The 287639-nt window shown below is 41.1% G+C and overlaps 13 protein-coding genes across 19 annotated transcripts in view; 7 read left to right on the forward strand and 6 right to left on the reverse strand.

The window, feature by feature from the left end:
• Nucleotides 1-1539: 1539 nt before the first annotated feature.
• Nucleotides 1540-15770, forward strand: esyt1a (extended synaptotagmin-like protein 1a). Its single transcript, XM_029506550.1, has 31 exons — nucleotides 1540-1866; nucleotides 2789-2830; nucleotides 3854-3988; nucleotides 4260-4333; nucleotides 4539-4611; nucleotides 4704-4793; nucleotides 4890-4945; nucleotides 6131-6251; nucleotides 6471-6647; nucleotides 7153-7235; nucleotides 7405-7453; nucleotides 7744-7833; nucleotides 8453-8548; nucleotides 8643-8714; nucleotides 8789-8875; nucleotides 9174-9323; nucleotides 9850-10032; nucleotides 10134-10310; nucleotides 10401-10483; nucleotides 10571-10619; nucleotides 10707-10796; nucleotides 11991-12086; nucleotides 12310-12381; nucleotides 12474-12560; nucleotides 12726-12872; nucleotides 13754-13875; nucleotides 14001-14093; nucleotides 14211-14342; nucleotides 14423-14528; nucleotides 14666-14715; nucleotides 14824-15770. The coding sequence occupies exons 1-31, from the start codon at nucleotides 1540-1542 to the stop codon at nucleotides 14849-14851; spliced, it is 3237 nt and encodes a 1078-aa protein (XP_029362410.1). The 3' UTR covers nucleotides 14852-15770.
• A 401-nt stretch (nucleotides 15771-16171) lies between these two features.
• fmnl3 (formin-like 3) lies at nucleotides 16172-46974 on the forward strand. Of its 3 annotated transcripts, XM_029505927.1 has the most exons (26): nucleotides 16172-16710; nucleotides 29933-30016; nucleotides 30134-30214; nucleotides 30386-30462; nucleotides 32265-32348; nucleotides 32790-32936; nucleotides 33844-33952; nucleotides 34108-34184; nucleotides 34649-34742; nucleotides 35480-35554; nucleotides 35670-35780; nucleotides 35896-36045; nucleotides 36662-36763; nucleotides 36986-37346; nucleotides 37830-37922; nucleotides 38043-38167; nucleotides 38453-38655; nucleotides 38747-39050; nucleotides 39135-39215; nucleotides 39333-39462; nucleotides 39540-39700; nucleotides 39894-39995; nucleotides 41151-41243; nucleotides 41357-41480; nucleotides 42268-42379; nucleotides 44282-46974. In XM_029505927.1, the coding sequence occupies exons 1-25, from the start codon at nucleotides 16597-16599 to the stop codon at nucleotides 42357-42359; spliced, it is 3174 nt and encodes a 1057-aa protein (XP_029361787.1). In that variant the 5' UTR covers nucleotides 16172-16596; the 3' UTR covers nucleotides 42360-42379; nucleotides 44282-46974. The 3 variants fall into 3 exon arrangements, with proteins under 3 accessions (XP_029361787.1, XP_029361789.1, XP_029361788.1); XM_029505929.1 differs by lacking the exon at nucleotides 32790-32936; XM_029505928.1 differs by lacking the exon at nucleotides 42268-42379 and having other exon boundaries at nucleotides 16597-16710.
• A 646-nt stretch (nucleotides 46975-47620) lies between these two features.
• On the reverse strand, nucleotides 47621-124862 carry LOC115045934 (low-density lipoprotein receptor-related protein 1-like). Of its 3 annotated transcripts, none has more exons than XM_029505925.1 (89): nucleotides 124425-124862; nucleotides 113770-113910; nucleotides 101344-101481; nucleotides 94970-95089; nucleotides 94554-94682; nucleotides 94038-94298; nucleotides 87672-87834; nucleotides 86995-87217; nucleotides 85908-86097; nucleotides 85645-85788; nucleotides 85269-85505; nucleotides 84888-85068; nucleotides 84318-84540; nucleotides 83981-84170; nucleotides 83731-83853; nucleotides 83271-83411; nucleotides 82754-82879; nucleotides 81758-81874; nucleotides 81588-81668; nucleotides 81328-81495; nucleotides 80061-80243; nucleotides 79363-79560; nucleotides 78966-79211; nucleotides 78449-78646; nucleotides 77124-77328; nucleotides 76783-76947; nucleotides 76295-76539; nucleotides 75278-75409; nucleotides 73940-74167; nucleotides 73581-73755; nucleotides 73273-73367; nucleotides 72975-73124; nucleotides 72695-72835; nucleotides 72463-72588; nucleotides 72241-72372; nucleotides 71986-72120; nucleotides 71736-71865; nucleotides 71507-71633; nucleotides 71132-71283; nucleotides 70879-71003; nucleotides 70255-70629; nucleotides 65891-66080; nucleotides 65574-65778; nucleotides 65297-65489; nucleotides 64791-64916; nucleotides 64571-64699; nucleotides 64115-64234; nucleotides 63804-63917; nucleotides 63465-63614; nucleotides 63247-63369; nucleotides 62966-63082; nucleotides 62730-62858; nucleotides 62471-62599; nucleotides 62172-62312; nucleotides 61826-62013; nucleotides 60803-60986; nucleotides 60623-60708; nucleotides 60416-60535; nucleotides 60096-60283; nucleotides 59736-59941; nucleotides 57879-58067; nucleotides 57270-57418; nucleotides 56970-57063; nucleotides 56744-56860; nucleotides 56481-56600; nucleotides 56241-56363; nucleotides 56026-56151; nucleotides 55806-55922; nucleotides 55055-55161; nucleotides 54797-54929; nucleotides 54423-54545; nucleotides 54177-54299; nucleotides 53946-54083; nucleotides 53716-53853; nucleotides 53496-53615; nucleotides 53126-53409; nucleotides 52849-53027; nucleotides 52632-52738; nucleotides 52321-52440; nucleotides 52015-52191; nucleotides 51742-51882; nucleotides 51468-51641; nucleotides 50747-50908; nucleotides 50466-50637; nucleotides 49886-49987; nucleotides 49711-49784; nucleotides 49531-49624; nucleotides 48520-48664; nucleotides 47621-47895 (listed from the first exon to the last, which is right to left on the reverse strand). In XM_029505925.1, exons 1-89 carry the CDS (start codon nucleotides 124495-124497, stop codon nucleotides 47758-47760), a joined length of 13656 nt encoding a protein of 4551 aa, XP_029361785.1. In that variant the 5' UTR covers nucleotides 124498-124862; the 3' UTR covers nucleotides 47621-47757. The 3 variants fall into 3 exon arrangements, with proteins under 3 accessions (XP_029361785.1, XP_029361786.1, XP_029361784.1); XM_029505926.1 differs by having other exon boundaries at nucleotides 53946-54080; nucleotides 72463-72591; XM_029505924.1 differs by having other exon boundaries at nucleotides 72463-72591.
• On the forward strand, nucleotides 68290-69376 carry LOC115045936 (delta-type opioid receptor). The gene has a single exon (XM_029505931.1). It carries the CDS (start codon nucleotides 68290-68292, stop codon nucleotides 69325-69327), a length of 1038 nt encoding a protein of 345 aa, XP_029361791.1. The 3' UTR covers nucleotides 69328-69376.
• A 5654-nt stretch (nucleotides 124863-130516) lies between the features above and the next one.
• On the forward strand, nucleotides 130517-149620 carry LOC115046539 (RNA-binding motif, single-stranded-interacting protein 2-like). Its single transcript, XM_029506980.1, has 14 exons — nucleotides 130517-130861; nucleotides 137806-138014; nucleotides 141057-141115; nucleotides 141986-142077; nucleotides 144075-144232; nucleotides 144453-144532; nucleotides 144982-145091; nucleotides 145213-145259; nucleotides 145350-145443; nucleotides 145595-145645; nucleotides 145882-145992; nucleotides 146429-146509; nucleotides 146585-146675; nucleotides 146811-149620. Exons 1-13 carry the CDS (start codon nucleotides 130790-130792, stop codon nucleotides 146660-146662), a joined length of 1242 nt encoding a protein of 413 aa, XP_029362840.1. The 5' UTR covers nucleotides 130517-130789; the 3' UTR covers nucleotides 146663-146675; nucleotides 146811-149620.
• Nucleotides 149621-149772: 152 nt separating this feature from the next.
• senp1 (SUMO specific peptidase 1) lies at nucleotides 149773-156422 on the reverse strand. Its single transcript, XM_029506551.1, has 18 exons — nucleotides 155803-156422; nucleotides 155505-155563; nucleotides 155232-155413; nucleotides 155067-155142; nucleotides 154773-154965; nucleotides 154483-154627; nucleotides 154277-154395; nucleotides 153660-153943; nucleotides 153472-153535; nucleotides 153239-153277; nucleotides 153050-153134; nucleotides 152799-152939; nucleotides 152141-152272; nucleotides 151832-152035; nucleotides 151671-151750; nucleotides 151491-151575; nucleotides 150972-151067; nucleotides 149773-150878 (listed from the first exon to the last, which is right to left on the reverse strand). Exons 1-18 carry the CDS (start codon nucleotides 155940-155942, stop codon nucleotides 150816-150818), a joined length of 2187 nt encoding a protein of 728 aa, XP_029362411.1. The 5' UTR covers nucleotides 155943-156422; the 3' UTR covers nucleotides 149773-150815.
• Nucleotides 156423-157647: 1225 nt separating this feature from the next.
• LOC115046344 (protein lifeguard 2) lies at nucleotides 157648-162539 on the reverse strand. Its single transcript, XM_029506657.1, has 12 exons — nucleotides 162117-162539; nucleotides 161027-161117; nucleotides 160809-160897; nucleotides 160573-160637; nucleotides 160411-160464; nucleotides 160277-160327; nucleotides 160137-160176; nucleotides 159778-159815; nucleotides 159537-159624; nucleotides 159344-159439; nucleotides 159111-159164; nucleotides 157648-159010 (listed from the first exon to the last, which is right to left on the reverse strand). Exons 1-12 carry the CDS (start codon nucleotides 162129-162131, stop codon nucleotides 158861-158863), a joined length of 831 nt encoding a protein of 276 aa, XP_029362517.1. The 5' UTR covers nucleotides 162132-162539; the 3' UTR covers nucleotides 157648-158860.
• Nucleotides 162540-162971: 432 nt separating this feature from the next.
• On the reverse strand, nucleotides 162972-166365 carry mfsd5 (major facilitator superfamily domain containing 5). Its single transcript, XM_029506779.1, has 2 exons — nucleotides 166233-166365; nucleotides 162972-165001 (listed from the first exon to the last, which is right to left on the reverse strand). The coding sequence occupies exon 2, from the start codon at nucleotides 164918-164920 to the stop codon at nucleotides 163475-163477; it is 1446 nt and encodes a 481-aa protein (XP_029362639.1). The 5' UTR covers nucleotides 164921-165001; nucleotides 166233-166365; the 3' UTR covers nucleotides 162972-163474.
• Nucleotides 166366-166794: 429 nt separating this feature from the next.
• On the reverse strand, nucleotides 166795-178903 carry nr1d4a (nuclear receptor subfamily 1, group D, member 4a). The gene is made up of 8 exons (XM_029506265.1): nucleotides 178242-178903; nucleotides 172125-172433; nucleotides 171950-172038; nucleotides 171710-171854; nucleotides 168989-169566; nucleotides 168710-168895; nucleotides 168372-168582; nucleotides 166795-168262 (listed from the first exon to the last, which is right to left on the reverse strand). The coding sequence occupies exons 1-8, from the start codon at nucleotides 178261-178263 to the stop codon at nucleotides 168066-168068; spliced, it is 1737 nt and encodes a 578-aa protein (XP_029362125.1). The 5' UTR covers nucleotides 178264-178903; the 3' UTR covers nucleotides 166795-168065.
• Nucleotides 178904-185550: 6647 nt separating this feature from the next.
• On the forward strand, nucleotides 185551-221481 carry rarga (retinoic acid receptor gamma a). 3 transcript variants are annotated; one of them, XM_029505436.1, is made up of 10 exons: nucleotides 185551-185685; nucleotides 192744-193106; nucleotides 193695-193814; nucleotides 215260-215408; nucleotides 215793-215934; nucleotides 216928-217091; nucleotides 217440-217616; nucleotides 218130-218334; nucleotides 218492-218650; nucleotides 218771-221481. In XM_029505436.1, the coding sequence occupies exons 2-10, from the start codon at nucleotides 192938-192940 to the stop codon at nucleotides 219124-219126; spliced, it is 1641 nt and encodes a 546-aa protein (XP_029361296.1). In that variant the 5' UTR covers nucleotides 185551-185685; nucleotides 192744-192937; the 3' UTR covers nucleotides 219127-221481. The 3 variants fall into 3 exon arrangements, with proteins under 3 accessions (XP_029361296.1, XP_029361297.1, XP_029361298.1); XM_029505437.1 differs by lacking the exon at nucleotides 193695-193814; XM_029505438.1 differs by lacking the exons at nucleotides 185551-185685; nucleotides 192744-193106; nucleotides 193695-193814 and adding an exon at nucleotides 202174-202695.
• A 2777-nt stretch (nucleotides 221482-224258) lies between these two features.
• On the reverse strand, nucleotides 224259-236209 carry calcoco1a (calcium binding and coiled-coil domain 1a). Its single transcript, XM_029507109.1, has 15 exons — nucleotides 236039-236209; nucleotides 234800-234963; nucleotides 234591-234693; nucleotides 231945-232147; nucleotides 231563-231775; nucleotides 231166-231314; nucleotides 230984-231053; nucleotides 230737-230892; nucleotides 230161-230415; nucleotides 229798-229923; nucleotides 229540-229635; nucleotides 228580-228667; nucleotides 228160-228401; nucleotides 227729-227820; nucleotides 224259-226380 (listed from the first exon to the last, which is right to left on the reverse strand). The coding sequence occupies exons 2-15, from the start codon at nucleotides 234929-234931 to the stop codon at nucleotides 226353-226355; spliced, it is 1953 nt and encodes a 650-aa protein (XP_029362969.1). The 5' UTR covers nucleotides 234932-234963; nucleotides 236039-236209; the 3' UTR covers nucleotides 224259-226352.
• A 40217-nt stretch (nucleotides 236210-276426) lies between these two features.
• On the forward strand, nucleotides 276427-279600 carry hoxc13a (homeobox C13a). The gene is made up of 2 exons (XM_029506736.1): nucleotides 276427-277090; nucleotides 279344-279600. Exons 1-2 carry the CDS (start codon nucleotides 276427-276429, stop codon nucleotides 279598-279600), a joined length of 921 nt encoding a protein of 306 aa, XP_029362596.1.
• A 7650-nt stretch (nucleotides 279601-287250) lies between these two features.
• Nucleotides 287251-287639, forward strand: part of hoxc12a (homeobox C12a) — a 2001-nt gene continuing 1612 nt past the window's right edge. The window contains exon 1 of the mRNA XM_029507034.1: nucleotides 287251-287639. This exon is cut by the window's right edge and continues 200 nt beyond it. Within this exon, the coding sequence (XP_029362894.1) occupies nucleotides 287251-287639 (389 nt within the window).

The following is a 287639-nucleotide window of genomic DNA, read 5'->3' on the forward strand; positions in this document are numbered from 1 at the left end:
ACTGATTTCCAATCCACAGACCACTTCAATGACTGAAATGTAGACAATGGAAGATAGCGTGTAAAACATTAGCACATACCTCAAACAAAATAATGACTTGTCAGTTTGACATATTTTTGCGAGAGCCAGACTAGGGATGCTTTTCATAGTCACACTATTAAAGAGAAACAACAATGTAAGATGACTTTTTGCTATATGACAGTATAACCATAGTGAAGTTACCGTGGTTACACTTCACACAACTAACCCAAATTCAAAAATGTTGCATATAACACATGTTAAAGCTGTAATACTGCTAAATTTCAAAACAACAGAATACTGAAACTAAAGTTAACACAGGAGACACTGGAATGGGAGAATGATTAAATCAGGATAGTGTTAATATTTCTCATCACTACGTTTGGTGTTTGAGACTTTATTTTCTAAACTAAATAAAGTACAAAATGGCCCCTGTAGCTTCCCCCCCCCCCCCCCAATGAAGAGGGACAATCGGCCATATAATCTACCAAAATATAAACTGTCAAAATGTGATAGATTGTAAAGCGAGTTGTAGAAACGTGGAGCAGTGGGAATGTAGGCCTTCTGTATATTATATTTGCATTTTGTAAAATGTGCATGATCTTCGTGTAGCTATCTGTTTGCACAGTTTCACTAAGCTTGTAACCCTCTGAGCAAACACAGCTGATTGGCTGTTGCTTGGAAACCCGGGAGTCATTTAAACCTGCTGTCTGGGTTGCCGAGCATAAATCAAACTATTAATGAGAAAACCCAGGAGACAAAAACACGCCCCAGGGTCTATTTCTCTCATTTGGCTGAGCAGAAATGTTGACAATAATTTCCACGGAGGCGCAACCGCTGCGTTTGGTGGAACTGGCAGCTCTGTCACGAATCAGTTGCACTAAAGTAGTCTTCTCTTAAAAACAAGAACCACCAAGCTGAGGTCTCGGTGGCTGATCAGTTGACGGCCAGTCATGCTCAGCTGACGGGACTGCTGCAGTGGAGATGAGCGCGTGCGCATGCAGGAAGATTTATTCTGGTTATGTAAACGTGTTCAGCAGACTGAACTGTGCTTTACCGCATTCATTTGGCTGTCATGGCTCCTGTAGTTTATATGGCCATCATGATGCGACTCTCACAAAACCTGTAATGTACATTAGTCCGCTGTGACGCGCGCCGCCCGCGGATGTGCGTGACGCTTTGGCATTCTAGGCTTTGGGTTTCTACTGGACCTGACGCGAAGGAGGGTTTCCAGCTGATCCCGCCCTCACTTGGTCCCTGGCTATGTGCGCACCGATCGGTGAGAGGATCTGCACACCGAAATGAAATACTGAGCAGCCCGTTTTAGTGCCCTGCGGAACTAAGAGAGAGGCAGAGAGGGCTGCGAAGTCGAGATGCGATCATGATTTAAACAGCAGCCATCTCGAAGCTTTCAGTCATAAACCGACCGTGAGTCTTTGGGTCTTTCTGCCCGTCACGGGATCAGGGTATCAGGGGAGGGGGAAGCCAGCTCGATCCACTGAAGTCAAACGGAAAACTGCGATGCCCACCGCGGATGCGCCGCCGGGCATAAGCATAGGCACGGCGTCAGCAGCCCCGGCCTTACCCAGCCAGCCCCCCGGGGAACGTGCAGTCAGCGTGCTGTGGTCCTTTGGGAAATGTCTGGGCGCCCTGCTGCCCGTCTACCTGGCCGGATACTACGGCTTCAGCATCAGCGTTGTCCTGTTCGGTCTGATGATCTACATGGGATGGAAACACAGTCGACTGGAGAAAGTGATGAGGCTCAAGTCTGCCATGTACCTTCTGGAGAACGAGAGGGAATTCACCACTGAAAAGGTTTTCAGGACCAAAATGGATTTGCCCCCCTGGGTAAGGACCTGTATTCACACTGAGGCTGAGGCTTACCGGCTCCGGTCGTATTCAGTCTCTGCAGTTTTATATCATTTACCACAGCTGTCAGGCTGAACTCGAGGTGGAGCTCACAGTTACTCTGCATCAGAGTGATATGCTTTCACACGCATATCCTCTTACCCAGGAGTAGACACTTATCAGTTTAAAGCCTCTAAAGTAAACGCATACATCTAAAAAGGTAGTATTTTGTCTTTGCAACCCTAACATTGATTTGTGCATGAACCTCCCCTTTGTTCACTGTGTTTTCCCCTGTGACAGACCAGACCCATATTTAGACATATTTAGTCCTAATGTTCAGTGCCTGGGGAGTTCATCTGAACTGCTGCCACACAGAGGAATGTGAAATGAACATGTCAGATGAAATCTTCGTATTGGGGCAGCCTGGGGCCAATGACACAGACCTTGAAGAGACGGAAAGCTCTCATCTCTACTTTTATCAGATGCATTGCTTCATCAGTGAGAGAGTCTCTCCTGTTTATTTCCTCTTCCTGCTTCAATTCACGGCATGTTTTCAAAACCTGATGACTCAAACATCTCTCAGAGCAGAGGCAGTGACCACGACCACCATATCTGGATAGAGAAAGAGAGAGAGAGAGGAAGAGGATAAACTGTGTGTTTGTATACGTAAAGCAGTTTGGCCTAATCGGTCATCTCAAGTCTCTGGTGTCAAGGGGTTAGGGTTAGGAGTCTTATTTGCAGTATGGTATCAATATGTAAACAGAGTAGAACTTCTATTGAATTTTACTGAAATATTTAAAACGACAATCCAATCATCAAAAAAAAAAAAACAAAAAACACCACTGGCCTTCTCATAGTTTGACACAACAACCTGTAATAACGCTATTTGTGTTCATGCTTGAGCCATATTGCTTGTCCACAGGTAAACTTCCCAGATGTAGAAAAAGTGGAGTGGCTGAACAAGGTATGTGTTTTCATATCAGTCATTTGTGCAGCTGTATGTTTTCTATTTATGATGAATTTTTAAAATCGATTTCAGATTATATGAGAAATTACTGTTTAATTCATCTGAACTCTTAGCAGAGCAAAGGGTATAGCAAATAATTTATGCATGAGGTGTCCATGATTTACTTCACTCCAACACTTACATCTCATATTTATTATGAAGATCACTAGTCTACTACTCTAAATGACCTGGCTGCAGCCTCTCCATCACATTAGATAATCTAATGGTGTAATTAAGAGGCAGGAAGAGCAGCTCAGATCATATTGCGGCCTTCTTGACTCACTTAGAACAGTAATCTCACATCAGAACAGGCTAAGTGTGGATGTCAATACTAATAGTACAAAGCGCCTCTCTGGAGGGTAAAATGCTATTTATTCAGTGACAAGACCAGATTGTAGGATGGAATTTTGCTGGGCTCATCATGCATGAGCCCACGTTGCTCCTTTGGCTTTCCTGGCATGCGATCCAGCTGCTAATGCCTACCCCTCTCTATCAGCTTTAGGCAGACACACAGTCTGTGTCAGTTACCCATCTGTACCTGTAGTTTGTTTGTTAGCACCAGCATCATCTTGATTATTATGGAGCTGAGTATTAGCGCTGATAATTGGAGAACACTTGATTAGCTTCATCGCTACCCATGTCAAATAATTGAAGATAAAGCAATTTCAATATTAATATCCATCCTGTGAGTTGTATTGTAAAACCTTCGATATAAAAGGTTTCAACCACAAGGCAAACAGTCTGTGGTGACGAAACAGTCTTCGTGTGTTATTGCTTCTTTATTTCCTGTTCTTTTCTGGTAATGTTTTATTCAGTGAAGCCCTTAGCTGTGACTAAGTTTTTTTCACAATTATAATTCATTCCTACTTGGAGGATTACATTATTTCTATAAGTGTGAACATTACATGACTGTAATGACTGACAGCTTCGCTGTTTCTAAAGTCATAAGGTTAATGAATGACCATTTGCTCTGTTATGTAGATCCTGCAGCAGGCATGGCCGTTTGTAGGCCAGTATCTGGAGAAGTTGCTGGTAGAAACCATTGCTCCCGCCATCCGTGCCTCTAGTATTCATCTGCAGACTCTCAGCTTCACCAAGGTCAACATAGGAGATAAGGTATTGGTCCATCATAAAAGCAGCCGTTAATGCTTTAATAAGTGTGGCATCGATGAGAGAATGCAGTGAAGCGGGTGGTACTGATGGGGGTAATATGTATGCAATTCTAGTAATGCTTGACTAATCTCACTATTCTCTTTGTTACAAGCATAAAAATGATTATTGAATTCATTACAGGGACCGATGGGCATCATGTGATTCTTTTCTAATATGAAGTGAAGCTGGCACCAGCCTTGTTTATTTGTTTGACAGCAGCTGCTTTTGTTCACAGGCTGCAAAGGTTGTTGGTGTAAAGGCTCACACAGAACTTGATAAGAGACAAGTAATGTTGGATTTGTACATCAGGTAATGCACTGTCTTCCACTGCCCTATTTTATACTACTGCTTGTGTATCGTAAGGCCCTTTAAAAAAAAAAAAAGCTTGTCGTTATCTGTCACAGGCGAGAACAGAACCTAGCAGAGGAAGAAAGGCAGCTTTAGCATAAATCATATACACTCCTGTGTTGGTTACACAAGTGTCTGTAGACTTGTACTTGCCCTTCTTTTGCAGCTACGCTGGTGATGTCGAAGTCAATGTTGAAATCAAAAAATACTTCTGCAAAGCCGGAGTCAAAGGAATCCAGGTAGGAGAATGTATATGCACCTATTCTTACATTGTTGTTGGTAGTTAAGTGTCCTGAGAACACATTTTCTACATAAAATTGTCTATTTACAGCTCCATGGAAAGCTGCGTGTGATCCTTGAGCCTTTGATCGGAGATGTGCCACTGGTTGGAGCCATCACATTGTTCTTCATCCGTAGGCCTGTGAGTTTTTTGTGTTTCTCACTGCATTATGATATATATGCCTGCACTAATTCATGTGCCTTCACTTGCAACTGTAACAATGTTTCTTGCATGTAGAAACTGGACATCAACTGGACCGGACTTACCAACCTGCTGGATATCCCCGGGCTGAAGTGAGTGGATTTGATGGAGCTCTGGACTCTTTGTAACCAATATAACAGACAATGTATTATTTATTTAGCATCCAAGATCACAGAGGCTATTTCTGGAATTAAAATTAGTTTCAAGACAAACGTAGACAGACAACAGTGCTTAACGGTTTGGTGATGGATCTGTGTGGTCACAGTCTTGGAAGAGAAGGATGGCAATATGCTTCGTTTTTGTTCATGTCAATAACTCTGAGAAGCCAAAAACCATCAATAATTTAATCCTATTAATAAGTACTGCCTGTGAAGCCCATGCCTGATATATTTAATTCCACAGTGCATAGTTTTTTAGAGGCAATTAAAAACACAAGAGCAGTAAGCTTCACTATTGTAATACCATATACCTTCATTACAGATAACATGGGAACTACTGTAAATTTTAAATGAAAGGGATCATTTGAATTATTTGACAAGGGATTGTGTAATGCACTGATGCGTAGTCGGTATATTACCTGCAGTACCCTTGGATGTGTGCCCTCTGTCTGTATTGCTATACAAAAGAACATCCATTGTGCACATGAAGAGCTGATGTGGATATTGGTGCAGGAAATAGGGATAAACTATGTATAACTAAATGCCTCACAAAACCCCATGTCAAATAACCCAAACTGTCACATTAATTCCCATTAAATTCACTATATCTTTTCATTATAGAAACATTTAATAAGCACAAAATTATTGTGTAACTTCTGAATATGACCAATGTAGAATCAACTATAGTACATTTAAATACAATATAAAGATAAACTAATGTTCTGACAAAACGGACCAAAACAATTCTAATAGGCATTGATATCCATTTGATATAGATTTTTGTGTGGTTGCTGATCCTACACAGTCCCACAGAACATAACACAGTTATGAAAGCATTGTCAGAGGTATTATTGTTGCTGACCATTCAGTCACTTCTGGCAATACTTTGTGATAATTGTCATTCTTTTTAGATATACACCTTTAAATGATACTCCCCAACTCTCCTGTTGAGCCAGTTTGTGTTTCCTGCTGGTCCTGTTAGTGTGACATTGAATATCATGTTATTTATGCATGTTCACATTGTCAGTGGCAGTCTATAGTTTGTTTGTTTGTTTGTTTTGTTTGTGTGCGTGTGACTCCCTTGTGTGTCCAAAACATCGTCCTTGCATTCATTTACAGTGCCATGTCGGACACTATGATAATGGATGCAATTGCCTCCTTCCTGGTGCTCCCCAATCGTCTCACTGTTCCCCTGGTGGCCGACCTGCACGTTGCGCAGCTCCGCTCCCCTCTCCCAAGGGTAACTGTCTCAGTGAAAAATGGCCTGGAGAAACATGGGGCCCGTAGACTAAAGCAGTCTGAGAATATTACCTGCATCCAAACACATAGCCAGGAAGACTTATAGCAAATTCGCATTGTGAATGATAAATCATATTTTGTGAAGATAAGTTGGCTAACATTTTGATATTCTCAATGGTGTCTTGTGTTTTCCTGCATGTGAACCCCTTACACATGCCAGGGAGTCGTGCGTATTCATCTGCTGGAGGCTGAGGATCTGACTGCTAAGGATACAGTCATCAAAGGATTGATTGATGGGAAATCGGACCCATATGCTGTCCTGCGAGTAGGAACCCAGATCTTCACCTCCCATCACGTAGACAGCAACCTGAACCCACAGTGGAGGGAGATGTATGAGGTGAGAGGGGCTGGGAGGGAGGAAAATGGAGCCAAAATGGAGCTGAAAGCCAAAGAAGAACTATATTGCTTTGCCTGGATATGCAAGTGCCACCCCAACAATCTGTGTGTTAAAAGATGTAGCTTGTTGTTGGTATGCTTCTTCATTAGGATTTCACTAAGCCTATGGTAGTAAATACTCCACCGGCACTTCAGACATAGACACAGTTTTGTGGTGGTTTTATCTGTTTCCCTGGAAACAGGAAGCTGCTGTTTCTTAGATAAGCAGTTCTTGCAAAACTTGCTTTCTCAGGGTGACTTCTTTTTTTTTCCCTTGCTTTGCGCAATTTGAGCAAAGGATGAGATTTTTAGTTTTGAGATCTGCAGAGCATAAAAGTAAAAGGTTCTTGCCATTGTGATTCTGTTTGCATGTCCTTGTGTTATTGTGTTGTGCGTGGCTGTATCTATATTTGTATTTGTTGTGTGTATTTGTGTCCCTGTCCTTCATGTGTGTGTATGTGTGTCAGGTGATAGTCCATGAAGTACCTGGTCAGGAGTTGGAAGTGGAAGTATTTGACAAAGACCCAGACCAGGATGACTTCCTGGGGAGGTAGCTTATTCATTTTCACTCATTGACTTTGTCTCTATGTGCTTTTCATGTCATATCCATCTCTGCTCTTTACATTTTGGACCATAATTCTGTTGAAATGAATGAAATTAATCTTTCTGATTTGTGCCCTAACCGATAACCCCTCTAGTTTATTCACTTTTTCTTTCAGGACCAAGGTGGATCTTGATATTGTTAAGAAGGCCAGAGTTGTGGATGATGTAAGTAGTAATGCTGAAGTTTAACAAAATCCAGTATTTTGCCATTATATTTAGAGGAAGGAAAGCTATCAGTTAAAATAAAAAATAAAAAAATTACAAGCAAATATTTATTATATTATGTTGCCCAGGAAAATACTGCAGTAATTCTGTTAGCATGTGACACTACAGACCCCATGAGGCTCCTCGTGATGTTTCTGTGATCATCCAATCTAGGTTCAAGGAACCCAGCCAGATCAAAAAAACAAAGTGTGTTTTATTCGTTTCATGTGCCCTCTGTTTTGTGTAAACAGTGGTTCAATCTGAGGGACGTCCCATCTGGCAGTGTTCACCTGCGGCTGGAGTGGCTCTCTCTGCTCTCCTCTGCTGACAGGCTGAGTGAGGTGAGGCTGCAGCTGTACTGGCATGCACTGGCTCAGAAATTCACGCTCAGATGATTATCAGAACATTGTATTTATTGTGCCATTTACTCATATGGTATTTTTGCTTTTATTTAATACAGTATAGACAGGCAGAAAACACAGGAAAAGCAACAAAGGTTAAAGGCTTGAAACAAATCAGGACCATTGTCATGGCGGGATTCATGCCTTAAACAACTTATTTACTGGTACTCTTATATATAAATGTGGCTAATATAATTCAACTTGTTTAGTTTAAATTTGTTAAATCAAAAATTGTAATCCACATTTAATATATATATATATATATATATATATATATATATATATATATATATATATATATATATAATTTTTTTTTTTTTTTTTTTTTTTTTTTTTTTTATCAAAATATTGACAAAAACAAGAAATTGGTCACAAAATAAATTATTAAATAGTTTATGAAAACATTTGCGACTAAGAAAAATGTCAAAAATTACATTGAAAAAAATTCTAAAGTGGCCTACTTGGGTTTTGTGGGACATTTTAACAATAATTTCCAAAATATTTTAGGTTTAGGTTGCTTTTTCATCAACTTGATATCAAGCTGTTGTTCTTCTACCAGGTGATTCAGAAGAACCAGAACTTGACCAGTAAGACAGCCGATCCCCCATCTGCTGCCATCTTAGTCGTCTATCTTGACCAAGCTTTTGAATTGCCTGTAAGCATATATCTATTGAAGATGCTGCCATGTGGTGTACTTTTGTTTTTGTTTTTTTTCTTTTACACCCATATTGATTTATTTACTGTTATAGATGAGAAAAGGCAATAAGGACCCAAGCCCAATGGTTCAGATTTCAATTCAGGATACAACTAGAGAGAGCAAGGTAAGGATTAAAATGATTTATTAATACATTAAACTAATTGGAAAGTAATTAATGTTTTCCATTTTATTCTTCAGACTTGTTACGGGACCAACAACCCTGTGTGGGAGGACGCTTTTACCTTCTTTATCCAAGATCCTCGCAAACAAGACATTGACATTCAAGTAAGTAATGAGTTTAGTAAGGATTAAATGACCCAGTTAAGCTTTGTGCAAGTATTTTACATACTTTTCCCCCCAAATTGTTAGGTGGATTAGTACAGTAACTACCCTATTGATTTACTATAAGGTGGAATTCAATTTTTCCTCTTATTCTTTCTGGTCACTGGTTAAATTACACACTCCTTTTAACCTCTTTTTCCCTTTTCCCTTTGTGTGATGTTTGCTCTTCCAGCTGGCTTTCAATCTCACTCCATGCTTACTGTTTCTGTTGTTTACTTTTTTTTTTTTTTTTTTAAACTAGGTCAAGGATGATGACCGTGCTCTGTCTCTAGGCAGTCTCACCATCCCTCTGCCCCGTGTTCTGGCGACCCCTGAACTCACCATGGATCAGTGGTTCCAGCTGGAGGATTCTGGTTCAGCCAGCCGTATCTATGTGAAAATTGTGCTAAGGGTTGGTATTGCACGTAAGACGTAGTGATATATTTGGCTGTAAAGTAAATATAGATAAGATGTGGAAATATGTATAAGAAATATAAGATGTGGGTTCAAACCCCAAATGGCAGCAGTGGCCTGAGTAAGTCAATGTTTTTGTAGGAGTCACACTCAACAACCCCATCAAAGGATCAATGTCAAACTTACACTCACTATCCACTGACATCAAATCCTGCAAGTTTTGCATATATATATGAAAATATGCCTCACAAGTTAAAAAAGCTATGCTACATGCACATCTTATTGGCATTTACTCCCATTTGCTGACTTGATATTCAAAGTAACACACATTTTAAACTCTCTTTTCTTGTTAAAACGCATGGTAAGTTGTGAGTTCACATTGGAAGTTCAGAAAAATGCTCATATGTATATTTTCCGTTCGTTGTCAGGCCTGAAGTCAAGAAGCTCGATGGTAGTCCCAGAAATGACAGTATGATCATACAGTAATTTAATGCTCATATAACCTCTTATTCGTCTTTCTCTAGGTTTTGTGGCTAAGTGACGATGCCACTCCCACAACGCCATCCCCTCGCCCTTCATCCTCTGGATCTGGAGTGGGTCAGGGGGGAATCAAGTCAGAGGTGAACCCGATGGGGCCTGGTGGGTTAGGTAAACCTCAACCAGCACGACCTCAGCATACCACACCTGACCCAGAGTTTGCAACTGAGGTGAACTGAGGTTACTTAGAGTCAACCAGCAGCCGACATCACTCAGTCCTTCAAACATCTACCACTGTAACATTCCCTGTCTGTGTCATTCCCTGTCACAGGGAGTGCTGCGTATTCATCTGGTGGAGGCCCAAAACCTGATAGCCAAGGACAACTTCATGGGGGGCATGGTCAAAGGCAAAAGTGACCCCTATGTCAAGATCCGTGTGGCTGGTATCACCTTTCGCAGCCACACCATTAAAGAGAACCTCAATCCTATCTGGAATGAGCTCTATGAGGTGTTGTCTTTGTTTACTGCTCGAGTATTTTATTTTTCTACCAATCTGATGGAATGGTTAATAGATTTATATGTATTTTTAATCGTCTAGGTGATTTTGACCCAGCTTCCTGGTCAGGAGATCCAGTTTGAGTTGTTTGACAAGGACATTGATCAGGACGACTTCCTCGGAAGGTGCATTACAAATTCAACTTCTATAGGTGGAGACTACGCGGTTCTTTAAAGTAAAGGACAGAACATTGACAGAACTTGTCTTTACAGGTTCAAGCTTAGCCTACGAGATATCATCAGCGCACAATTCATTGATACGGTGTGTGATGTAGAGTTATAAAGATTTTGACACATAAATTAAGAAATAATATTGAAATTCAACATTTCTGTGGCACCCTTTTCACAGTGGTACACTTTGAATGATGTGAAGTCCGGCCGAGTTCACCTGGTGCTGGAGTGGCTGCCCAGAGTGTCTGACCTACTCAGACTGGAGCAGGTGAGATATTTAGTTTTGTGTTCTCTTTGTTTAGATATTTGAAAGCAATGAAAATGACTGACATTACAATTGGTTCATAATAAACTTTACAAACGCAAATGCATTCAAAGAACAAACAGGTATAACAGTTAATTTTACTAACTTGAACCTAATCATGGGCATGCTCTGATACTCACATTATGATTCACATTAGACAAATGATGCACATGTTTAATACACAAGGATAAACCTCTGCCCCCTTTTTTTTTTCTATACAAACATATCCAGCTGCAGTCTTAAAGAAAGAGTTGTTCATTATCTTATTATGTATATGTATATTATGTATATACATCTCCCAAAGGTAGGTCTATCTCAAATCATTTTCTCATGGAAACAAAATAAAAGTAGATCAATATTAATCTATTTGCCTCGAATATTAAGCTTGACCAGGATATTATTGCATTTACATGAAATATCCTTTAAATGCTATTAAGATGGCGTAATGAGTTTTTATAACAGGAGTAATGAAGACTCTTTAGATGTCACTTTCTTTAAAGGATGCACATACACACATTTTTCAAGTTAAGTCAATACAAGGCTGCCAATTTGTCTTTTTAGTCTGAATTTCCCACTTTGTTTCCACTGACTGTGGTTCTTTCTGCGCCACAGTGAAGGAAAACTTTCCTCTTAAAGTTTTTGTGTGTGTGTGTAGCTGGGATACAATAATGTTCAAATACCTACTGGATTTGTTTAACCTCATATAAACTTAAACTGAACTTATGAATGAAATTTTGTAGAGCAAATACTGCAGACTTTAGTCTCCATCTTTTTATGTGCTTTTAAGACCAGTCCAGGGTTAGTTGGGATAGGAGGAATGATAACTGCAAGCTTTAAAATATCACAACCCATCAGTTAAATCATGTTCCTCATACTGTGACAGACCATTATTCTTGTTTTCTTGTTTACTTGCAATGTTTCTCAGTTGCTACAGCAAATGCAGCAGTTTCTAATCAAAAGGAAAGAAAACCAGTTCTGTGGCAGGCGCTCTGAGAGAGAGCTTGAGAAAACTTACAGATGATTTGTGTTGATTAGTTTAGTTATCTCAATATCAAATAGCTACCATTTTACAAAGACCTTTCTAATTGTACAGCAAATCTTATTAAACCTCTCTCCCCCTCCTTTTTCCTGTGTGACATGATTTCCTGCTTTGTACAGATCATGCAGTACCAGTCCCAGCAATTGTATCAGAACAAGGTCTTGCCTTCAGCAGCTGTGCTGTTTGTGTATGTGGAACGTGCACATGGCCTGCCGGTGAGATCATACCTACCAGTCCTGGGGGATTTATGAGTTGTTTATAATTATCTATTTTTCTTCTCTGCAAAAAAGAAGTATAATGGCTTATTGCTACTGTATTACACAGAGCACTGCAGTGAGCCAGTACAGCTGCTGTCCATTTATGTTAAAACACTGTTAATTCACTTAGTCTTGGTAGATGCTGTCAATTGTAGGTTTTCTATTACTCTTTGCATATTAGTTGAAGAAGAGTGGAAAAGAGCCGAAAGCTGGAGCTGAAATTCTCCTCAAAGGTGTTTCACACAAAACCAAGGTAGGATCGCAACTTTCACACTGAGTTTATTGAGAAAAATAAATAATAAATAAATAAATAAATTGTTGAGCGATAAAACAAATTTTCCCAAGATTTGTGAGCGCTCCACATCTCCTCGATGGGACGAAGCCTTTCATTTTTTGGTCCGTGACCCCAGAGATGAAACACTCACAGTCAAGGTGAGACTCACCGGTGATAAGTATGTCTACTTTTTAATTTAACCTTGTAGCTCCAATTCAGATAAAACTGATTTAAGCAGTTCCGTGAAGTATTAGACATTTTCTCAAAATTTGGTTAAACTCTGCAGCATAATTGTGCATCTGTTTGCGTGTATGATTGTGTAGCTCTCGCACAGCTGGGGCCAGGCTCTCGGGTCCTTGACAGTCCCTCTCAGGGAGGTGCTTGCTGAGCCGGGCTTGGTGTTAGACCGCTGGCTTGGTCTAGAGGGAGCTCTGCCAGAGAGCCAGATCCTACTGAGAGCCACACTCAAGGTACCGACAATAGACTGCTTACTTTCTCTCTGGAGTCTGCAGGCATGTGAGCAATAGCTCAGTTTTGTTCTACACTTAATCAAATGTGTTTTTGCAGCTTAAAGGTATTTTTGTGTTTTTGAACAAATAATGCGATGCAATAAATACAGAATATAATCTATAATCTTTTGCTTCAATGATACATGTACAGTATTTCATACACATTGTTATGTAGCTCACTGATATCTAACAGATATCCTGCAAAATGCCAGAATTTTAAGCTGGAGCCAGAAGCCAGTTAGTTTAGCTTCACACAAACAGTGGAAATCAGAATAAATGGGTAGCCCAATGTTGTCCCAAAGAAAGAAAATCCATCTAACATCACCTTGGAAGCCCTTAAGTTTAAGATTCTGAGAACTTTGTGTGGCATCTTGCACAAGAATCAGTTTTGTGGTTTTTCTGCTCATTGCCTGGTAATCTCAACTTGAAAACCGCACATTTCTAACACTTTAGTTTTGGTACATATTAAACAAATAAAATATAATGTGCTCAGACAGAGTTGTATCAAACTCTGAGAAAGTAAATGTACATCCCAAAATGGCTTTTACAGCAAGACACAACCACTATAAATAACTATTATACACAGGTGCTGGCAAAGAGTACATTAACATGGCACCAGTCACTCTTTATTTGTCACTTTTCATACAATGCTTAATACTAAATAAATGATGAAGACTGGAAAGTAAAGATGCTTGTCATTCTGGGAAATGTAGGAAATCAAAGATCTACACCAACTTTGTATCCATATCTAACCATGGGTTTACATATTGTAATGTAGTAATGTATCTTGCAATGTTTCATAAGCAAATCAAAGTTTTACTAAAGATTTGCATATCTTATAGATCCTGGACACCCAGTTGGCAGTTTGCCGCAGGGATGCAGGTAACGATGGCAGTGATGTTGAAGTCATCCCCAGATGGGTCCCATCCCATCTAGACATCAGACACAGAAGTGGCTTCCCCATGTGAGTCGCACACTAGTATCCATGCACCGCTGTGTTCATTCTGTAAAGAGACCTTTTCTGGCTTACGTTGTCTGCTTTTTCTTGAGGCGTGTTTGTTTTTTGCATGTTCTCCACTGTGCCTTTAGAGTTGGTGATTCAAGCACAGGAGGCCAGGTGAAGCTGACCATTGCCTTCTCCACAGAGGAAAACCGGCTTTTCATCACTGTTCACTCCTGCAGGTCTGCATATGACAACCATTACTTCTCTTAATCATACCATTATTATTATTTTTATTTTTTTTTCCACCCAAAGCAACCAGCAGCATCATACTGTATGTTGTGAATGTGACTGCACAGAGCCCTGGCTGCCTGCTCCAAGGACGGTGCAGACCCCTATGTTACCTTCATCTTGCTGCCTGACAAAAAAGGTACAACCAAGAGGAGAACTGCCACCAAGAAAAGAGACCTCAACCCAGAATTCAATGAAAGGTAAGACAAATAAAGAAGCCATTTGTCATTTTGAAATGAAAAGGAGGTTTATTAATTTCCTTTTCTCTCACTTTCTATAGGTTTGACTTTGATTTCTCTCTTGAGGAGTCCACACAGAGAAAACTGGACCTCTCTGTGAAGAACAGCGTCTCCTTCATGAGCAGAGATAGAGAACTCATTGGAAAGGTATATATCATCTGTTACATCTAAAATTCTGTTAGTCATCACTCAAAATTACTTCAGTTCCTGTTATCAAAACATTGCTCAAGACCCGCTGAAAATGGGAGATAACTTTTTTAATATTATTTCTTTAATGCTCCCAGTTGCAGCTGGACCTGGACCAAATAGACCTTAAGACTGGTGTCACACAATGGTAATAATTCAAACAGCTACTGAATAAAATTGCGAAATAAAAGAATGTTCAAATATTATTTTTTTTAATATATTTAAACACCAAATTGTATCCTTTCTGTTTTTCCAGGTACGATTTGGTGGCAGAAACCAACTAGATGAATCTAAGCTTGATCTTCGGTACTATATAACCATAAGTGTTGCTTCTGTGATCCGTGATTTTGTGTGTTTCTATATTCAGCTTAAATGAAAATTTCCACCATCGCTGAAGAAAAAAATGACATACACGCTTCAAACACAGTCCACCAGTATTTATGACACTTAACATGTAGCTTATCATCCGTAAAGTGTTAGCTGTGCTGAACCCACTCTGTCTTTGACAGAATCTTCAGTAGAATATTTTGGCTGAATAGACATTTGATAAAAATGCAACTATGTTGCACAATCTAACAAGTTTATAAATGTTTGAAAACATGTAAAAGTCCTCTTTGAATTTTATTTACAAAAGGGCTTATGCTGTGGTTACTATCTTAAGGTATGACAATGTTTTATGGATTTATAGCATCCTACACAACTGAAAATTATTCTTTTAACTTTTATTTTTACAATCTTCAAACAATTCCCAAAATGATTTGTTTCTACACATTTATATCATTGCCTTAAGTATTACAAAACTGTGCACAGTTTGTCAGTGTTAATTATGTTCCAAATGAAGTTTTATATGTTTTAAACTGAGCTTTCTGAGAGTTACTTTTATAAATCCAAGTATTACAAACGTAGACCCTCATCTTGCCACTTACAACAGTGGTATAATACTGTAAGCAGAGTCTAAATCACTGTGCTTTTATGAAGAAAACATTTGTAGATTCTGAAAACACATGGCTTGTGTTCTTGCACCAAAATGCTTATTTGTGTTTGTGTGTATTTGTAGCACTAAACGCAACTGGCTGATGCTGTCAGCCAAGTTTTTGTTTTGCTTTTTGAGCTAAGCTAAGTAAATATTGTGCCAACTTCCATGTAGCATCACTGTGACCTCACCACAAAGGTCCTGATGTTGCTTTTTTTTTTTTTTTTTTTTTTTTTGGCAGGGGGGTTAATAAAATATAAGTGTCAGAAATAAAGAAAAAGAATCCTGCTGTACTCTGTCATAATTTGAACATATCATCATGCAGCTGCTGAAGTTCTTGATTGAAGTTTGTCCTTCAAATTATTAAATAGATAAATAAAATGAAATAAAACGGTTTCACCGCCAGGTCGCGATAAACTCCAGACAAACCCTCAGTTCTCCGTCCAGCTGTATCTGTGTTCACAGCCTCCAGATGTGAGGGGGCGGGGAATAGGAAGAGGGGGGGTGATTGACAGGTGGTGGGACTGACCCCCCCCAACCCCGGCTGTGGGGGCGTGGTCAGAGAGGAGAACCCGCCCTCTGAGAGGAGGCAGCAGAGAGCTTAATCAGGATCACACAACAATAATGAATGGAAACACGTCGGGGCCAAGAAAGTAGAGCAGCAGCTGAAAGTTACAGTTGATGGGCTTTTGAAAGTTGTCTCTTTGGTGGAAGTTATGGATTGGCCAGGAAAATTAGAAAGAGTTTTCTGGAAGACGAAGCAGCTGTACTTTTATCCCATTTGAAAATCAGTTTGAAGGGAAACTACAGTGGACCGCACTGTAAACCTAAACTCCTGAATACGCGTAAATGGCATTTTGGCACAGTAAGACGAGACAACCGCACTGTCAGCTTTTTATATCGTTGTGGGGAAGTGGATTACTTGGATACGTCCGTTTATGAATTTGTTGGAATACTTTTTTTCATCCCTAACTCGGATTATTATCATTGAGAGAAATTGGGGCTCGCAAGGTTTTTCAAGTGGAAAAGGGGATCCGAACCTGCTGCTGGGGGAAAATGGGTAACATAGAGAGTGTGGATGGCCAGTCGGAGATGAAGCATCACATCATGCCTCTGAAGGTGCCCATGCCCGACCCCACCGAGCTGGAGGAGAAATTCGCCATTGTTTTGGTAAGTCTTTATGTCACAAACTTTATTCCTTTATTATTTGACTCCATCTGTTAAACTGGCTTATAAATCCGATCCCCTCAAACTAAAAACGGTACTAACATTCACATTTCTCATAACGGTTTGATAGAGTAGGCCTGTATTTGTGTTGTTGCCTCCTCGGATGAAAGTCTGTGTGTTTACACTTCTTGTGCATTATGATCTGCTGATGTTTAAATGAACCGTGCTGTCCCGCCCCTCACTCTCTGCCTGCCTGCTGCCCCCCTCTCTGCATCTCCTGCGGTTCTTTTGTCTCCTCTAAAGTCAGACAGCTCAGCGCTTGGTGGCAAGCTGAGACCCAGCATGGCCGAGAGAGTGGTGGAGGAGGTGTGGGCTTCTCTCTCTCTCTCTCTCTCTCTCTCTCTCTCTCTCTCTCTCTCTCTCTCTCTCTCTCTCTCTCCTAGGAATAAAGGGCACTTCTCTGTAAACTGTACTTCCTTGAAACAGCAACATCACAGATTTCTCCGTTTGGTTTTTTGTGTTGTTTTTTTTTTTTTTTCTTTTTAAAAAAGTTCCCTCCGCAGCCAAACCATCTGAAAACAACATTTTCTGAATTCCCCCAAAACTCCCACACCCGAACAGTCCCCTCCCTCCCTCCCTCCACATCAGGCAGGAATTGAGCTGTCTGTGTAATAATGAACACAAATTCAACACCCACTCCTACTGTCCGTCACTCTCACACTGAATCCTCTGTCATCCTGCGTAAAGGCCACATTTCATCTTCTGGCACGAGAGAGGGTCTTTACACTTCATCGTCTCCTTTTCCAGGTTCAACCATGTGGACAACTCAGAATAACTTCTGTCAAACTGCTACTGTGTATGACTTTGTGTAGGCTATTGTGTAGAAATGACAAGTTCATGAGCTGATCAACTTGTCCCTAATTTGAATGGCGGCTGTTTGATAATTCATCACCTTTCTGGCTTGAATACATTTTTCATTGAGTAGCTTATTGTATTCAGCTGTTTCAGTAGTAGTAGTAGTGTGAGTTACACTGTCAATGTGGTGCACAGCCTGAAGGGCCAGGAGCCCCCTGAGGGGCCCTAAGGGTCCCTTTAGGGCCCTTAGGGCCCTTACCCCTGAGGAAAAGAGATCCTGGAGTGATGGAGAAATAAAAAATTTTCCTGTATTCTTCAAAATCTAAGTTTTACCATAGTAAGTCATAAATTGGGCAGGTCTGTGTGATTCAAATCTTACCCTTAGTACTCAAATAATCCTTCACAGTTTGTTGGTCCCCAGTTATTCATCTGATAAACTGTAAGAATTGCACTAGTTGAATGTCCAAGAAAAAAAAATATTCCCACACTAACGATCTACAAGTGTGCTTTTGTCTGCCCAAAAAATTCTGGACCAAAATAGAGCCTTTAAAATGTTGTGAGGGAATATTTTGAAGAAGCTATTATATTTTTACACTGCAAACAGACAGATATGAATGTGAAATTAACTTGGCAATAAGTCTAATGTATAACAGGTATATTTCTGGATCAACATGCCTTCAATCAATTCCTTCAAAGCAGAGAAATCTGAAAAACACTTTGTCCAGACCGAGACCATAACCTGAATCAGTAGATAGCTTCATTTCGTCATTGCCTGTCACAGGTCATAGGAATCCACTCGCCAACAGTCTAGCAATAATTTCAGGAGCATGTGTTTTTTACTGAAATAATAACATCATGACACCAAAGTGTCCCCTTCACTGTGTACATAAATGGGAGGATGTCAATAATTGGATCTTATTCACTAGACTATTGTCTGAGTCAGTATTTGACTAGTCTTTTCAGCCCCGCTCTGCTCCACACGCATTCAAACAGAAAAGAGAAAAGCTCAATAACATCCCTCCAATTCACGGCTCAGTCATATAAAGCACGTAAAGAAAAGCTTTTTTTTTTTCCCAAAGAGAAGATAATGACCTCTTTACTTTCTCTTTTGTCAACCAGTCGCATGAGGGTTTCCTACAGGTACTTATTTGCTGTTCCTCACTGCACATTTTAACATTACCACACCCGGCCTTGATTTTCAGCTGTTTAAGACCTTAATTACAGTAGAAAACAGTAAAGAGCTCAGCTCCTCACAGCAGTTCTCACATAGTATCAATCCTGAATACATTGTGAGCTCAAGGTGCTTCTGGAGTAGAGCCATTAGTTGCTTGCCAGAGGTATCGGCAGCTACAGAGAACAGTTCTTATATGAAAGGACTAATACAACTAGAAGGGATTCAAGGACTGCATGTTGGTGGCTGTGCTTCCTCTCAGCCATTATGGAAATTATACTCTGCACTACAGTGTACAATAAACGCTGTTTTGACACCTCAACCTTGCGTCTCTTTCCCTTCCTGCTTGAGTAAGTGGGTGATTACAAACAGAAAGTTCAGAGGAACTTGAAGTTTTTCTTTGTGACGGATGGCTTAACTGCCCTTGAAAGATTCATAGCTGTCACCTTTCCTTTAAAGAAAGGCTGGAAATCATTTCGTATCAACATTCGGCCTGCCTAGAGAGGCCAGAGCAGGCTGCAGTCATTTGTCCCTGTTATTATGTTCAGCCGCGCAGAGCAGATGATTTCTGAGCAAGAGGCACTAGACTCAACATTTCGGTTGTTTCTGAGTGGGAAAACATTTTCAAGCTCTCTAACCCCGCCCCAGCCTACCCCACAGAAGCTCCAGATTTCCTTTACTTTGTGTGAAAAGAACAACACGCTTGTATATTTTTGTCTTCTTATCAGACAATGGTCTTCTCCCTGCCCTGCTTGTCCCTAGTTGTGAGATAAAGCTACATCAAAAGCCTCAGTCTGCGTGGTTTAAGCTCTTCAGGAAAGAAAGGCCATGGCTTTGGCGTGTGGCAGTGGCTTCACTTTTTGGTGCTCCTTCCAATCTACCATATATACTTAAAATAGTGAAAGAGTTCGCATAACTTCTTTTTCTTGCTGAACTGAGCAATCTCCCCCCCCCCCTTTTTTTTTTCTTTTTCTTTTTGTAAAAGAGCCATAACATAGCTTCGTCGCAGCCTCAACAAATAAAGCGCTCTCCATAAATAGATATATTGAAATGGGTAATTTCCCCTTCTCTGGACCAATGTGTTTTCTGCTTCACAATGCCATGCTGGTGTATATGGATGTGGAGGAGCTGCTCTCTCTCTTTTTCTCAGACACAGCTCGCAGACATCCCCCTGGAATTGACAGCTGCCCATAATGATGTCATGGGTGCAGCAGCCATCGCCAGTGTAGTAATATCCCTGGGCTGATGAATTTAACAGGACCGCTCTACTGTAGACAGTTGAAGCCAGTGGAAGAGCAGTGAGACCCTTGGGGTAACTTGGACTGCTTCATGCGTTCCCTAATAAAATGTCAGGGTCCGACAGCATGTGCTAAAAGCATCATATCACTTCTTCTCCTTTTTATTTATTTATTTATTTATTTATTTTAGCTCAGCATTGTCTGTAAAATCCCCAGCTCTATCTTTTGTGGTTGGGAACAGATGCCCAGCATACTCCTTTCTTCCTTTCACAGAGGAAGTTGAATTGTAGCCAGTGGTCATTGTGGTTGATTTGCTTTACACTAAGAGCTGTGTTCATACACGCTGCTACTGGTGCGTATCGTACAATTAGTTATGCAGCAAGAGATATACGTCCACGTAAACCTCACAGGTAGATAAATCTTGATGCACAACATAGAGGACACATCTAGATAATGTGTCTTGGTCATCAGTTGCATTCTCCCGATATTACTGCCTCTTTGTCCTTGGTCGCTTTTACGGATCCTTGGTTCTTTGCATTCCCAAATGGAAGGGGAACTCTTCACCCAGTAACCCCTTCAGTCTTTCTCCTACCTTTCTGTTTCCTGAATTTTCCTCTCACTGTGGGTCTGGGCCATAAGATAACCCTCTCCATATGAGTCTGTCTGTATGAAAATGATGTGGAATGAATGAGTGGTACTTTCAAAGGTGTACGTCTGGCCTGGGATCCACTTTCAAAGTGCCCGTGCACCAATCCACTGCTGGATTCCTGTGGTCTAGTCTAGGCTGAGGCCACAGGAGAACTCGAGAGAGAAGGAAAAATCTCTTTCAACTGGCGGCCTGCCACTGTTCTCGGTTGTAATGACTTTACCAGCGTTTTTAAACAGCGCGCACATATTTAAGAGCTGTTACGGGAGCAGCATGGGATTATTTTCACCACTTGATTGCACTGGAAACCATCCTAACTGATTTGTCTGACTGCTCAACTCCCCACATCTTTTATACTCTGACATCAAGTTGCATCATGTGTATTTGTTCCATTGCAGCCTTTCCTTGAAGGTCTGATCTTTCAAGGGGAAAGTCTCGCCATTAAGTTGCGGCAAAATGTTGGGAAAATTACATGCGGCGGTTAACATTTAGTCAGTGTGAGTGAAATCAGACTTGTTGACTATGTGACTCTGCTGCCCTGTCTGACATCACTGTTTATTGATGGCTGAAGTCTAAAGAAAGCTGCCGTGTCTGATAGATGCCACTCTAGTGGAACTAATGGAGTCAAGCTGTGCAATGTGTTTATTGGACATAAATTATTTTCATGTTTAATGGTTGCAGTTTATTTATGTCTCTAATATGTCTACCACTCCCTTTCTCACACACATCATTCCCCGTTTCTAAAAAGAGAAAATGTGTTTGTCACGTCACTGGAGTTGGAGAAGTTGTGTACATCTGGATCAGCCACCCACCACCATGTCCCAGGAAAAGGAGGATTATGGGAGCCGAGTGTACGCAGCTAACTTGGTTTTAGACCAGCAGTGCAGGCGCAGGGTGGGCGGGGGGGTTCCAGCACAAGGCTGTCCACCTGGCTCTATCCACCCTCGGGCAACAATTCTCCAATCTGGACTGGGCTTTATGGCAACTGTTACTGCTTCTTCTCTCCTTGCAATTATTTTGAAAAGCAAAGGTCAAGTCAAAGACCATGACTGAGCAGATAAAACATGCTCTTATTCACCGTAGATTTTGTCTAAGATTTTGCAGCGAACGCTCCACCTTAGTGGTTGATTTCAGCATGCAACATCTTAGAAACCATTTAGTGCCGCTCTCATCAGTACAGCCAGCAGCAGATTAGCTAACAATCATCTCCGTCCCTTAAAACCGCAAATTCACGCTTTATTTTTTTAGCTGTTTAATTCATTCAAATGTCAAAATGTCAAAATGTCATTGATGTCATTGTAATTGATGGTTACTCGGGGCCAGGCTAACTCTTCTGTCCATCTGTTTCCAGTCACTGTGATAAGCTAGAGAGCGAAACCTTTCTCCTCATTTAACTTGACATTTAACTTGACAATTATTTCTTTTAACTAAACGGCTCTGTAAAGCTTAAGACTAAGTTCTCTCTGTTTTGCTTACTTGCCGAGGAATATTTTTGGGCATGTGGTATCTGAATTTACTCATCTTTGCGCAGAAACTGTGCACATGCAAGTGCTTTTTGGCGTGTGCATTCGCCGTTGTCAGTGGGGGTTTGCATGCTGCTCTAATGCAGCTGCACCAAGGCTGTAAGTTGGAGAAGTGGTTTCCTCCTCAGTACAATGGGGACTCTGTCAGTCAGTGTTGTTTTAGAAAGGGGGCCTCATCCCTCTGGTGCCTTTTGTGCCTCTACACTGTTTTTACGTGGACATTCAGAGGAACTGCTGTAAGCCCATTCTTAGTGTATTATAGTTTGATGCGACTTATACGCCACTGACGTAATTGTTTCCCGGACCTCCCTAAAATGACTAATGGTTTCTATATATTGTCACTTCTCATTTTTCACAGTGACACTTCAACTGATTGAGCTCATCGAGAAAAGGGGGAATTTCCGCGTAAGACACATGACTGTGAATGTTCCTGTGCATTTTGAAAGCATCTCTGGTTTTCTGTTTTAGTTTTGATTCATCTTTGTTTTACTATCGCCTTTTGTCCTTCTAACACTCATCTCATCCTAGGAGGTAAATCCTGGAAAAATTTATTTGATTCGCAACATTTATTTCTACAGAGCCAATGCTCAAGATTTGTTGCCCCCTTTTTTTGGCCAGTCTCCATCTTTCCAACTGGGCGGTGTATCAGAAGGCCTGGCCGGCATGAATTATTGAAGCATTCATGTACCTGCATTCCTGACATTCCCTCTGTATATCGTCTACTGGCTGGGGCTTCCCTGGCCCCTGCATGGGCGCACAGTGGAGAACAAACAGGATGCTCTCCTTGCAGGAATGAATGAATCCCTGCGATTGATGACCAATTGTTGTATTTATTTATAACACACTTTTAACCTCATGTATGTCTTCGTTTGTGTCCACGTTTCCTTGACACTGTATGTTTAAAAAAAAAAAAAAAAACACACAAAAAAAAGAACTGAATTTAACAATGGGGTTGTCACTCGGCATTTCTAGAATAGTTTTCCATCACATGTGTTAAAACTTCCCAGATAAGTTCATGCAAACAAGTTCAAGTCTGGTGACTTTTGAAACGCAAAGAGCATCAGGCTTCAGAAGGACCTTGAGCTCAAGATGTTTTCATCTTTATCTCAGGCTGTAGCTGTTCGGCTTCAAAGGCATCTGTGCAGTCACTGTTGTCAATCATTACTACGTCAAAGGGGAAATAAACATATTAGCCAATGGGAACCATGAGGTGGCTCTTGATTTTTCAACCAAAAATGGTATTTCACCAACTTCCTGTTGCTTTAACCGGTTGTGGAATGTCCACTTGGTTTTGCAAAGAAGGGACTTGAGGCAAAGTTTTATTCCTCAGAGGTCACAGGAGATCCAGAGAACGTTCAGGTTGTGTACTAGCATGAGGGCAGGGAGCTGAAAAGCTCACACCACAGCTGTAAACTGTGTTCCTTAACTCCTGATTTAACGGGGATTTAGCACCCCATGATTTGAGCTGCAACACCACAAGGAGGTTTCAGCCAATAGAACAGCTTTGAATTTTGCCTGCCCTTATCTATGGGTTAGGGTTATGTGTCATCTTAATTTACTGATATTTTCATACAACGTTTATTTGATTAGAATGACCCATTCATAACATTTATCAGTATGAAGCATTTTCTGATCGAAAGCTGCATCAGCTTGAATGAAATACATCGAAACTATTGCCTTTATTTTTTAATTTACACAATGATTTCTTGGTCACTTGACTGACTTGTTTTCATAGTCCACGTGCTTCAGGTTTGTCATTTGAATGTGGTTTTCCCACTGACACTCTGTTTGCAAGTAAATAAGGTGCATGTCTTTACCCGTTATGTTAATATCTCACTGAACAAGTTCTTATTAGAGGCTGTTTATACTTGTTTTGTAAACAACGACCAGCAACAGGAGTGGACATGGACGGGGTAGTGAAAGCTTTACTTTTTCACTGCTTCACTTTGAGAAAAACATCACCACTTTGTCTTTGGGAGGGCTGGGAACAACTAGCTCCTGGTCTACCAGCATCTTTGTGCAGGACTCATGCTTTGTTGTAACTGCCTGCTTCAGATTACCTCACAAAAGAGCGATAGGGTGATCAGATATCTGCTCAGAGAAAGGGGGGCAGTGTTTTCTCACACTTTGCTCTGTCACTTTGTTTACTTTTGAGCTGGAAAAACACATATTCATTCACACACACACACACACAAACACACACACACAGTAGGAGTGAATGTGCAAGCGTCCAGTCAGGCATGCAGTCTTATGTTACACAAAACAGCCATGGAACAAACAAAACATTACTCAGGGCAGTTTTTGATTTCCTGAAGAGTTAAGGAAGTCCCTGCAGCCCCATGACGACAACAGCTGAGTCTCCCATCCTGTCTCTCATTGTGTTTCAGTACCATGGAAAAAGGAGGAATACAAATGATGGCACTGACAGGCTCATTCATGAACTAAAGTCGAGTGATGTCTCATTCACACTTACGCTAACCACGAAAAATGCCATTTTATCAGGACATCAGGCTTGTTGAGCCCCACCTCATGTTCACAATCTTCTGTAATTGTTTGTGTCATGTGTAATACAGAAGACAGACGTCAGAAGTCAGATCTATATTTACCCTTCCTGTCCCTCTCAGTGTTTGGAAGGATGCAGCCAGTTTTTTTTGTTTGTTTGTTTTAATTTAAACAATATTCAGCCACTTTCCCCTCTTAAATATGTTGAGGTAACATGCTTACAGAAAACATTCATGTCAAGTCACACGCTCATAGTTTTTTTTTTTTTGCCTCCTGACAGGGAGCAGCGGTCTGGCTATTTCTTCCTTCTTCAGACGTTACGGCTCATTGAAGCGTTTCATGTCTGATCTTAGACTTTCAAATGTGATGCTTATTCATATACAGCTGAAACCAAATATGTTGTTTGCATAATTTAAAATAAAAAAAGAAGAGACAGAATTTTTAAAATAACATTCTGCTCACCAGTTTGCCAACTCCAATTTAATCTTAGATTTTGAGCCAAATTTTAGCAAACATATTAGTTAAGTAATGGCAACATCAGACTTGAGTCTCTGTGAAATGTCCAAGAGTCACAGGATTACTGTACAAACAGGATCTGATAAAGCTGATCCAAGCTTTTATTTCTAGTACATGGCTTTCTTTAAAGGCTTCACCCACAACTGGGTGTCATCAAAGTGTAAACAGAAACAGAACAGAAAGCAGAACTTCAATTTGGTAAAAAATGCGATTCAGTTTTATTTGTATAATGCCAAATCACAACACATATTAACAAGTCTGCTGATGATTTAGGAATTCTGTAATGAAAGCTTTCGTTCACATGAATTATTTATAGTTTCAAAGGAATGGCACATACAATAAATCAAAGCACAATAGCAAATAAAGTAGCTTGTTGGTTTCTGTTTACCTCCATCCTGTTCCTAGGTACCTGAAATCTTTATTTTAGAAAACTTCAAATGTTTTATTGTTGAACGAACAGGTAACTTTTGTGTTGTGCGACAAGTGATGTTGGTGGGACAACGTCCCTTAGAGGAGCTTTCCTCCTGATAGGCAGACTCTGAAACTTGAGGTTAAAGGGATCTATCTGTTTGGGACCTTTTCTGAACTGCCACAGGCTCTGTTCAGCCTGGTTAGCTCTTCATCCACCCACTCCTTCCCCTCTGAACTCATGACAGCCATGTCAAGTCTGTGTAAACCTTTCAAACTCAGACTCCAACCTACAGGTACGACAGAAGGAAGAGACACGCGCTCAATGCATTTGCTTAGTGCTCCCACTTTATGGTATATCGATCAAAAAAGTATTGAAATATTCAATTTCATTCCTCCACAAATGCTATGGAGGTGTTCATTCATCCATTTGTTTATCCCATCCATGAATAACCTCATACTCCTGTGAATGCAATTATTAAGCATGATGACATTCTAGTTAATATTAAATAATTTATCGTTTTCACACTTCAGTAAATTTCTTATCTCATTGATAAAGTATTAATGATATAATATGACAGTTCAATAGCCCATTTTGTTTTCTTTTGAAGGCTTCTCAGTGAAACATCTTTCCCAGTTTTTGATCATAGGTGCACGTTTCAGTGCCATTTCAGTAAAAACGTAAGCATCTCATTTGAGAACAACATGGTTAAATCTTTATATATCACATCAGAGATCTTGCAGAATAAAATTAGTAGCATGCCTTTTAACAATTTACTGAGTAAAAGTCGCCATGTGGTTTCTTCTACAAAAAGCAAATAGACTAATGGTCTTAGTTTATTTTGTAGTATAATGGACTTGTATCTCATCCTGACTGAAAGTGTGAGGCTGTGAGGAACAAAAAGGAAAACATCATGTCACTCTTTTCCATTTGTCTCGCTGGGAGCGCTCGGCTAAAGCTGCAGGTCATAAACTTAACTCAAGGCTAATTGTAAATCAGATCAGATTAGGAAGCTGTCCAGTGGAGGGCAGATGGAGTTGTCCTGTTGGTTCTAGTCTGAAGTGGCCATGGGCTCTCCAGCAGACCCCCCCCCCCCATGCATGAATTGAGTGCTTCGCTAATTCCCTGATGGCTCTTCTGGACTCGTCATGCCTCTTCGACCGGCAACCTGGCCCAGTCAACTACTTTAACTGTTGAGTTTTTTTTACATTTTTAAGTCTTCCTTTGTCAATGGCTCAAATATCGCTCTGTTTTACATTTCATACACCTCAGCTGGCCTCTGCTGCTTTGCATGATCCTTTCCCCTCTTAACACTTTAGTTTCCATACTTTGTATAAATTGGTTTTGTCCAAAAAAACAGACAGCTACAGTTAGGCACAGACAAATGCACCTAGGTTTTCATTCTGCCTCCTCAGTTGCTGTATTTGATAACTGTCTCCTGGATCCTCCTGTGTGTCCTGGATGACAACGAGGGCCTAATGATCAGAGAGATAGTGGGGATATTCGAACCAGTTCATCTGGTTGTGCAGCATCCTGGTGTTTTGTTTTACCAAGATTTTGCTCTATATAACAGCACCAGAGGGCATACATGGATCCTGCCCACCAGCCATTGTTAACAATTTTCTATGAGGAAGAAAAAAAGAAAATATACTCAAATGTCAAAGGATGGGAATGGCGCACCACCAAATCAAAACAAAGGTCCGCATTGAATCCTTTGTCAAACAAGTCTCAGGTCAAACAAGAAAGGCCTCGCAGGAGGACACAGAATGTTGGCAGCATGACAACATGCTCGGCAACAAACATGTTTGGCATATCTGTAATATATAATCGCAAAAGCAAATGCAAATCTACAGCTCAGTCGCCTCCATAAGACTACTTCTTTTAGCATCTTATAAACACAGGAAGTGAAAGATTGTATCACTGTGGGAGAAAGTGAAATGAAATTAGCTAAATTAGGTTACTTTGCTCAAATTACCCAAATCTAGTCAGAGAGGAAACATCCCTTCTGCTTTTTGCTTCATTGCAGGAGAAAGCTTTTTTCTATAAGCCTGTGTGCGTTTGAACTTTTATAGCTGTTGTTTAACAGTAGTAACCTCACACACGTCTGCACACTGTCCCACCCATATTTGTTTACAGTACCTGAGGCTGTACCTGAGAAAGAGGAGAGTATTATGAAACATCAAAGTCTTCAGTGTGTGTTCGTTTTTAGAATGAATGACTAACGTTGATATGCATTATATGAAGCAGGTTCCTTGTACAATTTGTGACTTGTTTTTCATTTTTGTCATGACAAAATGTATGGACATGTGCATGTACATTTTGTGTATTTTGTGTTCATTCGCAATGAAATGACTATTGAAGGATGCCTTAGTCTTTGTTCCACAGTTCTTGTTCGGTGTGCATGACTGCCGAGGAAAACAAAGGGGACTAAACTTCGAGCGTGGACGGATGCTGGACAATTTTCCTTTTGTCATTTGCTATTCTAGTCTTTTTGTTTTTGTTTCGTTTGTTTCTTTCAAAGCCAAGCCCATGGACCATAATCTGTGGTGTTTCTTTGGGTTTGGGTTTCTTTCAACTTGTGCTCCTGAAGTAATTCATTGCTTCATTATGAATATGACATTGATTCTTTTCATCACACATACAGTAAATTAGATTATTGTTATATTACTTATCTAGCAGTATTATTATTTAGTAATCAATTAGTTGTTTAATGCATAAAATGTCAAAAAGTAATCATAAAGTCTTCTCTGTCAGGTTCTCTTGGCATTCAAATGTCTTGTTTTCCTGAATAGCCTATTTGCAATAATGTCCAACAAAGGAAATCATCTACACATTTGAGATGCCAGAACCAGCAAAAGTTTTGCCATTTTAAACTGAAAAACTGTCACAATGAATGGATTATCAAAATAGTTGCTGTTTTAATTTTGAGTCGAATAATGAATGGTTTGTGCAATTATTTTCACCTCCCAATACTTATTATTCATAAAATTCACTAATTATTCTTACTCTTCACCTCCTAGTACTCCTAATACGTTCTAGGAATGGTTCTGAGTGACATCTCTCATGGGGAAAACAGAGGAGGAGAGAGCAAGTTGGGGGGTCAGACGGGAGAGAAAATTTATTACTATAAACAAGACACATTCCTTCGGTCATTCTGGACATCTGGTATGCATGGAGCGTCGCTCTCGGCCCCTGCATGGGAATTATAAAGCAGGTTAAATCAAGGGCCCCTTATGTATAGTTACATCCTGGCAGTGTTTTCTTCTTCAGTTATAGCCTGTTAAAGATCTATCAGGCATTTTACAGCGTACATTCTTTTGAGGACTTTTTATGTTTTCGGTTGCGTTTATTTGTTTTCTGTGCGTCTTGCTGTTTGTCATCATAAAAATATTCCACTTGATATGGACTTCTTCCGCTCTTATCACAGGAGGACTTATGATTGTGTTGGCAGAGTGAGCAATGCTGTCCCAATGTGGAAAACTAATTTTAAAATGCTTGCATGTGATATTCCAACAGGACCAGTAACTGGGTGGCTGTCATGGGAACATGTACGTTGATTTCCGTGTATCAAACACTCCACCTGTGGCAAAATACCGGTGTGAACATATCTGAGTTACCAGGGCAGGGTGCCGCGTTTTAAATGACAGGCAGAGTTATGGCAACAGGTTATAAGTCAAGCTGGGAGGTCATTTGTGGCCAGGCTTGTGGGGTACTGTTGGGCGTAAATGAGGGTTCCCACTGCAAACAATCCCTCATGTCTCTTCAAAGAGAAGTGCTGAGGGGATCGGTTTCAGGGGCTGGCGAGCTCCCTCATATTGTTGAGCTTCCTAATTTTTTAGCTTACCAAGTCAGCCCCTGTTTACAAGCTCTTGGCTTGGTCAAGGAAGTAATTACTCAAACGCTTGTGTCATTTGGTTTTTGCCATTTCTTTCTTTACAGTGGTCTCGAGGACATAAAATGCTTAAGTGGATTTGCTTACAAACGCAAATTAGAGCATGTAGTATTTAATTTGATCCACAGTAAACTGCCTGCCTCAGGATACCTCCTGTGGTGCTCAATTGTTTTTAGTTAGACTTGGTGTGGTTAAAAGCAAAGCAATGTCTGAAGGATACTCTTAATAGAGAGTGCAGAGGAGATGCACTCCTGCGTCATCCTGCAGGATGCTGAAAGTCAACACCGGAAGTGAGGTCATGGTGCAGGTCCCTAAAACTGCATCAGTTGCTTTGTGATTGGCGCCATAAGTCTGCAAAATCCCTGCGACACTACTGTAAATCAACAGTTTCTATAAATAATCAAATAAACAGGGGGAAAAAAAAGGAAAGAAGTGGGAAGACTGAAACTTATCTTAATGTTTTCTATCTACAGAATTCCATGAACCTGCCTCCAGACAAAGCCCGGCTCCTCAGACAGTATGACAATGAGAAGAAATGGGACCTGATCTGTGACCAGGTGCATTCATGAACTCCAATTAAAAACTGTCATATCTGCCCAGACGCTCTTATAACTTCTGCACAAGCACAAATGACTTTGCAAACATTTTAACTCCTACCCTGATTGTGTCCTCAGGAGAGGTTTCAGGTGAAGAATCCTCCTCACACCTACATCCAGAAGCTACGAGGATACTTAGACCCCGGAGTCACACGCAAGGTGGGACAGCTCCAATGACCTTTCAAAACATTAGGTCCTCTTAAAAAGGGAAATGTGCAAATCAAAGCACATTTATATGAACCTATTTATGAACCATTAAGAATAGCTTTTCAGTAACACTTGGACATCGATTCATCTGCAGTAAAACTCTGCTCTTTCTGTGACTTACAGAAGTTTCGCAGACGGGTCCAAGAATCTACAAAAGTACTGAGGGAGCTGGAGATCTCACTGAGGACAAACCACATTGGGTAATCAATGTGCATCAATCTGCAATTTTTCTTGCAAGCTTTACAGCTCTGTTTTTTGGTGCATGAAGCTGAGTGCAGTATATTTTTAAGTATATTTTTTTGAGGGTTGGGTTTGTTTGTGCCAATGCTGCTGTAGGGACTCAGAGATTCTCTGCGGTGCACTGATCTCCTCCATTGTTTTAACTTGCCAAGCTGTGCAGCTCCACTTCATAGAGCTGCTCCTCATAATGCCCAGATGGTTGCCATTGTGCTGCACCATCCACTCCCCCATAGTGTTGAGCAGGAAGCTTTGTTGTGTAGGCCAGAGGGACAGGAAGGCTGGCTGATCAATGATGAACCAGCTAAAAGCCCAAAACACACACAGGGATAACTTTGCAGCACTATGTGTCCTTATGCTTTATTGTGTTTTTCTTATCTCGTGCCCCATGATTCAATAATCTGATGTCACACAGACACTTTCACTTAAAAAAATGTGCTGCTGTGACTTCCCACTGAAAGGAGACTGTAAAAACGCTTCGGTTTTCCACCTCATCCACTGAGCTCCAAGAATAACTCATATTCTATTTGACTGCATCAAAAGGGTCCATTTCAATGCATTTCCCAGAAAGTCTCACAGGCGGAGAAAAAAAAGAGCTATTTTCAGAAGATTTTGTGCGTGGGATTAAGTGTAACAGATGCTGGTTTATTGTGTGTGTCGAAATCCTGGGCCAATTCTGATGTGTTTTTCCTGAGATTGCCAAGAAAATCTGAAATAGCAACTGGTTGGACAGAAGTAGAAGGAGACATAGAAATATAGGAAAGAGTGAGGGGTCAGAATCAAGGAGGGAGAAAGAGGAGAACTGGGGGGGGGGGGGGGGGGTGTTAGACAGGAAACTGATGATCAGGCCCGCCTTCTTGTCCACCCCCTCTTCTTCCCTCCTGCACCCAGACTTACTGCTTTGTTCCTATGTCCCTCTCCTCACCTCTTTTCCCTTTTCACCTCCTTCCTTCCCTCCGCTACTTTGAGACTCTTGATTGCTTTCCTGCCATTGGCCAGCGGTCTGTCATCATAACCAGCACTTTAAGACTATTTTAAGAACCTTTTACCCCTACCCCCCCCCCCCCCTCCCCTGGACGTCCATGAAGAAGCAGGGAGGAGGTGAAGGGGGTCTGTGGGGGAGGCAGACTAAATACTGTTGGCTGTCAAAGATCCGACCTGATCTCAGCTCCTCAAGCCTTATGCCCTCTACATTCTTTTCTCGTTGCAATGGGATTTCCTTTGTTTGGAGTTGTTTCTTTCTCTCCAGAAAACTGGAATTAAATGGGGAGGGGGGGGTCTGAAGCCCTTCTCCGGTTTTCTTTCCATTGCATTCTTGCCATTTTCTCTCAGTCTTGGGAGGGGAGACCCCCTTCAGACATGGTATATTAACATAGTATAATGAAGTAGCACTGCAACTAATAATTATTTTCACTTTCCATTAAGCTGCGTCTATATTTCTCAGTTATATTGATGCACACCTGTTAATATACACATGTGCTCATTATTTCCATCCATTGCCTTTATCATTGCCCTCTACATAGCACAGGGATTTCGATGACAATCAATATCCATATTTTCTTTAAAACCTTTTTTTAAGCCAGATTGATTCAAAAAGTCATAAAAATTGCTTCTGTTGATCTTAAGAGTCACACCATTTTCTTTCTTCTTTTCAATTTATCTGTCTCCTTTTCTCCATGAATGGGTTAAATCTGTGTTTAAAGGATAAGGGTGTGCTCTTGGTTTCAGCGCCCTGCTAACCTTTCTCTGTTGGCATGCGTCACAGGTGGGTCAGGGAGTTCCTCAATGATGAAAACAGAGGTCTCGATGTCCTGGTCGAGTACCTTTCCTTTGCTCAGTGTGCTGTCATGTGAGTACTTATGCACACATACATTTTCTACACACGCTTTCTGACCGTAGCCAACACCTTTCCTAAGGAACTGGGTTGGGTGGGGAATCCAGCTGCTGAGTTTTCTCTTGTGGAGCCCTTAATAAACTGCTTGTGCATCTAAAATGTGCTCTTGGCACATTGCATCCTTTGGATGTGTTTGTATGCCTTTTTGCATTATTGGCAAACTGAATGTGTTTCTTGGCAAATGCTTAGTGGTGTGGTCTTCAGCTATACCTTGCTTGAGTGGGTCAGAATTTCTGTGCTGAGCTTTATCGTGCAGCTTGATGAGAGTTCCTGTGATAACCCCTGACTCTCTACCAGACTGCCTTGCAAAACCTAACTTCCCCCATGCTTCTCATCTATACCCCTGTGCCTCTGTGTTGGCTTGTTTGTCTGTCTGTCTGTCTGTATGTGGCCCAGGTTGGATTTTGAGGGGCTGGAGAATGGGGAGGATGGTTTCTTGGACAAGGCTAAATCTTGGAGCAGGTCTATAGAGGATCTGCACCACGCCAGCACCCAACCCTTCTGCAACACACTGGTGCGCTCTGCCCGCCAGTCTGTCCTCCGGTATGTATTGCCAAGCTAGCTTCCCTGCGGTCCCTGTTATTGCCTTGCTCTGCTAACCCTGAATGCCATAAACATGTGTCAGCATGCAGACCTGTTGTTTTGGTGCTGTTTTGTTTCAGTAGGATGCCTGTATGGTTGACAAATGAATGATTTGCCGATCTCTTTCCTAAATTCAAGGCCCTGCACAATCTCTGTCAGATGATGAGCTGTATTAGAAATACAAGCTGGAAGTCTCTGACCTTTTGCACTGTGTCTCACTTTGTTCATCATCCTCCCTCGTGTGTCCAGATGTGTATTTGCACTGTCTTCAGATGAGAGCCAGCTGTGAGCAGCAACATATGTTGGACAGTTGTGATTGTTTTCTTCATCACTGAGCTGCACACAGAGAAACAAAGAGACAATACATTATGCATCACTTATACAACAAACTATGCATCACTAGGGAAGAAATCCCCCACAAGAAAATCTTTCAGACTTGATAACATTTAAAAATAGATTAACTAGTAGTCTTTTAGAAAATGCTAGATAGAGTTCCAAAATGCTGGAGCATGAGATGTAAGCCAAGCAAAAATAATATGGGCACGTAGTGACTTTGCAATACAGTTACATAACAGCACATTATAACAGCAACTCATTGTGTGCAAACAGCCTGTTGACAACAGCAAAGAAAACAGACTACCACAACGCAACTCTAACCTCAAAATTCATCTAAGGTTTTTCTGTCAGATCTCATCCTCTGTAATTTCCTCTCTTTTTCTCTCTATGCAACACACTTGAAACTAGAGTTATATGGATACCACATAAACCTAAGAAATAGATTTCAAAAGCTGCAATCAGTAATAAATTAAAAGTAAGGAACTGAGTTATTGCATCTCTACTAGATATAAATTTCTACAATCTGTTGCAGCTATGGCTCCGTCTCGAACAGCAAAACCATCAAAAACTCCCGCCTTGTGAGCCAAAAAGATGACGTGCATGTGTGCATCATGTGTTTGAGAGCAATCATGAACTACCAGGTAACAAACAGCAACTTCACTTGATGGGAGGAGTAAAACATAGAGACTCATAATCATATCACTTGGAGTTTTAGAATTGTGAGGATTAGTGTGTCTCCTGTGTTGTAGATACGTACCAAGTTTTACTCACCACATCCTGTTCTCTCTCTTCGCAGTATGGTTTCAATATGGTCATGTCTCATGCACATGCAGTCAATGAAATTGCTCTCAGCTTGAACAATAAGAACTCACGGTAAGAACTGAGGCCCCCATCTTCATAGGATGCGTCAAACAATAGGGGAAACCCTGCAGCCAGTTAATCTGATATGCACCCCATTCTCCATGGGGCCGGGCTTCTCTCTCAAGTTGGGGCTCAGAGGCATATGTACAGGCTGTTAAAAGAATGTTTATTAAAGGGAGATTAGTGGTAAACCGCTGAGGCTGATCACTTCATAATGAAGTCATTGATGGTAAACACTTCAAAAGCTATAAAGACCTGCTCTTGGTTCAGACTTGAACGTGGATTATTTCTTTCAGCCTCTGTATGTTTAAGTATTTGCACTAGTTTTGAGGATTGCGTGCACAGACATATATTGTGGTTGTGTAAATCCTACAAAAATGGTAATTTTCCCCTATTAATTCAATCATCCTTTCTTTTTGGAATTGATAATTCTTTTGTATGTATATTGTCTTAATGAATGTGTACTACACTTTCAGGACAAAAGCTTTAGTCCTCGAGCTGCTGGCTGCCGTCTGTCTAGTCCGAGGAGGGCATGAGATCATCCTTTCTGCTTTTGACAACTTCAAAGAGGTGCCCAATGACACTTTTAGATGAAATTTTAAATGAACCATGCTGATCTAAAGCTGTACTGTTCACAACTCAGCAGTTAGTGATTGCAAACCCTGTGAGGATTAAATATGCTAAAAATAAAAATAAAAAAATCCGATTTAAAAATCATTAAATTTCCACATTTTCCCTCATCATCAAAATGGATAAATGTGTAAAGAGGCAGTGAAAAGGGATGAAAGTGGCGATTTCATGTCTTCTAAGGGAGTAAGAAAAGAGCTACACTGAGCCTGTCTGAGCTTATTAGTCTCATTATGACACCAGATGTGCAACAACTTTGAACAAAGATAAGGATCAACTCCCTGTGGACCACAAAGGTTTGGTTAAACTCTCAGTTTCTGTCTGGAAAGTCATCTAAAGAACAGAACAGGACAATTATCTAATGCCCCATAGAGACACAAGAGCCAATAAAGTCCGTCATCAAAATAAAATGGTATTATGTGGGTTAGGATTGGCATTAAATTTCACAGCAATTCAAGGTCACAGATCCATCAAATTTCACAAGAAACCTATTTATGGCATTCAAATTCATTCAAGTGGTAATAATCAAAAAGCCGTCGTCCACATTACACCCAGTTTCTCTCCTTGGAGAGCATTTCCCTCTACTACTGTCACATCCAAATGAATTCTTTTTGTATTTGTAAATGATGATAAAGGAGTTATAGAACCCCCCCAATTTTGCTGTTTCTTTTGCATTCTAGGTTTGTAAGGAGAAGCATCGCTTTGAAAGACTGATGGATTACTTCCGCAGTGAGGAAGGAAACATCGATTTCATGGTAAGTTTAGTTTTGTGTTAGTTGTAAATGCATTTTCTTTGGTATGACTGTGAGTTCATCTATCCATCCCATTAAATACTGTACGTTTGGTTCTAAATCCGGCTGCCTGCTCCAGGTTGCATGTATGCAGTTCATAAACATTGTGGTTCACTCAGTTGAAGACATGAACTTCAGAGTCCATCTGCAGTATGAATTCACCAAGCTGGGACTGGATGATTACTTGGAGGTAACTGGACAATTACTTGATTCAAATGGGCATAATATCCTCACCGGGAGACGATGTGAGTACTTGCATGTGTGAACAACATCACTCTTTCTGATTATTTCTCTTCTCATTTCAGAAATGCAAACACACGGAGAGTGACAAGCTCTCGGTGCAGATCCAGGCCTACCTGGATAACGTGTTTGACGTGGGTGGTCTTCTGGAAGATGCGGAGACCAAGAATGCAGCTCTGGAGAAGGTGGAGGAGCTGGAGGAGCACCTGTCCCATGTAAGTGCACCGCCCAGTCTGGACCACCAACACTGCTCTCTGGGTGCATTTATGAGACTGTTGTGGTTCGCCAGCTATGTACTTAACTAGGCTGTTTCTATGTGGTAATTAGAAATCTACTCAGTGTTTGCATTTCACAAGTGGTTCGAGATAATGACAGGGTGGGGAACAATGGCAAATGCTGTGCACTAAACAATCTTAATACTGTTCTTGTGTTGGTTCATTCTTTCTGGGCAGTTGCCCATGTGTCCCACACTGCTGTGCAAAGACGTCCTTCACATGGAAAGGTCGTAGGCAGCCCTGACATCACTCGAGGAATTTCATAACAAACTCTGTTCTCAGCGGTCATGAATGATGGGGGAGGATGCATTGATGTGGGAGCACGATCACTTTAAAGTCCTGGGCATCATGCGGGATCTGGTCAAAATCAAAAATGAAAGCTATGCCATGCTCTTGCTGCATCATGCTGCTGAATATAGCTTTCTTATTGATGATGCACTTTGCGTATGGGAAGGAGGGAGGGAGGAAGTGGAACCGGGATAGATGCCTGGGCTCTGGATCAATCCTGCAGTTCACCTCGTCTCATCTCACGCTTGCTCTCTGTCTTTGATCACAGGTGACGGAGAAGCTGCTGGAGGTTGAGAATGAAACAATGATGAAAGTGGCTGACCTAGAGAAGCTGGTCCTTCAGAAAGATAAGGACCTGCAGGCAATACGGGTAAGCTGGCAGTCACAGTGATGTAATGATGTATATGGCGTGCAAGCATTATAAGAGAGAGGTTTCAGTTGCTCAGCTGCAGTCTGCTACAGCAAAGATCTGTTTCAGATGCTTGTGGCTAAATTGCTGTGAAAGCAAATTAGGTCAGCAGGAAACAGGATGTTTCTTTGGCTTGTAGAGTCATTGTGTTGTGCTCTTTATCCCCACCTGGTGACTGCACAGGAGACGTACGAGTCGACCAACACCCAGGTCAACACCCTGAGGAGGATGATAAAGGAGAAGGATGCCGCCTTCCAGAGGCACTTTAACATTGAGAGGCGGCTGCTGGAGCTTGAACAGCAGGGCACCATCCGCTTGCACAAGAAACCTGATGGGGACATTGCAATCGAAACGCTTGGTGTGGGAGGGGTAGGGAGTAGTGGCCTTGGGATTCCTCTGGGTGATATTGGGCAGCTGTCCCTGGGTTCAGTGGCAGGATTAACAGAGTCAGGAGGACCAGACACCAGTCTACCACCGGCCAGTGAAGCTCCTCCACCCCCTCCCCCACCACCACCACCTCCCCCTCCGCTGCCCTCTGCCTCAGGTGACGTAGCATGACTCAGAGTGATTATGTCTGACACATATAGGTGAAAGTTAGTTTGACTATAGGCTCTCAGTGGAAGGTCTATTTTCAGTTCCCCCTTTTTGCAAATTCGTGCCAAGCCAGGTGATGGGTCACAGCAGTGATCTCTTAACCCAGACAGGAAAGGGAAACAAAGCTTGCTTCCTCTGTTTGCATGCGTGCAGGCAGATTGTCTTTGTCGCTTACAAGAGTTTTCAGTGTTTTATAATAATTCACTTAACCAGGAACAGGCAAGATTGTAAACGTCTCTCACAGTGCTCCATGTTATCTTGATGGTTGAGCCATGATCGCACATAAAACACAGAGGTTACACAACATATATGACAGATGTGCAGTGAAAGTGATAAAAGATGAAAAGAAAAATAAAGGATGACAAAATAATATAAGCCTGAAAAAATGTCTTAGTGAGTAATGTTTTAATATGGTGTTTTACTTTAATTACAGGCCCAACTGCACCAGTTCCACCGCCGCCGCCTCCTCTGGCCCCCCCTCTGCCAGAAGCTTCTCCTTCAGTCATCCTGAGTGTGGGTCTGTCAGGTGAGGGCACAAAACACAAATTACATATTTAGTTGCAGTATTAGTATGCAGCTTGAGTGTATTTACTTTGTATTCTGCTACAGATAGCAGAGGAAAAGTTAACACATGCTAATTTTACAGCTATCAGAATCAAGAAACCCATCAAAACCAAGTTCCGCTTGCCAGTGTTTAACTGGACGGCCTTGAAGCCCAATCAGATCAACGGCACAGTCTTCAACGAGATTGATGATGAACGTGTACTAGAGGTAAATCAAACCAGATGAATCTCCCTTCATAGTTACATGTCAAAGCTTTGAAGTACATGAACTTGGTTTAAATTTTTTTCAACATCAACTGTAAGTGACTCGATGAGCAATAATTAAAGTTATGGTTTTATTTCCATCTACTGCCATCACAGTTTGGATTGGAAAAATATGTCAGTGTGTCCAAATGTCCAACTGAACCCACTTAAAATCAAAAAGAAGCACTAAGTAAGCACTGAATAAGAAGTTTAAGAATAAATCAATAAGCACACCATCACTTTTCTGCAGGAGCTTGACCTGGAGAGGTTTGAGGAGCTGTTTAAGACCAGAGCCCAGGGTCCAGTGGTGGATCTCTCCTGCGCAAAGAACAAAGTAGCCCAGAAGACTGTAAACAAAGTCACCCTTCTGGACGCCAATCGCTCCAAGAACTTAGCCATCACACTGCGAAAGGCTAACAAGACCACAGAGGAGATCTGCAAAGCAATAGAGAAGTATGCGCTTTCCCCAAAACGTAAAGTACCTTCATGACCTTAATTACAAACAAGATAGAACAAATTACTATTATGAGTCATGCTTGTTCAGGTTCGACCTCAAGGCCTTACCTGTCGACTTTGTGGAGTGCCTGATGCGTTTCCTGCCCACGGAGGCCGAGGTTAAGGTGCTGCGTCAGTACGAGCGTGAGCGGCGTCCACTGGACCAGCTGGCAGAAGAAGACCGTTTCATGTTAATATTCAGCAAGATTGAGAGACTCACACAGAGAATGAACATCATCACTTTTGTTGGCAACTTTGCCGACAATGTCAACATGCTCACACCACAGCTCAACGCAATCATTGCTGCTTCTGGCTCAGTCAAATCCTCACCAAAGCTGAAGAGGATGCTGGAGGTAGAACTGCTCAGTTTTGGATGGCTTTTTCATATTTGTGCCATTTGTGCTGCATATTCATCCCTTTTTCTGGTTTACTTGTAGATAATCTTAGCCTTGGGGAACTACATGAATAGCAGCAAGCGAGGCTGTGTTTATGGTTTCAAATTACAAAGTCTTGATCTGGTAGGTAGCAGAATTTGGTCATCTTGCACTCAGTTTGCTGATGCCAATCAACATTGTTGTTTACTGTTGCTACACTTTTTAACAGCGCAAATGCCATTCTAATATTTTATTACACAGCTTCTGGACACTAAATCCACAGACAGAAAAATGACGTTGCTCCACTACATAGCGCTCATTGTAAAAGAAAAATACCCAGAATTGGCCAACTTCTACAATGAACTGCACTTTGTGGATAAAGCCGCAGCAGGTGAGTTTACAGAAACTGTAAACATGCAACGATATGGCATGCAAAAGAGACTTAATATCTGTTGAATGTGTGTGAAGTATCTCTGGAAAATGTGCTGCTGGATGTCCGAGAACTCGGGAAGGGCATGGATCTAATCCGGAGAGAGTGCAGTCTGCATGACCATTCAGTCCTGAAAGGCTTCGTCCAGGCCAGCGACGCACAGCTGGACAAGCTGCAGAAGGACGCAAAGACAGCAGAGGTATCCAACACTGACGCACCTCCAAAACCTCAAAGTATCCCCTGGAAAAACTGAAAATAGATATGAGCCCAAACTTGTATCCCACATGCAGCTCACTCACCTTTCACACACACAAATAAAGCCATGGCTCCTAACTAAATAGTATTTACAAACATTGCTCCCACTGTGGCACTTTGCTCCTCTCCAATTCTAGGAAGCCTTCAACAATGTGGTGAACTACTTTGGAGAGAGTGCCAAGACGACTCCACCCTCAGTGTTCTTCCCCGTGTTTGTGCGCTTTATCAAGGCCTACAAGGTGAGGGCCCCAAGCTGCAGCGAGTATCTCCCCTCACTTCTGTACTGACAAGGTGCAGGTTTGTCTGTTGGACTTTTGGGAACTCTCTGGTTTTCGTCACTCGGAGCAGAGCAGGGCAGAGCTTTGGCTGCCTCTGTGGCACAGGACGTGGCGTATACTCTGGGGCCAAATAACAGGAAAGGCCAGCTGGGTCTGACTCTAGAGCCACAGCTGTGGTGTTTAGACTGGTTCTCCCCTCCCATTCTCCTTCCCTCCTCCCTTTTTACCCCTGGATAGCCTCGCCCTGCCCCACCACACAGCACATTTCCTGAGATTGTTCTCAGCCTGGATTTATGGGCTCTGCTCAAGGAAATGTGCAGCACAAAGATTTCTGAGTATTGGGTTGTCTGTCTCATTTTTAATATCTTCAATAAATAGTTTAATAGTTTGAGAAATACATAAATTAACTTTCTTGCTAAGACTTAAAGGAGAGGATCAAGGCTCATATGAGATGCTACAGCCAGCAGTTGATTAACTCTCAGTATATAGTTTGGAAAGGGGGAAACAAAAGGCCTAGCTCTATCCAGAGGTAACAAAAGGATGTTGCTCAAGTCTGGAACAGTCTTTCAGACTGAAGATGGGAGACAGGCCTCAACTCTGACAACATATAAATCCAGGCTGACAGTAGTTCTATTTAGGTGTGCATATGACAACTAAAAGTGTTTTATATGTGCTTTTTTTTTTCTTGGTTAAGCTTTTAATTCATTCAATGATTATTTTATGTTTTATGTAATGATTCTATCTGCCATGTTGTATTTTTTTCTGTATCTGTGAAGCAGTTTGAATTACCCTGGGTACACATTGTGCTCTATAAAAAAAAACTTGCCTTTGCTCTTGCCTCAAACTCTGGAATATCTATTCTTTATGCTAAGATAAGCTAATTGGCTGCTGGCAAAAGGCGAATAGGTCTTTCTCTCAGAATGTGTGTGTATACGAGTTTAAAGGGGAGAGGCAGACAGAAAAAGAATACATTTGTAATTAATGGCTGTTTATCAAACTGCCTTTTAATGTTTACCTTTTGACCTTTACATTTGTACTTAGAGGTGTGTTGTTTTGGCTTTGAGCTACAGTTTCTTTCTCCAGATTCGGACTGGTTATCTTTTTTCTTTTCAACAGGATGCAGTAGAGGAAAACGACCAAAGGAAGAAGCAGGAGGAAGCGATGAGAGAAAAGTTGTTGGCTCAGGAGGCTAAACAACACGATCCCAAGGTACAGTCCAAGGGCAAGTGACTAAACTGAATGAAAGCTATCAGATGTGTACTCAGTACTAAACAAAGCTAGAAGAACAGTTAACAGTACAAATATCCTTTGTGTTGGTTCAGGTCCAGGCCCAAAAGAAGAGGCAGCAGCAGCAGGAGCTGATTGCAGAGCTGCGCAGACGGCAGGCCAAGGACCATCGGCCCGTGTACGAGGGCAAGGACGGCACTATCGAGGACATCATCACAGGTGGGCCAGACAGCACCCTAAAAAGAGCCCATGTGGGCACCACAAGCCCTGCTTGTCCCAGGCCGAGGACAACTGTGGTCATTCACTGCTCAGCTCCTTTGAAGTGCACCTTGTGCTATGTGGTCCAGACAGAAGCACATCTGGAGCACAGCACATAGCAGCCCAGCAGACTCCACTTATTCCATGACGTGCTGTCTCGTTAGGTCTGAAATCAACAACACCAAAGCTGTTGTGCCTCATTAGGTCAGAGAGGCAGTTTGATCCCCAGTATACGTCAAGTTCAATATAGAGGATCTTAATCCCGGTATCACTCTTTTAAGCCACCGCGTGTAAAGTTTTTGGTGATTATAGTTTCTGAGTGTACCACCAAGAGTTGCCAAATTCCATGTCCATATCCAGGCTTTAACGGGAGAAAAAGCAGTATCTACAGCCTCACAAAACAATCAGTGAACAATTCTAAAAGTGTAAATAATATAAATGTTGCATTAATATAATGTTTTTTAATATTAATAATGCCACTACCATGAGAGCTATAACAGCCTATTATCCAGCCAGTGGATTCCCCAGACACACACTCATTCTGCTCTAATTCTATTAAAAACCTCTTGAGGGCTTTCAAGGGTTTGCTTCCACTTATGTGTGCTACAGACAGCAGAGCTCCTGTTTTCTCCGATTCATCATAACCCCCTGAATAAAATGTGAAGGTGATCCAGTGGCCCCCTCTCCCCCCCAGAAAGGCAGTGTCTCCGGTGTGACATGTTTTCTTTTCCTCCCCCTCCTCCCCCAGTACTGAAGAGTGTGCCCTTCACAGCCCGCACTGCTAAACGCGGCTCACGGTTCTTCTGTGAAGCCAACCTCTGTGACGACGCCAACTGCTAGCCCTCCCCCCTAATGCCAAGGTTGTCCAGGTGTCTCTTATACGCCTCCTGACCACTGTGCATGCAGCATGACCCTCCCTACCCAACTTCTACCACTCCAATTACTGTGAACTAATGTGGGCCATCACTGGTTGTTTGTGTACTACTAGAAAGACTCCTATCAGGTCTCTGATGATAGGAGTCGGCCAAACCTCTTTGCCTGGGATAGAGCTACATGGAAAAGTAACTAAAGATGTACCGATTTTCAGCATATTTTTTATAAAAATATGTTGATACACTCAGAGTACAATCCGACATGACTGTGATAAAAGTATAAATTATCAAGTCAGAGCATCATGCATGACACTTGTAAAAGGCTGTGCATTATTATGGCAGATTTCTTTCATGAAGCAGAACGCAGCAATAAAGAGGTTTGGCTAAGTTACTGGTTTTTATAATCGATGCCTTGTTCCATGAGACTAACTTGTTTGGTGTTGGTTTTCCGGCTAACATGTGACTCTTCTTTCCTCAACCATCACTGTTGATTCTACCCCCCTCCAGCTGCAAAGAAGATTAATGACAGTATTTCTCACTCCTAAGAGAGGGTAAGGAAGGTAGCCTGGCTGAAACCCGGCCCGCTTGGCCTTCAAGCTCCTGTGTGCTGCTACGGTGATGTCAGCTGCTTCAGCTAGTGCTTCAGATGCAAAAAAAAAAAAAAAAAAGAGGCTTTACAGCACTGAGATTTGATTTACAACACAATTGTCAGAAAAATAATATAATGAAGGTTGATCAAAAAGCAGGTTACGGTAGGTTTATGGTTTCAGAGAAAGTAAATATAACCCCTTCCATGGAAAACAGGACACTCAAACACTCAATGTCAATTATTTAAATCAGCAAAATTTTAAGAACATAGTTATTCAAGTTAAATGCACAAGTGCATAACCCTCCTAAATATTATCACCCCTATCCTCACCCCTCCCATTACATGTTGCATGTTGTCCAGTGTTCATTTATATCTTACCTGTCAACAACGTCCGCCATGTTTTGTCTTTGCTAACTGTCATCCGCATTGTGCTGAACAGCTATTTGGTCAACAGGCTCTAGGAAAAAAAAACAAAAAGAAAAAAACAGCTGCACGAATACAGTCTGTATCCAAAGCTGGGAAATAGTTAAATGTTTTCTTTCACTTTAGTGGAACAGGCACCTCAATTGTTGCACCACAGAAGACTGAAGAGCTTGTTGACCATTGTACTGTAATTGTTATAAACATTGCTATATTTGTATTTATTTATTTATTTTTTAATCACTGTATATTTAGTGTTTTGAAGTAAATAAATTCCCAAAGCCTTGAATTTTACTGCTGTATGTATCACTACAACCAGGCGAAGTTCAAAGTTATGGGAATTTGTGTCATAATCTGCATTGTTATGTTATACTCTTATTTCCTCATTTTTCTAAAGTACATTTAACACATTTAACTGCAAACATGATTACAATTTTTTTGATTAAAAGATACAAGAGCATACACTCAGTTACCAGTTTATTAGGAACACCTAGCTAAAACTAATGCAGCAGTCCTGTAATAAATCTTCAATCGACACAATACTCACTTTTGTGTCAAGTCAGGTATTGATTCAACAGTATAATTGTTTTGGAGGATGTAGTTTGTGAACTGTACTGTTCACAAACACAAAGTGTTTCTTTGTTTTTGGCTTAGCTTCAATGAAATACAGTGAAGGTGTGGACAACACAAATCGGAACATGCCAGTTTATTAGGTGTACCAAATGAACTTTCTGAGTGTATTTCTGCTACATTTATGGCTTAAAGTGCTCTCAAATACTACACAAGAATGAAAGCAGCTAATGTAAGTCAAAACAAATGTGGTCCTCTAACATGAGAGCCCCCCCCCCGTCTCTCACTCCTGTCTCCATGCCTACTCACAGATCTCCGAAACCAGCCTTTCCTGCGAGCTGATGCGTTGATCCGGAGCGGTTGGAAGAGACCCTAAACCACTTATTCATCCCTCATACCTCCCTCCCATTAAAACCTTCCTCTCTGTGTCCCGACGGTCCATCGCAACCCTGAGGCTGCAGATCACAAAGACTGAAATGGGGAGGACAGGACAGAGCCCTTGTCTTAGCCGGGTAATTTATTTATTTATGGAGGCCCTTAATAGCCACTTTAAGTGAGCAGGTATTGTTGGAGAAGCTCAGTGGGTCACTCCTCTCACTGAAAGCAGAAGATTTTACCTGCTCCATTGGCACTGAGAGCCAGACCAGTCGGAGAACGACTACATACATACAGGTGAGGTGAGATGAGGATTGGTTGACCACAGAAGAGGAGGAATGGTGCTTTCACTAAAACAAGCACCTGCCAAAATGTGGATCTCATTTCCAAAACCATAATTTTTTTCCCTGAATATGCAGTCGTAGCAGGACTTAGACTGGGAGGCAGCCAAGGGAAGATGACAATGCTGCTGCTGGGATGTTTGCTTTGAAGACACTCACAAAACCTTTGTCCAAATAAGAGAGAAGCTTTGATATTAGACTTTTGTTGACTATTCACTGATATTAAACCAAGTCAACACATTCAATCAAGACTGACAATGGTTTATCTAGATTTCAATCACATGTATCCTGGAGGAAGGACCATCTAACCTACAGTGGTGGTTCTTATCGACAGGCTAGCCAAACCAAACTTTCTTGAATGTTTCATGTTTTGCTTCAGAAGTGCCTTTTTTTTTTGTAAACAGTGTTATTTCTCACAGGTCAGCCATATTTACAGTTTATTTTACATCTTTCATTTGTTAAAAGATTGTATTTTTATTGCCTTGTACTTTTAACATTAGCCTTATAATACTGACAATATGCAAACATTGACATTTCCAGCTTTAATTGCCCACAATTACTAGGTCAGGGGAATGATAATTTTAAAATTACTCAATTATTTACCTCTCAGTGTCTTAAAGCTCACAACATTTGACATGACAAATGTCATTGTGTCTGTGCCTTGTCCAAGAAGTTGTTAAAAAGTGAATGTTTTAGGTCTTGACGACACTTTCTGTCACACTTCTAGTGACATATGGGAAGTGACAAATGTATGAAGATTTCATATGGACTACTGTTAAAGAGCTCAGCTGATGTGAACCTGCTATAAATCTGGTGATGGATGAAGGACATTCCAATGAGGTCTTATGTTTTAAGCTTTTTTTCCATCTCAAGAGAGATGATGAATTTCCTCCGAAGAGACATTGGCACAAAGGGGGTGGTTCTCTACACTACTTAATTTGGCTTATATTGTATGAAACACTATTCTTTGAGTGGACATTTTTATTAATGTACATTGAAATCAATTAACTTTTTAGAAGAGATGATCCACGATATTGTCTTTTGACTGCAATATGGCAATTCCTTTTTAATAAATAAGATGAATTATGTAACTGCAAGACCAAAGACTTTTATTACAATGCAGGCGTATGTAAGCAACGGTTTGTAGTCTGTTTGTTGACGTAACATGCAAACAAGGGCTTTCCACATGTTCATGTTTTATTCTTTTTTTTATTTTTTATTTTTTAGAGTATGTTAATTTCTGATGTACTCCAGCAAGAAATAACAAGCATTTGCTTTACTTCCATCTCTCTCTCTCTCTCTCAAATGACAGACAGAGCCACCATACATTTCTACTATAAAAATCCATTTAATTTCTTATATCAAAAAGAAATAAAATCATAAAACAATCAGAACCACAAGTATCCATGTGGGTTTTTGCCACCAAATTAATTTCTCCAACTGAAAAATTACTGTAATCTAACAGAACGGGATGTAAAAAAAACAAAAAAAAACAAAAAACAAACTTTTATGAATACTGTTAAAAGTGAGGGGCAAAGCATTTCCTCTAGGATGGGTGTGTGACAGTACTATGCAGAGTGATATCGAAGGTATGGCTGAGAAGAAGCTCAATTAAAAGAAGCATGGTGAGCAGTGAGACAGAAAGGAACTTTAAACACTAAAAATCAGGCTGACGGACAGATGGTTAGCGTTAGCAGCAAGGCAAAAGAATTAACAGAGGAATGCTTATCAGGAAGCTGATCGGTCGCCTTCCTGGGAATGCACTTAACAATGAACATTAACCTAAATTACATGTCCATGTAATTACAAAAAAACAAACAACAACAAAAAAAAAAAAAAAACCCTCAAAACAAATCAATCTCCCACAGAAGTACGTATCACCAAACCAAATCAACTGTCAAATCTCAAATTTACAATCAAAAGACAAAGAACGAAAGCTAAATGTCACCGTTATCAGTTAATTACTTGTCATAGATTGTTTCTAAGTGATGACTGGAAATTCACAGAAGCTTGCCGTCACTCCCGAAAAGAATCTTTTAGAGGAATTTCAGAGCAAAATCCAACTTCTGTCCAGAGTGTCCTACAGTAGACTAAACCAAGGCCACGCATATCCATCCCAGACTTTTTACCCTGGAATGTGGACTCTGTTACAATCATCATCCAGCACACTCACACACTGCCATTGATGCATTCATTTCTGACACAAAGTATGTCAATTATACAATGACCCCCCCCCCCCCAAAAAACAAAACAAAACAAAACAAAACAAAACAGCTATTTGTTACTGATGTTTGTATTCCTGGATATATTTTCAAGACACTTTGTTAATAGGTTTATATATATACATATATATATATATATATATAAAACCTTATAGACTTTAGTCTGTGCAAGGAGGTAAAAGACAATCACTTGAATGTAGCGCTTTGAGACAATAGAACAGACATGGTCTAAGTCCTTCATGTGTACATGTGCAGTTAAACAACTTCTCATTTCTTCCTTAAGACCTCCATCAGCAAACTTACATATACACATAACGTGAAAGACTGAGCCAAACTAGCCTCCAGGAAGCATTCATAGTGAGCACTGACACTTCACCTTTCTTTCATGAACATCGGAGACTTGGCATTTTTCTACGATGGAACAATATTTTCTTTTTCCCCTATACAATTCATACAAAAATAAAAAATTAAAATTGTTCCATGGCCATTTGTATCGCTCTATCTTTTACATTTGCACAGAGGTAGTGGCTATATGTGTGAGAAGGGAGGGAGACTTGTGAGGAGGAGGTGAGCAAAATTAAAAAGAAGAACTGAAGAAATGTCTATAAAATGGTTCCTTTTTCATCACCAGAGGATTTTTTTTTTGTCAAAGAACAAAATATAATACTGCAATCACTTAAAAAAGTAGTCCTTCATTTTATACATTTTATACAGTGTTCTTGCTTTTTTTTTTTTTTTTGTTGCTTTTCTTTTCAGTTGATAAAGGCATAAGATGAGAGAGATTTACTGGCTCAGCACTAGGTTGGGCAGGTCAGGGCAATGTTGGCAGAGTTCAGTCTAAGCCAAGCTCTATGCCAATGGGTCACTCATGTCCTCATCGCCCTGGGAGAGAAGCTCCTTCTTTTCATCTGTGCTGGCCAGAGAGTTGCGGCTGTTGTGGGCACCCATGTATAAGGTGGCATATACTGGGTTAGTGAAGTTGGTTGGCTGTGGAACGAAGAAAATTACAGGTTGAAAGGAACATTTACTGCTTTTTGTACTTTTAAAAAACGGTTACATCACTCAAATAACAAAAAGAAAAGTTTCACTTTCTGGCCCTTGAATCTGAGCTGGATCCTTGCTTTGGTTAAATCTTCTATGTTTGCTGCATTCTATTGTGTCTTCCTGCTTCCCTGCTAAGTTGCAATTTTAATCAGAACATAAAAACCAACTGTAAAAAACTGAAACCAGAGTGCTGATGTTTTTATTAACGCAAAAAAAACAGTTGCAGGCCAAAACCTCAGACTTGTGTTGACCGATGAGAAGAATCCTTAAATGAATAGTTTTCTAACTTTTTTCACTGTTTGCAGAAGAATAAAGTTGACATGAGGTGATTAACCTTGGGCTAAACTCAGAGGTTTAATGACACACACACACAAAAATACAACCTTACTAATATTGGTATAAAAAAAAAAATAAATCATTTATTTCCCTGGTGCTTTGCTTAAATTTTGGTTGGGACATATTTGAGCCTCATATTTCTGCTACCACCTGGGTATAAACTGCTGCCAGAGCATGGGTCAGAGGGGTTGAATGACTCTTTGAACAGGAGTGTTTTAGTAGCTGTGTTACCTTATCTGGGTCCAAAGCAAAGTCAGAATCCAGGAGCTCCCCAGCATCATCGTCAGGGTCTCCTTCGTAGATCTTATAGGCTGGGTTCCCAATCTCAACATTCATGGCTCCATTCGTCATTCGGTGGTGCTGGAAGCCCTTGGCACTGCAGACAAAGATAAACAAACTCAATGACCATCTGAGCAATAGATTTAGACCACCAAAAAAAATATAAAAATAAATAAATAAATAAATAAAATACTTTTGGGAGAAACAATTTGGAGTAGCTTCAAAAGTATCATAACTTGGCATAAGCCATGTATTAACTCAGCACTAGTTACACACAGTTCACACAACCAAGACAATGTATATTAAAGGTTATCAAATGAGCTTTTTTGGCAAGACCATTTGATCAAACCCAGAGAACATGCAGCAGCATGTCTGTTTTGAAGAATGCTGGACTTTCACATATTTGGCTGTTTGCAAGCATTTAAAATACTTCCATAGATGCACAATTGTATTTTTTGCTGTGTCAGAACATAGCATAAGCCTAACATTTAGACATGTAAACAAGGGAGGAGATGGAAATACAAGAAGGACGAAACTGTTTGATTGATTGTGCATCACCAGCAAAACTACTTTAGGTAAAGTCAATTGGTCCCTCTGTTGTGAGGCTGGAACCCCCACAGAGGAAAGTAGTAGATAGCAAGCAGGGACAGACAGACAGACAGACAGATTGACTAACAGAATGAAAAAATGAGCCAACAAATAGCATAGCCAGTCTGACTGGATATTAAGGAAGAAGGGAGACAGGATTTGTGGGTCAACAGGTTAATTATGTAACTCTATAAAGTTACCGCAAGCACTGAGAACGAGATTTCCCTGGCCATACAGACCTGGGAGACAGGAAATAGGTGGTTATCAAAAGGTAAGAGAGAAAGAGAGGCTAGATAGCATAGATGTGAGGAGGAGCAGATGAAAAATGGAGAGGAAAAAAAAAAAACAAAAACCAAGACTGAAACCAGGACCTACCCACGCATTCTCCGCTTGTACCACAAGGTGGCACCAACCCCCAACAGTGCCAGTAAGAGCAGAAGCAGCACAGGGATCACAACGGAGGCAGTACCTGAGAGCAAACAAACAGTTTAAACAAATGGGACCAAAGTGCATATTTTACCAAGCAAACTTTCTGTAACAAAGTGGATGATTTACTTCCACTGGAAGAAGAGGAATCTCTGGAAACAGTTGCAAGTTCACATCTGTATCCTCTCCATCCAGCCGGACACCTGGAAAAACCATGAGCCAGTTATGTGTATGTGTATCAGTTTCAAATAAAAACGAAGGACAGAGAAAGTACATAAAGATGCAGGTGACTGGTATATCTTACTTGCACTGAGGCAGCAGTGTCCGAGTGTCAACTGAACATTGTCCATTGGAGCAGTATTCCAAACAGGAATAGCAGCTAGGTTGAATTTGACCGTTGGGACAGCTACATGGACACGAAAACACACCCAGACAGATAAGAACATTTATTTTGCTCCGAATATAGCAGCCTTGATGCCTGTGGTTTTAAAATAATTGAAATACGTTTAGATATCAACCCTTTTTTACCTCCACCTAGGAGGTTATGTGTACGCTGTGTGTCTTTGTTTACTTGTTTGTCAGTAAGATTACATGAAGACTATAGGGCCTGTTTGTACCAAACCTGGTGTATGGATGGAGAAGATTGATTAGCGCTAAACAGACATGTAGGATTATTTGGCATTGGCAGCTCTAGGTGCAAAATGTGATTCTAATTGGCCCTGTGTTTCACTTTTCAACCAGTGTACCTAACAAGGGAATGTGTATCGATTGATGCCTGACTTTGCCCACTTTTTATTGAGGAGTCCAAAATAAATATTGACAAACATATAAAAATCCAAGCATTGCCTCTTTTTTGCAGAGACCACGTTCCACAGAGTACCCACCTGCAGGAGACCTCCCCTGAAGTCGATGTCAAACACTTGCCCGTTCCACAGAACTGACATTTGTCCAGCTCGCACTGGTGTCCAATGTACTGAGTGGGGCACAGACACAGTTTGGTGCCGTTGGAGGTCTCTAAGCAGGTTCCACCATTCTGACAGAACCCTTCACATTTACCTGAGGATAAAGAGAAGAGCAGTGAGAGCTGCAGGGCACTGCCAAAACATCATACATTCTTCCAAAGATTACATTAGTAGTAAAAAAAAAAACAAAACAAAAAACTTACTATACTGGCACTGGTCTCCCTGGTACTCGGGTGGGCAGCTACAGGTCGGCTGGTTGCCCATGTTGACCGAGCAGTTGCCTCCATTCAGGCAATAGTCCTGACAAGTGTAGCGGCTGCAGGTGTGACCTGTGAAGCCTTTAGGGCATTTACAAGTTGGTGCACCTACAAGGAAAAAAAAAATTATTTAAAATTAAAAGGAAAAAACTATGTTTGATTCCTGAAACAAATTCGCTAACTGCACTTAAAAAACTAGAACCAATATTTCCTTTACTTCAACTGAAACTTTCATCTTGTTTCACACGTACTACTTCCATCAGCAAGCTCCACAATTATCAGAGGCCAGTTCAGAGACTTGAGTTCATGTAAGAAACATGTAGTCAGTGTGTCAGTAGTGTAACACCATCAGGGCAGCACGGTTACACAACCACGACAAAAAACAAACTGCTACTCATATTGTTTTATTCCTCCTCTATCAGGCTGATAAATGCCATAGGTCAGGAGTATGTGGTCTATTCCTGTATTTGTCATGTGACCTCACATATATTTGCTGCTATTTGGTATTGTATCACACAAGTGTCGTTTTCTTTTTATCACTATTTATGTTGTCATTCACTAAACTGAACTAAATTGCCCGTTTTGGACGATTAAAGTTAGAAGATTCCAGTTCTGCATACATACTACAGATTTGAGGAAACGGAAATTGCCAGTATTGCTCTCTTACCTGTACGAGAGGCAGTGCAGGTGCCTCCATTCTTGCAGTGATCCCTGCACTGGTTGATCTCACATCTTTCTCCGGTGTAGCTGGGCTGGCAGTGACATTTGGCCACCTGGTGGGCGTTGAGGAAGCAGTTCCCTCCGTTCTGACACTGAATGTCACAGGGCCCCGAGGGGGGAGCTGCAGAAATGGATTTCCATTGTGAAGCAACATCTTGTAAGTAGCATTAAAATGTAGAACCAAGCACGTGTGAAAGCATGCTGTATGTGTGCAGACTCACTGAACGCTGACTGCGTGGGGCTTGGTCTCTCCACACACGTGCCGTTGTCAGCCATGTAGTTGTTAGGACAGGTACACACTGGTCCACTGGGACTGAGCAGACACAGCCACTCACACTTTTTCCTGTCACATGGGTTTGTCACTGACGCAGAGAGAAACAAGTCATGCAGTCAGAAAAAAGGTTCATGGTGTTTATAAAAATCAATATTTTGAAGCATATTACTTTTCTTCTGTAAATAATGTGTATTTACATCAAGACACATCAGACACTCACTCTCTGGCTGCTTGTAACGGTGGTAAAGGACAATGTCAGTAGCGTGATTGATGCCTGTGGTGAGATTCTCCATTGTCCCTTTGCCAAACTTATTGACCCGGAAGACAAAGTTATTGATATATGTGACCCCATATATGTAATCTTCAAAGATATCTATGCTGAATGGATGAAGGAGGTCTGGAAATGACAGATAATAGGAGATAAGAGAAAAAACAAAACACAGTTTCAAGCACATTGATGTCAGAATTCTGAATAGTCATCTTTTACTTTTTGATTTTTTTTTTTGATTATGCAAAGAAACTCAACTGTTCTTGATGCCGGAGACAGCAATGACTGGATCAGAACCATCCAAACGAACACTGCCAATAACTGAGAGTTTAGCATCTGCCCAATAAAGACGCTCGTTGAAGTAGTCCACAGCCAAACCTGCAGAGGCAAAATGGAATAGCCTTGTAGATTAAAAAAAAAAAAAGGGGGGGCACTGGATAAAAGACTGCGGTTGTGCTGAGCAGAGAGTAAAATATAGAAGCGAAACAGTGGGAAAGAATATATATGAGCAGACTTTCTGTGGGCAGGTCTTGTTTCAGATAAATCATTCTGTGGGCCACACTACTGACCTGTGGGCCACTGGATGTTCTCATGGACTAGAGTTTGTCTTAAAGTGCCGTCCATGGCAGCTGTCTCAATTTTAGGGTGGTTCCCCCAGTCAGCCCAGTACATGGTACTGCGGGAAGAGAGTTTGAGAACACATTATAAAACAAGTCCCAACAAAAAACGTGATTCCAATGATACATTTTACTGCATATAACTGTTTCACTGCGGCCCATCTCTTACCCTCTCTGTGGATCCACTACTATGGCATAGGGCTCATCAATCATGCCAGAGATGAGTGTCTTGCAGTGTTGGCCCGACATCTGAGCCACTTCAATCACATCGCGCCCAGAGTCAGTCCAGTACAGATTACCAGCCACCCAGTCCACTGCTATACCACGAGGCATCTTCAGCTCTTTGATCTGGACACAAGCAGAAAGGATGGTCAGGAATTTGTGATTGTGTGTGTAGCAGTGCAGCAGAGAGTTTGAGTCTCTGAGCATATTTGCCCAGCATTTACCTGCAGGTTGGTGATCCTGCCCTCGCTCTGCCGGCGATTACGGTGAGAATTGGAGGAAGAGGACGAAGTGGGTGGTCCTGGGAGTTCATAAGAGGAGATACGACCCGTGTGCCAGTTGGTCCAGAAGATGCGGTTGGTCTTCACGTGCAGGTCCATTGCGTCAATACGCACACTGGCATCACCTTGGAAGGTCTGCTCGTAGCGCCAGTTGGGCATGCCAGGGTCCAGGCTGCGGATTTCATTATCGTCAGCTATGTAGAGAATCTGTCGACTGCTGTTCATACCTGTGAGGAAAAGTGGAAAAAGTCATAAGGATTGCCTTAAAAACTATTTATCATGATGAAGACCTTGAATTGAAAAAATCACTTACTGTCGGCTTTGCATGTGTCATTGATCCTGGTAAAGTATTTGTGGCAGCTACATTTATAAGAGCCTTTGGTGTTGTTACACATGTGGGAACAGACTCCAAACTGCAGACACTCGTTCTTATCTGAAAGATGGAGAGGCACGGGATAGTCAAATTTCCCCAATAGTGTAACTGTTTGCTATATTTTAAATGAAGGGAGTTATTAGCATTTTTTCACGTGTACCTCCACAGGTGTGGTGTCCTGTCTTCTGGAAGCCAGGTTTACAGGAGCAGAAGGAGTCTGTGCCGTTGGTGACGCAATGGGCTTCATCTCCATCCCCACACTGAGTCCTGTTACTCCTACAGTCATTTAGCTTGGTGTCTGAAACCAAGTCAAAGATGAGTCATTTAGCATTAGAGACTGCAGATCTGTCCTCACGTTATGCTTCAGAAGGTGGCTTTGACACAAGGCACCTGTCTTGCAGTTGATTTCATCAGAGCCGTAATCTTCACAGTCGTTAAAGAAGTTACAGCGCAGAGTGGAGCTGATACATCTGTTGTTTGCACACAAGAACTCGTCCTTCTCACACGTAGGAATGGCCGGAGGGTCTGCTGTAAAAAACACCACACACATAGGTCAGCAAGCTCCTCAATTAAAGTTGAAGAATTGGGTGTTTTCGCAACAATTTGAACTTCACAACATACGGCAGTTGAGTTCATCCGAGTTGTCGCCGCAGTTATTGACACCGTCACATCTCCTTGAAACTTGCAGACATACTCGGTCGTTTCGGCAGCGGAAAGCTCTGGTAGGAGGACACTGGAACCTCCCTATGAGCCGAACAGACAAAGACAAAAGGGACAGAGAGGGAAGAAAGGGGGAAACACAGGTCAAGACAAATGACAAAGACTGGGAGCAATGCAAAGTGTTAGATTTAAAAAGGCTGCACTCACTGCACTCTTCAGGATTTTCATCAGAGTTGTCTCCACAGTCATCCTCACCGTCACACTTCCAGGCGAGCGGCTTACACAAAGTGTTGTTACATTGGAACTCATCCTGAGGGCAGTGACGTCCAGCTGAGAAAAAACAGGAGGGACATTTTTCACTCTATGTATGTGACTGCATAAAATTTGATATTCCTCGTTATCATCACATTTAAAATCTGGGTTTTTTTTTTTTTCCACAACACGCTAAATGTGTGGCAAACCATTCACCCATTTCTGTCACATTGCAATTGTATTTATTCCTTTTTCTTTTGAAATAGGCGTAGCTTTGCAACCATGTTAAACAAAAAATGTATTAACAACACATATAGACAAAAACTTACCAGCACTGCTGCAATTCTCCTCATCACTGCCATCCATGCAGTCAGGGTCAGCATCACATCGCCAGCGGATGGGGATACAGTGTCCGTTCTTACACTGGAACTGGTCGTTGTCACACTTCAGATCACAGCCATGCTGGAAAAACATCACAGTATGAAGGCAACAGATGACCAGCTTTTATACTCAGAAATACCAAACACCTAAAATTTAGCATCACTATTGCACAATAAGAATTATTTCAAGGTCACCTAAGCACCCACCTCATCAGATCCATCAGCACAGTCGTGGTCCCCATCACATTTCCACCTCCCGGCAATACAGCGACCATTAGTGCAGGCGAACTCACTTTCTGAACATTGTCGGGGCACTACAGAGGAAGAAATGAGGTTTAACATTGAGGACAACGTACGCAAACACACTGAACAGAACAAACACGGGTTGAAACAAGCACACGAAAAATTGTGAGAGAATGAAAGGAGCTTTATAGAATTTTAATAAAATGGATTACATTTGAATGTTATTTAAATGTGTCCCCATAGGTCTATATTAGCAGGACAAATAGTTTGATGCAGTGGCCTCTAGTGGAAAAGAAAAACAATACAATAATGTTAAAATATAAATGTATTCAGAGCTCAGCCTGCAGACTCTCACAGGTGGGTGGGGAACACGGTTGGACACAACCATGAAAATGAAGACAGTGTGGAGAAACGGAGTGCAGGGAGGTGACCCTAAATATGGGAGTTCAGATGAAGTTGGAGTAACTTACCTCTGGCTCATACCAACAGGACAGTATGAAATGAAACAAATATCAGATGAGGTAAAAGGCATCAGAAATGAGAGGGAATGGATGTTAGTACTGAACCAGTGACTTAATCTGCACGGTCAAAGATGAGTATGTTATCAGCGGACAAAACATGGGCATGGATATAAGTGACACTGGAGACGGTGAGATAAAAGATGCTGACTGTATGAAGGCGTTTCCCCCCCCCCCAATCGCAAAGTGACACCTACTGCACTTGTCTTCATCTGAGTTGTCCCCACAATCATTGTCATAGTCGCACTGCCAGCGACCCGGTACGCAGCGGTTGTTCTTACACCTGAACTGGTATGGCTCACATGTCCTTTCAGCTGTACAAAACCCAAAAAAGTCAATATAATAATAATAATAAAAAAGCAACAACAACAACAACAAACAAAATCATTTTGGAAACATCAGTGAGCAGACTCTGACCACACTCCTCTTTTGGTTCATCTGACGCATCGCCACAGTCATCTTCGCCATCACACTTCCAGCGAGCAGGGATGCAGCGGCCTGAGTCTTTACATCGGAACTCATCCACGCCACAAGTCATCTGGGCTGGAGGAGGAAGCATTTCCGAGTCGTTACATAAGCAGTTAGTCAGGGTGACTCACAATCAACTGAATGAGAGAGAAGCAGAGTCTTACTGCAGTTGGCAGGCTCATCAGATCCATCGACACAGTCATTGTCACGGTCACAGACCCATACACGAGGTATGCAGCGTTTGGTGATGGCACACTGGAACTGGGTGGGGGCACACGTGACCTCAGCTGTGTGAGGGAATAACAGATTTGTAGTTAAAGGGTGAAGTCTCACAATAAAGCGAACAGCATATCAGTGCTCACAAAAACTACAATTTTTTATTTTTTTTTAAAGCTTCTACTCACGACAGTCCTTCTCGTCCTCTCCTTCACCGCAGTTGTCCTGGCCGTTGCAACGGAAGATGCCTGGAATGCAGCGGCTCGGGTGGGAACATTTGAACTGGCTGGGCAGGCAAACATGGATATCTGTGGAGAAACAGGCAAGAAGTAGAAGTAATGCTAATCAGAAATAAGTAGTGCTGGTGGCATACAAGGAAGAAGGTTGATTGACACTATTAAAATAAAATATCATGGGTTGAATAATTAGATACAACGGGGAGACCACATACCACAGTTGGCCTCATCTGAGTTGTCCTGGCAGTCATTGTCTCCATCACAGATGTAGGCGGGGTTGGTACAGATGCCTGTGCTGCACTGGAACTGCCCCGGCCTGCATTTGAATTCAGCTGCCATAAAAGGGAGAAGCGCAGATTAATAAGATGACACTGAAGTTGCACCTGACCCCATGCATGTACCATGTTACAGGATTTCTTATCATGCTTTTCAAATACTCACGGCAGTCTGCTGGCTCGTCCGACCTGTCGCCGCAATCATCCTCTGTGTCGCATTTCCACCAGAAAGGAATGCACTTGTCATTCTTGCACACAAACTACAGCAGGGAGAGGAATATACATCACAGTGACGATTTGGCAAAACATCAGCGCTTCCCTGCCTCAATCTGGCTGAAGCTACACTACCACTTGGCTGTCAATAGTTAAGATGCAACTGGACATTGAAACAGGAATATCAATTTATCAGCTCTGCTCATGAATTAATATTCACACTGATAATGAGATGTTTACACTGTTTCCCTACCTGGCTGGCTGTGCAATTGGACATGCAAGTGCGCTGATCACTAGCCAAGTAAAAGTTGGTGGGACAAGCGCACTTGTATCCACCTCCAGGAGAGAGGAGACAGAGGTTACTGCAACCGCCATTGTTGATCTGGCACGGATGGTTGAGGACTGGAAAAGAGACAGAAAAATGGAAAGTATTTGAACATCAGATTGCACTGATATGATTTTCGCAACAAGGCTGTCATTTCATTATAACTAAATTAAACTAAGGAGACTTATAATCATGCATTAGAGAGGAGAAGAGAAGAGCCTCTTTAAAATTCTGCATACATGTAATGAATTCTCTGACAAAATGGACTTGGTAGGAGATTCGAGGAGATATTATTAGATATTATTACTACACTTTGATATCTTCTTTCATGATATTTAATTTGTATGCATAATCATGAAAAAGAGCCAGGTAAGATATTTTTGGAAATTGGAATGTTGTATTATATTTTACAAAAAAAAAAAAAAAAGTCTCTTTACATGAAAGGGCAACACTATGACCTTGTTGGTTAAATCTGATTTTTCCATCGTAAAATCCACACATCAGCTTCTCTGTGCTTCTCGTCAGTCTGCCTCCTACCTTCAGGCTGACGATAGGGATGGTAGATGTGGATGTCCATGGGTCGATGCAGGGTGCTGATCAATGTGGACTTGTTTGTGCCCAGAGTCTTGTGAGCTCTGTTAATTGACTTGGTCTCCCAATCCGTCCAGTAGATGTACTCCTCAAACAGAGTCATGGCAAAGATGTGGGGGATGTCGTGGCTGAGAACTGTGAAACCACAGACAAATCAATCGCTGCTTTTGTGAAAAAATAGCATTCATAATGAATTTTTCCCCAATATGGTCCAGGGTAAAATGTTTTGCCTTTCTATAACTAATACTTTTCTTAAATGATAACATTTGTTTTACCTTTTCGCTTTTTTGTTTTGCTCAACAATGCCCTTTGAAAGTAAACAGTCTGAATTTCCAACTTGAGGTGAAGTGTATGCACAACACAAGGCAACTAGTGTCTCAACTGATAAATACGGCAAACAGTTAAATATAATACATGCCTTAAATCTCCATGATACTCTAAAACGTCTTGACTGAATCCAATGATTTTAGCAGTCATTTTTTTCTCATGCTTGCCGTTGTGGTGTTGATGTATCCCAAAGAGAAATTGCTGCTACTGCTGTAAACTCTTGTACTTTTAATGTGAAACAGAAGCAGATGGGAAGCACAGCTACACACCCTCCACTATATCTGTGTGGAATGTAACGAGCGCTATGCTTCATTAGGCTTTACACTTGAATTGTGCTTTTTCTGTGCCCATATTATTTCACATGCTCTCAGCGTTTGAGGCTGGTGTGTTACGGAGCCACGCCATTATTTTCTGCTGCAGAAATAGCAAATCAAAGACATCACAAGTGCAGGAAGAAACAAATGTAGCATACTTGTGCACATCTGTGAGACCATGATTTCCACATTGATTTTAACAAATCAACAAAACTGTGCTTTGAAAGTGATTGAAATACTTTTATTAGCTGCGGGTTTACAACATCAGCTCAATATTAGTCAGATTAACATGGAGCACCCTTTGCTCAATCCTTATCTGAAGTCAAACAGGCCAAATCTTCTGCAAACACACACAAGGCCACACTGGGGATTGCGTAAGGAGTGGTGTACAACATACTAACGTTGGTCTAACACAACCAACCTATTAGAAGATTATGTGACCGTATCTGTACTGTTTTTCCATTATGATCTAATAATGTGTTTTTAATCAGACATACTCCCATCAGCACTGGTTTTCTTGCTGCATTGAAAATGAAAAATCCAAATCCGCAATCCTCCCATACCAGTAAATTCTGGCCCATAAACCCACAGGTTTACATAATCTGCATTATTCATTCAAGGAATGATGGATGCTAGAGCTGTTGTGTTGTGTGTTGAGCAGAGCGAATGGGAGAAATTTAAATGCAGGTGCCTGCTGAGCTCAAGAATTCCTCTGCACAACCAGCTGGCTGACAATATCAACTATTGTAACATGTGTCCTGAACAACTGAGTGCTATGCAGATGTCATACACTCTAGAGGCCTCACTCAACAGCACAATCAGCCTTATTCAGAGTTTTTGCCTGCTAGGCCTTTGCTGCAGGACCCGATCTGAGATGCCTGCTTGTGCTTCATTCCATGTATTTATCTGACAAGAGGAAACACATTCAGACATGTTTTTGCACTTCCTTGTTCCACTGTGTCTTGTACATATTTAGCTAAACAATATTTATATGTAGTAGCACTTTAAATGTTGTCCCAATCCATTGGCCAATACATGTATCTGATACTGATGCTGTCACCTATGTGTCAGAAAAGTGTAATCCATCAGTCATGTTGCTCTACTTGTGTAAAAGCAACATGAAAAGTGTATTTCTGGGTCTTGGCGTGTACTGGCACATTACCTGTGTGTCGACTGGTGCCATCGAGGCTTGCAAACTCAATGTAGTCCTCCCTGGCATCTGCCCAGTATATGCGGTCATTGATGAAGTCCAGGGTCAGTCCATTGGGCCAAGTGATCTTATCCTCTATGATCACCTTTCTGTTGGTGCCGTCCATCCCAATTCTCCCAATGTGAGGATTGTCCCCCCAGTCAGACCAGTACAAGTAGCTGAACAAAATGACACAAAGACAGTTATTCCACTAACTGATGCTCTTTTTAATCTTTAAATAATTTATTCTACATTCCAAACACATCTTGACTATCACCTGTTCAAATAGTATTCAGAATATTTGCTTAGTTTCAGGTGAACTATATATCTCACCCAAAGCGGACATCCACAGCCACAGCACGGGGTTCTCTTAGACCACTGTTGACCAGCACAGTCCTGTAGGCCCCGTTGAGTTTTGACACCTCGATGGTGTCCCGCCCTTTGTCACACCAGTACAAGTTTCCGCCCACCCAGTCCACTGCCAAACCGTCTGGGTTACTTAGGGAGGTCCGATGTAATACCTGCCAAGTTAAATGAGTACTACATTTCATACGTCATACTTTCACAACTTGAAAAGTGTATGTTTGCTGTACCAGTAGGCTTCTTCAGAATCAAGTTCGCTCAAATATCTCATTGGATCAAACTGAACTGACCTCCATGTTGCTTCCATTCATACGCATGCGTCGGATCATGCTGCCCTGAGTGGTCACATCTGTCCAGTAGATCATCTGCTCTGCATAGTGGAAGTCCAGCGCAACTGCATTATTCAGACCCTGAGACAAAAGTAGAAGAATTAGAGGGGGTACACACAAACTTCACCTTGTTTAGTTATAGTACGTTAAAACAAACCAATCGCTTACCTGCTTTATAAGAGTGTAGTTGGAGCCATCCAGGTTGAGTTTCCTCAGATAGTATCGGTTAGCGAAGATCAAATATGGCTCCTCTTCTGCACACAGATCCCAAATAGAAAACATATGCTTCAGGATTGATTTAGCTATGAGCAACAAGCGAAATGCAAAACATGCATGTGCACCCCTTACCCGATGTAGACTTGCAGATGGTGGGGTCATTGGGGCTGAGTTCAAAGCCATCCACACAGAGACAGTGGAAGCTGCCATGTGTGTTGATGCAGCGCTGAGAACAGGGGTAGGTGGTTGTACACTCATCTATATCCACACACGTTTTCCCATCTCGCTTCAGTTGGAAGCCAGGATGGCATCGGCACTGAAGAGGAAGGAGAGAATAGGCGTTATGTTAAAAATCACACAAGCATGGCTTCTAGTAATTTCTCACTTTTAATATTGAGCAATTACGTAAGCCTGATGCAGCCAATCACTTGTCAACCTTTTTTTGTTTTTCCTTTTAATCAAAAGGCCAGTTTTTCCAGAACTTGTTAGATGATGGGAGATGCATCAATTGTTCCAAATCTCTTTTTTTAAGTTGTCTTGTAATTCTGAGCATAGATAGACCATAAACTGATATCAAATGAGTGCAAAAAAGATAACTCTTCATAAGGAGATCTGTCCTGTCCATTCTCACACTTACCATTTCTACAAGCAGGGAACGTCACACAGAACAAATTTCTGATGGCGAAGTTATATACCACAATATTCACAAACTCAAATGCTTACTGAGTCTATCAAAACTTCAGAACACCATCTGCGTAAGCACATGTTTATGCTGTCCAAATTCTTCCCTTTCATTCTTTTTAAACGAAGCTCAGACCACAACCACAGGCATGAGAGTTCATACAGAGTTCAAGATGTTCGAAGACTGGTCTACTTTCAGAAGACAAAGCCAGAACATGTTTTCGTCTTATATAACTGCCCGCCGAAGGGACTTTTTTTTTTTTTTTTTTTTTACTCAAGGCTCTTAGCAAATCTTCCATTAAGATCATACACCCATTTGTCTGTGACATAATTGTGACTATTATATGAATATTGCCGAGGCAATTACAACCAGTAAATTAATTAAGTAATTTGATTTGCTTTAATTGCACTTTTAATTGAAAAGATTTGTCGAAAAAAAAAGAAAAAAAAGAAACAATCCATTAGGTGGCTTACCTTGAAACCAATCTTGAGGTCATCGCAGAGCTGCGAGCAGCCACTCAGCTTGCTGTTGAGGCACTCATTAATGAAGCAGTTGCGTTCATCTGAGCCATCACCACAGTCATCATTGTGGTTACACCGCAGAGTCTCACTCAAGCACGTCCCATTATGGCACATGAAAGCTGTTTCATTACATGTTCTCTCTGGAATCATAGACACACGGCTTGTTACATTAGTGTCCCTTTCAAAAAGGATACAGCTATATCCTAACAACATAATTTACTCAGATCAGACTAAAACCTCATCATTTTAATGGATAAATAAAATTCATAAAGAAAAGAACAAAGATGGAAACGCTTGCCCGAGTCAGTGCAGCGCGGGTTCTTTGGAGCTTCATCTGAACGATCTTGACAGTCAAACTCTCCGTCACACTCCCATTTCTTCTGGTTGAGGCATCGACCGTTGGCACAGCGGAACTCATCTGGACCACATGTTGGATATTCTACACCAGAACAAAAGTATTTTCAATATTAACTATGCAGTAATATACATACATAATAACATACTCTTACAACCTCTTCTGTCGTCTTTTTTTTTTCTTCTTCTTTTACCTTCCCCACTCTGTCATCCACAAAGGAGACAAAAATCAGAAACACTCACCACATTCTGGGGATTCATCTGAACCATCAGAGCAGTCAATGTCATGATCACACACAAAGTGTTTGGGGATGCACTGTCTGTTCTGGCACATGAACTCATTGTCTGCGTCGCAGGTGTTGTTGGTGTACACTGGAAACAGAGGGAAACACACTGTTAATGGACCGGGAACCTAGGAGGAGGATTTCTGTTTAGTGGTCTCCAATGACAACACACAGGACAATATTTTCCAGGTGGCCTTTATTTAAATTGCCCCACTCACTACAGCCAGCCTTGACACTCTCATCGGCTCCATCGGGACAGTCCTTGTCTCCATCACACTTCCAACGTTGAGGCACACACATGTGGGAGCCAGGACACTGGAAAGCCTCTGGACTGCATGTCTTGGACTCTGTGACAACATTAAGGGGAAATTGATTGATGGTATAAAACTGGGAAATCTTAAGTCTGATGTCCTAAGAAAAGTAATTTCATGGCTCAAAATAAATTGTCACTTACTGCATTTTTGGTCTTCATCAGAGCCATCACCACAGTCATCAGAGCCATCACAAACCCAGTGGCTGGAAATACAGCGATGGTTTCCACATTCAAATTGGGTGGATGTGCAAAATTTGTCTGCAGAGGAAAGTAGAGAGAGCATTTCAGAGATATCATACAAAACGCCCAAATCGTAAAACCGTACGCAACACAAGTCCAAAGCGAACAGCCTGTTTGTTTTGGCGTGCTTTGTGTTTTCAAAAACATCTGGGTATTACTGGACAACGGTGTGGAAGACTGACCACAGTGAGTCTCGTCAGCTCCGTTCTCACAGTCATTCTCCTTATCACAGGTCCAGCTCATAGGAATGCAGCGACCGCTGGGACAAGCAAAGAAGTTCACCGGACATTTAAGCTTCCTTTTATCTGCAAGATAACAGAGGAAAATTGTATTAGATCGTTAACAATTTCAGAAAAGTTGAAAGTATTCACGTGGGGGAAGGGGGGACCCAGATTCCAACCTGGGCAGTTTCTCTCATCGGAAAAGTCTCCACAGTCGTTGTTGCCATCACACACCCATGACGACAGATAGCACAGAGTGGTTTTCTCACAGCTCTGGAAGGACACTCCTTTCACTCCCAGACGGAAGAAGCGGGAGCAATCTGTGGGCTCTGAGAAACATGAACAGTGCCTTTAAAAACTTCCTTACCTAGTAAAAACCTTAGAAGAAATCAAACCAATTTTACCATGTAACCCTCATTCACTGAAGAACCAATTATGCCATTACATGTTTGTTTGTTTTTTTAACACCTGGTGAAAAATGAGGGACTGGAAATACTGTTGAAGATTTGATAGCTTACGGCAGTTCATCTCATCACTGGCATCTTCACAGTTGACCACCTGGTCACAGCGGCTGTAGTTGGAGATGCAGCTTCCATCTTTGCACTGGAACTCTCCCACTTTGCACAGAGTCACTGCAGGAAACAGAGTTTTAAAATTCCCACCAACAACAACAACAACAACAACAAATACATCCTAATTATATCAACTGCATAGCTATGTACTTATTAAAGAACATTTCTTTCAGCTAATTTAACCACTCTGTACCTCTTACTTAAATGTGAAAATCAAGCCGTTGAGCAGCAATCAGCAAAAAATGATTTTTACTTACTGTTGCATGGCAGTTCATCAGAATGATCACCGCAGTCGTCTGTGCCATCACACCAGAACTGGTGGCCAATACAGCGGCCATTTATGCAGCGTCTATAGCCTTTTTTACAAATTCGATTGGCTGTGGAAGAAGATCAGTTAATAAGTTAAGTGAACAGCAATTGTTTTTTTTTCTTCTGACTTTGAATTTGACCTCATTCACTATTTGGTAACAAACTGATTAGTTGTACTGTGTGTTTTGTTCAAAACTGATGACTATTTGTCTTTACCCCGCCCTATTAGCTCAACACATACAGTTCCTTTCCTGGTCACACATTAGCATATAAACATATTAACTAATAGCCGTCATTGTGTCATAATTTACTATACTTGTGCACTAATTCAACATTTTAACGATCAGCTCATTATTTTCATATCATACAATAGTGTGCTGATAATTATTTCCATAAGGGCTCACCACAATACGACTGTTTCTCATCAGACTTGTCCTTGCAGTGGGTCATGCCATCACACGTCAGACTGTAGTTGATACAGTCACCGTTTCCACACTCAAAGTCATCTACACTTCCACATGTTACGTTCAGTGCTGGTGAGGCAAAAATACGTCATTTAAGGGACGGTCAATCTTTTATTGAAGAGTGTTAGGAGAAGGCAAACATTCTCTTTTTCTGCCTTACGAGAGCAGGTGTTGTCTTTAAGGAGTTGCCTGTCTCCGCGGCAGCTGCAGTTGACCCTTCCATCAGACGTGGGGAGACACAAGTCTTGGCAACCTCCGTTATTTGATCGGCAAGGAGAAAACTCACCTGAGGAATGTATTACACAGAGCATCAAGTGACCCCTCTCTTTGTATGCCAGTAAATGACAAAATGTCCAGCACCATCTGTGTAGTATATCTCGTATCAAATCATGATGACTGATTTAAACTGAAATTTCAGCTTGCTTAGTTGCAAGTACACCATAACTACGTTCACTTAATTTATTTAGCAGGCCAACATTTCTAATTCTAGAAATTATAATTATATATGTCAGTGCAGAGCAACGAGGGAGACCAAGAGACTAACATTGATCATTCTTAAGATCAAAGAATCTTGTAAAAATGGTGAATCCAGCCTTCATAACGTCAGTTATATGTTATAAATGAGAGGACCAAAACCGTTCAAAGACTGCGGGGAGCGATACTCACAGCTGTTGGTATCATTAGCCACAGCAATGATTCCCATTGGCTGCTGAGGTATGTCTGCACGCAGCACTTTCATGTCGCCTCCTGTGTACTTGTCAGCTCTGAGGACTGCCCTCCTCACCCAGTCAGTCCAGAAGATATAGTCTCCATACACAGCCAGACCAAATGGATGGACAGGCTCATTCTTCAACAGGACCTGAAGAAGAAAATTGCCAGCATAAATTCATCGTACACTGAAATTTAATCCAATAGTTTGATGGGATTTTTCATTATGTCTTACATAACGGTTGCTTCCATCATATTCACAGCGTTCGATCTTGTCCAAGGTGGCGTCAGAAAAGTAGAGTTTCTCAGCACGGTGATCTATGGCTAGGCCATTGGGAGTTTTAATGTCACTGCCGATGATCACAAGCACATTGGCCCCGTTCAGAGAAGCTCTCATGATGCTGGGAGCTTGCTCGTTCCAGTTCGTCCAGAACATGAGACTATGGTGGGTACAAGCACATAACAAGCATTATGAAATGCACTGGGAGCACATAAAATGTCTTAGGATAACATTTTTGGCGAGCAAATTAAACCTCAATGTTAATGACTCACTCCTGACACTCATCCAGCACAAAGGCTCTGGGGTGGTCTTCTCCAGACATAGTGACCACAGTGTTGCGGTTGTAGGCCACAGAGCGGCTCTGGTCCACAGTGTGGCGAGTGATGGTGGACGTTGTGTAACTGGTCCAGTACAATGTATCCCAACTGCGGTGATATGCCAAGCCCTCCACTGACCCAACATCTGTGGAAAAGAGAAGAAAGAAGTTTGCCCTTTGCAAATATTTTGGACCCATAAAGATAGTTTTTGTTTTTTTTTTTTTGCCTGTGGTTCTTTAGTTGCTCTGCAGCCAATGCCTTAATAAGCATAAGGCTAGAAAAGAACAAATTCTTTATTTCACCATAAAAAAATATGATCTCTCAGGGGTGTGAGTAGGATTTTTATTGAGGGCCTTTGCTGAGAATTCAACAAATCATTAATCATTGTTAAGTTGCCTCCAAGGTTAACTAACTGCTAGGTTTTATTAAGGAGGCAACATTTAATGCTTTTTAAGTTTTTCTCCCTTCCCTCATCTGTTTATGAACGGAAAATCGCTGTGAGGAACATGGTCAAGGTTAAAAAGAAAAGTTAAAAAAGAGAAATGTGCAAAATGAGTAAAATGGAAGTGGTACCATACAGATCTGAACATATACCATGCCCGCTGTTCCTGGAGAGAGTTTAAAGACTCTCTATCATCCTGTCATTTCATGGCTGGCTGCCTGCACATACAAATACAGCTCCCTGTGGACACACTCATTCATGGTGACTCCTTGTTCTGGGAAGAAAATTTCAACTAGAACAGCTTGAGACACTTTAGGGATACAGGCCAGGGCAAAGAAGTCAGCCATGAATGGCAAAGATAAAGCAGCTGCGGCTCTCGATATCCCCCATCTTTTCATCCTGTGACACCAGTAATGGCACATATAGTTCGAGAGCTATTTTTATCTGAGTTTCCAACATGGCACATAACATCATGGAAAAGGGAAGTGCACTGCAGTCTGCTTCCATCTGCTTTCAGTCACACTAGCAACCACCTTTATGACTACTTTACACCCAACAATAAAACCTCAACACTCCACACAACTGTTTGCTCTTGGCTGAGAGTCAATACCTGCTCTTTGAGAAATGTATGAGATGAATGACAAAGTGCTATAATCAACATTAATGTGGGACAATTTTAAGGCTGAATATGATGGTTACAAAAGCTAAATGGGACTAAAAGACCAGTTTAGGAATCAGCACAGAGTGAACCCTTAAATAAAGTCATACTTGGGATTTTTTTCCATCTGACATCAGATTGAGATTGCATGAGCAGATAACTACAGGGACTAAAGCATGATCACACAACAATGGGAATGAATAGAATGTGTTCAAACTGTATTATGTAATGACAAACCATGCAGTCTCCCCTCCCCTTCCCCTCCATCAGTTCAGCCCCTGTTTACTGTGCAAACAATCTAGAGAATCTATTGGGAGGACAATTTCCACTCAGAAACAGAGCTTTTCTGACAATCACTGGAGTAGTGCTCTAATCCAAGTGACTAAACTTTTGTTACTCTACGTTTTCAGCTAAGCGTTTTCCAAACTGCTGCAGTAACTGCTTTGTTGATGGACTGTACAGATTGCACATCTATGAAGAGCTTCTAAATGGGCTGTACGCTTCCTGCTGCGGTGACCACTTAGCATCAAGTAGCATTGACTGTTTTTAAAGTGGATACTGGGAGGAATATGTCCACTGTTGCCTGCCTTCAAGAAATCAATACAGCCTTAAAGTATCTGCTGCACTGCCATTGCTCCGAATTTGCCCAAATGGCTCTGCCTTGGATTACACTGGAGATGCTGAGACATCCAAGGAAAAGCCAGCCTGCTCTTTAAGGTCAAATTTTTACTCTCTGAGTAAAACTAGAAAACAGCACTTTTGGAATTATTCAGAGAAAACTCCTGGGCTATTCTTTTTCTTCAAGCAGCTGATAAACAGTAAGAGACATTATTTTAAAAGGGTGAAGAATGCATGTGACTTAAGAGGCAGTGGACTTAACCATTCAACCATCTCTGGACACTTGAAAATGAATTTTGACTAACAATGGACCATATATTTTTTCACATTAACAGCTTCAAACACAACCCAAAAACAGGCAGCAAGATACTATAATATCTGTTTTGCTTTTCAGAGGGCGTATTGACCATCAGTGTCGATGAAGTGATCAATTTACAATTATGATATTAACTGCTTTACTAATTGCTATTGTTACAGGATAATTGGCTGTTTTAAATGGAGTGTTGTTAAGATAAACACAATTTAGGACATGAACAATGAATCAGCCAGACACTTGCTGCATGCTGCTCTGATGCACAACATTAAAAGGCAACAGGCCATTAGACTAATTACTCATTAGACTTTTATTGTGGATGCATGGAGACTTTGGGGAGGCAAGGAAACAGAAGCATCCTTAACAAAATGAACCACACAGATGAGACTTTGATCAAGGCACTGGTGCCCATTCTGGATGGGCTCATCCTGATAACTGGCCTTGTCGGTCAAAGCCTCGTCATCGCCATTATTACTGGCAGGAGGAGGAAAGAAAGTCAACCCCCACATGGCACAGACACCCTGCTGTTGGCTCTAAGTGCCGCTGACCTCCTGCTGCTGCTGTGCTTACCCTTCCACACCTCTGCAATCACCCTGGGCTTCTGGCCTTTCGGTGGCTTCCTGTGCAAAGCCATCAGCTTCCTGGGTGTGGCCTGTTCGGCTGCCTCAGTCTTCACTCTGTCAGCCTTGGCTGTGACCCGCTACCTCACAGTGGTTCACCCCACCTGGGTGTTCCGTTCAAGGATGCACAGACGAATAAAGTTAACAGTCGCTCTGCTCTGGGTCCCGGCCTCAGCCCTGGCAGCTCCGCAGTTTGCTTTCCGTACCGTTACCTTGTCAAGCTCTGTGTACTGCTTTGCCTTCCTTTCTGACTTCAGCCAGCTGGTCTACAGCATTGCTCTCTTCCTGTTCGGCTTCACGCTACCTCTGGGCATCATTGCTCTGATGTATGCCAAAATCTACTTTTTTCTTCGAAGTGCACGTCTCCTGGGAAACGCTCCCCAGCTGGAACGTTACCAGAGCCAGGTAACTCACACTTCAGCTCTCCTGGTCCTGGTCTTTACTGTCCTTTGGCTACCCTCCTATGCCCTCATGTTCTCCTTCATTGGAGGAACCATATCTGGGTCACCTGGCTATAACACTATTGCCATCCTGGCCAGATTGTTAGCATCTTCAGTTGCTGTGGTAAACCCTGTTCTATACTGTTTTATGTCTCAGAAATTTAGACGAGACTTGCTAGAGCTGGGGCGAGAGCGCTGGGCATGGTGCAGAAGCTGTCTGATGGGCTGTCCTAATTTCATGAGGAGAGACATGGTACAGCCATTTGAGCTGGACACAAGCTCATTGAGAGGCCAAAACTGAATCTTTGTCAAAAAGAAAATAGTGAAAAGTGCTACCTCGTTACTTAATCCTGGGATTAGACCTACTTCATATGGCCAAAGTAACATTTTAATATTCACAAGAATACTTTATTGTATCTATATACATTATATTTACTAAATGGAAATTGATGCAACACCATGTGATGTACTTGATAAAGCAAGTGCAATAAACTGCCTACAATTGTTATTTTTTATTAAATCAAGTTCATAGTTGTTTTTTTAGGCAAAAAAACTAATTCTAATGAAGGTTGACATAAGAACATCATGATTTATTGCTTATCTGGACAAGTGCACTCCCATAACTTCAGCTAGATTAATTCGTCTTGGTGGAATAAATTTTATAGTCCATGGATAAAAAATAAGTCTTGAAACCCTGATTTCAAGTTAACATCAATAAATACACTAACCTTATGCACATTTATTGTTTTCCTGTAGTTCCTTTCAAATAATTGATGTTTTGAATATTGCTCAGTGAGGACAGCCTTAGCCCATGGCTTTCAACAGCAATGTTTTTCTGGATGAAGTTCAAGATCCCACTTATGAATTATTTGAAAACTGCAATTTAAAAGACACTTCAGTGGTGAAACAAGAGTGTGTTTTTTCTTCAAGCAGCAGCCCTAAGTGATGTCAGTACCCTCTAGTTGAGAAGCTGCAGCTGTGTGTACATTACAGTGAGTCCTCCTGGGTGCTTGTGTTGTCAAAATGTGTGATGATGGCTGTTTAAAGTGCCAAGGGGATGAGGGACAACATTCAATTATAAATGGATAAAAGTGTACAAACCAGGCCATTAATAGAAATGTTCAGAGTGAGCAGAGGGAAAAGGTTGAGGAGTGGCAGCGAGTGATGCTTCTTGGAGCTTGTTGATATTTCAATGTATAATTGATGTGTGATGTGATGGACGACTTACTGTCTACCACAATCTTGCGGTCTGTGCCATCATCGTTGATTTGCTGGATGTTGCCAAAGTGGATGTCACTGAAGAATATGCGATTGGCTCCCTTCCCTCCACCACCATGGTAGTCAAAGCTGAGGGCGATGACGTTCTTCATGTGATCAGGGTCTTCAAATGGCTTTATCGGAGCGTTAAGGTTCGTCTCATCTGACAGGTGGATGCTTTTCAGAATCGTTCGCTCAGAGTACAACAGGTATCCGTCGTAGTCGCGGCAACTGCGGTTGTCCTCTGCTAGCATCCCATGGGCACAGGCGCAGGTGCGCTGTCCATTGCCACGGTAAAGACACAGCTGTTCACAGCCACCATTGTTGTTTTTGCAGACATTAGTTCCTGGGGAGAGCGTGACATGTTTTTGTGCATTGTTAAATGACAGAATCTTGTTACACACAGCATCAATTCCTGGGGGCTGTTTATTGACTTATTGAAGTTTTCATCATTGTACGTGTGAAACCTTGTATTTGTCCACATATAAGCAACATGCAGCAGCCCACTTGCTTTAAACATTAGTTTAAATATTAGTGAAAAAGCTTTTGAGGTTTCATGATCAGGATGGTTGGGATGATTTTTGTGATTTCCGACCTTGCTGTCTGGCCCTATTGAAAACCTTGATGTCTTTCAGCTGCACGCCGATGCCAGTCCTGAGCTGCACGGCATCTGTAGCATTGTCTTTGCTCCCTCTCTTAATGGAACCATTGGCATGAGTCCTAAACAAATGAAAACAAATCTGTGAGCCAATTAACACCGTTACAATATGAATTCTCTCATAGCTCTCATCCATTCAAAAATATGAATAGATTATAAAAATCAATCCTGATGTATCCACTGAACTGACCTATCACTCCAGTAAATGTATTCCTCAAAAACAGACACGGCAAACATGTCCATGTTGTTGTTGGCCAGCACCAGCTCCCTGTTCTCTCCTGTCTCCAGGTTGATGCGCTCAATTTTGTCTGTCCTGGCATCACACCAATACAGAAGACCTTCCTGCAGAGGAAGAACAGCAACGGCATAGTGTTGATTACTTAAGTCACAATTTCAGAATACAGATTATACATAAATGGTATTTAGCAAACTAGTATCATGGCAGCTCTAAAGCTAAATTATTACAACTTTTAAATAAGAGCGCCAAGACACTAGAATACAGTCAAGTCTGACAAATCATATCTCGTTTTTTTAAAGGAGACATCAGATTTGATTAATTCCACACCTCATAGTCGATGGAGATTCCATTCGGCCAACTGATGCTCACATTGACCATGACCAACCTCTGGGAGCCGTCCAACCGAGAGCGCTCGATACGAGGGTACTGACCCCACTCAGTCCAGAACAGATACCTGCACACAGATGGGATTCCAAAGTGTATGACAGTGGGGAAAAAAAAACAAAAAACAAACTGCTGTAGTAAGCAGAGCTGGTTCCTGGCTAAGAGGTCTTACCCTTTCACTGGGTGGACAGTGATTGCTCTGGGTTTGTCCAGGCCTTGAGAAATGACTACGTAGCGGAAAGAGCCATTCAGTCTGGCCACCTCAATCACATCAAATCCTTGGTCAGTCCAGTAGATATTTCCTATGAAAGCAGAGGGGCATAAATCAGCTACTTCATCCTTTAACTGCCCTTGATTAATTATTAAGTCTTCACAAACATTGCATGGGATGAAATAGGATTTTAAAATAGCTTTGTCTAGACCTGCTATCCAGTCAACAGTGATGCCCTCCACCCTGCCAATGCCATTGGTGACCACATCTTCTCTCCATGTCTGATCTCTCTTAGCCCTGCTGATGGTGCTCAGGCCCATATCCACCCAGTATATGGTGTCATTCTCTGAAAAAGAAAAGACCTTTGGCATCACTCTATAAATACTCACTTAACTGTGCTAAGGTCAACTTTTGGTGCCAGAGAAGCGGAGCCAACTAGTTCCTGATGTCCCTCAGCATCACTCACCTGCGTGGAAGTCGATGCCAACAGCCAGAGAGGTCCCAGACACTGGCACCAATGCGTCAGATTTGTCTGCTGGGTCGAGTGGAATTCCTCTGATTCCCTCATGAACAGAGTAAAGAAGGAAAGAGCCCATACCTGCACAGAGAGAGGACAATCTCCTATTGCTTTTACCACATGGTGCATTCCACCTGTTTGTGTGAATGGAGCACTGAAACAGCGTCTTACCTTCACAGGACTGTTGTCCTGTCTTGAGGCTGTAGCCCGCAGTGCACATGCAGGCCCTGGTTGTTGGTGAGGTGGGGAGACAGAGTTGGGAGCAGTCGCCATTGTTGTTACTGCACAAGTTGATACCTGCTACAAGAAAGGAAGAAGAAAGAAGAAGAAGGATAAAGAAAAACATTGAGCGTTGCATCCATTCAAATGTTTTCAAATAAAAAGTTAGAAGTACAATTCTTACCTTTCTGCACATCCTCATCATAGATCCTCATGTGCATCATAGGAGAGGTGTTGTTTCTCAAAACCTTCCAGTTGCCTCCGTCCTTCTTATCACATGTTCCTATCTGGTCAGTTCCTTGATCTGCCCACCACAGCTTGTCTCCTACAGCCATGGAAATGTAATCAGATCATGGTATGTTATCCCTTTAACATGGGACTCTCAGATACAGATCTGCCTTGAATACAAGCTTTTCATAAGATGCATCAAAAACTTACATCCTGTGTTATAATTTTTGCCTTACCCATGATAGCCAGTGCAGTAGCCTTAGTGAGTTTTCCTTTAGCACCTTCCAGGATCTCCAATTTAGATCCATCCATCTGACACCGGTTAATGGTGCTATTTCCTGAGCTGATCCAGTACAGCTGCTCTTTTTCATAGTCAATAGAGAGGCCTAAGTAGAAACAATGCAGATGACATTGTTGGTAAACATATCATCTGCTAATACGCTTTATCTGTGTTTTCACTCTGTGGAATGGGGTATGATTTCAGTATTACATTGTTGTCAAATATTCTTTGAAGAAGAGTTCACATTTGCTCACCTACTGGTCCTTTCTGATTGGTGAAGAGAGTGGTTAGGTTGCTCCCGTCCATGTTAGCCATGCTTATGTTGTCACCATCAGTCCAATAAAGCTTCCTAAGCAGGTGAGCAGGTATACGAGTAGTATTAGATTCAGAAAGGAGCTACAAACTAAAACTTTGCCAAAGACCCAATACAAAGCCAGAAACATCCACAGGATCAAATAAGGAAAGAAACAAGTAATTCAATGAAGAGGAAGCTTCAAGACATTGAATTCTTTGTCTCAAAGGCATATTCCCTTCACTCTAAATAATTAGAGATAACGCTCACCCCAGGAGAGGGTGCACAACCAGACAGTGGGGCTTGTCTAATCTCTGGATAACAGCATTCTTGAAAGATCCATCCAGTCTGGCCACATTGATTTGCTTTTTATTGGCATCATAGCTGGTCCAGAAGAGGTTTCTGGACACCCAGTCCACAGCCAACCCATGGGCATTAGGAAGGTCTAGGAAGTTTCAGAAAGGAACAAAGGAAAAACTTTGAGCTTCCCGAGCAGACTGTGTCCACAAACTCTCCATTTCTGGTGCTTGGGGCAGACAACTGAATTTATGAAAGTCTGAAATACAAAGAATACATTAAATCTGAAAAATGTAAACAGAAGTGACAGATGGTCCTGGAATTCTTCCTACCAGCAGATACTACAGTCTCCACCCCTGTGCCGTTGATGAAAGCTCTTTTGATGGTCTGTGTTCGAACATCTGACCAGTAGATGCGATGCTCTACAGCATCATAGTCTACCGCTGTCACATTGTCTATGTCCGGCACAGTGAAGGAGATGATGTAATTGTAGTAAGGGTTGTCGATGTCAACGCCGCGGATCTCAATCTGACGAGCATAAAGAAGGAACTTGCGGGACTCTAGAACAGAAAAACAAAACTGATAATAAGAAATAGTTGAAATGATTCCTTTGTTGTGCTTCAATGGATATATGACCAAAAAATTTAAAAATACAGATGTACACTAGGGATGTTCTGAACTAGAACAAGTATTCAAGATTACTGCGATAGGGTTAGGGTTAGATAAAAATAAAATAAATATAAAAAATAAAAATAAAATGTTGATGTTATGTTAATAATAGACCTGACAATGTTGCAGTGACAAGTGCTTTTGGTATCTTTTTGTTCATTAAGTGCAATTGTTCTTTTTGTGTAATAGTTACTGATTTTCTCTGAAACTTTACATTTATATTTGAGTCTGTACATTTATAATTATTTATTGTAGTGTTGCTAACCTGCTTTTGTTTGTATATTTTATCAACATCTGCAAGTCCAGTGTTGGCAACAAAGAGAATGATTTTTCCTTAAATTAATTTACTGTAATTATAGGTTTAGTTGAAGTTTATCCTCATTGTGCTGACAATTCAATAAGAGGGATCGTCAAACTGAACATTGAGTGAATATCGAGCTTGACAAACTCCTGGAAGATGACAGGTGGAGGTAACATAACTGTCTCTGAATCAAGTGTGAATACAAATGAAAATAAGCGCTGTGGTGAATGTGCTAGAGTTCAGAAAAGAAACCTGATTTGGCTGAGACTACTCAACTCCCTGAAATTTCATAAAATACATAAAAAGCCCCCTAATCCAATTATCTGTACATCTGTGCTGCTAGGAGGGGGATTATTCAGCAGAATGCTAAACATTTAGACTGGCTCTTGGAGTTTGCTGTGCTGACTTTCACATAAATTCTCACAGCACTCCTAAATTATCCTGAAATCACACAGCAATAAGCCTCTTTTAGCATTCTCCATTAACGTGAATAAAAACAGAACAGAAGAAACGCAATCATAAAGAGATGGCATCTAATGACATGCAGACCATCAGGAGAACACAGTCCTGAACATTGTGAGCCCTACAAACAGGCTGATATAGATTATACCTTTACACTATTGTGTGTATGTTCTCCATAACAAAGGTTCGTAATGAAAATTTTTTTTAAGTGTTTGTAAGCAGTAGTAACTCTCCTCACCTCTGCATGTGCGCTTATCAGGCTGCAGTTTCATGAGGTGAGGGCAGGCACAGGAGAACGTCTGGTTAAAGTTGATGAGACAGAGATGGGAACAAGGGCCTTTTCCATCACTGGTGGAACATGGGTTGGGTGCTGAAAGAGAGGGGAGAGGAAGACACGCAAAAGACAGAGGACGTGTGTTATACGAGCGACACAAAGAGTGGGGTGGCTTTTCCTTAGAGGCTGCAGTAAAAATATTTTCAAAAAAATCTAAAGCCATTTATATAACCATTACAATCTAGTCAAAGACTAAATCAGCGCTTTCATGTGAGATGCTCCTTCCATAGTGTCACAACCTGGGATAGTTTTCTCCTTTTCCTGAATGTCATAAACTGCTCCGTTAATTAACCCTCAAGGACAGAGTGGAAAAACAGACTTTGTCTACCAGACATGCCTACCCAGCTTGTCACTGTCATTGCCATTTGTTGCAGCTGTCAATCAACAATGCAGCAAGATCTCTCTTTTTCTGCTTCCAATTACAGGACCTGCTGCCTCTCTGCTGCCAACACACCTCCAGGATCTTATAGCCGTTGGCTACTAAACATCAAGGTGACAACTCAATGTGACAGAAGACTGCAAAAACAATTCTCACAATCCTCTTGCCATCTTGTAAATCATGTGTGTGTGTGAGATCAACACATGACATTTAAATCACAGGAAGAGGGTTTTATTTCCAACCCAGCCAGTGGGAAATGCCAAACAGAGGTGTCTTTTTGATCAACGAGGCAGCGGGAGGTGTCAATTGCTGCCAGTGTGAGGAGACAACATGGCTCACAGCTCTAAAGGTCAGCTGAATAGGAGCTGTGAATCAACACCATCACTAGTAAACTGCAGGCTTGTCACTGTTCTCCTGAGAGTTAAAGCCCAAATCAGCCAGCTGGGTGGCAGGAAAGGCTAAATCTGTTATATTGGCACTCTCTAGCTGTAAGTGTGTGATTCTCTGAGCATAAATGCATCTGTGTCTGGAGTTGAACCTACCCTGGGGTTGCCTGGAGGGGTGATAGACTTGCAAGTCAAAGGGTTGTGTATTGGTGCGCTGGACCACAGTGACATTGTGTCCCGTCCATTTGTTGGCTTTGGCAAGAGTGTTTGTCCTCCAGTCTGTCCAGTAGACCTCGCCTCCATACATGGTAACGGCAAAGGGGTGGGACAAATACTCATGACCCCGCAAGACTTCAATCAGCCCAGAACCGTCGTACATAGCAGAGTAAATAGCATCTGACCTGGAAGGGGATTAAAGGCACAGCTGTAACCTTTACATAACAGGCCTAACACGTGCATCAGCTTAATATATGCATATCAGTCGTTTTATTCGATGATGGTCTACTTTGATGAGTGTATGCAGTTTCACATAAGCAGAGCACCTCTAATAAAAATAAAAGAGATATTGCAGAATGCGTGATGCGTGGGCAGTGGCAGTGAAATAAGAGCAATCTGTATATCCTGAGACGAGCAGCAAACGCTACCTGGCATCAATCCAGACAATACGTCTTTCCATGTAGTCCACAGTGAGTCCGTTGGGCCAGCCACCACTTCCAGTTTCCCTATGGATGGTGCGTCTCCCTTCACCACTCATAGATGCTGCCTCAATCCTGGGCAGACTGGCATCCCAGTCGGTCCAAAATAGAATACTGCCAACAGAAAATAATCAGCGTGAGGGGGGATTATCACAGATTTCTTTATATCATATCTATTTCATTTTCACTGAGAATTATGATGTAGGAATGTAACCTATTCTGAGACATTGCCATTAGAAACGAAACTGAAATGCTTATGGCTTGAGAATGGCTTGTTTTAAATCCCTTACCCATCACGAGGGTCAAGGGCAATAGCCCGGGGATGCTCCACCTCCCCAGCCAGTAGGGTGGTTCTCATGGTCCCATCCAGTTTGGCCACCTCAATTTGATCTAGATTGCTTTCTACCCAATAGATGTTTCCAGCTATCCAGTCCACAGCCAGGCCTTCTGGAGTAGCCAGTCCGTACTGGATCACCACCTCAAAACTGGTCAAAGCTAAACAGGAACACACAGAGAAGACGGGACTGAAAACTGGAATTGATTTTATGATAAGTGGTCTTTAAAATAGAATAAAGACTCTTTGTAATCCAGATAATTAGCTAGGTTCATTTCTAATTCTCTGCGGTGAACAATTTTTTAAGCCAGCACATATGGTTCATTGTGAAAACCAATCCTTGACAAATCTTGAATTGTTTGGAATTCTTGACTCTTATTCGCAGTCGGCAGTGCCGCTGTGCCTTCTAGCAGCAGTATCTTCCCAAACACACTGCCTGTCTTCTAAGAAAAAAACTCTTTTCTTTTTTTTATTATTTCCCAGAATCCACTGGCTGTCGTGCAAACTAAGCGCAAAACTAAACTCTGTCATAATCTTTGGCAAAGGGCGATCAGACAAGTTCTTTACAAGTCGTTCCAGTAGTAACTCAGTGGAGTGGGGTAGGGGTAATGCCGAGATTTAGCTGCCTTTCCATGTGTACGTGTTAATATGGATTTCTTTATGAAGCAGCTGGCATTATCCAGTGTATGCCAACAGCTTTGGAGATGCTGAAATGGCTTCAGTAACAAGCAGAAGGAGCTGATGTACGAGTGTACAATGTCTCCTCTCAGAAACCCATTTTAATGGTCAAGTTGGAGGCTTGGGAACTGGAACTAGAGTGTGTTGTGCCTCCTACGCTACATCAGTGCTGTGGCTGCAGTCATGCACAGTGAGTACTGCGATAAATGGCAAGAGACAAAGCCTTCCGTGAGCCCCCTAAGTGCTGTGCTGGGAACACAACTTTGATTGGCAATGAGACCTGGGGTTTAGCCTGTGACCTATGAGAATTATTCAGGGTCACAGACCAACACTGCCAACCACAGACTCTTGGGGGGGGAAAAAAAAAAAAACAAACTTAGTTAATCGCTCTGCAGAAGTTCACTTCTGAAATGCACAGTAAAGCACAAATATGATATGTTATCTTATAAGGAACAATCCATTAACCATTTTTATTTTACTTAAAAGAGATGAAAAATGAACTCATTACAATGCAAATTACACAGTTCTGAATGGCCATTCATTACACCACCTCATCCATCTTTCAGCGTAACCTACAATTACGGAATACTCTAGCTTCCTCACCTCCATTTTCAGACAGTTTCCCACGATAGATTTTGTCCTCTACCACATCGGTCCAGTACAGTGTGCTCTGGTTGAGGTGAAAGTCCAAGGCAATGGTGTTCCTCAAGCCTGGCACCAGCACACTGAACTCTCCCTTGTGAAGCTCAATCCTTCTGATCTCATGGCGGTTGGAGAAGATGATGAAAGGCTTAAAAGGATCTGAATGCAAAGCAATAATATCCACAAAAGTCTTAACATCTCACCATAGTAAATGTCATCACAAAACTTTGTTGGTCTTGGATCATATTCTGCCACAACTGTCTCCACCCCAGCCTGAATTGACTGAAGGCATTTGCTGCCAACTTTGTGGAAAAAAAAAATACCTTGATTATGTGATTGTTTATTCTTTCGTACACTCAGCATTGCAGAGCTTTGTCGACAAAGTTAAAATATGTCGCTCTCAGTGTGGAGTGAAAAGAACCTTTTCAGTCTGTAGTAAGTAATCTCTTTATGCCAAGAAGTCCTCATCTTCTCTTACCGGTGCTCTTGCAGCTCTCCATGTCAGACTCTAACTCCCAGCCCTCGTAGCACGAACACTTGACGCTGGATTTCTCTTGCTCACACTTCTGGCTGCACTTGAGGTGTTTGGCACAGAAGCTCTGGATTTGGCATGTCTTGTTGTCAGCTCCCAACTCCATCCCCAGGGGACAAGAGCACATGAATCCCTCCCCAGGAATGATGCTGCAGTTGTGGCTACAACCACCATTGTCCAAGGAACACAGATCTGCATGTAAGATACAGAAATGATCTTACATACTTGTAGTATATCCAAGACAGGAGAGCATATGAATCAGTGTTTGTTTTGTCTTTAAAAGACAAAATCACAGAGTACTGAAAAACATTTTCGTGTTCTTTTATGCTGAGAAATGTTTTACCACAAAGTTTCTCATCAGAGCCATCCGGGCAATCGTCGGTGCCATCACACAGCTTCTCAGCAGGCAGACAGATGGAGTCATTGGTGGCACACGTGTGGTGAGACAACTTGCACACCAACGCCTCGCAGTTATCTTCATCTGAGTTGTCCTCACAGTCACTGTCACCATCACACACCCAGGCCTTGCTAATGCAGCGAGCTGTTACAACAACAAAATTTCAATTTTCATATTGTTTTAACACTATATCAAGTGTTGATCAACTTTAGTTCAAATAAGGTTTATTTGTTGGAAACACCAGCCCATAAAATAAAAATGGTGATCAAACCTTTTTTTAATGTGAATGAAATTTCCACAATCAGTGGATTTGCTTCAGATGGATTTGTGGATTAAGTCAAGTTGTTGACCGATCACAGATTACCTCAACAATGCTGATCGTTGAGGGAAAAAAAGTCCAAAATGATGGAAACTTCTACCATCCAATTTAATGGCGTCATCCAAGTGAGTAGTAATAAGTTTACTCTTTATATCCAGTTTAGCAGAAATTTAACTAGCCACAAAGAGAATCCACTCTCAAGTCCAAGTTTAAAAAAATTCTGTGACACCTTCTTCGGCAAACTGACCACCTCTTCTTCGTTATTCGATCAAACAGAATTCTATTTTAACTTCTGATATCTCTGGTAGCCAAAAATCATCCTTACTGGAGTCCTTGCAGCTGAACTTGACAGCAGGGTCGCACATGTGTGTGACACCTTCACAGTTGTTCTCGTCACTCAGGTCCATGCAGTCTGTGTCGCCATCACAGCGCCAGCGCATGGGAATGCACAGGCCGTCCATCCGACACTGGAACTCATCTACATGGCAGCCGCCTGGAGGCCGAGTGGCTGCACAGAAAACAGCAAGACGTGTGACAGTTAGTGAACAAAAAAGATGGAGTATGCAGTTACCCAATGTCACAGTAAAAGAATATCATTCTACAGTCAGCTTAAGAAATATAACCAGACTGGTCAACACACAAACAGCGCAGCCCTTTCTAGACATTAATTAATATGTAGGTATGCAAGGAAGCAGGGTGAACAACTTGACACTGGGCCAAATGAAACAATAATGACACACATAGCTCACTGACTTATGTCACTGGCAGATTAACACCCCTCAGGGGGAGGCACAATGACATCCCCTCATGGTAAAGGTCAGAGCTTGTCACGGCTAAAACAGGAAATGGGCCAGAGACCTTTTAACAAAAAATACAATGTATAGGAGTGGAAGGTGATGGTGTTGCTTTTTACTTCAGCTAATGACTTCCAAACAGCAGGCCAAGAGAACACACACACACACACACACACACACACACACACAAAGAGCACAGATTGCTCATTAGACCAACAGGTCACGCTGCGCCCCGTTTTTGCATGCTGGGACTTGACAGCAGTTGGCTGCATTTCTGCATGGATCAAACAGAAGATTCAACGCCAATACACAAACAGTGAACAGGAGCATATGCTTCAAGGCAGACCAACAGCTGAAGAAAGACTACAACACAGCACTACAACAATGTCACGGTCATCGTCACAAAAAAGTTTACTCAATGTTCCAGCAGCTCAACATGACCGCTATTTATTTTAATGTCTAAATATGCAAATAACACAAAACACAAGTCACTGGCAGTACAGTCACACATGTGTGCCACTTCCACAAGACCTTGAAAGAATTTAATTGTTATCTAACCAAAAGACATAATCACATCCTGGAAAGTACAGCGCTGTAAATGCTAAGTGGAAGCCAGGGGGCAGGCCAGGGCATGATTAGGGAAAGAAATCATTGCGATAACTTCTCCACAGCTGCAAACAGTAACATATAAACTCTGAAGTATAATACATGATGGGATGGGTTTGATTTGGAAAAAGCTCTTACAAAATGAGGGAAAGAATAACATTTCAGTTTGGGGTATACAGCATTTTTCCTTACCCTGGTTGGTACAGTTGGCATGAGTCTCGTCACTGTAATCTCCACAGTCATTGTCGCCGTCACAGGTCCAGTACTCTGGGATGCAGCGACCACTGTTACATTTGAACTGGACGCTGGAGCAAGAATGGCTGCAGCCTGCCTCGTCACTGTTATCCCCACAGTCATTGTCTTTACAAGAATACACACATAAGTACAAGATTTATTGGAACTGGGCTGCAGCTTTATTAATAGTGAAGGACATCTCAGTGGATGATGCTCACCGTTATCACAGCGCCAGTTGATGTTTATACAACGGCCATTGGCACAGGTGAACTGGGTCAGAGGGAAGCATGTTGGGTAGGCTGAGAACAGAGGAGAGCCATGAGCACATTTGTCACAATACCTCCTATTTGTGAAAAAGCAACGGCATGAAGGTGCAACAAAGACTCACCACAGGAGTCTGGTTCATCTGAGCGATCTCCACAGTCATCATCCAGGTCACATGTCCAGGAGATGGGGATGCAGCGACCGCTGGCACAGGGGTACTGGTTCGGTGGGCACGTACGAGCTAGCAGGGGAACCAAGTGTTAAAACATTTACGGGTTACAAAAAGTCCTCTGTCCTTTTACAATGTCCCTGTCAGCATTAAAAATTGCCATAAGCTATTGCCGTTAAAGACAACATGTTCAAAGACTTAACAAATAACTGCTTGATTCAATTTCCAATATTCTCCTGCTACAAATTATAATTAAAACAATTTGGATCCCAAACGCTGCTCATTCAATTTATCATAATTAAGTTAAAGGCAATTTGTAATCTCTTTCAATTTATTTGATACACTGAGTTATAGAAGCAACAAATGTTGTTGCCAAGGACCATTGTTGTGTTTCAGCCTAATATCATTGAAGTGGTAGATCAATACATTCTCCTGGACAGTTTGTGAAGTCACGCTGGCATTGACCGAACAGTCGGGTTCCAATATGTCTACTGCAGATGCAGTTTGTCTGATTGCCCACAGTTTCATTAGTCCAGTCTTTTTATTTGTCTCTTAATCTCATATGCTTCCGCTCACAATTCACACTAAATGCTTTTGTTTCACTTAAACAAACATGATTACACTAAATAGATGTATGTATTCAATTTATCTCGATTCCACTCACTGCCATAGTTACAGATTTCTGATATATGCAAATTCCCTTGCAACAGCGTATTCATTTCCATTTATTCATGTCATTTTTACAAATTATTATAATCCATCACAAGGTACAAAAACTGATGGATGAAAAACTGAAATCATCTCAAACTAAGGTTATCTATCTTGGTTTCAGGGAGACGCTGTATCAGACAGCACAGTAAAGGACAAAAGATAAAGAACAGGAGATGAAAAACAACAGAACAGAAAAAAATTCAACCACATAAATAAAATCTACAAAGAACTCCAATGTACCGGAGCAGGTGGTGTTAGATTCATCTTCATCATTGCCACAGTCATTGTCGCCATCGCACAGCCATCGCAGGGGGATACAGCGGTTGTTCTGACATTTGAATCGGTCAGAGGGACATGTGTGCTGGTCTGGAGCAAGAAAACGGAGATAATACAACATTTCTTTTTCAAAAACAGCTTGAATTTTAAATTTAAAAGCCATTGAGCTTACTGCTTTGCTAGATTGACCACCTCAAACACCTAAATAAATAACACCATGACGCTTTAAGTTCCTTTAAATGAGGTGTAAAAAAGAGAATAGGACATCCAAGACAAATGTAATGGTCTGGTTTTTCACTATCGCCTGATGGGGAGAAAGCTGGCCAGTCAAATTACAGCCACATTAAACTGCATCAAGAGAGACAATCTTGGAAAGTACAGTTTGCACTCCGTCAGCTCATATTAACAAGGACCCTTAAACATATAATTTTGTTTATCTTTGTGTTGCTGTGTAACCATGACAATGGCATGGCACACTTACGGCAGAGCTCAAGGGCCTCATCACTGTTGTCCAGACAATCGTTGTCCCCGTCACACTTCCACCGTTCTTGGATGCAGCGGTTGTTCTTGCAGGCAAACTCCCCGGGCTGGCACTGGGGCGGCGGCACGTAGGAGGGGTTGGCTGGAGATGACATCAGGAGTAGGAATAGAAACAGATGGGCCAAAGCAAAGTTCCAAAACACAACAACATCTTTTCATTGCCCAGGTCAGCTTTCGTCTCTCTTAAAACTATAAGACAATTGATGAAGATTCTTCAAAACGTCTCTCCAGATACGAAAAAAAAAGAGCATTAAGTGTATCTTACAAATGGAAAATACAGCCTAGAATTCTTTAACAGCTGGCAAGTCTAGCCTAATAATGAATTTTCCATGGCCGTCCACATTGAACTTTATTGAAATTTTAGTTCTGCTAAAGAAGCAAATGGTAACGTAGCAAAGTACCTTTGCAGGTCACATTGTCGACATCCAAGATTTGGTCATCAGCACAGGCACAGGACCTGTTGTTAGGGATGGCAAGACACAGGCTGCTACAGCCACCGTTGTTTACTCGACATGCATTGGAGCCTAAGCAAAAAGACAAACCAAAAGAACAAGACGGAATGCAGTAATCCCAGTACACTCATCAGTATTTTCAAATCGCTAAACTGTACATGTTATTAGGTCATTATAAGCCATATCCAGGGAGCTATACCTTGCTGCTGATGTGCATCATACACTCTGATTTCAAAGATGGGTGGCCTCTCATTGCGTAGCAGGGTGACCATCTTTGTGAGCTGGTCCAGTTTATAGATGCTACCACCACGATACTCATTCCAAAAGAGAAATTGTTTGTAATGACATAAGCCAAAGGCATGGTTGAGCTCCTGTCCTTCATAAACCACCTGTTTAAAATCAGGAATCAGAAGTGTTAGCTCATCAGTGTTCAAAGTGATTACCTATGAAGTTATGAAGTTATGACCACATTATTGGGACTGCATTTATTTATTAATAATGTCGAGTAGTGCATATATGCCCCACTTATGACCAACCTTTCGCTCAGTGCTATTGAGGTACACCAGCTCAATCCGGTCGTAGTAAGCATCCACCCAGTACAGAATGCCCTGGGGGATGTCCAGACTCAAACCATTAGGCCACAGCACTGTTTTGCTGGTCAAGAACACTTGATGGTGTGAACCGTCCATCCAGGCTTTCTTTATCTTCCCTCTGTTGCTCTCCGTGGGGTCCTCTTCCCAGTCAGTCCAGTACATCCATCTGGGAAACGGGAAGGCACGCACAATGAGACATGTCAAAATGAAGCTTCATGAGTTTTGATGTGCTTTGATAGAACATCCCACGACAAAAAGAAAACAAAAAAAAATAAAAAACAGAAGGACCATCAAAAAACCCTTTGAAAACTTGCCGGCTCCCACTCACCGGTGTAACCAATGAGTTAAAAAAAAATTCTACAGTACAGGCAGCCCACATAGAGGCAAGCAACAAAACTTAGATCATCATCTCCCACTACTGAATGTTCCTGCAGCCAAAACTTTTTACATAAGCTTTTATAAGAAAACACCCTTTAAAATAATACTGCAATATCCTTTCCACCAGGGTCTCACCCATGCTGAGGGTCCACCACAATGGCGCGAGGGTGACTCATCTTTCCCTCAATGAGAGTCTTGCGGGTCTGTGAAGCCTTCTCCAGTCTGGCAACACTGATAGTCTTCTTAGGTCCATCATCTGTCCAGTAGAGATTACCTCCCATCCAATCTACAGCTATCCCTTCTACTGTGTGGATACCTGAGATAAGCAAAAGAAGCCTGTGTTAAAAAAGGAACTATTAGCCGGCCAATTCAGGATGAATACGAAGAGAATCGAGTGAAAATGATCCCGAATAACATGATCAAACTACTTCCCCTCAATCCTTTGTTGCATCTTGAAATTTGGTTACATAGTCAAAAAAGATTACAGATTCGTGTGAGAATCATTTCCATCCTTACCTTCCTTTAGTATAGTGTCTCTCTCTGTGCCATCTATCTTCTGTCGACCAATTATGTAGCTGGTGGCATCAGCAAAGTAGATAAATTCGCTGTCGGCATGGAAATCCAGAGCTCGGGGGTTCATTAGGTTCTCAATGGGGATCATGTACTCATCAGGCACCTTAGCATTCATGTCCATGCCCCTGATGATCCCAGGACGACCCTTACCGTACACCAAGAACAACTCATGATCTGGTTCTGCAGAGAAAGAAGAAGCATTCTCAAATATCATTACTTGAGTTACTTTATTACATTCAGCAATCATGGTAGCTGAAGCCAATGAGAACAGCATCATATCTTTGTTTAATTCAAATAATCCCTCATTCTGGATACTCACTCTTGCACGATTTGCCATCACTGCCAAGGCTGAATCCAGAGCGACAGCGGCAGGTACGAGTCTTGTGGCTGTTGCTCAGCAAACAGATGTCAGAACAACCTCCCGCTTTCCCAAACTGATCCAGGGCACACGCATGGCTCCGCACTAAGCAATGAGAAGAGGCAAACGCAGAAGTCATGAAATATTAAATGTTACCCGTGGGCATAGATCAGGTGTGTTAGCAGGCGAGTTAAGACTAAGCTGCTCCTTCCTCGAATGTGCACCTTGGGGTTGGCGTCTCTGGTGGTACACATGCAGTGCAGCTCCTCGGTCCACACGGTTTACCACCTGGAACTCAGAGCTATTGAAGCGGTTCACTCGAATTACACTGGTCTTGGGGTTGAGGTTGCCTTCATCCGAGTTTGTAGCATACAGATAGTTTTCAAATACAGTCAGTCCATAGAGGTGCTCGATCTGAAATTAATGAGACAATGAAGCAGCAAAATGAAAATCTTATCTTGAATTTGTTGATAGAAATGCTGATTTTTTGCGTAAAACAGCTCATGGTGCATGACTAATGTGACTTGTGCGATACCATCTGTGTACACAATTTTATCCTAAAATGCTGCCTGGTCTGCAAACTTTCCTAACAAAGCATTTATCAGTACCAGACAGACAGACAAGTACATATGGAGACAGACACACGGATAAAATGAGAGTGTTTGTGTAAACTTATCACAAGGCAGCATAATGGCTCCACTTTCCATCTGCTGTTAACAGAGGTTATACTTTTTATAGAGGTCTGTTCTCTGCAGCTCTCCTCTGCTGTCAGAAAGATGTATGGGTTTGGATCATATTACCTCCTCAGACGCACACCACCGACACAGCCCTCCCCATCACAGTCCCAATTTCATTAAAATCATTACTCCAGTATAAGTTTGTAGCAAGCTTTACTCAAGACAGACTAATATGTTTAGAGAGGCACTAGCCAGGGGGGGGAAAAAAAAAAAAAAAAAAAAAAAAATCACACACTCCTTAAGTAATATCAATCAAGGCAATAAAAAGGACCCAGGAGAGGTAGACTGTCTTTGTCTGGATACACCGCAGACAACTAGAAATTAGTCCTTCCTCTAAAGGAAAAGATGAGATTAAATAAATGATGACACCTATTTGAGTAGATGTTTTATGTTCTCAAAGGGAGGATTAAAAAGTCAGCAGAGAGGCTGGGATATTACTGTTTGGTGAAATGTAACCATCTAAGTGAAGGCTGAACATCAGAAATCTATGCTGTCTGGTGCATCTGGAGTGTCTTTAGGGGAAGTTGCAATTCTTCTCACGGTGAGTTTTTCCCTACCACTTTTAAAACCTCACCAGAAGGCCCTGGATAATGGTGTGTCGGTTTTTGCCCTCATAGTCCACCACTTCAATGTAATCCAGGTAGGCGTCGGCCCAGTACACCAGCCGGTTGACCAGGTCCAGGGTGATGCCATGAGGAAAAACAATCTTACTGTCCACCAGCTTAGTGCGGTTCTGACCATCCATGTCACAGCGCTCCACCCTCGGTGTAGACCCATAGTCAGTGAAGAAAACTTTGCTGTGATAGAAGAGGAAAGAGAGCATTGGAAAGTTAAGGTCAAGGTGCATTGAAAGAACAGGAAATTACATTAACAAAGAGGAAATAATATGACTTATTACTGAATGACTGTCTCCTTGCAGCAACACACATTGCTCAAACTACGCACTATGCATTGCTGATTTTAATGATTCAACATGTTCCCCAGGACCATACAAAATGAAGAAGTGATACTTTGAAAAAAAGAAGTACATTAGATAACTAATTGTCAGTGTCAGGAACCTGAAACATGCCAGTGTTAATGTTGCAAACCAGTATTTGTCTAGGTCACCATCTGGAGGAAGTGCTTTAATTTTTGACTGTCTGCTTGCTCAGCGCATTGCCTGATCAGAAGACTGCATTTTCCTCTCAAGCATTGCTCAAACAATCTTGAGGGTAGCGTTAGGTCAAGAAGGCTGAAGAGAGAAGTACAGACCCCATGGCCGGGTCCAAGGCAATGCCCTTAGGGTTGTACAGCTCTTGGTCCAGCAGGGTCACACATGTCTGGCCGTTCTTGTTGCAGACAAACACCCGATCATCCACGTCATCCACGAAGTAGAAGTTTCCGGTCAGCCAGTCGATAGCCATCTGCTCAACATCTGAGAGATGCAGAGGGAAGAAGAGAACGGTTATAAAAAGAGAGCCTCAAGAGAGGGAAGTCATATAACTGTTGATCATACATCCATCCATCTTAATCAGCTCATCCAGGGTCGGGTCGTGGGTGTCATACAGCAGGATAAAATCACGGCGGTATTTTACTATGCAAAAACAAAAAAAAGTAATATTACATAATTAATGAGTTTCTGTCCAGCGCTTGAAATGAACACAAAAAGTGACTGACAGTGACAGGTCAAAGCTTGCACTTTTCAAACTCAAACACATTGCTTTTCCTCATCAAACTTGTAAGGGAGATCTTGTCTTTCGGATATATTTTGAGCATATAGAACATAATTGACCAATTGTTACTGCATAGGGCCCATATAACTGTACCAACACGAATCAGTTGGGAAAAGCAGACACAGTCGGAACTTTCCCATGAGCCAAAATAGCTTTCTAGAAGCCCATGGACCTTACCTCTGTTTTAAGTGGAGAAATTATTGACTAAAACATTGATAAATGGTCAGCATTTAAAACTTGAAAAAACTTGAAAAAAAAAAAAAAAAAAAAATATATATATATATATATATATTAAATTGATAAATAAAAGGAGCACTGGCTGCCACTAGTAAACATGTTATGGACAAGAAGGTGAAAATGTTGTGACATGTTTATAGCGCTCAAAACAAACTTACAGTGACTGTCTCCAAGAAAGAGTGCGGTAAATCGAAATTTTATCATTCAATTTGCAGGATAAAAGAACACCAAAGCTCACTTAGAAAAATACACGCAGGTGAAATGTTAAAAGGAAAAAAGGGCCGGGTCAACAGACATCACCACAACACTCTTAAAGCCTCCAATATATGTTCCAATGGGCTTAGCCCTGGCAACGGTGGTGGCCATGGTGTATGATAATCATCATTGTGGCACTGCAAATGCAGTGAGCAGGGACTCACTGAGCAGTAGGAACTATAAAAATAAGCTTAACGTCTTTGCTGTAAAAATACATATTCATGACAAATATATTTGAGGGTTCAACATTCACAGTACTCATGATATCACTCCTAAAGTGGCCCAGAATACTGTTGCAATGCATCTCAGAGAGGAACTTGAAACAATTTAACTTCCACTGTCTACCAAAATAACCTAGAAAGTAAGATAGTCAGATAGAGACATTTCTTTCTCATAATCCCCCTGCACTTAGGAGTGAAGTCCAAAGTTATCAGCAGAGACGTTTCCCACTCCCTGAAAAGCCTTTCCTGGATGAGAAGTCCTGGGTGCAGAAGTCCCACACCACAGGGAGACCCAGCTTTAAGGGGGGGCTTGAAGATACATACAGTCATGTGTTTTAACAGCTGCCACTATGCTTCCTTTCAAAGCAGAACTCAGTGTGATGTGCATGTGTGTATTCACGTGGACATCACAAAGGCTCAGTATTTACACATAGACACTATCAAAGTGACCACAGGTGTTTCTCCAGTTAGTCCAAGGAACAACTTTGATGTTAGGGTATACAAGTAGGCTTTAACACAATCAACCGTCAGCGCCTGGTCGAGCCATTTTAAGGCTTTCACTATTTTTAACAAAATTTTAAAATGAAGAAAAAAGTCTGGGCCAGAGGACGTAACAATGACGATCAGGCAGCTGAGACAGAGCCAAAGAAAGTTGCACAACAGAGTATGCACACATCTGGACTCAATGTAGAAACCCCACCTACCAAACGTACACAGGGCTTCAAAAGGCCTGCCCCACATGGGACTTACAGTATGTTTGGAGCGATGCAATAAGCAGAGATAAGGAGAAAAATTGCAACCCATGAAGAATTCTGGGATTATGGCAGCGGATGGGAGAGAGAAACAAATATTAACCTACTGATGAAATAAAATCATTAAACATTAAAAGCTCTGCAGAATCTCCAATGTGGAAAATAATTTATTATTTATTTATAGTCAACAAATGTGGTGGCCATCTCACGTCTAAAGGGGTGATTAATGTAAGTATAAGCTGATGAAAAAAGATAAGTCTAAAAAGCTGAGGGATAGAGGAGAAAGTGGTCCCAGTTGTCAGAAGGGGGGAGCTTGTCATGCAGCTAAGAAGAACAGTGATACTCCCTTTGGTATCAGCTCTTAACTTATACTCCCTGAAAGAAATCCAGCTGGAACCTCAGCTGCACAAGGCATTGATTAGACTCATATACAGCCACTTGTGCAACACAGTGACGAATGCGTTGTATAACATCCTGGAGCTAGTGAACCACCTCATCCAAAGAGCCAGCCAGCCAGCCAGCCTGTTGATGGTCTCAGTCATTCAACTTCTGGTAAGTGGAAAGTTTGCAGGGAAACTGAATGAACCCAGCCCTTTCTCTTCATCCAATGGCCCTGCCCTCACAACCCCTGTTCACTTCCTGCCCTTAACACCTACCAGCTCAAACTACACTGAGGAAACATTTTACAGACTGAGGGGGTCCTACTGGGGACAACAAACCACCTTAATAACACATATTTACAAGCAGGACCACAGCCTCAAAATCACACACACCTTGACTCTATTTGCATGCTTTTGCAGGTTTTTCTCTGTTTATATGTTAGTGCAAAACAGAAAAGAATCATCATGTGGCTTCAATAATCCTGCCTGGGCCATGAAGATCCTATTAATCCATGTAAAAACTTGGTTGACCTCTCTACAGCACAGTTAATGATTCTAATTTTCCATAAGGACCCAAAATATGACCTTTATTTAAGAGGCAATAATACTTAGATGTTATTCCAAAATCTCCCACTGCAAGCACTTTGACATGATCCCACCCATGACTAAATGAAAGAGGCAAAAGAAAACATGTTTTGTTTGGATGCAAGGACAATACAGTAGAAAGACATTGTTCCTGATTAAACTAAAGGCTTATAATTAAATCTTGATATATTTATAAAGACTTTCTGTGCACTCTTGCATTCTGAAAACAAACAAAAAAACAACAAAAAAAAAATTCAGAAGAAGAAGGGCTAGACAGACAGACAGACAGGGAGAATAACTGAAGGGTCTGAGAAGCATGGAGAGAAATGCTCAGAGGGCGGAGAGGCTTTTATCTTCGCAGTCACACATGCATCCAGTGCAGGCTGCATCTGCAACCCTCATTTACTTATTTGCTCGCGCCCAGAAGCTATAAATCACCGTCTTTGTGAGAACACCTCTGAACCCTTTTCCCCATACCCATTAAAGGCCAATTCCCAGGTGTGCCCATCGCACTTTTAGGAGTGCACCTGAGTCCAGCTTGCTATAAAACACAAAAGAAAACTGATAGAATCCATGTTGGTACCAATTATACAATCAGAGTTTGAGAGCAGGTTTCCCTTTAAGTAACGGAAAGGCAGAGGTAAATCAGGATAGACACAAAGTTTAATCAGACCAAGCTTACCTAATATTTGAAAGTAAGTGACCACAAGGGAAATCAAATAGCCTTGACTCCACCGATATCCTCTAAAATGAGGGAGGGCTTTCACTCTCTTATCGCAGCTGAAAACCTACACTGACGTCACATCAAAAAAATGTGGAATCATAGCCAAAGTGCAAAAAGAACCACTTGGCTGCTTGGGGGTTGTTTGCTCCCTAAAAGCTAAAATCCATGAAAAGGCATACCTGCAATCACAAAGTCAGAGTTCCTCACATTATTTTACAGTGGTGTAGTTACATTCGTTTTTTGTCGCTCAAAAAAAAAAATTATACATCCTTCACATACAGCCTTAAAAAAAAAAAAGTAAAACGGAAGCGCCAGCAGGATAGTTGGTAGAGCAGGTGCCCTGAAAACAGGCAGCACTGGTTCAGTTCCAGCCTGTGTCATCTGCCTCATGTCTTCCTCACTCTCTCTCCACCACTTCCTGTCACTCTGAGGGGTCCTTTCTAATAAAGCCAGAAAGGACAAAAAAATCTTAAGGTTTAAATATTAACACACTTTTTCATCCATCTATTATCTATATTGCTTATCCATCAGGGTCCTGGGGGGCTGGAACCAATCCCAGCTTCAGCTTGGACTATCACAGGACCAACATATAGAGACTATTTCAACCAACACACGCCCTTTATCTAATGGGGGTGGTCGTTTTCACAAGAAATTATACATCAAGCTGTAGGTGGCATACCATCACCTTTATTTCCTTTATTCCTTTATTTTCGAGGGGAAAACATCAAAATCCAGAACCAGACAGACAGATGGTGTTAGTTATACATTACCCTGCTCATTGCAAACACGGCAAAATCCACTACAAAGTTCAGCTCAAGGTCCTTCCTTGTTCCAAACTATTTCATAAAAATTAGATAATTGTAAAATGTATGTTTCAGTAAAATTGGGCTACTGCAATGTCAAAATAATTGACTATACAAAATCAGCATGGGACAGCTGAGAGTGATATAATCATTTCAAAATAATTTTATTTCAAATGATGAGCTATAACATGGCCATTTATTTTTCTACGGTGTTCATAAATGGGACAGTACTTGGACAGAAATGGTAAATGTCAATTCATGAAAGGTAAAACGTTCCTAAGTAATGGCTTGATGAGTGAAAAGTATTTGGGTCGCGCATGTGTTTGTCTGAGCCTCAGCTATGACTGTGTTCAAGTGACCTGACTGGACAGGTCCTGAGACGGCTAGAGGAATGTAAAGGCTCTTCAGGCTGACATAACCCAACAGAGGAATGTAAATACCATCTGCATGACCACTCTCTCACATACATGCACACACCTCCAAAGTACAGCAAATCACTACCTTCCTTCCGTTTCATTTTATCTGTAGCCTGTCTCCTTTACTTCAGTCTGTCTCTTCCACCTCTTGCCCAATTCACCAAGCCAACCACTGAACAGAGCGTTGAATCCAAAAGCCACAGAGGGTGAGCTGGGATATAGCCTACTCATGAGAGTGTGGGGAATCAACTGGGGTTCACGGAGCCTCCAAGCCCCCGCTGTACCTCGGCTGTGCCCCAGCTGTCAGCAGGGACAGCAGTTACCCAAGCTTCATTTTAATGGGATATGAGCCGAGGGACTTTTGATGACACCGTATGTTGTGGGAACCACTTTTCAGGTTCTACACACCCAGCTTCTTCTTGATTTATTCATGTCTGCTGTTCTACGCCTGGAGCTAATTCCCAAGGGAACATTTCCCACATGCACCTACAAATGAACGGACGCATAAGCCCACAGCCTGGCTTATATTTTGTCTAGATTTTTAGCCTCATTTTAAGGAGTAACAGCTCAGTCAGACAAGCAAATAAAAACAAACCTTGTCAGACTCGTAATCAGACACAAATCAGGTCAGCATTATGTGAGTCATTATCACAAAGCCTAGTGTTCAAACGCTGTGGATGTTAGTCTACTTGTGTGTGTGTGTGTGTCCTTGCGTCTGGGTTTTGCTCATGAAATGAGATTCTATAAGTTTAGACGATGCCTATGGCCATAAAGTCATCTGCATACCTGAGGCCAGACGTTTCTCTTGTCACTGTTTATCAGTTGTCATGCATACTCTGCCCAAATTCGCACAGACATGCACTACCTATCTGTAACACTCCACAGGACAAAATGTACAATACATATGACGGGAAGCCCAACTGCCTGATCATCAAAGCACAATTTAATGATGGGCGGAGGATATGTACAATTACATTAAAACAAAAAAGAGAAGTAAAAAATAAAGACACGCTTGTGAATAGTCAGCACATAAATCAAGCAACAGAGTGGGCGACTGTGGGCCTGTCAAGAAATGGGCAACCTTAAGGTATGTTGGAGGCTTTATGTGTATTGTATCACTGTAAGTCACCTGCACACATATTGCCTCGACAGGATGATTTAGTGGCAGTGTCAGGGTGCCCCTGTTCTTCAAAGGGAAACCTTTTGAAAAATATAGCTGGACTCAGCGTTTCAACTTGGCACTTTTATGCAGCCATGAGCAGCTTTCGGAGATCAGGCTGTATTGCTTCACATATTGCTTTTACATTTGTCTGAGCAAATGCAAAGCTAACCATTTGATTCCTGGGGCAAGGAGAGGAAATTTGCACTGGGGGAATTAAAAACTCAAACTCATGGCCTGACTGCTGCTTAACTCTCATGCTTTCAGAGTAGCTAACAACCTTTCTACATCAATACTGTGATTACAGAAAATACAAAATATATCTAGAAAGAAAAGCCTCTGAATATCTGTGACTGAGAATGAAATTACTCACGGTGTAGGCTGAGGGAGATGTTGATTGTGCGAATGTTTATGACAGTCTTGAGGTCAGGGATGCTGGCACACTTCAGCTGGGTCGCAGCAGGGGTGTCACCCACATCGATCCAGCACACCGTCTCCTCGGCATAGATGAAGTCCATGGCCATGGTCTGCTTGGTGGTGATGGACGGTAGGCGAGACAAGGATCCGCCCAGGGAGGTGCAGCGGATGTCATGGAGGTTAGCAATCAACAGCATAGGCAGACGATCCACCGGCTCTGAGGATGATATGAAGAGAAGGCAGGGAGATAAAGAGAAGTCAAGGGTCATTTATTCACTGTACACCTGCAAGATATCTCTCTTCAGTAAGCATTGCAAGATACAGGGGTGGCACATAATAAAAGATGTAATTATTTGATATATTACAGCAGGGGAGCCATTTCCAACAGAGAGACAAATCAAGTCTAATACATTGGTGCTTTAGTAGGACCTGCATTCTTGGTCTCTCTCCCTCTTTTCTGTTCTGTTCTCACCATTTTTGGCTTTGCAGGAGCGATTGTCTGGCTGCAGCAGGTAGCCCTCCACACAGCTGCAGATGTAGGAACCTTCAGTGTTCGTGCATGTCTGACTGCATGTTCCATACATGTTGCATTCATTGAAATCTACAAGAACAGCACAATGCATTAAAAGAAAGTCTGTGATCCTCATAAATACATAGAGATCGAACTGTACTTTTTTTGCAATTTTCTGCCTCGGAAAAAGCTATGGTTGTTACCAAATTCTGTAACATGTATTTATTTTCAAACTTGTTGGCTGATTTAAAAAATGTTTTAGTCTTCTCTGCATGCTGCCCCACACAAATTCCACAGACAGCAAGCAGAAAGCCAGAGTAATCAGATGATTACTTTCAGTGTAACTTTGGTCAAGCTAGAGTAAATCACCCACTCACCTTTACATGTCTTTCCATCTGCAGCAACCTCATAGCCATTTCTACAGTAGCACCGAGGACCATCATGAGTCACAGCACAGCCAAACTGGCATCCATGGAAGGCACAGTTTAGTATTCGCTCTGTACCAGGAAAAAAAAAAAACAGACAGAAAATGATACATACTGTGAAGACAAATAGTGACCGCAATGGGAGCCTTAGAAACTTTGATTTTGTTTTAGACAAACCTGAATTACAATGAATAAACGAATCTAAATAACTGTCTCCTTGGTTTGGTTTTGTAAACATAAGCTTTCAACCGTTCATGGCAATCCCACAGCAGTCTTCACAAAAACATACAGATAGTGTAGTTGTATTTGCATGTTATAGAGAGAGGGCAAACAGGGGTCATACACGTGTAGGCATGTGTGTCCATCTGTGCATGTGACAGATGGGGGTTGATTTGAATGTGCACGCGTTACAGGGCCTGTTCTTTCCCGCCCCCAAGGGAACTCAAGGACACATCCTTTTGGCAGGAAATGAAAGAGGGGCATCCACAGATCCCCTCATCTTGCTCTCTATAGTGTGTGTGTGTGTGTGTGTGTGTGTGTGTGTGTGTGTATGTGTGTGTGTTGCCTGGGAGATAACTGGGATAGAGACACATAGATGTGTCAGACATCTGACATTACAAAACAAATTTCTAGTAAGCTTCTATCAGCTTTTATTATGCAGAAAAAAGTATGATAAATTGGGGCTTCTGAAATATTTAGGTCATACGTGCATTTAGCAAAAACAGGACTGTGACTCTGGGTGAGTGATGTCCCAGAGTTCAAGAGATCCAAGACATAGATAAAGTTAAAGAGAGAACTACAGTATTTGACAACAGTGAGATAGATATTCATCAATAAATGAGCAACACTCATTTATCGACGAATATTCTCTTCATACAACTCAGTCACTCTCTCCATTTCTGTAAGTTTTGTCTTGCAATTAAGACACTAGCCTAAATATGACAAGCTTTTATTTTCATGCCACAGCCTGACAACAGAACAACCACCAGCTACCATTTGGAGCGCCTAGACAGCTGCTGCAGCAACACTGAGCAGCGAGTGAGGCTGAAGCCATCAACACCCATATTTCACACGCTGATCTGGGAAGCTAAACTGTATTTAAATATTCATTGAACTTGATCAGAGACATTATTATTATAATCATTTATGCATTTTCAAGTGTAAACAAATGGGAGGAGGAAAAAAAAGAAGCTTTAATAAAATCCGCCGTCCAACAAAAAAGGTGAATGAACATTGACATCCTATGTTTACAGTATTCAGTAACATTGTGGCTGTGAGAGTGTAGATTGGAGCGTTGAAGGCTTTATTATATAAAGCTTTTGGCACTCTGGGCCACAATGACCCTTTTGTTGTGGCCCCAGTGAAAAGAAGAGTCCCCCACCAAATACTGTGGCCCGTATCAAATCCATTCAATCCATTCACCAAGCCTGAAACTGTGAGAGGGGAGCTATGAAACACCCACAAAACACAGTTGTTTTTAAGTTGTTGTTTGGGGGGGGGGTTATGTTTGTTTGTTTGTTTTTTCCAAACACTTTGTATCTGAACAAGCCTGGGTCAGTAATCTGGGCTACCTGAACAACGGGTTAGCACTAAGGATAAAATGAATAACTCTATAATTATCAAAATAATATCCACCAATTCAAACTTACTTGTCCATCAATTTTTCTAAAGCAACTTCCTTCTGAAAAACATTTTAAAATGCACTTTGGTGGTTCATCTGGCAGAGCCACGAAGACTCTTCCCTAACCTCGACTCCTGAACTTGGCTTCAAGTCCGACCTGACAGTCTTTCCTGCACGTCATCCCCCGTCTCTGTCCCTGACCACCCTGTCCCTCTGAGTGAAAGTTTAACATGGGGTGTGTATCTGCAGAACCTTTGGTTTGTTCTGACCCAGGAGAGATTTTGGAAATGTGCCAAAACGCGAGGAGACATGACAGAAGCAGAGAGGTGGAAGAAGAGAACAATTGGAGAAGTAATGAGAGCACAGGAATATCAGAACAAGCAGCGGTAGAGAGAAGCCCATAAAGGGCTCACGAGTATGGAGCAATCAGAAAGTTCCACATCCAAGCAAATACGAAAGAGCAGTGTGTCGGATGTTTGAGCAGGGGTTAAAGAACAAAGCAAACAAATCACACAGTGACACACTTCAGGCCTTCAGCCATAAACAAGCAATTGATCCTGTAACTGCAAGTGTGCAAAGGAAGCAGGGAGTGAGACTATAAAGTTGTTTGTCATACAGAAGAGAATTTTACCAGAAGACATGACACATCTCGGAACCATAAATATCCTGATGTTGCAACCCATGCATGTTCAAAAAAGCAGACAATAATGACTCAGAGCAGCAAACTATGTATGCCCTGTGATGAATATATTAGGCGTCCATGCAAACTCAGGAACAGAAGAAAAACGCCCGCACCCTCGGCTGCAAAAGGACCCTGCCAACATGAGTATTCTGGAAACTAGGCTCTCAGCTTTAGAGACAACGTTGGCAGATGTACAACCAACACACACATGCACAAAAATGCACATATAAATAAAAAGGGAAGAGTGGTGAAGACCATATACAGGGACAAAATAAGAGACTCGATAAGAAACTGATCATGACAACTGGGACAGAATGAAGAAAGGTGGAAGAACTGCTCATGCACAAACAGTGCATGAGAAAATGGATGACAATCGCCTAAAAAAAAAAATAAAAAAAAACATTGGGCTGATGGGAAAGTGGAACCGTGTGGCACAGGCTGAATGGGACAGAGAGCAGGTGTAGCTGGGGGGGTTCATGGTTACAGTTATGGAACAAACCTGTCACGACTGAATAATTTGATAAAGCTCTCCTTCAGAAGATCAGCTCATCTATCCATCAGCTGGCTTAAAAACAAATCCCACTTCTTACAAAGAAAATATTGAAAGCAAAAATTGAACAAAACATTCACTGTATTAACTTCTCAAGCGTGTGACATTACACAAAGAGACAATTCCCAGGACATTCCGACTGTTGTGCTCCATCTGTCTGAAAGCAAGTCCACACATGCCCCTGTCCTCTACCTGTGGCTGATGGGAGCTTACTCTTTTCCTATATACATCTATCATGCTGGTTGATGGCTGCTTCTAAAACTTGATTGTTTGTTAATTCTCCATACCTCAAATGTTTATTCCTAACATATTAGCAATATAAGAATCTTGAATGCTTAAAAGAAGTTTTAAGCATTCCAAAGACAAAGTTTTTATCTCACATATCCTGTGGAAAAAAAGGTTTGAAATCTGGGTCTATTCTCCATATTCAGTTCTTTTCTATGGATGTGTATAAATTAAAAACAATCTTGGAGAATTCATCTTGTCTATTCTAAAGAAACATTTTGTAAAAAAAAACATTTCATTACACAGGCCTAAACAATAATAGTTGTTAGTGAATCAGAAATAAAAAGATATGACTGAATTTAAAGGTGTGCCTGTGACTGTAGGTAGGAGAGGAGCATGCAGGGAGGCTAACCATAAAAGTGAATTTAATGGCAGTTGTTTGCAGGCTGCATAGTCAAAGGGAGTGAAGTAACCATTTACAAACACAAGAAGGGCAGCAGCTTGAGTAATGAGCAAACAGTAGCTGAAACCGTACCTAACAGTGGCAGCATGCTGAAATCTAAATTTACAGAAATACAGACACAGAAAGTACCCACAGTGTGGCAACAACAACCACGTGCCTAGGAAAATCAATACTCAAATTTCCCAAGTGAAGAAATAAGTGATAATTTATTCTTCTATTTAAAACTTCATACAGTGATGGCTAAAGATGGACAATAAAACAGGTCCTACCATGCAAGAAACGCAGCAAAGAAACTCATTTAAGTGAAGGCCTACTCACGTACAAGGATGAAACTGTGATCTTTCTGCAGGCAGCTTCAGATTGACTGATTGTCATTCTGCTGTTAGTGGGACATGAAGTACAATAGCCCACTGCAGGCATGAACAATAGCGTCAGGTCATGACAATAATCAGGGTTCCCTTTGGGATGAAAAAAAAAGGGAAAGTGCTGCCATGACCCCATTTTCTTTTCCCTCCCAGTCAATTCGCTCCCCCCAACACACACACACACACACACACACACACACACACACACACAGACACAGACACAGACACAGACACAGACACAGACACAGACACACACACAGACACAGACACAGACACACACACACACACACACACACACAATTTAGTATCAAATATACATTTAGTTAAATAGGCCTCATTAAATAAAGATTTTTTTAACTATGTTTTGTGTTTTGACCAAAGGCAAAGATCTCCAGCAACATTAGGTCTCACACTTGGAACACATTTGCAGTATTTGTACTTTTGCTATTGAGTAAGGCACCAAGGCCCGATCCCGTGTTGTGCCAGTTTTTTTTTTTTTTTTTAATGCAGTATTACATTTCTGGCCATTTGAAGGGAGTTAGTTTCTGGGAGAAAATGGGATACGAACCTGAATAATAAAGTCGCTAATAGGTAGACTGTTCTCAATTAACTGTTTACTCTCATATTTATTTTTGATTTTGCAATCAGTCAAATAACAGAAAATAAACACTCAAGCTTGAAACCATACTGCCAATTGCAACCTCACCACCCATCATTGGACAACTTCCCCAACTGGTGACTCCCTGTTTTCACTCCCAATCATGCTAAATAATCTCAACTCTTGCCACACACTATGAAATTGCTGGGAAAATTTATTTAAGCCAGATAAAATTTTTGTCCAACTTGCCTTGCAACACTCCCTCTCCAACTTTCTAACCCCTCTTGTCAACAACTTTGGTGGACTAACTTGACACACTGAGTGACAAAGTGTGCTTTCAGGCATCAGCGCCCAGGTACACTTTCACAACCAGGCAGTTTGTACAAGAACACACTAGGAAGCTTGTGAAAGGCCAGCCCTTTCCCTGAAAAGAGGGGAATGCAATGCCAAAAGTTCTGGACACACTGCTGGTGTGTTTGTGTGAATTACTGGGTGTGTTTGGGTGTGCATTCACAAAAACGTGACTGTGTGTGTGTATATGTTTGTGTGTATGTGAACACATGCATGCATTACAGGGACATGAGCATGTATGTATGTGTTTAAGTTTAGGCGTGTCCTGACCACTGCTTACCGAGGACAGCTGGACTTGTGTCCTCTGGAACAGCCGGTACATGTTTGTGACTGGATGAAATCATTCCTGTATTGTGTAACGACTTGTCTAACAGTGATGACCAGCCAGTGTGTTGGATAATCACACTCTCACCCACTCTGTACAACTGTCCCCTTAATCTGGCCAACAGTATTCCTGCTTCTCTGGCCAAACCTTGTCACACTTAAATACTCTGACTAATTCAAACTCTCATCTAATAAATAAAAGGCTTTGAGATTTATTATATAAACACACCTTTAGAGTGAAAATAACAGAGCAACTGGTGTCAAAACACTCAGAGCTGTAAGTAATATGAATATTAAAATGGTACAAAACAGCATAAGTAACAGAAAAGATCCAAAATAACTCAGATTTAACAATGCAGATACCTGAAATAGTTAACTTTTGATAATACTTTGAAATTAGCAGAAAAGTTAAGGCAATCTTATCTGTTTTCAGAGATTGCAAACAGGACTATCGTCCACTCAGACTTCAGGACTGATCGTAAATATTTGATCTGGGGATTTCATATTCTCAGAAAGGGCTACCAGCAGTGGTCTGCTGCTAAAACAAGTGAACTGGAGAGGCCAACACAGAGATGAGCAGCACAAAAAATTAAACGTGCACATACATGGCAGCATGTGTTATTGCAGCTATGAAGAGGCAGAAGGATAGACTGCATTATCTAACACTGAACACTGAGGCAAACCTCTGAAGGCAGCCAGTGTTTGCTCCTTTGTCTGCACTAACAAAGAGCAACACTTTGGACTCAATATGTTCCATCTCGCATTCTTCTGTAGGCTCTAATTAATAGTGGAGGAGTTGATGGGATTCTCCTACATCTGCATCTAGGCTGAAAGCTCATCATTCCCGCAGGGATTTGGAGAAACATTGTCGTCGTCATAAAGCTGATTGATATATTAATGACTCTTTTTCCCCAAGAAAGTTGAATTCCATTGTAATTGCTCAGGCCAGAGCATGCCAGCTAATTAAAGGACCTAATAGCGGAGATTAGTGGGCAGATATTAAACATTTTCAACGATGAGGAAAGGAGATGTCAGTTTTCTGCTGGACAGAAACCGGTTGGCCAGTTTTGACCCACAATTAAGCCTCAACAGTCACAGGTGTTTGTGCGACTGAAGCAATCAAGAAAAAGAAGGTGCCGTGTGTTACCTCTGCAATGAGGACCTTCGTCCCAGCCGTCAGAGCAGTCGGGGACTCCATCGCAAAGTTTGCTCATATGGATACACACATCCAGTTCCAGACAACCATGATCATTGACAGGACACCGGTTCACTCTGTTGTGTGTACCTGAAACAAAAGCAAAACACATCTAAGGAAAGATAGAAACACAAAGCAACACATAAAGAGAAATTCCAGCAAATAAATAACTCATAACAACAACAGTAAAAGGAGCAGGCCAAAACTTCAAAATGTGCGTATTTGAGTTAAGTTATGGTTAATAAAACTGGGGATTTTACAGCTTAGACTGTGGCTATGAATGAAGCCCTTTAAAATTCAGATGCTGTCAAACCTGGACAGACTTCAGTCAAAATGAGAAAAAGGAAACACAGCATTTTAGCTGTTTTCATTCCAATCTTTCTAATGTAAGCAGGTTGTCTCTTGGAGATCAAGATCTCATTTGGTTCTCTGGTCTCACTTGAGACCAGAGACACATGCACAAAGACAGCAAAAGGCTCCCAGTAGCACACAACCACATATAAATAACATGAAAAGCAAACATCTTCTTAATTTATTTACCTCTGCTGACCATTCACTCTCACGCTGCTCCAAAAAGGTGCCATCATGGCAGCCTCCTGGTCAAATTTTTACAAACTCAAACGATCCTCAACTTTGGGGCAAGTATTGCTTACTTAAAATGGAAGAATAAGATATGGCTTTAACTGTTTGGCGCCCGTTTCTCTGTGCATGACTAGTCACATTACATGAACAACCCTCAGAATCATCCCAGGACTAGTTGCAGATATATCTGTCAGTTTTACTTGAAGCCGATAAGTAAAACTAGAGGATACCTGGTAACTGGTTATTTTTGAAACAATATCACTCAGTGACTGGCATTGCCAAGTTGATGTCCTGCCCAGAAATCCTTAGCAATGTTGTTTGTTTTTGCGGACTCTTATAACATTATAGGATATTTTAAACTCTACAGGCTTTAGGAGCACTTGGAGCCTCAGCTGAAATCTGATTAGAAGAAGTGAGAAAGCTGCTTCCCCTTTTTTTGGACATAAAGTGAGCATATGAGTGTTTCACTTTGAGTGCTATTACTAGGGAAAATAACACCAAAGTGGTTAGCTGTCACAAAGTCTGACTATCAAGGATCCAAGGTCAATTGACTGCCTGGCTTAATGACAGTCTGAAACTGTTTAACTTTGTTTTACTTTCATGCTGCAAGTTGTTCAATTTCAACTTCACTTCTTTTGTATCAATCATTGGAAAACTATATTCTCCAATATTCTTCTGGGAGGAAAAAAAAAAAAAAAGCAACCTTGAGTTTATGCACAAACTGAATGTGCCCCGCAATATCCTTTACCTGCAAACGTACAGTAAATGTATGTGCCATCTGTGTGTACAGACAACTTACACAGATCACACAAATACCCTATGAGAAAATAGATACGTGGAATGGCAAGGGTGTGGACAGCAAACAAATGTGATGACGAATGTGATCTATGATCCAGAAAAAAAAAAATTGTTGTTTTGTTTTTGTTTTTTTTTTAAACCAGCATTGGACCAGAACATACAGTAAATGCAGTCTCTTCCTCGCACTCTTTCCCACTCTTCTGTCTATCTCTCCTCTCTGCCCACACTACACAGCAAACAGTTTGCTTTGGCTGTTTTTCTTCTTCCTCCTCAGCTTCGCTCACCCTTTCTCTCTCTCTCTCTCTCTCTCTCTAACATCTGCTGACCCATTTTAGAAGACGAGAAGCAAAGAAAACAAAGTTCACGATCCGTAGAGTTTTGTGTGGCGCTGGAAGAGGCTTTGATAGCATGATATCTGCATATACACCGCCTCAGATTTAAACCTGTTTCAGATGCCTCTTTCAGATTCTTTCAGATTCTCACACACGCAAAGTCTCTGGTGTCTGAATATTAAGCAGCTATCGCAGCCAAAATACAGTTCCTTTGACCCTTATTTCTGCTTTCATCCATTTGGAACATCTACTTATCTGAGTTGAGAGTCTGAGGATTGTGTAGTGCTACATGTTGTACAGATTGCTAAGCCTGCTAAGAAAAACCTAAAAAAAAAAAAAAAAAAAAAAACAACAACAAAAAAAGCTGGTGAGCAGAAATTTGATTGGTTCGATTTGACGTGACATGAAGTATTTTACCTCTCCACTATGCAAGCCTACCTACCAAACATACACGTGATAATACGTGCCTCTGCACAGCTAAAACTTTAGATATAATCGCAAAACATGTCACGTCTTTATGAATCCAAGGCTGCATGTGTGTAAAGATTTATATGAGGGAGAACGTTCGCCTTAAAACTGCTCCTTATCCATCCCAGAGATTAACATCCACACAGATAACATAATATGCAACTCACTCAAAAAAGGTGCCCTAAAGTGACAAGAGTTCCTACAATGATCTCACCTCAGTAGCCTTTGCGCAACATTTGAACAGAGAATTAGCTTCTAATACATCTGACTCAGGGAGAAGGAGAGCAGCTCTCCCAGCCGGGGGACGTTAGCATATTAGCAGCCCTCCTACAGTCCCGGCCTGTAAGCCAGCCTGATTTACATTCAATAAACTGCCAACACGGGGATTTCAACATAAACTGCACTACCAGGAATAAACTGCCATGCCAAGGATTTAGCCTTTGTCAACTGTTTGCTTAGTATAAATGGCAAGTCATAGTGAATGTCATCTCAACAAAACCTTCGGCACACTCTGCAACTATGCATACATGCATAAGTATATTTGACCAAATGTGACATGCCAATGACAGCAGTCAGATTTGAGAAACTGTGGGTCTTGTTCCACAATCCAAAGAAGCTCTACTTTCCTTCACACACAAACAAACAAGTTTTTGAATACGCATTAACAAATGCCAGCAATCCACCAGAGCCAGAAAAAAATTGTTTGAGTTCCACAGCACAGTAATACCTTGGCAGTGACTGAATACAGACCAGCAGCAGACAACTATATAGAAAGGACAATGTGGAGGATTAAATAACTTTGCAGAAGGGACAACGGCGAGGAACTCTGTACTCCCTGCTCCAGTTTGGGAGGTTGCTGGCATCCCTCATACTGGCAGTAGTCATTTTCTGTGGCATCTGTCAGCGGAACGGAGAATTAGATGTAAAGCTGAGAGCAAAGAACACAGCAGAACTTCTACTGTCATTTTTCATGTGCACACACTATCCACACAACGTGCAGGTCTACAAAGTGGTGCTTCAGTATTTTTATTGAGTTTTGTGCTTGAACATAAGTGGGGTCCATCATTACATGAGGGTAACATTTGAAAATGTTAAGGTCCCTGGGGAATTGATAGAATGGAGTCCATGTGTAGCTCATATTTTAGGACAGAGCCAGACTGGGCGACTGTAGGTCATTTCCAAAGATTTTACAGTTAAGGCGTGAAGGAGAAAGCTGGAGTTTTATTTTAACCCCCAAACCCTGCAATCTCTGCATGAATTTAAACTGCAGCACAGTTACACACCAGTAACTTCTCTCTCCCATACCACATCCCAATCGTTGGCATGGGGATGTATTATTTACACCAAGTCCATTTGTCATGTCAGTGCAACATCCTGTGTAGTCTATATGGTATTTTAACTTCAGACCATACCAGGAATCATTTCACTGGGCGTTCCAGTAACATGGCTTTTGTTTTGTTTTACCATATTATGTGAATAACTCTGCTGTTCTTGGCATTTTTTGGGAAAAACAGTCTTGGACAAAATTTTCTGTGCGCCCCTTTTCACTCGCTCTTTTCCTTCCCTCTGCTCGCCAAATTTTGTTTTAAACTAAGGTTTCTGGGAAACAATGCCACAACATAAACTATTTATTTTGAGCCAAAGAAAGCGTTTGGGGGGATAGGCTTCTCTCCATCATGTGTGAAGCTCTCTGTAATATCAGTTTTTCATAAGGGCTATAAATGTTTTCATAACAAAAAACCTAAACAATATTTTTTTATTTACTAACTTTCTTAAGAATGACTTAGAGCCATCCTGCATACCAGCATCTACGTAAGCTCTTAATGACAAAATAAAAAAATAAATAAAATAGTAATTTTAACCAAGGATCCCAGAATTACCATTGTTCTTATTACTTTATTGATGTTTAGTGAGTATGTACTACACATTTACAACTTTTGAATGTCATTGCTTGAGAAGTTGTAAAGTCTTCTCCTCTCTCGTCTTTGTGTGTTCAGTGATGATGGTATTGAGTGTGCGTGGAGAATCATCTATAAAACAAACAGTCACTTTATGAATTGTTTTCAACAGCCGTCTTACAAAAAAGGATGTTCGATACATACTTTGCAATGCAAAAGTTAATGTTTTCAAAAATAAGTAGTTTATTTTAAGTAAATTCCATTCCAATGTCTTTATTTAGGAAGTAACTTGGTAACTCTAAATTTAAGATCATGTGCTTCCAGCACAAGTCTTTGCCTGGAAGATGGGACCTCAGTTTTTTGTTTTGTTTTGTTTTTTGCAAACACATGCAGAAAGTTTTGTCTTAACTTTCAATGTGCATTAGAGAACAACACCTTTTTGAATGCTTATATCACTTTTGTGTGTAATATAAAATAAAAGTCTTCATCATAACAATAATTAATATAGTTACACAGATTACCCACAGACAGATACATTTGCACCGTTAACTGGAGCTACTCACAATAAGATGAGCATTATTGTAAAGCTTTTAGCAAAGAATTCATAACAATCTATAAAACATAGACATCATTATGCTCTCCATCTATAAGCAGCTGCAAAATAAAAAAAACATATTTTCGAGAAAAACCTTTCTGCAATGATCTTTTCTCTCAGTTCAGTGCAGAGTTATCTGCATGGGGGAAACAAATTTCAAAATTTGTCATGGCAAAGTCTCTTCCACACTATTAGCTGGTGTATTTGAAATTACTATGGTGAAAGGGTGCAATTATCACAGAACACATGTAGTATGTTGCTTGGCTCAGGGATTGCATAGATTGTTCAGTGATTTTGACAGCTTTGGAGCCAGCACTACTAGTGAGAACAATGTAGGATGAGCAGATAGCAGAAAAAGACGAGGGGTAAATTATAACCTTCACACCTATTGGAGGGCAGAGTAGGGATAATTATATTATTGCACTAAAACGACGAACTGGTGATCAACGAACCTTAATATTAAAATACCTTTGCTGTGTCTTAACTGTTGAAATCTCTCTTTAACTCTGCTTTGCGATTTCTTTGTTCCAATTACCTTCATGAATAAAATAGTTGAAGAAGGACTGCTGAGATTTGGCATGATTAAAACATTACAAAACTGTGAGTTGAAAATAAATAAATAAATAAATAAATCTGTTCAGTTTTATTTTAAATTCTTATTTCAGCATGGACCGAAATATTACTGTGCAAAGACTGTATCACTCATTTCTCCTGAGCACAATGTAAAATTTAGTCAGGCATTATTGCTTGTGTCACCTTCAAATAATTACTTAAACTGTTATACCTCACCTGTGGCTCTTGGCTCCTCTAAGCTTCTCCAGTCAACACAAGGCATTGGGACTTGTAACAGGAAACACAGCGGCTCTCATTGTGTCCTCCCCTCCATCACCTCAACCTCTCAAACACACCATCCCCCACCCCACAGTTCCCGTAGTTATGCAATAACCTTAAATTTGGGTCCCCTGTCGATCTTTTGTCCTGAACATAAAAGCTTCCTTTTCTTCCTGCTTCGTGAGCACCATACCAGCCCCTGACTGACTTCCACAAAGTCTTGCTGTCAGCTCAAATGAATATGTTGTGCAGAGTGACAGGGAGGCCTGCCCACTGACTGGCTCTCCCCACATTGGAATCACACTCTAAAGCAGCATGCACAACAAGCACGTGGCCAGCGGACACAGGACTCGCAGTGAGGCACATTCTGCTCCCACTGGAAAGAAGGCCTGACACGCTCCTCTTTCTCCATGTCTGAGACATGTTTAAACATAACTTGGTATGGTTTTCTGTATTTAGTGTCTCGACTGCTGTATAACTATCCAAATAAAGATTACATGAAAAGTGAAAATAGTTGATAAATATCTCTAGAATTAAGGAAAGTAGCAAAAAGGTTTCCACAGTAAAACTCTTGTCATTATTCACTTCTCTCCTGCTCATGGATATAATCAGTGTATTCCCAAGAGTCATAGCAGGTTAAATATATTGCCTCTGTGTTACAATATCATCCTCTTTGAAGCCCTGTGAGTATACATATGGTGCCCGAGTAGATCTGAATATTTTGACAACTCCCTGGAAAAGCATCATTATCAATTTACATTGTTATGATCATACTAGTTGGACAGTTTTAACCAAACGGGAACATTCGGCATCCACCTATCAAAACCTACAGAGGTTCACGTTCTGAGGTAGAACAAATGGCTGAACAATACAAACCAAATCCACAAGGGAGAAAAACGGTGACACAATTACACCAGAAGAAAGACTGGACGTATGAGGAACAGGGGACAGACATGACTGGAGACTAGCTTCTCCACCTGCTGCGGCAGACAGAGGTGGAAGATTGAAGGACATAGGGCAGAATGAAAGAGGGAGCGAAGGAGACAGGGTGTGGAAGAGACAGTAGAGAACGGGAAGTGGTGCCTGTGTGGCGTGAGAATGCCCTGTGTTCTCTCTCCGTTGATAGGCCAGCAAGGCTGAGGAGGGCTCAGGGCCACAGACCAGAGGGATTTACAGGGCTTTGCTCCTTCCTCTGTGGAAGCAGTGTGTCAACCACTGCCACTGCAGATCCTCCTACCCCTGTCTGGTGCCCCCTGCAAGTACAGCTACACATCTGATTATAGGCTATGAAAGCCCCCCCCAAAAAATAAAAGCTACTCCACTGTAAAGGGCTGTCTTCTATAGAAAGAGGATCAGAGCCTTACAAAGCCATTTCCATTTTCCTCCTGAGTCCAAATGTTAATCTGCTCATTTTCTCCCATTCAAAGGCTTTTTTTTCCCTGTAAGATCATCCCCTCTCCTCTCCCCATCGCACTATGCTTCCCTATCCCATCCCACCACCTCTGCAGGCTGCTCTTCTTGGTCGCCTTGGAGAGGCTGCTGGGGCATGACAGTCAGATGGGCTGGACAAAGGACCAGGCTGGCAAGTTTCCAGAGGGAGCTCAAGGGCAAGAGATGGACAGATAACCTTGTTGTGTGGCCCACAGCCGCCTCAAGCAGCTGTATGGAGATGATAACTCAATCTTGCTTGGCCCCAGGCCTTCACATCCACTGACAAGACTCAGAATGTGTGTGGGCCAACGGCCATGGCGTGGTTGTGTGTTGCAAGTACACTCAAGACGGTTTCGTGCTCTCACCGTTACATCAGACAAAATCTTTGAACCATTTTCCAACGTGCCAGTGGCTCTGGGAAAGTAAATGACATTATATCATATGCTTACTTAAAGCTTTTCAAGGAAGTTCGAGTGTCTGAATTTCAGGGTCCACATTTGGTGATTTATTTGAAATACTTTTAGCCTCTTCAGCCATTGGTCATTTACTTTCATTATGAAACAGCATTCCAGGTATAGCCCCTCAAAATTATTTTCTGGCATCAGTGAGGACATCAAATGAATTTGTGTGCAAGTCTGTACTATGTCCTTAGTTATGTCCTTAGTAGCCTATGGCGACAACTTAAGTGATATCTTGATAGTGTAAGCAAAGGGAGTGGCTTGTCATTTGCAAATGTTACTACTTTGAGTTATCAGGTCATTATCTCTTGTTGAATGAAAGTGGATGAAATTGCAAGGGAAAAGAAAGGAAGGGTATTTACATGACTGAGATGTGTTTCACCCCCTGCTTGGAAGGCCTCCTGAGGACATTTTCATGTTAAATCCAGGGCTAAAAAGTCTAGTAGAGAATTAGGGACAGACAATTGTTGCATAAGGTTTTTAGATGTTGAAAGGGATTCCTTATTCCTTGATGACAAGGGCTTCTCGTGACGGAGAAAGAGCTTATATGCTAGGACTTAAACATCTGTTCCCATTCGCTTGCTCAACCACAGCGAAGGAGGTTCATGCAAGAATCATAATTGCACACAGACTTGGGTTCCAGACAGTCAGTGTTTTGTTTTGCTGTTTGTTTTTTTTTTGTTGTTTTTTTTTTTTATCCCAGCCATTCCAACAGAGCTGTGAAAAAAAAAAAAAAGTTGTGACAGAGCACATTTAATTTTCACACCAGAGCACTGCAGACAGAGTTGTCAAAAATGAACGCTAGAGCTGTCAAAAGCCCAGAAGACACTATGGTGAGATGGGAGGTTTCATTAAAGAACTACAGAAAGAATGACTCTCTCCTGATCACTCCATAACCTGAAATGCTGGCAAGCAAAAAATTTAAAATAAATAAATGTTGCTGCTGTTCTGGACGGTTGTTACATCAGCCAAATGCAGAGAGCTTTAGAGAACAATATGTGTCTGTGGAATTACTTATGTTTTATTCTAACCTGTTGCAGATGAAGTGTTTCATTCCAATAAATCTTTTAAGGCAGTGGTCCCCAACCACCGGGCCACGGACCGGCCATTTGGTTCCCGACCACACAAAAAGACAGAATTTAAAAAAAACATTTTATCAGATTCTGAAGGAATTTTTATTTCGAAAATGGCCAGATACATCCGTCTGTGCCTCTGACCACGCTCGTCTGACTCACGTGATAAGGTACATCAAAAATTAAGCACACAAACTAGCAAAAACAACTTTGGGAAGCTTCTTTGGAAAGGAGAGAAGATCCAATTAGGAGACAGAAAAAGAGCCTACGACTTCCAAGAAAAAGAAAGCTGCATTTAAAAGACAATATCAGGAGTCCTACTTAAAATATGGAGTACCGAGCCGTGGCAACAATGTGCCAACAGGCCGGGAAATGAGGCAATGCATGGAGACATGCACTTTATCAGCGCTTGGTCACCCTTCATACATTCAGCTTAATGGTAAGATTTATTTTTATTCACTTTGTTGTTGTTTTTTTCTATGCAGGTCCGTGAAAACGTTGTTTTTATGAAAGTGGTCCGTAGTGCAAAAAAGGTTGGGTACCGCTGTTTTACTGGAAGATTGAAAGGCATTAACACAATCTCAACAGTATGGTTAATAAAGATAGCACAAAGAACAAACACAGACACATTTCTCGGGTCCAAACCTCATCAGACCAATGTGAACTGTCTGCTTAGACAGAAAAGAAAGCCATGCACCGACATCATGAGCCCTGTTTCACAATTCTGCTGGAATTGCTGGAGATAGCTCTTTCACAACATACCACAACTGTCTATAGCAGCATAAAAGAGCAGCAGTCCTGGACAGAGCACATCGTTGAGACAGAAGAATATTAACAACTGCCCTAAGGCCATATGTCAACCACTTCCTGAGCACTATGCCTGTATGTAATTGAGGCGAAATGGCTTGTCTTAAACCAGATGAAGCCAGGGAGGGAGGGAGAGGATGCCACGGGCACACCTGCAGACAGGGGCCTGTACAGGCAGCCTGCTGATGACTATCTGGATGTCTACTAGGGCCAATGAAGGGGAGGTGCAGAGAGGCAGCGTGAGGGATATGCTGGCCCCACAGCCGCCCAGACCCCCCACCCATTATATGAAAATTCAGGCAGTACCATGAGAAAAAAAAAACAAAACAAAACACAAATCTATACATGCAGCTTACCACACAGCAGAAATCTGTCTTTAGCTGCTCAGCATAATTGCAGCTCAGATGAATGGTTTGGAAACGACAGGCAATTAGACTTCCAGACAAAAGGATACTGAAGAGTACACGTTCTTCCACCATTGGTCCTAGAGTTCAGTTCAGAGATCAGTTCTATGTTAGACAAATGCACACCCACAACTCTGATGGTGAGCGAATCCATGATCACTGTCAGCAAAAAAGGCAGCATTTAACGAAAACAAAAACTGGAGCTTTAGCCAAAATGAAAACAGTTGTGCAGTTTTTATATCATTTGAATTGAGAAAAGCACAGGCAGCAGATTCTGATTTTCACTTTTCTCAAATGGCACTTTAAAATGTTAAATATATCTACCAAAGGGGTGTTGGGCACATCACTACCTGCACACTGATCTACATGGCCAGACTGGGGCAACCCTGCACCAAGATGGAAGGGAAGTCAAGCACCCACAGGACCGAGAGGCCATAAATAGAGGGAAAAGAAGAGGAAGCCAATATGAGGAAAATATTTTAGCCATGTGAAATCTCAGAGAGGACTCTCTGTAAACCAAGCCTGCAGTTAGTAATTAACTTGAACTGCAGATAATGTCATAATTACAGGACCACGCACCACTCTAACTCCCATCAACACTAACACGCCAAACTAGACCCATGGTCTAGGTGCATGTTGGAACAGAAGTCTGAAGACCAGGGAATTTTCTCCCAAAAATTCTGACTTTCCTAAGCCAAGTTTATAAGAAAACATAAGACTGCTTTTGTAAACGATAAGGGAAAAAAAATGGTTCATCAACACAGTTGTTCAGGTTTCAGTTTGCCTGTAAAACAGATCAGTGTTTGGCCTGCCTTTATATCTAGTGTTTCCATACCAGCCCAGTTCAGAGTGGCCATGTTTACAGCATGGCTCTTGTGATGCTTTCCAGTAGGGGAATAACCAGGCCAGTGACCTCCAAACTGCTCCAGCCCATGAATGGAAAAGCCAGGTTGAAAAGAAAAAGACTTTTTCATTCCTCTGAGTCCAGACAGGATTTTAAATAACCTTCAAAGTTATTGTCAAATACTCTCTTGTCTCCATCTATGCTGGCTCCGACCCATTCACTCTAGCTTTATCTGTAGCCCTCCATTCCAAACACTGCTCACATTTTAATGGGTGGATCAACTAAACGACTGTGGATAAAATCACAGTCTGGCTGCTTTTCATTGTGATACTTAAAAGGCGCCTTGCCTTTAACTGCGCTTTTTAAGGCTGCAAACACATGGAGCTGTGCAGAGACAAACTGCATTAATTTCAGTAACAGATATTTATTATGACTCGCCTCAGAAAGTTACATGAATAGAGAAGCGCTTTAACTAAAGGTAAAGTGGCACCCGAAGGAGAGCCCATGGGAAGTGAGTGTGTAATTGGGCAGAACATATCTTGATGTTCTTTTGGAACACCACTTTCCAGCTCTTCATGCAGAAGATGAATCACACCATTGTCTCTGTCACAAAATTACATAAGTGAAATGGAAAATTCACTTCAATTGCCTGTTCGAAAGGGCATAAATTGAATGGCCACAGCTTGTTTGGGTGAATTATGTGGGTCACAATTACATAAAATTGCACATGTTCTGTGATTGCTATTATCTATAAAAACCATAACTGATTGTTTTCTTTTGAAAAACCCTTAAGTGACAGACTTTTGCTAAATTTACCGAAGACTGTGTAATTAAAGCATTAAGCTGTTAATGGTAAATTCTCAAAATAAATTCAGCATGAATTAATGAACACAGGAGAGCGACAGAGGAAACAGACGAGACTCTTCTGTCTCCTCCACCTTTGTATTTAAGCTCCAGCTAATAAAACATTTGCAGGCTCATTCTCAAACCAAGTCCTTTCAAAGACTGGACACCAAAACTGTGCATGGACGAGATCATTTGACCTGTCCGTGGGACAGGAATGTGCCCAAATTTTCACTTTCTCTATTCCTCCATCTACAGTTAGTATTTTATTTCCCTATGATCACAGCATCATGATGTCATATCACCCACAGCTGCCTCGCAGACTATGTGTAAACACTTGATTGTGTTTTCACCCACAAAAAAACAAGTCACTTAATATTGGGTGTCAGACGCTTGTCTCTGCATGCCACACTGTTGTGAGAATGCTTGGAGCATGACAGATGTAAGGTGTGGCACAAGCAGACAGTAAAATCACCATTAGCGCCTGCATATAAACAGAGGGGAAGCTTTTACCAGGGAGAGTTATGGATGGAATGGCAGGATGGGGAGGCTTACAGATGTGAGCGGCTGGGACAAGACTCTTAGGGGACTGCAGAGATCCCGCAAAGAGTCCAGACAAGAGCAGACACATCCCTGAACATTCAGACTAAACATGGCCACATAATTAGAGCTATAACTCAGCAGAGCAGCCAGAGCACACTGAAAGAAGCAGTGCCCTTCGTAGACAGGATATACACCTCTTCTCTTAGTCGGGTCAAAATTTAACAGGATGGACATTGTGCAGCTGTCGCTTTAAAGTCTTTCGGAGATAGCGAATTGTCTTTTAACATCATACATTCCGATGACATTAAATGGGGGGGTGGGCTATTGGTTTGGATGGGCCGATTTGCAAAATAGCAAAAAACAAGATGGAGGAAAACACTACTCTGAGTTGACAGCTTGGACAGAACATGAGCACCGGGGACACAAGCCTGCCGAGAGGCAGTTTTAATAGTTTCACGTGGGCACACTTACAGATTTCTGGTGATTCGTCTGAGCCATCTGGACAATCCTTCTCTCCATCACAGCGCCAGCCTCTGGAGATACAGGTCACCTGGTCCTTACATTCAAACTGCTTCGAGCTGCAGGTCTTGGGATGATCATCAATTTTGGGAGCTAAAAAAAAAAAAGAGAGGGGGGAGTTGATATGACATCATGGAAAGCAACCGTAGGTGGCAATACCTTTCAATTACAAATACATTTATAAAAAGTGCTAATGTCAAGCACCCAGTCGAAGAAATGCCAGCATGAAATGGAATTTTTGCTAAATCTCTATTATTTCCTGTGCAGAATCTCCATAGGAAATTTCCACCTTCAAGTAGCAGCAATCTCAACTCAGCAGGGCACAGCAACATGCAGAGTCAATCCAAGCCTACAGTGATGTTTTTGTATCAAAGGACCCACAGGCACACTCTGAAACCTCCTCTACAAGCTTACAACCAACAGTGGTGCCTTTAAGTTCAAGGTTTGTTTGTTTCCCCTTCTTCTTACGAACATCTCATTTCTTTCTGCCCCCCCCCCCCCCCAGCCTTTTTTTTTTTTTTTTTTTTTTATTACTCTTAAGGTGTTTTTCAACTCACACCACAGAGGCTCTTTCATGTGTCACAGCACAGACATAACTCGGCATTCAATCTCTGTCAGGCCCATGGGAAAGTGCAGAGCGGTGTAGTTCTGGGCAATAAGTCAGCACAGATTGTTGAGGTGTACCACAGGCGAGCAGCACCACAGCAATGTTCAGGGCCCATCAGTGGTGTGACACTGCTGACATGTTTTAACTCAGCCGCACTCAGGAAGACTCGGCTCAAATGGAGCTCAACCTACACAGCTTTGCATCACGTCTGTCAACACGGAACTCGTCACTTGTGTAAACATTTATCCTGAAGGGTAAGTTCATCCAAATGACAAAAGAGAAACATATTTTCTTGCCCCCCTCTTGTATTATCCAACTGTAGAGATAGTTTTGGTTTTATATGGCCATATTTCTGCCTCCACATTAACACAACTGAGGGGAAATTAACTGTGCTGCTCATAATAAAATTACATTGTCAGTTTTCATGGGATTTTTTTTTTTTTTCCAGTTCTAATGAAAACTGATCACAATGGGGGTTTTGGATTATTCTGAGTGATGGGAACATTGTTTCCCAGAAAGACAGATTGTTACATATTTTGTGAGGTTTACATGGTTGAAGGACTATAAATGGAATTCTATTCACATACTGAGGGTGAAGTAAAAATCTCAAAAATATTTAAAAAACTAAGCAAAACCAACTTCTATTTTGGCTACATGTTATTATAGAAGAGGAACATTTCTATTTGTAATCGGGTTGAATTTACCCTTCCAAGGAAACAATAAGTTTGAAAAACATAAGTACATAATAATTAAGAGGTGGATTATATTTCCAGACTCTGTAGTGGTATAACCCATTCCTAAACTGACCTCATCAAACCTGAACAATGAAAACAATATAAATAAAAACAGGTGAATTTGTGTTTGGAAAAATTAACGCAAGTATCCTGAGAGAAACGGAGGAAAAGCTTCCTTGTATACCAGTGGTTCAAAAACATGTAACGTGCAACAAAAGTGACCATACTGCCCACATCAGGCAGTGGGCTGTTTTCACTGTATTATTGTGCAGCACCGCTCTGGGAAGGACAGTGCTGAAGGTCTCATTGTGATTCTCTGCAGGGATGTAGCCCTCTCTCGCGCCCTGGATGACTTGGCTCCCTACGTACTTGGCAGGCAGAGAGGTGTTTGGGGCGAGCAGTCGGGGCTGTGTGGGGGTGCACCGCAAGGGGGTTGGGATGTGACTGAAATCACAAGAGAGCATGAGTCTAGTGTATCATTGCAATCACGTTTTTCACTTTTCACTGTCAGGCTAAGGGGTTTAGAGCCCAGTGTTTTGTTTTTTTGTTTTGTTTTTTTTTTTTCCCATGTGACAGTGCTGTGTACATGCAAGTCAAACACAAAGATTACTGAGTGTCATGTTTTTGTAAATACAATTAAAAGGTAAAGGCCTGCAGGGATGCCTTTGCTGCATACCCATTATATGAAAAACAACTTGATTTTTGAGGAGATTAAGAAAAAGAGAGAGAGAGCGAGATAAGTGAGTTTTGAAATGCAGAGTTGTGTTCTCTTTTCACAAAGGCAAGAAAAGCAATGACAATGTCCTGGTACATAAAAGATGGTGGTGCATTAGATTGCGTTTGTATGTTGTCATATAATCTGACTGAGCAATCAAACAGACAGTTGCACTGCCTGGACCCTGAGCTGAAATGAGTAAATGCAATGAAATCTTGCTATGTGTAGGCATTCCCTCGGCTTCTCTGGTCCTTATGTGATGTAGCAAGACAGAGCCAGTTGTTCCCCGTGAGTGAGCATAAAACTGGAAATAAAACATTGTGGGTTCTAATTTTATCATCGCATTACACACCAACATGAAATGACCACAGAGGGGTGAACCTCTGAGCCTAATTGGAGCTTGTGGCTGAGGAGGAGGAGGAGGGGGAGGGGGGTAGGAGACTGGGGGAAATACTGGCAGCCATCTCCCTCAGCAGTCCTCTTTCAAAGCCCACTTAAAATATCTCAAACAGAGATGCGAATTGTTAATTCAGCTTGCAAAGTCGCTTTTTTTCCCAAAGTTACTGCCAAAATGCTGACAATTTTTGGAGGGGCCAGATCAGGCTGGGATGTTGAACCGTTTGAGTCCACTTTGCCTACAAAAGGGAATGAAGAAGGCCTTTATTTTGTGTCCTGGGATTGGCCCAACAGCAAACACCAATCCCATTGACTCAAGGTACATACGCCACTTACAGGAACTCCTTTAAGCCCTGTGTGTTATCCTCCAACAGAGTTCCCTCCTCATAATGCCATCCTAACTAGAGCATTTCCTGCCCCAGCTGAATGGCAACACGATCACATTGCTGTGACTAAATTGTAGGAAATCCCACTGCATTAACATTTTCTTCCCACAAAACAGGGGGATGTTCCTGTTTTCAGTGGCTTCACCACCTGTTTCTAAAAGTAAAATCAGTATGATTAGTGATGTAAATCAGTGCCCACTGCAAAAAAATAAACTAAAAAACAAAAAACAAAAAACCCCATGAGTATCTATTACAGTAAAAATCCATATAATGCATGCATGACAAAATTTTATGTGAAAGCCAACAAGCTAAAATCCTGAGGAGTTTTTGAATGTCCACCATTACTCAGCAAGCAACAGCTACAGGAAACAGACCTCCTATTTCGGATAGAAGTTGCAACATGCATCTCTAATTGGTGGATTTGTTTTAAAAAAAAAAGAAAATTACATCAGTCTTCAAAACATCAACCTATCTTTGTCACTTTGATGTCCTTACAATGTGCCACTGTGTTTCATTTCAAATGTCTTTATGGTAAAGTGATACAATGAAGGCATTAAACATAAAAACTGAGAAAGTCCTTGAGGCAACCTAAAACCTTAAAGTACCGGAGGGCCAGTAATCAGTGGAAATGTTCCAAGTATTTGTCCAATAGACACAGGATTAATGTTTCTGCTCAACAAGTTAATTCTCTACACTCAACTGAACACAACTAATCACTAAGCTCTTACTTGGATGACATTCAAGCACACTAAATTGGGTTGTTTATGGTCAAAATTAGAAATCACTGAATGTAATTCTGACTCTCATTAACTCCTTATTTGAAATCTAACTGTTAAAGTGACCAAAAAAAAAAAAAAAAAAAGCCATTAAAAAGGTTGCTATCTGGTTGCTACGGGCTGAAAGTAGTTCACCATGCCATGAGCTCCAGGAAACAAAGACTTGCAATTAATTTATTTAATTGCTATAATTCAACAAGTGCACCTGCTCATTCTTAGGTGCTCCAGTGGAGTGACAGAGGGCGGACTTAGTGAGACCTCCACTAAGAGAGGTCTCCACATTGTTTAACTTGTAGTATACTGCCACTTGTACGGAGCACACTGTGCATTTCCTTATGCAGGGCCACTGAACCGCTATATGCTGCATAAACAGGGCAAACTGAATTGCCTTTAAGCACTGTGCATGATAAAAAGCATTAAACATGAGCAAATGAGCAAATACAAAAAATGTTTTTGTGTAATCCAAAGATTTAGGAAAAACAATGTGATGGGGAACTCTGTGGGACAGAACAGGATGGGATTGTGAGTAAATGGCCTCATGGCCACTAAGTGATGGAGGCCTCCAGACCATCATCACCCTGTACACAACCCCAAAAGCGACCCCCCACATGCAAATGTCCACACCATCTGCCTCCCTCAGTATGGCTTTCCATCCTCTACAAATCAACTCCAGAAGTACACAGCACATTCCAGCACCTTCTAATTGATTTCATGTGTATAGCTTTGACTCAAAAAGACAATCTGTTATAGACAAGCTGTCTGAGCTGAAAGAAGCCGAGCAGCTTTGCATGTTAATTCAGGGGAAACGTGTTGCTGTCGGATTCTCATTGCTGCGGGGATGTCAGCGAGTGAGTAGGAGTGACTTCATGCAAATTGTATGCTTTAGGTGAAACACTACATATCACAATTAAAAATACAAAACAGAGAACACATCAGTTTATGATCATTTGAATTAGGTTGTGTGTTCACATGTTTGCCACCGGCAGTGACTCATCTACATATTCAAACAACCCGATATGGATAATTTTTAGCCTGAGCAATAGAGCATGGATTCTATTAAATGCTGTTAAAGGATAACAGTATGAGCAGGAATGTGAAATGACTTGGATGAATGAATTTATACATAAATAGGGATCTCGATGGTTGGTGTGGACAAAGTGGGAATGAAACAAAAGCTGTTTCTCATCACCCACCACCTCTCCCATTTCTAGTCCTCCATTGTGGAGCTGATGTCTCCATAACAATTTTGGGGAGTGAGGAGGGGGGAAAGCAAACAGACCCCAGCATGTAATTAAACCTCTAAAGTCAGGTTTTAAGTGATGGTTTGCAGGATTTCAAAGAAAGAATCAATGTATTATGAGTAAAATTAAAACCAAACAGGGACCACAGGGAAGAGAATGGGGTCAGAGAGGAGGATTACATTTGTGTGATATTAATTATTCAGACTTTTATAACCAGGAAATGTGGCATTTTGAAGTATGAGTGGCTCAAAAGTAAGAACAGCTCCATAAGAATGCAGAAAAGTGTGTCTCTAAAGGAAGGTCATCCCTAGGCAGAGCTGAAGTCACTGAATCTACTTCTTCAATGTACACTGTGCCACGCCAGTTCAGTGGAAACAGCCACTTAGCTTTATGTCAAGTCATAGCAAAGCACTGGAGCACTTTAACGCGCTCAGAATGCACATACAATGTCCATGGGCTATTCAAGCTGTAATCCACTATAGCCATTTCAAAGAGCTTGAACATGCATAAACAGCAAAAAGGAGTTAGTACCTACTCCTGTGGCTCAAAGCCTTGTTTTCGTGCCATGGCACAACAAAAGAGTGCAGCTTTGACCCTCAAGGTAACCTGATGAGGCTCTGCAGGATGTCACAGACCACAGCAGTAAAATACATAACACTGAGTCAGTAAGATTGATGGTTACAGATACATGTAAATAGGTTCATGGTGCTTCCAAGTGAAAGTTCTCCTGCACACACAAACCCTGTAGTCTCTACATAGCACAGTTTGGTGCACCCATAGAGGAAAAGTCAACCCAGATTCAGCTGTTACAAAAACAGAATATGGGAACCGCTAAATGAAGGTTGGACCACATAAATTAAAGCATTCATTGCAACTGAGACTGTAAATCCTGGCTTGCCTCATTCCTGCAGTTACCTCCTTATTCAGCTGGAGGATGAAATGTTTCTGTGATTTAATGTGAGTGGATCGGTATGACTGCTTCATTAAATTCACTCAAAATTAGTCAGGGTAAATCACGTTAAAAATGTCTCACAATGACTCATAAACAATGCACAAATGAGCTGTCATCCACTTCACATCTTTACAGATGACCTTTTTGTTCAGTGGTGAGAAATCCTAAAATCTGATTATGCGATACACAAAATGTTTCATAAACATTCTTTACAGCTTTTCAAAAGGAGGCCAGGCACAATGATGCCAACATGGGTGATTTAACTCTCTGCAGGGAGTGTTTTAGTAGTACATTTTGTAAACTTGAGTGCGCAAAGAATGATTGCCCAACAAAAGAACAAAATAAGATGGCTTTTTGCTGTTTAGCTTACTTTTCCATGAAGCTGTAGACCTGGACAAGCACCAGTTAAATTCAAAAGCTGCGCACAACCTACAATTTCGATGGGATTGCTGAGCACCACTGAGGAATACATCCAGCATTTTGCTGGTCACAGGCGTTATGTTTTAAGTTGATAACAAAATTTTGCAAGGAAATACAAACTCAACAGTCACTTAAACTTATCTTTTCATGCCCAACATATACGCACAAAAAGCTCAAGAAAATTAACTTCAAACTGTCAAAGCTAGTTTCCTGTCTTGACATTTGTTATTTTAAGACAGCATCAATGCAAACATGCCTTTTAGTAACACTGCTTACTGAGATGACGGCATTAGTGAGGAAAGATTTAACCCTGTTTGAAGTTGTTAGAATGTTATAACTGTTGCTGGATATAACTAGCATGAATTAAAGTGCAAAGGAAATGGTTTTCAGATATATGTAATTCATGTAATTCAAGTCTGCTCATGTTAAAAAAAAAAAAAGCGATTCATTCCATTGACATCATCACGAAACATTTTCGGAGCATTTTGTAAGAGGAGAAGTACTTAAAGATGTGATACATTTAGGATGTTGTATTGCCAGATGTCATTTATATCAGTCGGTAAGATTACAGCCGTTACCATTTCTCTGGATTGAGCCGCTGTTAGGGCCACAAATGATCAGCTTTAAAGTATTGAAGTTGCAGCACAATGGCTCAAAATGTTGAGGCCATCAGCAGGTGGATTACTTCATTTACTAGCAGCTAAGGGTGGGTGAAAATTTGAGTATGCGTTGTCTGCTTTATCATAGGAAAATCATCAATTAGTTTGACAATGGTCTACCATAGTACAGCAAAAAAAAAAAAAAAAAAAAAAATCAATCACAATATTTCATATTAACAGCAGTATTTCTGACAAACGCCACAGGGCATAAATGTTTGCTATATGTAAACCCACTGTCCAATGATTTAGCCACAGCTGTGACTCCGATAAAAGCAGACAGCATTGACACTTTGCAGCAGTCCATGAAATTGGAATCTTATTTCCATATATCAGATCCTTCACTCTGACCAGGTGTGAAAGCAACCAAGGGTCCCTGTGATCAAATAGATTCTCCAGTCAAGCACAAAGCCGGCAACATTGGCAATTTCTGAAGCATGCATGAACATGAGTGGGTGAAGCCAGTATTCTCACAGCTGTGAGAAGTGTCGGGCAAACATCGCAACCCTCTGTAACTTTTGAGCAACTCCAGTGTGCTCTCTTCATTAAGCGTAGAGAAAAGCCGCTAAATTTGCTCAAGCTGATCATTAAAATGTCTTTTGTTTAAGTTTGGTATGTTCAAAAAACCCGCTTCCACAAGACAAAGTTCTACAGTTGTAGTTGTATGTAAAACAGGAAAGGAAAGCAAAAATGCATACACATAGCCTTATTTGATGCATAGTTGGATTAACATTGGTACACACCCACCCTCCCTGTTCTGTTAAGAAACCATCCTGTTCTTTTTTTGGGTCTTAGCAGCTAAACAGGGTAAACAGTTATGTAGCTAGCAGAAAACACCAATTATAGTATGCCCCTGTTATTTACAATCAACAAACACTCTTTCATCAGCTATCTCCCATTTTCAATATGTAGAAAACAACACTGAAGACATTTATGTTAATCTGCTTTTACCTTCTAGCTGCACTTGATTGCAAAGCAGTGCAGGAAGTAGGGGGATAAAGAGAGGATCTTTTGTGAAGCTTGGGTCAAAAAAAAAAATCCCACTGTCTGCTATTATCATTTCACAAATATTTTCACTAGGTTCAGAGCTAAATGTAAAACACCTGCACATAAGCTTTACATCAGGCTTCATGAAGCCAAGCCAAAGAATGTATCAAAACTGGACTCGCGGCTGTATTTCGCTCCAAATATTTATACTTTTTTTTATTATTATTAAGATCTAGTTTCTCTGCGAAAGGACTGAAAGCGGACAGAAACATTTTCTGGACATTATATGTGTTACCTAATAAGAGCGCAATCAACAGATGGCCTCAGGTGTGCAGAGATCACCACTCTGCTCTGGCCTCCACTTGGAAGAGCTGCAGGAAACTACCTGAAGTCTTATCTATCTGTTGAATTAGTATGAAGGATGCTGAATTTTTCCAGCAGATGTTTCCAGTGACAGTTCTGAGGAAAAAAGGTATAGCCTGGTCCCAATAAAAAAAGGTCAGGCAAAGAGAGTGTAGGCTTCTCAGGAATTCAACCTTTTTAGCCTCTGACCCACATTTATACTTTTCACCAACAGAGTTCTTCAGCCTCTAAAGATCGTTTGGATCCTGTAAATAAAACTGATCAGTCACGAAGATATTCAGCCCTGACATGTTTATGTACAGTAAGTCAATATGAATGAGGATTCACCTTGGTATATTTTGTTGCACTATACTTAGTCTGTAATTCAAAACTAGGACTTAATCAAGTCAAAGTCTAATGTAAAGTTAAATTGAGCTGATATTTGTTGAAATCAACAATTTTTTCTTGGAATTTGTAAAGCAAACTATTATTAAATTTGAACTGATCAATAGATGAAAATAACTGTTTCTGTGTTGCAGGCATACATACTGTGCAGTGCTGGATTGGAGTTTGTCAGTAGAAAAAAAATGACACCTTAAAGTGCCACAGTAATAAACTAGTCAACTTCAATGATCGATAACACACAAAAGAGGTCTGACCAGTGTTTAACTGTTAACTATGGCCCTCTGACCCTCCTGTCACTAATGCTTTCCCATTCATAAACTCATACAGTGGCCCAGGTGTGATCCAGATAAATCCAGCCTGAATGGCTGAACTTAGAGTTTGTATCCGCTCACTTTCTGCTCTGCTCCAAAGGGAGGCTGCCAAATCAACTTATAATAATGACACAACATATATATCATCCATCCACATTTCCATCTCTGTCTGCCTCTAATGTAACTATGTGTCAGTTTCAGAGACTATCCAAGGCTGATTTCAGAAGTTTATTTTGCTTCGCCCGCCCTCAACCTCGGCTCTTCAACCAGTCCCTCCTCCCCCTTTTGCAGTCACATCTAAGTTGGATTAATGGCCTCCCTGTGTCCAGATGTTACATACTGATGGTGGAGGAGGGAGGAGCTTGCAGGCTCCTGTAACCTTAGCTATAGCTCTCACTGTGTGCAGCCCCCATCAAAACCTAATGAAACTTACATAATCTTCCAAAGCACAGAAAGGCCGCCTCCAATTTTGCATAGGCATAAATAGCAGCGGCTGGCTTTAGTGGCAAAGTTGGGTGCTTAATTTTTTAAAACATCAACGTAAACACATACTAATAGAGTGAAATTAAATATTAGATTGACATTGTAAGTATTTATCCATATATTGGGCTGCCAGGGCCAGAGCCTGATGGGACGGAGGATGTCTGTGTGACAGCATGCCTTCTTTTAATGCTGCTTTACAGCCTCTGAAATATTATGGATGGCTTCAAATAGACTCCTGAATATGATTTGTGCTGCTTTGTACCTTCATGTTTCCCTTAAAGAGCGCAAGAAAGAAAGGGAAGCTGTTAGCTCAACAGGTCTGCAATGCATTGTCACAAGAGCAATGGTGCATTTAGTATGTCATTATTACTATCAGGTATTCAGGAGCATTGAGGAGCTCCGGGGACTGCACTATTCATCTCACTATCACCCTGAAGCTGTCTGTCACTAATAAACTGTGATTCTCTGGAGGCGGGACAAACAGCGCCATTAAGATTACACCTTAACAAGCCAAACACAACAGTTATTCCCAATATGCGCCAAGTGGGCTGGATGAACACAAACATGGAAACTGATGTGGCCACAGGTCTGATAGGAAACTCCAGGCTGCTGAGGATTTAACATCACAGCATTAATAACACTGTGGGGCTTTTTCATGGGTTAAAGGGTGACGATAAACCTTCAAGAGGAATTGTATTTTTCTTGAAAAATGGAGAGAGAGAGAGAGAGAGAGAGAGAGAGGGGGGGGTAGGGAGGGAGAGAGAGAGGAGCTGATATAGCCATTTTGTCGCAGTCAGAAATGATGTCGTTTGGTAGAAATTGGTCGCCGAGGCAAAGTGTTTGCGATAGCCCCTGTTACCTGCCGCTTATTGTAACTGTGGACAACCTGACCGTCTGCCATCCTCCCCGGCAGGCAGGCCCATCCTGTCTGCTCAGACAGACGCAGGCAGCTTTTAGGCCACCGCTCATTTGTGCGGTACTTTCTCTGATTTCAGGTTTTCCCCTCACTGATCGATCTCTCCCTGTGAGGAGCAGACCGCTGTGACTGTGAACACAACCCTTTTGCGGTTGTTGTCTCTCCAACTCTGGTGAACACAGGCCTGTGCAGAGATGCTGCTTTAGAGGAGGCAAAAAAAAAAAAAGTGGTCATGCTTTCTCGAGTCTCACAATGCAAGATAACATAACAGGCGTCTTACCTATTGTCTCACCGTTAGGAGACACAATCTCCAAGTAGAGTATAAATCCCAGGTAGAGCAACCTCATCGCCATCTCCTGAGCAATGCCCGACGGCACCGCTGTTAGAAAGGTACAGAGGAAAAGTTGGCCGGATTTCTCAAACCGAGCAGCCCGATCGACCACCTCATCCGAACCCCGTCAATGATCCGGGTGCACCTTCAGCCTTCAGCACGGCGGCCGCTTGGTCGTGCTTCTGCAGTAAAAGGCGACTTTGCTCCAGCCAGCCGAGGCTAGAGGCGATGCAGCAGCACGGTCATGTATATTTCAGATTGATTATCGGCATTCAAACATGATGCACAGTGCAGCCTGTGTGTGTGCGTCTGTGCTTCACCACACCATGCTACCACAGTCGTCCACTTGTACTGAAGCCCTGCAGCCGCCGGCTCGCCTCAGCTCATTCCGTGGTGCCAAACGAAGAAAAAAAAAACAACAAATAAACAAAACATAAAAAAAAACAACAAAAATCAAAACGTGAACGTGTTTTGTCCCCTTTGTCTTTCTCTTTCTCTTCAGCTGGGGGCTCCGACGTCTCCCTGAGCCCGTGGCTGCATGAGTGGATGGTGGATCTCAAGATCTGGCTCTGTGGACGAGGTCGTGACGTAACGACCGACTCCACACACAAAAAAAATGGGATAACCGAGCGGCGTGCATGGTCTGCGCATGCTCCAACACACCTCCTTTTCTTCTATTTCATGCTCTTTCATCAACTGTGGAGGTGGGAGAGAGAGAGAGAGGGGGGGGGTGAGGCGGCGACTGCAACTGGCGCTCCATGATCTTCCATGTCGGCTCAACAAAACTGGGTCCGCTGTACATCAGTGTGGTTTATTCATTGACTAATCGATTGGCAGAAAATCAACTGGAAACCATCATACCCAAAATGTGAAGATTTGTTAGCCAAAACATTTGGGGGCAATGGGGTTGACAGATAAACAATCAATTATTCATGAAAATTTGTGTCACATCTACTGATGATGAAAATAACTGTGGTTGGCAGCCTTTTATAATCTAATGATACAACCTGAACACAGTTTTCTGGGTGTTGCTTAACAAATAGAAAATGGAAGATCCTTTAGAAAACCTAACTTTGATACAAATGATAGCAGATGGGCGCAACATGAGCTAAACCAATTCTTCAGGTCTGTGGTTCAGGAGCAGCTGTCTGCTTTGCCCAGTTGGTAGTTTAACCTTGTTCACAATTGTTGAAGGATATTCTCATTTTTAATTGCTTTTCTTGCCATTTCCAATTGACACTCTGTGGTTTGGAAGTGTGTTTTGTAAGTTACAATCTGGCTACATTTATCCATTTACAACTACCAGATAAGAAGATCAAGTCAATAAATCTGTATATAAATCTTTCCCAAGGACCAGCATGTTATAACCGAAACTTGTACGCTTAAAATAATCCAAATGTTGCCAGGGAGTGTTTGTTTTGAAATGCATTTTTTAATCACAAGGTTTAATTAATGCCTGAAACAGATTTTTTTTCCCCATAAACTAACATAAATGGTGTCATCTCAATGTTTTTTTCTCTCTCACTTTCACTCTTGCACCAAGTTCGTAAAGTACAGCCAGGCAGTTCAATCAAGGGTATGGATGGCCTCTATTGCAGAGGCCATTTATTCGTCATGAAATTGCGCCCCCTGGTGGTAGATGTTGTTTAAAAAGGTATACCTGCATGATTTTGGATATCTGAGCATGTACAACACTCCTCACAGATCACAAAAGTAATGTTATTATATTTTATAGCAAAAATGCATACAATTTGTCACCAGAGATAAATCAGTCTTGACTTCAAACACAGACTCCATCTACAGTTTATCCCCAAATCCAGTAATTTTAGGACAGAGTGCAAACATATTTTCAATTATCAATAGTGATTCTTATGGTTTGTAAAGCTTATTGTGAGTATAAAAACAAATACCCATAAGAAAACCAGTATAAAACTAATTCAGCAATATCCCAAAATATGGAAATGGTAATAAAGCAAAATGAACTTTACATTAATACATCCAAATGTAAACAGATGTAAGCATCATCAACAGATATTTAATCCATTATTAGTTGCCTTTCTCAAAAAAAAAAAAATAAAATAAAAAATCCATTAAGCAAATGCATACTTAATAATGTATCATTTTTAGTCTTAGTTGTATTAATCTCCATGGTTGTGACAGAAAGACTGTGCGTTCTCATAAGCCATCTGAACCTGCAGGTGGCACTGAAATCTTACATTAGAGAGAGACGTGTGAAGGAAAACTCACCCACATAACAAAATGAGCCCAACTTTTTGCTGTAATATTTGGTAAATTTTACTCAGCACACCCTGTGAAACAGCTCTGATCATAGACTCCCTCGGAGGGGGAAACCAGATGATGAGAGAATCTTTGCATTGTACCGCTGCTGTTTTGTAGCTGAGATGCTCTTTGTGACTCCACCTGCATTTCTATGCAGTGTTTGTCTTCTTATGGGACGTAATTTTGAATATGAAAAACAAGCAGGTGTGTATTTTACACTACACAATCTTCCAGTAACCTTCCTGCCATTGGTGTTAAGAATAACCGTACCTTTCATGGGGTTTAGGGTTACAGATGTTTACCCAGAGCCAGAATCCCAGGAGAGAATGTGAAGTATGCAGAGAAAAACATGCCTCAAGTGTCTGGGTCGCTGTTGAATCCAAGAATATTTTCACTCTGAGGATGAAAATGAAATTTAGCAACAGTTAGGGAAAATAGTCAGAATAGCAGCACTTCTAATATTTTTCTTTTCCTCTAACAAATCCATCATCAAAAGTGTTTCTTTAATGCTCCATTTCAAGACCCCCCCCCTCCCCTCCCATAAAAAACACAATTTGGTGATGTTCCCAAATGTATTTCACTTTTTATTTACATGGCTGTCTTTCCTGTTTGTCAACATAGTGAATCAACACAATTGCTGGTGTTACCTCAACCTGAAAATGCCCCCTTTGAGGGAGAGGGGTTGAGCATTGTCATCCAGTGGAGACAGACGCCAGCATGCTGTGTGGGAGACAACTTGAAAGAGTGCCAGCGTAAACACTCCCAGACCACATGTTCTCCCAGGGCAGAGGGGCTGGCCTCTCTCCAGGCACATCTGCACACAATCCCTCTGCTTTTAGTAAGCCTGCCAAGGAGACAAGGGGGGGTGGGGGGGGCAAAGGAAGGGGAGGAAAGTGAGAGACAAGCGTTCCCAAGCAGGGAGAACCTGCTTCTTCTTTGACAGATGACAGAAAGTGATGACGTCTAAAACAAACAACAAAAAGCGGAATGCAGGGAGAGCCAACGATTTGCCAACCTGTCTGTTAAGGTTTAGGTTAAAAACCACCATCTTGTAACATTGCATCCATATCACACCACTAGATTCACATACCAAGGTCTGCTCAGCTACAATCATTACCCAATGTGCCTGTATCCTTGAGAAAAGATGGATTGCTGCATAGACAAGTTGCTGACTCTCTCCCAGGGTCGCAATCTGCATCTGTAGCAACATAACATGTGATTTTTCAACAGATTTTACTCTGGTGTACTCATTAAAAGATAATCATTAACCAGCTTGTGTTATGCCTCCATGTGCAGATAAACATCCCCCAATCTGTTGCTGACATCTCCCCCAACATGTTTTATGGGTGCTGCCTTTCGCTTTGCCCGTTAAGTGGGGCTTTGCGTGTTTTCTCAAAGAGGTAATTACTGAGAAAGCTATGCTGACAACACCTGAGGAATGCGGAACATGCAACGACAGCCTGTGTTCTCCTAACCCCTCACCCCGCCTCCCTTCTCCCCCATTTGCAACACCCCCCTCCCTATACAGCCCACTAGCAAGAATCTCAGCCCGAAACTAAGTTCACGTGACATTTTTTCACAGGAATCTTGGATTAATAGATACTCAGGTATTATGTAATGAAATAAGATGGTTGTTCTGCCAAGAGAATTTATATTATTCTGGATTACACACCCGACACTACTGATGAACAAATTCTATTGTAGTATACTGTTACATCCACATTAGATTTTTTTTTTTTTCCTGAGAAACCCCATCCAGGAACTCACAGATCTCAACAGGCTCCACTATTCCCGTTACTGGTGAATTCATAGTATGTGTTTCCTGGCTCAGGCCCTCTACTGATTGAGTCACTCCCCAAACTGTCCTTGAGCCCTGTGGAACTCGCAGCCCATCTGGCTGAACACTTGCACATGCATATCAAAACACTGCATGGATCGAAACAGGGGGAGTGAATGACTCTGGGTGACCTAATTGCAGTCTGAAATGGTCCAGTTGAAAAAAGGTCAATATCTAGCCAGAGCGAATAATGGCAAAACAGAATAATGTCATTTTTATGCAAATGAAAGCAATGCTTCAAGTTTTGACATTGTGCATGTGTGTGGGAGAGTGAGATAGAGATTATGAATTCAGCTGAGCCTCTCCCATCTGTCTGACTAGTCATGATGAAATCAGGATGAAATCCCTTGTGCATGTAGAGCAGCACAAATATATAAAGCCTGTCCTCAGTCTTTCTCTGAACTGAATTTTGTAGATACATTTTGCATATTCTATAGCTAGAAAAATGAAAAACACACTGTATGGCTGAATGAGCAGTCGCATATGTTTCCTACACACCTGAGGGCTAATCAGTCAGGCTACGCAAGACAAGACAAAAGGGTCAGGGGATTTAGTTGCCAAGCAACTTCTGTTGATGCAAACACTATCTTTTGAAAAATCATATCATGAGAGCATTAGAATGAAAGCATGAAAAGACTGAGGGATGAGTGTTAATATAAACAGTTATCTTTTTTGCCAGGAGTTATTTTTAGATTTGGGTCATATCCAGAAACATAAAACATGGAAATGAGCATTATTGCTCCAGTTACATAACACTTGAGTCGATAATCATGTCAAATATCAGCTTTACTTCCTGGCAAGCCTTACTGTGATATTTTTATGAAAACTTTGAATCACAACTGTGCACTATTGACTGAAAAAGTAGCGGAATGTAAAGAGACAACTTATTGGCATAACATTTAATAGGTCTGCCATTATTCTCCTCTTTTTTTTTTTTTCTTTACAACTATTTGTTCTTTATTTAAAGGCGGAGAAGTAATTTCCTGTTACTCCACAGATCATGGTTATCTAGCCTGAAACAACTGCTAACCATGGATACATGACATTTATTTATTGGTCTATGGTGGTCTAAATACTGTTTCTAAATAAGCAGATGTAGAAACATCTGCCTTTTTTGAACAAAATGATTAAAATTGGAAGCAGTAATAACTGCAACAACTGTGAAAACTGGCATTTAAACACCAGCCCTTAACTGAGGTCACAGCTAATAAAAGAAATGTGCAGTCCAGTGGATGATGTTGTGGTGCCTCCCTCCTCTTGACCTAAAGATGTGTGTTGTGTTATGAGAGTATGTTGGGAGCTGAACTTGTGTGTGTGCTTGAGAAGATTTCTTCTAGAAGACTGAGAGCTACAAAAGGACTGCTTTAAATTCTATCAAAACACTTGAAAAAAAAAAAAACCCAGAGAAATGTAATATTGTTTATTTAAAACTTTGTTAGAACATTTTACTGTTACATATTGGCTAAGAAAAAAAACAAAGTAACAAAATCCCCCAAAACATTGTGCATTCTGCTTCAATTTGGACCCTAAAACTAAATTTCTTCGAAAACACAGTGTTTCAGATATTATTCAGATTTAGATCACTTGTGGGTAGATATCAATTATTCCAAATTTTTAATTTTTAATGACCAGTGTCTGTAAAGGTAAAAGTTATTCCAGGTCATGGTGACTCATGTGTACTTCCTTCTCAGGAAATATTCATGGCGGGCTGTTCCTCTTTGTATATTTTTGTATTCTGCATGATTGTCTCTTGACCTGAGGCACACTGAAAGCAGCTGCTAAGAAGACACACACAAAAAAAAAGACAGAGACTAGATTGTGTGATTGAAAAGACAAACTTCTTAGCCTTTGCCAACACCTAAAATTTCTACCTTGTTAACAGTTAAAATCAAATTTTGACCTCTGCAAAATTTAAATTGTAGATCAGATACAGTTATGCGCTTCTTCAGCGGGACCTGAATAAGACCAGGGTTGTTTGGATGAGCACTGCTGTCACTGAGCAGTCTTGGAGCAGGTCTGGGGGATCAGCCCCCCCCCACCCATAGATCCACTGTAGGGGTGAGTGGGTGCTGGAGAGGAGTGACTCCCACACTCAGTACGGCTGCTCCTGGCTGAGTCTCCCTGGCTGACGTCAGCTGACCGCCCCGGCTCCTCCGCTCCTCCGCTCCTCCACCGGACACAGCGCCGCGGAAAAAAAATGCTGCTCTCCGTGCCGCCAAGGGCAGGAATCAACCCGTACAACGGATACACCGGCAAAAACACCAAGAAGGTAAATACCGAGCGGTCAGCCCAACTCCCGCTGAAACGCGGTCATTTGTCGGCGAGGCGCGATCCGCTCCGGTTAAAGGCTGCCGGAGCTGCAGTGTCCTTGAAAGTGGATCACAGGCGACGCTTTAAACTCTCCCGTTTCCTGCCGCAAGCTTTTGCTGTCGGCTTGTTATTATTATTATTTATTTGTGTGTGTGTGTGTTGGTGTGACGCTGGTAGAAACTAACACCGGGCCCGTTAGATTATCACAAACACACACACACACACACAGTTTGCTTTCGGTTGTACCGCTCCGGTCGCTGTTCTCTTCCTACACCGAGTCTGCAGACACAGAGTCCGGCTGAGAAACTGGCTCTGGATGCCCGAGCAAAGGGATTAAAGCCTGTAGTGCTTTATTTAGACATGTTTTATGGGATTGAATCAAACGCATCTTCCCGTAAATTATGTTTTCATTGAATTAACCACAAGTAAGTTTGAGTTTTTTTCCCCTTTTACGCGTACAGATATGCCCCACCCCTTCAGTACTGCTAATGACTGAAGGTTTGCACAGCACTATGAAAGGAAGGAAAGTTACAGAGCCTGTACAAGAGCTCTCATATTGATGTGTTAAATGCTGAATTTATAGATTGGCTGCAGCACAGACCATATATATGGGGCAGCATTGATCAGGCTGTCTTCTGATAATGAATATTTCATTAGGTGACTTGTATTTTTCAGGCACATTTCCCTGAACAGACTGGGATTATAGCAACAGACAGGGTGGTTTGCAACAAACGTAATGACTAAGGAAGAAGAATTTTAAAATCTGATTGCTCATAATTTTTTTCAAATATTAAGATTTTGTCGCCACAATCTTTTATAAAAATGCTGCAGTCCAATTGTGCTTTGGAAGGACATTGAACTATGTTGATGCCTGGCTCGCAGTATTTCTTGAATAATGTTTAGGCAAAGCTGAAATCAAACACCACCCTCCTTGCTTGTGTTATTCCCTTCCCTGCCTCGCTGCTGGCAGGAATTCAGATTGCTCAGATTAATGACCTGGAATTCCTGGAATCCTGAATTCAGACAATGTGCTCATTTCAAAAGAGGCTGTGCAAACTCAAACCCTTTCCTTGAGAGAAGAACAGAAGACATTCATGCACACACACCTTATTTTTCCCTCTTTTTTTTTTTTTTTACACATTTTGCATTGTTAGAGTGCCAAAGTCACAAAGAGAGAGGACTTGTAAATCCAGCATCAAGCACTAACCCCCTTGGTCTGTGTCTTTTACTACAAGAAAAAGGGTGGAGAAAAGGATTAAGAGGACCCCCCAGCCCCCCTTCTGCTTTCGATTAACTGCCCCCAGTCTTTTTTCTTTCTCCCCTGTGTGTTTCACATACCTTGATTTCTGGTCTGTCAGTGGTTTAGTTCACATGGTGAAGAGAGGCTGCACATTCCTCTTAACTGATTATTGCACTTTCTGGTCTCTTCAGCATATTTGACAGCTGTTTAGAACAGACTTTCTTTAGGAAATTCCTGACGTTTTCTAAGAAAAACATATTGAGCCAGGAGAGAGAGGAGAAGTGGCCAAGGATCTTCATCATCCGCATTTGGTCCTTCCCATCGTGTGCTGCTTTCTTTTTTCTTTTTAATTTTTTTTTGCCTGGAGCTGCAAAAACATAATTTAAATACATTGTGTCTGTAACACTATGATCTTTTCTACGGTGCCTTGTAAGGCTGCTTCACCTAAACAGGTAGGACTTCACATTTAAGATATTTCTCTCATTCAAGATATGTTGTCATGTCTTCAAAGCTAAAGTGTTGCACAGGATAAATGATAAATATTTTCTGAGTAAAGAAATATTGATTTTGACATTTACATGTTTGAAATTCAACCATTTTGTAATTATTAACATCCTGGCACTTTCTGGTACCAAATGGTCAAAATTCAGAAAGTACCAGCATGTTAATAATGGTAAAGAAAGTCCATTTTCTTTTGGATCTATTTGAAATATTTAATATGATTCACACTTGCGTGTAATAGGCAACTATATGCATATCATAGTGATAAAGCTAAGTTCTGAATAACATTAAATAAATCAGATGCCCTTAAGAAGAGCTTGTGAGCAGTCCCATCATCAATTTGTACAAAGTGTTTGTGCTGCCAGAGAGATGTAGCATTAGAGTGTCAAGACAGGCCGCCGCTTACCTTTGCTACAAAGTTGAAGGCATACATCCTGCCTCATTTAGCACTCATTGTTTTTTTCTTGGATGAAAAAGTCCTTGAGTCACCTGTGGTCCCCTCAGGCATCACCTCTGCTTCCTCTGACTGTAATCACCTCATCAGTCTTCAGCTGCTGCCTCACTGAGGTTATGCTTCGCGTACAACTATAATAATAACATAAAGAGCTGATTTATCTTCCTGTGACTATAATTGAAAACTCTGATATTAATGGGGATGGAAGAACTGTATTCATTTCTACCTTCCCCCTATTCAGTGGTTTAAAGTAATTTAGCTTCAACAGTTCATGGGTATATATGATAAAACTTCTTGAACAAATACAAACTTGTAAAACAATGTCAGTTGGAAATTATTATGTAGTTTATGTGCAGAGGATTTCCTGAGTTTAATCTGTCTTGTCAAGAAGTCTAGTTCCCACAGAAATGTGATGCCTCCAGGAATGCAGTTCAATTTAGCAACGACAGCTTTAACTGATCTTAAACCCAGCACATGGCCCTCTACAACCCCTGTCCACTTCAGAGAGAGGAAGACAAACAAAAGTGCATTGCTAAGGAATGTGGGGAATGCTCAGAGATGTCATTGTGATGCATTTACATCCATGTAAACAGATAATCAGCACATTCAGCATTACCTTACATGGGGGGGGCGAAACACCTGGAGTGAGTGTTGGGCTCTGGGGCAGATGGAGAGTAGGTGTGGGGCTGACTTAATGCCATCTTTTCTCAGATGAAGCCTAGCAGAGCAGTCTTAATGAGACACTACCTTCTGACTAGAGAGCACATGAGAGGGATTAGCACTTTCCGCTAACAAGCTCAGATCCCCATTAGACAGGGCTCACTTGCCAGGCCTGGCCCCGGACTCGGTCTCCTGTTAGATTCTATCTCCCCAGGCTTCTGCAGGTGCATCCCTCCTGATAGTCAGTGCGTGTTGCCTACAGTCAATGCAGGGGAAAGCACAGGAAGGGGCTGCGATTGTGGAAAAACAAACAGTGTACTATTGATGCTAAAGAAGTGAAGGAGATTAGATGAAAGGACAAAGATGAATGGGCTCTATGAGTCACTGATTTTCTCACCGTGACTAAAAGGACAGGGGGTGGTCTACTAGGGCTGATCCCAAAACATTTTTGGAAACATATGGCAGCTGGATGTTGGGCTTGTAAACCAGTTATAAGTGCGAAGTGACTTTACATTAGCATACACACTTCACTCGATTCAGGATGAAAACAGTCTGTTTTGTAAAATTATTAGGTCTTGCCATATGTACTTGGCAAACATCTTACTACAATTTCATAATGTTTCCAAGTCTGTCAGCCTGTATACAGTTTATCAGGTGGATCGAAGTGAACAATTTACATTTATATTTCTGCTCACACGGTTTATGTAAATGGAACTCATTTAAATGATCTCACCCCCTGTATATATGGTAAATTATAATATATCTTTTACAAACTGGAAAACTGGACTCAGTTTGTCCAGATAAACACTGTACCGCAAAAGTTTGCTAGATCTGTAGAGCGCTCGTGTAGATTTTACAGATTCTGTTAATTAAAGAGGCCTAATTTAGTTGTTATTATAGACGCTTCTCTAAGAATAATAATCAGGATTGAGTGAATTATGGTTTCTCTCAACATTGTTTTTTTTTTTTATAAGATTCAATTGCAGAGGAACACCCAGCTATAGCTGATAATAGGCACTAATGTGTCGCTTTATATGGAGTTGGTGAAAATCAGTGTTCACTGTCATGTCCTGTGGCCAATAAAATTGTCCTAAATTGAAACACTGTCAGTTGCGTCTTCATGGTTTGCTGGACCTGAAGGAATATTTCCTTTTTTTTCCCCCCTCTGAGGCGTAGTACAGTTTTTTTGTTTTTTTCATTTTCACACCAGGTTTAACTCTCGAGTAGTTTTATCACACTGTAAATAAGATAATGAAATAAAAAGCTCAGTGAAATCTTATTCTTAAACTTCTAAATCCTGTCGCTTTTGAAGTTACAGTTCCAAGCATTAAAGCTTAAATCCTGTGTCTTATTTTGTAAAATGTGATGCTTCCTCACAGATTTGTGTTTCAGGAATCTGAATTAAACCCATGTTAGTTGATTTGAAGGATGCTACATAAAAGACAAATACAAAGGCTTTAATTAGCTTGATTCCAGCAGTCTTTCAACAGCTCCTTCTCTGTTAACAAGCTGGTGGTTCATCCTGACCTAGTGGTGCCCCACAAGCCACCCAATTGTTCCCTGGGGCAGGGCCCGCTGACCATAACTAATCAAACAGTTCCTTCTCCTCCGCCACTGAGAAAGAGGACGCCAAGGCCAAAATTTATGCTATCTGACATTTTGTTTCCCTGAGAAATTTAATTCACAATGTGTTCACTCAGTACAGTTGTAATTGTATGTCGTCCTGAAAACTGTTCAGGTTTAGAGATGTCTGCCAACACACCAAGACAATAGTGGTGCAAAGAATACAGCTTGTGCTGTTCAAAGGACTTAAGAATCAATTTGGAAAGAATATGAATGAATGTTTCTGTTCCAAAACAATGTTGAAGTTCATCCACAGATCTCCCTGTGAACAGTTTTAATTGGAAGAGTTTCAAATGCTCCCAATGGACCAACAGTTTCAGCCTAAAAGTCTCTGATCAATAGAATGAGACTCAGCCACGTTAATTACTGCCAGATTTAACATTTTGCCTTTCTTGCAGGTCAAAGAGAGCTCAGTTTTATCATACATGATGTAATACTTAAATGTTACACTGTTAAAAATGTGGTTGTTTTTATCAACAACTTGTACTATATGTTAATTAAAGTCTCAAAATTTTATGTCAAAGCACCAGCTTTACAGTAGGTCATGTCTCATGAAGATCATTGTGCATCTGATGCAGGGGCAAAATAATGAAGCAGCGATTCTGTGTCCAAGTGTTAGTCTATAGTCTATAGTCAAGTGATAGTTGACATTTAATCTTACACTGTCGATCATTTATTGTATCATGTTTATGAGTTTAATTTTAGTTTTACAACAACAAATGGTCAACATGCACAACCATTAGTGAAATGCAGACTTGCAAATCCAATTCTCATTCACCTCCCAGTCTAGCAGGAAATATTAAAGACACTAAACCAGTGCTTGGTTGTTGTACAAGTACAGAGGGTAAATATATATCAGTGTAAACTACGGTTGTATATCTTTGGCTGGTTTTCCATATTTTTCTTATAAAATCACTGCTCACTCAGAGCGGGTTATACATTGTCCCAATAATACAAACCCAACAGCTCTGTGACCTTGTTTTCATATACAAATTATGAACAGAGTGGTCTAAAATCTTATTGACATCTTAATATTAATGATACTTGGCTCCATAATTATACACTGTTGTCTTTTTCATATTTTTGTTAAAAGGCATGAACAATATTAATATTTGTATTACTTCTTTTTACCTGCTATGTCATCTAATTTCTGGCGACTACGGGTGTAATAATTCACTTCAACAACAATTTGAGTGAAGGACGATCTTGGTTCATTTAGAACGTTTCAATATTCGATCCACACAGTGACTTGAAATCAATTCAGTAACTTTTTAGCCAAAAATTCAACGAGTGTGACTCTGAAATAAATACCTGGATACTGGGCAGTGCAGGCGAAGTTTCAGAGATCCTTGTTGTATCTTGTAAGGAAATCAGATTCAAATTAATTATGAACAAGCAAACAACAATTAATGGCAAATACATTAACCTTTTATTTGAATGAAGTGCAACTAGAAGGATAACCTTCTGCTCTCATTTTCAATGTCAACAGTACATAATAAAGGGCAACCAACATTTCTCCAGGTTGAATTAACAGTAGGTTTACTTGCTACTTCTGATGTTGTTTTCAACATAAAAAATATCATATAAAAATATAAAAATAAAATCAACCAACATTTCTTCAGGAGAGGTGCCTGGACTGTCGGCGTTTAGTAGATGGTTGGAAAGACTCGTCGTGTTTCCTTGGTTTTTTATTTGGCTTCTGCATATTCTACAAACAGCGACCGACTTATTTGGAACACCTCCGTCTTTGCAAAAGCCAAAATGTTTCCACACACAGGATCGAAAAGGTAGCTTGTAAACTTCTTTCTCGCCGTCTGCTCCGCCATGCTGCGTTTTGTTATCGTTCTGAGTTTCGCGCTGCTGTCGGCGCGTGCCGATGACGTCACAGACAGGCAGCCTGAATCGAGGAACGTTTAACGTGTCAAAAGTGCTAAAAACAAACTAAGAAGCACACATCCAACGTACAGCTTCCAAATATCGATGAAAATCGATTCCTTACCATTTCAAACTATTTTAATCGATATATGTCGCCCGGAATGCAAATTTACCTAGCACAGATCGATGCAGTTGGATTGCAAGAATATAAATCGATTAATCGTTACACCCAGACTGCTGACTTACTAAGTGGGATGAAGCTGTGTCTTTGCTGGAGATATCGTGGCTCTGACTCTGTGGCCCCATTTTGACACCATGTCAGTAAGTTAACCAGCTACTGCAGCTCAGTTTCTGGTTAATTGTCCCATTGTCTTTAATTGATTTTCTCCTAATAAGCCTGTAGTTTGAACAATCAGTTAGCGGTCCATTAACCAGCTGTTCTTGCTTCATGTTAAGTTAGCTACTGCATCAGTGGATGCATCCATTCGACTGCATTCTGGACAGCTTTGCCACATCAAACCTGACAATGCTATCTTTGTGTTTGTTGCAGCAGACATATGTGTCCCCCTCCAACCATCAGATGGCTCCTCCAAGCCCCAACAACAACAACAACAGCAACACCACCATCAGGAATGGCAGTGGCAGCAACGGCAGCAGCAGCAGCAGCAGCGGGGGAGAGCAGCTGAGCAAAACAAACTTGTACATCCGTGGCCTCCACCCAGGAACCACAGACCAAGATCTGGTCAAACTCTGTCAGCCGTAAGTCACCCAAAAAACCAATTGCATCAGCTGTCTACTTCGAGACCCCATAAATCTCTCTCGGGCTGACCACCTCGAGATGAGCACGAAGATGGATAGATGGTTGGCTGGATGGATGAAAGACAGAGTGAATTGCGTCACTACTGCTCAGAGAAGGAAGCACAAACTTTAGCACACCAAGAATGGTTTTTAGGCCATCATACTTTGGCTTTAGAAAAACCAACAATCATTTAGCCTAGAACTAAGACTTAAGTTTGGCACAGCTAAGCACAGACTTTCCAACAACTAGGTACAGAAGAGTTAGTCTCCCCCTCTCATGCTGTTTGGCTGCCCTTGCTCTTTCTTTGACTTTTAAACTATATGAATTATGGCTCATCTGTGCTTAAGGCTTCATCATATGTTATGACAGCAATGAGACTATACTGTCCCAACTCAAAGTCACATTCTGCGCTATAAATAAAACGCTATGATTCTCTTTAGTATGAGAGCAAGTCTTTGAACACTCTGCAATGGGCTGCTTCTAGTCAGACATCAAACACCAGCATCATCCACTCCATCTGATATGTTTGTTAGGTCTTCAGTGGGACACATCAAAACAAGGAGGGCTGAATGAATGATCTGGGTTTACTTAATTGAATTCTTGAGCCTGGTGATGAGAACCAGAAGAGAAGAATAGAAGAGTGAGAAAATGGAGGGAAAAGGGGGATGGAGAGATTGAATAAAGGACGGAGAGAGGGAGAGGCCTGTTATTTTACAGCTGTCTGGAAGATATGGCTCACATGAGGCTGCCCAACCCTACAGGAAACGGCAAGCCCAGGGGAAAGGGAAAGACAAACAAGGGCAATGGCACGAAGGGGGGGTAGAAAGAGTCGGAGAGGGGAGGAGTGAATGGAGTTCAGGGTTTGTGTGTCAGGTGGTGTTCTGTAGGGGTAGTTCTCATATTTCTGCTTTTACAGAGCAGATAAAATCACTGCATGAAATTTGCCTGTTAGCAGAGCACATTAAGGCCAGTGTAATTCACAGTTAAAGCAGACAGAGATAGGATACTGTATCCTGTAATAGTTAATAAGGAAAGTTCTTGTAGGATGTAAAACCGCGGGGACACAATTCATAGAGTGGATTTTACATACTTAACACAAGTTTGAGCAGTTAATGTGTGCATACTATCAGGACACATAACTCCTAAAGATCCCCTCCCCCACACTGAGTTTAATGCACACTCTGAGATGTACTGTGTAGGAAGTGAGGGTAGAGAAGCAGGGATGGGGGTTGGTGCTCTATCTCTGGCCCCTGTAGTCGCCTCCATGCTCCGTGGTCACCTTGCTGCAACTGGTCCATCTCTGGTGGTTGACCATGGATGGCTGTTGGGCTAGTCTCTGTATGTCATGCTCTCTCACACATGGCTGGGTCTCCATTCCCTCATTTCCTTCTGCATCGTGTGGCCAAAAATCTCTGAGCGCGGTTCAGTTTTTAGGATCTCAGCTGTGTAAGCAGGGGAGATCAGCAAGCAGAGCTCTCAGCTTAAGTACTAGTCGTAATGTGAAGCAGGAAACTGGCTGGACCGCTGTGGTCCCACTGTAATGATGCATATAAAATATAGCCAGACAATGTTGTCATATTCCAGTCCAGTTGGTTGCAACTTATGGTTTAGAATAAGAAATTCACCATTAAATAGTAATGTAATATTGAAGCCACAACACAACACATCTTCAGTCACGATTGAATGGATTCAATTAGAGAATTCAAACAGAATAAATTATCATAACATATTCCAGAACCTTTTTGTCATGCACTGAAAGTCAATGAAAAGAGTAATTTGCATAAGAAATATTTTAACACAAAGTGGCTATATGTAGAGTACAAATAAGACTACCTTATATAATGTAGATTTAAGTACATGATAAACTATGTTTTATTTGTTTTTATTTGGGGCCCTTTCATTGTTCTCTCTTCGGGTTGGATATATTTCAAGTAAAATGCCAATTTTCCCATTTATGTCCCCAACAGTGGTTGTAGTATATGGTCATGTTTTAGTATCCAAATCAATTATTCAGGTTTCTTGGAAACTGTAAAAATATCCTCACCGTCATAAGTGGCCCCAAGTCATATTTGTCAGGGAACAGCTTTACAGCTTTATTCTTTCTCTGGAAGGAAAGTGACCCCAAAGTAACTTTTCATTTCCACTACAGAATAATCCAACAGATTAACCATCACATTACAATTTTAGCAGTCCAGCGTGTAATCACCATTAATAAAGTATATTTTTAAAGTGACTCCTCTAATCCAGATAAAATGTGACAGTGCTGCAGAGACTCTGGATGAAAGTGGGGGTTTCTTAGTGTGGGGCACTAAGACCCAGCGGAGGGTTTAATGCTGCCTGGAGAAAAACTGGTTAGTAGAATGAGAGTATGGCTGCGAGCCAGTTTTGGACAGGACAGCCAAAGAGAGGCATATCAGATTACACTGCATGCACATGCCTGGAGAGATGGGAACTGATAGACATTCTGCCTGACAGAAGCATTACCCAAGTCATGCACTATCATGTGCATCTGCAGCGCCCATAGCTGCACAGCTGGGTGGATTGTGCGGGATTCTCATATCGATGGTTCATTGTGAAGCTGAATGTGCAGCAGAGGCATATATTTATTTTACTATTTTCCCATATGATAGGATTCTCCTTGAGACATGATCCCTGTTGACATCTGTGTGTGAGCTAGCCGGAATAAATAAGATATAGTAAAACTAAAGATGTCTCTAGCATCCTGAAATCCAATGGGACTTTACTCTTGTTACATCTAATATACATCCCACCCCCTCTGTAAAGATTTCCTCCATTCAGATAATTTATTATCAGATGGTGTAATTGTGTGAACACAGAGTCTGAGGTGAATTATGATTTGGTCATCACAGTGCACAGTCTCTTAGGGCGTATTAAGTATAATGGGAAACATGATGTAATACACATAATGGAAATAAACAAGTGATTATTTTGAGTGCACAATGTAAAGATGATTCCTCACTGTACACCTCACTGTTTTTCAGGTACGGGAAGATTGTATCCACCAAGGCAATCCTGGACAAGACTACTAACAAATGCAAAGGTAAAGTGTAAAAGCACTGGCAGGATGAAAAGATGCTAGTAAGAAGAGATTTAAAAGACAAATTTTACAAAAGAAGACCATGATATATAAGTGGAATTTCAGCAAGAGCTTAACATTTTGTCTTTATACTTACATTAAACGAGGGGAAAAAAAAACAACTTACATTTAATGCAAAAAACCTTGCCTTATTGAAAGATGTTTTATTAGTTTATGGAGTACTCATGTCCCTGTCTATTGCTCTCTTATGGTTTTATATTTTGTCTGTACTCCATACTATGCAAACAAAGTCTGAAAACCATATCCACTCTCTGTGATATTTGTAGATTGCGATATTTTCAATTTAACCTGCTGTATGGGAGATTGTAGACAGGGAAAAAAAAAACACAATTATTATTCAACATTATTCAATAAATCAATATTCCGTCATGTTGTGTATTGTTTTCCAGTTCAATTAAATGAATGTTCAGTGAATAATATATTCAGTAACACCTTATCTTCTTAGTTGACAGCATTTTCACTGCATAGCAACAACAGAGAGGTGAAATAATCATACCAGCAGGACAGTAGATAGTTCTTCATCTCAGCTTTTGTTCGTGTGGAAAGTTACAGGTTTCAGTTTTAAGGTTGCAACACACTATGAATACACTCTTTTTGGTTAAGCTGTTTGCTTTTGGCTGCCAAATGTTTACTGTGAGTTAAGCTTCACACTATTCCAGCTTAACAAGTATATATTGAGTGATGTTAATATGATCAGTGTTGCATAACTCTATATCTGTCCTCAAATGGGATGCAAAGTCCAGATATTCAGACTTGTAGTGTACATATATTGTCATAACTTGTATGTCTTGCTGTGTGTCTCGGTCCCTGCAGGCTATGGCTTTGTTGACTTTGATAGCCCAGCTTCGGCTCAGAAGGCAGTGACAGCGCTGAAGGCAGGTGGGGTGCAGGCTCAGATGGCGAAGGTAAGAACGTTTTAGGTGGGTTTATGTCCTCATAACTTATACCTTACTTTTCAGCACTCTGAAAAAAAACCTTGGCACTTTGTCTTTTGTCAGGGGACTCAGGGAAATGTTGGAAGATGAATAATTAATTACAAATAGTATGATTCATTATATCCCTCGCAGCAGAGAGCCTGGCCCGTTCTTTTTAAGCTTTTCAAGCTTTCGCAACTGTGTGTTCATACATGAGTGTGTCCTGGACTGTGCATGGGCCAATGTTAGCATACACGTGCGCACAGGTATAGTGTGCAGAGGTGAACGCTTGTGTGCATGTCATGCGGCACAGTGGTGATGCTGTTGGGGTAGCGTGTCCCTGGGCCTGGTCTCTGAGCTCCCTGCACAAAGGATCTGTCTGTTCTCCCTGGTGGCATCTGACTCAGTGTCTGAGCAGCTCCCCAGCCAGCAGGGCCCTGTGCCCAGCCACCCGCCCTGTCAACACATGCACACACGCGCACATGCACATGTACAGAGGGAAAGCGACAGCACACTTGACACTCACACATGCACTTCAGCAGCCTTGCCCCAACGGATTATGACACACTGACAAGCAAGCGCACACACACGCACGCCACCAACACCCTGGAAAGCTGATCTCTTTTTAAGCTGGATCACTGACATTCATACAGCTTCTTGCCCACAAAATAACTTGATTTCACTCACCCTTTCACTTCTGGTTACACCAAGGCTCATGTTTGCGTCAGATTTCTCTCATCCTGACTCATTCTGACTCACTGGTTGAAATCCACAGTAGGCCCCGGCTCACTCTCATAGGTTCGAGCTTCATCTTTAGCTCGTGCTCCTGTGAAGGAGGAAGAGGAGGAGGAGGGAGGTGAAAGAGAAATCACCTTCACCACAGGTCGCTGCAATTGCACATGCATTATTCATGGAATGGAAATTAATTCACACTGCATTTACAGGTTTTTAATCACATCTGTACTCTGAGATAATGAATATGCATAATGGTTAGAGGGTGATACAGATTGGTTATCTTACAAGATACTGTTGGTCAAATTAAATTTGTTTGAGCATGAGGCAAGGAAAGGAGGAAAAAAAAAAACCTTCATAATAGTTCAAAAGTAGAAAATGAAACCATTCATCCAAGCTGTTTTCTAATCATTTTAACTACAGATTTGGAAAAGCTGCATAATTTGTCTGATTTATGCAACCAGATAGAGCCGGTCTCCATGCCTGCATTCAAGGTCAGGATTACCACATGAATATATCTGCTTAAATGCAAGATACATATTATTACTATGACCAAGGAAGTAGGATAATAATGTTCACCTTGTGGGGGAGATGATAATACAATGCGTTAGATCCTCTCCGATTTATTTCCAAAGGTCTTTGTCCAAAATGTCTCTGCTGTGATTCTCCATCAGGCAAGAGTACATCATCATTTTAGATCATTCATGGATGGAGAGGAATATGAAATGCAATTATGCCTTGATATCACATTACCTGGATCCTAGGCTTTCATCCTCTTAAGAGTCTGGTCTCACACAATGGGCCTGTCTTCTTCTCCTTTGGTAATAAGACATAAGTGATGGAGAACAGGAGAAGAATATGAAGAAGAAAAAAGCAGCTGGCTAAGTAGAGAAAGAGAGTGAGTGGGAGGGGAAAAAGAGGGGGAGAGTCTAGTTGAAGTCCAGCCAGACTATCTCCACCATTGTTCGAAGATCACTTTCTCCACATGGCCATGAGGAAATCCACCTGAAACTCTAGCCCACCTCCTCTTCTCTCACTTGTTTTTTAGCTATCTGTCCATCACCGGCCACACTTCCAAATATCAGTCATATCATCCACTTTCTGTGTATGAGATATATATATATATATATATATATATATATAATCTGGAATTTTGTTGGGCTCCCATCTAACAAATTATAGTCACAAGTGAATGAAGAGCTCTTTCTGCTCTATATTCTGGTTTTAACATCTTCTTTTGGATTTTGTGCGTTCAGCAACAGGAGCAGGACCCCACCAACCTTTACATCTCCAACCTGCCGCTGTCCATGGATGAACAGGAGCTGGAGAACATGCTGAAACCCTTCAGCCAGGCCATTTCCACACGCATCCTCCGCGACGCTAACGGGACTAGCCGGGGAGTGGGCTTTGCCAGGTATAAACTTTAGTTATTTCATTAGGTGTACTACGACAGTCTATAGAAATTGATCATTGATGGGGCAGCTTCACGCAAAGAAATAAAAAAGTTGGAAGTGAGGTTACAGATCATCTTTATATTATTATCCGTGGTGAGTGAGCCCTCTGGTGGACAGTGCACATAAAAAATCTGCATGATGTTCTGTCAACTGTTTAACGGACGAACATTTTTCCTGTAGGATGGAGTCAACAGAGAAATGTGAGGCCATCATCCAACATTTCAATGGGAAATATATCAAGACTCCACCTGGCGTACCAGGTGAGCCCTTTTTTTCTTACTGTTTAAGATAAGAGAGTCTTTTATTAAGAGAAGAGTGTTTGTTAAAGCAATTCACAGTAAGAACAAGATATTCGCTCATATATAGGCAGTAAAAAAAAGAAAAAAGCTAAAAAGTAATGAGATCAATTATACGAGGAGATAAATATATAATTTCCTTATGATTTGATAAAGATTTATGCTTGTCAGGTTTTTTGATGTTTGGGTATTGCATCTTTTAAACAAATAATCTGCCAGTGGAAGTTCTCTAATCCAAAGAGTATTTCATTCATTGAAATTAATATTACCGTCATATTTGCACTCACACATGTTTTTATGTGCATTTGCTCATTTGGCAGATGCTGTTATCCACACAAATGAAAGATATCAATAAAGCGTTTTCTTCCATCATCAGAAAACAGAATATTTATTTTTTTAATTCCGTGTCCTAGTACCCCCAGAACCCTTGTTGTGCAAATTTGCGGATGGAGGCCAGAAGAAACGTCAGAGCCAGGGAAAATATCTGCAGAACGGACGGCCTTGGACAAGAGATGGGGAGACTGTGAGTTTCAAATGTGTCCTTATGCTTGGTGACTACCTACAGGCACAGTCTACTCTCATACAACACAGCTTTAGGGTTATGATAGAGGACATTGATTAGCCCTTTTTCTTTGCCCCTACAGGGAGGAATGACACTTACCTATGACCCCACCACATCCTTACAGAACGGGTCAGTGCTGATATTCTCATAAATCCCTGGTATATGCAGAATTGACGGAACATGTTGTGGTTACTAATGACTTTATGTCCCTCTCTGCAGATTCTACTCCTCTCCGTACAGCATTGCCCCCAACCGGATGATTGGCCCAACCTCCCTCTCCCCCTACATTCACTCACCGGTGTCCACTTACCAGGTACTGGTGTATTTTCAGGCCTTCAGAGCTGGGGTGTTAGTTAGACACTGCACATCATTGCTTTGTGCTTTTGCCTATTTTCTGTACTGATTAGGCTCACTCACATTACTGATGATGCCATTCTGTTACACATATTTCTTGCTCCTTGCAGGTGCACAACCCATCCTGGATACACCACCAGTCATACATCATGCCGCCCACAGTGAGTATCTTGAAGCTCTTTCCTTTCAATTGATGGTGCAGCTGAAATCTTTCATATAATGCTACTTTCAAGCCGTCTCTTTGGCTTAATTTGGCTAAAGTTGCCACACACTGTGTGTGTGTGTGTGTGTGTGTGTGTGTGTGTGTGTGTGTGTGTGTGTGTGTGTGTGTGTGTGTGCGTGCGTGCGTGCGTGCGTGCACGTACGTGTGTGTGCACGTGTGTGTGCACCCCAACAGGGAGCAGTCCTAACACCAGGGATGGACCACACCATGTCCATCCAGCCGACCTCGATGATCGGGCCCCTGACACAGCAGCTCAGCCACCTCTCCATGGGCAGCAGTGGGACAGTGAGTAGAGTGCCGAAGATGTAACATTCAACCAGCATCAATATTTAACTGTTAAAGCTGCATGATCCAAGTTGAGCCATTGGTGGTGCCAAAACGACAGCTGAGAGCAGCTGCACACCAAACTAACTAGTCTGTGATTGTGTTATGAGACAATACCAAAGGGATGAGGGAAGCAATGAGCTCAGTTTTTTCCCAACGTTCAGTCGCTACTGCCAAAAACCTTGAGTCTAAATAACAAGAGTTTAATTCAGGAAAATCAGATGAGCACTTAACTGAAATGGGTGCATATTCAATTGCAGGTTCTCTTTTTTAATTTAGGCTGATGAAAGCTGTTGTAATTTATGCCATTAATCCTGTCTCGTGCAGCTTTGTTTGACAGCATTATTACCAGTGTAGTGCTTTGTATAAATGATCCATTTTCGGTTTTTTTGTACAGTATATGCCTGCAAACACATCTATGCAGGGGACCTACATCCCCCAGTACACCCAAGTGCCTGCCACCAACATCTCAGTTGAGGTAATGACCTCAGTTTTCCTTCTACTAAAGCAGATTAAAATATGATGGATTTAGTCTTCGCTGTCTCCCTTTCAGGAAAGTGCCGTCCAACAACCCGTTGCCATAGAAACTCCCACAGAACACACAACCTACTCCTACCAGCATAACAAGTGAAGAAGTGGCTGAGGTGAGCTCCCATCATTGCGTGTGTTTGTGCGCGCTCTTGTGAGTCTCTTTTCTGCATATACGGCGTTTCTCTTGCTATCATGCGTGCAGCAGTTGGTCTTGTTTTTAACTGGCTGGTCTCGTCACCTTGTGTCAGATCTTCCTCTGGAGCCAGAGTGCCACTCGAGGAGCCCGTGTGCTGCAACTCGGCACAGCGACTCTGCACACAAGGCAACCAGACACTCGGGACGAACACTGACTGTTACAGAGAAAGGACATAAAAAATATTTTCTACAAACTCATATTTTAAAAGAAACTCTTTTACTCCAAACAAACAAGGCTGGAGGACTGTGGACGATGCGAAATGGAAGAACAAGACAAGGAGTGTCTATTTTGATAACTTTCAAGAAAAAACTACACACAAACACACATCACATGTTTTCAAAGGTTTATTTGAACTTTATTCTTTTCTAATATTACTCCGGGAGCTAGAATGAAACCAGGAAAAGAACATTTCAGCAGTCATATTTTATTTTGACTTCTAAAAGATGTTCTGATTTTACTTTTCTCTTTTTGTTCCAGTCTGATACATCAAAATTTGAACCGGCCTTTTTGTACATAATTCTTGTTGTTTTTGGTGTGTTAATAGCTTCATGTGTCCTACCTTGATTTATTGGTGCAAATATTTTAATACAGAAGGCTAAAAAAAAAAAACTCAAGCTGAAGTGGTTCAAAAAGCTGATGACATGTTTTAAACAGATATGGTGCTGACTTGGATTAACTTCTCTTGAAGTGGCGGCAAGTTTTTTTTTTTCCCAGGTATGATACCTTACCTGAAGTGGTCTCACTTCTTTTTGGCACTTGTCTCGAATAATTTATAGTTCCAACTATCTAGAAAAAGCTTCGGACAATCAGATGATTTCAAAGTCAGAAAAAAATGAAAAGAGATGATGATGCAGACATCTTAAAAAGAGTTAAATAAGATTTCAAGCATTCCAGAGAAAAAGGTCTAAATATTGGTTCACGATGAGCTGCTCCACTTGGTCAAACCCAAAGTTGCTTAACAGGGAAACCATCTCATTCAAAGTTGCCTGTAAATAAGAGATTTAAATTTATTAAGGCTTTCTTTTGATTTTCATTCTACTAATGCTTTGGTTATTTTAACAACAAACTTTTACCAAATGGTCCGATCAATGCTGGTATTTCAGTGTGTTTCCTCATGTCTCTTTTGTAAAAGGGGACACGGACTCTCCACTGACATCCTAGGAATTCATTTTCTGAAGCAAGAAATAAGTGAAGTTCTCATTACACAGACATGTAAATCTACTGGTGAAACGAGGCTCTGCCCTGTTTTATATTCAGAAAACACTATCAATGTGGATTATTATGGCCACAAAAGAGATTGTTTAATACTGGCCATTGCTGCATATGCTTCTGCATTTTCATTTTTCACTCATGTTTTTTGTTTGTTTTTGTTTTTTTTATTTTATTTTACTTTATTTTTTTTACATTTCACTTATTTAAAGGTTTTCTTCTGTTTTTTAAATTCAGTTTTAATACTTTTAAGATTGATCCTATTTTTCAAAAAAGCTTTGATTTTTATTTTTGATAGTGTGTTGAGTGCTTCAAATAGTGGAAAATAGATGTTTTCAACTTAGTTTTTTAAAATAGTGATTTGTTTGTATGTTTGCATACTTCTCTTGTTCTGGTTTCAGCATTGTTGTCAAAGAGGCTTTAATTTTATTTTTATTTTTTTTACATTTCAGTTCTGCCTGTGTCACAAATGTTGGCACTTTATGAACATGACTTCTAATCATGGATAACTTGTTTGCTCAGCTCAGACACATTGTCACAGCGTTTTACCCAAAGCGTTTGGGAACAAAGTGAAAATTTCTGTTCAAAACCTCGATTTACCTCATCCTGCCAGAGCAATGAAGATTTTGTGTTCATTTGTGTTTGAGTTTCACAAGCAATAACCAACGACAGTAGGTCTCATGGCTGTTCACAGCTGGTACTGTGTCCACATCCTTTAACTCTTCCGTCCAATGTTCGGAAATTAATGCCCAAGGTCTGATGATCTATGCAAATAATTTATTCTCCTTATAAATGCAATACCACGGATATCCAAGAGACACCTCTCACTATGACAATGGATCACCTCACATGACTTCATATTCTGGCTTATTTAGCTTTTCTTTTTCATCATCCATTGTTCTTTTGTTTTCTCGCTGACATTCATCTTTGGTTCAATAATTTTTAGTAAATTTGCTGCATTAAAAGGGAACTATTTCATACCAAAATGTGGTTAATATGACTGTAGTAAATGGAGGAGTAAAACAAGCCACTTTTTTTTTTTTTTTTTTTTGGCATGGACAACAGCGTTGTCAGATGTAATTCACCATCCCATCCAATTACTTGTGTGCCGAAACAGTTTTCGTCCTTTAAACAGTTCATCTCCAGGACAAAATTGAACTTCACAGAAATGCCTTAGATTTCACTGGAAGGGATAGTGAAGTACCACTCAGATTTGATTTGACTTTGACTGGAATTTTTTTTTTTTTTTTTTCATGCACTGCTAAATGTTGAAGAGATTCTTGTCATATCAGACCTACTCTGAACAGATTTATTAGGAAATATTTACAGCTTTCAATTTCTATTTTGTGTTCTTTTGTCATTCCATTATCTTTACCCCAAATATTGAAGAAAAACTGAGTGGTGGCTTACTGAGGCTAAAAAGCTATTGCTGCTAAGTTTGGATTGCTCACATACAGGACCATGTAGCTCATGTTCAACAGTCCTTGGAGTTTTTTTTTCCACTGTGCATCAACCAACCTCTCCTCAGCAAATGTTTGTGTCTGTGCCATGATGCAGGTCTTATGTCTCCTTCAGCTCCCTACAGCTATTAAACTTTTAACGTGGTTTGATTTTGAACTTGTCATTATTTTAAAATAAAAATTTTTCACTGTGGTTTGTGTATTTTTTTTTTGTAGCATATGGCACATTTTATCTTGTAATGGAGATATCCAATTTAAATAGCCCGAGACACATTTTGAGGTAATGCACAAAGAACAGTCACAATACATGAGAATTTATTTCTAAAACAGACTTCAATCTAGTAAAAAATAGATAGGAAAAGGTAAAAAAAAAAAAGTATATTACACTGTTCAAGAGCCTGTATATGTTTATGTACAAAGTTCAAAATATACTGAATATGCCCAAAATTTGTTGAACTAAAAGAGACTCTGAAATACATAAAATAGAGTTTTGACCTTAATTTACAATCTTTTATCAAGATTAATGAATAAAAAGGAAATGGCAAAAGTTTTTCACCCTACTCCTTTAGGGTGTATCTAAGACTGTTTTGTTGTACTTGCAAGTCAGTGGCAAGTTAAGACAATATTCTTTTAATTATAAATCATATTCTGTGACACAATGTGACATTTGAAGACATTTGTGCATTTTAATCAAACAAATTAGAAAAATAATCCTATTTTTTGCTATCTTTGTATTGCAGAAAAAGGAAAGAAAAAATATACAAAGGATAAGAATTTTTGGGGTTTTAAACCATTCCATTTTCTGTTTTGTGGGCATTCATACTGTCATGGTAACATAAATTTGTCTTTGCACAACTAGAGTATAAATATTGACAGTGACAGCAAAATGTATTATTACCGTCTTTATAAAAGAAATGCAGCATAATATGCTCGTCTCCCTGTAGGACAAAAACATGTAAACTTTGTGTGTCTCCATAAAACTGATCTTTGCAGCTCAGATTATGGTCTGTTAGACAGTACCAATGCCATTTTCAAAAATAGTTGTGGCTGGGCACGCAGTGTTTCAGCTGCTTTACTGATATGCCATGGCAGCACCAAAATTAAAAAAGAAACCAAAAAATAAAATAAAAAATAAACAAACAAACTGGAAAACACAACTGGGAGGCAGTGCTTGGGTGCTCCAGCAACATCAGCTAAGGACTTGATTTGCCTTAGAAGATAAGAAGAGGCAGAGCTGGTTCCAGATCCGTTGAGCTGGTGTGCAAGTCTTTCCCAGAACAGGACAACAGTCAGTGGACTGCGCTGCTGAACGTAGCTCATCCATAGTCATCACTTGTGGTTGTGACATAGTGAGATGACTATACAAGTTCACAATCCACATCCTGACATCACAACAGTTTATGGTTGAGAATCTCCCACACCATTCTTTTTCTAAAGTAGGGCATGTGTTTCTGTAAAAAAGAGAAGCCACATGAGTGTTTTTGGGAGGCCTTCATGATGATGTTGCCAGTTGAACCTCGGTTGATGCTGACATTTGTAATTACCTGTGTGAATGTGATTTGCTTGTCTTTGGTAATGTAGTCCGCATATTTGCATGTGAACATTCCACAGTCGCTACCATTCATCTGCTGAGGAATTTCCTGAGAAAATGAGAAGAATAAAAATGTTTGCATAACGATACAACATTTAAAAGGAACAAGGAAAATGATTTGTGACAGCTTGAAAAGACATTTCATCATACTAATGATTAACTTATCATTTTATCTATTTATTTATCTATTTATCAATTCTAATTTGGTGTGATTCCATTAAAACATTTCCTCAAGAATTTAACAGTCAAATATTTTGTGCAGTATAATGCTACATTTATTCTTGATCTTAATTCTATTGAGGATAATTAAAGCTAGTCCCCTGGTAACAAAGCTGCGCTGCCGGATAAACTGACACAAACACAATAACCTAGAGCTTTCAGCTGATCATCGAGAGCCATCTATGATCCCTAATGCCTAATAGTTACATAACAATGAATACAGGCTCTCAGTACTCATGGATGTTAGACTTACACTGCGTTTTTTGCTGTGTAGAGTCCAGCCTGAGGTATCCATTTCTTTGCCCTTTTTGTCCTTACTTTCCTGCTGCAGGTATTCACTGGGGAAGCAAAAATTGATTACATCAGAGGCTACAAGACGTTATTCAAATATACATTCCATCTGCAAATAAACATATTTGATGCGGATACTTACAACAATATTTTGCATGCTTCATCATTGTTTCCTCCCATCGAATCAAAGTACATAATAGCTTTTTTGCGGAAATCCACCACCTGTTGCATAATTTTAAAGACTGCTTAATAAATCCCAAGACTGTTACTTCCAACTCCATGACTCTGATTATTGAAACTTACAGAGAGGCACCAATGCACATCCAAGTGGACAGGAATCAACAGAATGTCTTTAGAAAAGATGTCCATCTTTTTGGTCCAGCGGCGGACAGCAGAGTAGCCACTGCTGCGCAGCTTTGGATAGAAAAAGGTGTTGAATGTGTTGACTGATGGAAGGTTGGGGCTCTTGCTGCGTTCAACCAGAAGATTCATGTAAAAGTTGATCACCTGAAAGATTGAGGAGAATAACCATGGTCTGTATGTATTATGTAACTATGTAGGAATATCCAAAAACACAAAAATTAAGAACTTTGCTTGAGGTTGTGCACTAACTTCATCATTCAGCCAGTTGAGGTTACTGAGGGTGTGTAAGTCTTTGCGGGTAAGACTGAGACCAAAACCTTCACTGAGCACTTCATGAGGACTACCTCCTCTCAGCACTCTGTTGACCTCAGCCTCCATTTCCTTCATGGAAAAAAAATCAGCACACATGAAAACTCAGGAAATGTTAACTCAACCTTTATATTTATTACAAGAAATTTTCTCTTAAATATTAAGACTGCAGAATGATATGAAGTTGATACCTCCTCCCTTCATGTTATTTTGATTGTTTTTGGGTTTGTTTTTTTTTTTTATCTTCCTGGTACAGTGATTTTAATCCAAAGAATTGGGGCAGTGGAGAAAAAAAACTTAATTCTTAACTTAAGCAACATAGAGCACTTAATATCACTTGAAAAAAAATTAGAATAAAGCCATTATATTCACCATTCTTAAAAGGGACACTTTAAAATGTCTCTCTACTTTATGACCTTACTTATTATTAGCTTCCATTATATTACTCAAAAATTAGGTTAGAAATACACAACAGCATTTTCTCTTTTCAAAAGAAATAACGCACGTTTTCAGAATCAAAATGTTCTAAATGAGACAACATGTATTTGGGTAGCACATCTGAATAAATTCACGTCCATCAAAGATACAATAACCATACCTCTGTGAGTTCAGGGAATTCTGGCTTCTCTTCCAAAAGCTTTGGTTCTTCTATTACAGGAGTCAGAGGAACCTCCTTCTCCAAAGGAACTCGAATATGGACCTCCACATCTGGGCTACGCTGCCCTTCTTCAGATAGGCGCTGGCACCCGGAAACAACATGAGAAGCGGTTATTGAGATGGTTTGATGCCAAAAACAATTAATGAATGAACAATACAGTGTGAAGGAGGGCTTCAGTGGTCTAGAATCACCTGTCGCAGCAGCTGGGCAGCCAGGGCCTCCTGTTCTTCTATTTGTCTCCGTCTTTCTCGTGCCCGAGAGTCATACATACTAGTTCTACAGTGACAAAGAAAAGAAAGAAAATGTTTACCTTCTGTTCAATTCTAACATACAATCCGTTTATATTTGAGCTAATAAGTGATTTAATGAGCTGTCCTTACAATTCTTTGATCCATAACTCAGCTTGGAAACATGGCACACTGTAAAGTAAGAGTAATATGTTACCATATGTTGCAATATAACACTTGAGTTCACTTGGCCACAGTCCCCTCTGTCCACACTGTACATACTTACACTGTGTTTAAATAATAAAACATTTAAATGTCAAAAAAAAATAATAATAATAACTAAAAATAACTAAAAAAAAGCAACACTGACAGAACAAAATACTAACCTTGAGCTGTCTTGCTTTTTACCCTTTTGCTCATTTATAATAATTACAGAGTCGCCATCATGAGCTAAAAGAAAAGACATGGAAATTACAACCCAAAAAGAAAACCTGATTAAAACAAAGAAAAAAAAAAGGAAACAGTTAATTCACTTATGAGGCACCATTTTCTTAATTCTAGCCCTCTGTTCTACCTGATGATTGTGTGTCCTGAGAAGAGTTATCCTGCAGAGCTGAAGGGGAAGGGGCTGATGTGAGTGTAGCTGCTTTGCTGGAGGTCAGGTCTGTCTCCAAAGGCCACATCTGGATCCCTGCCCTGCTGGAGGTCCCCACTGGGCTAGGGAGGTTGCTGGAGCTCTGGCTGGAAATCTCTCTTGGGCTGGGTGGACTGCTGGTTCCCTCTGAAGTTTCTCCTCCTGCTGAGGCAGTAGGGGAAGAGAACTGGAGCAGTCTGCGGCTTGTGGTCAGGAAGCTGGTGCTGATGACAATGAGAAAGAGCAGACAAAATCTAGATACAGTCTGGGCATAATGAAAAGGTAAAAGGAAAGAAAACTACTTAAAATGTACATTACCAGTCAAAAGTTTGGACATACTTTCCTATTCATTTGAATGAGAAAGTGTGTCCAAACGTTTGACTGGTAGTGTATTTACTATGTATATTTATAATACAACTTGGCTGTTAAGCTTATGTGCTTCCGGGTGAATTCTGACAGTTCTTTCAACTGTGACACCTTTCTCTGTATCCCTTTAAACATGTTATTAACTATTGGAGCCTGTTAATTTTGTGTTTTGTTTTAGTATGGATACGTACAAATCTCTGTGTGACCTCACAATGGTTTGTGAGCAGCTGTTGCGAAGGAAAGATGACTGACCACCAGAGACCATAGTCAGAAGCTGCCTGTAGATCTCCTTCTCCTCCTCACGAACAGACTAGACAAACAGAGGAAACGCAGATTAAGAAAGGTAGCAAGTGAATTAGAAGGAATGGTATGGTGCCTTATTATCCTGATGTCTCACCTCCTGTGCTGTGCAGTGGGGCCTAGCCATGTGTATTCTGCCAGATGAGGTGCTGTGTGTTGGGCTTTGCACTACTTTAATAGGAAAGGTCTTCTCATACATGCTGGTGCAGGGGCCGCTTGTGGTGCCAAGTCCACTTGAAAAACTGTAAAAACAGTAAGTTTGTAAATTAAACATCCTCATCTGGCAATGCTTCAGATGGTGTTATTAAAAATAATTCAACAAAAAATAACAATCTAATCAAATGTATAAGGGGGAGCAGGGAACAAATATCAAGGTGTAAGGAATACCTTGCTGGTCCATATGGTCGGAGGTTTAGGGATCTTCCAAGCCGTGGAGTGGAGTGCAGTTTAGGGGTGACAGAGGGTGGCAAGACGACAGAATGCCCATTTGTTTTTGGCACCTCCCGATGTGCGGGACTCATGCACACTTGTCGCCTGTAGATTTTTGATCCCATAATTGGCTTCTCATTACGCAACCATTCTTAAGTTGGGAGAAAACACAGCAATTTAAGTCTCTCCAGGAGCTTAAAGAGACGCACATATCTCAACATCAGTGCCAAAGTTTTTAGCAATAAATTTTACCCGATTTAGATGTTTTCCATTCCAACGTTGTTGCAGGAGCAGCAAATGTCCCATCCAGATCATTCCTTTGAGCAATCTTAATTGAAACATATATGCAACATGTTTAAACAAAAGCAGCAATGTTTTGACATGTATAAAGTTGGGTGCCTAAACGTCTTTCCTTACCAGCTTGCCTGTCCAGGCTGCTCCTGATGTTGAGGGCTGTGCCTCTCCAGGTGGAGGTCCAGGGGAGGCAGGCAGTATATTTCTCAAGGTAGGGCTAACATTATTCCTCATCCATGTAGCCACACTGGAGCTATGACTCTTCACCCCTTCAGCTGCAACTTTGACTGTGTCAATAAGATCCCCTAGATATGTAGTAAAAAGACATATCACTTTATGTAGGGTAAGAGCAATTTGACTATTAACTGTATAGTGTGCAGGGGATTCTGCAATTACCCATTCGTGATTTCTTAATTATTAAGACATCTTGGTCGATGTTGTGTCCATCTTGCAAACTTGAACAAAAAAGGGATTGGTGTACAGTACAGTTAGAAACACGTCATATTAATCTCGTCTGGCTGAATGTAGTTTTCTTCGCACTCCAGAGGAAGACTTAAAACAGTGACAGTGCTTTTCAATGTGCCAAAAACACGTGATAACGGTTAGCTTCAAAGCAACTTGGGATCAGTTGGAGTCAACGTCTTTTTAAACTCACTGACATCATACTAGGGACTAATTCCGTCAAAGCTCATACCATTCAATCGGTCTTTTCCTCCTCATCTGACCATGACCATCTCCCGGCGCCCGCTGTCCATCTGAGTGCTCCGCAGCTGGTACACCATTGCGAAGATGGGCAACGCTCGTTTCAATCCATTCGTAGATTTTATTCAACATGGCTCAAAAGTTTTACAAAGAGCGTCTCTGGTTTAAAGACAAATCGCTGTGGCTGCTTCCGTCTATCTGTCAATATAGTCAAGCCAAATTAAGCTAATACGCGTCATAGGAATGAGTCGGGTTAGCCGAGGCAGCTTGAAATGCTAACACTCAAAACAAAAAGCATTTTACCTCCCCACGGCACGAGCTAACCGTTAGCTGGTTACCTGAGAATTCCCTAGTTGCCTAGCTAGCGCACAATGCTAACTGCCCAGCTAGCTAACGTTGTTAGCTACACAGCTAATTTATGGAAGTATGTTTAAATACCGACAGGGAAGCGATAAGTCACAACGGACGCGTCCGGAGAATCGGCTATCATTTTGAGTCACACCTTAACCCGTTTATTTGTGCTCAACACCACTTTAAATTGCATATAAACTCGTTGAAGAATAACATCTCCCGCTTCTTCCTCATTCAAAACCACAACATGGCTGAACAGCACGCCCCACCATCACGCCCTGTGATTGGCTGACTGTCGGCTGTGCGTCTGAGTGCGCCGCCGGCGGACTGGTCGGTACCACACCGGAAGCACGCATTTCCTGTGACGTCATAGCCGCCGGCACTGACTCGGGGCCACATTCCTCAGTCTGTTCCATGTGTCCTTCAGTGCACGTAATATGGCCAGCCCAGATTACTTTCCCTGTCCCCACTTCACAAACATCTGAATTAAAGACATCCGTCTCAGTGTCAAATGCACATAGTAACATAGAAACCCTTGTTCTCTTAGGTCTTAGTCCTTCATTGAATATAGTCCAAGGGCGTTTTTCAGTATTTTGCATCAGCTTGTACCTAATTAAATTGACAACGTAAATCATTAGGTATCCTAGTGTAATCTGTCCAATTGAAGTTAGAACGTATGAAACCCTGCATGGTGTCATAGGCAGAATATTGGAGGGCTAAGTATGGGCTTAGTGGATTATTACATATTTTCATGTATTACAAGTACATGTATTCACTTTAAGAAATTTGAATTAAAAAGTCAAAATGCCTGTTACCTAGGTTACCTATTTTAGAGAAATGCTTAACGTCACTACTTAACATCTGTCCCAAACCAACCAAACAACAAAAGTATTTTATCTCAGGACAAAATGCTTTTCCACAAGAAATCAAGGGACAACGTAATGTTAGCAATATCGGAGGGCATTCTGGATATTTAGAGAGAGAGAGAGCGAGAGAGAGAGGGAGAGAGAGACTTGTTCACCAAAGGCAAATTTAAATGCCTCTGGAGTAGGAATCTATATAAACTTAAGAAGCAGGTGAAGGAGCAGATTAATTTTGGACAGACATACAGACACATAAATAAATACATTAAATAACATAGTGTTTAGGGGATTAAAATTCTTCTGAAAGAATTGCACAGACCAGAGTTTCTTCATCAAGGCAATCTCAACAGAGAGAGAGACTGGTACTTATCTACTGTGGTGGTACTATGGAGGAGGAATTAAAGAGCCTGATACTGTAGATCTAGATACAATTCATTTCCTCAGTCTGTCTTTTGAGCAGCAAATGAAATTAAGAAAATTAATCTTGTAATTTTCCTGCCCTACTTAATATACTGATACTTATATTTTTAATCAGATATTCCTAGATTCAGCTTATCAAATCTTAAATGTGCAGTGAATGCGTACACAAATGATTTATTAAATTGCAATGAACAAGTCCAGCCTTTAATAAATGAATACAGTGACACAAATACAACAGTGAAATGCTTTTAGAATATATTAGTGTGTCAGTATCACAAAATAAGGTTCTCCAAGGCCACAATAGAAGACAAATAAATTGATTCAAAGCTTTAAACTGACCATTTATCGTTCAGTACATGTTCTCTAAAATATATCATTCTGTGATAAAAAAATAAACAAATCTCAATCTCATGAAATATAGCATTCAAGACATTCCACAAATGCAGGCCTTATTAAAAAGTTACACTAAATCAATTCATTGTGCATGTTTGGTATTGTCATTTTTCACACTCAATTACCATGTCATTACTTGTAAAATGCCATCAACCGATGTTTGCTTGCAATGTAACAATTTTCAGAAAAAATTTGAATGATCTTCACTCAAAATATACTTTACAAATTTGACAAATGAAAGGCAAATAGCTAAACATTGCAACATAATGAATGCAATGAATGACAGCCTCATACTTAAACTAAGCAAAAAAACCAAACCAAAACAACAACAACAACAACACAATGAAGCAAAAAAACAAAAACATACTTACTTAATATTATACAATGAGTAAAAAATCGAGGCAAAGATGAGTAGTAATCTCCTATATCCAGTAAATAATGTTTTCAGATTGTCATTCAAAACTGTTAAAACAGTTAACTGAGAACACAGGGAATGTCTTTATTTCTTTTTTTAAAGTGACTTAATCAACACCCACAGCAACTGTTCAACAATGGGATGACAATACTTGACATAGGTAGGACCTTTTTAAGTCATGCATGACATAATGTGACATCTATTGGAGTTTTGTGATTCTAATGTAAGCATGGATATATGACACCCATACAGCTTCATATGAACACTCACAGAATGTTTTATCTACGTTGAATGGATCAAGATCACAAACCACTGATCACTGGCTAAGCTAATAATGCTAACTCCATAATTCTTTAAGGATTCCCAAACATGCTTGAGCAGAGGGAAATGTTATGGGCAGCTCGGATGTGAATACTGACCTATGTACATGTGTAACTGTACAAGAAAGTATTCGTGACCGTATCAGTCTCAGGCAAAAAAGATTAAGCTGTTACAAGTGGAAGCATTATCGCCACAATCATCCAAAACTCAAAGATTATCATTATGTCTGCCTATATTTATATACTAGTGCATCCATTGTCTGTAGGTAAGAAAGGAGGGGTGATAGTTTAATCTCGTTTTGTTCCGAAGATTTGGAGGAAGAAGGAGAAGATGTAGATGATATCTATATAGATGTTGAGAGTGGCGAACACATACTCTTCTGGACTTATGGTGTACCGCTTGTTCCCCATGAGGAGTTGGGTGTCAAAGGCCAAAAACTGCAATGGAAAGTTACAGAATTGAAAACATTGATTTTGTTTCTGATTCAAACAGTATACAATATAGCACATTTACAATGAATAATGGCTGCAATCTTACCATGGTAAACAATATGGCTCCCAAGGCAGCATAAATGGCATCCAACCAGGGTACCTATATGACAACGATGACTTAATTAGGTTTTGGATATCACCAATTGAAAGTCTTGTCATGTGACACGTCAATTTGTCAAAATGTAAATTTCCATTCATATTTATACATTAATATCCATATTTGAACTGGTACATATGACACAGCCAGAGAAAGCATTTGACCTGGATAGCGATACTTACATATTGAAAGGGAAGGACGACTGCCATCATCAATCCAGAAATGAACATAACCGTGCAGAAGACAAACAGCACACCTTGGTATGATGTCACATCAAACTGGGTAAAGAAAGCACATAAAGTCAACAGTTATCCATCCGTGTGATACATTGACACACACACAGTATTGGAAGGGAGAAATGTTCTATTTTCCCACCTTAGTTTGGAAGCTGAAGACTGTGACCAGGAGGCAAACAGTGACTGTGATGCCCAGACACATCACCACTGATTTGGTATTGTAAAAACTAATAAAACAAGAAACATGCTGAGCTTACTGAAATATTTCAAGCAATAAAATGAGACATTCAGTACTGACCACAAATAAAGGAAAGTCCCTACAGGATCCAAAAAATAAAACAGTACAGTCTCATATGGCAGCAGGTAAACATTAAGAATACCTGGACAACATCCCCGTCATGTAGGAGAGGGAGAGAGTCTGTAGGAAAAAGTCCAGCAAAAATGCTGAAAGTTATTAAAATCCCACTATACTTCAGGAAAACCATAGATTGATAGCATCCGTTGTGACAGAATATTTCCATAATTTTGATTTAGCATATTTTTGACTTTCAACTTAAAATCACTTTCTGGGGGGAAAGTTACACAAATACTGGTAATTTATAAATCAGCTGCTTGATATTTTAACATCTTTAGTCTGTATCTTTGATTTGAATACACACCTTGCCTAATTTTACAGAAAATTATATCAATATATGAAACTGAATATTCGAAACATGAAAAATATCAGATTTGTACTTACAAAGATGGCAAGCAGAATCAGATTCCATGGAAACTGCCTCCTACGGGAATGAAACAGCATGTCATCCCGTGAGAAAACCAACATGTTCAATATTATGTCTTTTGACGAAGAACATTGATGTTTGAGAATTTTTAACTTACCTTGGTGTAGAGCAGCAGGAGAGGGTCAGATAGGTGACAAAGAATACAGCACTGTTGAACAACAGAGATGTTATTAGATATGTAACCAAAAATACAGCTTGTGTCAAGTATATTGTGTTTAACGTATGACTTACTAAGAGGCCCAGTACCACCCAGGGTTGGTCTGAATGTAGTCTTTCACAGGGTCACTAAAAGTAGGATCATCTTAAATTAGTTCAACAGCCAGTGAATTTCATTGAAGTTATTTGTTTAGTGCTGTTTAACATGAGGGAAAATTGAGAAAGGCTACTTCTTACCAAAATGTGAAAAGAGCCACAATAGCAAGAGTGACCAAAAGTTGAATCAGCAAAATGGTGTACACCTAAAACAAACAACAAACAATCAAACCAAAATAGTAAAATGAGTCGAAGAGAAGAAGAAGAAAGATTGATTGCTGATCAGGCTTCTGACATTTTAGAGCATAAAGTTCAGTGATTTGTAGCAATCACAAAGAGCTAATATTGCTTTTATACGATGATGAATCTTTGACCACCTTACGGATGAAGACCCTCCTGATATTGCAATCGTCCCAGGTGAATTCTGTGAGCATCTCCACATCACTGTAGCAAGGAGCACTGGTGCCTGGAGAATAAGTGTATTTATAATTATTTCAGACTCAGTTAAGAATTACATTGTGTTCCATCACCACATAACACTGCCAAATCTATTTGCTAAAAAATAAGGACAAAAGAACTTAAGGTGCTGTCATACCCGCAGTAGCTTCCTCATAGCTGGGAGGAGCTGGTGCGACTAAGGCCTGTCCGCTGGGTGAGCCATTGCTGGATTTGTTTGCAAGTGAAAGCTGACAGCACAAAGAATGAACAATTGGTTATTATGTTATTTTTTATTTATGGCCTGTCACTTTTTTTGAGCTGAGTGTTAATGAATATTTGATCTAGGAAATATCAACTGCTTTCACTTACTGGCACTAGTGCATTTAGCAGTCACCTGTGTTTAAAAACCCAAACGTTTGATTTAACAGTACGTCGAAACTGTGACACAGACATTCATCAGATTTAGAAGATGACACCAAAAAAAGAAATGATATGTATTATATATTTATGTATATATATATATATATATATATATATATATATATATATATATATATATAGATATATATATATAGACCCTGTTGACCCAGGTCACCCTGGAGGTTGTTCCATCCATAATCAGAGAGCTCCTATTTAAGCCACGAGTGATGGAAAAATCTAGAGTGTCGTTTAAAAAACATCAACCGTGTTTATAATCGGTCCAGTTGGAGGGGTCAAACTGGGGCAAAGCCGCATGACGCTCATATGGCACGCTTTACGACAGTCAAAGTGATGAATGGGTTGTCATAGTGACGCAATGTGGTAAAACAACCAGTGACGCATTTCAATCACCCAGTCAGCGCCATCACCTAAACTTTAGATTACACAACACATACTGTGAATCTCCCTTTGACATGCAAATCGGGAAAACTTTAGAGATTTAAGATGCAATTTACAAGCTACCCTCTTATATCTGTTAAATCCTGCGTGTTTTTGTGAATGGTGAATTATTATTCCGCTCGACCCCAACCAGTTATTCTAACTGGCGACCAGTGAACAAGATATTATTTATATGCCCTTAAAACGTCTGCGGTACTTCAAGATTAACAGCATTGGTTGGAGCCAAAAATGTGACAGAAAATTGAAAATAGGCAGGCATGTCAGTTATGTAATCATCTAGGCCACATACAGAAAGTCTAAATATACGTGTATACCCTTACATAAGGATGGAAAATGAAGAGAATGATACTACTGAAGCAGGCTCCTACCTTGCCCTGCGTCATGGTGCCTGTCTGTCCTCCGGCAGTAAGCTGTTGCTCTTTCAATGGACCTTTGGTGTCCCCTTTCTTTGATATCGCAGATGTTGCAGGGAGATGAGTGCCGACTGAGGATCCTGTGACGGAGTAGTGATGTAATCCCAAAACAACGCAGTTAAGACTCGTGCGGATACCCCTCCCTCACCCACAGAGGGATGTTCTAGCAGCATCCAGGTGAGGCTGCACCATAGAGAAAAAGCCGGGACTGTACCACAGCGCCGGCAAAAAGAGGGAGGATCGAAGATGGATGCCTGTGTGATCCCTTGTGAGAACTCCAGAGAAATCTGGAAAAACGGGCTGCAGCAATAAAAGAAAGGGGTACTGCAGGTGCTAAAATATTGAAAACTTGCCATTTTAAGCTATATCAATTTGACTTTAAATAGTCATCTATCATTCAGATGTACTGAACACTTTATAACAATGAATAACTTAACACAGCTGTTAACTTTCACATGAATACATTCTGTATTGCCAAATAATGTGTTAATTTTGAATAATAGTTAAAAAAAAAGGGGTTTCCCTGTTGTAAAATGTGATCAATGGAAATAGCTGCCATTTTGAACATTTTCAAAATCCTACCAGGAACAACAGACTATATATCATATAACATTTACATGACAATAAAGATGAATTCTTATAAAATAGCAAATATTCATCTTTTATTTAAAAGTGCAGAAAAAGTATCCAGAGCAAACCTGACCTACTGTGGATTAGTCTTTCAATAGAAAAGACACATGTTGGAAAAACAGAACAGAATCCTACAGTGCAAGAAGTAGGCTACTGTACAAAATGACATTCAGATACATGCAGAGTTTAACCTTTATTTCTGTGGATTTTCATCCAGTTCTCTGGAAATTAATATCTTTTCATGTCGTGCTTTGTGTGTCGTTGACATATTTGATGATGCCTCAGAATTTCTGACACCCATGATACAACTGGCAGGTTAAATTAATGACATCCTTCAGGTGCACACTGAGGCAATAACATGTTATCTGGAATAATTAATGGAATGGAGGGGGGGCGTGGCTGACTAAGACAAATAAAGGTAGGCATGGGCATGTTCCCAAAGCATCCCCACATGTATAGGATTAATACAATTTTCACCAAAAAGAAGTAACATGGTAAACATATAAAAATGGTAATGTAATTGAATTTTAATGTACAAAACACCACTCCTGGATTTTGATTCTCTTCATGGATGCCTCTGGCAAGTCTGGTAAAAACACATAAGACTTTTACTTTCAGTCACACAAAGCTGGTATTAGATATTTCAAACCCATAAAGCATAAATGGGTGTGTGGCACATCTCCTCAGAACATCTCCCCCTCCCCTCTGGTTCCCTCCAGTCTCAGGTCTGTGTCATTTCTTCCCAAGGTGAACAGACTAACAACAGCCATCAAAGCTACCAGCATCATGATGGCACAGCCTCCAAACATGTGCCTGGTACCACTGCCACTTTCCCCTCCACCTGTTCCTGAGACTTCCCCATGGAGGGCCAGCAGCCCAAGGCAGGCCAGCAGGTGCAGAGGCACTCGGAACCAGGCTAACACACCAGCCCGCTTCTCCTCTGGGATAACTCTGCCTTGGAGAAAACTGACTGCTGGGAAGTAGAGGCCACAGGCAAGCTCCAGCAGCAGAAAGGCCAGAAAGGATTCATGAGGTCTAGGCTGGCCTGGGGCAGTGGAAAAGGTCAGCATGAACAAAGAAAAGAAAGCCACCAGCACAGCTAGGCAGAGCACATGGCCAGGCTGTAGATGGTAGCGAGTGGATGTGGCTAGGCGGAACAGCAATGAACCAGCCATGCTGGCAGCCATCAGGCAAGAGAAAACTATTCCTAAAGGAGGCCCATGAGGATCCAATACTGGAGTCCACAAAAAAACAAAAATGTAGAGGACACTTTCAAAGAGGGCCTGCACTACCCCCAAGAGCATGACTCTTCTGTCTGAAAGCAGGCAGCGCAGCCCCTCGTGGCAGCTCCGTGAGAATCTGGCTTTGGCAGACAATCGGGTCGCACCTCCATTTGAAGCGCCAAGAAGGAGTGTCTGTTTCCCCCCTTCAGGACCTCCTTCACTTTCTTCCTTTGCCCAGTCTGTTAGCACCAACCAGCCACAGCACATCAAACAAGGAACAGCCAGGAGGAAGGGAGCCACTGGGCCAAGGCGGAGCCACTCAGCCAGTAGGTTTGCCACAAACCCTGCTCCAACAGCGAGTCCATGGTTCCAGGTAGCAGCTTTGGTGAAGGTGCTGGGGATCCACTCTTTGGGAAAATCATGGACTTCTACATGTCGGTGCACATACCAGGATTCGAAAGCGGTGGTGAGCAGGGATGTCGACAGACCCCCCAGAACGCGGCCCACAATCAAAACAAAATAGTTTCTGGATAGCTTTGTAAGACAACACACTGAGTAGGACAGGCAGAAGAGAAGGCAAGTCTGTCTACGACCTAAGGCCTGAGGGAGCCAGCTTGAAAAGGGAGCAAACAGAACACAGGAAGCCAGGCCACACACATATAAGATGGCTATTTGGGATTCCAGGAAGCTGTAGTGGTAGAGTTTGTAGAGGTAAGGACCCTGGAGCCAGTCTGCCCACAAAGCCAAAAGGTATGCCTGGAGAAATATACTTTGGAACCGACGGAAGGCTGGGTTGGCTACAGCGGTGGGAGTAGACTGAGGTGGGGTGAGGCGTCGTGCTGTGATCTCAAGGCCAACACACAGCACAAGCAGGAATATTATGGCCAGATATGCTGTCACCAACATGGTGTAATCAACTGCACGCACTTGAGGTCAAACCTGAGGTCTTGTGGTGTTTTCAACTCTTATCCTTCTGTTTATTAGCACCTGTGGAGAAACAACATGAATAAGAAGTATATACAAGCAAAGATCAATGCTGAATTCAATTCCTGAGTTACAAATCAGTCAGAGAAGCTAAAGACTCTCAATTAGTCCACAGAAATACAATGTCTTGTATAAACAATGGTGCATTAGTGCAAGTCAGGTAGATATAGTTTCTCACACAACAGATGTGGTACATAATGTACTAAATATAAAGTCCCTTCAAAGGGAAGAAGCACTAGGTCAGGCAAGAATCATTATCCAGAGTGGTGGCAGGGTTGCTTTCAACATACTACACTTGAGTTAGGTTGGCCCAGATCCCCAGAAACAATTTCAATATTACAGCTTCTGAATTAGACCTGGTTTGTGGACTGACTTGGAAAACTGTACTTCCTCTGCGAGTGCTGGGATTTCATTTTGATTGTTGTTCATGCTACGTGTTTGTGTGTTTTCCAAGGCTTGCACTTGCAGATTCATCATCTTCACTGCCGTAGGCCTACCTGTGTGTGTGTGTCTGTGTGAAGTGTGTTGAGACTTTGAAAACCACCCCAAAATAAAAATAACCATCGCCACTCAATGTAGATGCCTGTCAATGTTGATATCAGTCTACTGGCAATATAATTTAACTTGCTTGATCTAACGGATGATACACTTGTGAGGATGCTGCCAAGCAAACCTCAAAATAACAAAATTCTTTAAAATGCGCACATCATGGCATTGCAGGGTTATGTTTGTTTAATTTTTTGACAGCAAGTTAAATATTTTCTGTAAACTGACACTGAGATTTATTCCACATGGTGCCCTTTTATTTGTGAGAGGTCCTGAAAATCACCCCCACTTCACACACACGGAGACAAACACAGGTAAGCTTGTGTGCTTTCCCGTCACCGAATAAAGTGCGAATAATAGAGATAACCTGTCTTTCTGACATTGGGACATTGGCAGATGTGTGTGTGAAAACGACAGTTATTGTTGGTATCCGAGTTAGTGCCTGAGGTACCTGGCAGCCAATAATATATATTTTTCAGAAATGTGCTCCCTCGGTAAAGCGGCACTAAACAGTCGCGACAATTTAGCGTTTATTTTCTCTCCCGAATTACTAAACTATGAATCACTATGAATCAAACATGTCGCCATCCTGCTATCCGACAAGCTAACCTGCTGCTAAAACCAGCTTGCTAAACTTTAGCCTGTTTTCCTTCTACTGTACTCTGTCATACTGTGGGATATATCTCACCGTGTCGTGTGACCGCAGTCCCATAGTAGTAACATTTAAGAAGTGATAACATTAAATGACGCATCGAGGTGACAATGCGAGGTTCAGCTAAGGAAGTACTTCTTTGGCAAACAGTGCGTCCACTTCCGGTATCCGGCGTGTTGTGTCACCACGAGGTGGCGTCCCTGCTTCGGGTTTCATTTGCAGCAGTGAGAGTTGTCTCCTGCCATCCAGACATCTCTTTGCTCGCCGTTTGTTATTTGAAGTGGGATTTATAGATCGGAGTAGTCGATTGGATTTTTTTTTCCGGGTAGTAATAAAAACGCAACTCCAAAACAATCAGTCTTTGTAAAACACAACAGTGATAACAGCAATAAACTGTAAAATTGCGTGCTGTCCACCGTGGGTTTCTAACTATTTGCAGTCATCCTTTAAGATGGAACATGGGCACTAACAAAGATTAGGCTGTACATTTGTGCAAGATAATCACAACAGTTTTGTTGCAGAAGCGCTCAGTAACACAGTAAATCTTATGAATACACAAAAAGAACAACACACAATATGAATAATATATAATTCGAACTTTATAACATTATATCATTTCTATTCAGGAAGAAAACTTTACAAAATTTACAAGATGTGCTCAATCAGCCAATAATCAAACAAGCAAACAGTGAGAGGACGAATCAAATAAGCTCTCTCACCCAAAAATATCTCTTGTGTTTGTATGACAAACATTGGGGGCAGAGGAGGGGTGGATGTGGAGTGGGTGCTGGTGTTTTCAGGGATTATGCTGGTTGGTTACATCATCTGACAGCAGAAAGTGTGTCTGAGCCATCTGAGAATCCCTATTGCATACTCTCCTGTGAAAAGCCCCCATGGCAGGCCAAATCCCCACCTAATACAGGAAGGTCAGTACATTCTTCTTTACACAGAAATCATTTGTCATATCCATATCTGTAATATATACACATTGGGGTAAAATAATATGTACAGCAACAAAAATAAACAAAAGGACTACAAACCCCAACATGCATGGAACAACTGTATATGTCCAGATCTGATACAATATATGCAGACGATGTTTTGGTGAAATCATAGAAAATATCTTTCAATAATGAAGTTGGCATGTTCAAACCCAAGGTTTGCCAAATTTTATCTGGATGATTAGTTAAAAATACAGACAATACACATCCCATTGTGCACAAGTGACATGTTAAAATAGTGGTCTCATTCCAGTGCTAATGCAAATGGCATATTTGTGAAACAGTGATACGCAATTAACCTTAATTCTGATTTTGCTATGTATTATATACAGATTCCCTTTCTCTTAAACACGAGCTGACACAGAGGAAGCCAACACTAATGGTCCCTAAGTAATAACTGTATAGATCTACAATATCTGTCTTTCAGCTGCTGCTTATGATGACCTGTTGTTGCTGTATGGTTTAAGGAATAAACAGAAGTAAACTGGATTTTATTCTTAACTACACTGGATAATGGAGAAATGCACACATTATCTGTCTATAAGGGTAATATTAATCCTTCACAATTACTTAATTTCCTGGAACATTGTCTTTAAAGAGCTGTTGAGGTTTATGTGTATACACAAGTTTATATATGTATGTCTATTTGTCTCAAAATATTGCATGAAGATCAATCGTGAATAAAAAATAGGTTTGCCACTGCTCTCATTAATCCTTTTGGAAAACTCTTCTCTGATTGTAAAATTCCTCAGTTTTGAAAAAAGTCATGCCCTTGGAAGATAATGTGTTTGTGTCTGTGTGTGTGTTCTTCTGTATATGTTTGTGTAAAATAGTCAGTGTCTGTGTGCTCTGTGAACAAGTGGCCTGCTCAAGGGTCAATCCGAAAAGCCAATAGTTTGTCGGAGTGCAGGTTGTTCAGGGTGCGCAGGTCTGGCAAGCGAAGGAGAAGTTTTGAGAAGAGGGAGGTGTCATCTGGACGACGTTGGGCAATCAATGACCGTAGGGCACGAATTAGGCCCTCCTGGAGTTGCTCTACAGCCCACATATCCGAGATGCCAGAATGGTCTGCGGAACAGAGTGGATCCCCATGTGAGTGGTTGACCGACATAGTTAAAACAAGTTACAAGTTAATGAAAGTGTCAGTGATTCATGAAGTAAATTGTGCCCCTCTCACCTGCAGAGACCAGGACCACAGCCATGAAAAGAGCCATTTCATCAGGCTCTAGCCTCAAGGAGCCCAACTTCTCACTGAACTCAAACATTGCATCCAGCAGGGAACCCATGCCCAGAGCCCGGAGGGTGGACAGGGGGTAAGTTTGCCCATTTAGGAAGGTCACTGTACGCTCTTCAGCATTGAACAAGGTGCAGAACCTCACCATCAGAACCTAAACACAAAGATGGTTGAGGAAAAGTAGGATAGGTTTGAGAAAAACTCATTCACCAACAATACAGGCGTTATAAACTCTTCATTTATTACAGCAAATTTTGATCATTGGAAATATATATAATTACCTGGAAGGTGCCTGATTTGAGTATCATGACCTGGTCTTGTTGACTAAGCTCTTGAAATCCTGGGATGCCCTTGGCAAACTCTACAACCTCCTTGACAGCAGGAGTGAAACACTGAGAGAAGGATTCCCATATCTCCTGGCTGGTACGCTCTGCTCCTGATATAGGGCACGCGTTGAGAGGACAGGCCTAAAAGACAAAAAGACACAGGAAGAATGAACAGTTTGATCAAAGAAGACACAACACGTTCCTCTTAATTTACTTCAATGTGCCTCCACGTACCAGCACTTTAGCTCCTGCAGCTAATTTCCATGGGCAGGAGGGCTGATTTGCGGAACTTCCTGCATTGTGAAAACTGTAATGATCATCAGAGCTGCTCCTTTGAGGTGCTGTTCCCTTAGCCTGGTCTTGATTTTGGTTTGTTGTCGCTAAGAAGGTGTAGTGATTGTTGTCCACATTGTGGAATGTAGGTTGGTTGTCATTCGGGGCAACTGGGCATAAAGTGACTGGGGCAACAGGGCAGGACTGGTAGCTCTGGGCAGAGGTAGGGGGAGATGAGACTTGGGGAAAACTGGCATCCTGAGAATAGGGAGATGTGTTGTTATTTGTGGTGATGTTTGCCCTCTTAGCTGCTCTCTCCTGACTGCTGGTGTTGCTGCTGGTGAAGATGTCACGGTAGGCTTTCGAAATGGCCCCAATTGCCTCTTTTGAGTTGCCATCTTCTGGGCTAGGGGGAGCTTCCCTCACTGAAGACGAGTCCATGTCCATGGCAGCCGACTCGTTTAGGCTGTTCATGTAGCTCCTCATTTCATCCAGAAGTCGCTGCTTCTCTCTCTTGGGGATGCGGCCAAAACGCACGGCTAGGGTAGACACAAACAGTGAGAACAGATCAGCCTACAGGTACTGTGACAACATGGACTTCCACAAAATTTTTGATTACATAATGATTACACTGAAATTACATACATACATGTTTAATGACAAAAGCACTCCTATTACACAAAATTATTGTTGTTCAAGTTAATTTTGACCTCAGACAAACAGTAGTATGGAGGAAGCACAGGACTGCTGGTTTAACGTCCATTGGCTATTAAACAGTTTTAAGCATGATGAAACAGTTACCCACTATATCTCCTTATAAAGGTGCAAACATCAAAAGCATTAACAAGTTCTCAAGTTTTAAATGATTTCAAGGAGAATCACAAAACACAAGCTGCAAAATGAAAGCTCCCCATCCCCCTTCTCACAGTAACCATCAGCTGGAGAGGCTATTTATAGACCCTTGCAACCATCTGCCTCATCCTCTCCTCTATCCACCCCTGTCTCCTTCCTCTCCTGCTACCTCACTCCATTTGCAAGTAGGGCAGTGGGGCAACGTGAGCGTGATGTCACTCAGATCACGAGAGGGAGAAGGTTGATAGAGGTGGGCTTGCGGAGCATAAATGAGCTGAGGAGATAGCAGTAGGTGTAGATGACTGATGGGAGAGATAGTGCTACATTGAAAGTGGATGATTAGGAAGTGTGTGTGTGTGTGTGTGTGTGTGCGCGCGCGCTCAAGTTGGAGTTAAATGAAGCAAAAAGGTTTAACTAATATTGCTTCAAAGAGTTTGGCAAGTATGATATAGCATTTTTGAGTGGCAGACAGCATTTGCAAAGCAATGTGGCATTATTCCCATGTGTTCAAGTACCTGAAGCATCTTACATAGAAACATACCAGTTTGGGTCAAGTGAAGCAATTTTCTTGACCATTTAATATACTGTTATATATTCACTCAGGCAGGGTCCCTTAATGAGGATGGGGCCTATTACATTTAATGAGATTAACAATTTTCATCACAGATAAAAAGAGGCAAATTCAAATCAATGAACAGTTCCTCTAAAAACGTTGCCTATATTGTAGAAACAAAGTTCACATCTGCCTTGTGTGAAATCAGGGTGTCCTATTTATTGTGGGCTGCTGGCAGTTGCATGCGGTTTTCCTGTTTTTGTAATGGGTGAAACAGAGCAAAAAGGGGTTTCTAGGTTGTGGTCCTTAGAGCTTTGATAAATCTCCCTTATGAGGGTCAACATGACTGTCTGTTCTCTTATTTAGTCACATTTTGACATCCTATTTTCTGTATCCACCAAAAGTGTCAAGCACATGCAAAAATAACACTACCCTCTTTACTAGATTAGCCAATGCAGGGCACTGGAGGGTGGAGATAAGCAGAAACCATACTGAGATGCAGAAGACAGGAAAACTACACTAACTAGGTCATGATGTATGAGTGCACTGCAGGCCAAATTCTGTATTGTTTTTCTAGGTCAGTACAGTTGTTTTCTTAATATGCGACGATAGGTGATCAATCAATGTTCTGAGCTAAAACTAGGTGATGTCAGAGTCATGCCTGATAAATTCTGTCACAACAACTGGTTGTTTTGCAACCCAAGCTTAATTATTGCCCTCTCCCTCGTTGATTGCAGTAAGATGTTCAATGGGCACACACAAGGTAATCAAGTTGACCCTGTTCCAATTTCCTAAAATAATTCCTGTGTTTGCTGCAGTTTTCTAGATGATCGATAGCTTCAGGGACTTTAAGGCTCCTCTTCTCATAAATCATTGTCTGAGGAGGAGATGCAAGAGAGCTGAGGGGACATGGAGGAGGAGGGGTTGAACCGAACAAGAGCTTTGAGGTAACAGCATTGTGGGAAGATGCTGCAAAGGGCAGGGGAAAGACACATAAACTTACGAGTGTGATAGAAGGCCAGATGGTTATCTTTGCTAGTGCAGTGACAGAGGAGGAGGGGAAGGCAGGTGCAGGTCTGCTGATTGAGTGGGTGCCTGAGCTACTGGCACGATGACCTCAAAAGACTTTCTGTATTACATTTTTCACAGAGACCTACATATCACTGCTGTGCCGGTTTCCGGTTGGCCATTTCCCTGCTGCTTTGGCTAATCAGGGCACTGTGGTGTTCTGGCAGAACTACACGAGGGTCTCATTAAAATGTGTCAGGATGTCTCACCATCTCTTGACATGCCAACTGAGAGGCATTTCTTGAAACGACAGTGCTGGCAACGGTTTCGGTTCATGCGCATGATCAGACAGTTCTCATTCTTCACACACATCTTGTAGTTAATGTTTTGCTGGATGCTGCGGCGGAAGAAACCCTGAAAAATATACACACAAACATATCACATGAAACTGCCCATTCAAAAGCAGCACAGTGTTTATTTGTTCAACATAGTTCGTTATCAGGATTTACCTTGCAACCTTCACATGCATGCACTCCATAGTGGAAACCAGATGCTATGTCCCCACAGACTTTGCAAAGTAGGACCATTCCACCTGTCTCTGAAGAGGGGTAAAAGGTGACAGTTAGATAAGCTGCAAGAGCCCACATAAATCTTTATGCAAATTGATGCTGAAGAACCACATACTGGTGAAAGTTCCAGTAAACCCGCATGGCCTCTTTCCCGAAATGGGGTGTGCATAGGTATGCTGAGGAGTGGCTGCTACCGAGGGGCCACTGTAGACTTCTGGGAACTGGAATATCAGTTTGGAGGATGGGTTAGGGCACCTTGCTGCTCTCTGTTTCAGTGGCCCAATCTCTGTTAAGGTGACTTCTTCTGGAGATGAGGGCTGGGAGTGTGAAGAGGGTGACTGTGTCTGGTACCCACTGGAGGGGCTGCCAGGGCTCGGACTGGCACTGCCAGAGGAACCTGCGTACAGGATGACTCCACCACCTCCTGCAGACAAGGGAGATGGAAGAAACATTAAAACTCTGCGCTGAAATTACAGGTTTCATTTGGGCTCCCAGTTGAATAGAACAATTTCATTCAGATATATTCATTTTTCTATGACATATACTACTTTAAGTTATTGGCTGAATGAAATCATTTCAACAAAGTGGGCCACCAGCATCCCGTTAGAAACAGCTCTGCTACTGTACAACGGTGGCCGTGATGTGATGTAACGTTGCACTACCTCTGGCCAGCAGCCGCAGCTCTGTGAATTTGAAGCGTCGTTGCCTCATCCTGGGCGTAATAGACGTAATGATGCGTTCAAGCGCGTAACGTGGGCGCTAAAAATACTGCTGGTAGCACAGCAACAAAGCACAGGAGCTTCTTCTGGAAACACCAGGAAGGGCCAATTTGTTTTCTAATTCTTATCTGGTGCCAAATTGAGTATTTATACCGACATAATTATGTGGATTGTTTTTGTTTTCTTTTGTTTGTTTGTTTTCAGTCGACAAGCTGTGCTTTTCTAAAGTCTCACATCCTCTACCTCCCTCTGCCCCCCTCACTCTCTCTCTCTCTCGCATTTGCAGTCATGCGTTGTGGATGAGCGGAGACTCGGCCTCACGTGTCTGCGGGGTCCGCTGCCTCCTCCGCTCCAATAATAACCGCGCTCCCTTGGCACCGTGCCCAGCGCCAGCTAACAGCACGACACCTGACCGCTGCCTCACATGCATGGACTCCTGACACGGTTACTGGCCGAACCAAATCCCGCAGTCCCGTGTTGAAATATGCAACAATCCGAAATCAGATTGTCTGTGTTTATAAACATACGGCCACCAGGAAGTTACCCGGGCATGAGAGGGCTCCAGGCCTCAGCCACTGCTGCTCATGCATCGCCAACAGACAATGAGTCACGTTTTATTTTTTTTTTAAGCAAAGTAAAAGGCTAAACTGAATGGCGAGACTGCTGTAATAATGTCACCACTACTACATAATGTAACAGTTTACTCAGTTTACAGTCAAATCTGGCAGAGAGACAAATATGTAGGCTGCATGCAAAGTTGAGCATGTATTTCAAATTGTAGTATGATTCAAATTGAAAATTTCCCTCATGGCTGGCTTGTACATACATGTACAATGTACCAAAATACATGCTCTGGCACAGTGGTTGAACCATTTCAGCCTTGTTTGAAAGAAAACATGCTAGTACCCGGCTGTTGTTGTGTTGCCCTTTGCTGCACAAAGTATTTGTTTAGCGCAAATGTTTTGATAATCCCTCAACCAGCACGTGTTGGTGGATTTGTTGACTCATGCCAGAGCCATAGACAGATCCAGCTGACACAAGCCTGAGCCTCACCTCTTCCTGAGCTTGCATGTAGACAGAAGTGGCCCAGCCCTCGCTCCACCCAAACACATTGCATGTCCACCTGAAGACTCACATGTAGCCTACAGTGTTTATGATTGACCCTGAGAGCCACTGTGCTGTAAACACTGTCAATAGACAATCTGTTTTACTGCCTGTTTCCAATAGTGAAAGCCAGGCATCAAAACTTACACCTAAGTCAATAGAATATCATCGTAAAATTGCTCATACAATTTCAATCTGTAATAGAAACATTGCAGAGCTTCACTCTCTCCACAGTGGATTTCTACTGCTATTGCCAATTTATCTGGTGTTAAGTACCATTACTGTTTGCATTTGACATCCTGTAACATCAACCGACATCTAAATTGAACTGTTAGCTGACACTAGATGATATTATTCTTATTTAATATTTTTAATTAAATGCAATTCCTCCCATTTCCACATGAAAGCAATGACATATTTTTCAGCAAAAAATTTTGATACCACTGCTGCTATTAGGCTACTGCAGCACTACCTACCCTGATACAGTCCTTTATGCGCTGGCTGTTTCAGCTACATCAAAATCCACATGGTTCTCTTATATGTTTGAGTACACAAGACAGCAGTTGCAATTTAGGTCACAGCATAAAGCATTAATTGAGGAGTCAATCAGCCCTCAGTGCCCATTTTAAGATTAAGTTACCCATGCAAGCACTAATCTGCCTGGGACTGGAGGCAGGCAGAGAAACGTGAGCAGTGACCAGGCACAGCAGCGCCTCTCCTTTTCCTCCATCTACTGCCGTCACTTGTTAACTTTAATGCACAACATGCAGAGACAGCCGCGCATGACCTACAGTTTAAGTGATCACATTGTTTGCATTAAATGTACCAAGAAGGTGATCCAGTGTTAATGAGCACAACCAGTTTGTGAGCACTACTTGTGTGCTTGTTGTAGACTTGTTTCAAGGAAAACTAAGTAGGTTAATGTCACAAGATATTCAACAAATTTCGTCCATGTGCCTTAAGCATCTCTTCACACTGATGCTGCCTTATACTCACCAGCTGTGGCTCATGCAATTATCAAGAGACTGAATGAGCTGGAAGGTCAGAGTTGGGAGCAAAAACATATAAATGCCAGAGCATGATTTGAAACCTTTACTTTGATATCTCTCACTGTTTCTGTGGTTGAATTTGTTTGGCACACTTCTGCGTCAAACGCGGACAGACAACGTCCGTTTCAAGGTTATGAGATTTTATCAGCAGCATAGATTGGGTCTGTTTAATTGGCTCTCTCTTCCAGCGTGGTGTGGGGGATGAGAGGAGAGATGTGATGTTTAACAGCAGAGTCACGTTCCAGCTGAAACACACACTGAGCCGATGGGCATTGTGGGGGCGGGGGGCAGATGTTGCAGAGTCAAAAACTGAGTCAGCTTCAGCCACAATGCGCGCTCTCTGACTCGAGGGAGCCGGGTGGCTGATTTCGATACAGGCGAAGTGCATGAGGCGGGCAAACGTGACGAGAGAGAAAGAAAGAAAGAAAAAAAAAAAAGAAAGTTAATGCACGGAATTTCTGACCCACTGACCAAGCTCTCCCTCACCATCACCGCAGGCGGCAGCAGCGCAGGAGCGTCCGTGAGGGAGCGGGGAAGCGGCGGGGGGCGAGAGGAGGGCCCCGGTATCTCACGCGTCGCACGCGGCTCTGCAAGGGAAGCCACGTGAGGAGGCTTTCCACGGAGCTTTCAGTGGGAAGACACGAAACTTCGCCCCAACCAAGAGCCACAGCTCCTACAGTTCGACGGGGGCTTATGATGGCAGAGCCAAATGAAATAGAGCAGCATGTTGTGCGCCGGGGTGGTCTGACTGAGCAGCAGCACCGCCTGCACGATCAGCCAGGCGCCGTATAAAGAGCCCGGTCAAATGGTGTGCGTCTGCATGAGGCCAGACACGAGTTTATATTCTTAGGAAATACATAGGATGATCCATTTCTTCGAAAACCACCTCGTTCCAGGTGAATTAGAGCCTGAGATATTTTTAGCCTCCATTATCTGATCTTTTTTTTCCAGTTTCTTTCAGCAATGACAGAATAAGGAAGAGAGTTCAGTCCTATCATAAATCAGTTTAAGGCCGACCACTCTTCTTCCATTCAGAAACTCAGTGATGTCAATAAACCCTGCTTGCAATCCAGGAAAAAACACTAACACTTTCAAGGACTCACATGTCAGTGTTGGGATCTTTATTTAACGTTGCCATTGCCCACAGCCTATATTCTGGAGACTTTTTCTTTTTTCCATTCTTCAAATCAATGTGGTTATCTCAGGCTACTGCATTCCTCATAGCTTATAAAAGAAAGCTGAGTTTATGGAGACTCTTATTTCTAAAACTTGGCCATAATCAGTTAGTTTATTTCATTTTTTTTTCAGCCATGTAAAACTTGGAACCAAAGTAATGCTGGTTTGCAGTTGATGGTGAGGCATGGGCCACAGTGAGCCTCTTTGTACTTTAAACATGGGGAGAGAAGGCTATTGCAGATAACTCCACCAGGGGAGTGTTAAAGGACGTTTTTGTCACAAAGCACAGTCCTACTTCTGTTAAGTTTGTAGTGGACAGTAGGGAAAGACTGTTTTTATTTTGGAATACCATCTCACATGTGACTCACTGTAAAAGGATACTAATACTATCAAATGGCTTCTGGTAAAATTATGTGTCCAAAAAAGCTAACTGTAATTTGACATCACAACTGACGATGGTGTGAAAGTTGAAATACATATCTATTCTGGCAAATGTTCCTTACTTACTGTAAATATTAGATTGACAGATTTTTGACCTTCCAACATTTGAAATTATAGAATCAATGTTACAACTGATTCTGGATGCTCTTATATTTTGTCCAAGAGTGTTGGAGGAAATACACAATAGGTCTTTGCTATTATTGAAGTATTTATCTGCACATGACCTAGGTGGGCCATTTTGCATGCTGCATGTAAACAAACACATGGACAAGCAATATAATTTTATCTGATGGGTTTTATGGTTGCACCACTACAGCCATATTTCTGATGAAGTTTACAAGCTTTGTTTTGATCACACTGGACTCATGAGTGAAATGAAGCCATGTGCTTTCCAGGAAGCTCATTAAAATATTGACAATCAGTGAACCCAGTTCAATATGGTCATTTCCCTTTAAAGGAATGAGAGGAAGAATAAGTGGCAACCCTCATAAACCTACAGAAGAAAAAAAAATGTAAAAGAAACACATTAATACATAACACACGGATAAGCAGCTTAATACAAATTAAAAAAAAAAAACCTTACTATTGTCAGGTTACCCTCGACCTCATTCTCTCTCTCACACAAACACGAAAACAACCCCAAATATCAATAAAACACTTCAGCCAATACTACAGCTCTTATCTGTTATTACACATTTAACTGCCAAGCCTGCTTGTTGAAAAACACTGGCTGAGTTCAAGAACAAAAATAGGAAGTCATAACCCGGTGAGTGGTTTAAATGTTGCCCTCAGATTAGAGTAACATGTTGACAGAGGACAGGGAGCGCCCTATCTCACCTGTGCGGGAACGTGATCGTCGGTGTTGTGAAGTCGTCAAATAGAAGAGCAAAGCGGAAAGAACGAGCGTCTTTTGGCCGACCTACCTAACACCACTTAATGGAAGTTATCAGTTATTATACTGCAGCTACATCAGCGATGGCTTTGACGGAAAGACACAAGCAGGCGCTTTGTGCCAGACTCGTGTTGCTTTGGTGCTTCTCCCAGTGAGGTGACAGGAGGGTTAGTCGAAGCGGTAGCTCTGACAGATTATGATCACAGTGAGGGAGACTGCGGCTCCACGTGAGTTTGTTTTCACAAGGAGAAACAGGAAGTGGACAGAGTCACTATGGCCATATGGCGCGGCTGGCTGACGGTGGAGCTGCAGTCCCAAAGCTGCGTTTGGACATTTGAACGAAGTGCGACGACTTTTGAACAACTTCCACTTATACCTTCTTAAAAAAAAAAAAAAAAAAAAAAAAAAAAAAAAAAACCCAACACGTCGATCTTAATTAACTAATTCTGAAAGTCACAGGCTTAATAATAATAACTTCCAAACACTAACAAATTTTATTCCATGCAAAAGTGAGTTTCTTGCACTCATTGGGGCAATGCCAGTAAATATATGATGCACACATTAGAAAGCATTTTGAGCTTCAAAGGGTGAACTGCAAACCTATTTAAATGCATTATACTCATTTGAAATTCTGCGACTTGTGTTGCATTAATCAAAGTTTGAATTAAATTAGTCACATTTGTCTCAGTTTTGATAATACATTAAGGTATGACTGTCCTAAATTGGTACTGGATTTCCTTTGATACTCGCATAAATGGCATAATGCTAAGACTTTTATGTCATCCTTGCGATCAAACGCCAATGGAGCTGTTTCTGCATCTCAATTAATATAATGATGAAATGATCCTTACCGCCTCCGGGACTGTTATCCATGTCTCTTCTCGATGTCGAAGACTTCAACTAAACTTGAAGGCAAACGTCGGTGACTGTCACTATACTTAAGATAAAGTTTTTGGAAGACGGGTGAAAAAGTCAACAAACAGCTTTGCGTCAAACACCTGCTCCATTGAGCGCATAAACTCCCCCCTCCTAAAAAAAAACCCCACACAAAACAAAACAAACCAAAAAAAAAAAAAACTAAAGGGATGCGGTGGTGGAAAGGCGTCCGGTGTCCGGAAAGTTTTTCCTCCGTGAGCTGCAGGCAGGTGTCTGTGTGAGCTCCCAGTGATGTTCTGACAAAGGTGTGTCAGGCAGGCAGGGCTCTCCACAAACTACAGGGACCCTCCGGATACTGCGCCTCGGCTCGGGCGCGTGCGATGTGGCACGAGCAAAGATTAAATGATTCTCATGAATTCCAAGAAAGTAAAGTCAGCATATCCGCAGACGTAGTGTCAGTGCATGACATACACACCCACTGATACAAACACCCACATCAATCACGTTTGCAGGTGAGTAGGAAATGTGACCGCCCCTCCCCAACTTGTGTTGCGGGATTTGGCTCACTCTGTGTACCTCGCTGAGTCCTTTCTCTCCCTCTCTCCTTCTCTCCCCCTCACGCTTTGGCGCATTTTCATTGGCGGGGATGTGAAGCTGAGGGGAGTTTGATGCGCTTATTCGAGCGTGGTGCGTGTTCAGTAAAGCCACGCTACATGTGCTCCCTGCATGTGCCGGGGAGAGCGCTGCCCTACTGATACACATTTTATGCAAAATACGTAGCTTGTGGTGCGGAGGGACGGAGGGATTGGTGGATGAGAGCACGTGGACGATAGGCGTGGCTCACCGTGACCGTTTTTTCACTGATAAGCGGCTCTGCTCGCGGATGGTAAACACGGAGACATGCCAAACTTCGGGTAAGTGCCAAGTTTGTCGCCCATGTGTTGAGGGAAGCCGTCGATGTGCAACTCGACCCATGACACACTGCGGCACTGAACTGTAGACACCCGAATTCAAATTTTGATGTCAAGTTTCGTCATGAAAAGTTGATAATATGATACTTCAGGATGTATAATGTTTATTTTTCAACGAGATCTTATTTGTGCGTTGGAGGGAAAAGTCGGCTTTCACACTTAAACACACCCATTCATGTGTTTAAAGTTAGTTTGTCCAACAAACGGTTTAAAAATCAAATCAAAACAACAACGCCTGTCTGCTAGCAGGCTCAACACACAGCTTGAGGAAAGCGCCTCTTAGTGGTGAGACAGAGCACTGCAACTCAGCTATATAGCAAACAATGAAAAATGTGAAGAAAAAAACAAAAAACAGCATACTTTTCCTCCTATTTCCAGTTCTTTTTCAATCTTGCGATTCCAAATGACCCATAAATAATGCCTATACATAGTGCTATCTATCTATCTATCTATCCATCCACTCATCTGAATTAATTGCTCTAATGATTTTCAAAAAAACAGTACTCTGCTCATTTTCCATTTATCACGTTTACACATTTGTAAGGACAGGTTCGAGGTATCTAAAGTACTTAATAGGCAACCCTACTTAATAAACAATACCAAACGTAGCATTCTAATTTTTCTATTGAGATTTAATGTCCAGTTATTATGAGTAGGTCTTTTATTCCTCCCAACCGTTCACTGTTAATGAGAAGTACATGGGGTGGTCAGTTGTTTATACACTGACAAATATACAAATATTCAGTTACTTCGTGAGGTATTTGTTAGAGCTGGCCTGACACAGGCAGTGTCTCCCCTGCCGTCCTCCCTTCAGTCGCTAGGGGGAGTCACAGGGTCATGAATGTGCTCTCTCGGCAGCTCCCATTGACGCCCCTGACCCGCCGGGACTCAGTGACGGATTGGCAGCAAACGAAGGTAAACTGACAAATGACTGAATTGATCCCTGAACTGGACGGCCAAATGACGCGGTTTTTACGAGCGGCAGCGCCGTAATGGAGGATTTTTCTGAAGGCTGTCCGTGACTTTGTTTTGTCTCCTCCACAGAAAACTTCGTCGTGCGTGCGAAGTGTCATCCGACCACCGCTTCAGAACTTCTGCGGGGGATGAGCCGTGAAGCTCCCGGGTGAACCAAGGTAGGACTGCGTGCTGTACATAAATCACCCCCTGCGCCATTAATTGAATGTGTCTTAAAATAAATGAAGCCCAAGCTGCGTCGATCGGAGTGTGTGTGTGTGTGTGTGTGAGTGGAACTCATGCACTCATGATGAGAACACGTTATGGCAGGGCACGAGATAATTACAGGGTGGTGAAGCAGTTTGGGGACTGAGCAGAACAGGAATCGCTGCCAACATACACACCTGCAAAGCACTGCGTAGCCCCAGGTTTAAAAGACACTCTTCATCAGCGTCTGTCTCCCTGTCAGTCAGTCCATCAGTCACTCACCCACTCCCCACTCCCCTCCCCTCCCCTCCCCTCTCCTCTCCTCTCCTCTCCTCTCCACACACCTTGTTGTAAAGGCCCTAGCCTGCTTTATGAAAATAATTGCCAGTTGAGCTTTCAGGCTGGTGAGGGGCTACACTTTATGACCAGGCCGAATCTCACACATTGTCCTAGATTAGCCTCCGGGTTTGATTAAGACCAGAAGAAGCAAAGCAAATGAGTAAAGAATGCAGAAAATTTTCCAGTAGTGGACTGTGTGGAATCAGCCCCGTGATCCCCAGAGAGGCCTTTGTTTTTCTTCTTCTGTGCCGACAAGTAGAAAACATAACATACAAAACATACATCTACCACATATTCATACACCAACCCGGCCTGTCAAAAAGCAGAAGCAAATGAAAATGTTGTGTTTTGTTTTGTTTTGTTTTGTTTTTTTACATTTTTCCTGTGCAGTATTTAGTGCCCAGCTTTTTCACAAGGGCAGTTTTATGTGCGGGGAAGGAGGCATGGAAAAGAAGACCTTTCCTTTTGAGCTCACAGATTTGCAGTAATTACAGAATCACTTCCATATGTGGCTCTCTGGCTGCCTTTTCACTGCCCCCACCACCCTTCTTCTTCCTCACTGTTCTCTCTCTTTCTCTCTCTTTTTCATTTGCATTGTCCCCATTCCTCTTTTTTCTACTTTTATTTTTTGGCTTCCTCTCATGTACTCTGAGCTTCTTTTTCTTTTTTTTCTTTTTTTTTTTTGTAAAACCACAGCTTAAACAAAGTTTATGATAATCAGAACATCCTGGCATTTCTGGCGAACGGCTGCACTTTTGGGTGATTCAATTAGACCATGGTTGCCAAAAAAAAAAAAAAAAAAAAGACTGAGCGATTCAGGGAGAGAGAAGACAGACATGGACAGGAGAAGGGAAATGTTGAAGAATACGGAAATGTGAAAAAGCGGAAAGAAAAAGAATGGGACCTCGGTAAAGAATTTGAGAGGCAGTAACGGAGCGTGGAGGAGGGAGAGGTGGAACAGAAAATGAGGTAAAGAGAGGGAGGACTGGAGTAATGCTTTTTGACAGAGGTGGGTTCAATGTGGGTTCATGGTGACATCATGGCTGATTTTTGAGGAAAGTATAGACAGGAGAGCCGTTCACCTTTCATTGGACACACATGTTGGGGAATAGGCAAGAGCGCTCTTGTGTTGGCACACACACTGGTAGCTGTGTCGACAACCTCTGAATGCAACCCAAAATAGGCGCACAAAAAGACTCACTCCTCTTTTTATTTTCTCTTTCCCTCCCTCCTTCCCTTCTCTTTTTCCCTTCATCTCTGCTGCAGTAAAAAAGCTTCTGGCTCTCACTTACTCTTTTCCAAGCTTTTTGCTCATTTGTTTTTGTTAGAGGAGCACACAGTGGTATATGCCCTTCGGTCTCTAACACATACATTTCTCCTTTGCCATGAGTAACTCATTTTCCTGTGAGTAGTATTCCTCTGTGTATGTTTTTACTTCAAGGCAGTTGGACTCTAAATGAGCACTTTTTGCCAGGCGGGATGAATGAGCTCCTTCATTTCATGGGATGTGTGACCAAGAAAGTGAATATTTGTGTGTTGTGTGTGCATGAACGTGTTTCTGCATGTGTGTGTGTGTGTAAATGACTCCTGAGTGGGGTGGTTGCGTTCGCCCTTCATCGCCCTGCCTGTCTCAGTGCGGCACCAAACTGCACATGACATCAATCTGAATATGGGGAAATAGTGATCTCATTACAGGCATCTTGTTACTGATTAAAACCTGCCGCCACAGGCACCAGTTCCCTGCGCCCCTTCTCACTTCCCCACCACCGATCCCGACAGCTTCCCGAACCCCCCCAACCCCAGTTCTGCTACAATCCATCCATCTCTCCGTCTGGCCCTCCAGTTTTCATTCCCCCTTTCTCTCCCATTCCCTGTAGGAGTGGCCCTATCACCCTCTAACACCTCTCTCCTCCTCCTCACTGCATCTCCCTTTAACCCCGCTAACCTCACTTCCTCCCTGTCTTGCTCCCTTCATCATCCCCCACCTTTTTTTCTTTCCTTTCTGCCTCTGCTCCTCTTCCTCTGCCAGCGAGCCCCCAGGCCTCCGCTCCATAGCTCTGTGAATGCAAATACGGTTGAGTCTAAAGTGGAAACACACGACTGAGTATGATGATGCCATGAATATTTCATAACTTCATAAACACACCCAGAGAAGCTGAACAATACTTGTGTTTGCCAGATGACTTCCTGTGAGAAATTGCCCCTCTGTGTTCGACTCTTTGTCAGAGCAGACTGTGTTGGGATTGATGTCAGGGCAGTGCGTGATGATGTCACAGGCTGAAGTTAATGATATGAGAATGGCAGGGGCCATAGGCCATGTTTCCAGTGGTGCCCAGAGAGAGAGATAGCACCCTGATCTATCTTCATTATCCCCCACTCTACAGCCTTCCAGACACAATGATCATAAATCTCTGCCTGGAGCACACTTCACTGACACTGAAACACAAACACTAGTAACCTCTGACCTTCTTGCTGCTACTGCCTACACACACTCATCCATGCACACAGACACAAGCATGCAGACACACACAGACTGTCACACACACTCAGGCAAATCCTAAACACACCCCTTGCTCAATCTCAGAGGCATAATTTAATAAAGAACACAGCATGTGCTGCACACTGAGACATACACACACACACACGCACACACGCGACCATCTTCATACACTTGAATGCACATTCTGACACATGCACATGCTCACAGTCAGGGTGACAGCATCACACTCGCTTGTAGTACTCACTTCACATTTCTAATCCCTCTGGCAGGTGATGTACAGTAAGCTTTTCTCATTGTGTTATAGCAGTGTTTAACTTTGTGTTTCATTTTCCACACTTGCTGATTTAGTACTGCTATGTAAACAGTTAAAGGATTTCTATTAGCTTTGGTGGCCTCATAAGCGACACGTAAATCAAATGTAAACAAGATAAGGATCAGCCCAAGTGCTTTTTGCAGAATGGCTTATATGTGTGCTTCCTGATTATAAGGTTTCTACACAAAGGCAGCAGTGCCTCTCGTTGCTTATCCATGTATTCTGCCCAATTATATGTTGACATAAACATAAAAAATATATTAAAGAACATTTCAATAAGCTACTGCAGACCATATGTGGTTGTGAAGATTAGACGCACATAGGCACATCAAAAGCAAAGCTAAGAGGTTTTTTATTCTTATGATGTTTTGCTGGAGACACTTTGGGGTCAGTGTATTTAAGGATAAGATCTCTGCCTGTATCAGGCCAATTTCTGAGGTTTACAAATGGCAGCAGCAGTTACAGCTTGCCTGAAATGTACATGTAGCAAGGATGACCAAGAACAAGAAAAGTTGTTCTGTTTTCAATTGTGTCTGGAAGTCTGTAAGAATCAAGTGATTTTTTTTGACGAATTGCCATCATAAACAGTCTATGTAAGTTGGCTATTTTGAAAATTCTTGCTGCACTTGGTTTAGACATACATCAGACCACCTTTTGCTTACTATAGTAGATAATAAGCATGTTTTGCATATAAACTGGCATGTAAGTATTTTGTTATAGGAGATCTATGCTCTGCTGAAGAGGTAGAAGTGCCTGTTGAGGTGCCAGTTGAGGTGTGCCTTATCCTCCCAGGTCTGAGGTTTGAGGTGCTCCTCATAACCAAAACAACTTAAGAAACATTACATTCAGAAAAGCAGGGCACACGCCCAGAACCACAAACACATAAACACAGATCTGAAACACATGATCTCATATGGAGAGAGGGGCACATTCAGGGGCACACCCAAATCTGTTGCGGCTGCTGCAGCAGAGTTCTGCCATCTCACTCTCGGGGACTTCCCTGCAGCTCATGTGCCACCACTAGTTTCATGAATGAAGTGAAGTGAATGAAGTCCAAAAATTAGTTGTTTTTTTTTTAACAGAATCTTGAAAATATTGCAAATGGCATGATGCCAAATGTCTGTCCTGAAAAATGTCAGATATTAGTGTTTAGATGAAAAATCTTTGTGTCTTACTTCCTTAATTAATGCCAGAAGAGTCCTTGCTCTTGTTTTCAGTATTAATACAGTAGCTTTAGCAATAGTAATAGTAGTTGTGATTTATTTTCCGTGCTCTGTGAGTATCCTCTCAGAAACATAGCGAGAAGTGAAAAAAACAAGGCCAAGCAAACAAACAACTTATATACAATAACAGCACATACAGTACATGCCTGCACCAGGCAGACAGGCAATTATGATGTGATGGAAGATTATTATTATTTAAATTCCCCCTTAATAAGCACACCAGGAATAAACAGGGAGTAGGCAAAACCACATATTTTCTTGGAAGAATGAGAAGAAACCTAACAGAGTCTGTGTTGAATCAAAACATAATAGTATGTGTTGTGCAAGATTTTCAAACATCCTCTCCTATTAAGCAGGGAGCATGTTGATTAAACTTGCACGATTGTAGATCATGCCATTGATTAGCAGTTCAATGTGCATAAACTGTTTTTTAGGTAAACTGACTCTTTAGCCAAGACGATGAAGGCGAGAAAAATAATTCACCCAAGAGACAAAGAAGGGAGAGAGAATTAAAAACAGAAATGTAAGTTCCCTGGGCCTTTTTCTTCCCTGCAGGCATTTTGTGGCTTTTGAAAAAAATGTGCTGTATATTTGAAGTGTTAGGTCACATGACAGACGAAGGCTTTATGAATCAGAGAGTATAATTATTTTTTCGTGAGTGTGTGCCTGTGTTTTGGGAGTGAAGGACTCATTTTAAGAGGAAGAGACTGGGAGAGGGGAGGAGGAGAGTGCAAGAGGGGGAGTGAATGAGAGGGAGGGAGAGAGAGAGGCTCATTGCTGCTCTGTCTTTGCTGTCAGAAGGACTCTGATGAACGTACACACATCTTTTCTCCTTTTCTTTGGCTAGCTCCGCTCACCAAACGGTTCCATCCAGTACTTGATCTGTCCGTCTGCCTCATCAACACGGCGCTGGTGAGTCATTTGTACTTTAAAAGGTTCGAATCAGTAACTCGAGTCAATGTTTGTCTTTCTCTCATCCACACACTCTCTGTTAACAGAGGGAAAGAAAGAGAGAGACAGCAGTTTTTGGGAATGGGTCGACACTTTTAATTGAAGTCAGAGACTGAGTTTGCGAGACACTTGAGAGGCTTTGAGACAATTAATCATTGTTTTCCAGAAACCCGACCCGATTTCCATGTGTAAACACTCAAATGTCCTCCCTTGCATTTGTTTGCATGCAGTGTATCTGTGTTTGTTTTTTTTTTCTGCCTTCTAATTGTGACATTTGGTTTATATGAAAACATGAACACGTACTGTGTGTGTGCCTGCATATGTCTGTGTGCACGTGTGGTTATTAATGAGTGTTACCCCATTGCCTGTAGAGCTCTTCATTATTAGCACATGTGTGTATTAGTATGTACACACTTGCATCTGTTTGATGTGAATGAGAGGAATTGTTGGAACTGTTTTCTCTCTTCTTTTTCTTTTTCTTTTTTTTTTTATATAACCAGTATATGAACGTTTGGAATAGAGAAGCATGGTTTTCTACTTTTTAAACAGCAGAGACTAATTCCTGTGGAGTGAGGTGTGTCTGCCGCTCTGGTCTTAGTTTACATGAAAGTTTATTCATTGTGTTCCCATAGTTAGCAGCATGTCAGCAGAGATTATTTATTAATGCTGGCAAATGTACTAGGTTAACAGGTTCCACTTATCCCAGCCATGTGGAACACAGTGCATTTAGTGCTGTGTGATTTGGATATTAGATAAAGATCAAGCACCTGATGTTAGACTGTGGGTTTGTGCTCCCAAGTGGCTGGCCACTAGGTAAAGTGCTGCAGCTGGATTCCCTTTGCTTTGCACCTGCTGTCCACTGCTTATTTCCCCTGGTGGACCTGACATAAGTGTGAGGGACACTTTGATTGAAGTGAATTGAAAAGAAACGCCTACACAGCTGAGTGAGGGATCCCGCCTCAAAGGCCAGTGATATCTGTGTAGCTCTGTCATCTGGCCTTTCACTTCATAATTGGTGACATCTAGAGTGGAGTAAACAGGGCTCATCATGGACAGGTTGTCCACACAGAGCACCTTTGTGAGTCTGAGTCACAGCATTTTGCTTGTTTTCACTGACTGTTTGGAATTAATTATTTTTCGTGCTGGCTCTTATACACTCCAGATGTGTATGTATCATTACTCATGAGTCCCACATTTGTGATCATGTTGTGTTGAAGTTTAATCAGCTTCACCAAAACCATTCTTCCATTTTTGTTGTTGTAAACATTTACACATCAAGTAACAGTTTAGCCTTAGAATTATTTAGTTAGTGCTCACAAACCCTATTGTACTTAACTACTTTGAAACAAAAGGACAAAGGAATTTGTTTTTATTGATATTGAAACAGTGTGATTAGTGATTGTTCACAAACAGCATGCCCTAAAATTTAGACAAATCTGGTCTGAATGTAGGCCACAAGTACTAAACAAGTTTAATAATTACTAGTCCAATTGTTTGACTAATACTTTCAGTGACATGTAAAAACATTTTCTTTTCATAGGATGCGTAAATTCAGCAGTATACTTACCTGCTATAGCAATAAACTGTTAAATCAAGTTAGCTTGAGTGGATAGCGCTCAGGTGGGGCCACAGAGACAACAGTTAACCCATTAAAGCTTCTGTATTGCAAAATCTGCTGTCTTTGTGAGCAGTAAATCTGGGAGTTGTTGATACCTGTCATTTTCTGGAATTTCTATAGCAATTAAGACCAAGTGGTAGGGAGGAGTTAGACAGGTGGTTTTAAGGGAATCGAGGGGCTCTCTGCTGCCACACTATAATTAAGAGGAAACTATCTCGACTCCATTTCCTATGTCTATTTTTGCAGGTGTGCTGCTCTGATCGTGAGGATTTACATTTCAGCCAGCCTCTGAGCCCTCATTAAAAGGTCTTTTGGCACAAAGTTAAACTTGTGTGAATGTGAGTTGTTTTCCATGTTGTGCTTGTGTGTGTGTGTGTTTGGGCCTGTTTGTGTCTGCTGACTTGCTTTGACTCCCGAGGCTAAAAGTGGTGGCGGTGAAACCCATCCATTATGTATCTCTATACAGAGAAAGGATTGTCTGTGACTGGAGGAAGAGAAACACCTTCAGTTACTTGTACAAATTCTCCACAGTTCCCCTTTTCGTAATTGCTTCACGGGACCTGTTATTTAGTTAGTGCCAACTTTACCTTTCACTTACAGAAAAGTAGCCATCACTATGATGCCACTTTACACTCGTGTCTCTTGCTTTATTTCCTGTTTCTCTCGCTGTTGCACGCTCTGTATTTCTCAGAATGTCTTGCCTTCCTCTGTCTTTGCCTTTTCCTGTTGTGGCGTGTTTTCTTCTTTTCTGGACCCACGGCTGGAGTCTCCATGTTGAGTACTCCAAAGAGCTCCTTCACATCATGGAAACAACAAGCTGTCAGGATGACTTCATCATGTCACAAAGTGTTTTATGACTTACTGTGAGTTCTCACTCTTTCCATCCTTCTCTCCATCATCACAAATCAAAACAGCTTGTTAGGTGACATTATGTTTAAACGAAGAAAAGAGAACAATAAAAACAGAGTTACTGTCTGAAGAGTGCACTGAGACACTCCCTAGTGGCACTCCTCAACAACAATGTGCTTGTAAGTGACAAGTGATTACACAGAGGTGCTACTTTGCATTGTTGCTGTAAGCAAATACTTGTTTTTGTGATGCCAAGAGCTGGCAGATGTCAAACAAGTTTTAAATGATGGAATGCAGGTCTGTTTGGAGACACTGAACCATCTGTCACTAAATGTCTCTCTCAGAGCCATTAACCAGCCACTTGTTGAAAGACTGTTAGCTGCCAGCCTTGCATCAGATAATGGTGTTGTTTTCACAGCCATATACTACTGACACCAGCAGCAAGATCAAATAATGTTCTCATTATCATTCCCACTCAATGTGAATATTTATTATTTTTACTCCTGTTAGTTCTTAATCCATAAACTGTTTAGCAGACTCTGTTGGCTCTGTATGGAAACATTAATCAGTGAGGATGACATTAAATGCTCATTTTGCTCCCAGCAGTTGGAAAATCTGTCAACTCAGTTTGGACACATAAACCGTAAAATCATTGTTTCACTGTTGTGGTAGTACAACTTCATACATGACACAAAACTTCAACATAATACTCTCTACTTCAAGCAGCTTCGTTTACAAAGTCACATTCATCATTTTGTGATGCTGACAATTAGAAGTCGGAGCTTGGAAGACATGCCCATTTTTCTCTCAATAAACAAACAGGAGTGGGCAAGTCAGAGGAGCGAAAAGGGTGAGAGGACTCTGTACTGCTGCCAGGGTACATGGTACACTTCATTTATCTTGAGGCTCTAACTTTACAATTCAATCCTTCAAGTAGGTTTTGACTTGAACCTCTGCCTGGGATGATTGACACATATTTTTATTTCACCTTGCAGGAAATTTCTGAGAACAATTGCACATACCGCCTCTGTGGCATAACAAAAACACAAAAAAAAACCTCATTCAGAATCTCATAAATGTGGAAAAAACTCTCTGAAGAAGTTGTAAAAGACTTCAATGGCAAATATTGCCAAAGATAAACATACAATTATAACTCGCAGTTACTGTAAATTCTTTTTTGTTTTCTTTGACTGGAATAAGAAATATCTTCTAGTAAACGAAGCAGGGCAGTCATGGCACCCAGAATCCTGCTCCCATACGTCGGGTAATCACCTGTGGTTTCTTGCGCGGACTAAAAACACCCACTCCTTTTCTTGGTTGTGTAGTGGCGAGCTTCCTGAGATGCCGTGATTTATTTGTTATGTTTGACTGCAGTTCTTAATGCCTGAGGGGCCTCGCTCAGTCACAACAGTTAAGACACAATTGTTGTTTTGCACACAGAGGACTTGATACCCTTTGTTTGACAGACATTGAATCTGTGGGAACTGTTTGCTCTGTTTCTCTCTCATTCTCACCCTCTCTCTTTCTGTCACTCTCCTCTCTCTATCTCTTTTCCACTCATTTAACTCTCCGTTCTGCTCAGTTTTTTGTTTTTTGTTTGTTTGTTTGTTTGTTTTTTCCAATCCAATCCAATCCAAACTCTTTAGTGAACAAGGGGCTCTCATTCTCTCAAGCATGTTACGTCTTGTAGCGCTGCGTCGGAATCGCTGCCTTGATTGATTTCATTTCATTTGCTACATGGCGTCTTGTCCTGATAAAAATCAATGGATCATCTCAAGTGTGACCAATGAGTCTGCTCTAACATGATGAACTACTGTGAGGCCTGACATGCTACTATTTACAGAAAAATCCAAAGTAAATTTAAACTGCCACCGTGTACCTCTTAGGCAATGATGGAAAGTCCCAGCAGCAGTCGTGAACCCACCCATAGCTGGCCCTGGTGCTCCTTGCCTGCCTGGCAGCCTGTTGCCTCCTGTGTGCCCCCCAGGCTCAGGGGAAGTGGGGAGGCCCTCCATGCCCATTTGGCCCTGGCTAACAGGGGATGAAGTCACTCCGAATTCCCCTTATCCCCTTATAGCCCCAGACAAGCTGGCGAAGCGAGCCTACCACAGGACCCAACATAAAACATAAATGGCTCTGTAAAAAGCTGCAGGGCTGATGTGACTCATTAAAAAACACTGGCGCCAACTCTTTTATTAATTCGTTATTGTGTTTGGGAAGACTAAGGTTACTGGGTTCTACTGGGCTGTGTTTCTCCTTTTAGTATCTTTCTTTATTAGACCCTTTGTTTAATGCTCATGAAATGACAACAGTTTACTGCGCTCAGATATGATTCTCCGCTTGTTCAGATTGCTCTTTTTAAGATGCATTTTACATCACTGTACTCTTGTTTCCACCTGTGGGGATAAAAGAGCCCTACTCTCTGCCATGACTTCTCTTTGTGCTCACACACTGTCATTTTTTTCTCCCTTATCCTTTTCTCCCAGCACTTGCAGACAGATTGTGCTGCCTTTATGGGGCCTGCTTTGAGTTCATGAGGCAGATACCCAAACAGGCCAAACACTAGCCAAGTACAAGCTCATAATACACATACACACACTTTATGAGCATGTGCATTGCTGGCGGTTTTGTTTTCCCAATCTGTGCCTCTTCTCCCATTGGGGCCACTGTGAAGCTTTAAGTGATGATTTTGTGTGTTACTTACACAGTGGAAGTGCTGCACGAGCTCATGGTACAAGTTGTATATGCATTTTAGAGATGGACATGGGGTGTGAAAGGGAGAACTGGATATAAAGACATGAGGGGACAAAAACTGAATGTAGTGTGGACAAGAAGTTGGCCAGGAAGAGGAAAGAAAGAAAGAAAGCAAGAAATTCGCTGAAAAGGAGAAGGTAAGACAAAGAAAGATGGCAGTATGGCTGTGTTGGCAGGATGGGGGTGGGTGCCTATCGGCGGCTGCTCCTTCCTGAAACGTGGCCACCCGAGCCTGCCTGAGCTCTGGATGCACATGTGGAACAGTTTACTGTAATGGAACTCTAAATTAGTGGTGGTTTGAAGCTGCCTGCAGCAGTAGGGTGTAATTAACTGGCTCTGTTGAAAGAGAAAGAGCCAGAAAGAGAGGCAGGGAGGAAGCTGGAGCCCTGGAAAAGGCATGGGGTGAGAGGTGTGTGTGTGTGTGTGTGTGTGTTAGTCAGTGGTTGCTCTCACACATGTGGAGGGTTTCTTTCTTTCTTTCTTTTCTTTTTTTTTTCGGTCCTTGATTGCGTGTGTATGAATTTCAGACCAGGGTGCGTATGTGTGCATATTGGAAAGGTCTTCCTCTTTTTCCTTGGCATGGCTCCACCTCTTAGTGCCCCCCAGTGCCCAGACCCTGTCACTGTTGGTCTGTGCGTTTTTGCACATTTCAGCAGTTCATCGGTTCAGCCTTAGATCTTTTTTTTTTTTTTTTCCTCCCTTCATTTCTTTGTTTATACCGAATTCATTACCAAGATTTTTTTTCCCTGTCTTTTCTCCCAGATTCACAAGCCACAGCAGTTCCAAATTCCTTGGCTCTGCTCTTTTTCAAAGCCACATTTAAAAAACAAGCTAATCACACCACCCACTCATGGAATCACGATAGGGAAGCAAAAGGCAAAAAGAAAATGTGAGGCTTTACTGGGATCCCCCCCCCCCCACCTTGTATGAACAGTCAACAGTGGGGCATAACTGCAGCCATGTCCACACTTGAGCCTGACTTGTCTCTGCCTACTGTGTGGAATCAAAATGACGAGCGGGCTGCAGGAGGCAAGAGCCAAAATTACTCTGTGGGATGAGAGCGTGACCTCAAGAGAAGATAGTTGGAAGTGACAGCAGCAGTTAGCAATCAGTGGATCTCATTTTCCCTACCCCCTACCCACATCAGCCTACCCCCCCTTCTCTCTTCATGCTGCTCTGGACCCCGTGTCTGGGCCTCTGTTCCTGGGGGAAAGAGGCAGAGAGGCAGGCTGCTGTGCTAGGCTGGCAGCAGGAACAGAGGAGCTCTTTATAGTAGAGTTCTGGTGATTTAAATCATATGGCATAGCCTGGAATCACTGTAGAAGTCTGGAAGCTCTTCAAAACTGCAGGAACAAGAGCTCTCTCTCTTTTTCTTGCTCTTTTTTTTCCCTCTCCCTCTCGCTCTTCCCTGTTATAACTTTTTCCAAACTTCTTACTTATTTTCTTTTCCCCTCGCCCAGTCTCAGTTTTGCTGCCTTTTCCTCTCTCTGTTCACTCATTCTATTTCCTCTTGTGTCTTTTATCTGTTTTGGTTCTCACCATCCTTGTCTTTCCTTACTTTCTTCTTCCTTCCCATCCTGTCATACCTGTTGGCATTAACTTTACACATCTCTCTTACAACTGTGGACAAGTTATTCTCTGTCCCAGAACACAGATGGACTCAGGAGGTGATGTGAGGTGAAATGCGTTTGTGGAATCCGTAGAGAATCTTAACACAAACACTGTGTTCATTGAGAAACAATCATACTGATGTTTTATGTGGTGATAATAACAAAATTCCCTTCCTTCTCTTCCCCAGAAAGGTGAACTGGATGACTCTTCTTAAGTGGAGTACGACCTTCCCTCACTAAACCAAAGGCACTGTCGTTGCTCATCCATTCCCTTCATCTTCAAAAGGCAGTGGATTTCAACTCAGCCAGGGATTTCCAGGTGTTGTGAAAGCCATCACTTTCACCTACCGATCTGCTGTGGACCCCTGGGGGCTCTGTTGCCATGGCTACCAACAGGGAACAGCAGGTTGGTCACATGACTGGCTTCCCACCTGCTGTCTACCCCTTCGCCTTCAACTCCATGAGAAGCCACTCCCCTTTCGACCTGCTGGCCAACAGCAGCCTGTTTGGGAGATTTGGTGCTGACCTGCCCAAAGAGATGGCTGCTCTCTGTAAGTCATTTTCATCACTGTTTCTCATTCATTTCTGTCCATTGCACATTAGACTGTAGATATGGCCCACACCTTCCTTTAAGTCTAGTCACATTAAACAATATATCCTGGAAAGAGGAAAGTACAGCTATTTAAATTGCACTCAATTATGTGTAATTTTGTGGAGATGGAAAACTTTAGGGTCTGTTTGTGATATAGGAAGAATGGTAGCAAAAAATCCCCCAAGAAAAGCTGTGAGGATAAAGTTCACTTTCATCAATACAATGATTACCCCTTCCCTATAGATGCTTGTAGATTATGTGGTCATGACCACAAAATCTTGACTCTGGCCTCACTGGTTAGTGTGTGTGTGTGCGGACCTCTCGTGAAGCTTTTGTGAGGCAGACAACCCACAAGTCTGCAATTAGACGCAAAACAACATTCTTTCAGACTGAGGTGTGCTCTAAACATGAATTTAGAAAATGGTCACAGATACATTGGGAAGATTTATTTTGCTGTTTTTCTCAAAAGGCATACCACACTTTTTTGTAGACAGGAAGATGAGCTTGATGCAAAAGTTTAACTAACGGCATGGTTCTTTATATTCAGACTCACCACAGGGAGCACTGTTGTATTCTGAAGGCCCAGGATGGGATGATGCATGGAGCATTGAGCACAAAGAGGAGACTGTTGGCAAGCCAGAGTGTTTTTCTGTCATGGAAAAACTAGGTAGATTACACCAACATTGCTGACAGACATTGCTCATTGTTCTAAACACTTAGTTTTTTGCTGTTTTTATTAAGATTCAGCATTGTCAATCAGCAAATATCCTTGGATGAAAAAGCTAATGCAGCATAATCAGCTGCTGAGAATATTAGTGTGGGAAAGGAAGACTGAGAGAGTGAGAAAAGGACACACTTTTGTTGTTGTTACTGCATGAGGTAAAGGTAAGCAGGAGAAATCTTATCTGGGTGCAGTGCTAAAGGGGCGGCAGATGGTGGTGAATGGTAGGTGGTGGGGGGATTATAATGGGTGTGGGTGGCAACAGCTGAGTGTAGAGCCTTGAGACCCCCCCCCACCCACCCACCCCATGCCTGTGTGAGCAGTCCCCCTCTCCACCACCACAGCATGCCTGAGCACCTCCAGCCTTTCAGCCGTCAATCACTACCTCAGCCCCACAATACCCCCCCACCAAATCCTGTCTCACGAACACACACACACACACACACTCTTTTTTGCTGCTGCTGCTGCCCACCTAATCCTCAAGGTATTTTCACATAACCAGAGAGAGAGAGAGAGAGAGAGAGAGAGAGAGAGAGAGAGAGAGAGAGAGAGGGAGAGGGAGAGCGGGAGAGCACCTGGGGGTAATGTCCTAGTGTGGTGGAATCCAAGAACACACCCTGCAAGGAAAACACATAGATACACACATGCAAACACACCAGAGACACTCTTCCCACTCTGTCTCTCACTCTCTCACACACGCACACACAGCAGTTCTTTCATCAAAAAACTGGAAGCATACCCCTGACGCAGAGTGAAATCCCACCACACTGATAGATGGATTCTTTATGTTTTTTTACACTGGCATGAGTTAAAACAAAAACAAGTATCAAAGCACAAACATACACAGGCATCCACATGCACTGGGCCTTCATACATGACTGCTTGTACTGACACATCTACACTGGCAGTAGTATCATTCACGAGGGTTTAAGACTGCAGCCATTTGGTCTAAACTCTTTCTTCGGGTTGAACAAGGCTGAGGTCAAAGATTAAGTTGGGATTATTGTGGCCATTAACTTTAACTCAGTTTGTAGAAAATTATGTGTACCTGTGTATTAGCTGATTCAATGTCAGTATTGAATGTATTATATATACTTTAACTTTAACCCTAACCCTAACCCTTTCCTCCTCCGACTACATACATGTTAAATGCTTTAAATTGCACTTTGTTTTGAAACTCACACAAAAATACATTTGACTGTTATTTTAAGTTTCAGTCTTGATTGAACACTCATCAGTCTGTCTTGTCTTTCATCCTCTAACAAGGAATTTTAGTCAGTCATTTGACTGACAGCAGTCTCATTCCCTACTCTCTTAAATGTTTGTGGGGAAGACAAAAGGCCTTGGTTTGGACATTCCCCAGGCCCCGTTTTTCTTCTCCTACTTTTTCCTCCTGGAGTTGGCTTAACAGGCCTGCTCATTGTTGTCAGGACTGTCTTTAGGCCAAACTGAGAAAATACCTTTCACATAAGGGGAGTAGCACTGTGAATATGTCTGTCTGTGCTATGTGTGTTCAGGAAAAAGTTCTGCATTGCTATTCAACTTCAGAGCACTGTGTAATTTTTGTTAGAGCGGTAGACCTGGTGACACCCACTTTTGGTTGTTGCACATGCTGTGCCGACAGGTTGGAGCACCTCCCATGGCGGCACTCTTATTTTGGCACCAGAGTGTCTTTGGAAATACCTGTTTTACACTGAGGTGGGAAGAGACAGGAAGGGGAGGGATGGAGTAGACGGACTGTGTTTGCACATGTATAGATAGTAGCCTTTTCTTCTTTCTTAGTGCATAGAAAGGAAGTTGGCCCAGACAATTTCAGCACTTTAATTAAACCTACAAGTCATGTGTGAATGAGCTGCACTAAACATCTGTGTGTGCTGCCATCCTCGCCCTCCATATCTTTACTAAGGTGCAACGGCGTTTGTTCATCCATGAGAGGGTCTGATGCCTCTCTGTGCAGTGTGTAGTGGACACTGTTATCAGTTGATCCCTGTCATTATGGGAGTCCTTCAAACAAACAGTTGGAAGCCCATTAAGGCCACTTACTATGCGATAACATCGCCACTGAGCCCTGAAACACCTCTGTAAGCTTTCACCAATCAGAGCCAGAGCCCTGGCCCCAAAGCCAACCACAGTGATGTTTTGAAAAGCTGCTAGGTCATTTCCTTCAGCCCACATGGCTTGGTCTGAAGTCCTTTGCTGCACTCAGACATCTAGCTTTAAACTGAGTGATGTCAACAGAAAGCCCATAAGAGGCTCAGATGTGAGAGTCGAGAGCTGCGTCACAGTGGGATGAAATTAAAAGCATTGTATTAATAGAATGGAATGAGTAGCGTGTTGACGCTTGCAAAAGCTGTGGAGTCTGCTCAAGTGTGCCTCTGGTGGAGGCACGTTGAACAGTTGTTTATGTAAAGTGTGGTGAGCATGGATTTATATGCCGCATACATGCAAGTGCATTAGCATACTGCTTGCTATGCATATGTACATGCATTCGTGTGTGCATACTGACGCACACGTTTCCAGACAAACCATTAAGTCACAGAGACCGTGGAAAGAACCAACATGTTCCAGCAGAAAAAAAAAAAGTATCTTCATGCAAAGTGGCATAATTAAAAACACTCATTGCATTCTTAAACGCACACACAGATACACACATAAGAAGTTCATGTTGGCTCAGGGGGCTCAGGGAGTTGCATAAAGGAGCCATTTTGTTGGGAAATGTGGTATGAGAGGGAATGTAAAAGTGAACCTTTAAATGGAGGAGAGGGACAGCAGGGAAGGATGTTAACTAGTAGAGTGAAACCCTCCTTACTAGAGGCAAAGCAGAGCACAAACTGCATATTGTGCTTCTTTATTTATTTTCACAACTGTTCAAGTGCTGGCTTTCAGCCCATCCTGGATGGAGGTTGGTAGGTATGTTGTGGACGATGTAGGTTTGGATTTGTCTGGGTGCATACTTATGTGTGCTCATGTGGGCATATTGTATATTTGAAGGAACGGAACATGAAAAAGAATCAGAGCTGCGTATGGATACAAAAATTTGTAGTTTTGCCATGGTACCCCTCACTCCTTACGGATGCACGAGTCTCAATGGACACAAAAAGACAAAAGCTGTGGTTTCAGAGACACTGATGAGAGCAGGTAGATAGAACCATGATCATTATACTAAGGGAAGGTTATGGCAATGTGACTCATTCACTGCATGCAAACCTTTTTCCTTTTGACATTCAAAGTTTGACTTTTGAACCTGCACAGCAACAGTAAGAAACAATGAAATAATGATCAAGTTAGACATGGCCTCTAACAAAGTGAAAGAGGAACTCCTGCTAACAAAAAAGGGTGTAACCAAGTCATGTGTTGAACGTGCAATTTAGAAAGTTGGTAGCACCGTTCCAGCCATCGGGGAGAGTTTATCCGGAATGCTGCCTCACTTTTGAAACTAAAAAGCCCTGTGATACACCTGAGTGCCCACCTAATTTGTTTTTGAGAGCAGAACTGATCCATCTCACATGTGTCTATACTCAAGATGACACTGAAATAGGTTGCTTCAGTGTAGTCAAGGGAATTTGTAATTTGGTGATAATCTGAATGCTTTTATTGGGATTGTCCTGATTGCAGGTTTTATGTAAAGATCTTATTATATTGTGTTTCTGTCTTAACAAAAACATGTCAAGACATATCCCAACAGCAAATCAGTCCTTGGTCATTTAGAGTTATGAAAGCTAGTCCTATATCAAATTACAAAGCATCCAGTTAAACTTACCAGTGTTAGTAAGCAGTGTTTTATTCTGACTCCATCTTTCACTGTTATGAGTGTTGGAATTTCCTCAGAGAAATGCTCTGTTAAAAAGCCATCTGCTCGCTGGCATCTCTGCTCCTCTAACCATGATCTACATAACAAATTAGCAATGCCAGATCTTGACCAATTGTGTGTACTTGTGTTTGTGATGATAGTATGTGTAGCACTGTTTGGCTGCGTCCTTGATCTATCAGTGAGACTGGAGCCTCTTTGGCTTTAGTAAACAGCCTTGCATCGTCTCACATCCCCGCTTTCATCTCCCTAGGCGACCACTGGCCTCAAGATGACAGGCGCTCCACCTCTTTTTGGAAATCACATCGCTCCTTTTATTTTATTTTATTTTATTTATTTATTTTTTTTTTTAATTATTATTTTCAGCACTGGCTGTGGTTCAATAAGTTCAACAACTTAAGCACCCACTGAAGAAGTTTTTGTGTGTGACAGTGAGGGGTATATCTGCTCCTCTGATGATTGTCACCTTAACCCTGTTAGCACATGCACGCCTGGGTTCCCCTTCTTTCTTTCCTGTAACTCTCTGTCCTCGGCCTTCACCTTGGATTCCCTCTCATTATCCATCTTAAATGGCAGCAATGTACTGTTAACTGCTGGAAACTTGCTCAAACTTTGTGCCTTGTGTGTGTGTGTGTGTGTGTGTGTGCCTGGGGGGGGGGGGGGGTGAGTGGAAACTCGGCAAAGGTTGTTGGCAAGGGAGAGGCCGCTGAGTGTAATACAGCTCTGACATGATGACAGATGAAGATAAAAAGGCTACTATTAAAAGTGGGAGATGTCTGTTTTCAGATGGGTCTTTGTGGGCACGTGCAAGACCAAGAGCGCGCAATGGCGAGAAATGAGGGCTGTGTCTTCAGAAGACGTGGGAGGGCACACAGGCGCTGGATGAGCCTATGAGAACAAGACTGGGCGGTTTGTATTTTTGGACAAACAACTGAGATGATCTGTGTTGTCCAGTCCCACAAACCATGGGTAGCAAAATGTCCTCATGGTGGAGTCAGAGTGAGAGGAAAAGACAGAGAGTGAAAGAGACTTTGCTGAAAGATGGCCAAGAGTGATAGCACTCTGAAGAGTAGCTCTGTTCAGCCTTTGGTGGAACCAGTATGTGAACAGAGGCGAGCATGGCCGCTGCTAAGAAACAAGCTCTGTCGTAAGTTATGCCTGACTTTCCCCACATCCCTCCTCAGTCACACATCTCTTCCAAAGATGGATAGTGAGAGAGTGAAGCAGATGAATGGATAAGATTACATGTCTTGTCAGAGCTGAACATGAGTGAAACCTTCGGCGGTGGAGCAGTTGATGAAAGTGATGAGAAAGAACGCATGGATTGCACTCTCTTTTGGTTGATGAACAAAACCACCCGTTGCTTTAATGAGGGTTTTGTTTTTTTTGTTTGTTTGTTTTTTGTTTTTTGTTTTTTTCTCGTGAGTGCGTAATATTGCAGAAGCTACACATAACTTTTTTTTTTTTTTTAGCTCGTGCATTTAGCAACTATAATATTAAAAACAACCTGGAAAGAATTTGTGTGTACGTGTGTGCATTCGTGCATATGTGTGTTGCGAGTAACCCGAATCTGGCTTTAGTGGGAGGGCGCTGTGGACTGGTGTTCAGTGTCTCTATCATCACAAGCAATCTGTTTCAGCATGTCCACACACTGCACACATGCTCACATCAGCAATGGAAAAGCTCTACATTCCTTTCAAAATCACCGCACTGTGTTTAGTGCACAGGCATTCAAAAACAGACTGTCTTTATTGCTTTACACATCACTGTTGTTGACTGCCTGCATGGAACCTGAATGATTGTATACAGAGGAAGTGGCAACAATGTGGAGTATACGTCTTATCTGTAATTGGCATCAGAGTGTCAGACAGTAGTAAAGCCTGATTTTCCAAGGCTTCAGGCCACGTGGAGAAATGAGCAGACTGGGTCCAGCTGACTTCCGTGTAGACATTACAGATAGAAAATCCTATCACAAGACACAATATAAAACGGTGTGAATATGTGTTAAATTCTGGCCTAATCAGTGCAGTTAAACAGGATTGAAAGCAGCAGTCACGCGAAATGACCAGTGAGTTGGCAGCCGCTGAAAATGAAACATTTCCAAAACCAGAAACAAAAGCAGAGAACTGTGTCAACTAAAGCAAATCATGCAGTCAGGAAAAATGGCCATAGGGAACTTGATGAAATGGGGAGAGTATTTGCAAAGGGGTGGGGGGCTGGGGGGGGAGTTCAGGAGAGAAATGCAGAGACTGGTGAGCCAGAGTCAGGGAGAGAAGGAGGGAGGGCAGGATAAGTTTGGGGGGAAAGTTAGTGGCCCAGTGGGGGTTTCTTCTAGAGTTCAACCTCTTTGGCCGGGGAAGGAAGGGGAGGAGGAAGGGGAGGCAGGGACCGGCCTGGGTCAGCAACAGTATGGAGTATGTGTAGATTAGATGTCTAAACTCACTCCGCAAACCCTCTGAAGCCTTGGAAGAATTGCTGCTCGCATTTTTGTGTGCCAATAAGTGGAGAACCTGGGGTTAGTGGTCTGAATTATAGTCTCAAGCACATTTAAAAGAAATGTCAAAACCAGAAGAGAGACAGTTATGGGCCATAAATCTCCAGAAACAAAAGTGCCTCACTTGTGAGCAAATGATATTATAAATCGATTGCATTGGAGCTCACCGGCCCAGAGAGCAGCCCTGGCACACTACTCTGATGTTACATAGAATATTTGAACACCAGGGGATTAGCCAGTTTTAGTTTCCAGGATGCTGTATGAAACTAGCAGAGAGAGAGAGAGAAAAAAATAGACAGGAAGGAGACGACAGACGAGTGTGAGAAGAATGCTTGTGGATCATAAAAATATGATTCGGGGCAGTGATGATTTAATCTGAAATGTATCCAGATTGGGACATTACAAAAAAAAATTATTGTGTAAATGGGTGGAGAGGTAGAAAAAGAAGAATGAGTCATTTTCAACAACAAACTGTTGGCAGGAGCATCTTCAATAGATAACAGTTGGTTATCTAGCCTCATTCTTCTATTCTTGCTGTCATAAAACTTCCTCTTTATGGCCTGACAGCTGTATGAAGAAACACAAAAAAACTACTGATGTTGTTTACTGTTTGATGCAACAAAGGAACTGTGAAGTGTGTGTCTGCGTGTGCGCGTACGTCCGTGTGTGTCAACCCACTGTGTGTGAGTTTGCCAGTTTAAGAAAATAAACAAGAAGTCTGAACTGGTGGCATAGCTTTAGGTCAATAAACATTTTAATCTAAATCATTCAAAATAGCCCGTAAATGTGAAAGCATGGTTTCTTTCATAAGACAGGAAAAGAGTGAAGTATTAGACAGAAGAGGAGGGAGGAGGGAGGGCACTGTGTGTTTATGGAGAGCCTAGCCAGCAGCACAGATTGACAGGAAATGGTGTCTTTTTTGCCTGCTGGGTTGTACCACTTGTACTGGTCTGACAGGGGGGAGATGAATGTGCAGGCCGCACTAAGACTAAAGCCATTCTATTATCATATATCTCCCATTGTATCAGACTGTTTGCTTTAGCTCAGGCACAGTCTGAATGACTGCTGAGCAACAGTTAGAACCAGTGACTGGCTGTTTCATTGACTGCAGACCGCCTATTGATTTCCTTTGATTTACCATCACTGTGACAGAGCTTCTGTGTTTAAATTGAATCGTTGATTAGCCATACACAGAGCAGTCACTGTAGAAGGAGACTAAATGTGGAAACAAGAATTTATCTTCGGAGTCCCAATGATACGGTCAATGCAGCTTTTTAAATCATTATAACGTAAAATTGTATAACTTCATCAAATGTGTATGCTTGTATTTCTGTGTGTTTTTGCAAAAGTTGCTTGGAAATAAATCACAAACAAGGTCAAGTGAACCTGTGAGAAGTGTGTCCAGCACATGGTGTGTTTGTATATAGGGGTTATTTGTCTGTGTAAATGCACTGCGGGGATGGAGCACAGCGACCCTCATCCATCACTGTTGAAGCACTTCCAGAGGGAGAGACAGAAGAACTGCCCATCCTCTGTTCACTCAGACAGAGAAGAGGGAGGGATTTATCCTGGCATCTGGTTTCTGGGTTCAACCACAGCACAATGTTCTTTCTCTCCCTGTCGCTAACTCTCTTTCTTTCACACACACACACACGGCCAGTGGTCGGACTTTAATATGGTTATGATTAGAGACGGGGTCTCGGGGGGGGTCATATTTACTGCAGGGGAATAGGGGGAGGTGCAATGTAAAGACAGACAGACAGAGCTGAATGGGGCGGGGGCAGCATTTGTGGCTGAAATATGAAACATGAAACACAAAAGCACAAAAAAGACAAAAAAGAAAAAGAAGGATGGGAATATAAAGTTTTGTCCTCTAACCAGATCAGCTCTTTCTCCCGTACAGGCTAACTATTGGTCAGCCCCCTCCTCCTCATGGGTTCCTCTCTCTATCCCTCCCTCTCTGGCATTCTCTCTCTCCACCCCCTCTCAGAGCGTCATGCCGAGGCAGTTGGTTTGCTCCGCTGTGTCTGGGGCTCAGCGAGAGCTGTGAGAGGCTGTTATTTAGGTCTGTTACAGCAGGCAGGGAGCAACTCACCCAAGGGCAGGGGGAGAGTAGAGAGTCATAGTCACGCTCAGCTCAGCTCAGCCCAGCCCAGCTCAGCCAGGCAGGAACAAGATCTGCAAAGAGGGAAACTTCGGCATCGGCAGGAAAGGAGAGCGTAGCGAGTGACAGAGAGAGATAAGGGAAGGCAGCAGATTCAGTTAGCTGTTGCTGCTGTTTGTTGTCACTGCTTCAGTGGTGGATGTGAGCAGTGGAAGCAGGGCAGGACACAGTCAGGACTGAAGGCTTGTGATTTTTTGCTGAGGGCGGGGGGGTGCCATGTTTGACTGTATGGAGGCTCTGGGAATGGGCCCCCGTCAACTCTATGATGTCACCAACCGCGGTGCATGCATGCTGCGCAAGGCAAGTCCCTTCTTTGCAGGGTTGGACCCCTTCGCCTGGACGGGCAGTGCCAGTGTTCAGTGTAAGTGGCATCCTGTTTGTATTTCTTGACTGACACAGCCGTTCCTCTCTCTGTCTTTCTCTCTTCTCTTCTCTCTTCCCTCTCTCTCATATTACTGGCTTGTTTACCCCTCAGGGCTCAGCCAATGGGGCTGCTGTCAGGGGCTACAGAGCAACACAGGAAAAGACTGGGACAGACCCCCCCCCCCCACACACACACACACACACACACACACACACACAGCCCACAGCCAGTTTGAGCTGCTCACTCATCTGAAAGAAACTCTCTGCTATGATATGATATGTACCGGTGTGTGGGGGTGTCTGTGTATGTCCATCTTTGACTTGTGCCTTTGCATTTATGGCGTCAGGTTTTACCATCAATGGGGCCACCTGAGGTTCGACCTTGGCATGTGCTGTATACTAAAAACCAAAGTATTTAAAGTATTTAAAGATAGAAGAGAGAAGAGAGAGTTGGGGAGTGACAGGAAGTGAAAACCCTCAGACTCATTGTTTGTTTGTCTGTTGATGGTGTGGATTTGACTGGAAGAAATGTGTTTGTGGTGTATTCCTCATGAAACACTCAGGACACGTGGTCTGTTCAATAATACAAATGTGGAAAGTTTTGTGGAGTGTATTTCAGTCTTTATAGGTCCAAAGTTTGTTTATGCATGTATTTGCCAGATAGATAATGATATTCCTTATGAGCTAAACAACAATGACTGAAATGCTAGATGGATTATTGAATGGAGAAATGGATGAATACATTAGAAATGTGGAATGCGCACAGAGACGCTCTTTTTCTATGTCAGATTCTGATTTGACAGGCCTGTCTGTGGACAGACAAAACTGGGGTCCATTTCCATACACTTATAGGGGGCCGCTACTGCTGTGAGAGAGCATGGGAGAGTGGAAAAAGAGTGGGGGTTTGTATGCATGGTATGGTGGGAGAAGTGTGGAGGGAGTTGAGACAGATATGACAGTGGAAAAACAATTAAGAATGGGATAAACAATGTAATCTTCTTGCTTTTGAGAGCTTTTTTTGGTGTAGTTAGGATTTTATTTATTTATTTATTTATTTATTTATTTTTGTGCATTTTTCTGTTTGTTAATCCTTCGCTTTTTGTTCCTTTTTACTCCCTCTTGAGGGGAGTCATCTGTCTTCATTAATCGTGAAGACACCAGCATTTCAGTGGCTGTCATGCACACTGGCTGAACTTTAATGAAGACAGATGCCTTGTCAGCGGAGGCCGAGGCCAGGGGGGACTCCAACCAGCCCGGCCTGGTCTGCTTAGCTTGGGGGAACTCTGATGATAACAAGATGAGATTTGTTTATTTAATCAATCAGGCCTATATGGCCCTTCCTTTTAACCCATTCACACACATGCACACGTTTAAAAATTAGGCCCCCAGACACCAGAAGTACATTTTTCTTTTAGGTCTTTGTTCCAGAAAATCAAAGAGATAAAAAAGTCCTGAGAAGCTGCCCCCGAGGCTAAGAGAGCTGAATCTAGCAGAGCAGAGCAGAGCAAAGTGGAGGCTGGTGTGGTGTACTGTTTCAGCCCCTCTGTGCTCAGTAACCTTTGTAAACAAGGCTGCCCTATCCCCACACAAGAGGCCATAATGCCTCTCTTTACTGAAGCAGTCCCCCCTCATTGTCCTCATCAATGAGGCTGATGAATTGATGTTTGAGTCTGATATCTCATTAAGCCGGCCCAGCTGCACAACAGAGGGACCTGTCTGACCCCTGATGGCACACTGAGACAGGCATGCACACTACACGCCAAAATAACCAGTGGGCTTGTGAAGAGAGTCACCTGGCCCTGGCATGATACTTAACAATGACTTACTGTGGCCACAGTGTTTTCCTTTTCCTTTACTTTCTTTTCTTAAAAACACTGGTGAAAAGAAATGTCAGATACAGAATTTCAGATGTAGCTTATAAAAATGTGATGCAACAAAAAATATCGTGGTCCCTAAATCTCCCACAAAATGAGTACATGCTATTGTGTCAGCAGTAAATCTCCTGTGGTGATAAGTGTCACCGTTGTTGGCCCTTAGCCAGGGACATGGTCAGCTTTCCTGTTTTTTTGTTCACCAGCAGGAGACCTCAATGTCAGAGGTTAGTCAGAGGCTATGGCCTGGCCAATGTCAGATCTACACCATGTGTGGCAGCCTTGTCAGCTTGCTGAAAAGGAGACCCTTTCAACCAGCTTGGCTTGTGTAATGCTCTTAAGTGCCTTATGCCACAGAGCTGGTGCTACATCTGAGCTGCTCTGGACGTAAGGATAATGGACACTGATTTAGTCATAAGTCAATGAGAACTGAATTAGTCAACTGCCAGGGAAGCCATTTGAGAGAGCCAATGCAGACCAATCCCCTCTCTGTCAATGTTCATTTGCTCAGAAGAATGAGGCAATTACGTTTAGCGTTTCTCCAGGGTCAGAAGAAGGGAAGTGTGTTTTTCTCATCAAAACACGCCCGTAGCTCGATCTTTTTTAGACTCTGGGTATTAATTGTGATGGTGGAATCTGATACCTATAAGAGACGGACAAGGCAGTAAAATATCACCTGAGTAATCCATCACTTTGTGTGCGTACACACACTCTCACATGCACGCACACCCATACACACGCCTCTTTGTTTTTCCTTAATGTGCTGTTCAAATGTGAATTGAGGAGCTAATTGAAATGGGGGTGTAGCTCAGGAGCAATGGCAGAGAAAGAAGAGCTTCCTGTAACCGCTGGCACATTTTGGCCCCAATCATTTTCTCCCTGATAGAGGTCCGCAGTTATTTCATTATAATTACAAAAGATTCAATTAAAAGATTAGAATGCCTGAGGGGGCAGGACTGGAAGTAGATAGAGATATCTTGGTCAGTTGGGTGTTTGTAAGAAAGAGAGACAATGAACAGAGACAATGAAAGAAACTTATAATAGCATGGATGCTGTTCTAATGAGGACTTGTCAGTGCTTGTTAATGTTGTTATATATACATAAAGCTTGCTGATCCTTTCAAGATAATGTCAAATGAATGCGTTGAAGTTAAAAGGCTTAAATAGTCAGCTGGTCCAAGGTCACTGAGTCGTAATTGATATGGCAGAGGGAAAAACCTTCACGTGCAAAACAATGATGTCAATGCAACCGAATGAGCCGTTTGAAGTGGGAGATCAGTGGAAATCATTACAAAGAGAAGTGTGCAAAACAATGAAGCACAAGATTAATACTTTTTTCTTCTGTGATTCCAGATTTTGACCAAAAAATACCCAAATTTAGAGTGCAGCAAGTGGACAGACAGCCCTTATTTTGGAAAGCTGCTTACAGTGTTTTGTATGTATACATGTGTAAGTGTGTATATCTATGTGTACTCTATATATGGTTCTCTCCCCATTCAGCAATAGCAATAAGACAAATGTGTATAAGTAACTGTATAGTAATACAGTTGCTTATATAATATATGTTACTATATTTTTTATATATGATAATAACTATATCCTCCTGTGTCACCCGTGAGGGATGACTCATGTAAGAAACACATAATAATTGATAATATAGCAAAAGACAGAATTTATAGTGGTTCATATAAATAGCATGTTGTGTCATGGCCTGTGTAGTAAATGTTGAAGTGTTTAATTGAAGGGATTAAACTGCTGCTATCCCATCTTAATTCATCCATCCTCATTATTTTGTGATAACAATACATAAAAACTAAAACTATAATATTAAATTATTATAGACTACAATTGAGAACACATTTTTACCACATAATTTTGTATTTATTATATCATATTATATTACATAATGGAAAACATTACTGTAATTTGAAGCCATTTTCAGTAGAAGCACTTGTGCTGCAGTATCACACCACCTTGCTAACTGATCTGTCTCAGCCGTGCAGTAATGGCTGAGGCCATTAATAGGCAGTGCTGCCTATAAATAAACAGATTCAATCCCCACAGTTCCATTAGGTTTTTCCACAAGCTCTCTTTCATGTGTGGTTTTGTTTATGCATAAATATGAGGGTGTCAGCCAGTGTTTGCATGTGTGGAGTCTGTACGTGCACAGTATGTGAATGTATGTTGTGTTTTCATGCCTGTTTGGCTGGCGGTGGGCACGCAGACTGCTGTATCAAGTCCAGACACAGACAGTGTGCCAGGCTGAATTCCTCAGGCCCATGCTGGAATCCTGATCTGCTCCAACAGCACTTTATAGTCCCACAACAACGTCAGTCACACCACTGTTAATAAAATTCATCAACCATTAAGTGGAAGTTGATTCGTTCGACTCAGACTGGCTGTTTTTGTCTTTCAGTCTGTCACAATGCTATTTCACAAATTCTTACTCCTAAACATTATGAAGGATCTGCTTAAGAAGTTGTGAACAGGCTACTATGAGGTAACTGGGCAAAGTGTTTGCCCCTGTGTATGGGCTCTAACTGACTATTAAATGTGGACTTTCGTAAGCTCTGTCACAATAGTTCGCTGGTCAGAGATATTGTGGCTGCCCACCCTAACACCCATGTCTGGCTGCCGCTATTGTAGCTGTTTACTGAGAACAGTGCTTTGCCTGCCAGGCACATTTTCCTTTGTACCAAGGCGTGGGCAATTGGCAAGTTATGTATGTGTGTATATATATATAATATATATATATATATATATATATATATGGGAGTGTGTGTACGTTAGCTTGGAGCCATGTATGAGCTGAGTGTGAAGGGAGCAGTTCTGTTACCACCATGTTATTGACTGACGGCTTGGCTCGAGCGTTGCTAGGGGGGCTCACTGTTATGAGAAGCAGAGGGCTCGGTCAGCCAAGGCGGGACTAGAAACCCAGACGAGCCGGGCTGTCCTCTCCCAGTGTAAGTGTGAATGGGTTGTGTTTACGCAGCCGACAGTGTTTGGCAGGGAGAGGTGGGCGGCTGGTGTAGTACAGCTATTATCTGGGCTCAGGGACGGAGAGTGATGGAAGAGGAGTTGGCTGAGGGAGGGCGGCAAAGCCTGCTGGCATTGTTTTCACTTGGACATTAGTCAAATTCTGCCAATGTGCGTGTGTGCAGCCACCGTGACCACTGTTCTGGAAATGTTGCATGAGTTCATTTGTATATACTTGCAATTTGTTCACTTCTTTGTTTGTAGAGTATATACGTTCATTTCAGTGTGTGTGTAATTTTGCCTTTGTGATCACTGAGGAGGAAACAGGTGTGTGTAAGCTAACATGCCTGTAATTCTCCCTTGCTGACACTTGGGGATTTTTTTATTAGAAGGACGTGAACGTCAGTGGAGGATTTCACAGATGTCTGTCTGTGAACATGAGTGTGTGTCTGTTTTTGTTTGTTCTTGTGTTTACTCACTGACTATGTTTACATGTGCACATGAAACCGTGTTATTAAGGAAATTGTATTAAGGCAGGAAACAGGAAAATCTGTTCACATCTTGAAAATTTAGCATACAGCTGGTCAGTAATCACATTTCTGTCCAGCCTACTGTCATAATTTTGAACCAAGACTCAGACTACACAGTTGTTTTGTTTTTTTTCCCCTTTTACTCAACACATGTGTCTGGATTTTACACACAGTGTACTGTACAGCTGTGGAAACTTCAGATTTTGGATTTATTTATTTTGGATACATGGAGGCACAGTTACATTCATGATCTTTACGATCAGCCCATTGCATTGCTTTCACAGGGATCCATTCCCTTCCTGACCTTTAGACAAGCTCAATGTAAATTTGGTCCAGTATAAACATGGCTAAAACATAAGGTTTCTCCCTCTGGTATATACTATATCTGACCAGGTTACTGATGTGGATGTAAATATGCTGTCCCACTAGTTCCCTGCGTAAAATGCCTTGCTCTTAAGTGAAGTTGACACAAAAAATGCATTTTCACCTACACACATGACAAATGTTAAGTGGACATGCATGGACACACAGAAAAAAAGCACATGTTCTCCGGTGGCTAAAGCAGAGGATATGTCCGTGTCTTCACTGTAGCATGACCTGTGACGGAATGAAAGCTGGCTGTAATCATCCTGTCAGTAGGCCTGGATTTATCAGCTCCTGCTCCACTGTTTGAGCACCTCACATTTGCCAGAAAACATTGAACGAAACCCAGCCAGCCAGACAAGTCAGCCAGTTATACAGGACACGTTCCAGCAAAGGAGTTAGGGGCTGCTGGGGATGATTCATGCCTCGTTCAGGAGTGCTGAATGAATTCAGGCTATGGGAGCTGACTGAATGGGCATTTCTCACTTTCTCAGCAACATATCTTATTCTCTGAATAGTGACAGTCAAAATGTCACATTATTGCTCCATATTAGGTTTTTACATGGAACTTTCAACATAGCAAAAAGCAGGCAGAGGAGGAAATGAATCACTAAATGGCCTCAATCTGAGTATCTTGTCAGTGCTTAGATGGCCTCCGCCCAGACTAAGTTGAGTAACCTGTTGGCAGTTGGTTGCCAAGCAAAAATGAAAAACTGATATGCATCATTGCTGCATTGAACCATTCAAAGCAGAAGTTTCTCAGTGTGGCTTCTACATCTGGTATGAGTGTTTGTGCCAGTTTAAGGGGACTTTGGGCAACTACTCTCTATGTTGCAATTTCACCTCATAGTTTGGATCGCAAATGTCAAGAGGCATAGGAAATCAAGGCACCATTTATATTTTTTCTTTCACTATTGATCAGTCTTAATCTCAGTATTCGTTTGGCTTTTCACTTAGCTGCTGAAAATGTAAGGGAAGAGGAAACTTAGTGTTGTGTGTGAATAGAAATGAACTGTACGCTACTACTTGTGGGTGTGCTTGTTCCAACCAATAAGAGGTTTGAATTTGCATGCTTTGGTCTGCGGTGCTCCCCCAAGCTGAGCTGGAGTGAATACTACTGTTGTTGTTTACATTATCCTCCTTTCCCCTGACTTCCTCTGACAGAGCCAGGCTGCAGCCACGGCTGAGCTACTTCTACTTTTGTAGGTTTCTATTGTTATAAGGAGGAAGCAATAGCAATTGAACGAGCGCTAGTGGCCTTGCCAGAGACAGACAGGTGAGAGCCAGGGCTACAGATGGTGAGAGGAAGTCTGGAGGGACAAGAAACAACCAGAGGATCAAAGACTCAGGGTTTCCCTCGATGACTCTCCTCTCCTCACCTCGCCTGTCCTCCTGCCTCTGTAGCCTGTCTGCTTCTTCGCCTGCCTGTGAGTTGTCCTGTTCTCTTGACATGATCAATGGCTCAGGCCTGCCGTGGATTGCCAGGTTTGAGTTCACTCTACAGTCACCGGAGGAGCGCTGTCTTCCTCTCTGTCTTCTGGTGGGCAGATGACGAGTCAGCTGGAGCTCACCGCAGGGATCAGCGGACACATTTTTTCCACAGATCTGCATTTGCCGGTCCACTTTTTCCTGAATTAGCCATAAAAGGGCACTGGCTGAAATCCTTTAATTGAAATTATGTTTCCTTTGGTTTACCCTCTCTTTTAATATCTCCTTCCTCATGTTATGTCCAAGGACATGTGAAGGAAACTTTCTGGGTTCATGGGGGACAGGCGGCTTGGTGGGCAGGTTTGTCCGTTTGAAGCCAACTTGTGTGTTTCTTGACAAGGTTGTGTGGTGCAGGAAAAGGGGGGGTTGCTTGCTGCCAAATGTTGACTTGGCTGACTCCATCAAGAAAATATCAAAAGGCCCTTTATGAGGTGCTGTAAAGAAGAAAGGGTGTTTTGAGAGCACCACCAGACTGCAAGGGTAATTCCACTTTTTAAAATGTGCCCTGAGGATACAGGCTAATCCCACCTGCTGCCTTTCCTGTTCTGCTCCACTCTGTTTGTATGCTTTCTTTAGGGGGACCTATAGATACAGAAGTGTTAAATGTGTGAGTTTGTGTTGGCAGGAATCGGTGTCCCTTGTTTTTCTATGACACTCCCCCTTCAGTGGTGCTCATAGTGGCTATGTACGGATGCCAAAGCCCTACATATATATATCTAGTCAGATCATATGTGTGCATTGTATACACTCTCACATGTGTTCATCTTTCTCTGTCTTTCATGACTTTCTGCTGGTTCTAACAGATGGGTGTTAGTGCTTCTGTGTGTCTGTGGTTGTGTGTAGTTTCCACTGCTCAAACTGGAGCCATCTCTGGTTGGCAGTCTGGTTTCATCACAGACCTTGTTTTAAAAGACAGGGGCCTCTCTGCATGCGTGTCAGTGAGTGTGTGTGTCTTTGGAGACCAGGTAATGAGCTTTCTGACAGCTGTCGAAAAGTGTTGCTACTGCTCAGCACCTTTAATGAAAGCTTCTTTGTCAACACACACACACACACACATTCCTCTCTCTCTCATCCTAACAGCTCCGCCATATCAACTATTTCTTTCGCAGTTGTAGGGCAGGTTCCATCGTGAGCTTGTGTAACACACAACAGAGACTTGCTAGACCTCCCGTTTAAAAGGTTGTAGGCGAATCAACTGCCCAAACAGAGACAGAGTATTATTTAGCCTGTGAGAAGAGAAAGGCTCTGCATAAAAGTGTAACAGTGAGAGAGAAAAAAAGTGCGGTGACGTAGAACCTCCGGAAAGACTGGCACTTAAAAAAGGAAGGAAACAGGTCTGTTGTGTGCAACTTTGTAGCAGAAGCCTCAGAGAGATGGCAGGAAGACGTGGGCAGAGAAACAGAGAGAAAGAGAGTGAAACATACTGGCACTACTGACAAGGGTGTGGTACTTTCTTTTCCTCTTTCGTTAAACTGAGTTCTTAAAGAAAACCTTTAGTTGTGCTGATGGTCACTCAGCACCCTGTGGTGGTGTAGCCTGTGCTACAGGATAGAAGGCCAACGGCACCCTCCAAGGCCCCACCTAGTGTGCCAGCAAGTCTTCAAGCCCACTGTTTACCATCCTCTCTCAATCTGCTCCCCTTCTGCCACGGCTGTCTGCCCAGGACCCACCCCTCATTTCACAGTTGACTCCACTGTGTGCCCCTCTCTCACAGTCGGCTTCCAAGTTTCGCACACTCTTTTACTGCGGAGCACACTTGACAGGAACACACAATCTTTGCAGGCTGTTTAATGAAGTTAGAGATGGAGACAAAGGCCCCACATGACTGTGCTTGTAGCATGACACGAACAGAATAAAAATATAAACACGTTCAGCCACAGACACAAACACACACTCACAGCCACCACCAACCCCCCCCCCCCCCCCCCCCCCCCCCCCCCCCCCCCCCCCACACACACACACACACACACACAAGACTTAGTTTAATGCAAAACACCATACTGTTACGAAAAGTTTTGCGTTTGCAAATCAAATAGAGGCTGGGCTGTGCCACTAGTTTGAATTGCATGCAGTCAAATGACTAAATCCCAGAAATGAACACCCACTTGCTCATCACCTGCGCAGTGTGGATACACTGGATTGTCCTCTTGAAGTAAAAAAAACTATACATTCACTCTCAGATGCCAAAACTAAACCTCTGGAACAGTGTCCCATTGAAGATTCTCCCACACCAGCAAGTCACATGGATGAATCTTCAGTCTTCGGCCTATTGTGAAAGAATACTTGTTACCCTGCCAGAATGTCATATGCTACTCAGTTAAAAGGAGTGTGTTGCAACACAGAACATAGTCATGCCTTTGCTCACTTACATTAGAATCATTCTCCTTTCCGGCTGACTATGCAACTGCCAGCTTAAGTGTTGCCAGAAAGGGGCTTGTTTTTCTACATTATCTCTACCAATTGTCTCTTTTTCTAACGTAAAGCGGCATCGATCAGCCCACTTGACCTAGAATTTAATATAATTGACCTACTTGAAGTCACCTTCAGCAAAACAGCTATTTTTGTCATGTGTAGTTACAATGAGGTTGTGGAGAGTGATGTACATCTATTGTGGCTGAAGCACTTAAGTGTAATGGCAGGGATTATTGTGTGTGTTCGCTAGTTTGTAGCTAGTAAATATTATCCTGCAGTGAGGTGGATGTGTAGTTTCTAGCCATGGAATGTTATCTGCTATCTATGTGACCAGGGGATTAGGCCTGGTCAGTGCAGCTGGGCCACTTGTGCACAGAGAGCGTTGAGAGAAGGGATTAAGGAGTAAACCGATACTTAGCAGGAAACGAACAGTGGCTACTGATAACTCAGCTAGCTCTCCTTCTTTCCTCTCATCCTCTTCTCCTCCCCCAACAACAGCAGCCACCCACCTATACCACTCTCCTCTCATCTCAACAGTCCCTCATCAGCTCTCAAGCCTTGGTTGGTGGATTGTCATGCAAATCGTGCCCCAGGCTTCAGAGCACTGATAAGGAGGGCCTCTCATTTTCACAGGGCTTTGTTTTCTAAACAGTGATGAGCTGAGCTGAGGAGACTGGGGAAAGGGGCTCAGGGCGGCTGCTTGAATGGGCCCTCTCACTGTGGCGCCCTGGGGTAAGTGGTGTGGGGGGATTTGGATGGAGGGGCCTGAATGAGGTAGCCTTGAAGGCGGGTACAAGAGTCATGTTCTCTGGCAGGAACCAGGTTCAATGTGTTGATGGAGTCTGATGTATTTTCTCTCTCCCTGTTGTCTGAATTTCCTCCAGGATGGCCTATCTCTGTTTGGCTCGCTTTCTTTCTCCATTTAGACAATGTCAGTCAGTGTTCGTTACTTGACGCCACATATGGTTTGTCCTTTTCTGAGGGGTTGTCAGCGCTCGGTCTGGAGCCTCATTTGCTGCTGTTATTATTGCATAAACATAGAGGTTCATGGCACGTTCAGAGGGTTTCTGCTCTCCCATTGACCCTGCTGCTTTGTTATATTCTGGCCAAGGAGATATGAGAACTGCTGTAGAAACATTCAGCAGACGTAAACTTCAGATTTTAGATTGATTTGTACATTTGGCTCCGGGATTGCTCTTAAAACTAATGGAAAACATCTTTGCCTCCAGCAAAGTTAAGCTATCAAAGGAGGAATTTGAATGTGGATTGTGAATAGTCAAATATAAAAATACATATGAAAAACAGATGTTTGAGCAGCAGGCAACAAATGAAAAATGTCTGACATATTTCTGCTATTATCATTAATGAGGTAGTAGCTGGCCAGTTGCAGCAGCTGTAACAAAAGTGGTAGTCATGGTCAGCTCTTGAACAAGAATTGCCCTCAAGAGCAACTGTGTCCTCTCCTCCCCCTTTCCCCCTATGCCCCTTTCTCTGTTTTTTATCAAATTCCTCTTTTTATGCCCCTCTTTTTTTTTCCTTCTTTTTGAAGTCTCACCTCTCTTGTTAAAAGCCAAGCTGGTGGTTTTTGCCTCAGCCTTCGGTGTGAGATAGGGGAGGAGGGGGGGTTGTAGGTTAAGTTTAGGCTAGCCCTGTGTGCTTTCCATTGAAGGTGCTTGGGGGGAGGTGGGTGCAGTAAAAGTTAGAATTTTAGAGCCTCGCTGTTTTTTATTTTATGATTGCCTTTTTTTACGGGCTGGGAGCTACAGCTGGTGGTGTGAATAGCTGCCCAAGGTGACCGAGTCCCAATAAAGTGTCAGCCAGTCGGGCTGGGGCCTCCAGTCCAGCCATGGGACTGCCTTTATAGGCCGCCTTACGAGCCTAGGCCTCTATTAAAACCTGGCAGGGCTGCACTGAGGAATTTAGGGCCAGGAAACAAGAGAAAAATAGGGTTTGTGTGTTAGGGGGTGGGATGCAGAGTTGAAGTTTGAGGGTGAGCAAGGGTGAAAGTTGAAAGAAGTGCTGTTGGGTAAGGGGGGTGGGCGGTGCGGGTAACATGTGTGTCTTTGAGCTTGTGCAGGCTAACATGTGTGACAAGAGCCCGGCCCTACAGTATGCGTGCAGCAGCTTAAGTTTCGCTGGTGAAGTATGGAATCCATACGCTACACATTTGAACGTCCAGAAGAGCCTTTATGACGTCCACTTTGGAATATAATGAAGTTTAATGTACCATACAAATACGTGACTGAGTTAATGCTAACATCACAGTCATGTCGGAGTATGAAGAGTGTAAGGAGAGCTTTACACCAGCTTTGCACGCATATGTGTTTGAGATGTGTCTACACTGTGAAGTATGTTGTAATGAACTGTTGTCTGTCTGTGGAATGACGAAGAGCCAGCTTTGAGTCTTGCTTGCAACTGCTCCCTGTTACCTGGACTTATCGTGCAACCTGTCAGTCAATGGTACATGCCGCTACTGCTGTTAAAAGCAGTTTTGTCTCTGCTGTCAGATAGTCATCCCTCCCTTGTTCTTCTGTGTTCTCACTGAACAATAACCTGGCCAAATATGCACCTGAGCCCTGTCCCTGTGGGTGATAATTGGTGTCTGGAATCGTTAATTGTTGTCTGTAGCACATACTCATACATTCCTCTTTCTTTTGTCATAGAGAGAAACAAAAGAAAAGGGAAATAGGATAATACATCTCAATCCACCTCCAGGTGAAATGTTTATGTTGCCAACTGACTTCACAAATCGAATGAAGAAGGAAGTGCTGTCAGCTGTCATTTCATGTTAAAGTGCAGAGAAACTGCCCACATCTTTAACGTGTGCTGACAAGTGCACATTTGACATTTACACACTGAACAATAGCCGTATGTGATCTGTGACAAATCATGTGCTCATGGGCCTCTTCTGTAATTTTCTCAGCGGTGGAGACCCAGAGCACCAGCTCTGAGGAGATGGTACCCAGTTCTCCGTCTCCACCTCCGCCACCTCGTGTCTACAAGCCCTGCTTTGTGTGCCAGGACAAGTCCTCGGGGTACCACTACGGGGTTAGCTCCTGTGAGGGCTGCAAGGTGAGAAGAACCTGCCAGGGCCTTTTGCACCACACTGTTTCTGGATCTCTTACACACTACAAGAACTAGTTCTCTGCCTTTACATCATGATGAGAAGGAAACACATCATAATCCGGCACGCTTGTTCCTACTACAATATATGTAAATTGACAGAGTTGAGAAAATGAAATCACAAAGAAATATAAAGTTAAGAAGAGGGATTATAATTTTAGACTAGATTGTCATTTGACTTTTCTGTTCAAGATTTAAGTGAGCAGACAGGAAAAAGGGCACGTTTGTAAGAATAAACACTTAAATGGCACATCCTTGATTTGATGAATATACTATTAAATCTCTCTCTCTCTTGCCCTCTCCCCTTTTGTCTCTTACATCCTGATGCTCCAGGGTTTCTTCCGCCGCAGTATCCAGAAGAACATGGTGTACACCTGCCACAGAGACAAGAACTGTCAGATTAACAAGGTCACACGCAACCGCTGCCAGTACTGCAGGCTGCAGAAGTGCTTTGAGGTCGGCATGTCCAAGGAAGGTGAGTCCCCCCATGACTCTAGTCACGAGAGACAAAACCTATTTCCAAAACATGGATAAAAAGTCACACAGCAGGAAGCAAGAAAGGTTGATTCTTCTTTCACAAATTTCAAGCATTGACCAACACAGTATTTTTGCCCAGATACTTTGGAAACAATCAGTTATTTGGATTAATCTTAGTTCAGATTTAATTTTGGTTTAACCAGTCAGGGACTCTGGGAAAGTATGCAGCAGAGAGACAGAAGCAGATGATGAGCACAAGAGGGGTGGTGATCAGGGCGAGGCACGGGCACTGTACCAATCATATGACTAATCACTTTACGAAATCATTTGTATTTTGCATTTCACCACAAAACCTCTAGCCAACTCTGACGTAAACTTTATTCACAAGAAAGAGTTTTGCTAAATCAAAGACACGGTTTGTACGCTGTATTTTGACATTGTGTGTCAACGTGCATGTTGAAGTGGCAGTTTCTTGCCCTTCACAGAGCCCGTGGGACATGTATGTGGGTGTAATGTTTGTGTGGGATGTGTGTTAAGACCGGGATCACATTGTGCCTCTGCTATTACTGGATATCCTGAGAGGAAGGAAAGTATGGGAGGAGGAGGAGGAGGGAGAGGAGGCAGAGAGGGAAAGACTGGAGGACTGTGCTTGTGTGCACTGGTCAAGGGGATAGAGAGATGTACAAGGAAGAGAGCAAGTGATAAGAAAGAGATAGCCGTTGTCTGTGCTGTGCTAAAGGAAATATGTTAATGCTGTTAAGACCAACCTCAGTTGCCTTTTAGTTTTGGTTTCCACTAGTGAGCAAGATGTCCTTGGCAGTGGTGAGAGACACTAAGAATGATGGCTGTGGATGTTTTTGTATGTCATTAGAGATAGAGAAGAGGGACATTTTACGGCTGATGTCAGAAATTACATGAGGCAAGGGTTTAGTGTGAAATAATGGAGAATCTCTCTTTCAACAGCTTTGTTTTCGTCTTTTTCTTCACACAGCCGTGCGTAATGACAGAAACAAGAAGAAGAAAGATGTGAAGGAGGAGGTGGTGCTTCCCGAGAGCTATGAGCTCAGTGGAGAGCTAGAGGAATTGGTCAATAAAGTCAGCAAAGCTCACCAAGAAACCTTCCCGTCACTTTGCCAGTTGGGGAAATACACCACCGTAAGTCTGTGACACTTAAACACAACACACAGACGTCGATGTAACAAACATTGCTCACCCTCTAAAGCCATGCCATCACTGAAGCCTCCCAAATTGTATGCAATGGCGTAAAATCACCGTAGCTTTCCTGACTGAGTGGTAGCTTAGCCAATTCAGTTCCCCATTAAGCCATCTGTGTGGCCTCTGCATGATTGATGTAACATGTAAATAGATTTTTTCCCCCTTGATGGATGTAAAATGTAAATGTGTTGTGAAGCACAAACAGACACGCCCCTGATGCAGACGGAATTGCACACCACCTCTGTTATTAAAAGATGCTGAACTCTGGGTGTCCTTGTGCGTGTTCAGAACTCCAGCTCAGACCACCGTGTCCAGCTCGATCTGGGTCTCTGGGACAAGTTCAGCGAGCTGTCCACCAAATGCATAATCAAAATCGTGGAATTTGCCAAGCGGCTGCCAGGTTTCACCACCCTCACCATCGCGGACCAGATCACCCTACTTAAGTCCGCCTGCCTCGACATACTGGTGAGGAGCCTCCACTGTTGTTGTTCCCTTTTGTCCTCTTCATTCACTTTGATAAATGGATGACCGGAGAACAAACAATTCATGCTGTGATGAGGGAACATCGACATCTAGCAGTGCAAAGTGGTAGTGCAGGATAGTTTGCCCGAATGGCACTGAGATTATTGATTGATTCATTCATCTTCTACCTCTTATCCGTTTACGGGTCACGGGGGTGCTGGAGCCAATCCCAGCTCACACTGGGTGAGGGCGGGGTCACCCTGGACAGGTCACCAATCTATCACAGGGCCAACACACACAGAGACAAACAGAGACCCACAACCAATCACACCCAGACCTGCGGACAATTTAGAGTCACCAATGAACCCAAACATGATGTCTTTGGTCGGTGGGAGGAAACTCACACAGGCACAGAGAGAACATGCAGACTCACAGAAAGACTCCAGGACGGGCAAAAGCTCTAACCACTACGCGGCCACTCTGCTTACAAAGTTTTCAAACCTCTGTCACTCACAGATGCTGAGGATCTGCACACGCTACACCCCAGAACAGGACACCATGACTTTCTCAGATGGCCTGACTCTGAACCGGACTCAGATGCACAACGCTGGATTCGGCCCTCTCACAGACCTGGTGTTTGCCTTCGCTGGCCAGCTTCTACCCCTGGAGATGGATGATACAGAAACGGGCCTCCTCAGTGCCATCTGCCTCATCTGTGGTGGTACTGCAGTGTTGCATATATTTTTAACATTTTCTGAGTAATTTCGAGGAATTGTGAGTTTCATTTAAAGAAATCAGTTTGTTTGTTTGTTTTTTTTCTTGTGTTATTCAGAATTTTAGTTCTCAAGTCCATAATGTGTTTTCCATCTCCTCATCAGACCGCATGGATCTTGAAGAGCCACAGAAAGTGGATAAGCTTCAAGAGCCTTTACTCGAGGCACTGAAGATCTATGCCCGCCGCCGCCGCCCCAACAAGCCCCACATGTTCCCCCGCATGCTGATGAAGATCACCGACCTCAGAGGCATCAGCACCAAGGGTTAGTATGAAGGGAGCAATTGAAATGGAACAAAGCTTGATTTAGTGTTTTCAGTATGTCAGGGACAATTTGTTAGTATATCCATATAACTAAAAAAAAACCTGTGTTTTCTGATTACAGGTGCAGAGCGAGCCATCACTCTGAAAATGGAGATCCCAGGGCCCATGCCTCCTTTGATCAGGGAGATGCTAGAGAATCCAGAAGCTTTTGACGACCAAACAGAGTGTAACGAAAGCCCCCCGCCTCCGCCACCACCTCCACCACCTGCCCTGGTTAAGCAGGAACCTGAAGATGAGGACGATAGCTGGGCCACAGAGAATGGCAGCGAGCCGTCACCAGAGGAGGAGGACGAAGATGATGACGATGACGTGGGAGATGAAGAACGAGACAGGGGATCGGACAGTGATGGGGAGCCCTGGGGGGTTCTGGATGCCATAGATGGGTCAAGGAAAGGCCTTGTTGGGAGGGCGCAGTGAACACAGCATTTCATACATTCGTACACTAATGCACATATAGGTTCACACAGACACACACACACACACACACACACACACGCTCACAGATTACACCCACTCACACTCCCACCTCAAGAAAATGCTGGCCATCCTTTGCCCCATCTCTCTCTTTACTGCACATCATTGTGTCGTCCTCAGCGGAGCACAGCAGAGCCTTATGTGTACAGACACTTCTAACTCAGGCCACGCGGTCCATGACAAGTGAACTACAGGAAAATGAAAATAAAGTAAAGGAGAAATGACAGTAAACAATATGAACTCCTGGCATAGCCAAGAGGGAAGTTAAGGTGACAAAAAGAACATAACCTCTTTGAGAAAGCTAAATGTCTCTCTTTTTTTTTTTTTTTCCACTATTGTTGTTTATATCTAAATAGGGGAACGGCCAAACCAGATACCAGAACTGAGCAATGAATTCTGATGGATTACAACAAGCACATTTCTTAAAAAAAAACAAAAGTACAGGGCAAAACCAAATTGAGTATGCTAATTGTTGTTTTTTGTGGTTATTGCTTTTGAATATTGTTTTCAGTTTTACTTTTTTTTTTTTTTTTTTCAAATTTATGACAAGTCCATACATATCTATATACCATTATATTTTTGTCTGTATTTGTTATTCTGGTTTTATATATGAATCCTTTTAGACAAGTTTTTTCTTTGAAGAGCTTTCCTGAGAAGATATTCAAAGGGAAAGAAGGGTAATCAGAACTGGCTGGGTCTTCCTTATCAGCTACATATGCTTGGCTAGGGCTTTTTTTGGGCACTTTGGCTCACTGTGGATGTCAATGATAATCAACCCAGAGGACTATTGTTATTTTGCAGTGAATTAATCAAGTTTCTGTTATCAGGGAATTGGCATTATTTCCTTTTGTTCATGTTATAGCCAACAAATGCTGACAATGCGTCAAGTTGTATCTTTGTGCCAAAGTTAGGAACAGAACAGTCATCTTTCTTGCATGAGCGTGACTACTGGCAGGGACTTCAGCCACGATCCAGCAGTTCTCACAGCAGAGCACTCCCTCACATGCCCTACCAGAGATACACCCTCATTCTCATACACACTGTAAACAAAAAGAACATACACACACACACTCCTTCCTCTCTACCGACAGCTGTTACAGATGTGCCAACCAGGCATCGAGTGCCCGGACAAAGATTTACACTTGACCGTTTATGTAGCACTTTTGTGATCCTCTATTCAAGTGAGGCACATCTCGTCCACTGAGAGTAGAGTTATTGTCCCCCAGCTACTACGTCAAAGCTGAGGACAGTTTCAACATAGGAAATACAATCAACCTTAGAGCACTCCCTGATGAGCCAAATACACATGTGAACACTTTCAGAATGGACAAAAACATCCACACATAGTAGCAGCATTATGCATAAACTTAATGATCAAAGACATATGCAAGTCAAAAGCAGGAATCCTTATGGAAGACATTTTGGAATCAGACTCAGGGCTTTTCAGTAAGGACCAAACCCTAGCTGCTTTCACGCACGCTAGAAACAGGCAATATTTATGTGTGTATTCTTGACTCCGTTTTGATCAGCTCAACCCCTCTGCGTGTACATAGAAAGTGATAAGTCTGAAAAACAGCATGGATGCCTGACTCCCCCACAAGGGAGGGGCAGAACATCATCATCATCTTCATCTTCATCACTGCCCCGCCTTTGCTTGAGCTGGCATCCATGCAGCAAACTGCCTTCTCATCCCAAAAGCCATTATTTCATTTTGTCTTGTGTAAATCCTGACTTCTTTTAAAGGAGTTGTGGAGGGTTACATGTTTTTATGTGTTTTTCATTTCTTTATTGCTAAAATGTCTCAGTAGGTGAACAGCTGGGAGAGTGCAGCTGATACACAGTTACAGCGTTTTTTTTTTTTTTTGTTGTTTTTGTCTCACTTTGAAGCAATATGAACGCTCCATATAACGGTGACAGGTCCCATCTTCAGAATATGGGCATGTCTCGTATTAGGAGGTGTGCGTGTGCGTGTGTGTGTGGTGGGGTGCGTGTGCATGCATTTGTGAATGCTGTATCACATGATCAGTCATTTTGGGTGAATGTCCTTGGTATGGTGCTATCATGCAAAAGTTCCTTGTGTGATGACCTCCTCCTTTCTCCTTGCTGCACTGTCATGATGTTGCTGATGGTAATGCAGGCAGAATATTGAGATTATGTTACTTTGTTTGTTTGTTTTTTTTCGTTCGTTTTTTCAACATGGCCAAGGTGTTGTCTACCCTCTGTTTATGTCAACTCTTGTCATACAAAGAAAAGCCATATAAACAGTAAGAGGCACAATAAACTACTTTTGTGAGATTATTAGACTTTTTTTTTTTGTTGTTGTTGTTCAATTTTTCCTCTCCATGAAAAAGATCTCTTACAGGAAATTTCACTAATGCAAGGTCTATAATTTGAACAGAATGCCGGACATGAGAGGCTTTGGGTGGCGTGCATTACCAGGATGCATCAGTAGAGGGAGCTCTTACACCATGACTGCAGGCCATGCTGCATGCAGCAGCCCTAAACCCGCTTGAGGATGAGAGCAGGTCCTGGTGGGCCATGGAGAGCTGTGGCTGCGGAGGATAATAAATCACAGCCTCCTGCTGAACAAGGACATCAGATAAAGGTCTGCTCTTAAGATTTGTTCACTCCGCAGTTAGAGGAGGGCAGGTGGGAGTGCTAAAAAAAAAAAAAAAAAAAAAAGATCATAGTGTTACTCTGTCCCGTAGTTTTGTTTCACAGATATAGTGGTTTAGGAGTTTAAAAGTAAACCTGTCTGCCATGATTTATTTATTGAATTTTAGAAAAGGTGCACAACATCACATAGGTGTAACTGGGAACACTACAATTCACCAAAAGACAGAAGAATGGACTATTTGAATTGAAATATCTAATTGTAGATGCATTATATTAAACATATTACAAACTAATGCAGTTTAATGATAATGGAAATTAATGAACTTAAGTTGTAGCCCTAGATATCAGTCATATTTACATTAGAGAAAATAAAAATGGTACCTTCAGCTAAACATACAGGACATGAACCAACATGGTCTCAGATTTATGTGACTAATGTGATATTTGATCTGTGAAAGACAGCGTCTTGCATCTAAAACAGAATCGCTTTTGGTGATGATCCATGAAATGTGAAAGGACATCGGGGAGTTAAATTCAAGTCAAAGTCAACAGATTTTTCTGAATGACTATTGTGCGAACACCACATACCACTGCCACTGATGTGATCAGCTTCTGTTGATAAAGAGACCCTCTAAGTAGAAAGAAACATCTGTCTTCTCTTCAGTGTACCAGTGTGGGATACTAATGCCTCACCTTGATTTTATTAATAATGAGACAGACAACGAAAGAATCAGAGGAGGGTGATAAACACAGATGAGATTCTATCAATTATATGATTGCTTTAATTAACCGTCATTAAAGACAGATCAATAACACCAGAGTGGAATTAAAATAAGGTCCATACATAATACACTATTTTACAAGGACCAATCAAACAGGCTCATATACTAAGCCCCTGGAAGGTGTTACCATGGGAACCCATGAGAGGGTTTGGGTGTGCTCAGGGGAATTTAAAGGAGCCAGGAAAGATTCCTCCATACTTATCCTTTCACATCAGTGATATTTGATTAACTAATTACTTGAGATAGGGAGGCCTCCCTGGAAATGAAAATGTGTGAAAAAAGGCCCCTAGAAAAAATGGAATAAGTGTGAATGAATTAATAAAGGGTAAAAAAAATCCCATGTAATTTTCCAACAGCCACGGGACATCAATTATTCACAAAAAATAGTAAAGATTCCATAAAAAGTAGGTCGTGACTGCTGGATATAGAAAAAAATCATGTGAATATTGAAACCCAAAGAGTGACAGCGATGCACAGACTGCAGTTTGCTCTGAACATGAGTAAACTGCAGTGTTTCCTCAGTCAACACACAGGAGAGATAATGAGGAGCAGCAGCCTCCTCGGAGGGTGATTGGGAGGATAAAGCTCAGTGAACCCAAGTGCTCCTGGCAACAGCAAGGGAGGAAGGGCCCGGGCTCAGGGCGTGATAAAGGCAGCCAGTGGAGGTGCATGTTAGCTGGCTTTGATGTGATAAAAGAACAGGAGGGTCCCTCTGTGGGGACCTAAGGCTATATACTAGGCAGAGGGGCATATGTCTTGTGTGCCATGCATAGAATTGGGAGGAGGGTCATAACCACCTAACACATCATTTACAGTGTGTCTGTCTGTTGGGTCAGAACAGACAAAAAGGACATTCTCTTCATTAGTTACATATGCAGTGAATCGACAGAGAATTAGGAACCAGCAAAGGGAAGAGCAGAGAGGTGAGGGCAAGGTGAAAAAAGTACAAAGACCATAAATTTCATACCTTCCCCTGTAGGAGCAGGGAGACGGGTGGGCAATCTTAAAGAAAGGGCAATGGAGAAAGAGATGAAAAAAACAGGTGAAGGGATCTGTGGCAGGAGTGAGCATGGACAGTTTGCCAGCAGGGGGGTAGAGGAAATAAACAAGGCCAGGTAAAGGAAGGGATGATTTGGGAACGAGCTGCGAGGGCTGGAGAAGTCAGGCATCGGGGTCATAAAAACTAGGAGATGTGTTCTGGCCTCTGGGTCTTCATATCTTTTACATTTCTAATTAAAAGAGATAAAGAGTGAGGGAGCCATCAATCCCACAGTGATTTCCCAGTTAAGGTTTTAGAGGGAGCTGTAAACTAGGCAGCCCGGCATCATTGATTTTATAATTAGCTATCGTCACCCCATACTTAAGATGGAGGGAGTGTGGTAGAGGGGCAGGAGGAGAGCTTGAAAAGAACGAGCACGAGACTGCTGGAGAAGTGGGGAGGCACTTCTGAGGCTGAGGATGATGAGGTGAGCCCTGAGGGCAGAGTGAGGGAGAGCCAAAGGTGAGCAGAAAGAAAATCCCCCATGAAAAATGTGTCTGAAACAGGCAACGAGTCAAAAGGGAATATGGGCTATAAAGCTGTGTAAAATAAGAAATGGCATAGTTAATTACCAGTGAAATATCATATGATGGATCTAAATATTGCTATGATCTTTGGCCAGAAAAAGACACATTAGATCCAATAATGGATACATAAACCATTTTATTATATAGAACCCACCCAAACCCTGTTACATGACTGATAAGAAAATACATGTGGGGGTACATATGGGAAACCTTCACACAAAAAACTTCAAAACAAACCAGAACCACTGGAGCTTTATTGCAATGTGAGACAGTGTCCTGATGAGGAGCACTTGTATTGGACCTCTCAGTGGAACAGCAAAAAAATTACTTCCCTAAGACATAAAGTCAGATCACAACCACAAACAAGGACTATGGAGAATACATGTAGTGCGCTATTTTCTGGGAAATGACACCAGACTCCTTAAAAGACTATATGTGGAGAATCAACATGTTCCTCAACACCAGAATACTTTGTGACACAAAGGATATGACAGGTTGGACAGACATTTACCACTTTCTCTTAGCCTCTTAATAATTCTCTTCCCATTTCATCTGCTTAAACATTTCTTTTTTGCAGATTTTCACCAATGCTCTAAGTCAGCATGCTGGTATCACTCCCTCGTTAGCACCATTATCTCGTAACATGACAGCTCAAATATTAAATCTGAATATACCCAAAGTGAGTATGTGAAAGCAGAAAATAAACACACAGTGTCGAAAAAATATATGTATGTAAACACAACACACAATGGTAATGATTAAAGTAATGATTACAGGACACAAATTAGATATCGTTATGTATTCATATACCAACTTTTCATCTAAAAACTCTTCTATAGTAAAAATAGGGTGCAAATACAGCAGATAAGAGTCAAGCATCAAAGTATTAAACTAGTTTTTTTTAGCCAGGCATGGAAATTTTTTTCACACATTGCAGTTGTGTGAAAGGGTTGCAGTTCTGAAATATTTAAAACTAAACCTGAATATAGTTTCATTGCAGCATAACTCAAGTTAATTATAAATAAGAAATAATGAAAAATGCATACAGTATTGATTAAAAGGTAGTCAGCAATTTTTATGAGGCAGTACATTGCCATAGGGTTCTGGGAAAATACCAACACCATGTCATGATGTCAAGATCTATAGATACTCTTTGACTCTTACTCCATTTAATAGGCACAAATTTAGAACTGTGAATATGACTGTGAATTAAGATTTCTGTACAATATAAACTGTAATAAAGATGCTAAATATCCAAATGACCAACTAGTAAATTAGCATTTCATTTCAATAATTCAACCATTATGAAATGTAAAATCCAGAATCATTAATTAGCAAGTAAAAACTGATTTATAGTGAAAAGCTTATCAGCATTCATTTTATAATAATAATGAAATATGAAGTTGCTGAAGTAGAAAGTTGCATCTGGCATCTATCGTGATAGACTTTAAGCACAATCTGTTCAATAGGCTCTCCATTTCAAATAGAATGCCCCTGTGGCACTAAATCTCCTGAACTGCAACTTCATGACAATCAACTGTTAATGCATACAAGAAAGTGCATATCAAATCTTAGTTCTGAGTAAATGGAGGAGAAATATGATGTCATAGACCTACAAAACTGCAATATAATTTTAGCATGATGCTGTATCATTACTTTATTCTGCCATGAATAGTGTTCAAAGCTGCTAGGTAGAATTTAATGCTGGAGGAGAGTTTTGCCATGATTTTCAGTGGAGCCAGGCCGGCACAAAACATCATAATTATGTTGTCTGTCATGACTCCTAATCACAAATGTCATAAAAACGACATAGCATCCATCGTAAAGCTCTTGACATAGCAATGATTCAACAGAAATCATTCTGCTACAGCCTGCAAACTCTCAAATGCTACAGCCCTAGATGCCTAAGAGCCTGTCGTTTCAAACTACCCAACAGTCTTATGTCAGTCATAAACATGGTGTTGACCTGCCACCGCAAACATTATGCCACTCCTAACTACAAAAACAGTGAAGGTAATAACAACAGTTTAGGAGGGGAAAGCCAAGATTCACGGCAGATACAATGTAGATTGCATATTAACATTTGTCTGTGTAGTAAGTGAGCTGTGTATGTGCTTGTTAGTGGAAGTAATCTGGAACCACACAAAGTTTCCCCTTCTCGGTTTTTTGATCACTTGCTGTGGCCAGCGCTGGACAGTCCACTGGTTACCATAGAGAGGTGTCGGCAAGATCACTGGAGGAAGATACAAAGCAGGGTGAGTGTGTGTGTGTGTGAAAAACTTGAAAGAAATACACATTCTGGTAGAAAGAGGATGTTAGACTGAAGAAGTGGCTGAGTGAGAGAGCGAGCGCTTTAATGATGCTGAAAATTGGCCCGTGACTGCAGTACACCCCTCAGGTAAATCATTGCTATGGCTTGCTGTCAACTTATCTGTCCCCTTGTCCTCCCATCTTGCCCCTCCCACGCCCCAGCTCTGTCTTAGACTGTCTCCCCCGTCTCACCCTGACTCAACTTCTTTTACGACCACATATTCAAAACTTCAATCTTCCAGCCATACTCACCCTGTCACCATAAATAACTGCTTCCATGTGTCTGTATGCATTAGCAAGCTTTGAATTCATTGAGTACATGAGGCATTTCTGTGCAATAGTCAAAGTGGAAAGAAACTTAGATTTGCTCAGATACAATGTTTAAGAACAATTTTTAAGAGCAGATACATTTCTAAACATTTTGAGGTATTTGATTATTTTACTTTTCAACATTTCAGGGAGCAATGTGATATTTTTTACACCACTGCATTTATCTCATGGCTTTGCTCACTAATTACTTTGCAGAGTAGAGCTGTACACACAAATCAAGTCATGCACTCATAAACTATGACGCAGTATGGGAGTTTAAAAGCAGCCAGCGTGACAGTTAGAAATTTGTTGGCTTGTTTAAACTATTCATTTTAATATTCAATCAGAAATGCAAATATCCGTTTTTTTTTTTTTTACATTTAACCTTCAACTGTGATCACTTTGTTGTGATTGTTTTATCATTATTCTTTTAGTATTGCCTTGGATATATCCCTCAGTAAGTAGCATGTGTCTGTTCACATTATTTCTGCCTTTAAAAGGACCATTCACTGAAGAAAAAGCACCAGTGCAACAACGTAATAATCTTGTTCAATGTTCCGCATTGTAAATCCTACACAAGTAAATGTAAAGAACTATTATCAAAGGTAGTGAAGTTCTTGTTCTGCAGAAAATGGTTGATATATTCTTGGATATATTACATATTATATTGTTAACACTGCAACAATATGTAAATAGCATTTTACCGAGGTTGAACGTGAAGCTGCTCAAGGTGAAACTAGTTTTATCTACGTTATTCATATTGGTAGCTTTTGTTCAGAGCCCTTGGGGACAGTTAAAATAGGAGTTATGAGATGATTGAAGGGTAAGAGAAGAAGAAATGTAAATTTCTTAAATAAATGGAGTAGAAGTATGGTGTCGCGTGATATGGAAATATCAGAGTAAAATGTCAAAATTGTCTGCACTGTTTTATGCAGTCGTGTGTTTGAGGCAGGAGGTTTTACCTGAGAACATGATCTGTGTGCTCAGGCAGCAAAAGTGCAGTTTCTTCTCCAGAGCTGTGCCTTCCACACTGAAGTGGATCAGATTCCTCCTCCTTAATGCCAGGGAGAAACGCGCGCGCGCGCACACACACACACACACACACACACACACACACACACACACACACACACACACACACACACACACACACACACACACACACACACACACACACACACACACACACTTAAAACATATCTGTCCAGAAGCTATTACAGTTTAATAACTTGCAGGCTAGCAGCCTAATTGCAAATGAGATAATGCGTAGATCAAATTATCCGCTGCCAATGTTTAATTGGCGTGTGTGCCTATCAGCATGAAGGCATAGCTCATTTTCAGTATCACATATAATTACATAGTGATGCTGAATGGCTCAGCTAGTGTGTCTCACCGAATCAGAGCTGTGTGCAAGAGTATCGGCCTGGTGTGGGGAGGAGAGCGGGGCTGGTTGGTTGATCACCACAGCGCTCCTCTCCATCTCCCTGGGTGACGGAGGAGGGGTGGCAAGGAGCAAGGAGTCGGATTGGCCCTGTTCACACAGGCTGTAGTGTCCCAGAGGTCGGAGTGGACGCACTGGCTGCAGGGCCTCTGGGTTTTCATCCTCAGAGTCAGACAACGCACTGTCAGACCGTCCTGGCAGATAGAAACATTGGAAAGGAAAAAGTGATGACTTTTCCTCAAAGCAGTGCTCCAGTTGCCTCGGCCTCAGGCCAGTCTGAACAATATTTAGTGTTGCTGTTGAATGACAGTTAACACTTTTATTGTTCACATCTGCAGGGCATACAGTAGATTAATGTGAGGCTCCATTCACCTGTAGAGACAATCAGGGCAGTGTTCCACTTGGCACTGGCCTCTGTTCCCATCTTCTGCTCTAGCTGACAGATGTACTCCATCAACTCCTGCAGTGGAAAATACAGCCATCATATCGCACACAGGGGCAGGACTTTCATCATGGCTCCAACAACCATCACCCTTATAACCCTCATGATATCCGACCTCATCAACAAAAAAACACATAAAATAGTTACACAGTAAACACACACACAAAAAAAAAAACAACATTTGCCATCACATAAAGATTATTATCTCTGCAGAATATAAATATAAACCTTTGTTTGATGTACAATGTGCTACAGATTGGCTACTGTATTTCCATATGGTGGATGTTAAAACTAAGCTGGACACTAATTTTAAAAACGCTGACCAGATACGCTACTGCCAGAAGTGGGCAAATGTGGTGGTGGTTGGCCCACAAAAATTCTGCAGACACTTAAACAGTGGCAGCACTGACTGCCCTGAAACCTACTGATTTATATTGCACTATAAACTATTTATATTGCACAATAACAACTAAGACGACAACAACAGAAAGAAGATTCCTAACACCTGGGACATTCATAATACTACTTTATTTGTTTATATGTTACCTCAGTTAGCTGTAGGATATGAATATAGTATTAATACCAAGAAAACATAAAACATTCTCTGGACCATGACAGAAGTACAAATTTTAATTAAAACTGCAATAAATGTAAAGCTCATGCGTGAAATACCGCAGTTGTCAGATAATCAAGATAAGACAGTGACCATTTACTTGTTAATCTATACAATCCATTCGTTTGCTTGAAGGACTTATCATGTGATAATGCCCCAGTCACAAAGTCAGTACTGTGACCACACATTCTGTATTTACACACAAACACACCAACTCTCAAACTCTTTGTCGGAACATATTCAAGCCGTGCCCAGTGAGTTAAATTGGGTTTCTGACCTGCTTTTCTGCAAGTAGTTGCTCCTTCTCTTTCTGTGCAACCCTTAGGCTGGCCTTTAGCTCCTGGAGCTCCCTGCGGGTTTCACTCAGCTGAACCTGTAAACATAAGACAGGAGGATAGAGCAGATCAAAACCACCTGACAAATATTACAGTTCTCGCATCAGTTTTTTTTAAGGACACCAGGTTTGAGTGGCCATTTTAGGTTATTAAAGTAAAACACATTTACCACACACATGCAGAATAATAATGTTTCTTACCCGGTTGCAATCTTTTTCTCTTCCCAGTTCAACCTCCAGCTTCACCCTCTCCATCCTCTCCTCCTGCAGCCTCTCCTCCATCATCTGCATCTCTGTGTTGAGTTTCTCCAGATGCTCATGGTCCCTCTGACAGGATGATACACAAACATACACACACACACGATCAGGCAGTGAAGTCACTGAACCATGTGTAAAAACTTGACTTGATGTGCTCACAATAAAATAATTTTTATACATATACCAGATGAAAAAACAGAAACACAACAAAAACAATCTAACAAAAAATATCTCTATCATAATGCAAATGTATTATATTTTCAGAAATGTCCACTTCAGATTCTATAATCTGCAGCAATGCAGTACCTCAGCATTGCGCTGCAGATTCTGCCTCTCCTGGGACCAGTGGGCTCTTTCCTCTCTCAGGGCCAGACTGGAATCTGCAAGCTGAAGGGTGAGTTGGGCAGCCTGCAAACGAGCTTGATGCAATTCAGCTTGTCCATGATCTCTCTGGGCTACCATGGCACTTATGTCACTCTTCAAACCCTCTGCAGCACGCTCACTTGAGTTCAGACGCTCCCGCAGGCTCCGCATCTCCTTCAGTGCTGCCTCACTCTCCGCCTGGTCATAAAAGAGCAAAAAGTGCATGTTGGTTAAATGGGTGACCTGCTACATGATGTCCCACAATGATTTTTAAATACCAAACATTTAAGTGAAATCTAATAATAATTAATGTGCAGATATACAGTTCTCATTCAAAGTGACATAGGGAAAAATATTTATTGAAAAAATACATCTAAGTATCCAATTGGTTTAAGAGTTGGTGGAATGAAAACTTATAGCAAGTCACACAGTTGAGACTTGTCGCATACAGTATTGCACATTCTAGCTTTAATTAGCAAACATTTTAATCTTGATGCTGTTTTCAAACACACATCAGACCTCTTTTCTATGGGCAGTGGTGAGTTTCTGGGTGAGTGTGGTGATGGTGTTTTGGAGCTGAAGGACACTGGTGTCCCGCTGGGCCAGAGAGTTCCTCAGACCCTGAAACTCCTTTGACAGACTTCTGAGTTCAGCTTCTGTTTGTTCCAGCTTGGTCTAAAAGAAATGAATGGGGAAAACAAGAGATGGAACCACAATAATAATAGAGGTTTATTATGATTTACAGCATGTTTTGACTTAAAAGTACCTGCAGGTTTTTTCTCTCAATTTCTTCATCTTTCCTCTGGGCTCCTGCCCTCTTTGCTCTTTCCTTCAGCCTGCACACACAGATTTAGTTATTGGGAATCAAAAGTATACATGACACCAGTTTAACATTAAAAGTAGGAAAAGCAAAGTAAAGAGAGAAAAAAAGAAAAGAAAATTTCAGACCTTTCCAATTCAGTTTCTCTTTCGACACATCTTTGTGTCAAGGTTTTGATGTCCTCTTCAAGCTCTTTGATTTGCATTTCACTCGCCTCCCTCGCTCCCAATAAAGCATTTTTCTCCTGGGCAAGTGATTCTCCTAAAGCTTCCTCCTCCTAACAGACATTAACATTTTGAATTTTTACAAGAAGTTTAAATTTATCATGACATAGACTAACTAATTTAATAATATGCAATATTTTAAACATTTTCCTAAATCCCTTTTACTTAAAATGTTACAACAACTTGTACTTTTGATTGGAGAAAAAGGGCACAGATAAAGAGGAAACTATGGAAATGGGAACTATCAAAACGATCCTAATCAAATTATCTTGCTTTTCATTTTCTTATTGCTATACACCACCTTCTGCTTCCTCTCAATCTCCTTGATCTTCTCTCGACTCTGTTTCAGTTCTTCATGCAGCCAGTCGATATCACTTTCAAAATTGTTTTGTTTTCTGACCCAGGCCTCTGTAGCTCTCTTGTACTCCTCCTTCTCTTTTTCCCTTTGCCTGTTTGCTGCCTCCTGAACCTGCAGCAGTTCAGCCCGCTCTCGCAGACACTCCTGCAGTCGACTCTAGATAGGTGGAAAGATGGAATGCATGAGGAATCATTGATCTAGGCATTACTTTTTTGTTGTATTGATGGTCCCAGAGTGGATGTTTTATCAGCACTTCAATTTGTAAAACAGGAAACATCCTCTCCCTATCTACCTCATATTGCCAGTCTATATTTGTTCTGCTCACCTGAAGCAATTCAGCCCTGGGTATAACCAACAGCATTCCTGACCCTTCTTCCTCTCCATGGGGCTCTTCCTCAAGGGTCACCAGTTCCTCAAGTGGTTTGGGTGCACAGAAAGTAAATCTGGAGCTGCAGGAGCAGACTTCCCCCTTAGCATCAACATATACAAACTCATACTCTTGAGAGCTGGGCTTGGGTAGGTAGGAGGCTAAAAATGGTGGAAACAGAATGAGATTTCATTTAAGTTCATTTGCATTGAACAATCTTGTTTTGAATCATTTAATGCTATCTTCTCATTATGCTAACGTGGAAAGTAATCGCAACTTAACTACCTCTGGAGGAGCTAATCACCTTTTCAGGACACCATAAATCTTAATGATACAGACAGTATTACTGTATTTCTAAAATATGAGGCTATAAACACATTTATTTAACATTATATGGCTGCGATAAATAAGGCAACATTTACAGATGGTTTACCACTGAAAATCTCTTTTATGTTGCAATTACACTAATTTTCAGTAGTGATGCACCACAGCTTCCGGCCACCAGAAGAAATACCAGATGTACGATAATTATCGAATTTTAGGCGGTAATTTTTCCCTCCATGCGATGTACGATCAATGATTTTTAAAAATCCCATAATGTACCGATCCTTTGAACACTTCAACACTTAGTTCCTCGGCTAAGTCAAGTCATTGACAGAATCAGAAAAGTGATCCTGCTCATAGACACTCAGCTGTTTTTTTTTTGTTTTTTTTGTGACATCGTCCATGCGCCGCTTTACAGCCAATCAACGCATGACTTAGCACGTGATGAGTATATCGGAAATTATTTATATGGGTAGGATTTGGCGCCCGATGGTTGCGTGGATGCCATGTTGGAGGTGGTTACGTTTGACTCGGTGTTTTCAGGGCAGCCTCATTGTCCACGCCACGCAGGAAACGCCGCGTTAAATGGTTTTAAAACAGCGTCACGGACTGTAATGTACACAGTCGATAATATATAGTTTTAGCAAATGGCCTGCTGCCACGTTATAATGTACACTGGAAGTGTACGATGATTTGAAGGTGTCGTTTCGATACTTGCGTATTTTCCACCTGGCAACATCGAGTTCCGGCGTCTTTCAGCGCAGGTGAGCAAAACACGAATTATGCGCCATTTTGACTTTTACAATGGCGGCAATTACAGCGGTCAAGCAAAGTAAACCTCAGACCTCTGATTAAAAAAACAAAAGAAAACGGTAATATTTAGAAGTGGAATTGAAAATGAATATACCTGTTGATAAAAGCGCTTTAGTGTTACTGTTGTTTGGCTACTGAAGATAAAGCTAACTGACTATAACTGCCATAACAACATGACTGGTGTTAACACATTGAGTTAAAGAGGCTTTAGTTTGGAGCTGTTGAAGAAAGGCCTCTTTTTACACTCTTGCCTTTCATTACTCAAAGAGGCTGAAAGTTATTGTATTGTTTGTACAATGTTGCAGAAACACTGAGGTTAAATTTGTCCTCTCTGGTATGAGTGAATGTGGCTACCTGCAGCCTGCGTTCAAATAAAACGATTTTCTATGGTTAAAAAAAAATCAGAACTAATATTTTTCTGTGAAAGTTGTATCACACACAATTGATTTAAAACCAAGTGTTTACATGACTTTGCAAAGTATGCATCCTGTTTATTTGTTTTGCCATTATCTAATCATGCTTGATTTTATTTATTTATTTTAACGTCCCTTTCACAGAACATCCAAGTGCTTAAAAGGTGGTATCGCCTGCTTCCACTTCTGACCAGAGAGGAAGCCCCAGTCCATGACTTCACCCAGCCCATAAAGTAAGCCAATCTAATATTAACCTTATCTCACTCTGGCCATATCTTTGTGTGTAGAATGATTTACTTCAAATTTCTGTTTCACAACACATGTGCCCTAAAGTGGCAAGATGGAAAACAGACAAGCAGAATGACATACTGCAAAGTTAATGAGCTGTACTGTAACTTATAGCACTAGCTTAGGTCACAGTGCAGGCACTGGTGTTTTCAAATCACTGCATCACCGATGATAAGGGACCATCAGCAGTTTTTTTTTTTTTTTTTTTTTTTTTTTTAAGACTTTTCTTCCACTGCTATTCTTCCAATGAAGAATGACAATGACAGTATGCTTAAGTTAGTGATAAATCATTCTACCAGGGGTCAATTCCACACCTGCTGAACACGTGCCCCTCACAGTGAATCAGGCTTATCAGCTGCCACTGACAGGCAGGACAGAGTGAGCACTGTATTTGCCAGTGAGTAGCGGTGGTCAGAGCAGGCTTTGAGTCATTGTCTTTGTCATCGTCATTACTCAACTGCCTGCTTACGAAATAAATGTATTTAAACCATGACACAGACTGTGTCTGTGTTGGACCAGGCCAATAGGGATGCTTGTTTTCTGCACAGGATGTTTACTGTTTTATATCTGCGGAAATACTCCTAGCATAGGGGGAAAAAAAAACCAAACATTCAACAGTTGAAAGCCCTTTGTACAACAGAGCAATTCAATTTACAGAAACATCAATCTCCTGTTGACGGTTTTATGTCTGGATCTAAGCGCTGTACTGTATAGATTCTGACTAACTATGTGAAATAAAACAGTGAAAGAACAAGGGCAACAGTACCCTGGAAATGCACAGAGCAGTTGACATCAGTGCCTTCTTGATAGTCAGTAGGAGCTAGTGCCCAAACAAATGTGTGGTAGTCCTTCACTGATGACCATCCCACCTGTGGAAGAAAACACGTTATTTTGTAGCTGAACATATGCGAATGTGTGTATAAATACGTTTGTGTGTATGTGTGCGTGCATTTACATATTTTGGCTTAATTATACCTTAAAGAGCCCTATCCAGTCATTGCTGGCCCAGTTGTGTGAAGAGTTAAGTGTGTAGTGGCAATCGACTCTGCTCTGAGGGAAATAACTGCATCCCACATTTCTAAACTCCACCCGCCAAGCCTTGTCCATGGCAACACAAAACAAAGGCAGATCTCTTTTACCTACAGGAAAAAGGAAAAATGTTCTTATTTGAGCTGATAGATGTTTTTTTGAGTGTGGGGAAATGCTTTTCAAGTTAAAAATGGTTGTTAGATGAGCTAGTTGTAAACACGATAGAGCTACCAGGCTGTGAATATTTTATTCAGCGTAAACAGATGTCCTGACAGGGTGCACACTTAAGGAAAGGAGACCGGAACTTAACCCTGGTGACAGCATGGCCTCTGAGCAGCATGACATATTATATGTTTGTCAAGCCTATTTCAGTCATCCTCAGAATCTCTTGGTATTGTACCCTGTCACGTGTAAACATGGAGCACAAGGTCTCATGGGCCTCTAACGTGTGAGGGCTCAAATTCCATTGACAAATACTCTCCATGAATTTCAGGGTATTCCTGGTTGACGTTAAACTTATCATTTACGGAGAGAACTGTTTAGCAATGTGATGTTAGTTAAGTAAATGTTCTATGTACCTAACTATGCTTTGTGTTCACTGACATGGAAAACATTAAAACTTGCACTCAGACACAAATGCAAACAGTTTCTCGGGGGAAAGGAAACAGACTGCAGAGTGGAAATTATAACAGACCATTGTGACAATATGTGGAAGGGAAAAACACTGAGAAACAACTTTTCTCCCCCCCCCCCCCCCCCCTCACAGTGAACATGCACTTCAATTGTTTATCAACAGAACTTTGTCAGATTTTTACATTTCGGTATTTCAAGTTTTCTATTTTAGTACAGCATTCTTAAGGATGTGGGAGACGACTCTTTATTGAACATTTTAAAATGTTGTACAGATTTCGTGGAAAAGCGCAGATCACATTACCCAGCACGAGGCTTGAGGCCCAACAGTAGCACATGTCGATAAAACGATACACCACGCACGTCGATGCAAATTCAGTAAGACAGCTGTGCAATGTACGCCATTACAGGTGGACTTGAAGCCGTCATGGTTAATTATCTTTTTACAATTATTTAACGAAATGCGCATCCATGTCAAGAAAGACAAAAGCGTCTATGTGAACTACAAAAAGCATCTGCGCACATCATGTCGCCCGTGTCCGCTGCCCTGCTTACCTTTTATATTGCTACCACTTCCCTGTAAGCAGTGTGAACCAGCAGTCTGTCTGCCACCTACGAGAATGACAGCCTGCGTCAAAACGACTAAAACATGAGCAGTACAGCCGTGCTGTCCTCCCGGGGCTCGGCTGTTCCACTAACCCGAAACAATAACAAAAAAACCAAAGCAAAACATAAGCACGACAGCCTCGTTTCCACCGTTGCATTGTGGGAGCTGATGTTCACCACGTCTGCGAAACAAAGCTGAGGAGTAGCACTTTAAACTACAATCCCCAGGATCAAGGCGGAGAAGCCGAAATCGGACAGTGCGTAATACGATGCTTGTTGTCATAGTCCGTTGCTTTTCTCTTCGGTGCTCAAAGCGCACTGGCTGTGAAGGCGGACTGGTTGAAATCGGCGTCTCTTTTGTACGATGAGGAAAACAACCATCAGAAGGACAGAAACGGGAAAGGATATGATTGGGAGAGAGCAATCTGTTCCTTGTTCACTTGCTGGTGTGATTTCTTTTTGGCCCACTACAGTTCCTATGGTTGTCAAGCAGTCTCTTGATGCACATGTCTGCACTGACTGCTTTACTGCTGTTACTATGATTATTTTCATTATTTTCCATGCAGTTCAGAAGGTAAACTATGTGCATTATAAAGGTTCCTTAATTGCAGGGACGATAAAATACCAACGGTTCTCTGTAACCCGCACAGTTCTGTATATCTGTAATGAATTTTTGTCAGAAGGAAGCAGTTTTTGTTGAATTTAGCGTACTGTTTGTCTTATTTATCTTACTGTGCCAGCTAACACGTGGGGTTGGGCAACAAATAACCCAAGATGATGATGTTACGGTACCAGACAGCAGATGGCAGTATACCATCTTTAAATCCTATTGCTTTACCACATGTAGAACATATTCCTAAAATCTTTGAAACACACATTGCATCACTCTGAAACTGTTCCATGATCTTGTGAAGTAAAAGGAGTCCATTTACATGCGGCATTGGATTATAAAAATATACAAATTCATTAGACTGGCAGTTCAGAAAGAGTGAAATAGGAATTCCTTAAAGTGGATTTGCCTCTCAACTTTTAATTAATTAAGCCTCATGGACTCAAGGTCCTGTAAATATTTTAGCAGAATAGCAATGATTGGGAAATGACTGACTTATGACAATTTGTCAGGATAAAGACAAAATCACTAAAGTTGTTGAGTTAGTGTCCCCCGTCAGTTGTTTTTTTTTTTTGTTTTTTTTGTTTTTTTTGTATTGTATCTAAAGCTACATATGTGACATAAATTGAATATTTAAACTTTTACACTTGAGGTTTAAAAATGTTAAAGGAATAACAAAGAAATTCATTGCAATACTCTACTCTATTTCACTGCCTGCAGCCACAAAAAAGCAAAACCCTGGCTCATGTAAGTAGAAATTAATAACTTAATATTTAAGATGTAAGGTTATCATGCCTCAACAACTTCATTTTAATAATCTTCAACTCATTATTAGAATTATTGATGCTCCTATATTGATATAGTCTTCATATTTATTTCTGCTCATTGATGAGTCAATCCAGTCATACAGTACTTTACTCCTCCTCAATTAGTAAGTCCAGTTTGGCTAATTTAGTCTGTTGAAGACACTATAAGGACGCTTCATGTAATTTTATGTCGATGGACAGTCGATGTTGAGACCCTATAAATTGTGTTTAAGTGGATTAATAGTGTGCTGAGCTTGTGTGAGCAAAGTGGTACTGGAAGTAGTGGCTCTCTATGCAGTGGGATAATTAAATAGGTTGCACTGCACTGACTAACTTATGTATAGTAGTAATGTCTACATGTTTGTTTTTAGGCATGAATATTATAAATTATGAGATAAAGGCTTTAGTTCTTAGCCAGATTTTTGACACTTCTGTAATATGTTGAAATAGGGGTTGATTCTGCTTTATCATTAATCAGTATGTAAAGTAAATACAGTGCTGCTTTTACAACTGTTTTGCTAATTGTTTGGTGGGTGTTTTTGTGTCATTTCATGAAATACTAGATAGCCTTCACTTTAAAGTGATACTGCTGTGTGAAGTTGGAAGATGACTATGCAGTCAGAATATGAGCTTTCACCCTAATAGAGACTCAACTGAAAATGAGTTGTCCATGAAGCTGCTTGAGCTTGACCTGAATGCCTGCTGTTATGGCCCTCTGTCATAACCCTCCACAATCATGAGCTATGCATGCGTTCACACCTTTTGACTTTTACTAAACTTTTTCTGTGAAAAGTAGAACCTGCATGAATATAGATACTTTTAAGCATTAGATTAAAAAAGACTGTCAATTGCTCTGGCACAAAAGCTTCAGCATGCTGTTTATTTATCGTTTGTAGAACTATTGCACGCAAATCCTGTCATCTGCTGATTTCTAGCAGCCTGGCTTGGAATTCCTCTCAATATAAGAAAATGGTATAGCCCCTGAGTGCTACTGCAGTTTTATTACCTGAGGTGGTCTGTCTGAATATAGCTTACCACATGTCTCATTCAAAGGGAATGGCAGGTATGTGTCACTAGCCATAAATTGCATCTTGCCTTCAGCAATAATCAGTTGCCAAGGAAACCTCAAATGGGATTATGACCTTCTGTTGTGTATAAGCAAGTAAACTGTTAGAGTTGTCAACATCCAAGAGACAAACATTAAAGATTTATGTTGGTAAACAGTTTATTTCCTAATCATACTAAATTAATGCATGATGTGCCTGGTGCCACAATTGAGTTGTCAATGGAGTTTATTTTCTATCAAGGTATTATTTCAAGCAGTTTGAGCATTTTTCAGCTTAATATTGCCCATCACTGTAGGATGAGTGATGTAATTAGTGAGCTTTGTGACCATATAAGTGAAGAAAAGGCATTAGAAGGGTAGAAAACAAAGAAAGATGGTGCGAAAGAAAAGTGCCCGGAAGGAGGGCGGAGATGGAGAAATGGGGGACGGTAGTATTTAGTATGCACGGCCAAGCTGCCCCATCTGCTTAGCGCAGCAGTCCCTGTCGTATAACTGTCTACAGGCCGTGGGCCACATAAAGAATGTCTCAGATTTGATGTAATTCCGCAAAATTAATGACAGCTTTACTCGGTATGGGCCGTGAGGGAATGATTAGTGTTTGATCGTCCATCTGATCAGTTCCCTTGGCTGGCTGCAGGAGAGATGCTCGGTTAGATGTCGGCAGGCTGCCTATGGCGATCACACATGGACACACAGATACACCTATCCCAAAAAATTTCCTGGGCCCCATGCTCTAGTTCATGTTTGAGTCCTGCTTCCTGTTTCCCTCAACACAGGGAACCGGTATCTTGTTAAACTCTCTGTGCTGTGACACGTCACATCAAAATGAACACCTACTGATGGGATGGATGCCGGTCCCACTGGTGATGTGATTTTACACAGGACAGTTTTTATATTGGGCTGTGCAGTATTTCAAAGGAAAGTGGGCCAACCAGCATCCAATTTAGAGAACTCAGAGGTCACAATATGACCTTTTACAAGATATGCTTTACAGCAGTTGTGATTGGAATTGGGTATTAGTTTTTAAAAGAGATGGGGAATGGATTGGGAATTTGAGAGAAGAAATTGATCCACTGAATGGATTGCAGGTCCTGGACAAGTGGAATTCCTCTCCTCCTTTTAATTCAGCCCCACCTCTGCCTGCCCAACCCCCACCTCTTTCCTCCTCCTGGGCTGCTGCGTTTACAAGCGAATGGGGCATTCTGTTTTACAAGTGAGCCTGGTGCGTCTCGGTGTGCTAGCAACATTAAAATTGAACCCGTCTTATCTGTACAAAGCGTGAGGCTTTACATCAGAGGCTGTCGTGCTGCTGCCATGAGGCTGCTGCGTACTTTTATGTAATGTGGTGCAGTCAAAAACCCAGTGGACAGTTAAAGTGAGCTGATAGATAAACAAGTGATTGAAGGCTAGGATGTTAGTTTGTAGAATGTAAGGTAGAGTTGGGGGAGGGCAAGTTTATTGCCAAACTGTTTACTATTGTTAACAAGGCCAAATCCAACTCATAACATGAATTTCTCAGCCAAATCAAGTGTTATCATCACTTACAGACAGGCTGATCTTGGGAGAAATGCAATATCTCTGACCATTAGCACTCAGGTCCAGTATCAAACATGGAGAGCCCAATTCAGCAAAGGCTTGGGGAGGGTTGTGTTTCTGCCAACACAGATTGTTGGACAGATTGGCAATCCTTCACTGTGTATGGATGCAGTGTTTTTCCCTGAAATTGTAGGCCATTATAACAAATTACTTGCAAAAACACCATTAAAGTAAACAAAAAAACTCTTGCATCTGTTTTAATGCTATGCCTGCTCCAGCTCAATTGCAACTCATGTCATTATACTCTGTTTTTTTCTTTCCTTAGTGTTTTTCCATTTTTGTACTCCCTTCCATAACACTGTCTTTCCAAATTACTTGAATGTGTTTCCTGCTGCCTGGGTCCCCCTTTCCCAATTGGTATCCTCTGATCTCTTTCATTCTGCTCCATTTCTTGGCCCACTCCTCCTCCCCCACTGCTTTCTTTTTCTCCTCCTCATTTTATATTTTTGGCTGAGCTGAGGACCTTTCTTAGTGCAGTGACCTTTCAGGTTTTAAATTAAGCCCCACTGCGGCATGTCTCTCTTCATAGACCGGCGGTTACGAGCCTTCAGAGAACCGCAAAAAAATAACGATTCTGATGAAATGGCCCCTTTAAAAAGCTCTTCCAAATTCCTTTAACATTTTTCTTCCCCTTCTCCCCCCTTTCTGGTCACATTAATATTCACACTAATGAGGAACATCCTAAAGAGCAACCCATGGAAAATGTGAGATGAGACACATGCATATCATATACACACTGTTGCTCATTGCTCATGGGATCTAATCAAATGCCATGTATGTTTGAAATGATTTATGAAATCTAGGCAGCCTATGCTTGCAGTGTGATTGCTTAATCAGAGAGAGACCATTTTTCAATGGATAACTCAGTTTGTGGCCTTTTTTGAAGGAACCGTGTTTTGCATTAAGTTATAGGCCTCTATTAAATTGTATTTAGATGAAGAGTGTTTTTACTGCTCAGAAGTCATGCTGTTACCTGGTTGCTCTGTATCTCGTTCAATACTTCATATATGTGTCCAGAATTTCACAGCATGTCAACACATCCCTGCTGTTAGAAAATAAGATGATGATGAACCTCAGTGTTGTACAGTCATACAGGACCTCCCAGGTGCTGAGTAAGGATGTAAAGGGATTGTTCACTATGATCAACCTCTGGCCCCCTGTCCATAATCCTCTTGTGCTTTCAGGTTACAGTAATTAGGAATCTGACTCAGCTAACCAAAGCCTACCACAGATTACTCCCAATTTAATTGAAACAACATGAATTGCATTGGCTTTACAAGGCACAAACAAATCATACCTGTTCATTACACCCATATAAAACTTGAGACAGAGAAAGCCAGCAGCTCTTAATTTAAATAATCAGAGCATTTGTGTATGACAGCGAAGAATGAGCTGAAGCTTGTTTTGGTCTTAATGGAACAAAGGCTCATAGTGAGTGTTGTGAGTGTGCAGTTTTAGACACACTCTGATTAGGCAAGGAATCAAACTTTGCTCATTAATACACTTATGCAAACACATAAATGACCCTTATTTAATCACATTCTCATTGAGATCAATGTTTCTTTTGCAAGAAAGGCCTCAGTACAGAAGACAAAGATTCTGCTGTGATGCAACTGCATCAGACATCTTTTAACAATGTCCAATGTCAAACATTTTAAATCCCACATTGGAATGACCCTTTGTAGGCTTAATTTATTCTGATGATAGGTTTATTATTTTTAATTTAGCAGAAGTTCTGAATTAAGTATGTATCTGTAAATGATTTGGAGCTAACTCTTCTTGCTAGTGGAGACCAGCATGCCTTTTCATATAGTGCACAGTGACTAGTATATTTATCCCCTGTAATGAAACATGAGTTACAATCTGTCTTGAAAAGAGCACTGTACTAGGACGATGCCTGTGTTTGAGCAGATTGGTGCCCCCTTCTTGCAGTTACACATTCTTGTCATAAAACTTCCACTGACAATCTTAGATGAGTACACAGTCCCAAAAAAGGGGTGTGAAAAAACAACCTGTGACTTCATGTGGAAATATGCACACTTCAAATGTACCATTTTCCGACTCTCATTAGATTGGTACTCGCCACTAAGGGTGAACACATAGTAGCCTTGAATATTAAGCTCCCTCTCTATATGGCCTGCATCTAACAACATGCAGAAATGATTTCTGGGGCCTCTCTGCTAAGGTGCTCCTTGCAGCCTTGGTAACCCTAATGAATTATGGGCTAGCCTAGTTAATACATGTGTGGTATTACCCCATCCCAGGGTGTGTCCTTCTGGGTGTCTATGAATCACTGATTTCATCAGACTGGTTCTCTCTGCCTTTCTCTCTTCCCTATGCTTCACATCCCTCTCTCTTTTCTCTACCTCTCCCCTCCCCCACTCCCTGTCACACTCCAGTCCCCTAGGGCATCTGTCTGGGATCTGCCAGGCTCATCAGTGGAGAAGAGAGGGCTAACTGGGAGTCTCCACTGGCTGTAAATCCAGCCAGGGAGGCAGGGAAACCTGCAGTGGCCGCACTTCTACCGCAGCCCAGTAAGGCCAGCAGCGTGCTTGTACCCTGAAAACGCCTAACTTGCATCAACACGTGCAGACTCATGTACACACAAATACTGAACATGGCAGTTTGCATGCAGGTGTTTAGGTCTTCACTGCCATTAACACTCACCTAACTTCAGTGCAATTAACTATACTTGTTTTGACCTGAAAGTAACAATAAGCTCTCGTAGTATATATTTACCATTTTTCAACCTAACCAACCAGCATGTATATACATGCTACTAAGGTATGAGCCTTTCTATAAAGGAAAGAAGGACAAACTGGTTTTAGAGCATTGTGTGGTATGTAATTCATGTGTTGTTCGCTTTCATTACATTTTGCTTCAGGACTGAAAATAATCTAATTATTAACTCATTCCTGGAGAGGCCTCTGTTTGGGAGACTAAAGTGCCTGTATTGTTTGCATAGATACAACTTACTTGTGATCAGGTGTTTTAGTATTTTCGTAGAAGGACTGGCAAAAGTTTGTTGCCAAGGCGGTGATTAGAGTTGGGTGGCACACTGTCTGAGAAGTGAGAAGTATTATTTAATCCATGGTGCTATGCAGAGGTAATTTCAGTCTCAGAGTAGCCATAAAGCACTGAAAGACTAGCAGAGATCTGGACTGCAATGCAGTGAGGTGGGCCCTGCTCTCTTACATACATTTAGCCGGGTGTGATACCATTCCATACACATAGACACACACCCTCCCTCTCCTTATCTAAGAAATAAGCATTTTTACAGAGTTTGAGCTGTAAAAGGAGAGGAGCAGATAGCCCATAAATCTAGCCGTAAAAACGTTAAGTTGTCAGAGGTGCCATCAGCTATCAATCGTGTGCGGCAAGCTGATGAAGGGGAAATAGGTGATAAAAAACAGCATTTTAGGGAAATTATGTCCAGTCTTCCATTTGCGAAGTGCTGCAGTCGCATCACGGCAGAATCTTAATCACTGGCTGGTGTGGCCAGGGACTATTCCTTGGTGTGACAGTGAGGAGGAGCACACCCTGGTGGGAGGGTGGTATATGGAGGAGGAAAGGAGAGCCGTAGGGAAGAGGGGGAGCAGCATTGTAGAAAATTATACAACTAGCATAAATCACTTCTACACTACCGTTTTTCTCTCTTCCTCAATTTCTCGCTTCCCCCATCTCCATGGTATGCTCTCTCCCTCATTCTTTGCTCTTTTCTCTTCTTCATGCCCGTGCATCTTCCACTCCTTATTTGCACCCCCACTGCTCTTCACCCTAACCCAACTGTCTGCTGGCTTTCTGCCCTAATTCTTTCTTTCCTGCTCATGTGCTTTATTTGAAAGACTGTTGGTCACCCTCACTTTTCCACTCTCCATCCATCTTAACTTCATTTCCACTGTGGTTTGTTTACATGCTTTCTTTATTGATCTGCTTTTTGTTACCTACTAGGGATTTATCCCCTGTCCATGGGACCGTATTAGAGAACCTTGAGATTGACTTGTCTGTCTGAGATGGTTTGGATATAGTCTATTCTTGAAATAAAAGAAAATACTATCTGAGCTGTAGCTTATTTCACAGTTTATCAGACAGCACTGTGACAGGATTCCTGGTTGCTTCTTTATTGAGGACTTTTCCTGTCTAAATGGAAAAAAAAAAACAGGCAGTGATGCTTTTATATACAAAGGCATTTTAATACAACTTGGATTTTCATTTCATGAAAAAAAAAAACTGTGAGGCAAGTAAATTATTCTATCCACTACAGCTGTTTTTATTTTTTATATTAATCTCCTTGTGTATAATATATTGTGCATCAGTGTAAGAAGGCGTGGTTATGTAGCACAGGAAAATGATAAAAAAAAGCGTCTTGTGAGATTAGCCTTGCCTATTGAATTGATAAATGCCTTCATTGCCTGATCTGTGACTCCCCCTTTAATCTAAGGTCATTTGTTAATTAATTTGAATAGCCTTACAGGCTCTAGTTCTGCTCCAGTGGCCTTGGCTGAGTGATGTCATTCTAGACTGAGCAGACTTTAAGCACTGTGAAATGAATGCAGTGATGCATGCTCATCTGCAGTAGCTTCTCTTATACAGTATACCCTTTTAATTTATCAGAGGAAGGTGTTATTGAGAACAAAGCAACTGTTCAAGGTGTGAAAAGTGCCCAATGGTGTATTTTTAATCATTCAAGATGATGGCAAGGATCGGATTGATTATTGGCTGACCGCACAGAGCAAATATTTCTGGTTCTGGTGAGTTTATACTGTAAATTATAATGTTTAGGCTTCCATACATCAACATTAGCCTCATTCACAAAGTTACTGATCACCTACCAGGTGGTTCTCTGTGGTCCTGGTGGTTTATGTGGAGGCTGTAATGATCCCTCTTCAGCAGTGAGCACAGTTCTCAAAGTCTTGTGTCAGGGGCTGTGGTGCCACCTGTAGTTGAAAAGAGGTACTGTAATGCAGTATCCATTCCCACAGCATCAGTGCTGGTGAGCTACTCTGCAGTTCAGTCACACAGCATGTGTTTGTGACAGAGGGTAGTTTTACTGCACCATAGCTAGTGTACCCATGAACATCCAGGCTTTATGTAAAATGGATTGTCACAAAGATATACTGTCCAACTGTGTTTAAGCTTTTCTACCATGAGTACAATTAATGTGTAAAAATAACCAGGTATTAACTTTGTGGGCAGTGTTGTCCTCCCATGCATGATGTTTGAGATTAATTGAGATAATTGAGATTATGCTTTGCCTTGTATTTGTTCATCATTTCACATTAATTTTGATTTATGCATGCAATGTTACCTCTTGATATCTAGTTATGTTTCTGCTTTTGACCTAAAGTTGTGAGCATATGAACATTTGTTCAACAAGGCACAGATGCTCTTTTCTTGCTCGATTGAAACAGTGCTTATGGATATGTAATCTTTGTTATAGCCAAAAACTGGTGTCCATTTATGCTGTCCTTTTTAAACATCTGAATAAAAGGAAAGGCTTTGAGTTGGACGACAGTGGATAATATTTTGATAAACAAGGTTAGAGAACAGGAAATTTCTCCTTAATTTCACTTTTTTGGTTGGCTATTTTAATGTGAAATATTTGAGGAGACAAAGGCCTTGCTTCACTTTAGAGTTTGCTGATTTGCAAAACTCTGAATACAATGTTGTAGCTTGTGTTTTCATTCAGTGACGTATTCCTTTGGTTGTCTTTGAAAGATTTTTGAAGAAGTTAAGTGGTTTCAAATGGTGTGTTCAGTACTACAACCTCAGACAATTTTGGTGCCTGTTGTTGACATCAATGCCAATCACCACAGATATGACGATCATATATAGTAATATTTTCCCGATGCAGGGCATTTTTTCTGAGATGTTCTAGCATAGGGAGTGGCTTTCCTTTTTGGATGCATCTTAGTGTAGTGTCAGCTGCATTTGACAGGGGGCAGTCGAGCACACACATCGTGACAGAGTGCTACAACCAGTCAAGCTTCTGTATATCTCCTTTCCTTCCCTTTGTGGCAACGTTACAGTTTTTGTCTCAGCACTAGAGGACAGCTAAAACAGATCAAAAATTAAGTATATATCAGATGAATAATTGTTTAGCAGTACTGTTTTAACCACTGATATATCTCTGTGAAGCCCAGCTGTAATTATAAGCACTCACTGTATTATATCCCTTATTAATATTCTCTTCATTAGCATTAAATCATGTCAGTCATTTTCATTTGGAGGTCAAAGGAGGCAAAATGAGGGATGGAATGATGATAAAATCTATAGGACAATGTCTAATGGGGAAAAAAAGCAGTGTTAAAACATTAATGTTTAAGCATTCAAAAAGTTTAAACAGCATACATGAAAGGAACATTTATTCACTCTCCAAAGTAAGCTTGCCAGTTTCAGTTCAATGAATTCAGAATGTGGAGTTGTAATTTTGGGCCTATAAAACTATTGAAAGAATTTCATTCATTTCACTACTATCCATTTCCTTACTCGCCTCATTTATGAGCAATAAGAAATGGATACATTAATGTTATTGCGCATTTGAATAATGGTGCTACACTAAACTTCTTGCTGAACAGGCACAGAATGGTTTTGTTTTTTCCTTTCTTCTAAAGTAAAGAAAGTAAAATCAAGTAATGATTCTAGGCTGAAGCTTAAAAAGCAGTTTCCATTTCTTTTCATATTTTACATTCATAGTCATCTTTTGTGTTGATAATAGAGCAAAATAAAATTGGTTAATTGGTGTGGTTTTTTTTTTTTTTTTTTTTGGTGGGGGGGGGGGGGGGGGGGGGGGGTTTGTCTGCTACTATAGCTGTTTGTGATGATGCAGTTTGTTTAAAGGTTTGGTGCTTTTGCACTGGTTGTTTGCAGAGAAGCATGCTGATTGGGAAAGTATGGCTGCATAGAATGCTATATAAGCTTCTCGTTGTACTACAAAGGGGATTACATTTTAGGTTTTAACCTTTTTTTTTAAAGCTCAGTGTCACTTCTGTTTCCAAGCCTTCCGTAGAAGAAAAGTCATAAACCTTTTTTCTTTCTCTTTTTCTTTTTTTGCAACCATGTTAAAGAGAACACCTGTAACTTGACACACAGTCCTCTTTACTCAAATGCCAGGGGCAACTTTATGACTCATGGGAATGGGGACACATGGCTAAATAGATAGTTTGTGTACAAGCCTATCTTCCAGTCAAGCCTTCTTTTGCTTTCAAACATCTGAATGGAGGCCATTTTGGTTTGGCCCTATGTTTGCACAGTCCTGGGATTGTGCAGGCACTAGTGGGGGATGGGTGGGCTGCTGCCGCTACCCTGAAGACTCCTGTTAATGTTTTAGTCATTCTGGAGCCGCCGGGCTGGGAGACAGATTCAGTCAAAAAGCATTTGAGCACCCTCAGGTCCTCAGAATGATTTACAGCGTATTTGGACATCTGCAAAGAGCTTTTGCACCTTGACATTCTCTCTCTCTTTCTCACTATCCCTCTCGGTCTATCTGTCCTAGCTGTTGTAAACCCTTGGGAATGTTCTGTCACACTAAGTCACCTTGAAAATATCCAAGGTAGTCACATTTCCTGTCACCTTCTCTCTCAATGATAGCTATCTCCCTTCCACCCCTCATCTTACCTCATATTTCTATCACCTTCAAACCTTCTGCTAGGGTCTCAACCACACCCCTCTCATCTTGGCCATCAGATTTAATGTGTGCTGCTTCTGTCCCTGTGTCTCCCTGCCCACCTCTTGCTCACCAGCTGGACACATCAATCCATGTGACAGGTGCTTGTCATCTGCTCCTTACTGGCCAGCTGCCAAAAAAGGAAACAGTCTTTGACCGTGCAACTCTACTGAGAGAAAATGTGTCACCATGTGAACACTTCTTTATAGGACATCTATCATCACCAACAAGATAAGTGCAGGTAACTGATAAGCAGTTATAAGTTAGTTGCGTTACCTTGACAAGTTGTATTTACTGCTTTGTTGCCTATGGCGGCCACTCTGCGCTGAGTGCAGAGGAGAGCCGTCAGTGGTCATCAATAATAGGTCTGTGTGGTGTGGGTGGTGCAGGCTGTGTGGCATGTGTTTTAGAAGTGATGGCCAGAGGCCCTGTGTCTCTGCAGCTCAGAAAAAATGGTGTCATTAGCATCTGTGTCTCCATAACTGGGACTGAAGAGGCCCATATCTGGTATGCAGTGTTTAGGAGGCACGCAGACAGGATAATTGCTGGGCAGAATCTGTCCACAGCTCCAGACTTTCATGTGCTCATTGCCTTTGAGCGTTTTACACCCCAAGTGGCTGAATAGCCCAGGGGAAACAAGGTCTGCATTGATTTATTGCTCACCCTCAAGTCTTTTGTTTCTTTAGACCAAGGACAACTTAATCAGCCACCAAAGAAGTCATCTCAAAATCGGGTTTGTCATATCATTAATTAACTGGTTATATGTTGCACATAGGATCCAGAATACCATAGAGGCAGACATTTAAAATAACGCCAAACTGTTGAGGCTTTATTCATTACTGGCACATTCCCTGCAATGTTTGGCTGCATTTCATAACCACAGCAGTCTGTCTGCCAGTACCAGTGATTAAACACAAGAACAAAGTGTTCCTGTTGAGGTGGGGAGAGACTCTGAATGCTGTCAGGGTAAATCTGCAGCAGTATCAAAGATAAAATATTTGATATTATAATTGTTTAGGCTTGCTGAAACATCTGTGAAGCACACTACAATGTTATTGAAGAATACAAAGTATTTGACATAAATGTGGGGTGTCGTTGTTCGTTTTTCTTTACTTAATCTCTTCTTTGGTGTATGAATGTGCAAGTGAGGCATTGCAAATAATGCTGAAACTACACCAAAAGATTAACTGTCTTGTCTTCTTTTTATCTCTCTGTGTCGCCCTCACTTTCTTGTTAAAACTGACAAAAAAGGGTTCATAATTAGTTGCATATGGTGCTCAACTGGCATACCCATTTATTTGTGTGTTGGCAAGACATATTTACAATCAAATGTTAAGTCTTGCCATAAATATATTTACTGTTATGCACTTGTGGGGATGGCACTGTGATTGACACCACAAGAGTGAGGAAAAGAGTGGCGAGGGGATGTACAACTTTTTCATTCCATTACGACAGATTTTATACTTGTGCAACAAAGACTGAACATAAAGTAAACTACAACTGTACACCAATTAGGTTCATGTTTGTGTTGTCAAAGTTTAATTAAAAAAATTATCATTTATTTCCTCAGTGGGATCAAATACAGAAACTGAACATAAGCCAAGCAACATCTGTGCAAAAGCTAACATATATATATATATATATATATATATATATATATATATATATATATATATATATATATATATATATATATAACTTATTCCAGCAGAGTGCCACAAACATGTTGCAAAGCTTTCTGTTATCTACAGTATATGCTCCACACATGCTCTTTTTGCTGCGTACAACGATATTGCAGACTTTTGCTACATTTCGTCCTTGAGAAAATCTGCAGGGGAAAAAAATCTGTTAAAATTAATTATCTGTGCTCAATAAATGTACTATTGCCTCAGCCAGCTCTGTCCAAACTGAGGAACTTCTGGCTCCTCTCAGGATTTAGCACAAATTAGAGCTAGAAATATCTATCCATTTGAACAAACCCCTGCTTAGCCCTCTAAGGTATGGCTTGAAGTATGCTAAACCCCAGCCAGCAGCCATTACTTTCCAGCACAATAAATGCCCAGATGTCAGTACCTAAGCAAAGCCTGACATGAGGAAAAATGATTAAGACGAACAGAATCTCTTAATCCACACAAAATGCCTCCAGCCACTGAGAAATAAATATTTGCTTGAGCTCTCTAATCAATTAAAGTTGAACTGGCAGAATGACTAATAAAATTTCAAAAGTAAGCTTTTAATTATGTATAGATTCATGAAAGCTCTTCTCCCACTGAAGTTAATGATTCATTTCATATATGCATAGTTTTGGTGGAAACTGCTATATATATATATATATATATATATATATATATATACACATTTACACACACACACACTGACATATACCCTATTCAATCTCCTGCCAAAAAGTAAATGGTGACAAAGCCTCTTTGTTTTTTTTTTTGTTTGTTTTTTTTAATTAAAGGCGACATCATGACTTCCATGTTTCTCTGAAATTGTTAGTAGTGCTGGTGAAGACAGAGTTGGATGGCAGGAGCAGAAATAAAATAAATAAATAAAATGGTGACATAAGCAAATGTAACTGGAAACTTATGAAATCTGATTGCATAATATCCGTTTTGCCATAATGGAACACAAGCTTGAACCTCTTCACAGGTGTTTTAGAAAAAAAAACAGCTAGAAACATTAAGAAGCAGTTAATCAAAAAAACTATATATATATATGGCAAGAAAAGTCTTCGGTGGAGCCATGTTGTCCAGAGGCACATTTACTCCTCTTGGTCAGAAGTAGGCATGAAAAGGTCCTCATTCTGTTTTGCAGTCCAAACTCAACCTACATGACCAGATATGTCCACCAATCCACTCTATACTCAACTTTTCTTTGTCATAAAGCAGCAGTTTCTGTGGGCTAATTTAAAAAAAAAAAATTTCCTTCTTTGCAAGGGTTATATGAGGATGGTATATGCATACACTAGTGTAATACATTAAGGTTCCAGACATGGGTGTTTGCTTGTGCAGACAGGGAAAACCCACCAATGTGGGGAAAAACCTTGTCAAAGGCCTATCAGTAGTTAACTCTAAAGGAGTAGCAGTGACAGTTAAGTGTGATGCACCATCAAGCAAATCTGAGACACAGCTTCTGCAGTTTCAGATTTCTTACGGAGCTGTGCCAAATCCAATCATAAATAAACAGACAACCACCTACTGAAAGTTAAAACAAGTGATTGGAGTAAATTTCATTCCTCAATTTATAGCCTGAGGTCTTTATACAAAAACTGACAGTAAGTGGCCTTTAAACAAGATTAAAAAAAAAAACTGTTTATTGATTGTAAGAGGTCTAGTAAAGAAGACCTTTATTTTTGAGTTACGATGTGATGAAAAAACAGTGAAAAGCTATGGCTCATGAAATATCCATAAATGCTCATAATATAGCCAAAAAGTGTAGCCTAAGTTTTGTGTAATAGTTTTTGTTGCACCCAATTTAAAACATGAGCCTACTTTAAGACACACAGTCCATGTTATGTTTAATGTATGCACCAGTTCAACAAGATATTTTTATCAGGTACAAGTCCTGTCATTTTAGCGAACAAAACGGTCCTGCTCTGCAGTACACATTTAACTATAGAAAGCTGATGGAAAGTGCATTCAGAAATTCAATGTGTTCTCTGAAATGTAAGACACTAAGACATTAAGCAAAGAGATATCTGATTTGTACCACCTCCTACTTGGTTCATTTAAAATCAGGCTTGATGAGGAAATCAATTGAAAGCATAATCCAAGGTCAAATGTTTTTAAGAGGTTCAGGTCTACGGGAAATAAAAAAAAAAAAAAAAAAACAACTAACAATAAATACATGAATAATAAAAATATCTGCCTTAAACTTTATTGCCTTAGAATACATTTTTGTCCATTCCTTATATGTGACTTCAGTTGTCTTATTAAATAATTTCCAAGTTATTATATATTTTTTTTTCTGACAGTAAGACACCATAAAATGGAAATTACATTAAGGAAATTTTAGGAACTGCATTTAAGTTGAATCATTACTATCTTAAAATAGTTTTCAGCATTGCCACCACCATAAATGCTCAAAACGGTGAGAAAGTTGGCATTTTTATAACTTGAGTACAGAAATTGCAAATCCAGCCAATGTGCATTTAGCAGGTTAGGTTTGAAATGGAAAGTTTAATCATCCAGTCCATCTATATCTTTTTCTGTCCATCTTTAGCTCTGTATATCTGTTTATTTGTTCTGTAAACCAGTCAAACCATGGAAATCAATCTTGTTGATTTATGCTTTTCATTGCAGCTGGGTTGAGTCCTCCTACTTGCATTTATAGCCATCTTGCATTGAGTGTTTGTGCATGTGTGTGCAGTTCAAATGATCTTACAGGGTTGGCGAAACCTGCCACAATGGCTTTTATAATTTAGTCTTGCTTAGATGTATAGATGTCTTTGATTGAATGACTGGGATGGATAGCATTAACAGACATTAAACTGTGTGTGTGGCTAAAAATCTAAATACATATATACTGTATTTATATCAGAATAATAAATTTAAAATGTCATTGTATATAACTGGTTCTGGCCATGTTGGTAAAATCTTCATTTCAGTGACCAAAAAACAGTAGCTCTATGCACATTACAACAGAAAATGAATGACTCCCCTTAATGGACAAAGTATAAAAACCTCCCTCTGGACAAGTGTTTCTATTAATTTCTAGGCATTAAAAATAAATATTGAACTTATTTATTTTAAAGTTTTACATAAATATTTGAAGGAGTTAGTGACATGGCCACAATATGATTTTGAACTTTTTAACTGATGAAATATGATTAGCTGAATACTATGAAATACATTTTATTTTATTTTTTATTTTTTTAACCTGCAAGGGTCTAAGAGTAGAAGGGATGGACAGGTATACCTTCCCTGCTCTGCACTTCTAGCCCTCTGTTGGCCATCTTGGCCACCTCAACTTTTGAGGACTTTATTTATTATTTATTTATTTATTTATTATTATTATTATTATTTATTATTGCACTCACAGTGGCTGACCAATGGGTTCAAGTGGATGGGATCACACACTAGTGTCCAGTTTAGAGACAGATGCACAACTCTGACATCAAGAAACGTGTATTGGAAAAAAAAAATGCTTTTGAATAGTTGTCCGTTGAAGGGAACACTATGCCCGAAATGGTTAAAGTAGTAGGTAGTACTACATTGACATTTTGGGTAATGTGTGTATTTCTGGCCTGAGTTGCAGAGAGGATCAATACCACTTCCATCTTTGTGTATGTATATTGTAAATACTGTTTGGAGCTGGAGCCAATATTTGCTTAGCTGAGCACAAAATCTGGAAAGGCAGCGTGATCTCAATGCCAAGTGAGCTATCTGGCCAGTGGTTCTAGGTACACATTAACCTTAGAGATGTGAGTAATGCTGACTTCTCATCTGCGCACATTTCTAAATATGTCTATCCCTCTAAATCCAATTTATGATGGTCAGTATATTAAATGGCTACCTTCTAAGCAACAAACTGGCCATCTGTCAAACACAGTAACAGGGGTTCATTATTTAATTAACAGGAAAACCACTTTTAACTAAACTTATACTAAACTGAAATCCAAATTCTGAAACTGATGGTGCTCAAAACATTGGCACATAACGTTCAGGGGAAGTTGCACACTTTAACTGCTGCCAATGTTCTATGTTTTTTGCTACGAGATAGAATAAGATAGAATTTGAGTGACAAATGCTACCAAATTTGGGTATTGTGACGTCCCTAACTGACAAGGCTGTACTTGCTGAAAATGAACCAAGATGATCAAAGTGGAGTATCCAGAGGGTAGTCCGCTATCGACCGACTGTAAATTAGTTCCTGACCTCTGACATGGGCTCGGAAGCTCCTTTTAAAGGTTGAGGAATTTGCTGAATTTGGAATTTTAATTTACTAAATCCTTCAATTTAATGTGCCATAACAGTAGATTTCTTGTGCTCATCTTCAGATAAAACCAATGGGGTTATCATGTATTGCCCCTGTTGAAACAAAATAAATAAAATAAAAAAAAAAACTGGGGTCTAACAACAGTGGTGTACCAGACATAAACATGTTAGAAAACATAGTATTAGGTTAAGGATTAGTTTTTAGGAATATGTGTAAATAGGGCTGAATGATAAATCGATTTATTTGATTTATTCAAATTTGCAGTTTAGTACAATTTGTTTTGGTTGAAAATCAGTTTTCTCTTCAACTTCTTCTGTTGACGCTTTCCTTCGGCTCCCGTAGTTCAGAGTGGGCTGAGCTTGTGGTCATCTGAAGTGATTTGCACAAGCTGTGATGTGCAGTTGGGTCTGCCATCTTGGACAGCTAGGTACAGCAACTCCATTGGTAAAAATCACACCACACTTAATCGTGTTTGTGAGAACAGTAAAGTAAGAACTTTTTACATTTTGCCACTTTAACCCAAAGGTGAAATTTTGTTAGTCCCAGAAGAAAAAGTCAGAAACAAAATAAAAGCAACTTCTTTTGAATAATTTCCTTGCCATTTTAGTTTGTTTTTAAGAAGGAGAGAATCCATTCAAAATCGTGAATTCAGTTTGGTGAGGAAAAATTTTTTAGAATTTTTGCCAACAAGCAGCACGGCAGCAAAGTGGTTAGTGCTGTCGCCCCACAATAAGAAGGTTGCGGGTTCAGTTCCCTGTCTTTTCTGTGCAAAGTTTATGTTCTCCCCATATCTTTGTGGGTTTTCTCCGGGTACTCCGGTTTCCTCTCCCCATCCAAAGACATGCATGTCTAGATTAACTGGTAACTCTAAGTTGACTGTAGGTGTGAACACAAGCGTGAGTGGTTGTTCGTCTCTGTTTGTCCTTATTTGTTGGCCCTGTGATGGACTGGCAACCTGTCCACTGTGTACCCCGCTCCTTGCCCAATGTGAGCTGGGATTGGCTCCAGCAGCCCCACGACCCAGAAACAGAAAAAGCGTTAGAAGATGGATGGATTGCCAACAAGCAAAGAACAAAACAAACAAAAACAACTTTGTTAGGTTTGAATGCAGATGGTAGTTTGGTGTAAAGGAAGTATTTTGCTTGTATTAGAGGATCTTAATATTCAAGATTACAATAGTTAACGCAGCCTATACAATTTTATTTTGATTGATTGCCCCTATTTTAACTAGGGCTGCGACGACATGGTTTTGTCAGAATTCGATTTATCATGATGCTTGGGTGCCTATTTGATGTATATTGTGATTCCCAAGTATTGCTGTTTCATAGTATCGATTATTGCAACAAGTGAAATTATGGGGGTTGAGTCTTAATGAAGAATTGGCAGACCAGTGGAAAGCAGCTACTCACTGTCATAAGTCCTAGAAGTCGCTAAATGACCGATCAACAAATAAGCATACTGTATTTTGCAGACAATAAGGCGCAATATCAATGAACAAGTCTATTTTAAGACGCATGATAGAACATATATAAAGTAAAACAAAACAGTCAGGTAAGTCAAACTTTATTCAGCTCATTCACAATAAATCAGAATATTGTTCAGTTGTGACAAATACAGAAAACTACACTCACATTTTAATATACATTAATATTTTTTTAAAGCACAGTACGTACTGGTATTACAAAAATTGGCGGACGTAAGCGTACTGCGTTCTGTTCTCTGATTGGTTTATCGTTGCCAGTGATAGACACCTGAGGTTAGTTTGACACTGTAAAAATGTTCTATCTCAGCATTTGAGTATAATTGGATTATGATATGGATTTGAGAATTGGGTTTACGTTAAAAACAGAACGTTTGCGGTAACACTGACTAAATGTTGGATGATGGTTGCTTGCCAGCACTACATAATTAGTTATCTGACAACCCATATCCAACCAAGGACCAACATTAATATGACGTGCCTGTGTCAGCTGGGAATGCTCTGACAATCCATCAAGCGGAGCGCCTTCGTCGCTTAAACATTAAACAGTTGCACTAAAACATTTTGACAGATTTTTGAGCGCAGCGTACCACATAAAATTGCTTCGAAGTCAGTAAGCACAACAAGAATTCATACATAAGACACACTGCTGATTTTTGAGGAAATTTTAGTGTGAAAAATACGGTAATAAGCAATAAGCTATAATTGCATGTAGTTCTAATGGATGCTGTAGCATTAATGTAGGAGAGACAAAAAGTGAGTAAATTGCACCCTAAATAGGTTAGACCTACAAATTGACTTTTTCAAATGTCAGAATTCAATCAAAACTGTTGATAATGACAAAAGGGCAAGAAACAGAAGACAGACTTAACTGAATACCTACTTTGAAATTTTCAGTTGAAATATCTCACTTTAAAACTTTATGTAGACCTACGTTGCATAAATCAGTTTAAAAAAAAAAGAAGAAAAAATTGAGTTATGTGGGATGGAATTGCTATCGCTCTGTCCAAGGTGACCGACAAGGTGATCAAGGGACTGCTGAGCTGCTACGCAGTGAGACAGACCGTCTGAGTGCTTTGAGATTTGGGAGGTGCCTGCAACAGCCCCCACTGCTCATTAAATTCATGAACTGCAGAATGACATAAGCTACATGCTTTCACGTCACGTAACGGTCTCTCTAATATACCAGGAACAAGTCGCTGGATTTGCTCCCAGTTGTTTTTGACAATAGAAGTTGCTAAGAGGGACTGTCAAAGTGTGCCAGTTGACAACACTTCTCCTGCTCGGCTTGTGTTGGCTATTTCTTTGAAACGGACATAAGATCACACTATTGTTGCCTGCTCCAAAGTAAATTAAGAAATCTAAATTTAAATATTGACACTGGGGAAAAGATTTTTAAAAAATCCCCCCATAAAACATTGTCATGCTTAGATTAAAAGATTTTCTTTTTTCTCCCCCACGCCTAATTTTAACTTGCCCAGTTTTTCTATTCTGTTATGGCGCTGGTCATGTGATGCCAGTCAGTCATTGCAACTGGAATCAATGAACGAGATACATACACAGATGAGACAATGGATAATATGATGATATGAAGATGGAATATCATGGAATATCATTAGTATATTACATGGTGCTGTTAAACCAAAAGCATTGCAATGCAACTGTAGCCAGGGATGAAGAGTGAGCTGCAGCCTCAAATTTCAAAAATGCTGGAGAAAAAAAACAACTGACTGATAGCATCTACACTGCATAATACCTTCTGGTGTTGCTTATTAATGCCTTACAGTTGAATTAACTGTAATAATAATAATAATTGGGATTTGTGGTTAAAATAATTTTCTGCTGTCCCTATCCACAGCAGTGCATTTCTCAGCTTCTGTGCCAATAATCCAAATTTTCTGTGCATTAATTTGATTTGGCATTTTTTCTGTGTAGATGAAAGCTCTTGGTGACCAAGCAGGCAGTCTTCCCCTGTGGATTTGTTTGATGAAACCCACTGTCATAAAATTTCAGATGCAACAAAAACTTGTAGACAGCCATTAAGAATTTATCCAGATTTTTATTTGGTGTGCTTGCACAGTACATTTTTCACAAAAAATAAAAAGACAATACAAGGGTGAGTAATATTTCAAAAGCAAACAAGGGGAGCAAATGCGAACAAAGCTGATAGACCCAACTCAGGTGAACCATCGAACATTATCTCAATTATCTTGATTGCATTTCACTTCAATGCAAGAGACCAAGTTAATTATCCAATATATGACCTCTTAAGGTAAAAATGGATAGACCACCTATCCAGCACTCTTATGTTGTAATTGTTATTTTTCAGTCAGTGAGCAGTGATCACTTAAGGAAATATACTGTAGAAGATTCAGTGTGGCTAAAATTTGAGCCTTGAAGTAGTTCAAAAACTTTGATTTATACATGTATTCACTTATAGTGTGTGTGCATGTATACACGTTTAGATATTGTCTTCCTCACATGCAGTATAAGCTTTTTGGCTACATAATGAATAGGCTTGAGTGCCGTTTGTATTTTTGCTCTGCGTGCATGCTGCATGCTGTAGAAGTGGTTTGTCCGCTGTATCTTCATCTAAATTGCCAACCCTGCCCCAGCACAGCACAGGGAGACAAAGGAAGGAAGGTGCAGCGTACCCCAAGTTAGAGGAAGCACACAAATCTTTTGTGCAACTGGAGGTAGAACCACCACCAAGAATAGTAAAGTGCCTCTACCCAGAAGTCTAGCATCTCCTCTGCCTCATAAACTGGTCACATGTTGCCTTGTTCATTAACAATACTAAGAGTCTACTGCTATGCTACCAGATCTGTGAAGCAGTTTGCCACAAAGATATTTTAAAGTAAGTGCTGTCAGCAGCATGCTAACATGGTCACAATGACACCACTGACATGGTGATATAATTTACATTTTAACTTGATCTATTAGCATGCTATGGATGTAATTTTCCAAGCATGCAATGCTTGGAAAATTGATAGGAAAAAAAAATGTCTGGTTGTATGCTATCCCATTAACCATGAAATTTTGTAGCAAATTCCATGGGTATGCATCCAGTAGTAGTCTGGATGCAGTCACACTGAAATGCAAATTTTAACCATGGCACAAGGACTAAAAACGGAATAGCCAGAATTGTGTTCCTCTCCATTCCTCTTGTTTCGATGCAAAATGTCTGAGTGGTCCAACATTTGCCACTCTACCTCTTATTGTAATGAAAATTAACAGAATTTTTCTTGGAATGTTAAAAGAAAGAAAGAAATCATATTGGCAAGCTCATCAAATGTCTCTTGAGTTATACAATGTCTGTGTTATATGACATGAACACACTACACATTGTGTTTTTTTGTTTGTTTTTTTTTATTCCTCAAAAATAATAATTCTACAAATAAGCATTGTGTAAATGTTTGAAGCAGCTATCTAAATATTGCTGCATTTTTCATTTCTTATTGAAGTCTTCTTTGAGGGACAATAAGATGTGCCATTTTATAAACTGTTTATAATATATGTGTATATCGAAGCTGGTGACAATAAGTAAAAAATGCAAACTGTAATTTTATGGAAGGACAGTCAGCTAAGCAGATGCAAGGAAATTGTTGATACAGTTTCAATATTGCGCATATTTGTCTGAATCAAATGCTCAGTCGACATTTATTACAAAATGCTTTTAAAAATTATTGTTGATTAAAACCAAAAGTAGGAGATTTACCCCATTACGTCTTATTGCCAGCAGTTTTCACCGACTTCATATACATTACTTAGTGATTGATGCCTGCAAAAGCAACAGTCCATGGCTCACTCTCTGATTGCCTGGTTAAAGGGCTCTGACACTTTTATAGCCCTCCTAATACCATTACAAAGTATTACTTCAACAGCGGGGCTCTCGCCTTTGCTGTAGAATTTGATACAAAAGGCTGTTTGCTTTGATCACTTGAGGCAACACAGTAGCGAAAATTGGTTTCTATTTAGTCCGCATGAGGACTTGTTGAATTTTTGACTTCCTCATTATCATAGTCTGGAAGATTTTGTGTAACTGCCAAATCCACACTGACATACATGAACATCTAAAATTTTGACCATAACAAGATTAGGTGTGATAAGGTTGAAAAATCTGTCCTACTCTTATGTTCATGAACATGTATGATTTCACAGTGAAAAATGCAGTTAATTCAGAATTGAAAATGGTAAGTAGCTGACAGTGTTGCAGTTGTAGTAGGCTTAATAATTAAAACTCTGGTAACATATTGACAGTTGAGCAGGGTTTGTTATTAACTGATTTAATCTTCCAAAAATTCTCTTGATTAGATATTTATAGATTTTCCATGAAATGTTCATAAAGTTATTTAGTGGCTAAGCTACCTAATTACATTTTACTAAAATTAAAAAAGACAAGCAATACATTCTCACAGTCACAAAGAAATTGGAATACTGATTTTTGTCATTCAATCTCGAATACAATAATTAATGGATACCCAAAATATTTCATGATCATTTTTCTTCTGCGGGACTAAAAGATGACTCAATCAATTGAGTTATCTAGTCCCTTAGCTGCATGTTCATGTAGACTTGCTGAACAACTCGGTCTCATGCTGTTTTCCCATTAAAGTGAATGGGGAAAACTATACTTCAAACTATTTGCACCCCCAAACCAAATATCACCAAAGTAACGTTATTTGTCACTGTGCAAATGCTGTTCCATTTGCAGTGTGCGTGAATGTCACACTTTTATTTAAGTGTTGCATACAGTGATGTTGTAGTTGGTAGGCAACAGGAAGGTGGTTGGTGACCTGTATGCAGCAATGGAAATGTCTATAAAGCCTTATGGTGTGCACTGAACAGGAGCAGATGTTGTAACCAAAGTAGAGCAAAGGTTTTTGAGCAATTCTGAGCTGTAGAAAACTGGAATCTCCCTTTGTTGCTCGCGCGTGTCCACAGTCAGATGACAATTATATTCTTTGACCGTGTTAAAATGAAACAAAACTACTGTTGTCTAACAAAGCAGTCATTATTTGCATTGATGAGCAAAGCAACCAAAAAAAGCACTTTTAATCAGCAGGCATGTGCTAAACACCGACATATGGTTAGTCGAACAGCGCTTTGACAATGCTAACATGCTGATTCGTCACAATTTGTACCATAGTTGTCATGTTATTTAAGGGTGTTGGCAGACTTTAGTACAAAGCACCAGGTACAGCTGAGGCTGATGGTTGTCAATTTATCTCCAAGGTATTTGATTCTGTTGGAATGATGGCATTAATGAAAACAGTTATCAAACTTATTACAGTTCATCCCGAGGGATAAGTGACTTTAGTTAAAATCCTAATCTGAAAATCTAATGCTGGTGCAAAGTAACTACCAAGGAATCGCCAAAAATATCAGGATGAAGTTTCTAGGAACAAGGATGTGATCTGAAGGAAATTTCATGGCAATTTATGCATTACTTGGAGTAATTTTACCTTGCTCGTGGCTAAAGGAAAAGTCAGAATCAGGGGTAGCAATCTACTAGCAGAACTGAATATTCTGTCAGCAGCAGCTGAATTAGTGGAAGTTGCTAAAAGCAATAGAGAGCAATGAGTTACTGGAGCGGAACTAGTTTGTTTAAATCCTCAGTGGGTTTTTAATAGGATTAAGATAGAGCAGCAATAAATTCTACCAGGAGAAGAAACTCCAGCAACGATAAATGAGCTTTTACCAGTATTGCCTACTGCAGCATGTCGGCACGTTACTGATTGCTCTCTGTTACTGTAAACACATATTACTCAAGTAGAAGTTGGGTTACTTTTTTTTTTTTATTTTCACAAAGACACTTAAAAAGTGTTCTAAGTAAAAGTATTAGTTATATTTTTAGAAAGGAGGTGTTTAACAATGTATGAAAAAGCTATTAAATTAAATTGCAACTTTTGGCTATTTATTAGGAACATCTGTTTCAAAAACTGATGTAGTCTAATAAAAAAGTCCTTCAGTAAGTTGTCCTTCAATATGGTAATGACATTGAATTTGTACTGAAGTCGTTGTAGCCAGTTCTTCATTGAAATGATAATGCATTTGGAGGATGTATTGCATTATACAGCGTTTTTAATGTTATTTTGCATGTTTTCAGGGATATAAATTGGGTGGACAAGTAATAGACACTATGAAGTCATGGCAAGCAGCAGCCTTTATGGAGCAACAGTTTCAGGCAGACATATTGTTCTTGATTTCTAAATTCAATATTGACATGTGCCCAGAAGAAACCATATCAGTTGACCCCGAATCAGTATGCTTCATTCTCCGGGCACCATACATATCTGTACAAAATGCAATTACACTCCTTAATAGTTAATGGTGAGATATATGTTATGTTCTGGACAAAACAGGAGCCTGACTTCATATCCATTTGTAGAGCAAGACGTGGCTATAAAAAAAAATAAAATAAATAAATTACCTGTCAAGGTGTCACAGTAAAAGTGTTCTCGGTTGCATCATCCGTGGCTTGACGTGGCATGGGGAATTGATTGCTACATTGCACAGTGGGGGGAAAAAAGAAGTTTCAGAAAACATTGAGGTTACTATTTGTTAGATGAGCTCAGTTATGGTATTTACCTGAACCATGACTATGTTGCATTAATGTTCATCCATTTGATTTGTTTTGCCAAACCTAACTAATAACTTATTATTTTATATTTTTTGCCATATTTCTTTTTCTATGTCTGCGCCATCTGTGACTTCTAGAAAAGACTTTTGTAAATTAGACATTTGAATGTGTGAATCTATTTAATTAGCACATTTCCATTAATATTTGTTTGATTTTTATTTTTTTCTCCTTCTTTCTTTCTCTTAGTTGCTGGTGTCATTGCTCATGCCTTAGACCAGTGATTGTGCAACATGACGTTTGAACAGTCCACAGATCTATCAACACCCAGCAGGTATTTTTAGGCCTTAAATGAACATACCACCTCTACTATGTCTTTTTCTATCCAGTTCAAACATGCTCAGGCATATACCACTAGTAATTTTGAATTGTGTTTTAGTATTATTTGTGACTTTTGGAAATATATTTCAGTTGAATTATATATAGTTTATGGGGCTATAATGATACATTTTAAAGTTAGCTTTTTATTAAACAAAAATAATTTGTTTTTTCCCCTCAAACTCACAGATAATTTCTTGGAACCTTGGTTGAAGTTCAACACCAGAGGAAGGAGAAACTCAACAACAAAAAAGGATTAAAGAGGTAAGTTGAAAAAAGGGAGAAAAACAAGTCAGGATTTATTTGCCTGGCAGCCATAAAATTGTAAAAATCTCCTGTAACCACTTGGAAGTTGCTATCACCAAGGCTGACTCAGCTGGTTTTGCAATACCTTAGACTTTGGTAAAAGATGTTCAATGAACTACAAATCTCACCAACTAAAAGTAAAGATTTATATTAAAATAAGAAATTGAACATAAATGATCAAGATGAAAGTGGGCCATAATAGTCACTAAGTTTACACCGATACAGAAAAGAAAATGTATCTAAACAGTCTGAACACCAGAGCACATGACACAGAATTACAAGCAAGAAAATGCTGAATGTTTTTAAAGAAATGGTGTGCAAATTTAAAGCAGTGCGGTATGACAAAACACAGACAATACAAAGAAATAAAAATATTGAAGTATTTATATTTTATTTAATTTTTTGTCTCAGTCAAAGAAGAAAGCAAAGTTTTACATATTTACAGAATTTAATTTATTTGGATCACCAGGTCCACAGATAACAAAAGCTAGCATACAGTATGCAGAAAGCAGTGTACACTGTATGTACAATCTCCATATACTAAACCCGTCACCTATTATTTTGTGCCGAACTCTTAACTCATTATATGGAGGAAACAGTACAGTCAGGGAGAGTGGCCAATTTCCACTGAATGCCCATTAAAAAATCTGACTTATTGTTAAGTTGAAAAGGTTCTATAAGGGGTCTCCTTGTCATGCTGTGTATCATGGAAAGATGCCCCCAGCCCCGAAATGGCAGATATCCGGTTTGGAAAAATCACTCTTGTGCTTATTATACCAATCAACAGAATGGGGGCCTGTTGTAAAAATTAAATTTTCCTTGCTCTGTTGCCTGGTTGTGCATAAATAAACAAAAAGCAAAATGTGTCCAGCACATAACCCCAACCCCCCAATAAACTGTTAAGAGTCATGTTAGAGTGTTTGGATGCGAGAATCATGCTATGTGTCAAATGAGCCAGGTCTTATTTGTGGTTTCTAAGTAGTTCTATGTGTATTCATGTCCGTGAAAAACGCACATCAAATTAATGTAAACAGTTTCCAAAAACGTTTTAGCATGAATGTTATGAGACTATCACATAAGTCAAATATGTCATGCTTATTATTCTGTATTTTAAGTATATAGAGGTGTTTTACTGAGGACGACAGATGATCCTTTAAGAACTTGACCTTCAGTCATAAATCTGTCCTTTTTCGCAAATAGATTGGTTACTTGGTTACTACATTTTGTAAGTTTTCAGTTACAAAAACATGTGGAAACGAGTGGCATAATGCGAATACCACCCCAACTGCCTCTCTGTTGTCTGCTTGTGTGATTCTTTGTAATTGAAGCTTGAAGCAGATGAAACCTCTTTAAAGGTCAAATCCGCTATTTATAATTTACATCCTAACTGATTATGTTGCTTAGTAATGTATAGATAGTTAAACTGTAGGCTTGTAGACTTTGACCGTTTCAGAAGACATTGTACTTTAGTGTTCTCTCTGATCATTTTAACACTTTTTACTTATTACCTCACTCCTGTTGCTGTTAGATTGTTATAACAATTCATCTATAAACATTTGCTGTGCAACACAAAACTATATATTTTTCCTGTGGAAACATCAAAGCAAGCAAAACACGCACACAACTTAATTGAATCCCGAATAGCATTATTTATGACGGCACTGTCAACATCTTCTCTGCTTTACAAGTAAACTTAAAGTAATAATTCCAAAGGTTAAGGCTAAATTTGGTCTTTTTTTTCATGAGAAATACTTGCAGATAGCATGAGGGTACATTTTAATACAATAGTATGCAAAAGGTTGAAAATAAAATTTACTTTTTTTTTCTTTTTCTTTTTTTTATAAAAATTATTAATGCATTCACTCCACCAAAATGTTTTTTCTCGCACTAATTTAAAAAAGGATTTAGAAGTAGTGGTGCAAGCTTGACTAGTAAGTAACAACCACCCTTTGTGAGATATTCATCCAATGCTCTTGCACACATCGGCCACTGAGATTTTATGTCCATGTGTAAGAAACAGCATGCTGAGGATCAAGATTTGAAATTGTTTTCAATTCAGGTGACTCTTAGGACCGTTCCTTAAACTTCAGTTTGTGTTTCTGCACTGGTTCATGTTTCATCTCTTCAGTTTCACTTTCTTGAATGACTATATAACAGTTGACAAAGTTGATTTTTAGGGAGCCTAGACCTTCCAAGTCATGTAATATAACTGCAATTACTTTGCAATATTTTCTATTTTTTAGAGCCTGTCTTTAAATGTCAGTGAACTGTTTTACTCTTTTACTGGAGAAATTGACTAAATAGCATATGGATGACCAAACTTGTGCATGCTGCACTGCGTTCTACTGAATTTGCTTAATTTAGCACTCTTAAATGTCTTTATTTCTTAACAGTGAAATGAAAAATAAAAAAATCAAATGGCTATCACTGTTTGTTAAATATGGACATATTAATGAAAAGAAACTGTCTCGTGTTACAGCTGGCCTTTTTAAATGCAGAAAAAACCCTTGATCATGGGGGGAAATTGTTTAGTTTGGCTTCCACAAAATGTTGTTTCCAGCAAATGCTTTTTTCAGATGTATACAAACTATAGCTTTGTTGCACTGGGACTACCTGCATCATACTGCAGCAGTTCCTAATTTCTTCTAAGCACTGATGTTTGTTGTGTAGCTGTGGGTCACATTTGGCTTCAGCTAAGAACTGACAAACTGATCAGTTTCTCACCTCCAAGATACAGTTCCTCACGGTCAGTTCATTTAGTTTTTTCAGGCACCTCATTGAATTGCTGTGTATTTCGTTAGGCGTGTGGCGAAAGATTTAATTTCTTGTAACATAAATGGACTTCCCCAGATTTTTCACCAAATTCAGCCAAGCTAAAAGGCCTTTTTGTTTGTACTCTGACCCAGATTTTTTTCAGGAAATTTCCTTCACAGTCACAGCTGCTTTTATGAGAGCCATTTACATATGGGACTTAAACCAGGGAGGTGTTTTCGGTGCTCATTGTGATATTCCAGAAAAAAAAATTCCAGTATTTGAAAATTTCTATCTACTTCTGGGTTTCAGTTTCAAGTGTCCTTAAAATGTTGCTGTTGCTGTCATAGACATTTTCTTTGTAACATAAATATTAAAATGTTAAATGTAGCCACAGTTGGATCTGTGATCATTCACACACCTACATCTACAACAAAGAACTTCCCAAACTGAAAAAGGCTGGGAGTCATAAAACTTTTGTTGGCTCTGATGTGAGAGAGGAAAAAAAAGGTTAGACAATGAAAATAGTTTAATTTAACACTCTGTTTTATCTGTCATTTGATAACAATTAATGCCTGGACTTTGTTGCCTACACAGTTATCCTTTGATGTGTAAACCTTGTGATTGAGTGATAAATATTCATCTTTAACATGCTCATCATTTAGATTTGTGTTAAAGTAAAAATAAAAGCTTTTCAAATGATGATTATATTTCTTTAATTTTCCGTATCACCTTCTCTCTTATTTACAGATCCTTTCTGTCCATTGTTGCATTTGTATTTTGGTGTTTTGTATTGGTCCCTACATTATTAGTCAACAGGTTAAATGAGTCAGATGGCCTGATGTCATGCATTAATTTGTGCCTTGTATCCTAGTCTTGAAATTATTGCCATATAACAGCATGCTAAACCCTCTCACGCATTTAATATCTTAGCGATGCGAATTATTTTACAACCTCTTCAATCCTCAATTAAGCATTTCAATAGAAAATTAATTGAAGATCCATAGCGCCGCTGCATTGTCTGAAACAGTTGCACCATTCAGGGTCCGAAGTTTGGAGTTTTGTTGGCTTCTCCATAAAATCCCACGTAGGAAAAAAAACTGAGTGTGGTTTTTCATCGGCCTATTACTCCTCTAAATATGTTAATAAAAGTGATGCAATTTCTTACATTTGGTTTGTGTTTAGGTGTTCTTTAGAAAAGAACTTAGACACGATAGATATCTATATACCTATTTTTTTTTTTAATAACACCGTAAGGGAATAGGATACTTAATTTCAATTGAATTATTTTGTGATATAAATTTACATTTGATTGAATTTGTAGCTTTCTTTCATTTTTTTTGTCCGTTTAATTAATAAATAATAATAAATATCAAGCATTTATAAGCCAAGATGACTTATGTTCTCGTTTTCTGTTGATTTTTTTTTTTAAGCGATACATTACAATAGACATGTTTAAGTTTTGCTATAAGAGCAAATACAAAAATCTGATTTAAGAAAGGATCGGTCTGCTTTGTTTTGCTGCTTTCGTTTTGGGTCCGCTTTAGGATAATGGAGTTTGAGTTCCTCATATTTTTCAGGCTTTAAACAGAAACTATCCGATAACAGAAATCAAAGTCTCTCAGTCAGCTGTTTAAAGTGAGATTAGAGCCAGTCCATGATGAGTCTACTTAAATTGGATGAATGTATCGGTCGGTCATTGAGTACCACTGACGGGGTTTTTCGCTGATTTGATTTTGTTTATTTATTGGCTTGCTGGTTTGTTAGAATTCGGCTGTTTTCGGATTTTGGCTGGTGTTTTGGTTTATGAGGAGGTGAGAGAGGTGAGGGGTGTCCTTTCCTGAGCGCACCAGCACTGTCTGAGCCACTGACTTTGAACTTGAACTTCGTCCTGCTCATCTTAATAATGTGCACCACGCATCGTACCGGTGAACCTGCACTAATTTCAACCCATGGTTAAAGTTACCTCACTTATCAGTTAGACTGTGGGCAGCAGTGCGCAATTAGAAACCAAGAGCAGGGTGGTTGACGATAGTACTCAGCCAGACAGCAGGCGACAGTACAAACTGCAGCTTATAACGCCACCTTGGTTCGCCAGTCTGCCTTTAATTTACCGCAGGCTTTGGTTACTCTGTTTTCCATTTTCTTCGACTGCTACAGAAAACAAATGTGGCCTCAAGGAAGTTTGAAATGAAACATAGGGCTCTCAACACTTGGAGGGATTGCTCTCTGCTCTCAAACAAAGGAAAACTTATTAAGCCAGATGTTCTTCAGACTTCAGGACAAGCAGCCATGTTTATCACCTGTCAAATAGTGAAAGGCTAAATGCGCACAGGAGAACGAAAGATCATACTTCGGTACTTGTAGAGGAAGTCAGGTATAGATTTGTGTCTGTCTACTTGAAAAGAGCTCTTTGGGGACTGTTTCAATTTTCAAGTTTAAATTTTTTGGATAATTTGTATTTACGTTTTGTTTATTTGTTGCCTTTAGCACTTTAGTCAATGAATAACATATAATTGCATGTACGCCTCAATCCATATAAACGTGTGTGTGTGTGTGTGTATATATATATATATATAATCCATACATTACCAAACAATACCTCAGTGTCTGGATAGTGGTTTAAAATATTTGTGCTTGCTCTAAAGCAAAATATTACAGTTCAGTCACTTTAAACTGTAAGCATTGTGAGCTAGGGGTATAGGTGTGGTCACTGTAGAGACCACGTTGTGCACGAAACGTCCCAAAAACTGTAGAAACGTTGTTTTTTAATATAAGCACGCAACACCATCCTAATTCGCATATTCTTATCAACTTTCCCACATAATTTTAATCAAATCCACTTTAAGTTGTTTTTTTTTTTTTTTTTTTTTTACATTTTGATTTTAGAGCGACCTCAACATTAAATCTGAATGAAACTTGTGGATTGAGATTTGCTTTCATCAGTTTTTAACATAAGAAAAGTCGCATTTCCGTACTGGTGTATTTCTCACTGTAAAATTGTCCCTTCTCTAAAAATTACACTATCGGCCAAGGCGCTTCTCATCAGATCAGATTATGGTGCACTTTTTACAGATTCCGTGGACGAAGCACGTCACTTTCATCCCAGCATGGCTGTTTGTCTAAATCCCTGATGAGCGTGTTAGTAGTAGTTTGGTTTAAGTGTTACTCTCTGCATCCGCCGCTTCTCATAGTCCTCCATCAGCACTTTGGATTAAAACATTGGGTGACTTTGACTTTTACCTTGTTGATATGGTTCAGAGTGTGGCTTCCTGTGCATCGTTTCACTTTAGGATTTCCTCCATCAGAACGAGTTGACCAACAGCAAACAGGTGCAGACATCATTTTCCAGTCCGCAGCTCCTCCAAACCAGCAGTCCATGTTGACTTTAGCCTCTTCATGCAGTTACTGTTGGCCTCCTGCACACTGACGAGGAAGTTGTTGCGAAAATTGCTCTCTGTGAATTTGGTGTCTTAAAGCAAAGTGGGTTGCACATATTAGTCTATACAAATAAACCATTTACCTATCAAATATGGTTGACTTGATGTTCTGTACGTCAAAACAAAACCTACATATTCTAATAATTTGATATAAATTGTAAAAGTATAAGCATGCATATTTGTTTAACCGTATATAAACTTTTGGTCAAGGTTTTTCTGATGATGTGCAGTAGAAATAGATCTTCAGATGCGCAAGAAATTATAAGGTACATTTAAGACCTAATCGATAGTATAATGGTGGGTTGGCCACTTCTACTAGATTACTCAAAATGTGGCGAAAGTTAGTGCTTTTATACTTTTTTAGTTCGTAGATAGAACTCATTTCAATTTATGAAAGTTTGAGTTGCAGTTCTGTGAGTTAGTTCAAGCTTCCGCACCGTCACCTTGGAGGAAACATTCAATTCTGTTATAATCTTCCTTTGGTTTTTAGTTCTCCAGGCATCGTTTGTGTTGAGACACATATTTAACACAGCACACACAGCAGTGTCCTCAGTGGACCGCATAGTAGCGTGTTAAGCTCACAAACATCCATCGCTTGAGTCGTCGGAACTCTGTCAGCATTTTGACACATTTTCTTCACAATAACATTTGCATGGTGTTGCATAGCAGAGGTGTGGAAGCATTGCCCTATATAATACAAGTTTCAAGATTTAGGAAGATGCCCCCTAACTAGAGTATTTCTGATATATTTTGTTGTTCCAGGTTTCTCCCGCACTGCTGGACTAAACAGTCCGCCTTAAAACTTCCTGAGTGACTCAAAATAAAGTGACATCCACAGATCACATTAATATCTAAACTGTCCGATTTAATCAACTTCCTTCAAATAATAAGCTAATAATAAAATACCCCCACAAAACCTTTCAAATTCCTATTTCCAGACTTTGTGAATGGGAAATCCTCTTTGTTTGGGAGTATCTCCGCATTAAACATATAGAGAGAGGCATCTGTACGTGAGGTTGATCCGTTTGGATTAATTTGTGTATACATCCTGTATCATACATACACCCAGGCTGTGTTACAGAGCTTTAGTTTTTGAGGGAAGAAGTGAGATGATTAATGATGAACGTGTGTGTCTTTTGTTTTGCTGTCTGGATGGATGGAGCGACCGCCTCTCTTAACTTGAACTTGGACTTCCGACGAGACGCGTCAAACTGGATTTATTTAGTCCGCCTTCTCATCGGTCTTCCCTCCACACTGCTGCAGGAAAATGAACAGTCCACTTCTGTAGGACCAGTTTTGTCAACATTAAGCCCAAACTTAAACACACTCTAATAGCACCGCTTTGTGGGAGTATTAATCCACATTAAGATAAACTGGGCGGAGTTTGGCTGGCAAAATTAAGGACATGTCACCTGATAATGCTAGTTTCGTGATTGTAGTAAATGTAGATTTTTATTTTATTTTACAAATTCCTGTCAAAACGTTATTAGTTTGTTTTCTTTGGTGAATATGTTTTGCCAGATTTTTATTCCCATGTGTTGCTGTTAGTTCTAACTTTATGGTCTTGATTTTGGGACACAAACATATACCTTATCACATAAAATTATGCTCTATCACAAGCAAATAGTTGACAGTGGATTAAAATCATGAAAGTTTATTTGCATGCGTGTCCATGCTTGCGGAGCTTGTTTCCTAAACTTTAAGACATCCTGCAATATGCTCGGGAGTGTATCGACATTGTTCCTAACCAATAATTGTAGTGCAATGCATTTTTCCAGACTGGAAACTACTAATCTACTTTATATTGCATGAATGACTCTGAAAGATAACTCACTCTTAAATTTGGCTAAAGCTTACAGTAAACATCAAGTAACATGTCCTGGCCATATTTTAACAGCAATATGGCAGTACAGTAAATAAAAAGGCTGTAAAGCCTGTGCTGTATTTTGTAAATCCACTCCGCTCTGGGTGTAGCTGCGGTTTGCCAGCCTGCCCTCTGGGTGCGGCTCCGCCCGGCCTGTTTCATTTTGCGGTTTACCCACGGCCATCTCATTAGTATACCTGCTCTGGGTGATGATAAACAAGGCAATCCGAGGTAAATTAGGCCTCAGGTGTAGAGTAGGTCGTCTTTCTTCTCAGGTTAATAACACCCTCACCGACAATACCGCAAATGATCAGAGCTAAATAAAAAGATGGGTAAATCTTTTGGTGATTATCTTTAAGACACCGTCCGCAACATGAGCGGAAAGTCCACTGAAACTATAATCTCTCTTTTAAAGCTTATCATAGATGTTCCGTTCTTCACATCCCACAACTTCCAAGGGATCAAGGAGTCTATTTTACATGTAGAAGGTGTTGGTGAGTGAGTCAGAGTGGGAGACCCCCCCACACCCCTGTACGGCCTAAACTCGACACTTTTGTGTCCTCTATTCACTGTGTGGTTTCACGAATGCTTAGGATAATTTCACTTTTGCTTGGCAAACGCGACACCAGAGTACAGTGTGGGAGAAGATGTACTGTGAAAACTGAAAGGCCTCTGCTGTTTTGGTTGTGTTCATTTGGGCGCTCTTTAACCGCTGCAGTGTTTTTCAAAGTGCTCAGGCATCCGCAGCCAAATCTTAAGAGAAATGCGCATGAGTGTTGTTGTCAGAACAGGAAACTAAATGCTCATCTACGCTGGTTAATGATTACATTTAAATGTCTCTCATAACTCGTCGTGTAACTATGTAGTTCATTCCGTGTGCACCAACACTGCGTTGTCCCAGTTATGTATTTCAGAGCACGGTTTTAGCATTTTTATTTTATTTATGTATTCATTTATTTTTTGTCAAAATCACATGCCTCCAATGACCCTGACTGTTGGCGCAGAAGCCCAATACTATGCCTTTTACGATTATGAACACTTTTGATCATAAATTAAAACCAGTTTGAGCGGGGAAACACCAGATTGAGATGCCGTTTTAGTTTTGTAGGAATGTTTTCATGACAGCGGACTGTTCTCTGCTCTCCTGCCTGCTGAACAACCGCCCGCTTTCTTCCTTACACACGCACGCACAAACACACAGGTCAGGGGATAGGCACACATACATTGCATGAAATGATATACATTGAGGACAGGAAATGTATTCTTTTTCTGACCAAACACCTTCATCAACCCCAGTTTTAAATGCAAAGTGCATGAAACACAGCCGCAACCAAAATCGCACCATTCAATATTATGAGATTTCATGCCAATGCCAGACTGTGGCCCAACAGGACTAATCAATTAGTCAAATGGTTAATGGGTCCAAGATGTAGCAGTGGGTACAACACACGTTTACTAAAATCTTAAAATCCTCAGCACTAGGATTAACTTGCATTTATTTTGTTAGACTGCGCAGACGTGTATTGATATATTCGACTTGGTAGTAACATTTTCAGACGTTTAACTTTGATTATAGAAATGGTTTGTTCTCACAGCTAAACCTGAAGCTGTGTGGAAATTCGTATACACAAAGGCAATCTGATTTCAGTTTGCATGGCGCAGCCTCTACCTGCAAGCTGTCAACACATTCTTGGGCCGCTGCATCGCCTCTTCAGAGACTCTATTGTCGGGGATTTGCATCATTCTCAAGACCGGTGAGAGAATGTTGAAGATGTGATTGTATTTGCTTTTGGTGACATTTGACGTTTTTATTTACATTGGAACGAACCGCAGATATTTCTGTCTCTCAAGTCTTCTGCCTCCGTCATTGGCTGCGAAAATAGTTGGTTCCCAAATCAATGCAAAAAAATGTTAGTTTTAGTTTTTTAGGATTTGAATTAAGTATGATTACTGTAGTATACAGTACGAACAAATAATGGCAATAATAACTAATGCGATACATGCATATTCTCCCAGCATCAGTTCATGAGAGCGAAATCCGCAGGTAGGTAGCATTTGTACAGGAGTAGATGCTTCCCCTCCCCCACAAACCTCCACATCAGATGGTCTTTCGGTGTCTGACAGGGCCTGTCTGGCAGGACATGATGTCTGGTTGTCAAGATATTTACAGCAAGACATCACGGCTGCTCGTCAAGACGCTGTTTATTTTGTATTTACATTTCCTAAAATAGGTAACGAACTTCACTCATCCTGGCAGATTGTTTAACGGTTTTTACAAAATGTTATTTAAAAATAAACTAACATTTTTGTATTTTTTTATTTTATTTTAGTTTGTTTTTTTTTTTTTATCAGTTGAATCCCTCCACTCTTTGCATGCAGAGTAATAGACAACTACTAACAGCTTCCAATGCATGAAAACTGTCGCAGTCACCCTTTCTGTTTTATGTTGGTGTGACAATCTGTGTTGGCACTGTCTGTGTTGGTTTAATAACACCCGTAGTTATAGTTTGAGCATTTTACCTTGCAAGACTGACATTTAACTTTGTTTTGGGACGAGATTAGACTAAATAATTCTGACAGCCACACTATGAATGATCCACAGTTTTGCCTTTTTTATATGGCAACTTATCACTGGAGTGTAGATGTGATACAATCTACTGGGACAAACTGAGTAATTTGGTCACAAAGACTAATCTTAAATGGAATTAATTAGGTGGGTCTAAATTTTCATTTAGTAATTGTATATTATATCACAAAGCCTTCAACTAAACCAGCAAATTATTCAATTTTACTTACGTCTTGCTTTGCAAATTAGAGATTTGCAAAACAGCACACAGTGACAATATAACCAGCAGCATGTCCGCGTGTGAGAAATGATCAACTAATCGACCAGTTAACTGTGTGAAAATATGTATATTTGCAGCTGACTTATTTATTACAGAATATCCCATCGATAGGTTCTAGCAACTAATATGAACCAGCCTGGCCTTCTGAAACTTGAGTGTGCCTGGACTGTAAAAGACTAGTTTCATTCTTTAGTGTTCCTTCAGTGTGTGTACCCGTCTGTGAAAAATACTGACAACAAAGTTTAACTAAGAAGTCTGACTTGATTATAGACCTGGCTGTGCGTTCTTGTTGCAGGGCGTGGTGGAGACACACTAGTTGAAGCATTGTCGCTGGTGTGGTGTAAGAATGTGGAGCTGACGTCTCTGAGCAGGCACATTGTGCTGAGGTTGAAATGCGCCAGACACTTAAATATTTAATATTAAACTAATGCGCTTGCTGTCTCCATAGCTGTATCATGATACTATTCGTGCAAAAGCTAAAAAATTTGGAACACTATTTCTTAATCCACCGTTTCACGACAGGACTCCTGGCTATATTATTTTTCTTCAATTGAACATAAAAAACGTGTTTGGGAGAAAACCACAGATTTGCTGAATGTGTGATTAATAGTTATAGCAAGATAAAATATAACGTTTTCTTTTTTAAATACGATTTTTTCCCATCCCAAGTTTAACAACTACACCTAGTATGTCTGACACTTTGTCGCCCATTTTACCAACGCTTCATCATCCGTGTTTTCCTCAGGGCAAAACTGTTATCACAGTCTGCAAATATTCGGGGATAATAAGGAATTTAGTTGGACTGAAAGCACAGCCCAACGAACTAAAAATAACATACTGTCATTTATAAATCACAAAATACGGCTCATCTCCTAAAGGCTGAGCCCTCATGGAAAATATGTTGGTTTGGAAGGAGCCCGTTCCCTGCTGCACAAAAGCTCAAATTCATTCTCTTTTTAAATGAAATCATCAGAGATAGTCTTCTGCTGCTCCTCAAACACTGGAAATATTTTAGAGTAAGGGTCTCTAAATAACAGTTTGCATGCATACTCTAGTGTGAAGTTCATTCTTGTGTGTCTAGACTCTGATTACGACCCTGTTTGTCTGCGTTTTTTTACCTTGACCTTGGACTTCCGTGCAGCTGCCGTTTGGATGAGCCCATCGTAGTTGCAATTTCCTTGAGACAAAAGAACTATAGTGTCTGTCTGAGGAAGGGCAGAGGACTGGCTTCCTTAGTATACAAGTACACAACGGTGGCCTGATTGTGACTAAGGAAACTCCGAAGTGCAAAAATGTAGATTGAGGCTCCATTCGTGGGGCAGTTTGTACCCTCATTTACTTGTGGAATTGATATTAATAAAAGCATGTTTTGTGGGTACTTTATTGGCCTTGCCCATCAGCACTATGTAAAACAAAAAAAATTGTCCTTTTAAAAATATTATCCCGGAAGTGTCTTCTAAATATTTCCCTATATTTATAAGGATTTCCGTAACTGCTCTGATTATGAGACCTGATCAAGCGATAAATTAAAAAATACCTTTTGGATTTTAAAAAGCCACTCTCTGGTCCTTCAAATCTGAGGGGGCATGCAGGTGGAAGAGAGGAGCCAAGATTTCCTGAGAGGAAAAAATCCGCATTTCCACCAGAAACCTTAAATAGGGTCTGCAGTCCTGCTGAAAGCGGCCACTTGTTCTTACTTTTGCCTAGAAGCGCCAGCATCCACTTGTATGGTTTGACTGAACAGTCGAGTCAACATCACATGAAGCCGTTTAATGGTCGTTTCAATTATCACGTTATGGTTTAAAAAAGCTTTTGGGCCTAACTGAATATTACAGTGGATCCTATCTCTTTGATAACATGTTGCGGATGTAGTGAAATGAAAGGTGGGGGTTATACATCATGCGTTATTGCTCTAATTATTTTTCCATCTTAAATTTAGACTGTGCACGGGCGACACCTTACCTGGGATGGCTATCCCCTATTCCCGTGGCTGTTACTGCAGAGCTAAAGCTCATTCAACTTTGCTCATGCTGAAACTCCTTATTTTGCACCCCCCACCCCCCCACCCCCCGTCTCCCTCTCTCTCTCGACACACACACACACACAGATATACAACCCCTATAGACAGTAAAATATCTTGACATAGACGCTTAAACAAAAATCACACCTTTCAAAAAGTTCCACCTATCTGTTTGGGTTTCACATTATGAGAACCTGAAAGGCAGCATTATTGGTTATGGGACCACAAGACCCTACTGAAAAGTAATTACTTCCAAACAGGTTTGATCAGGTTGTCTCATCTAAGCATATTAAAAGGGGAACCAGTCAAAATTAGATGTGGATTTTAAAGGAAATATGTCTTTCAAAAAGTCTCCATACAATGAGACGGAGAAAGATGTATAATTGCTTTGACAACTCATATTTTCAGCCCAGGGATTCCAGATGAAATCCTTTTGTTTATTTTTATACTATTATAATAATCCAAATAAACATCAAACTTGACCCTTTAGCGCCTCAGGAAGCAAATTGAAAGATTATCTTAAAAGAATTTTACACACACGCACACACACACACACACACACACACTGTTATTGATATTATTTTCTATGTAGGCTACCAACTGTGACAAATATCATAGCCGATTATATTCTCTGTCAGTCCTTGGAGTCGGCCAAATTTCACAGGTTGTTTTCGTTTGCCACGATCCTGGCAGTATCCAAACTCCCCTTTAAGGGTGCCGGTCTAGGTGATTTAAGCCAATGATATGACTTGGTATTCTGCAGAAAAGAACTGTGACATGTGAGGCAGTGGGTCTTTAAAGGGCTGATCTGCCCCAACTCACAAGTCCAATCTCACAGGACTTGTTAGCTTATCACGTGCCAGATTCTTAATGAAGTGGACACACGAGGGCCTTGTGTGCGCATGCGCACGGTGTAAAATGTAGTTGGAAATGAGGTGTCCGTCTTGGAGTAGTCGACTTTTAAAAAGCATCGGCAGCCCCTGATATGACGACTTCGCTGGTTCTGCATCCACGCTGGGCGGACACCTTGATGTACGTTTATGAAAAAAGCCCGAATGAAAACAACCAGAGTAAAAGCCAAACAATGGAGGGACTGAGCGGTAATTGCCCTGCGACCCACTGCAGGGACCTGATGTCGCACCCCGCGCTAGGAAGACATTCTGGCACCATAGCGACCCACCAAGGCTCCGTCTACTCGGATATATCCTCCCCAGACACCGGCCGGCAGTGTCCAGCTCCCCAAACGTCATCCAGTGCATCTTTGAGCTACGGTTATCCCTTTGGAAACCCATATTACGGCTGTAGATTATCTCATTCGCACAACGTGAACTTGCAGCAGAAACCCTGCTCGTACCATCCCGCAGAAAAATATGCCGAGCCCAGCACAGCGCTGCCAACGGAAGAACTGTCCACCAGGGCGAAAGAGTTTGCCTTCTATCCGAGTTTCGCCAGCTCGTATCAGGCTGTTCCTGGATATCTCGACGTGTCGGTGGTGCCCAGTATCAGTGCCCATCCTGAGCCGCGGCACGACGCATTGATCCCCATGGAGGGCTACCAGCACTGGGCTCTCTCCAATGGCTGGGATGGGCAGGTGTACTGCTCCAAAGAGCAAACACAGTCAACCCATCTTTGGAAATCACCCTTCCCAGGTATGCAACATTTGTTTATTATTATATTATTATTATTATTATTATGTATTATTTATATTTACATTTAAATATGTCTTAACACTGTCTTCGATGTTAGCTCAGCGGCTTGTAGCCTTTGATACATGTGTAATCACATTAAGAAAGCTATCTTTAACTATACACTCGTCAGATAATTTTACTGTGCTCAGATGTTGATGCTTAGTACACAAATTTCATTATGTTAAAGTGTCAATATCAAGTTACCAGGAAGTCCGGGAAGCAGTGAATGTGTTGAATAGACGTTCAACTGTCAATCCCCTTGTCACTTATCAAATGTCCTTTACAGACTCTGGATTGTCGGAAGTCATATTATTCAGTTTGACATCAAACAAACCGTTATGCATTTTCTTCTTGGTGTGCGTAAAATTATAATCAGATTAGTGAGTTCAAGGACTTTTTCCATCTGAGAGGCATTTTAACGGTTAATGGAAGTTCAGAAACGGACCATTGGCTTTCCACAGTTTTTTTCCCCCCTTTGGTGTCATGTGATGAGTTTCAGTCACGTAGAATAGAAATGGACAGCAGCGCAAACCTTTGCCCTGTGTTTGACAATACAGTGATTGAGCTGGTGTGCTGTGTTTGGATTGTACCAATAACTCTCAGCGACCAGCGATCTACTCAGTCGTTTGCATATCAGGATTCATTTGTCAAATATCCCTTCGGTTCATGCTACTGAACCCGTTCAAAACCATTTATCAGCTCTGTGTAATGCAGGCTCTCCTCTTGCGTTACTCTCTATCATACAAATGCTAGATATCTGATAGGCACAGGGGGCTGACCAGAATGCCATTTACTGGAGTGTTTACTAGACTGCTTCTCTTACCACAGGGATTTATTATCTTTGTGAAATCTGAAAGTATTTTAATTTCACGGATATGGATGTTCCCAGACCTTGACTGAACTTCCACCACATTTTCTCTCTCCTTATGTTGAAAATACACAAGAACAAGCCACGCAAGCACGGGAACGCGGTCAAATGCGCGCGCGCGCGCACATGCGCAACAACACAAGCTTTTCCATGTCTTCTGTCTCTCTTCGCAGACACACACAAACTGACACACAGCTGCTTTTCCTTAAAATGAAAACATCCACAGAAACAATGAAGGGTTTTGAACTCAGTTGAGTGTCAGCTTATAACACAGTATTATCTATCGTGGACAGATATGTTGAAGACAACGTTGGAATATGGACTAGCCTAAAGGAATTTACCACAAAACCATATTTATACATCTGTAGTCAAACAGTGACTGTAAAAGTACATGGGAGTAAAAAGATTTATATCTAACAGTGTGCCACTACTTTTCAAGGTTTTGCCATACTTTCTCATTGGCTGTCTTGCTTTCAGCTCCAGTCTTGGCGGGGGTGGGCAGTCCTCAACTTTATTTAGGCCTACCTGAGCGAATAGTTTGTGGTATCCGTTGCCAAACGATTTAGAGTAGAAAGAATTAAAAAGCATGACATATAATATTGTGTTGGAAAACAAGGTGATGTTTAAACGTTATGAATTTTACTGGAACATCAAATTTTCAACAGCGTTTAGTTTAGGCGTCAGGTTCTTTCTTTTTTCACAAGCAAGCGCTGAACAGAATAGTTTTGTTTTTTTTTTCTTTCAACACTGGATCTCAGTGTAGTTTAGACTTGAATCTAATTAAACATAGGCTATCTATCAGGTCTAACATAATATTAACACGGGCAGTTGCGTGGTTTATAGTTTAGCAGACAGGCAACCGGCAGATTAAGTACTGACAAGCAGGAAAGAAAAAAAAAAGACTGGCTACTGAAAGGAATGCACAGTTGTTATGGCTTTAACTCGATAGTAATAGTGTTGATTTACAGAAACAAACGACGTCCCGTGACACAGCAGTGAAATTCTACATGAGTTCACTCACTGTTTTCATAATTGCGTTCTCCCATGTCAGGTGCAATACACCTGAGATCCTGACTGCATTGTCAGCCCTCCATGTCTCTCTCTCTCTCTCTCACTCACACACACACACACAGAGAGAGAGAGAAAGAGAGAGAATGGACAGCGTCGCCAAATTAGATTTTTCGAAAATTATTTCCTTATTGTCTTTCCGTTTCACTCTTAACATATCCAGTTTCTTCAGCCAGACAGGACTCGACTTGTCAGTTGCAGTCAAGTTGATTTTGTGAACTGATGCCTCGGTGTTTTGCGCACAGCCATTTCATATGAATTCCCTTTTTTCCCCACAGATGTTGTGCCATTGCAGCCTGAAGTCAGCAGTTACCGTCGTGGGCGTAAAAAACGGGTACCTTATACCAAGATTCAGCTGAAGGAGCTGGAGAAAGAATATGCAGCGAGCAAATTCATCACCAAAGACAAGAGAAGGCGCATCTCGGCCGCAACCAACCTCTCAGAGCGTCAAGTCACCATCTGGTTCCAAAACCGGAGAGTCAAAGAGAAGAAATTTGTCAGTAAATCCAAGAACAATCACATGCACACCACTTGATAGGATCAGCGACCTCTTTCAAACTTCAACTCATACCTTCCACAACATCACGCCATGTGTTTTACCTCTTGCATCGAAAGCCGTGGCTGGAAAACATTTTGGCTGAGTGTTTTTTATTTTGATTTTATTATTATTATTTTTTTTATTTAAGTTCCATCATTTCAACATTGCCGCCACACCCCTGTTTTCAAGTTAGAGAGGATGCTCTAAAAACTGTGAAAATATTGAAAAATTCACTTCGCATTTGTTTTATATGAATGTACATATATAAATATATAATATTTAAAACGATATCTGTATTTCAAAGACAAGTATTGCGTGTTTTTCTTTTTTTCCCAAGCCAAATCTCAAAAGGACTGATGACATTTCTAAGACTCACAACTGGCAGATCAAAACGGACGAGACGGTTCATTTGATGTCATTTTAGAAAGAATCTCCATGCGGACAAGAATTGTGGCACAATGACACATTGAACTTGAGACTCACACGGCTTTAACTAAAAGCTCACAGAGAAGACTTTTGGGAGAAAGAATCTTTTTTTTTTTTTTTTTTTTATGTTTTTCTGAATCTCAAAAGCTGTGTTCCTCTGTGTGAGGCATGTTCTCTTAAGCCTGAGATAAAACATAGGCTGCTATGTTGTTAATCTGTATAGTGCAATGCCTTCATTATTTAATTCATATTATCTAGTATGGCAGAACTGTAAACTGGAATATCCGAGACCTGTATGTTTTCCTTTATCGGTGAAGGATTCTGTCATGCAACTGGAATGATTGTAAACCATTAAAAGTCAGTGAGTATTACACATGAATGCACAATCGTTTTATTTTGTTTTTTGTCTGTTAGTGTAGCATTGGAGCTCCTATCACACCTTGTACGAAGCCTGTAATTTCTACTTTCGTGCAGTATGTGAACTGTATTGTGCTGTTAAATTACGTCCCAGTAACGTGTTTCATAAATAAATGATTATGAAAATTCTCAAATATTCAAGTCAATCAGCCACCATTGCAGCATTTCCTTTCGTTTCAAATTACACTGGTGTTACTGAGCAGCAAAAGCCCTGACCACTGTCGCCCTGCCTTTGCTTCAGTCTACAGCAGCAGCCGGTTGGGCGAGGGAAGATATGATGAGATTTATTGGATATGTTGGAGTCTCTTTAATGGGAACAAGGAAAGATATGAGATTATGCATCTATACGGAGCAGCATTACACTAGCAAACAAACAAAACAATGCAAAATGAATTACGATTTATTTTTCAAAATAGAGCATTGGCTGTCCTGATACTTGCAGGAGCGAATATTTCAAATAGATCTCTTTTAGAGAAGAGCTACCATGTCCGAATCTGCCCCACCCTTCCCTCCCCGCATTTCAACCAAACTTAATATCAAAGCGGTATTAACCTACCTGTGCCACAAACGGGCAACTGGGCAATGAAACAAGTTACACCTCAGATCCAAACATTCAAATAGGCAGCTACGGAATATTAGGCCTGTGTTATTCCTACAGTCTAACGGCACAGATGAGTCATCAACACCCGCACATCGTGTGAACACACATACAAACACTTTCCTCCTTCGTCTCAGTGCAGTGTGGGAAGCATTTGTTCATATTTCCATTCATTATACCATCTATTAGATAATATTTCTGCAGGAGTGGATTAAAAAGTTAAACTCGTATTTGCGTAATTCTGCTTTTGCAGCACAAGTAGCGTCGTGCAGCCTGGCGCTTATCCTGCCTACATTGTGTCAAAAGCACAGATGTGAGTTTGAACTTGAACGCTGCATTTATCATCTCATCAGTATTTATTCTCAATGTATCCACCAATTGTGAATGAACCCGTGCCAAAACACACGCTGAGCGCGAACATCAGCCCAAAACTACCATGACGACAAAATCTATAAACTTGAATTGAATATCCTCGCGTTTGTTAATTCACATATATTGCATCCCACACACACAGATTCAGTTTGTCTCTGAGCTCTCTCACTTGTTTTGTTTTCCAAAAATGCTGCAAGTGTTTTCACCTATATCAGCTTTAATGCGTCAAAATGCAAACCGCTTCAGCCGCTGTTGTATAAAAATGGAGACGAAAATGTAATTCAGAAAATTAACATTTTAGACATACTTGCTTTCCCCAGTTGCTGAATCTGAGCATACCCACACACAAATCAGTATCTAAATGGATATGAATACGGCCTGTGTTTTTCTCTTTTGACCAGTCAAATGTATTAACACCCAAGACCCAAATATTCGCCTTATTATTCAAAAGTGAAATGTTCTTGCAAAAATTGTGCTGAAGTTGCGACGGATGTGCCTTTTTTATTAGTATTATTTTTTTCTAAGAAACTCTAGAGTGGAATCGCTTACTGGACTGTCACTTTTTCCAACCTCTTCAGATATTTGGAGGAGGTTGATTAGAATCCAAGCCGCCACACTTCAACTTTCTGTTTGTGTGGTTCCCGGATTTTCAATCCTCGTGGAAAGTTCTGTGTCTCCCGATTTACCCTTGACCATGACTATGCAGTCACTTTGACCTTGACATCACGGCAGATTGTGAATAATAAATAGGGGGCTGGACACCAATGCTGGCGGTTTGTTTGTAGGCAAACAAGGTGTTATTTCCCTGTCTAGACAGCCGGACTTAATGGCATGCCATAAATACATAAAAAGGGGAAGTTCAGCGATATCCTCTGACCTGCATTTCTGACCACCTCGCAGAGCTTTGCATTAACATTTGGGCTCTCTTCTTTTGTGTTTTGCAGAAGTCCTGTAAAAGCAGTTTTCTTGGCCATGCCTCTGGAACCACCAATAGTTTCATGCACTCATCATGAGGTGTGTGTGTGTGTGTGTGTTATTGACCACGAAGGACAGGTAGGACTTTTGACGTCTCACACCACCACCACCAGTAATCCACAGCAAGCAGCCATATTGTCTACACAGCGAGAGGAAATAGTCACACGACGTCGCCCACAATATAACGATTAAAGGTATGGCCATTTTCTTCCTACTTTGGCGGTAGGCCTACATGGACTCTGCTTTATAACTTTTTAGTTGACTGCAATCCCTGGGTATTGAACATCCAAAACTAACAGCCAAATCTGGATCTACTACCTTAATCCCTCCCAACAAAACATTTCTTTTTTCCAAATGAAGAGCGCCAGTTGATGAACAAGCGCTGCGGCTGCAAATATTAGCATTTTAACTCGTGGTGTTTTCGCACAGATTAGCACTTTTTTTTTCCCTCTTATTTTTTTTGTCTGGCAATATGTTAAATGTCTCAGCAAAGTTTTGCCAATAAACAGTGTTAAAGACCAGTTTTGCTCTTTAAATGCATGAATATGTAATTTAGAGAATAATACATTCAATTTCAATTCGAACACGCAAAATCCAAATGGATTTTGTCCTAATTAATATGAAAGTCTGAAAGTATATTTAAGATTTATCTGCATTTATAAATATATATGGAACTGCAGCGTTCAGTTTTCTTAAAGTTGATGTTTTACTGGCAAAACTTATTGACCATAATAATCACATAGCTTTGCGCCAGTAGGAGCAACATTTCTTGTGTTTAACAAGAGAAGAGCCGGAATTCATACAGAAAACCAGAAAGCAGCTATTCGTCTATTTTTAGGCTCTTTGTATCCTGATCAGTGTCTGGTTCGTGAGTAAAAAGGTAAAATGTATGAAAACTAAATGCTTTTGCTTGTTGTGTGTGGGGGCGTCAAAGCTGCAGGCCTCTGTGAGGCAGAGACATGAGACAGGGGGCTGATAACCTCTGGTGGTGACCAGAGGAAAATATCAGGAAGTGCAGCAGCTGTGTGTTCAGGGTTATTTTAGTTCAGTTAATTTGTTTTTCTCATGTCACGCTTTCAGCTCAGGCTTGGCTTTTTTCTGCCAATGCGTTCGATAATAGAGTATTTATGAAATATCAACTTTATACTCATTATTGAATTAGCGCAAAAGTTTTATTTAGCATTGATAGATAAAGGCCCGCTTATTGTGGATGGTACTTAGAGTAAATATAGAAGTTACAGCTGAACCAATGACTGGCCATACTTTTTTTTCATGGGGTTTCTGTATTTAATAATTTAATAATTTTGCATACAAGCCGTTGTTTTGTGCCTTAAAAGCTTTGCTGTCAGGTTATGTCCGAAATTGTGGAAATCACACGTCAGAGCTGGAGGCATAACACAAGACAGTAAATATATTTTGAAGCAATGTCTCGATACTTAGTTTGATTTACTATTATTATTTTTACTTTTAATTTTTAGCATACATGCTTTAAGAATGTCGCCAACACCGGAAAACGGTTAATTGTCAAGATGTTTTCGGTTTAGCACTGCAGAATTGCTTTTAAATAGACTGATTAAGAGCCATGTTTGAGTTTTAAAATTAATAATTAATTGATTATAAATACATACGACCTTATAGTGAATGGGCGGCTTGCGTCTGAATTTATAACATGTTAACACACACACACACACACACACACACACACACACACACACACACACACACACACACCTCACAGGATTAGGTTCTACAGCGTAATTAAAACTTAAATCTGGATAATATAAAATTGAGCTAACTGATGAATCCTATCTAATATTCCTGCAAACAGGTTGTGAAAATTAATGCAAATATAACTTAATAGCAAAGTGACGGTCAAGTTCAAATGTTTGTGTCCACACACAAGCCAAAGTTTCAACTGGATTGCGGTGGTAAATTTGCGTTTTTATTCATAATATTTACAAAGATTGATGAATAGTAAAGACGGGTATGGACTGTTTAAGTTCCAATAATACCATACAATTATGATTATTTCCAGATGAATATAAGTTATTCTTACAAATGTTATTGTATCTCTGGGTCTATTCGAGTATATTATGTTATTTATGGAGCAAATTGGTATTAAATATCATCTGTTGTAGTAAACAAATGACAAAGATCAGCCAAACCTTTCAGCTAAAACGTTACCACTTTAGTTGGCTCTTTAGGCTTCCCTTGGTGGTTTGTTTTCCTTGAAGGAAGCTTTAAAAGGGTTGCACAGGGCTATAACTGTGGCAACCTGCCTGCAGAGAATCAAAGGGAGAAAAAGGGAAGAAAAGCCCTTTGTTTAGGCTATTGCCCTGTCTGGACGGGACCAGTAGATTCCAGGAGGGTAATTTCAATATCTAGCAGACAGTGTACTAGACAGTGACCTTGACAGTGCTGTATGCTCACTTCACTAAGTTCTGTTTTTTAAAGCATATTTTCTTTTTGCTAAATAAGAGCACAAGGCATGTAGCTCACGGTCAGATATGACATCAGCGCTGAGCTTTAGATGCCCTGAACAGACGAGCAGTTGTTTGAATGTGAAATCCGGACCAGTGTGAGCAGTGGATCGGAGGCGTGGAGAGACGAGGCAAGGAGGCGCAACACATGGCCTCTTTGCTACGAGGTAAAGTGGCGACTTAAGACTGCACTTCAGTCACTCAGTAGATGGTAGCCGCTATAATGACGTGAGGAGTCAAAGTAATGCCAAGACACCCAATGCTCTTCATAAGACCGAGGCACACGATATTATATTGCATTGTTGTGCTGCATTGCAAGTCTGACTAACTAGATGCAAGAATGTGCAGAGATAGGAGAAGCAAAGAGTCTCGGGACAGAATGAAACTGCAGCAGATCCCTGGGAGCTTCTCCAGTTCAAACACTTGATATTTTTTCTTTCTATTTAAGGCTAGAGCAAGGCCTAGTGCCTTGGGTAGATAGGATACATGGCCACGAGAGACGAACATAGATATCAAATATTGCTCGACCTGCAAATCGTTTCCGTACAAATGTTTAAGTGAATGCTGATGTTCTCACATAACACTTCATTGGCAAATTTGTGGCACGCAACTGACGCCGTTCAACACGCATGTGCAATCTGTTGTAAGCATGCACATCCCTATTAATCCTCAGCTCCACAATATCGGCTCGTGAATTCAGTGTATTTATTGATTATTATTATATGTTTTTTGGATTTCATGTTGTAAAGTTGATTGGTTGCTTTTTAAATCAGAAAATGCGTCTCAGCTCATTTTGGAAAACATTGAGAATATTTTCGTTGCTGCTAGACCTTCACTTTAAACTGCTTTATTGTATTTTATTGGTACATCTTTCCACTTTACTTTTTGAATTGAGCATTTGAGTTCAAAATCAAGTTCAACCCACTGTGACTCTGCGTCGTGAACTTGAGTAGGTGGCGAGAACCGTGCGTGCTTGGTTATGACTTGAGTTTTTTTTTTTTTTCTTTCAATTTCCTCCAAACGGTGAGGCACATTATTTGTCTATGATGTGGCCAGAAGTGCCGCAATTCAGAAATATGCGAACTTTTCAGATCCATAAATTGATTTAATCTTCCTTCCATGTAGCCTAGAGTGGGCGGTGGTAAACTTGGAATTTATAAAGGGAAACTGGGATTGCAAAAGTGATGCTGCACTGATAAAATATAGAAAGCTATAAACGTCTAGAAAGTCTTCCTTCATTTTTTTCAAATTAATGGTTGCTGTGAGGACCCGGGAGAGTAATACAAAAGACACAGGTCAGTCATAAGAATATGTTTGAGGGTGATGGTTGGCCAGTTTGATGACTTAAGACCAAATCAGAAATCCTTGGCCAGCAGTTGGCACAATGCCCAAATCCTTTGCCCATCATGGCAGAGATCTTTGTAGGGAAAAAGCGCTCAGAAAAACTTTTTTGATATTTGGGAAAAAGTCATCTTTTCTTTTTTCTTTATTTTCTTTTCTTTTTGTCAGAGCAGAAGATATATACAGATTTGCGTGTTGCATATTTGTTTAGTGTCTTTAGAATCGCATCTACAAATCAACTAATTAGCGAGATATAAAGCAGAGAGACTCTCGGCTGATTGAATCAGTTAAGTGCCCTCTGATATCTTGTAAAATTCATATAAAAGAATTGCGAGAGGTATAACAATCCCACCAGAGTTTGGCTGCGAACGTTTATTGGAGGTATCTGTTAAAGTTGTTCATGTGAGGTGTACTAGAGAATATTATATGAAATATACCCTCTTAAAGTAACCTTGTAGAATATCGTCCTGTTTTACAGAGCCAGTGGCTTCAACCTGCTGACCCCGTTACTGTAAATATGAGTAGAGTGTGGCAATGAGCATCAGTCTTTTCTTAAAACAAGCTTGTAAAATTGGGACATCACAGCTTTATGTGACATGGAATTCAACCATAATTTGCTAGAAAACAAGATGTCACATACACCCTCTCCTTCAAGAAAAATAGTTTTCATAGGAAATAGCATTTAAACAACTTTTGCCAGCTTATAAAGATATTAAACGAGGCCATGGACAGTTCCACAAGTGTAAAAGGAGAAGCAGCACGGGCTCCTTTTGGACTCAGTATGACTCAAGTGAAGAAAAACAAGATTCTACATTTTTAATAAAAGGTTTATGGTATTTTTAAAAAGCATATAAACCTCTGTAATACAGAAGTTAATGTTTTGTTTTGTCTGAGATGGACCAAGTGGGTGGTACCATGTGTAACACAAGTTAGCCTGGGCACGTGGTTTGGAGATGACCAATCAGGCGCCCCTCTAGGTTTAACTATGTTAAATGTCAGATTGCAATAAACTAGAAGCTGTTGGTCGGGCCCGCGGAAATGGGCGAGCATAATCTCCTTAATCCAGGGTTTGTGGGACCTTTGGTAAACATCCACACTGGAGACACATTTTACTTTCCGAATTTTAGAGCCTCAGGGGGACAACTGGCGGGGCTGCCGTCTCTCTCCTACCCGAGAAGGGACAATGTTTGCTCCCTTCCGTGGAATCCTTCGGAGCCGTGCAATGGATACTCTCAATCCTACTTTAGCAGCCCCGTGTCTATTAACCCTTCTTTCAATCGGTCGTGTGAAATCACCAGACCAGAAGACGGTAAATGTTATTATAACAACGGCAACGGGAACAGGGAGACCTGCTCAGGTGCCAGCAGCCTCAAAAGAGAGGACAGGGCGAGAGACACATCATCCCTAACATCTGACCACGGGATGCA

The sequence above is a fragment of the Echeneis naucrates genome, chromosome 7 (genome assembly GCF_900963305.1).
Source record: "Echeneis naucrates chromosome 7, fEcheNa1.1, whole genome shotgun sequence".
In the NCBI taxonomy this organism is placed as follows: Eukaryota; Metazoa; Chordata; class Actinopteri; order Carangiformes; family Echeneidae; genus Echeneis; species Echeneis naucrates.

Excerpts from the sequence above, each read along its gene's own strand:
- esyt1a (XM_029506550.1), top strand. The coding sequence starts at position 1,540 with ATGCCCACCGCGGATGCGCCGCCGGGCATAAGCATAGGCACGGCGTCA. Across the intron at positions 7,834-8,452 it reads CTGCTGACAGGCTGAGTGAG|GTGATTCAGAAGAACCAGAA; the intron begins GTGAGGCTGCAG and ends TTCTTCTACCAG. Across the intron at positions 9,324-9,849 it reads ATGTGAAAATTGTGCTAAGG|GTTTTGTGGCTAAGTGACGA; the intron begins GTTGGTATTGCA and ends GTCTTTCTCTAG.
- mfsd5 (XM_029506779.1), bottom strand. The coding sequence starts at position 164,920 with ATGTTGGTGACAGCATATCTGGCCATAATATTCCTGCTTGTGCTGTGT.
- hoxc13a (XM_029506736.1), top strand. The coding sequence starts at position 276,427 with ATGACGACTTCGCTGGTTCTGCATCCACGCTGGGCGGACACCTTGATG. Across the intron at positions 277,091-279,343 it reads TTGGAAATCACCCTTCCCAG|ATGTTGTGCCATTGCAGCCT; the intron begins GTATGCAACATT and ends TTTTCCCCACAG.
- calcoco1a (XM_029507109.1), bottom strand. The coding sequence starts at position 234,931 with ATGGACAAGGCTTGGCGGGTGGAGTTTAGAAATGTGGGATGCAGTTAT. Across the intron at positions 231,054-231,165 it reads AGAGAAACTGAATTGGAAAG|GCTGAAGGAAAGAGCAAAGA; the intron begins GTCTGAAATTTT and ends CTGTGTGTGCAG. Across the intron at positions 229,636-229,797 it reads GAGAAAAAGATTGCAACCGG|GTTCAGCTGAGTGAAACCCG; the intron begins GTAAGAAACATT and ends TTATGTTTACAG.
- LOC115046539 (XM_029506980.1), top strand. The coding sequence starts at position 130,790 with ATGCTGCTCTCCGTGCCGCCAAGGGCAGGAATCAACCCGTACAACGGA. Across the intron at positions 138,015-141,056 it reads CTGGTCAAACTCTGTCAGCC|GTACGGGAAGATTGTATCCA; the intron begins GTAAGTCACCCA and ends ACTGTTTTTCAG. Across the intron at positions 145,993-146,428 it reads CCATGGGCAGCAGTGGGACA|TATATGCCTGCAAACACATC; the intron begins GTGAGTAGAGTG and ends TTTTTTGTACAG.
- LOC115045934 (XM_029505924.1), bottom strand. The coding sequence starts at position 124,497 with ATGGCGATGAGGTTGCTCTACCTGGGATTTATACTCTACTTGGAGATT. Across the intron at positions 74,168-75,277 it reads TGATAAGCGCACATGCAGAG|AGTCCCGCAAGTTCCTTCTT; the intron begins GTGAGGAGAGTT and ends TTTCTGTTCTAG. Across the intron at positions 50,638-50,746 it reads GGGAGACCAGTGCCAGTATA|GTAAATGTGAAGGGTTCTGT; the intron begins GTAAGTTTTTTG and ends CTTTATCCTCAG.
- nr1d4a (XM_029506265.1), bottom strand. The coding sequence starts at position 178,263 with ATGGATAACAGTCCCGGAGGCG. Across the intron at positions 171,855-171,949 it reads ATGCATGTGAAGGTTGCAAG|GGTTTCTTCCGCCGCAGCAT; the intron begins GTAAATCCTGAT and ends TATATTTTTCAG. Across the intron at positions 168,896-168,988 it reads CTGCAGGAGCTAAAGTGCTG|GCCTGTCCTCTCAACGCGTG; the intron begins GTACGTGGAGGC and ends TTTGTCTTTTAG.
- rarga (XM_029505436.1), top strand. The coding sequence starts at position 192,938 with ATGGCTACCAACAGGGAACAGCAGGTTGGTCACATGACTGGCTTCCCA. Across the intron at positions 215,935-216,927 it reads GGTCGGCATGTCCAAGGAAG|CCGTGCGTAATGACAGAAAC; the intron begins GTGAGTCCCCCC and ends TTCTTCACACAG. Across the intron at positions 218,651-218,770 it reads CAGAGGCATCAGCACCAAGG|GTGCAGAGCGAGCCATCACT; the intron begins GTTAGTATGAAG and ends TTCTGATTACAG.
- LOC115045936 (XM_029505931.1), top strand. The coding sequence starts at position 68,290 with ATGGAGACTTTGGGGAGGCAAGGAAACAGAAGCATCCTTAACAAAATG.
- fmnl3 (XM_029505927.1), top strand. The coding sequence starts at position 16,597 with ATGGGTAACATAGAGAGTGTGGATGGCCAGTCGGAGATGAAGCATCAC. Across the intron at positions 39,996-41,150 it reads GCTTTATCAAGGCCTACAAG|GATGCAGTAGAGGAAAACGA; the intron begins GTGAGGGCCCCA and ends TCTTTTCAACAG. Across the intron at positions 41,244-41,356 it reads CTAAACAACACGATCCCAAG|GTCCAGGCCCAAAAGAAGAG; the intron begins GTACAGTCCAAG and ends GTGTTGGTTCAG.
- senp1 (XM_029506551.1), bottom strand. The coding sequence starts at position 155,942 with ATGTTGAATAAAATCTACGAATGGATTGAAACGAGCGTTGCCCATCTT. Across the intron at positions 153,944-154,276 it reads GTGAGGTCACACAGAGATTT|CACCAGCTTCCTGACCACAA; the intron begins GTACGTATCCAT and ends CATTGTCATCAG. Across the intron at positions 150,879-150,971 it reads AGCAAATCACATTCACACAG|AAACACATGCCCTACTTTAG; the intron begins GTAATTACAAAT and ends TCTTTTTTACAG.
- LOC115046344 (XM_029506657.1), bottom strand. Across the intron at positions 160,465-160,572 it reads GTGGCTCTTTTCACATTTTG|TGACCCTGTGAAAGACTACA; the intron begins GTAAGAAGTAGC and ends TCCTACTTTTAG. Across the intron at positions 159,625-159,777 it reads ATGACGGGGATGTTGTCCAG|TTTTTACAATACCAAATCAG; the intron begins GTATTCTTAATG and ends TTGTTTTATTAG.